General features: G+C 45.8%; 1 long non-coding RNA gene across 1 annotated transcript; it reads right to left on the reverse strand.

Moving 5' to 3' along the window:
* Positions 1-66,222: 66,222 nt before the first annotated feature.
* LOC138481627 (uncharacterized) lies at positions 66,223-241,154 on the reverse strand. The gene is made up of 3 exons (XR_011274293.1): positions 240,973-241,154; positions 182,802-183,001; positions 66,223-66,867 (listed from the first exon to the last, which is right to left on the reverse strand). It is a non-coding gene; the product is annotated as an uncharacterized lncRNA (long non-coding RNA).
* Between the last annotated feature and the right edge of the window lie 47,204 nt (positions 241,155-288,358).

The raw sequence follows: 288,358 nt of genomic DNA on the forward strand, positions 1-288,358 counted from the left end.
CTGTGTTAAAACTACGCCGAAGACACTCAACTAATTCTAAAACTAATGAACTCAAATCCCAACTCCCGACCTGACCTGGCCTCCTGCCTCCTCGACATAGAACTCTGGATGACCCAAAGCCACATCTTGTTAAACCCCTCCAAAATGGAAATCATCGTATGTGGCAACTCCGAGCTTCGTCTGCAACCACTACCCTGGCCATCCGCCATGGGTAGCTCACTGAACCCCTGCAACTCAGTGAAAAATCTTGGATGCATCCTTGACTCTGACCTAACACTATCGTGCCAAGTCAACAGCATCTCAGAATCTTGCCACTACCACCTTAAAACCCTTAGGCGCATCTTTCCATATCTCTCCTTTCCTAACAGACTCTCTGCGGTCCAATCAATCGTTATGTCGAGACTGGACTATGCAAACCCCCTATACCTCGGAATCCACGCGTACCAACTGAATAAACTCCAAAGGGCACAAAACGCGGCAGCCAAATTGCTACTTGCGCTCGGCCCAAAAGACCACATCTCCCCAGCCCTTAAGACGCTGCACTGCTTCCAGTAGCCCGAAGGGTGACTTTCAAAACCTTATGAATCTCCCATCGAGCACTGCATCAAACCGGACCTCCATATCTTCAAGACAAACTAAAACCCTATCACCCACCTCTCACCCTAAGAACAAGCTCAGCCGGCCTCCTAGTCATTCGTAAAACAAACTCAGTCAGATTAGGCGGATCAGCATTCTCAGCCTTGGCCCCCACCCTGTGGAACTCACTCCCACCCCACATCCGCCAAACTGAGGATTTAACATCTTTCCGCAAACTGCTGAAAACCTGGCTCTTCCCCTAAAACCAACGGGTAACCAAACTAACCCAAACAGACAATCAGCATCTCAACGACACCAACCCAACAAACTAACTGAGGCGAGAAATTGACAGCTAAAGACCCCGAATATAAACTAGAAAGACAATCAGAATTAAACGAGTAAAGTAGATCAAAATAGTTAAGCGGATAATAAGAATAAATCATAGGGAAACTGTAATGAGATGTAAACTGCTGAAACGCACATAATACATGAGGAGGGAATGAAATGAATGGTGTTGATGAAATAGTTAAAATAGATGAAGCGTGTTGAACAGATGAATGCACTGAGTGAAAGAATGCATGAGTGGAAGAACTAATGACTATATAGACTGAATAAGTGTGTAAATTGAATGAGTATGACATCTGATAAGTGTATAGAATGGATGAACTTGTTAAGCTTTTGAGTGTGTAGAGTGGTTAAGTCTAAACAGTTGAACACACTGAGTGGAAGAATGCATGAGTGGAAGGACAGATGAGTACATAGTTCAAATGAGTGTGTAAATTGAATGAGTATTTAGATCGGATGAAGGTATAGAATGGATGAAAATATTACGTGGATGAGTGTCTGGGGTGGTTGGGTGTGTAGAGCGGACGAGCGTGTATGGCAGATGAGTGCATAAATACAGAGAAGCGAATGTAGAACTGATGAATGTACAAAACGTATGAGCGTGTAGAGCATGTAGAGTGAGAGAGCGTGTAGAGTGGGTGAGCGTGTAGAGTGGGGGAGCGTGTAAAGTGGGGGAGCGTGTAGAGCGGGGGAGCGTGTAGAGCGGGAGAGTATGTAGAGCGGAAGAGCTTGTAGAGCGGAAGAGCATGTAGAGGGGAAGAACATGTAGAGCGGAAGAGCATGTAGAGCCGAAGAGCATGTAGAGCGGAAGAGTACGTAGAGAGGAAGAGTGTGTAGAGCGGAAGAGTATGTAGAGCGGAAGAGTATGTAGAGCGTGTGGAGCGGATGAGTGTATAGAACAGATGAGTGTATAGAACGGATGAATGTATAGAGCGGATGATGAGTGTATAAAGCCGATGAGTACATAGAACGGATGGGAGTATAGAACGGATGTGGGTAGAGAACGGATGAGGGTATAGAATGGATGAAGCTACAGAGCGGACGAGGATACAGAGCGGACGAGATTACAGAGCAGACGAGGTTACAGAACGGACGAGGTTACAGAGCTGAAGAGTATGCAGAGCGGAAGAGTATGTAGAGCGTGTAGAGCAGATGAGTGTATAGAGTGGCTGAGTGTATAGAACGGATGAGTGTATAGAGCAGATGACGATTTTATAAAGCCGATGAGTACATAGAACGGATGGGGGTATAGAACGGATGGGGGTATAGAACGGATGGGGGTATGGAACGGATGAAGCTACAGAGCGGACGAGGCTACAGAGCGGACGAGGTTACAGAGCAGACGAGGTTACAGAGCGGACAAGGTTACAGAGCGGATGAGGTTACAGAGCGGATGAGGTTACAGAGTGGACGAGGTTACAGAGCGGATGAGTGTAGAGAGCAAATTAATTTATAGACCAGGATTACTGCGTATTACCGAATGACTCTAAGGGGCTGATGAGTGCATATTAATGTTGAACGCGGGGAAAGCACAAATGCATTGAGCAGATGAGTACGGGGAGTGGATGAGTACGGGGGGTGGATGAGTACGGAGAGTGGATGAGTACGGAGAGTGGATGAGTACGGGAACAGATGAGTATGGGGAGCGGATGAGTACCGGGAGCGGATGAATATGGGGAACTGATGAGCGCCGGGAGTGGATGAATGAAATGAGCAAATGAGTGCGGGAGCGGATGAGTTGAATGCGTGGAAAGCATGAGTGCATTGAGCAGGTGAGTACATAGAGCGGATGAGTGCATAGAGCGGAGAAGTGAGGAGAGCTGATGAGTGAGGGAACAGATGAGTGCAGGGCAGCGGATGGGTGCGGGGAGCTGGTGAGTGCGTGGAGCTGATGAGTGCATGGAGCTGGTGAGTACAGGGAACGGATGAGTGCAGGGAGTGGATGAGTGCGGGGAGCGGATGTGTGCCAGGAACGCGTGAGTGCGTGAGCGGGTGAATGCGGGGAGTGGGCGACTGCATAGGGTGGGTGAATACGAAATACAGGGGCAGACAGGACTGTATGCGTGAGGCAGACAGGAGTGCATGCATGGGGCAGACTGGAGCACGCAGGGCAGACTTGAGCACGCGGGGCAGACTGGAATGCATGAGTGCATTGAGCAGACTGGAGTGTGTAGCACAGTCAGAGACGCATGGAATGAATAAAAGTACATAGAACAGACTGGAGCACATATAACTGTGTGACGTACATAGTATGGTCTGGAATGCAGGGAACGTTTGAAAGAGCATGTAACCCATCATATCACACCCCACGCTTACTCTCTTCTTTACATCACCACTCAGCTAGAACACAGAGATACTATGACACCATTCAGTATAACTGTTCTCATACTAACATCTCCCGCTCACTCCCCATCATTCTAAGTAAACACTGCTGGTTACACACCCCCCAGCCAGGCGTTCTCCTCAGGCCTAACGCAGCCACAGTCGGTCTGGATAAATCCTGCCAGAACGACACATACCCCTGATCTCTACCACCACACCTACCGATAAGAAGCAGCTATTTCACGAATACCGCACCAGCTGCACACATACCCGGTGCGCACATGCGCCGTTGACTCTCGCTACTCTCTCTACTGACCTGAACTTCGGCTCACAAGGGCGTTCAACCTACCAGCGCCTTCAGACCATACCAATGGTATACACAGCGCTATATAAATGCAAAATAACATAACATAACATAACATTATATAAAACACTCTCTAAACATTTCACATTAGCTAAAGGCAATGATGTCATTTCTCCACTAACATAAATAGCCCACCATTCATTAGGAGTTAGGGTGCTAAACCTATCTAAATAAAATGTAAAATATCTTGTTCTTATGTCAGCTAAACTTGCGCAGAACAACAGAATATGATGTAAAGTTTCCGACACCGCCCTCTTTACTACAAAATCTACATTTCACGGCTCTGGGCCTGATCTTTAACCTAGTAAATAATACCTCTTTAGTAGGTATAATTTCAGCCGCAGTCTCATGAATTGATTTCTATAATGCCGATTCAGAAACATATTCAAATATTTGGAAGTGTGCGGCCTCATGGTTCACATGGAGGAAGAGTCTGAACTTGTTTGCTTCTTCCAATGTATTGATCCGGTCTTATTTCTAGATCTTCAATTTAACCATGTTCTGGATTCCCCTTAGTTCATCTTCTGAAACACACATCACAGTCAACAGTTCTCTACAAGCAATTTACAAAGCCTTCAGAATTGGATATCTGGCTTTATCCATTTCTGTTTTCAGAATCTGGAATAATGATGGTGGATTCTCTACTGCACATTTCCTAAACAATGCCAGCTTTTTCTATTGGACTATTGCTTTCAAGGTAAGCAGGCCAAGTTTGCATCGTACAATCTGAATTGGTGTCGATCTAGGCAAGCCCAAAATTCTTTTCCAAAATATACCTTCTAACTAAGGCTTGTCAGGTTGGAACAACAGGGATTCTGAAGCATATGTTACTGCTGCTGAAACCTTTAATTTAAAACTGAAACAAGGGCAGTATAGAAATCTGCAGAATTATCTGGACAATATTTCTGCCTGACTTGCTAGCATCTTTGCTTTTTTCCTCAACATGTTTTCACTATGTTATTATCTTTATTGTTTAGGTTTTTATAAACCTTTACAAAATTATTCATGAAATTCTTTTTACAAAACATTTTTAAAGTACACAAATTACACCAATACAAACAAACTAATCATACTCATTACAATCCTATAAAAACTAAAGTATATACCTTAAGATAATAATTCACTTTGTTAAAACAATCAACCTCTCTTAAAATTACCAAACATTAAAAGACCATATTACATCACATTAAAACACGTAAAACTTCATCATTGTAACAGTACTTATAAAAGGTAATTCATAACATATCTCATATAATCCTTCAGTTAATTTCACGTATTTCAGTAATTCATGTTACATCACATATTATCCTCAAGAATTCATTAACTCATATTTTCATTATCGTTGATTTACCAGGAAGCATCTCGTACCAAATATTTTCTCTATTTACATTTGTAAATTGTATCATTAACAAACTTTGAGAAATATTCAATCCTTTGCTTCATCAGTCTTGGACAAATCAATAACAGATGTAATAGTGATTCCTTTGTATCCGGTATGTTGCAATGTCTGCAAGTTTTATAAACCATCTCATTTTTAGCACAAATGCTTTGTATCTCATAGGCATTCAAAACATTAAACCGGAATCTCATTGTTGAGTTACGAAAGGATCTCGATGGATATTCCACTAAGTATTTCTCTGGTACTCCATGCCATTTCCAAAAGGAGATTAACTGTGTATGTAAAGACGAATTTAGAACCACCACATTGTTCTCGAGCCATATGCTTTTATCAATTTGTTTACTTTCCGTGGGTTTTCTATTAAGGTCTCATTTGTAAGTCCGAGATCCAATAATTTCTTATTGCATAACTTTTTTAGATCTTTCATAAAAACTCCATCTAGATCCTTTCGCATAGTTTGATACAATGAATTTGTTTCTCCAAGAAGACACTTACGCAGTAAACTTAGTTTTTTGCGATATAATATACTTTGTAAAGATGTCAATCCTAGTTCATAGCGTATAATTTCTATAGCAATACATTTCGGTAAGTGTCTCAATACCTTACGCCATATACATGCTTCAATGTTTTTTAGATATGGTAACAAATCATTTCAACTGAATTCAAGACCATAAGCCAATTTTGGGATGGCTTTTGTGCGGTAGAATAGAATACAAGCGCTTAAAGTAAGTTTTCCATATCTCCTTTCTATTATTAACATCTGATTCGCAATGCATAATGCTTTCATTTTGAGTTCCTTCTTCATGTAACTAAGTGTATGTATACTGGAGAATGTATAACCCAAATATTTCAATATCAGTTGATTTTTTATTTTTATACCACCACAAAACAGTACCAGAGATTCTTGTTTCAGTGGTTTGGTCCCTGTTTGATAAATCACTGTTTTGTTTGGGATTATTAGCAGTTTTCTTTCATTTATAAATTCTTCAAAAGAAGTCATCATTCTCTGCAAACCAATTTTTGTTCCATCGAACAGGAGAAAGTCATCAGCGTATGCAGCCTACTTTATGGTTGTATTACCAATCTTTGGGGAGACTAAACCGCTTGTATCCAGAATTGTACCTACCTGGGATACATATAGATTAAATAACGTAGCAGCAAGTCTACAACCCTGACGCAGTCCATTGTTCGCAATAATTTGTTCTGATAAGTCACCTTTATTACTTAGGCGTACTTTCAGTACGTTATCTGTATATAGCATTATTATGAGTTCTAACAGACCTTTATCCATTCCTAGATCATCAAGAGTCCTCCAGAGTATATGTCTATCAACCTTATCAAAGGCCATGGAGAGGTCCATTGATGCAATATACAGGGCATGATTACCTTTCGTCTTAGCCTTCTTCTGCAGACTTGTTACTATCAAACCTCCCATATCCGTTCCCATTGATTGTCTAAAACCTATTTGTCTTATATCCAAGATATTATTGAGGTTAATTAATTTATTTATTTCTTCCAGGACTATTGCAGTAAATATTTTTGATTCAACATCTGATAGCATAATTGGTCGGTAGTTTAGAGGGCTAAGTCGGTTACCTTTTTTGAATGTTAGGATTGCATACAACAACTTCCAAGATATTGGAATAGTTTTATTCCTTATGATCTGGTTAAATAAGCAATTTAATAGGTAACAGTTACATACATTCTCAAAGTATTTCACCCATACGTCTCCCGCTATCGGATTCATTGAGAGCTGCAACTGCGTAATTTCAGTGCCATTTATGAGTGACCAGATTTTACGAGTACTATTACCTTCCATAGCTGATATCATTGCTTCACCATCTCTTTGAGCCATATATGCTCGATGGGGTATGATCCAATTTTTATATACTTGTCTACAGTGCTTGATTTTTTTAAACAGTGCTTTATTTTTTTATAATTTCATCTGAGGTATACTTTGATTTTTTTTATACTACGCACCTCTTTATGCAGTTGTGACTTTATTTCCTTTATTTCTTTATCAAACACATGTATACTCTTACGTACTATTTTTTGATCATATGTTTTCCTTACATTTGTTCTGTCTATCGTTTGTTGTATATAATCTTTGAAAGTTCCACCGGAATAGGTTACCAATTTCCACTCAAGCGGATAAGTCTGATAGTCATGTAATAGTAAATAATTAACCTTTTCTAGGTTTTGGCTGGTCCATTTAACCCTATTTCCTGCTACATTAATTTCCAAGGGTACATCACATACATCTGTCATCAGCTTTTGTTTATACCAGGGAAAACATGTTGATATCATTGCATGATCACTTTCCTTAATATCATGAACTTTCAGATTGCATCTAACTTCAATAAAATGATTGCTTACTATTATATAGTCTAGAATTGAATTCAAACCTCTAGATTGCCAAGTAGGAGTGGTGTTATACATTGGTTGCATTCCCCAATTTGAGGCAAATTCCAGCCATAGGCAACCTCTATAAATTTTGTTTGTTGCTGAGGTAGAATTAGCTATTAATGATGCTAACACCCAAGTAGCGTCAGGAATCTCTAGATTGCAGTCAGCGTTCAGATCACCGGCTAATAAAAGTGCCCCCATTGGATATACTTCAAGCCTGTCCGCTATCCTGCAATTTAGGTAATCCAACAGACCGATAAGCTGTTTGTTCGTGTGTGACACTGCATTCCAATAAATATTAATTATCATAATATCTATATCTGTTGGAGTTGTTTTTAATTTAAAGGTTCCAATTATCACGCAATCCATTATCAGCTGATTGGACATCATGGTGATATTTACAACCGATCTGTACGCCATTAAGAGACCTCCACTGGGGCGACCAGATGATCCTTGGTTCACTTTTAGATTTATGGTACCATAGCCATCCCAGAACAAATTTCCAGTTGTCCATGTCTCTTGTAATAATACAAAGTCATACTCCTCTAGTGTACTCACAAGTTCCTTATTTGTAACCATTTGTGAGTAACCCCTTGTATTCCAAGAGACAATGGTAAAGTTCTCATATTGGCTAAAGTGGTTTCTTTGCTGATTTTGAGTTCTCTAACGATTCTCTAAGTGACATTGCTAGAGACCTCCATTCCTGCATATCGATCAAGTGAGACCTTGCTTCCTCTAGTGCTGTTCTATCGTATTCTTTATCTACCGGTATCTGGGCTCCACTTCTATCATTAACCGAGACCACTGGTACATGTGTATTAAACACAACATCCTGAAATTGCAGTACATCAAAGCCTCTCTTTTGTAAGGCTCCCGCCTCCTTTAATATTAATGTCCTTACCAGTGGTGAATTTATAAACAATCTAACATAATCATATCTCTCATTATGAATGAAATCCACAAGTTGGATATCAGCAGATGATATTGATCTTAATTCAGGTATTTCGCTAAATAAAGATAAGAGGTTAAATGTCTGTTAAGTGAACTCTGTCCTCCTTCATCAAACACATAGTATATTACAAGGCTTGGTACATTTGGTAAGGCAAGACATGTTAGATTTTGTATTACAGGTCTCTTAGCATCTGTGTTCCAATAATTGAAATCATACTCTGATGCAGATGTATATCCACCATTTTGAATGGAGTTGATTACAGGCTCCTTATATAACAAATGATTATGATACATCAGCAGAATGATTTACATTAGTCACCATGCGTTTTGCTTCACTGAGTTTCTGATTCAAAATATCTTCTATCATATCATAATCATACTCTTATCTAAATGCTGTGACATAGCTAGCAGAGAGTTCTCAACTGAATGAAATATTTGTGGAGTATCTGCATACTTATGAGTCACACTCTCATTTTTTTCCAGAGTTGCTAGACAAACCTGCTAGTTGAATCATCCCATTCACAACTCCATCCTCAGCAAACAGTGATTGTGAGCTTTCGCTCAATTGAACATTATCACTATCATCAGAGATTTCAGCTCCTAATCTCTCTTCTAGTGAGCATTGTTGAGCACAATCAAGAAGTTCCTCCGTTAAGAAGGGTGAATCAGATTGCGAGGCTGCAACAGCACACGCAACACTCATGCGAGTAGCCATCTGATTGATAGGCAAAGCTGGAGCCAACTGTTTGCTGATTACTGATTTCTTAACACTCATGATTTGGACAGTATAGCTCTATACCTCACTTAATTGTAGGTGTAATATTCAAGTCAAAACAGTGTAAGCAATTAGTATATATACTTCTTACCAGCCCCACCAGCACCACAGCCAAACAGGCCACTTGAGAGGCCACTTGCTGAGGCGCGCGCGCTGATGGTGCGCGGCCTCATATTTTTATGGGGTCCTCCCCTTCAGTGGGCGTGGCCTATGGTAACAGAATAGAATCTGTATTATTATTGTGAACAAATTATGCGATATATATAGAAGTCCTTAATATATATATTATGTATTCACCAAGTCTTTGTCACGTGTTCACTGGAAAATTGGTTCCTTTCTTCCTGTATAAAAATAGATGAAACAGAAGGCTGGGAGTCACGGAAGAGTCTCCAGGCGAAACAGGCCACTTGAGAGGCCACTTGCTGAGGCGCGTGCGCTGATGGTGTGTGGCCTCATATTTTTATGGGTTCCTCCCCTTCAGTGGGCGTGGCCAAGTCTTTGTCACCTGTTCACTCGAAAATTGCGTTCCTTTCTTCCTGCATAAAAATAGATGAAACAGAAGGCTGGGAGTCACGGCAGAGTCTCCAGGCGAAATAGGCCACTTGAGAGGCCACTTACTGAGGCGCGCGTGCTGATGGCGCGCGGCCTCGTATTTTTATAGGGTCCTCCCCTTCAGTGGGCGTGGCCAAGTCTTTGTCACGTGTTCACTCGAAAATTGCGTTCCTTTCTTCCTGAACACCAATATTCCTTGAACAGCACTGTGGGGACTTGTTCTCGCGAGTGGTCAGGCGACGGCACTCTCGCGAGATCAATGCGAACATGTGCGGCTCCCTGAACCGTGGTATTCTGAGCGTGGGCTGGGCCAGGAGCACAGCCCTCCACGGCGCTTCTGATGATAAGGGCTGCGTGAGAACCTATGAGAGAAGCCTCTGCCGGGCTAATATTAACGCAGATCACCAAATATTTAAATGTCTCTCCCTGCTCTATCCGAGCCATCCTGAAGCACCACACAAAGGGCGATCTTGACCTCCTATGGCCTGGTTGTAGGATTAGAATATGTTTTTGTGTATATTTATCGGAAGATTGTTTTCCACAATGTACTCGTCAAATTTTGCTAGTTGTCGCTGCAATCCAATTGTGATTTGGTCCATCAGGATGAAGTCATGTGCATACAGCAGCCAGCCAATTGTTTTCCCCTATAAGCTTGGAAGAAAACGTTTTGCCTGATTTCATGTAGTTCCCAAGTCTGATATGAAAAGATTGAAAAGCAAGGGTGCTAGGGGCAGCCCTATTTAAACCCCCTAAATGTACATATCTCTTCAAACACCAGTCCCATTGAGTAAAATCTGATCCTCAGACTTATTGCAGTATGTGGAGCCCTCGCGGGCTCAATTAAATCTTCAGGACAGTATTTTTTGTATTTGTATTTGTTTTATTTCTAACACGCACCTTCAAGCCCTTAGGCATCAGGGCACAACTTTAGACAGGTTGCATATGCATACATATATACACATTTTAAGACAGTGCAGAGTATTCAGAGCATACAGTAATATAAATATTTACAAAGAAGAGGTTGGGGTAAATGTATTCATGGGACAGCATAAGAGGTCCGGGGTTCAAGGTTGGTTGAAGTGCCAAGATTTCATTTTGGTTTTAAAAGCACTGAAACATTCTTCAGATCTGATGGAGAGGGGGGGGCATTCGAGAGCTTGGAGGCTAATAAGGGGAAGTTAGATCCACCTGCTTTTTGTAGTTTGAACCTAGGGATGGTTACACAGTGGGTCTGGGCGGTTCTTTGAGGGCGGGTAGGCGCGTGGCGGGATAGCCGGCTGCAGAGGTACGGGGGCTTGGTTAGCTAGGCATTTGTGGGTAAGACCTAAGGCTTTCAATGCAATTCTCTGTTTGACCGATAGCCAATGTAGGTTGGATCTAGATTCGGAGATATGGTGGTTTCGCGGGATGTTTAAGGCCGCTCTGACGGCGTTATTCTGGGCGATTTGCAGTTTGTTCAGATTCTCTTGGCTAGTACCTAGGTAGAGGGCGCTGCCATAGTCGATTTTGGCCATGATGAGAGTTCTGGCCAATGTGACCATATTAGGGGTTGTCAGAAATGGCCAGCAAGCTGCAATGAGTTTGCAGGTGTATGCTGAGGTGGATCTGACTGCATTGGTTTGTCGGGATAGGGATAGAGTGGACTAAGTAGACGCCTAAAGTTTTTGTGTCTTTCGAAACTTGGATGGTGTTACCATCAATGATAAATGATTGGTAGGACGACTCAAGTTTACTAAGACGTTGCGTAGTGCCCAAGATGAGGAGCTCGGTCTTGTCATCATTGAGGCATAGCTGGTGTTGTGCCATCCAAGCGTGGATGACCAGGTAGACATCGTCCAGGGCCTTAGTGTCAGCCAGGTAGTCTCCAGTGATGGGGATGAGTATATGGGTATCGTCAGCGTAATTCGTATAGGAGACACCCAGATAGTCAAGTACATCAAAGAGCGGTTTTGTAAAAACATTATAGAGTGTTGGCGACACACAAGAGCCCTGGGAGACACCGCAGAGAATGGGGGAGGGATCTGCAGCTACAGATTGAGAAAAGACCCGCATAGATCTATTACTCAAGAATGATTTGATCCAGGCCGTAGCAGATGGCGAGAAATGGGCGGCGGAGTGGAGATGCTTGCATAAGATTTGATGATTGACCAAATTGAAGGCCGCAGAGAGGTCGAACAAGAGTAACCCGGCCAGTTTGCCGTGGTCCTTTAGAACTTCAATTTCAGTTTTTAAGTCAAGTAAAGCTGTCTCAGTTCCGTGTCTGGGGCGGAAACCGGATTGTCTAAGACCTAAAAGATTATTGGCTTCCAGGTACTCTTGGATTTACAGCTATGCTGTACGGTCTATAAGGGGGTAATTCATAGAATTCAGTGAACAAGTGGCGCACGCGGCTGGCGCACAGTGTGCGCGTGCGAATCCCTGCGCCAGCCGCGTGCGCCAAAATCCATTTCCGCGCACAGCGTATTCATGGATTCCAGCCACCAAAACCAGCCGTGGCGCACAGTGGCGCAGCGACCCTGCAGCAGTGCCAGTTACGCCCCCAAGAACGCCTCTCGCGCAGGGAAAGGCCATCAACATACCCAATCCAGCGCAAAGGGCTGCGCTAACCCTGCACCAGCACAGCAAGCGGGCTACGTGTATCACTGGGGTGCGTGGGAAGTACCTCACGTGATTGGCCCCGTGCGAGCAGGCTACGCGTATTTCAGGGGTGCGCGGGAAGTTCCACATGCGATTCCATCAGGGTACGTGTATTTCAGGGGTGCACGGGAATTTCCACACGCGATTGGGCCCGTGCGAGCAGGGTACGCGTATCTCAGGGGTGCGCGGGAAGTTCCACACGCGATTCCATCAGGGTATGTGTATTTCGGGGTGCGCGTGAAGTTCCACACGCGATATCAGCAGGGTACGTGTATCTCATGGTGCAGGGGAAGTTACACACGCGATTTCCGCAGGGTACGTGTATTTCAGGGGTGCACGTGAAGTTCCACACGCGATATCAGCAGGGTACGTGTATTTCAGGGTGCAGGGGAAGTTACACACGCGATTCCAGCAGGGTACGTGTATTTCAGGGGTGCGCGGGAATTTCCACACGCGATTGGGCCCGTGCGAGCAGGCTACGCGTATCTCAGGGGTGCGCGGGAAGTTCCACACGCGATTCCATCAGGGTACGTGTATTTCGGGGTGCATGTGAAGTTCCACATGCGATATCAGCAGGGTACGTGTATTTCAGGGTGCAGGGGAAGTTACACACGCGATTTCAGCAGGGTACGTGTGTATTTCAGGGGTGCACGTGAAGTTCCACACGCGATATCAGCAGGGTACGTGTATTTCAGGGTGCAGGGGAAGTTACACATGCGATTCCAGCAGGGTACGTGTATTTCAGGGGTGCGCGGGGAGCACCACACGTGAATTGCACGTGTGGGCCCTCCCAGGTGTTCCCTCTACACCCTCCACGGCCCCTGCAGGTCGCTCACACCACAAGGGCCTACCCTGCACATGTCCTGCAGGCACCCCATCCACCATGGCCATGCCCCCCAGCCAACCCACATGTCAACTTGCACTACTGCCCACCAACCCATGTCCTCCTGCACCCCCAGCCACCAGGGGCACACTCCACAGGCCCCCAATCATGTCTCCCTGCACCCCCACCCCAAGCCACCAGGGGCAGCCTCCATCAGGTCCCCACTCATGTCTCCCCTCACCCCCACCCCCCAGCAGTGCAGGGGCAGCCTCCACCACCCCCACACCCCAGCCACCAGGGGCAGCCTACACCAGGCCCCCACTCATGTCCAACTCATGTCTCCCATCACCCCCATCCCCAGCAGTGCAGGGGCAGCCTCCACCAGGTCCCCACCCATGTCTACCACCACCCCCACCCCCCAGCAGTGCAGGGGCAGCCTCCACCAGGCCCCCACTCATGTCTCCCACCACCCCCACCTCCAGCCACCAGGGGCAGCCTCCACCAGGCCCCCACTCATGTCTCCCTGCACCCAAACCCCCATCCACCAGGGGCAGCCTCCACCAAGCCCCCACTCATTTCTCCCTGCACCCCCACCCCCCTGCCACCAGGGGCAGCCTCCACCAGGCTCCCACTCATGTCCAACTCATGTCTCCCATCACCCCTACCCCCAGCAGTGCAGGGGCAGCCTCCACCAGGTCCCCACCCATGTCTACCACCACCCCCACACCCCAGCAGTGCAGGGTCAGCCTCCACCAGGTCCCCACCCATGTCTCCCACCATCCCCACCACCCAGCAGTGCAGGGGCAGCCTCCACCAGGCCCCCACTCATGTCTCCCTGCACCCCACCCCCCAGCCACCAGGGGCAGCCTCCACCAGGCCCCCACTCATGTCTCCCATCACCCCCACCCCCCAGCCACCAGGGGCAGCCTCTACCAGGCCCCCACTCATGTCTCCCTGCACCCCCACCCCCCAGCCACCAGGGGCAGCCTCCACCAGGCCCCCACTCATGTCTCCCTGCACCCCCACCCCTCAGCCACCAGGGCAGCCTCCACCAGGCCCCCACTCATGTCTCCCTGCACCCCCACCCCCAGCAGTGCAGGGGCAGCCTCCACCAGGCCCCCACCCATGTCTACCACCACCCCCACACCCCAGCAGTGCAGGGGCAGCCTCCACCAGGCCCCCACCCATGTCTCCCACCACGCCCACCCCCCAGCCACCAGGGGCAGCCTCCACAAGGCCCCCACTCATGTCTCCCGGCACCCCCACCCCCCCCCAGCCACCAGGGGCAGCCTCCACCAGGCCCCCACTCATGTCTCCCTGCACCCCCACCCCCCAGCCACCAGGGGCAGCCTCCACCAGGCCACCACTCATGTCCAACTCATGTCTCCCATCACTCCCACCCCAGCAGTGCAGGGGCGGCCTCCACCAGGTCCCAACCCATGTCTACCACCACCCCCACCCCCCAGCAGTGCAGGGGCAGCCTCCACCTGGCCCCCACCCATGTCTCCCACCACCCCCACCCCCAGCCACCAGGCCCCCACTCATGTCTCCCTGCACCCCCACCCCCCAGCCACCAGGGGCAGCCTCCACCAGGCCCCCACTCATGTCTCCCTCCACCCCCACCCCCCAGCCACCAGGGGCAGCCTCCACCAGGCCCCCACTCATGTCCAACTCATGTCTCCCATCACTCCCACTCCCAGCAGTGCAGGGGCAGCCTCCACCAGGTCCCCACCCATGTCTACCACCACCCCCACCCCCCAGCAGTGCAGGGGCAGCCTCCACCAGGCCCCCACCCATGTCTCCCACCACCCCCACCCCCAGCCACCAGGGGCAGCCTCCACCAGGCCCCCACTCATGTCTCCCTGCACCCCCACCCCCCAGCCACCAAGGGCAGCCTCCACCAGGCCCCCACTCATGTCTCCCTGCACCCCCACCCCCCAGCCACCAGGGGCAGCCTCCATCAGGCCCCCACTCATGTCCAACTCATGTCTCCCATCACCCCCACCCCCAGCAGTGCAGGGGCAGCCTCCACCAGGTCCCCACTCATGTCTCCCTGCACCCCCACCCCCCAGCCACCAGGGGCAGCCTCCACCAGGCCCCCACTCATGTCTCCCTGCACCCCCACCCCCCAGCCACCAGGGGCAGCCTCCACCAGGCCCCCACTCATGTCTCCCTGCACCCCCACCTCCCAGCCACCAGGGGCAGCCTCCACCAGGCCCCCACTCATGTCCAACTCATGTCTACCACCACCCCCACACCCCAGCAGTGCAGGGGCAGCCTCCACCAGGCCCCCACCCATGTCTCCCACCACCCCCACCCCCCAGCCACCAGGGGCAGCCTCCACCAGGCCCCCAATCATGTCTCCCGGCACCCCCACCCCCCAGCCACCAGGGGCAGCCTCCACCAGGCCCCCACTCATGTCTCCCTGCACCCCCACCCCCCAGCCACCAGGGGCAGCCTCCACCAGGCCACCACTCATGTCCAACTCATGTCTCCCATCACTCCTACCCCCAGCAGTGCAGGGGCAGCCTCCACCAGGTCCCAACCCAAGTCTACCACCACCCCCCAGCAGTGCAGGGGCAGCCTCCACTAGGCCCCCACCCATGTCTCCCACCACCCCCACAACCAACAAACACCAGGGGCAGCCTCCACCAGGCCCCCACTCATGTCTCCCTGCACCCCCACCCCCCAGCCACCAGGGGCAGCCTCCACCAGGCCCCCACTCATGTCTCCCTGCACCCCCACCCCCCAGCCACCAGGGGCAGCCTCCACCAGGCCCCCACTCATGTCCAACTCATGTCTCCCATCACTCCCACCCCCAGCAGTGCAGGGGCAGCCTCCACCAGGTCCCCACCCATGTCTCCCTGCACCCCCACCCCCAGCAGTGCAGGGGCAGCCTCCACCAGGCCCCCACCCATGTCTCCCACCACCCCCACCCCCAGCCACCAGGGGCAGCCTCCACCAGGCCCCCACTCATGTCTCCCTGCACCCCCACCCCCCAGCCACCAGGGGCAGCCTCCACCAGGCCCCCACTCATGTCTCCCTGCACCCCCACCCCCCAGCCACCAGGGGCAGCCTCCACCAGGCCCCCACTCATGTCTCCCTGCACCCCCACCCCCCAGCCACCAGGGGCAGCCTCCACCAGGCCCCCACTCATGTCCAACTCATGTCTCCCATCACCCCCACCCCCAGCAGTGCAGGGGCAGCCTCCACCAGGTCCCCACCCATGTCTACCACCACCCCCACCCCCCAGCAGTGCAGGGGCAGCCTCAATCAGGCCCCCACCCATGTCTCCCACCACCCCCACCCCCCAGCCACCAGGGGCAGTCTCCACCAGGCCCCCACTCATGTCTCCCTGCACCCCACCCCCCAGCCACCAGGGGCAGCCTCCACCAGGCCCCCACTCATGTCTCCCTGCACCCCCACCCCCCAGCCACCAGGGGCAGCCTCCACCAGGCCCCCACTCATGTCCAAGTCATGTCTCCCATCACCCCCACCCCCAGCAGTGCAGGGGCAGCCTCCACCAGGTCCCCACCCATGTCTACCACCATCCCCACCCCCCAGCAGTGCAGGAGCAGCCTCCACCAGGCCCCCACCCATGTCTCCCGGTACCCCCGCCACCCAGCCACCAGGGGCAGCCTCCACCAGGCCCCCACTCATGTCTCCCTGCACCCCCACCCCCCAGCCACCAGGGGCAGCCTCCACCAGGCCCCCACTCATGTCTCCCTGCACCCCCACCCCCAGCAGTGCAGGGGCAGCCTCCACCAGGCCCCCACCCATGTGCAACTCATGTTCCCCAGCCAACATGTCATCACAGTCTAGATCCCTGGTCCCTATGGTCAGCCTCCAAATGCAAAACACCCACCCGAGTATTGCATCCACCCACTCATAATTTGCAATTACATCACAGAGCACCAATCGCAAGTTCCGAAACAAACACATTTCCCTCACATACACCCAATGGGTGTCAGTGAATCTCAAAACACATATCATGAAATGCATGAAACCAATGAGATACCACACATTGAAGTTCACCAAAAATAATATGTATTAAAGGAAACATCAATAGAATAAAAAATGAAGAAACAGAAACGTGAATGTACAAAAATTAAAAGAAGCATGTCCGTCAAAAAAAGCAAAACCAAAAATAAAAATCCAAAGTAATGTCCAAAGTCAATGTCCACAAAACAAAATCCAATGTGAAATAAAAAAGAAAGCCATTGCTCCATGGTCAAAAATAGAAAAATAAATACAATCCAACTGTCAACTATGTACATGGGAACAATACAGGGTCCATTATCCCAACAAAATAAAGGAAACCTATCTAACTACACTAACTAATAAAATAAACTATATACAAAAATGTGGCCAATGTCCGAAAGGTCCAAATAAAATAAAAACAAAAATGAAACCTAACACTACCTAGAAACTATGTACAAGGGCAGCGGGCTAGTTTCACGGATCACTTGTGGATGTTCCGGGCCAGGGCATCATCGAACTCCTCCTCAATGTCCCGGAGGCGGTCCTCCGCAATGGCCCGAGGGTCCGCAGGGCCGCCGACGTCTCCACCTCCAAACCCCTGCGGATTGCCTCGAGGCACTCGGCCCGCCTCAGGGCCCGCCGCATGGAGTTCTCCGCCCTGACCATTGTGAGCCGTGCCTCTTCCGCCCGCTGCCGCTCCGCATCTATGGCGTGGCCCAACCGCTGCCACACGGAAGACACTCTCTGTCCTGGGTCCTCCTGCCCTCCGGCCGATGCCTGCCCCTCCGATGTCGAAGGCCCCGAGCCTTCATGGCTCCTACCACGTTGCTGCTGCTGCTGTTCCTCTGCCCGTGCACTGCCTCCTGCTGCCTGCACATCCTCCGCCGGCTGGGGTGCAGTTGTTGATGTGGCCACCCCTGCTGGACGTCCGACTCCCGACTGTGGCAGGGATGCCTCCTCCACCAGCCTGGCCGCACCGTCAGAGGCAGCTCCACAGGGCACCCAGGTGACTGATGGGTGGGAAGATGGCACAGAGGACGGCTGGCGCGTAGGGGGTCCAGTTGAGGAGGGGGTCGGAGCAAGCCCCATCAGACGGAGGAATCCGGCCTGGGTGACCTGTCCCAGCAGGCTGACGTGGTCAACGAGCCATTCGAGATGACTTGCAGTCTCTTCATGAAAAAACTGCAGGTCACCTCGCATGGCCCGTTGACGCAACGCCACACCAGCCAGGACAGGCTCAACCCGGACCTGGATAGCCACGTCTGCAGGCAGAGGAAGGCCAGTTGACGTGAGCTCATCCCCTGCCTGAAAACGGGTCTGGACGTAGGCATCCCTGCTGGTTCAAGACAGGATCGGGGACAGGATTGCACACAGGCAACTCCGCGGCGGCCTGTGCTGCCTCCTGTCCCTGTTCCTGCACTGCACCACTAGCACCAGTGGGATCCCCACCTCCAGACCCCGTCTCTGGTGCTTGCACGGCCTCCTCCTCCACCAAACACCCCACCAACCTGGATGACTCTGTGCCATCTTCCCCTGTTGGGCCCTGTGGGGTCCCAGCTGCCCCTTCTGCTGCCGAGGAGTCCAACTCCAACCACCACCTCTTGGACTTCCCGCCGGGAGCTGCGGCCTGGGACGCAGCACCGGACTCCTCACTCCCCGACGAGATGACAACACGGGAGGGGAGCCGGGCCTTGCGTCTCCGGCTGGCGGTGGGATCCCCGCAGCTGTGCTCCACAGCACCTTCTCCGCCCTCTTCATCAGTTGACGCTGCAGACAGGGAGAAACAAAACACAGGCATCAGGGCACTGTACAATGGACACATACACACATGACAGTTGCACATGAGTGGCATTGGCAAACCTCAGACATGTTATCACAATCCCCAACACACATGTCATTACAACTCGCACACATGAGCCATACCACAGCCATATCGCAACTGCCACCACCATCCATACACACACAACAGCATGAGCAGCCAAAGGTGAGCCAGACATCACATGCAACACAGGAATTGCACCACACATGTACACACACCACCACACTTGCATGCATGTGTACACCTCTGCCAAGTGTCGCACTGTTCAGACGGGCATCCATGTCACATCTGCCAATCAGGCTTCCACATACCGCTGTCACATGCATCCATGTTGCATCACTGTTGCACCCTTGTCAAATACACACACATGCACATGTACACAGTGCTCATACATGCAGCCGAAAACAACATACATGCGTGACATCACGGACATGTCTACTTACATACACATTCATCCAAACATGTGTGCCCACACAACTGCATTTGGCATGCAAGCCTACACACACAAGCACCATCCATGTCTCACACATTACAGCCCTCGCATGTGTCAGCCCCACGGCCCTGTACACCCCCACCCATACTCGACCCCATACAAACAGATGTGCAACCTGCACACTACTGAATAATCACCACACGCACTGCTCACAATCAGGATGCATGTACACTCACCGCTCGACTCCAGACGGGTCTGCTTCTCAAGGACCTGGACGTGGAGCGCTGGGGATATGCGTTCCAGGACCCTCATCTGTTCTTCCGACAAGTGGCCCCGGCGCCCCTTGGCATCCGCTGCCTTCAAGAGGTGCCGGGCCTTGTTCAGGGTCTTGGACCTGAAGTCCTCCCAGCGCTTCTTGGCATGTTGTAAGTCGCGGACTGCCACCCCCTCCGCGTTGATGGCAGTCACAATGTCAGTCCAGATCCGAGTCCGTCCTTCCTTGTCGGCGCGGGAACTTCCGAAGAGGGCATCATACTGGGACTTGCTCCACCAGGACACCAACTTCGGTGGCACTGAAGCTGGTGCCCCTCTGCCTCTCTGGCCGGGGGTTGTCAGTGGTCACAGATGGTGTTTGCCCCGATATGACAACCCCAGAGGCAGGAGTGGGTGGGCAACTGGGTCCTGGGGCTGGGCTGTGGAGCGATGGAATCCCAGTCGGGAGTCTTCGGTTCCAGCAGGGGTGGTCACAGCAACAGCACCCCTGGCTGATGTGCAGGCAGCAAATGGCAGGGCACGTGGGCAGCAGGCAGTCAGGCAGCAGCAGATGGCAGGTGGGAGCGTGCTCGGGGCTCTGGGGGGCAGTAGTTCGGCCTTCTGGGCAGGAGCGTGGTCTTCCGTGTGCTTATGCGTGGCCAGCTTGATACGGAGTAATTTGGCACGTGAAAAATCTGCACATCAGCGTGTAATTCGAGGTAAGGCCCGTAGCGCGTAAGCTCGTCTGCACGCATACGCATTTTCATTGGACAGAAGGCCCCACAAGCGCAAGCGCCCCTGTGACGTGACGCGTACAGACGTGCATGCGCATTTCAGCGTGCGTGAAAAACTGCACGTCCACGTGTAATACGAGGAAAGGGCCCAGGCGCGTAAGTGCGCGTGGAAACTGCACGTCCGCGTGTAATACGAGGAAAGGGCCATGCGCGTAAGCGCGCGTGGAAACTGCACGTCCGCGTGTAATATGAGGAAAGGGCCCATGTGCGTAAGTGACGTGACGCGCGCATGCGTTTCCCTTAGCACGGGTTAAAGGTGAGCGGGCCCAGCAGTTCACTGTACGTGCCTTTCGTGGAGACCGACGTGTGTTGCTGCTTCCTGTTGTTTCGCGCGCCATCACAACTTCACAGCTATCAAGGACATATCTCTTCTTTTGGCGGGGGTATTGGCTATGCGTGTTTTTCTGCATCACGCTAGTCAGACGGTGAGTCGCACACGCTCTTTTTCCCACTGCGGGTGCCCCTGTGTATCGCACCCATTTTCAATGTCATAGTAGCCTGCGTGTCCCACGCGTACGCGTTATTCGTGTTACTGGGTGCCACCGCGTACTGCGGGAGGTTGAATCCACGCACGTAGGCTGCAGGGTTGCGTGCACGGTTTTACTGCAGTTTTGGGGTGCCTGAGCGTTGCGTGACCCATCACCACATCACCGGGGTCACATACAGCCTTGCAGGTGCAGGGGGGCTGTTAACATCTTGCTTCCCACCCCCTTCACCCCAATTGCCCAGGTCAATTGTGGTGTACACCTCGCATTGGCACCACTCCATCTGTGCCAGCACTACTACATCTGTGCCATGGTTGGGAGGCCACCAAAGGTGAGGGGCGCCTCAGCTGGGCGTACTCCTCGTGGCGGGCGTGGTCGGGGACATGGCCGTGGTGACCAGGGAGTAGGGGGACTCCAGGGTGTCCAGGCCAGCCACAGAGGGGGAAGAGGCAGGGGTGCGCCACTTGAGCACTATGTTGTGCCATGTGTCGGTGCAGCCATGCCACCGCCCCCTGTGGTTCCGGGGGATGCAGCAGTTTTGCGGAGTACTCTTAACTGTGGAGTAAACCAGTAAACCAAGAGTTCAGGTGTGCCCGTGGTTGGCCTTCCTCAGTTTGATGGGGGCCATAGAGTATATGGCTGTAAGCATGCTGCAGTTGTAGATGTCAGCTAAGGTGGTAGGGTCAATACAGGAGTCAGTGGCCACTTTAAGTGTAGGGAGAAGCAGAGGGAGAAGTTTCTCCTTGGTTATGTCCTTTTTGTTTCTGGTCGGGAGAGCAGGCGCTATCAAGGTCGGGATGCGGGGATAAGTTTCAATATTGAAGGTGATAATGTGGTGGTCTGACCAAAGGCAAGGGGTAGTGGCCAGGACATTAATATTGCAGTTAGTGCTGGCTAGCCAGTCGAGGGTCCTGCCTTTAGAATGCGCAGGCTCTTGGATGTGCAAGGTGAAGCTAGAGTTAGTGAGGGCGTTTTCCAGATCTAGTGCCATGAGATCTTTGGGGTCGCCAAGACCCAGGTTAAGGTCGCCAAGGATAATAATTTGTGAGTTTGTTTTTGTATTGTCAAGGAGGAGGGTGGATATTTCACCAACAAAGGAGGGTGCGGGGCCAGGAGGCCTCTAGATTAGGTGGAGGGTGACTGTTTGGTTGGGTGTTAGTGCGAGTTTGACTGATAGTTCAGCAGACTCAAGTTTAGTGTTGGTGAATTCTCTTAAATCCAGAGTGATTTTGTGGATGATGGCTAGGCCACCAACTCTCGAGTGGGCGGCCGAGGTGCGGTCACATCTCATTATGCTGAAGCCGGGTGGAAGGGCAAGGGACAATGAAGGGCCAGATGCGGCATGTAGCCAGGTTTCAGCTATGGCGATGAAGTCAAGATCAGACGATGTTATAAGATCTGCTATATCTAGAGCATGCACTGGGAGGGATCTGGCGTTGATAAGGGCGCCCTTCATAACTGGCAATTTCACCTCAGTAGAAGGGGGTTTGCTCTTGGTAGGTGCATTAGGTGAGCATGGAGGTGTATGTCGTAATTGCTTGGGGAGGTTGCTGCAAGTAGGGCGTATGCGGAATCTGGTGCCTAATCTTTTGTTTCTAAAAGATAAAGAACACGGTTGGTTCGGGGTAGGTTTGTTAGCGAAATGTTCCAGCCAGAGGGCTGGGTCATTGAGGTAAGGGTTGATGTCAATGTTGAAGTGAGAGAGGCCTATGGTGGGTGTCATAGGGTCCATTGTAGAGGTTGCCAGGTGCAGGGTCAAGGAGACACGGCTCAGGGGAGACAAGGTGTCTGAAGGCTGAGGGAGTGTCAGCCGTAGCTGGGTGATAATTGTTGCTTCAACGGGCAAGATGTGGTACAGTATAAGGAGGAGCGTCCTAAGGAGCATGGTGGATGGGCATCTAGGGGGAGACTTCGCAGCAGTGGGCAGATTTGATTTAGCTAGGGCAATGCAAAATCAATGGTAGGCAGATTCGATTTAACTAGGGCAATGCAAAATCAATGGTAGGCAGATTCGATTTAGCTAGGGCAATGCAAAATCAATGGTAGGCAGATTCGATTTAGCTAGGGCAATACAAAATCAATGGTAGGCAGATTCGATTTAGCTAGGGCAATGCAAAATCAATGGTAGGCAGATTCGATTTAGCTAGGGCAATACAAATTTGGTGGTAGGCATATTCGATTTAGCTAGGGCAATACAAAATCAATGGTAGGCAGATTCGGATTAGCTAGGGCAATGCAAAATCAATATCAATGGTAGGCAGATTCAACTTAGCTAGGGCAATGCAATATCAATGGTAGGCAGATTCAATTTAGCTAGGGCAATACAAAATCAATGGTCGGTATCGGTAGGGAGATACAGTGACCCGGTGAAGGGTGGCAGGAGGTTTTTTAAATGTTACCTCATGCGGATCGGCTATCCTAGGAGGAAGGTATAGTAGAATGATATAGTGCAATCAGTGAGGATGCGCCTGGGGGCATTTTGGTCCAAATGGGTCCTGGTGGTCAGGTGTGAGTATTCGCACCTTGTAACTCCTTGTTTACGGGTCTAGATGGCCGAGTGATCGTAGATTCACTTGTAGTGACTTTCAAGCGAGAAGGGCGACAGGATAGCATCTTGTGCCGTAGTTAAGCGGGTCTGCAGTATGTGCGGGATGTTCATTAGTGGGAGTAATCCAAGGCCGGGTGCAGGCAGAGGTCAGTTGATGGCCCATAAGTATAACGGGCGGGTGGTATAACCGGCCGACGGCCGCACGGCAGACAGGCACAGACTGGTGGTGCCCTTGTTGTCGGCCCTTAGTGGGCAGGCCGGCTCTCGCCTTCCGGTAACCCCGTGTCACGGAAGAGCTGGAGGGCGGCCAATGGGCATCAAGCTACATTGCTAGGCAACACTCAAAACAATGTTGCGTCCGCCATTTTGCGGAACTCCTCGTACACCGAGGCCGCGAATTGTGCTAAGAATGCACAATGAAGATTAAGAAGCAGGGGCAATATATGCAGCAGATTCAGTCAGGGGTGCATCCAGCATCAATGCACATGCTTACTCTCCGATTCAGAAATGGGAAGCGAATGATCGGCAAAGGCAGCACACGGGCTCCTGCATCCTGCCAAGTGATGCAAAAGGCTCCTGCCTCATGGGCTCACTGGTGAGTGTGGGCGAGTGGTGCCCTCTGTAGGTACCCTTGTTGGGCAGGCCGGCTCTCGCCTTCCGGTGACGCGTCACGGAAGAGCAGGAGGGCGGCCAATGAGCATCAAGCTACGTTGCTAGGCAACGCTCAAAACAATGTTGCGGCTGCCATTTTGCGGAACTCCTCGTACGCAGCACACGGGCTCCTGCATCCTGCCAGGTGATGCAAAAGGCTCCTGCCTCGTGGGCTCGCTGGTGAGTGTATAGCACTTGGCTAATTCTCCCCCACAGTCTGGTCCTAGCGACACTGTCGAACTCATGCTTTTCAGCACACTACTGTTGAGGTGACTAAAGAGTGGGTGTGGCACTCAGACATGGTAACACTAGCAGCGGTCCACAGAGCTGTGAGGAAACATGCTCCCTACAAGAGCCATATGGGTGATAGGACACTGAATGATTTGTTTCTCACATTGGAGGACCTTTGCCTGCCCATTCTAAATCTTGTTTTGAACTGTGTTATTGAGTCTAGTGTAATACAGAATAGTTTGAAGAAGAATCTAATTGTCCCTAGCTGTAAGAAATGTTTGATAACCTTATTAGAATTCACATTGAAACGTTTCCTAGGGGTCATTTTACGTAGGCTAATGGACTCGACTAAGATGCATTGTAATGTAAGTGGTATTGTATAGCACCCTTCTGCCACTATTGACATCCTTGCTGTGCTTGGTTCTGTAAAATAGTGTTGAGGTGCATTAGTGGGACAGTTGGCAAGACAGATGCGAAATCTGTGCTGTTGAAGGTGCTGGATGGAAGTTCCTGAGTGTCAATATGTTTTCTATGTGTTTGGCATAGAAACCTGGGAATATGTTATCCATAAGGAAGAGCCCATGATCTGATAGACTACAGCGCTTTGGTCTGATTAGACTCTGATATGGGAGAGTGCAATAGGGCTTAAGAGGAGCACGTAGTTGTGGCTTGTTTAGTGTTGATGTGCTAACAAGCCCTGTAGTGGCAATCTGTTGGGGGCTTGTGGGTGCACTGTAAGGTGGTAGGAGATTTTAGAGGGGAGTTGGTTAGTCAGGGGAGGGTGGGAGTTGGTCTTACATGGCGCAACACCTCCCACCCCTCACCCATACCCCAGGCCTTTTGCAGACAGTCCCCATGTTTCTACCTCCCAAAGCCACCCCTCTTTCTCTCTCTCTTTCTCTCCTTTCCTCCTTCTGTACTTGTCTCTCTAGCTCTCTCTATCTGTATCACCGATAGTTACATTGTACTCCTTTTCCCCATGAGGAGGAAATCTAGTATCTTCAATTTTACAGATGAGGAAATGGGACAGTGGGTAAATTCAGACATTACCATAACTGTCTAATGGTCATGGCAGGGAAGAACCTAAGGTTCTGTGGAAGGGCAGCTTAAAACAGGCGGACCATAGTCACCCATTTCATCTTCCAGAGTGCATTAGGTAGCAGACTGAAAGATCCATCAATCCTCACTCTAGCATGCTCAGATCATATGCTTAGTTTCATGCTTTTTCACAATGAGGGCAGGTCCAGACTTGGTGGTCGTCTGGTATTGGCCAGGGTAGGGGTTTGCAGATGAGGGAATAGGACAGTTTTGGCCTGTGCGGTAATAAAGTGGCGGTATTAACATATACCAACACATTACCATATCGGCCAACTAAGAGTTTGCCGGTACAGTGGCGGATTGACCTCCAGGCCCCTCTAGTACCAGCAAAATCCCCGATGGAATCCAATGGTACTCCGTGAAATGGGGATTTTCACTCTCTACCACCACTCGTAATCCATCAGAACTACCACTGGACCGAGTGAAGTATAAGTAAGTCTGTTTGCCGGTATTCCTGCAGATTTACTGCCAGAATACCGACAAACTCTAACTGACCCCAGTGTGGAATCCCAAACCTTACTATAACAATTATCACTCGTATAACCAGAGGTTTATAGCTGGTTTAACAAGTGGTATACATCAGCTTGTCCCCTGTTATCTTTTTTCGTTCTGTTCTCATGAGGATGAAGTGTATTGGGTCCTATTTTTTGTTTAATACTTGTTGTCTGATCTGCGCCTTTATGCCTGAGGGTCAATAGCACGCACTATAAATGTAATGTAATGTAATATCATGTAAGGGTCATTGTAGGGAAGAAGTTAAGGTTCAGTGAAAGAGCATCCTGAAATTTGAGGACCAGAGTCACCCATTTTACCTTCCTTAGTGGGTTGGTTAGCATGCTGGGAAATGCTGCAGTTACATACTTGGGTGCATAGAAAATGTATCGCTGATGTGCCTCAAGTGGGCCCTAGTAGAGTTCCAGTGCAGTTGCTTGCAGAAAATGCTATACTTTTAGCGATAACACAAAAAGCTAGATGGATAAACGTTCATGCTTAACAGCGCAGACTCAGGTACCTCTCGAAATGTAAAAAGGAATTGAGGGGACTTTCCAATGATAACCAGCATCTGTCTTATTGTCCTTTGATCATTTAGGAATCAAATTGTACAAGAAACTGGGCTTGTTGGACGATGTCCTTAATCACAACAACACGTCTTGCTGAAGCTCTTACCCGAATGTGGCATCCTTAATCTACTCAGCAGGAGGAATCAGTGGACTGGGGCAATATTTGGGCTTGCAAGGAACATTAAGTGTCAGTCTGTTAAACATATGCAGTCGAGATATTCAATTAAAGTGGTACCAAAGGGGGGATTTGGGAGCAGAAATTGGACTTTCAATGATCTCACTAAATTGCAAAAGTTTGAAAATGATTGGCTATGTAGCTACTGGGGTTCCCCGAACAAGCTCGACCTGCACGGCTCACACAGAACCTGGTTTATTAATTATCCCTTGGTACGCCCCTAGGTAAAGGCTGTTACAGTAGTTGAGCTTAGAGTGTATGAGCGCCCTCGCCAATGTGAGGCAGCTGTTCGTAGATAGAAAAGGTTCCCCGTGTAGGCGGTAGTAGAGGCAGTCATGTTGACTTGTTTTGAGGGGTTAGTATTGGCATCAAGATAGAAGCCTAGGTTTTCACAAATTTAGCGACGGGGATAGTGTTACCATCAATGATGATGTTGGTGTAGTCAGGACTGAGTTTCTGTAAGTTATTAGGGGAGCTGACCAGGAGGAGTTCCGTCTTCTCATCATTCAGGCAGAGGCCATGTGTAGCCAACCATGCCTGAATGATGGAGAAGATTTTGTTAATCCTGGTGACGTCAGCCTGGTAGTTGCCAGAGATGGTAAGGAGTATCTGGGTGTCGTCTGCATAGTTTATTTAGGTGACACCCAGATGGTCCAACTTGTCAAAAGAGAGGTTTTGTAAATATATTGTAGAGGGGGGGGAATGCAAGATCCTTGCGGGACACACCAAGTGATGGGGATGGGGTCTGCGGCAGCTGTAGGTGAGTAAACTCTCATGGTTCTATTGGCTAAGAAGGATTGTATCCACATGACAGCTGAGGGTGAGAAGTGGGCAGCCGATGAGAGGTGGTTGCAGAGTATTTTATGGTCGACCAGGTCGAAGGCTTCTGAGAGGTCTAGGAGGAGCAGGATGGCCACTTTTCCTTTGTCTTTGATGTCATCAATCTGGCTTTTGAGGTCAACAAGGGCAGTTTCTGTTCTGTGTTGAGGTTCAAAGCCAGATTGACGTAGCCCTAGTAGTTGGTTGGATTCTAAGTAGTCCTGAATTTGCAAGTAGGCAACTCTATCAAGGATTTTTAGCAGGGAGGGGCCATAGTGATTGGCCTGTAATTAGTGGGATTGGCTGGGTCTAAAGTTTGTTTTTTTTAGGAGGGGGAGAACCCATGACTGTTTCAAGTTGTTGGGTATAGAGTTAGTGGTGAAGGATAGATTTATGAGTTTGGAGATGAAGGGGGAGAGGTCTCTTGCAGCATCTTTGATAACCTGGGCTGGGCAGGTATCCCCTTTGCAATTAGATGGTTTGAGGGATGCTATAATTTTTTGTACTTCTGGAATTTTAACCTTTTTGAATGTGAAGCCAGCTGAGGTATTGGTGGGGGTGGATATACTGGGGGTGGCGGAGATACTGTTGGATAATTCTAGTCGTTTAGCCTCAATTTTGGTTTGGAGGTCACCGATTTTGTTGATAAGGCATGTTGGATGCTGGTGCACCAAGGTTTGTCTTTCACACAGGTGTCTGTGGGTGGGTTAGGGTTTTCTAGTTCCTTCAAAATAGTGAAGAGTTTTCATAACATTCCTCTCCGCCTATTCTCTTATCCTCGATACTGGCCTCTCAAAACCACATTATTTAAGTGACTTTAATCATATACTCTGAACCTTTCTTGCAACTTCCAACCCTGCCTTCACTGTTCCGCTCTGTCTCACCTCCTACCTATGCAATAGCACCTTGATGCCTACGGGTTTTGCACACTCTACAAATGTGAAAATAAATAAATAAATGAACAACCACTCACCCATACAGACACTCAGCCATCCAATTATCAAGCTGGTCACTTATCTGCACACAACCGTCCAACCACTCAGCCACCCACACAATCAGGCATTTATACATACATCCATCCAATTATCTATTCATCCACCCTTCTGTCTATTATTTTCTCTACCACCATCCATTCCCCAACTTACTCTTCTATCAATGCTTCCATTCATCCACACATTCACTCAGACATCAATCCAGTCACCACTTGATCACCCATCCAGTCATCCATCTGTCTGTTAATGTATGCACTCATTCATACACCCTCTCACTCACTCATCCGTTCACATATTTATTCAATCATATCACCACTGACACACTAATAATATGAGTAATTATCCACCCAACCATGTACCCACCCAACTATCCTCGTCTACACCATTAATTTCATCCATCCATCCATTCAGTCAACTATTCAATGACTAAAGCTACCACTCTCACATCAACCACCCATTCATATGCTATACCATCCATTCATCTACCCATAGGTGGAGTATGGGCAAACAACGGGCATGAGGGTGAAACCATCCATTATGAGTTTGGGGTAAACATGCCAGAGTCATGATAGGGCCAGCACTTAAATGCAGTGGAAATCCGTTACTGCCACATTTAAGGTCTACTGCCCAACTCGTGATGAGACCCTTTGACTATTGGTCAATATTTATGAATGTAAAGATTTTGCTGGGCATTGTCCAGTTTGAATGGTGCAAAGAACACATTCCCATGAACTGGACTAATCTCTGGCACCAGCCACAAATAACGCTGTTGATGTATCTTGTTTACAGACTCGACACAAGCACATCAGCAGGTTTGCTTTATCCAATTGCAGCGACATAAGTAGCATCCGGACACCGAGAGACATGAAGCCGAGCTGTACTGCGCGCTGTCACGCGCCAACTGCCTGCCACTGCCTGCCACAGGGAAGCACCGTGTATACCACATATTGATTTCACACAGAGCGTGGCATATAATTGCTTGCCTTGCAGGTGGTGTGTATTTATGATACAGCAGGAGAGAGCGCGCGGATCTCAACCACAGACAGGAAGGCACTCTGCCCTGGATGCTCGCTGCGTCTTGTAGTGTTTGTGTATAATATTATAACGCATTAGAAGGGTCGATATTAAAGGGGCTTAGAGAGTTCGTGGCAGCACCGCTAACATCCGAGTTTCATCTCCTCCTAGAATCGAGGATGGAAACAGAGGATGGGTGAGTGCCAATTGTAGTTCCTCTCCGCTTCAGCAGTGGGGGCATGAGTAGGGTGACAGCTTCTTGCCAGTCAGTACTGGGTACAGTTGCCTTTCATTTCATAAGGGAATTTGCCTAATTGGAATCACACATAGAGAAATGCTCGAATTTCACATTTAACATAAGTGTTGTCATGGATGGATGGGTTCATTACAGGGGGAAATAAGTGCCTGGGTTAATTCATTAACAATGGATGCAGGGGTTGACACAGGGAAAATGGATGCAGGGGTTGACACAGGGAGAATAGATGCAGGTGTTGACACAGGGAGAATACATGCAGGGGTTGACATAGGGAGAATAGATGCAGTGGTTGACATAGAGCGAATGGATACATGCGTTGACATAGGGAAAATGGATGTCAGAGTTGACATAGGGAAAATGATTGCCGGGCTTGACACAGGGAGAATGGATGCAGGGGTTGACATAGGGGGAAAGGATGCATGGGGTGACATAGGGGACACAGGGAGAATGGATGCCGGGGTTGACACATAGAGAATGGATGCATGGCTCGACGTATGGAGAATGGATGCATGGGTTGACATAGGGGACATAGGGTAAATGTATGCATGGGTTGACACAGGGAGAATAGATGCAGGGGTTGACATAGGGAGAATGGATGCATGGGTTGATGCAGGGAGAATGGATGCATGGGTCGACACGGGGAGAATGGATGCATGGATTGATGCAGGGAGAATGGATGCATGGGTTGATGCAAGGAGAATGGATGCACGGGTTTACATAGGGAGAATGGATGCATGGGTTGACACAGGGAGAATAGATGCAGGGGTTGACATAGGGAGAATGGATTCAGGGGTTGACACAGGGAGAATGGATGCATGGATTGACACAGATGGAGAATAGATGCAGGGGTTGACATAGGGAGAATGGATGCATGGGTTCACACAGGGAGAAAGATGCAGGTGTTGACATAGGGAGAATGGATGCATGGGTTGATGCAGGGAAAATGGATGCATGGGTCGACGCAGGGAGAATGGATGCATGGGTTGATGCAGGGAGAATGGATGCATGGGTCGACGCGGGGAGAATGGATGCATGGGTTTGACATAAGGAGAATGGATGCATGTGTTAACATAGGGGACATATGGGGAAATGTATGCATGGGTTGACACAGGGAGAATAGATGCAGGGGTTGACATAGGGAGAATGAATGCATGGGTTGACGCAAGGAGAAAGGATGCATGGGTTGACATAACAGAATGGATGCATGGGTTAACATAGGGGACATAGGGAGCATGGATGCATGGGTTGACACATGGAGTATAGATGCAGGGGTTGACACATAGAGAATAGGTGCAGGGGTTGACACATGGAGAATAGGTGCAGGGGTTGACATAGGGAGAATGGATGCATGGGTTGACACATGGAGTATAGATGCAGGGGTTGACACAGGGAGAATAGATGCAGGGGTTGACACATGGAGAATAGGTGCAGGGGTTGACATAGGGGGAATGGATGCATGGGTTGACACATGGAGAATAGATGCAGGGGTTGACATAGGGAGAATAGGTGCAGGGGTTGACACATGGAGAATAGGTGCAGGGGTTGACACATGGAGAATAGATGCAGGGGTTGACACAGGGAGAATAGATGCAGGGGTTGACATAGGGAGAATAGATGCAGGCGTTGACACAGGGAGAATAGATGCAGGGGTTGACACAGGGAGAATGGATGCATGGGTTGACACCGGGAGTATAGATGCAGGGGTTGACACAGAGAATAGGTGCAGGGGTTGACATAGGGAGAATGGATGCATGGGTTGACACATGGAGTATAGATGCAGGTGTTGACACAGGGAGAATAGATGCAGGGGTTGACACAGGGAGAATAGGTGCAGGGGTTGACATAGGGAGAATGGATGCATGGGTTGACACATGGAGTATAGATGCAGGTGTTGACACAGGGAGAATAGATGCAGGGGTTGACACAGGGAGAATGGATGCAGGGGTTGACATAGGGGGAAAGGATGCATGGGGTGACATAGGGGACACAGGGAGAATGGATGCAGGGGTTGACACAGGGAGAATAGATGTAGGGGTTGACATGGGGAGATTAGATGCAGGGGTTGACACGGGGAGATTAGATGCAGGGGTTGACATGGGGAGTATGGATGCATGGGTTGACATAGGGAGAATGGATGCATGGGTTAACATAGGGGACATATGGAAAATGTTTGCCTGGGTGGACACAGGGAGAATATATGTAGTGGTTGACAAAGGGAGAATAGATGTAGGGGTTGGCATAGGGAGCATGGATGCCGGGGTGGACACATAGAGAATGGATGCATGGCTCGACGTATGGAGAATGGATGCATGGGTTGACATAGGGGACATAGGGTAAATGTATGCATGGGTTGACACAGGGAGAATAGATGCAGGGGTTGACATAGGGAGAATGGATGCATGGGTTGATGCAGGGAGAATGGATGCATGGGTCGACACGAGGAGAATGGATGCATGGATTGATGCAGGGAGAATAGATGCAGGGGTTGACATAGGGAGAATGAATGCATGGGTTGACGCAAGGAGAAAGGATGCATGGGTTGACATAATGGATGCATGGGTTAACATAGGGGACATAGGGAGTATAGATGCAGGGGTTGACACAAAGAGAATAGGTGCAGGGGTTGACACACGGAGAATAGGTGCAGGGGTTGACATAGGGAGAATGGATGCATGGGTTGACACATGGAGTATAGATGCAGGGGTTGACACAGGGAGAATAGATGCAGGGGTTGACACAGGGAGAATAGATGCAGGGGTTGACATAGGGAGAATGGATGCATGGGTTGACATTGGGAGAATGGATGTATGGGTTGACACAGGGAGAATAGATGCAGGGGTTGACACATGGAGAATAGGTGCAGGGGTTGACATAGGGAGAATGGATGCATGGGTTGACACATGGAGAATAGATGCAGGGGTTGACACCGGGAGTATAGATGCAGGGGTTGACACAGGGAGAATAGATGCAGGGGTTGACACAGGGAGAATAGATGCAGGGGTTGACATAGGGAGAATGGATGCATGGGTTGACATTGGGAGAATGGATGTATGGGTTGACACAGGGAGAATAGATGCAGGGGTTGACACATGGATAATAGGTGCAGGGGTTGACATAGGGAGAATGGATGCATGGGTTGACACATGGAGAATAGATGCAGGGGTTGACACATGGAGAATAGGTGCAGGGGTTGACACATGGAGAATAGATGCAGGGGTTGACACATGGAGAATGGATGCATGGGTTGACACAGGGAGAATAGGTGCAGGGGTTGACACAGGGAGAATAGATGCAGGGGTTGACACATGGAGAATAGATGCAGGGGTTGACACAGGGAGAATAGATGCAGGGGCTGACACAGGGAGAATAGATGCAGGGGTTGACACAGGGAGAATAGATGCAGGGTTTGACACATGGAGAATAGGTGCAGGGGTTGACACATGGAGAATAGGTGCAGGGGTTGACACAGGGAGTATGGATGCAGGGGTTGACACAGGGAGAATAGGTGCAGGGGTTGACACAGGGAGAATGGATGCAGGGGTTGACACATGGAGAATAGGTGCAGGGGTTGACACAGGGAGTATGGATGCAGGGGTTGACACAGGGAGAATAGATGCAGGGGTTGACATAGGGAGAATAGATGCATGGGTTGACACAGGGAGAATAGATGCAGGGGTTGACACAGGGAGAATGGATGCATGGGTTGACACAGGGAGAATAGGTGCAGGGGTTGACACAGGGAGAATAGATGCAGGGGTTGACACATGGAGAATAGATGCAGGGGTTGACACATGGAGAATAGATGCAGGGGTTGATACAGGGAGAATAGGTGCAGGGGTTGACACAGGGAGAATGGATGCTGGGGTTGACACATGGAGAATAGGTGCAGGGGTTGACACAGGGAGAATAGATGTAGGGGTTTACATAGAATGAATGGACGCATGGGTGGGCAGAGGGATAATGGGCGCCTGGGTTGACACAGGGAGAATAGATGTGGGGCTGATCATGGGAGAATAGATGAATAGACCTGGGTAGAACAAATGTCTAGATGAAGGAGAAGAGTTGGCTAGACATTGGAACAATGGATGGCTGGATGTGAAGGGAGACTGGATGGATGAATGCATGCAAGGGTGGATGAACGCGATCAGAGGCAAGAAGTATGGGCGAGAAGAGAGAGCGGGTGTCTGCTTTGACATGGAGATTGGAAGGATGGATAAATGGATGGGAATGGATGGACAGTCACATGAGGAGATAGGACGAATGGAGTGAAGGAAGTGAAAAGATATATGGATATATAGTAGAAAGAGTGAGTGGCGCGTCCTTATCTGACTCTGTGGTGCCACTTATTCACTGATCCTCCTCCAGGGACTGTGAGATAAACTGATTGGCGAATTGTGGAGGCGCACTTGGAAACCTTTGTCTAGGGCATAGAATACTTGAGTGCCTGTACTGCTGGGCAGGATATTAGAGTCTATTATTAAACAGGGAACCCGTGATCCGAAGTCATAGCAAGGCTATTTCTCATAGCATTTTGCTTTTAATTCCAGGATTGATACTGTAGACAGCCGAGGCTCAGCACTAGACGGATAACCACATGAGACGGGGGATGCAGTGAAATGAAAGAGAGGGCAGGAGCTGTGAGGATGGGATGGACCCAGCAACAGTGAAGCCATTGGGAAGTCGTGTATGACTCGCTGCACGCACTCTGGTCTATGAAAGCGAAATGCAGATCCCTCCCCGTGTAGTCAACGACATTCGGTCATGTCTGTGTGATTGAAATCGCGGTGATTTATTTTTCAGCTCCACTAGACTTCGAGTCTTATGGCCAGATTGTCACAAACGTGATGGGATGTGAAAGAGGGTGCTGCTCACGTGCGCCAAGAAACTTTGTGATGAAGGGGAAAGAACAATGCAAGACAAGGTATTTTCTTGATAGAAATGCTATAGTTATTAGTTACTATTATGATGCCTGCTAATACGTTATTTTGCATGTACAGGGCTCACTTGATGCCTAAAAAGCACATTTATGTGAAAGAGTGATGCGCGTCCTTCTACGGATGATTGGCTGCATAGTTTGACGCTTCTCTCCAGTAGAGAGAGTATTTCCAATTGGAATTGCAGATATAATATGATATGACATGGCATTTGTAATGCGCCTATACACACATTGTTTCAAGGCGTGACGAGGCAAGGGAGGGAGGACAGAGGGAAGACAGAGACAACGATCTTAATATGCCAAGTGACATTGACATCGTGCAAGTGCAGAGGAGGGAGCAGGCGAAAAGTGCCAGGGGACAGGGGAGGGGGGCTGTGCTGTACATGGGATCAAAACAATACCAAGAAGTGTGGACAGCAGGTGGCAGGTGCAAGGGTAAGTGCAGACAGCAGATGTCCAAAAATGCAGGTAGGTGGACTGTAGGGTTACAGATACAGACCAAAGTGCAAGGGTTGCCGGGAAGCAGTGTTGGTGTGCAACTGGGTGGGCAGGGACTGGGGCCAGAATAAGAGGGTAGCCTGGTGACCAGTGCAGTATCAGACAGGAAATCAGCAGGGGAGAGGAATAGAGAAGGCATAAGCAAAGAGGAGTTTCAAGAAGAGCTTCCAGAACCAGAGATGGTTCTCCTCGACTTTCAGAGGGAGGCCCCAGGTGAAGAAAGAGATCTATCACCAACTCATTGCTTGGAGAAGTGACTGACTTCGAGGGAGTTGGAGGTGGAGGAGCCAAGAGTTCCAGTAGGAAAGTATTTACGAAGAGAGAGTTGGAGGTATTGAGGACCAAGGCCCCCATATGGCCTTGTGGACAATGCAGAGGGTCTTAAACATATTCCTTCCAGCCACTGGGAGCCAATGCAGAGATTGCTGGGGAGATACAATCCCTGGGCTTGAGGCCAAGGACACATCTCGCAGACCTGTTCTGGATGATTTTAGAGGGAAATGAGTAGAAGCAGGCAGAATTAGAAAGAGGCTGTTGCAGTAGTCCAGCCTAAACCAGAGAAGCAGAGCTGTAGAGACAGTGAGCTCCCGGGGGAAGGAGAGGAAAGAAAGAATACTTCTGAGGAGGTGCAGTTGGTAGTTTGACATCTTAGAGACATCAGAGATGTGAGGAGAAAAGGAGAGTGTGGAGTCAAAGATGACCCTGAGGTTCTTAGCTTCACAGGTGAGAGCAGGAAGAGGGCCAAGGTAGGCCGGCCAGAGAGTGACAGGAAAGAAGGGTGCAGGTGTGCCGATGACTAGAATCTCCATTTTACTGGCATTAACGCAGAGATCGTTGGTGGCACCCATTCCTGGATAGCAGACCGACAGTCAGAGAGTAGATACAATGATATTTGAAGCAGTTTTAATGATTTGCCCGTGTTATGTGTTATTTCCCCTGCCCCTTTTTTTCTTTCTTTTCCCTTGTCTTCCCCTCTTTCTCTTTCGCTTCTTGAGGTGATATTGCTTTGCTGTTACTTCATGCGGTTTATGTTCTTGTTTAATCATTTTGTATTGTAAAAATGTACTTCCTTTGATTAAAAATTATTAAATATATTTTTTTTAAAAAAGAAATGCTATAGTTGATATTTAGAATTTGACAATGATGGACCATTTACTGTGAAATGTGTTCCCAGCAACCAGATAAGTCACAGAGCCTGTAATAAATGTGGGGTCCGACACTGAATTATGGAACAGGGTTGCCCAGGACATCATTTGTACTGCAGCTCAGCCCCTTTCAAACACATAGGCCCTCATTACGACCCAGTCGGTAAGTGAAAAACAATGCCGGTAAATGATTACCGGCATCGTTTTCCGCTAGGTACGATCATGACCCGTGACCGTTAACTACGATGCCATTAGCGGCATCGTAGTTAACGCTGCCGCTAACTGCACCAAGGACGCGCGCACGCGACCTGCCACACCGTAAATACCGGCATGGCGCAAAGCTACGTGAATGACGACCCAAGCGGACATGCACCTAACGCCATCACCCAGCCCGTTAAGTACCTTACCGCCATGGTGCTAATTACGCCATCGCGAACCAACCGTAAAGGGCCTTGTCCAGTGAATCCAGCTGCCACAGGTCACAGAATCAGCACAGGTGGAGGCAATACAGACTCAGGAAGTACAAAAAGAGCACACCCAACCCCTTCCCACACCCAGTCACACTCCACAATGATTCCAATAGGACTAGCAATGTTGGGGCTGGAGGACCTGATAGCAATGCAAGTGCTACAAATTCAACTACAACAACAACAACAACAACAACAACAACAGGCTGCACAGAGGAGATGCAGGAGGAGAAGGAGGGCAAGGCAGGGCCAGCAAGCCCCACCAGCACAGCCAGTGGCACCATGCAAGCAGCCCACAATCCCACGCATCAGAGCCAGTCCATTCAACCTCACCGCTGAGCAGATCCACACCCTGTACCGTTTGGACCGGGACACCATCACCGCCATCGTAGACATGATACACAACGACATCGTCAGCATAATAGAAACACCAACCGCCATCCCACCCCTACTGAAGGTAGTGTCTGTACTCCACTTCCTGGCCACAGGCACCTACCAGCAGACAGTGGACACTTGCATGGCATTTCACAACCATTATTCTCACGTACACTGATCCAAGTGCTTGATGCCCTCCTCAAGCACACAGACGACTACATCTCATTACCACGGTCTGCCCAAGAGATAGCAAACACCAAGGTGGGTTTCCATGCACTAGCCGGCATACCTGGTTGCATTGGTTTCATTGACTGCACCCATGTGGAATTGGTGGTGCCACATGCCATGGAGGTACCGTACCGCAACCGTAAACTATTTTGCTCAATCAAAGTGCAAATGGTCTGTGACTCCAACAGGATCATCACACATTGCTGTGCCCGATTCCCCGGAGCAACCCATCATTCAATGGTCCTTTGGAACTCCACAATACCACGCTACATGGAGCGACATGCAGGGCCAAGATCCTGGCTACTCGGTGAGTCACATGTCATGACCATGGAAATGTGAAGTGGGTAGGTGAACGACGTACCAATGCATACTCCACCTGGCTGAAAGGGGGGGAATGATGCATACTCCACCTGGCTGAAAGGGGGAGGGAATGATGCATACTCCACCTAGCTGAAAGGGGGGGGAATGATACATACTCCACCTGGTTGAAAGGGGGTGGGGGGATGATGCATACTCCACCTGGCTGTGAGTAGCAGAGACAACGGAGCCAGACCATACCCTAAAGCAGCACAAAATTCAGCTGACACCACTAAACCTAATGCCCGATGTATGCAGCCCCACCACGTGAATGAAGGTGTGCCCCAACCATGACACAACCATCTGCAAGTGCATTGTACCAATTCACACCACATTGACTTCAACGAAATGCACCTACATGCACGTCACCAGACACCATCAACTGAAAGGCCTGTCCCCCATAACTGCACACGAAGGAGGCACATGACAGACAGAAACATCAACACACCATTACACAGACAGCAAGGCCCAAAAAATTTCCCTATCAACATCAGTAGTGCTCACTGGGGTCATGATGAGGCTGACAGCAATGTTGCAATGATGTGAGTGTTGACATCACAGGACACGTGCCAGGCCACCAAAACAAACGGCATGAACGAACACAGTGGATGGGCACTCACAAGGCACTTGATCCCCCTGCATACATTGGTTGATGGCATGCACAACAGTCCATAAGAGCCATGAGCATATACTGGTCGCATAGTGTGAATCAATTAGTGCATTCAAAAGAGGTCCGAAGTAACATTTGGATGCAAGCCATGGTGGCACGTCATGTTTTGAAATAGACGTCATGTCTGACACATACATTCTCGCTCAGATACAGGTGATGCAGGCTATCCCCTGAAGAGGTGGCTCCTTACACCAGTCCGGAACCCACAGAACCAGCACGAGGAGGACTTCAACCGTGCACATATACATACTCGTGTGGTGATTGAACAGGCATTTGGCCTATTGAAGGCATGGTTTCGCTGCCTCAGCAGGTCTGGTGGGGCACTCCTGTACCGCCATGAGAAGGTGGCAAGGATCGTCATGGCATGTGTGATGCTACACAATATGTGCGTCAGACACAATGTGCCCCTGCCCCCTGATGCAGAACTGCAATCACCTGACGATGAGGATGATGAGGGTGGGGATGGGGCAGCACCTCATGGAGGCGGCGATGCACAGGAGGGGCGTGAAATGCGTAGTACTCTGATCAACCAATTATTCTAGCACACGTGGATGGGGGGTGTCACCTGGAGATGACGATTGTGGCACTGTGTGCGTCTGTTATATGGAAACTGGAGACTGTTTACCAATAAATCACACATACACAATGAGCAATGTCCACACATGTGATTTGTGCAAATAGGAAAAGTGTATTGTAAAAGTGATTTTGTTGAACACACACACTCCCCCCCTGAACTCCCCAACACACCCACTCCCCCCTGAACTCCCCAACACACCCACTCCCCCCTTCCCCCTCTCCCCTGAACTCCCCAACACACCCACTCCCCCCTCCCCCTCCCTCCTGAACTCCCCAACACACCCAATCCACCTCCCCCCTCCCCCCTGAACTCCCCAACACACCCAATCCCCCCTCTTGAGCTTGGGCTTCCGACATCAATCTCCTCAATAATCCCTGCTTCGCTATCGGAGGAGGCTGCAATGGCAGCAGTTTCCCCAATAGTGCTGCTTGCAGCAGAGCCTGTCCCTTCTGTGGGCACGATTTGGGTAATGTCCGCTGCTGCTGCTGCTTCTGTGCTGCCTGGTGGGGTGGCTGTCAGTGCCCTGTCCTGTTTTCTTGGCACGGATTTTGGCTGCTGTGGGGTTTTCCTCGGTACGGCAGAGGTGGAGGGTTGTGGTGTTGGCACAGTTGTCCTGGCCCTCTTGGTAGGTGTGGAGGCAGTGGTGTCCTCATCCTCAAGGTCGGAATTAGAGCCTGTGGTGGAGTAAAGGAGGTAAAGTGTTATTGATGGGTCTGCAGACATTGGGCGGGCATTGTGACGTCTGTTACGCTCACCTGGTTCCCACGGGGGCGTTGACCGGAACTGGGCCGCTGTTGTTTCCACCAGCGTGACGTGTAGCGCCGAGATGACTGACTGGACTGGCCCGCTCAGCCTAGTTTGTCTGGCTCGCAGGAATATTCTTCTGCAAAGGAGAAGAGGAATTAACCACCCGTGGAATTGAGTGTCAACCCACCTTCCCCACTCCCGTTGTCTTCCCACAGATCACTCTTGATGTCCCCTCCTTAGTCTCACCTGATGGTTTGGAAGGATGAGCTCTCCATCCTGCGTCGACCGCAGGGGCGTGTTGATGACCAGTTAATTCACTGGCTTATAGGAATTGGTGAGTTCCAGTATTGACTCTAAAGTCCAATTGTTCATAAGAGTTCAAATGTCTGAATGTTCAAATGTCTGACCTGCAATCTGTCCGATTCCTTGCAGGTTGCCGATTAATCCACTCGAAGATTTCCAAATGGCAATTGGTTTTCCCCTTAGGGGCCGGGGTACGGCGATGAAGCAGAGTTGACTGCGCCGACCCGAGATGAGGTGAGTACCCCCTGTGGTAAATCAGGTAAGTCCTTGGGGGTAGCTTCTATAGCCTTAGAGAGTCCCCTTGCTCACCTTGCTGTCTTTGTCTCCTTAGGTGTCGGAGGGCGGCCGTGAGATGGAGAGAGTGTGATGGAATGCTGAAGTACCGCCAAGCAGGTGAGTTCAGCGTGGCGCCGTAGGAATGCGAAGCGATGCTTCAAAGACTTCTGTCTTTCAGCTCCGTGGCGAAATGGATCAGGATTCAGGTAAGGATTAAAGTTAAAACTCCTGTTCTAACCTTTATCCTTCTTTTCTTCTTGTTTCAGGAGTCGCAGGACTGAAGCGGGCGTGGCTGAAGACTGGAGCTGCTGAAAACACGGTGAGCGTTACGTTGCAGCAAGCAGAATAACGCGAAGCACGTGTGGCTGCCCGAGCGTGGTTTAAATAGCCTTGGAAGAAGATCCAGGTAAGTATTCTTCCACAGCCCCTCCAAATAACAAAATAGTCCCTTCAGTAAAATAGTCCCTCCTAAGCCTCATTTGGCTTGAGTCTTCATGCAGCATGGTCTGCCTCAGGTGAGTATGCAGCATGGTCTGCTTCAGGTAAGTTATCAATAATGAGCCTGGCGCCCATGGCGCCAGGACTGACTTTATCTTTATGAGCCTGGCGCCATAGGCGCCAGGACTGCACCCAAACAGCCCCTAACTGGGGCTTTTGGGCATGCTCCAAGTGGCATGATGCCTGCTTCCGGGGCTGCTGGGCCTGGTCTGGTCTTCCGGGGGCAGGCATCATGACAGGCGGGCATTGTGATGACTGACATCTTATCAGTTAGTACATGCGGCACATTTGAGGCAGGGGCATACAGGTTGTCTCCCTTTTGTGTGGAAGTAGCATGGAGGTATGTGGGTGCCTGCAGTTAGGGTGTGCATACTGCATGTGTACAGGGTGGAGATCGGATGTGTCTGTGGGCAGTCTCCTGTTGATGTGTTGCATTTACACTATGGGGCAACATTGTACTTCACATGAATGGACTTTGGTGAATTTTGCATCGCTTGATTTGAGCCATCTACCGGCATCGCCTGATGTCGGGGCTCCTCTCTCCATTCCTCCTACTCCTTCTATGCTCTCCATTCCGATTGTGGAGGCACAGACTTCCTCCCATGGCTGCAATTTAATAGGGGACTCCAATCCTCCCCCTGGTTGCCGTGCCCAGGTTCCTCTTTGCCGATAGGATGCTCCTGACTCTGAGCTGGAGATCATCCCACCGCTTGCGGCACTGTCTCACATTGCGGGGTACTGTTCCCACGGCACTAACCCGCTGAGCTACCAGTGCCCATATGGCCTTCTTCTTGGCTATGGCCGGTCTGGTCATTTGGTTTGAGAATACCACTGCGGTGTTCTCCTGGAGGGTCTCCGCAAGCATGGTAAGCTCCTCTCTGGTGAAGCGGTCTTGCCGCTGGCGGTCACAGGCTTTTTTGACAACTTTCGGCATTTTCTTGCAGGAAGAAAGTTGCTGATGGTATTTGCCGGGTCTCAGGCTCGGATGTCCAGTGGTTGCGGAGGATGCCAATAGATTCTGTTTTTAAAGATGGCCGCCGTGCTCTTTCCCGTTCCGCCGCGATGACGCTACTTCTGGTTCCGCTTATTTACGGTCACCGCTAATTGCAGTGATCGCTAATTGCAGTGACTGCTAACTACGGTCACCGCTATGAACGGTGGTTGGGGTGACGGTAGTGCACCTTGCACGGCATACGATGCCGGTAGGTGCCGTTTTGGGGGCATTAACGCCATGGCACAGTTTACATTACCGGCATGGCGTAATGCTCGTGCACGATGGGTCGTAATGTCCCGCTTTTCACGGCTTTGACCCAGCACGTAAACTTTAGGTACGCCATGCCGGTAATGTCGTATACTTACCGCCTGGGTCGTAATGAGGACCATAGTATTGCTGAGCCAAGTGCACATTGGAATATGAGGGACAAAATGACATGAACAAATTCAGCAAAAAGAAAAAATGTTGGGAGGCAGATGAATATGTCATCTATAGCTTCTCCCCACCCCAAATCCAATACCACACAGGCGAGAAACATTAATGTTGTGATATAAACCATAGACAATCAGGAAGGTTGATATCATATGTGTTTATGTTGAACTGGAACAGACCCCCAGTACAGCGTCTCCCTTGACCACTCTCCACCAACTGCTGTGCTTGGATTCCAAAACATAAAATGCATTCTATATGATACATTCTATATGGAGTGTTGCCAACAACACACTCCTTACATAGAAGAATACATCATAACAGTTACTCAGGCAGATGCAGACAATCTTAGCTGAAAAATGCAAAAGCAGTCAAGCTAATGTTGCAACATTAATAGGTGCATTCACTAGACACAAAGTAGATATGCACTCCACATTAAGAACAATAGGTCAAATATGCATTTGTACATGAAAGATATTAACATAACAACCACTAGATATGAAGAACATTAACGTAACCAATGTATATGCTGAATGCAACACAAATGACACGCAAGTCTAGCTCACTAACATAGACACCAAAGCGTAATAGGGCAGACATCTTCCTTAAAATGGACACCAAAGCATGCTTTTAAATAAGACAAAGGCTTCACGAGTTTCAGAGGAATCAAAAGGCTGAATCTGCAGAAATACAAAGCTGTGCAGAGCTCACACAGCAGTTGGCAGATAATGCAAAGGTCAGAAGGAGATAAGTTGGATTTGAACAGCAGATCAAAAGGCGTGAGAAAGTGATTCGCAGGATACATGCAGGATACTCCCCAAGTAGCTAAGACTTACAAGAGTGCAGCCAGGGTTTGTTAGCCAAATGCAATGGTACAGCGATCCAATAAGACTCCATGGTGAACAACCAACAAGGGTCCCCAGAGGCAACAGAAAAAACAGCACACACGTTAATATTAGCTAAAATCTCAGTTCATAGCATCTCATTCCACTTCATGCACAGTCCTCTAACACATAACTAATAATTGGAAAACACTGGCTATTCATTAGGTGGCAGAAGCAGAGATGACACCTGTGGTATTCCCTAAAAAGCACACACAGAACCAAGGTCAAGGACATAGAGATTGCCTGAACTCATGGTCTACCGAATGAGAGATGATAACTTATTTAATGAACAGAAGTCAGTCCATAGGCATCTCTTCCCCTACAACTCATCTGGGGCATATATTTATGACCTGTTAAAATGTCCAAGGTTGGTTAGCAAGTAGCCAACCAATTGATTTCCTTAGAGTCATGCCGCACACCATTTAGTATGCCAGAATAATAGGTTTTATTGGAAATGATGTATTTCTTCTTTTATCAATATTGGCGTGGTCTCAGGAGCAGCCATCAGATATAGTTAACCGAATCACATGTGTCACCCATTCATGATCTATGTGTAGTCAATCCCAGTAACCTATCTCCACTCCGCTTAGCTTTCTGTTATTATGATTATGTCATGATTTCACGCATTATGCGTTTCAAATATTTAATCCATTGTTCTGTATCTAGAGAGCTTTGGAAACAAGATGTCAATTGTATGCTGTCCCTGCTTCATTTGGATGTTAATAAAGCTGAACTTTGTCTTGCCCTTAGTCTTATTCATCACTGAGTTTGGTTAGGAGTTATTCCAGTAACTCTGGCATACTCAGTACTTTTGGGCCCACTTAACATATGGTAGCAGAGGTTGGTTGGCTCAGTGTTGGAGTGTCAGGAAGGTCCTGCCATGCCCTTCCGAGGACTTCCTCCGAGGATTGCCGAGGAGACCTCTGGAGAACCAGAACACGTGCAACAGAGAATGGTCAACAGAAGCCTCCTTGACGGAAATTCAGTCTGGTTCCCGCAGGGCGCCCCATAGGGGGTGGGGAGTTACGGGCTGAAAGGGGTGATTCGCCACCGAAGACCTTCAGGAGATCTGTGTAGGTAAGTTTAACATTAGCACAGAAAAAAAAATGGAGAGGGAATCTTAGTGTATTTTGGGATTGTGATGCACTATAGAGACTAACAAGAGATACACAAGGGCCAGGAAAGACTATATAGAAAACATTGTTAAAGGGTAGAAATGAGAAGTGAAATGAAATGAGATGGATAAACTTAACAGGAGTTGAGAAGACAGCTGTATTGGTTTTATGATGCAGTGATTGCTGGCAGCAGCTGCATGTTGTAAGATAGCTAAGGCCTTGAACAAGTGAATATTTGTGCATTTGTGGAGAACGTAAAGTGCCGGTGTGGCCAGAAGGTTCTGGTTCAGTGTGGGAGCAATAGATGGGACTGCTTGTGGCATCAGTGGTGTTTATGATTATGTTATAAAGCCACATTGAAGGCTTGAAGGTCAGCGAGGTGGGGCTGCTTGAGGGTAGAGTGGCATTTTTTGGTGCCACTTGAAGGATTGGGTGACACAGGAGGCTCGGTCCCAGAGAGAGATGCAGAACGTATTACATTGATGGAAAGGTATTGTGGCAAGGGGGTTTGAAAAGGAAAAAAGGCGAATGAGAACTAAAGTAAGGTTCAGTTGTCATTGATTAGTTGTGTGTGTAAAAGCATTAAAATGGGGGATACCCCAATAATCCATCTAAGTAAGGCATTACCCTGGTATAAGGACAAAAGTACCACAAAGAGTGGGTTAACGATAAACCCAGAACATGTTTCATGCCCTGGCAGCAAGAAGGCACTGATTTGAAGACAGTACTACAGCACATGTGTACCTATTTACACGCAGCAAATAAGGGAAAAAAGTTACAGAACAGGTTAGATATACTGGATTTATGGAAAGAGTATTCAGAAGATGTAGTAGAACCGAATACAAAGGAATGGTTTAATAAGTATGATGAAGGGTGTCCAACACCCACGGCTCCTCATCCTCAGCAGCAGAGCAAAGAACAGTCTTCGACCACACAGGGAATAAACCCTTTGCATGCATTAAAAACAGTGCAGGATATACTAACCCTGCATATGCACATCCCACCTATAGCAGTGAAGACATTGTAAGTGGAGAGAAAATCAATAAACAATGGCCAGTGTCCACACATGCAGCGTATGATGATCGACAGACATTACAAGCCAGGCTGACAGAAGCAGAGGAAGAGGTTCAGAAAGAGAAGAGAGAGGGAGGCATAAATAATGCTCAAGCTAGATGGAAGGGGCCCTGATGATTCTAAAGAGAAGGCGAAGGAAGTTAGAGAAATACAGGAGAAAGAAGAAGTGAAATGAGTGGATGAGGTGAGAGAAACATAGTGAAGAAAAGATCAGAGGGAGAGAGAAAGAATGAACGAAGAAGAAAGGGAGAAAGAAAATAAACAAGAAGTAGAAAGAGACAGAGAAAAGATAAGTGTAGTAGGAAGAGAGAGGTCAAGGAGACCAGGGGAAGCGAGGAAAAGAGAAAGAAGAAGGGAGGAAGAGAGAGCAGGAGAGACAGTGACACACAGAAAGAAGTAGGGAATGGCACCAAAAGGAAGTGGATGATATTGTTAAGAACATACACAGAGAAGAGGAAGGAACTATTTGAAGGAGGATTGGTTACCTGTATAGGAGGAATGCTAATACAAGGGAAGGCCGGTGAACGTCCCAGCATATGAAGAAAGGAACATATTGGCAGAGGTAATGAGTGGTACATATGAGAGACAGCCCCTGGCATGACTAGATTTGTAAGATAGGGAAAATGAAGAAAGTGATAACAATGCTTTTATGCGAACACAGCGAGGAAGTCGAGGGAAGCGAAGGGGAAGCAGAGGAAGCACCATTCATGTGTAAGAAGTGGATACTGGAAAGAATGACAGCTAAAATGAAGTTAGCAGTGGGTGACATAAACAGTTTGTTGGCCGCCATATTGGAGGAACAGTCAGAATACATTTGGAAGCGAGACAGATATCTCGAAGCGACATCCCAAAATACAAAACATGATGGGGCTGTTTATAATAATTGTAGGGTAGATGTTTGGCAGGCACTAAGAATACAATATCCAGGCACGTCAGACCTGGGGGCAATTATGACATGGAAATAGGGGCAGAGGAAGACCGAGTGGCATCCATTCAGGACATTCAAGAGAAGTGGAGATTAGGGACAAAGTAACCATGGGAGAAAAATTTATATTACTATTTTCATTCACATTTTGTGTCTGGAACTTCCCAAAGAGGTACAGAGACAATTAAAGAACATTGTGGGCATCAAGCCAAAACCATCACCAGAGATGCAGTTAAATATTGTTCATCACTGCAGTTTAAAAGAAGAGAAAGATAGAAAGAGAGTTGAGGAAATAAAGATAAAGGAAGCAAAAATGGTACAAAAGGAATGATCAAAAGTGACAATGGACAGGGCCATGTTAACAAACGTGGGAGAAAACAATGCCATGCAGGAGGCAGAGCAAATGCAGCCAGGGCCTAATGGGAATTTTGCAGGAATATATTAATATATAACTACTACCTCTGGGGACAAGTGTTTGCACCTAGAGATAGAGGATTTGGATTGCAAGACCAGCAACGAGGATGGTTTAATTCACGGTCACTCTCTCACATGCAATATCATGCACAAGTGCCACAAACACAATCAATACAGCAAGGATTTCTGACCCAAAAACTGGAAGCACCAATGCATACACAGGAGGCAATGATGCCAATGTGGCAAGCAGAGCTGCAGACACAGGCACCTACACAGCAAAACACCTTGACATCATTGACCGCACACTTATGGCAACAGGTACCTACACCTAGAATAGGTGGCGCGAAAGTAGTGGGAGGGAATCCTTTTTCAGGCACCGGGCTGAATATGTACTCAAAATATGACGGCCAGCAGTCAGCCTTTATGTGTACTATCTGTTACACCAAATCCAGTAGAGGAACCGCAGGTCAGTGTGACAATAGGTGACAAAAAATGTTCCTTCTTAGCAGACAGGGAGCTACACAGTCTTGTGCCAGAGAGGGAAAGTCCACAATGTCAAGTACATCCATGAATGCCCAAGGATTTCCTGGGGTGACAACAATGGTTGCTTTCACAGAACACAACATGGATATGCCATTGACATAGACTTGATGAGAAAATAAAACATGACCATTTCATTTACTGATGAAGGGAAAACATGTTCCTCTCCCGGAATTCATTATGTATATGTGCAAGTGTTTCTAACAGCATTTTATGATCAGAAAGCACAGTGATGGTTGCCACTCAATCGGTGTACACACACTGTTAGCATGGCTGCCGAGAATCCAGGACACAATATTGAGGTTACCAGCTGAGTTCATATTTCGCCCAGAATACCCACGGCGTGGATGAAGGGCAAATAATTGTGCTTGAGCTAGATGCAGCCATAGTAAGGGAAGACACAGTAATCTTACATGGGATAGACGATGAAAGAGTACATTGGCGCAAAGTGATAGGACTTGACTAGGCGCACAGGATGACTGACGTGACACATGACAAGTTGTTTACAGATGACGACTCGGATCACAAAGTAATGTTTAATATTTGCCTCACATATCAGCTACAAATTAAGAACAGGTAGATTTCCCAGAGAATGACATTAGTAAACAACGTCCTGTCCTTTCTACAGGAATATTTGGCATATGTACCAAGCTCACTATGGACTAGCAGTCGATATGATGTTGGGCTGTTAAAAGGAGTAGGGGCAGTACAAATTAAACTAAGGAAAGGGGCTATTTTACCACGAGTAAGACAGTATTCCATGCCAAAGTAAGCTGGCAAGGGAAACTATGAAACTATTGCTGTCTTAGTGTGACAGGGAATATTATTGCCTTCAGAATCAACATTCGACACTGCTGTGTATCCTGTGAAAAATGCAGGAGGGTCTTAGCGATTTATACAGGATCTCTGCCCCCTGAATAATATTGTTGAGGCAGCGGTCCTGTTAATGCCAAACCCAGCTATGATATTATGTAGCATCCTATTGGAAACTAAATATTTTACAGTGATACATTTAAAAGCTGCTTTCTTTTCAATTCCCCTGCATTAGAATTCTCAATATTTGACATTGTTGACTTACTGCAGAGTTACATTGCAACATACCCATTTACCACAGGAGTATTGTGAATGACCCTTGGTCTTCAACCCAGTGTTACAGGTGGACTTAGGACATGCACAACTTGAAAGTACATTTATCCAGTATGTGGATGACATTGGTGTGTACCACCACAGAAGAAGAGTGCAGAAAAGAGCCAGTAAAATGAATGACCGTATTGGCAGATAAAGGGTACAACATGGAAAAGGAGAACATGTAATACTGTTAGGAAGAGGTCCTATATATAGGCCAATTAAGCTCAAAAGAAGGAAGGAAGGTAACACTTGAGAGAGCAGAAGGAAAAATGAAAACACTTAGGCCAGAGGCAGTGAAAGAATTGCAGCACTTATGAGCATTTGCAATTATTGTAAAGCTTGGGACTACAGTACATATGCCAGTCCACTCTCAAAGGGACCGAAAGAAGCACAGAAAGGAGAAATTGATATAACATGGACAGGTGAAATGATATACGCCTTTGATGAGTTAAATCTAGCAATCAGCACAGACCTAATATTAGGGATACCCAACTATAATGAAAACTTTAATTTATTTTCCCATTCAAATTGGTTAGTTATGACAGCTGTCCTCACACAGAAAACTACCATGAGACACAAAGCATTGGCATTTTAAATTGGGGTTGTAGACCCTTTAATGAGAGGTCACTATCCATATGAGCAAGCATTAGCAGCAGATGTTTTACAATTGAGAAGTCTGCCAGCATAAACATGGGCTGTGCAGTGTCATTATATGTTGAGTACTTTAACCACACACAGAACATCTGGTTATGAGGAGATCCCATCATATCCCTCAATTAAAATTGGCAGGTGTCATGTGGTAAAACCAGCCAGATTTATTGCAGAGCCAGTGATGGAGCGACACTATGTGCATGATTAGATGGCCGGGTCATGCACCTTAAGGTGAGGTACTGTGTGTTATTGAGTACAGTTGGATGTTCACTCACAGGCTTGCTGTCTGTTTTGTAGGTGCCACTCTCCTTCCACAGCTACACACATGTGCTTTGTCTTTAAAACATTGCCAACGTACACTTCTTTCATGTGTTTGCTTTTTACAACAGATGCCAGTGCCAGCGAGTGTCGTCAGACCCACGGCACATTCTCTTTGTGTGCCCAAAGAAACATACAAAAGAAAAACAAATCTTCTATGGGGCTGCTTCGATTGCAGGACAATGCAGGAGCTGGTTTTCAAAAACATTGAAATGTGAAATGTTAACTGTTGACATTTATGTGCCAGCTGAGTGATATATGCACCTCTAACCGTTATTAATTTTAATACAATGAAGGCACATAAACTGTTAAGTGTTTGAAAGGTCATTGTAAAGAAAATTCAGCCAATCTTTTAGCACACGATTGAACATACAGTGTGCTGTTTCAGTGGAGGAGTTGCGTTCATTTTCACTGTTGTGCTCCATATATAGGTTTGAATTCCCTGGAGAACCATGTGACCAAAACAAACAACCATCATAGTACTCATTAAGGCTGAATGCTGCAGAGATGGCACTGTAATGCAGCATGCAACACTATTCTTACAAAACCCAGTACATTGTATTTGTATTTGTTTATTTATAACGCGCGTACCATCAGGCCCGGAGGCATCAGGGCGCAATTGGTACAAAGTTACAATAATGCATATATACAGACATAAAAATTACAATAACAGAATACTAGCAATGTTTCTATATATATAAATTACAGTGCTGCTGAGGCTTAACAGTGGATATACCCATAGGGTGTACAGAAAATAGTAAGGAGGTCAGCGGGCCAGAGTGTGTAAGACAGGAACGCAGAACATGTCTTAGTGCTGGTCGAAGAGCCAATATTTGGTTTTGGACTTGATTGTGTTTAATGAGTCTTCAGATCTGATTGTAGTGGGGAGGGAATTCCATGGCTTAGAAGCTAGGACAGGGAAGCTAGCGCCCCCCACTTTTTGAAGTTTGAACCCAGGAATTGATAGAAACGGAAAAAATGTACTGGATGGTACATTAATACTTATGCTCACAGAACTGTATCCTACTAAATTTTACTCCCTATGTACATGGTATGTACTGTTGTACTGACATAATTTCTGCAAATTCCATGGTTATAGTATGTCTCCAGGAAATCGCTCTGTATGACATACTGGACTCTTGCAGACTACCTTTACAGAAAATGTGTGCTGTGACGACACTAAGTTATCTTTCATTTTCTTTTTACATTTTATAGAACGTCTGCACTTGGAGAAATTCCTGCATACCGCTCTAGCCTACTTTACAATGAGAATTTCTCCTGTTGATAGATAGGTATGGTAGGTTTTGATTTCCAGCCACTATCCGGCTCCAAAAACAAAATGATGTGGAAAGGTGTTACAATCTCATTGTGCATCTCTGAGTACTGTAGTTACGTACCTTATACATTGAGCAATGAATGTACAGCTGACACAATAGATAAATGTACATTTATGGCACCTATCTACCATTATATCTGCAGTGTCTTACGAATCAATGGTGTATGTGGGCAGACTGTGTGTGCAATGGCTGCGCATACGTGGGTGGCAGGGCCATTTTACGCACTTTAGTTTCTTTGGGCAAGGAGATTTTTAGGCCTCTCATTCATGAAACATAACAAATTCCTAAACCGCTTCTTCAAAGATTGTAAGTGCTTTCTAATATATGCAGTATAGTGACCTGAACTGGTTGTGTCGCCTGTGTGGTAGATTATGGCTATTGTTGTGAAGGTTTTGTTGCCAAGCGATACCTGTCCATGTGTGAAGGTAATAAGCGTGCAGGTATTTTTGTTTCCCTCTGAATTGTATGGTGAAAGCATTCATATTACATATTGCCTATGTGATTGTATATGTAAGGTGGAACAATTATCGGAATTGCAAGCCCTACACAATATGATATGGCTTGCATTTTGTACCACTTGCTGAAATGGAATGAAATCACAGTTAGGTATCGATAAATAGAGAAAGCGTTCATTAGGGACTTCTTCTTGAATGACACGATTGCAGAGAGTGCATGTATGTTTCCACATGTAGGAAATGTGAACGATTTCATTTATGGATATGTTTTTGCTTTCCAGTACTTGTAGTTAATACAATACAACTTCCTGTGGATCTCCTTGTCTGTTAAACATGCATTTACCATTCTAGCGCAGTAGTCCAATTTCTGCCTTATTCCTGAGGCACTGTAACTGTTTTCAGGATTGTTTGCTGCATTTCTGTGCAAAACTGTCATTTGTAAACACAACTTGTCAGAGCCGATTAAATAAATGGTTTCAACAATTGTTGGCATTTGCAATACACCAATGATTGATTACATTTGCAAAATAATTTACACCACTTGTATTGCAAAATTTGAATGGACCAGGCAGTTTTGTGTCTGAGTACTTTTTGCATACTACAGTTTGTAAACAAGATTTCTTACACTACAATGGTGTGTTGCTAACATGTTGATATGGTGGAAGGTGCTTTTGCAAGCAGGTTCAGAAATGCAGGCTAAGGAATGTCCTTGTTGTCCTGTTTATTTGTGCACTGGACAGGAGTTCATAATCTGTACAATTTAACTTTTTTCCTTTGTTGTTGCCTTTCACATGTGATTGTGGAACTGTTGCAGAGACTTGATAGAGTTGTGGTGACTGTTACACATTGATGTGCAAGGCCATTTGTAGATGGGGCATATTGGTTCAGTATCATGGAGAGTGACATCTAAGTTTGATGGGGACATTTGTTAAAGCACTGTGTCTTCTTCCATTATGGTATTGTCTACCTTTTCATACCCTCATCCAGTGCTATGTATGGCTATTTGGTTTGTTTGCTCTTCTTTGTATGAGTCTTCATTGTAGTATGGCTCTCTGCTGGTAGTGTGACTCCACTCACTTGTACAGATGTTGCCAAAGGTCTGTATGCTGAAATTGCATTTGTTTCCAAGTAGTGGTTGTAGTTTACAAATTAATTTTGTTAGTGGTTTCATTCTGTTTTAATAAAATAGAAATAATGTTAATTTCAGGAGTATTGCACTGTCTAGAGCTTCCAAGATTACTTTTCTGTGGTACGTTTTAAGGGTTGAGTGTGATGTCTCCCTCTATTTTTAAGGTTCTGAAGGACACTGTGGTGGAACATTGTTTTGCAGTAGTGATAGTTACACTGTTTTCACTCCCTTTCTTTTCATTTCTACATTTTGACAGACGCATTACATTGTCCTTACTGGTAGGTACGTTCGATTTCGTTAATGATTGTATTATCTGTTCTCTTTCAAGTTTCTGTACAAAATCTGCTGGGGGTGGATGACTACTTTCCATGCGTTTAGCTTGAGCTGATCTATTTCTGCTTTGTTTTCTACACAGTTCATTTTCTGTAGTAGCTGTTGGAGAAAAAAGGAAAGTGTGGGTGTGCACATTTGGTGATTTATTAGTGTGCAGCTATGCATAAATGGATGAATATGAGGGTAGAAATATAGTTAGAGGTGTGTGATTGTGTAATGGTATGTTAGAGTAGGATGTGAATGCTATATCGCTATTTGGGAGTTATTATAATGGGGGCGACATGATAACACAAAGTGAGCAACTGTTGAGGTGCAATGAATAAGAATGAAGCAAATACCAGTTGGTTGATGCAATTGTGTACCTTAAAATGCAAGAAAACTGCACCGCCTCAGTAAGAGGTGAAACTCCATGATAGCATTGCACTTACTTTGTAGGCTGTCGAGAGTAGCCTTATTCTAGGTTGCATTTTCAAGTTGATACACCACTGGCTTTCATGACAGAGGTGGTTACTGCAACTGTCAAAGAAGATAGTAAGCAAATATATTTGTTAATGGCATACTAATTGCATTTGGAGAATACATTACTTAAAAGGGAAGGGGGATGTGTTGGCAGGAAGATTTAGTGCGTGTGTGTGTGTGTGTGTGTAATTGGATGGCTTTGTATATGAATGGGGATTTGGGAGAATCATCATTGTTGGTAAGAGGGTAAGTGGTTTACTTCTAAGTGTACCATATGACATGTACTTTACCAATTATGTGTATTGGTGTTGGATTATTTCGTCTGTACATGGTTTGTCCTAGTTGTAGAAGGGTGAGAAAAAGGTTGGGAAAGGTGTACAGCTTGGAATGGAAAATATTTTCATGTGTGAAATTCCGTTAACTTTTCTGCACATATATGTTTCCTACATGAGTAGAGCAATCATTTCAGTTGTTGGATGTATTTTATCCACATTTACGATTAGTACTGTTGTCAATGCACACATACATTTGTTTGCCTTTCTAAGTAATGTTGCATTTTGTGAAGGGTGCAAGGTAAGTGGCAGGCACCCTGTTGTCATGCATGCAATTTATGTACTTGGTTCAGGTTGGTAGGATACATTCTGTGATATTTTTCTATGACAATTTTACCCATTTTATAGGAGATGCATTAGTGCAGAAACATATTGTACAATTGACTGAAGGAAAGAAGAGAGTAACTGTTTGGATATTATAATGGCTGATATGGGTAAATGAAAACTTTCAAAGCACATACCATTGCAAGTGGCATTTGATGGTAGGCGATGGGAGAAATTACAGTATGCTTTGTGAGTACTTTATGGACGTTCAGTGGCAGATACCCTGCTCAGAGCCACTTATAACAGATTTTCAAAAGTACTGTTTAAAAAATATTGATACCTGTACTTCGTGGTGATGGGTGCTGAAATGGATTTATCTGGATGCAGCAAATCTTGTATAGTTTTACAGAACTTTCTAGTGGTGGCGTTTTTGAATCACACAAGGCTTGTACTCTGAGTGTTTAACAGTTCATATGGGGTGTTGCACAGAAATGATAGTGTTAGATGCAGAGGTTTTGGATGTGATTGGTTGGATGTGTGTGTGAGTGTTTAACAGTACCCAATGAGGGAGTGCTGGAAAAGAAGTAGTGGAAAGGGAAGAAGGACTGCCCCTGCTTTACTGGAGCGCCACGCTCGGAGTAGTTCGGGAAGCACACGTGCCACATCCTGCCCTTCTCAGCATACTTGGCATGGAAATGGGACTGTGGGGATTATCCAATTAGGTGGTGATGGTGTGCTTCACAGGTAGGGAGGGTAATACTTTTTTTCATTGCTCTGAGTAGTGAAGCTGTCAGAGATGGAGAGACTCAAGGTGTTGTTCGTGGGTGATGCCTTTGTGCATGATCTACACAGGTATGCCCAGGAAAGAGGCATTGCTGGTAATTTTAATTTGGAAGGAGTGGAGGCTTTGTGGCACAGCATGCTTGTGTGCAGTTTCAAGCCTGTGGTTGCACTTTACAGAGATGTGGCTACTGTCACTACTGTTCATGTTGTAGTGGTGCATTATGGAGCCCTGCATGTGGGTTACATCACTTGTGCATGTTAGCTCTGTTGACTGAAGAACTTGTTGAAAGAAGTGATGCAGATTTTTTCCACTGCCAAGATGGTTTTCTCATGCATTCAACCTAGAAGAGTATGGGACAATCCCGATGTACTTTGTCTCCAGCCAGAGATCAGTAGGTGTCTTATAAACAGAGACATGTCTGAATTTGTGTGCACTGCTTGAATATTCTCCTGTGACAATGAGATCCTTAATACTCAGCATGTGTACTTTTTCAGTGCAAATGGCATTTCTTTGTCTGCCATTGGAAATGTTGTTTTATTTTACAATCTACAGGATGCTTTGAAGATGTTCCTGTAAGAATGTAAGGAGGAGAGGAAAACAAACCACCCCCCAAAAAAAACAAGCACCAAAAGAAGAAACAAAAAAAGGCTCTTTTCAGAGGCACCACTACAGAGAAAATCCCCTAGCCTGGTTGAAATGTGTTCCCCACTCCTGTACACAGCACAATATGTCCGTGGACAAAGCGGTAGTTGCAGGATCGCGCATGCCACATCCTGGGCTTTTGAGGATGACAGGCATGGAAATGGGTCTATGGAGGCTAAGGCACAATGTTTGTTATTTCTGGAAAATATACTGTTCTTTTTGCTTCTAAATCAGCAGCCTCATTGCCTCAAGAAATCAGATCCACACCTCTGGAGTGTGCTGCGCCGCTCTTCACCACAGCGATAGCCGATAGAAATTCAAGTGTGCCTATGAGCCCGTGTAATAATGGCACATGCTGTACTGGTACTGTCTGCATGCAGGAAGCCCTTGATTGTACAACATGACAGTCCTGCGTGTACTGTTGACGTCACATAGACAGAGTCGGAAGATAACATTATCACCTCAACTGCATGCGCTCCAAGCGCTAATATTAAAGCTACCAATTGTGCTGCTCCCACTGAGAAATGTGCTGGCAATCTCAGGCTTGTCATGGTCTCAAGGCAGTCATTCTTCCCTGCTTTCACCACTTCTGTTCCTCTGTGCCTTTGACCCGTGCTTTGGTCAATTGACAATGACCTGTCAATTAAGAGAATTATCCCTCATCCTAGTGCATTATCTTTAACATGGGGTACTTCATCATTATATGCAGTGTAGTTTGTGCAATCATGCACATAGTGTCGCTCCATCACTGGCTCTGCAATAAATCTGGCTGGTTTTACCACATGACACCTGCCAATTTTAATTGAGGGATATGATGGGATCTCCTCATAACCAGATGTTCTGTGTGTGGTTAAAGTGCTCAACATATAATGACACTGCACAGCCCATGTTTATGCTGGCAGACTTCTCAATTGTAAAACATCTGCTGCCAATGCTTGCTCACATGGATAGTGACCTCTCAATACAGGGTCTAAAACCCCAATTTAAAATGCCAATGCTTTGTGTCTCATGGTAGTTTTCTGTGTGAGGACAGCTCTCATAACTAACCAATTTGAATGGGAAAATAAATTAAAGTTTTCATTATAGTTGGTTATCCCTAATATTAGGTCTGTGCTGATTGCTAGATTTAACTCATCAAAGGCGTATATCATTTCACCTGTCCATGTTAAATCAATTTCTCCTTTCTGTGCTTCTTTCGGTCACTTTGAGAGTGGACTGGCATATGTACTGTAGTCCCAAGCTTTACAATAATTGCAAATGCTCATAAGTGCTGCAATTCTTTCACTGCCTCTGGCCTAAGTGTTTTCATTTTTCCTTCTGCTCTCTCAAGTGTTACCTTCCTTCCTTCATTTGAGCTTAATTGGCCTATATATAGGACCTCTTCCTAACAGTATTACATGTACCCTTTATCTGCCAATACGGTCATTCATTTTACTGGCTCTTTTCTGCACTCTTCTTCTGTGGTGGTACACACCAATGTCATCCACATACTGGATAAATGTACTTTCAAGTTGTGCATGTCCTAGGTCCACCTGTAACACTGGGTTGAAGACCAAGGGTCATTCACAATACTCCTGTGGTAAACGGGTATGTTGCAATGTAACTCTGCAGTAAGTCAACAATGTCAAATATTGAGAATTCTAATGCAGGGGAATTGAAAAGAAAGCAGCTTTTAAATGTATCACTGTAAAATATTTAGTTTCCAATAGGATGCTATATAATATCATAGCTGGGTTTGGCATTAACAGGACCGCTGCCTCAACAATATTATTCAGGGGGCAGAGATCCTGTATAAATCGCTAAGACCCTCCTGCATTTTTCACAGGATACACAGCAGTGTCGAATGTTGATTCTGAAGGCAATAATATTCCCTGTCACACTAAGACAGCAATAGTTTCATAGTTTCCCTTGCCAGCTTACTTTGGCATGAAATACTGTCTTACTCGTGGTAAAATAGCCCCTTTCCTTAGTTTAATTTGTACTGCCCCTACTCATTTTAACAGCCCAACATCATATCGACTGCTAGTCCATAGTGAGCTTGGTACATATGCCAAATCTTCCTGTAGAAAGGACAGGACGTTGTTTACTAATGTCATTCTCTTGGAAATCTACCTGTTCTCAATTTGTAGCTGATATGTGAGGCAAATATTAAACATTACTTTGTGATCAGAGTCGTCATCTGTAAACAACTTGTCATGTGTCACGTCAGTCAACTTGTGTGCCTCGTCAAGTCCTATCACTTTGCGTCAATGTACTCTTTCATCGTCTATCCCATGTAAGATTACTGTGTCTTCCCTTACTATGGCTGCATCTAGCTCAAGCACAAATATTTGCCCTTCATCCACGCCGTGGGTATTCTGGGCGAAATATGAACTCAGCTGGTAACCTCAATATTGTGTCCTGGATTCTCGGCAGCCATGCTAACAGTGTGTGTACACCGATTGAGTGGCAACCATCACTGTGCTTTCTGATCATAAAATGCTGTTAGAAACACTTGCACATATACATAATGAATTCCGGGAGAGGAACATGTTTTCCCTTCATCGGTAAATGAAATGGTCATGTTTTATTTTCTCATCAAGTCTATGTCAATGGCATATCCATGTTGTGTTCTGTGAAAGCAACCATTGTTGTCACCCCAGGAAATCCTTGGGCATTCATGGATGTACTTGACATTGTGGACTTTCCCTCTCTGGCACAAGACTGTGTAGCTCCCTGTCTGCTAAGAAGGAACATTTTTTGTCACCTATTGTCACACTGACCTGCGGTTCCTCTACTGGATTTGGTGTAACAGATAGTACACATAAAGGCTGACTGCTGGCCGTCATATTTTGAGTACATATTCAGCCCTGTGCCTGAAAAAGGATTCCCTCCCACTACTTTCGCGCCACCTATTCTAGGTGTAGGTACCTGTGGCCATAAGTGTGCGGTCAATGATGTCCAGGTGTTTTGCTGTGTAGGTGCCTGTGTCTGCAGCTCTGCTTGCCACATTGGCATCATTGCCTCCTGTGTATGCATTGGTGCTTGCAGTTTTTGGGTCAGAAATCCTTGCTGTATTTATTGTGTTTGTGGCACTTGTGCATGATATTGCATGTGAGAGAGTGACCGTGAATTAAACCATCCTCATTGCTGGTCTTGCAATCCAAATCCTCTATCTCTAGGTGCATGATGTAATGATAATACATCACAAAGGCAACAACTGTCACCTTTCCTAACTTAAAAAGAAAGTGTGCTCTCCCACACGAACCACCAAGGACCATAAATGAATCCGTTTGCTGCTTTCCCAGACAACAAAAGAAGTACACAAAAGCACACAAAGCATTCTACAGTGGAAGTTACTCGCAAAAAGAAAAAAAAACATGTGTTTCAGACAGCTTACACTTTCTTGTGAATATTGTATTAAAAATAAAACCACTGGTGACAGTACACAGTGTAGTTCATTTAGAAGACAAGAACTGTATGCTCTGTGTGTGCATGTCTGTTTTACCTTGTGTTTATTTTCCTGTTGTCCAGACATGGGTGCTCACATGGCACGTTGGGCTATGCTGGGCTCGAACGTTATGAAAATAGCAGTAGTACACAGTTTGAGCTACTGCTGTCTGCAAGTAATGTCACCTATGCGGGTGAGAGTTGAGATGTAGTGGTGCGTCCTCACTTAATGTAGTGCAAGTGATGCACACATAACAGTAGCACAAAATGGCAACGTCGAGCGTGTTCTTTGCACATCTGAAAACGTACAAAAAACAAAGGTAATAGTAAAATGGCCAACTATCCAGTATTTTGCGAGAGTTAACTGCATTGATATTTTTGGCCGGTGATTTGCTGGCACTCTGTGATGACCTGTAAACATGCCGAATTTGCCTACACCCCCTGCCGGATTAAAGCCTTTTGTGCCCTGAGCACACATTTCTGTGTAATGAAGGAATGCCAGGGTAGAAAGGTTGTAGGGGAGCTCTGCCTAAATATGCAGCATGCAGCTCGTCCATGACATGTGGTATTTGAACATGTTGTTCAGTATAAACAGAGCAAGGCAATGGCGGCAGATAAACATCAATATGGTCCAGGGGGGTATATTGGCAAGCACTATTGTCCTTTAAGAAATGTGAACTCAGAGGGATTACAAGTGGCAGTGCAGCATGTTGTCTTTCAAGTAAGACTGTAATTGTCCGAGTGAAGTGTAAATGTCTTTCTTGCACAGTAGTTTGTCCAGTACTAATATACCTTCCATGCTGGATGGGGAGAAAAGAATAACAGCATACACATGTATCTGAAGATATTTGTATAACCAATTATGTAGTGCAAAGGTAGGTCATTGTGAAATGCTTCTTTTGTTGTAATCATTTTTGTTTTCTTCCAAAGCATTTCTATAAAGAAAATGTTTCATAAATATGTATGTGAAGTACCCGTTCCATTGTATGTGGGTGACTGCATACATTGTCCATATTTAAAATGTGTGATGCTAAGGAAATCCTTTCATGTTGCAACATCATACTGCACTCCCTAAGCAAAGGGTCTTGTTGTCTGCACTCCTAACACTCACACTTGCCACCTGTTGGGATGCACTACTTGTTGTGTTCTGATTCCTTGTCCTGCACTTCTCCCCTCCCGGCTCCCCTGCACTTGCGTAATCTCAATGTCACCAGGCCTAGTAAGATCATTGTTCTGGTCCTCCCTCTGTTTCCCCATCTTTGTCGCGCCTTGAAACACTTGTGGATAGGCGCATTATAAATGCCATATCATATCATATCAGGCTTGTTTTGACCCACAGATAAGAAGCTCTGTTTTGTTGGCTTTTGGCACAGAGCCAGTTTGACTACATCCAGTATTTGGTTTGTTTGTAAATGTTTAATAGTGCTATAGAGTCTGTGACGTGATTGCCAGTGGGTTCTATGACTAACTGGGTGTCGTCTGCATAGTTTTTTAAAAAATACACCCAGGTCATCTAGAAGTGAACATAGAGGTTTTATGTACAGATTGAACAGAATCGGCAACAGATCTGCCCCCTGAGGGACTCCACACCAGATTGGGGCTGTTGGTGAGCAATCCGGGCCCCACTGGATCCTAGATTTGCCGCCTGATATGAAAGAGTGAAACCAGTTGATTGGTCCATTCGAACAGTGACCCAGATGGCATAGGGCATGGAGGAGAAGGTCATGATCCAACAAATCAAAGGCAGCTGACAGATCCAAACGTACGAAAAGCCCCACTTTCCCTTCTACTATGATTTTTAACATATGTGATCGTAAGTCCACTAATGCAGTCTCTGTCCTGTAGCAGGGGTGGAAGCCTGACTGTCTGCAATACTGTGCTGTTGGCCGCGTGGACTTGAGTATTTTTTCCATTTCTGCTATAGATCTTACAGAAAAAGAGAAAAGAGGTTGATCTTGAAGCTTGAGATCTGTGTGTTGATCATTGTGGGGTGTGGTTGTCGTAAAAAGCACTTTCATCTTGATTTTTTCTCTTGCTTTGGTAGTTTTTCTTTCAAATGTAATCGGGACTGCTATGGAGTCTTGATTTCTGGGCAGGAAGGGAGTTTGAGATGCTTTGGGCTTTTCAAGAAGTTTAGAGTCTCAAAAAGCTTTCTTGAGCTGTTAGCTTCTTGCTTTATTTCAAGGCTGTAATAGTTCTTTTTTGTTTCTACAATTATGGAATTAGATTGTGTTGTTTAGAAATTAGACTGTCATACTAGATATATTTAGATATATACTAATCTGATGGTACAACTTCATGTGTGTACTATACCTTAGTGAGTCATGCACAGGCAGGCCAATTCTTATTTCTCTAAACCGGCATGCACACACCACACTCCATAACTCACACACACAAACATTCACACACCACACTCCATAACTCACACACACAAACATGCACACATCACATTCCATTGTCACTCAGACTCATCTAGAGAAAGATACAGAAGTTCATTTTTGAAGTCACCTGTTATTGAACGTAGTGATCATACCTATGTGCACTTCTTTGCATGCAGTCCGTCCTTGCATACACAAAAAGATTGTTTGCATTATGAAGTGCAAACAGTCCATGGACAAATGGGCCGAAGCATGTTTTCATTGATTGTTTGCACTTCCTAGCAGGAACCGTGGTATCAGGTCTTATTACCCCCACACAAATGGTCACAGTAGATATTGTCAACAGGTAAAGGGTGTGGCACATTATGCATGGTGAGCATCTGTGAGGGGAGAGGGGCTGTCCCCCGCTCGCCTTGGGAAAAAAAGAATTGTACAGATTAAAAACAGGGGTTTCAGGGATTTCCCCCGCAGGTTGACAGTGGCAATGTAACCGCAAACACAGCCTTTTTTGCTGGGACATTATCACATGTAACTGGAACCATTGTAAATGTACATGCATGGCGGGAGAGGTATACATGGACTCCACTAGCTTTGAAAAGATGCAACAACCGGGCAGATTCCATAGGAATCCACCAGAATATCTCCACCAACAGTTGAAAAGTGGCAGCATTGTACATTGTAATCAGTGCATCATCACCTCCAATAACATATTGAAAAATCACCTTAAAGAAGGTATTATATCATATGCAGACATTTTGCACAGGATTTTAACATGTACTTTATCACTCCTATAAGACATAGAAGGAGGCCCAAATTGCATTCACAAAAGACATGGACAGGAACACTTTATCACACTTACCTCTTCCTCCCATAATCTCGGGAGGATAGCTCAGTGGCAACGTGCTCGCCTTGGAAGCAAGACGACATGGACCAACACAGGTTCGATACCGGGTCCGTGCTTAGAAACCTCTGGGTATTAAGCGCATTATAAGTAACCTTTCATATCATACTGGGCTCCAGCATCAGCTTTGAGTCACTGTGTTTGCTTCTGCGACATTGCATACATGTTATGCTTTTGGTTCCTGCACTCAGGAACCTTTCCAACTTTCCATGACATGATATGATATGATATGATATGATGGGTTATTTATAACGCGCTTAATACCCAGAGGTTCCTAAACAGGGACCGGGGATCGAACTTGTGTTGCTCCGTGTCGTCTTGCTTCCAAGGCGAGCATGTTGCCGCTGAGCTATCCTCCCGAGATCACCCATCCCACGCCACATTCAACATAACATAAAGCTCACTTGATGGGAAAAATGCATTGCTTTGGCCATTATGGAACTGAAGGACTAACTTGTGGAGGCAGCACACCTACTGTGTTGACATAAAGAACGTTTAGCCGAGTTGTTCCCCTTTACCCGCACTGAGTCCGGGTGGTGAGGGTCCATGAGGGCAGAAACCTCACTAGACATCGTGGACTCTTACAGTTACTAAACGGTATTGGGAGAGTAATTGCCATTGGGAACTGGATCCAACCAGATCTCTTCTATCACAAATACCGCCCGGTGGCAGAGCTGGCGGAGAGGGGACAAAAAGGGGTGAGTGCACATCGTGGAGTTCTCCTCTTTCCCAGGGCATTGCTGGCATCCGTTGGGCAAGCACTCCTGCTGCAGGTTACTCGTCAATTGACACTAATAAACTGCACATGTGACTAGTTGTGTCCTCACTGCAGCCCTCATTTGCATTGCTAGTCTATCAAAATGTTCACTGCCTGTCTTGCATGGCAGGTCTAATGCTGGTTCTGCTTCCTCATTGTGACTTCTTTTAGCGTGATGGTGAGGCCTGTTGCTTTTCAGTCCTGCAGAATCAGGGGTGACGTGATGCCTTAAGCAGAAGATTACAGTGTGAAAGTATGTTTTAAAGTCTTTGTGTGCGTGTTCCGATTGTTATACATTGTGTTTTGTGTGTTTGAATGAGTGTGTGCATGTCAGTCAGTCTGTGAGCCTTCATGTATAGATGGCCCTATTAAAGTGTGTGTGTGTGTGTGTGTGTGTGTGTGTGTGAGCGAGAGAGCGATAGATAGAGATACTGGGTGACTGTGCTAGTCTGTTGGCATATGAGTTTTGATTGGCAGGGGGAGAAGAAGGCAGTGACAGAAAATATTGTCGGCCCGTCATCATATACATGTAAACTTCTCTCGTGTACTAGATTTGTTCATGAGTTATCTGAGAGAACCGATTGTAAATATAATGTATTTTTCACCCCATTTTTCTCACATGTTGTGCTGTGAAATTCACTATTTTAACTCATCATATCAAATATGTTCTTGCAGACCCCACACAATTTCATATAATTTTGTGGGTCCTTTTTTGGTTGCTTTTGGCCCTCGACTGAAAGTATTCATCAGGCGCATCTACCATAAGCCATTCAGAAAGTTAAGGCCCCCTTAGAAGTTTCCCAACTCAAGGCACCAAACATTTGGTTATATTAAATATGTAGGTATGTAGGTATGTAAGTATGTAGGTATGTAGGTATGTAGGTATGTAGGTATGTAGGTATGTAGGTACGTAAGTATGTAGGTATGTGGGTATGTAGGATGTTTTAATTGTGCAACAAGAAGTTTGGGGGAGTTTTCCACCCACCTGAAGTCTGCCCGCAGAACTTTTGCTTTTAGAATAAAATTCTTTTTATGAACCTGGAACCCCAATTGAATAATATTGATGTTCTACAGTCTCCTCCCCCACCCCTTTCAGGACCATAAACACACATGACTGTCCACACGGTCCTATGTACCAATGCAATATAAATAATGACCTCAATTTAAATATCAACAAATTATGGGGCTGATTCATGGAATTTGTGCGCCGAAAAACAGGGATTTGTGTGCCATTCTGCCCGCAAATCCCTGCTTAACAAATGGGGATTTGTGGGCAGAATGGCGCACAAATCCCAGTTTTGCGGCGCACAAATTCCATGAATCAGTCCCCTATATGTCTATGAACTTCTAATGTCAACTTGTGACTACAATGAAGAATGATCAATACACTGGGCACCATACCTTTCTAGGCTACCTTCACATGAATGTGTACTTTTGTAAACACACACATCGCCATCCACCATACATTGAAAGCATATGGTCATCCGCATAAAGCTGTCATTTCATAGTTAACCAAATTCGATCAGAACAACCCTTCCTATCTAAGTCTCTATGCTTCTTCTTCAGTGAAAATGAACATCTTTTACTCACTGAATGGACATGTCAGTATTTGAAACACTGTTAAGATTTCTCAATTGAAATACAAGATACTTAACAGACATACATGTAAAAAAACTTGCAAATTGAACCTGCATGTTTGCTAGATTCAGTTGAGTGGAGTTTCAATATTATTACTGTGTAAAAGTGTACATTTTAAATTTTCAATGGGCAACATAAAGTCTGGAAAATGGTTAGCGTTTAATGGCCTTTATAACTTTGTTTTGAAAAGTTCAGCACCAGTAACATAACTCTGCTTGGTGATTGAACCAGTAAATGTGTTCAATAACCTTATTTTTCTAGGTCTGAAAAAAGTGATGCATCATTTTGACTCCCAGAATGTGTTTTCTGTACATCATTATTTAACAGAGAAGAAGGCAGGGGATCTTCCAGAATACACACCATAGGAACTATTCTATTAAATCTATAATTCTTTAAGCAGATACACACACTGGTAAAATATCTATTAATTTGTCAGGGTATATAGAAAGTGCCTATCCCCTGCCCTCTCATTTCTTTCACTAATAAAAAGGGCTGGAATTTAATCTATTCCCATTTCAGAGTATTGCTCCTGCTCAGAGCTATTTGACTGCAGGTAGGCCTCTCTAGCAGTGTACTGCTATAATCTAAAATGGGGCCAAGGGAAAGCAATCAACTTAATTCTCCTTTCAGTTGTTGTCAATTCTCCTTTCCCACGTTCTTTCCAACAGTCAGCCAGTCAGTCCGTGAGTCGGCCCAAAATATATGTGTTTGAACTTGTATAGGTCTGAAACCACTCACTTTAGAGGTGTGTGTCATTTCTCTAATCTAAATGGTCAGTTTGTATTGTATTGTATTTTGTTATTTATGTAGTGCTCTTTCCCCACTTGTAGGGCCTCAATGCGCTTTTCCCTTGGTTGAACGCCCTTGGTGAGCATAATCAATGTGGTTAGAGATTCTAGAGGATTAGCTTAGATGCGTGTGTGCATGTTTGCCATTCTAAGACTTGGGTGGCTGGCAAGGCTCGACTAAGCAGCCCAGTAGCGGTCAGACACGTGGGTGGGTGCTCTGAGGTTAGAGATAGAAAGCTGTTGTTGGGAGAGTCTATTTGAGGCCAGCTATACTGGGTGGTGGTTGCTGTATGCTAGTGGCAGAGATGTTGTTGTACGTCAGGTGTTTCAGTCTGGACGGCTATGTGTGAACTATGTGCTAGTTGTAGATGTGTTCTATCGTGCAAGAATGTTTGGCCGTGCCTGCGTCCTGTGTCCACGATAGTGGTGTGAACAATACATGCCTTAGGCTGCAAGAATTACTTGTTTGTCCAGGTCTGGAATTGAGAGTCCATCGGCCAGACTAAGTGCAGTGACCTGACAATGCAAGTTGTGTATGGGACTAAACACAGCTGGATTTGAGAATCCTGTATAGTGGGAGAGAGGCCTACACCTAACAATGCAATTTGTGTGCAAGACTAAACACAGCGACCTAACATTACAAGTTGTGTACTGCACTAAACCCAGCTAAATTTGAGAATCCTGTATAGTGGGAGAGAGGCCAACACCTAACAGAACAGTTGAGAACAGTGATAAGCATGGCTAGATTTGAGGGTCAATTGAATAGTTGAGTACAGTGCTATGCACAGTTAGATTTGAGTGTGGGAGGGAGGCAGTGGAAATAATCAGTGTTTTAGATAAGTTCGCTTAAGCGACTAGAATTCCAGGGTAGAGTAATTGCTCTACTCTCAAACCAGGCCACACCTACCGTACTTGTGCTGGTAGATGCTGGTTGATGGCTGGCTTCTGACGTCCCCTGCGGACACCTGCAGACGCACCTTGGAGCTGCCAATGTAGGAGCCGGCCTTTGCCTTGGGCCCTTAGCCGAAAGGGCTGCCGGGCAACGCGCTGCCCTGGGGAGGCGGCTTAAGAGTGCAGAATGAGCCAATCGCTGGATGGGCGGTCAGGGAGGAGGGAGGAAAGGGGAACCAGAGGTGCGGGACAATTGGGAGCAATGACAGGGGGTCATACCACAAAATGGAGGCATGGGGCGAGGGTCCCATGAGGAGTACCACACTCTCCTGCAACGCCAAAGGTGGAATGTATGTAATTGAACAGTGCTTCAAATGTGAAAAGATGCAGAAAAATCCCCTCCATACTCATTTCGCGTTTTAATGAAGTGGGCAGCCCAATGGGAGTGACTTACAAACCCAATTTCTCTCCTACTTGGTGTGATGTCCTCATAGAGATTTTGTCATTAAACAACTCTAACTTTCGAAAACATCATATACCTCACATGTGATTATGTTACTAATCGGTTCATCAGATTGCTCTCACTTAGACAAATCAAATGATGTAATGTCTATCTCAGCACAACATGGGATGAGTGTTCTCCAGATTTTTGTCTTTTTCCCTCTGATACTTTTACACAAAAATGATAGCCTCAGCTCAGAATAACCGACTCATCGCCATGAACGCTAGGATATAAGAATCACTGACACAATCTATTTTGGTGTGACATTATCCACATGTGCCTAATTTGCATAATGAACATACTATCAAAATATACTGTTTTAATTTCAGCAAATATAGCTCATCACCCTGAGCATTTAAACACATCTATATTTTTCTATGACATTTTGTGTAGAAGCCTGGTTGTCATGGTCCAAGTTCTTTGAAGTTATAGTTGCTGGCAGGGTCATTTGTGACTCAGCTCTGGCCCCTTCAGTGATTCCATCATCTGCATGTCCCTTATGTCAGACATCAAGTCTCCAAAAGTGCCACTTTCCATCTCCTGAGTGATAAAAAGATCAGGTTATTTTAGAGGACACTGGACATAAATCATCTTGGCATGTATGATCATTTTCTGATATATATATTTTCAGCCTCATGCTCACAGGCCGTCTCTCCAGCAGGTCTCCCAGTCATCTCAATTCTTTCTCTCATGGATATTCCATGTCCTGTCAGCAGGGGCATTCCACTGTAAACATTCTATCATCAGTAAGCAACCGGACTTTGCACGAAGCAAATAATAATAACTATGCATGCACAGAAGTTAACATCCAGCACTTTAAGACATAACACTCCTCCTTTTCTTCCACCTTGTGCACATTAACAATTGTTTGCATTGCCTTTGACAAGATGTCTGGCCCATCAATGTAATTCTTTTTTGAGATACCCTGTGATTGTTCCACACACCACCTCTTTGTAGTCTAACTGTGCTCCCATAGTCTGAGAGCATGCTACCCCCCATCATAGGGCCTTCCTTTTTCACCCGTGGGTGACTACTAAGATCTACGGGGAAATCTCCATCAAAGATTGAACAACGTTCCAGGGCCACCAATCACTTAAAATAAGGATGGTTTGATTTGGCTCCATAATAGTTATCGTGGGTGTATCTTGTCATAAGGTACACCCACGTTCAGTACCTGTCTTTAGCCAGCAATGCTGTGCGTGATGGCATGTGGATGAAGAGCTGACCTTAGGGCGGGGCAAGCCGGGCGACTGCCCGGGGCGCCATGCCCCACCAGGGCGCCATTAGCCACCCCCTGCCACGCCAGGTCGTGGGAGTCTTTTAAGGGCTCCCTCGAGCTGGCATAATGAGAAAAGGTGCAGCAGATGGGATTTTGTTATTAAATGCACCCGCAGTGGTTGGGCGCCTTTAATATCCGTAGCATGATGATGCAGAGCATCAGCACACTATTCACATGATGATTACCTCCCTGCTCTGACGCGGGAGCCGGGAGGTTTTCATTGCAATAGGACGCTCATGCATTTGCATGCATGAGCGCTCTATTACAGTGATTAACCCCCTGCGAGGTGCCGGAGCAGGGAGGTAGTCATTATGTGAAAAGGGAGCTGATGCTCTGCATCAGCACCCTACTGTTTAATGTGCCCCACCGCTGCGTGTGCATTTAATAACAAAACAAAACAAATGTGACGCTCCTGCCCCCTTCCCCCACCCTGCTGCTCTCCCTGACGACCAGGGTCACGCAGAGGTGGGGAGAGGCACACATTCGCCCAGGGCGCTGCTGCCTCTAAGGCCGGCCCTGTGTGGATGCGCATACTTATAAAGGGAAAGGCAAAACTACAAACCACTGAACAACACGTCCTAAGGGCTCCTCTTCAAAGTCTCAATTTGATATGTGCATGCCTTTGAACCCCATCATTTAGTTGTGTGTCTGGTTCGTAGGGCTGTAAAAATAAGCACAAATAAAGGTGTGGGTTAAAAAGCGAGAACGGACTGCAGGTGATCACTATTTTATTTCTTTAAGCGCTATGCTCAAAGGAGCTTTAAGAAAGGAAAGTCGCTGCTTTGGTCGGTACAGAAGGCCATGGTCAACCAGCGGCGGGCGCCATTCCAAAGCTGGCAGCGTTTCTCTCGACGCTGCCCATTGCCATTTGTTAACCAGACGCCTGCCTAAAAACAACACACTCAGCAAGGAAAGAAATACCTCGCACTTTCAGGGACCTAATTATTAATCAATCTCAACAGGTCCCGCATGCGAGAGATGAAAGCGAGGCTTGGCCCAGAAACAAAGGGCTTCTTTCTATGATTGTTTTGCCTTTCATTAAGTACAGTGCTGAACAGAGATTAGCCGGCGCATTAACCTGCTCCCCTCCGCCAGAGGGCTTACTTCCCTTGGCATGTAAATAGGCGCACTTAATGCAAGGACGGATTACTGCTGGGAAGTGCGCGGGGAAGGCAGGCCACACAGTTCTTGGGCTGTGTCTGCAGGTGGCAATGTAATTAGGTACCGATGTGAGCAGTCAGATCAGTTTAGAATTAGAGTGAAATTTGGGAGGCAGTCAGGCTTCCTCTGCAAGCAAGTACAGTAACCACTTAATTTAACTCGTCTAGTGACATTGCTAACAAACGATGCATGGATGTATAAAAAAAAAATGTTTGAGCTACACGCAATAACATATGCTGATATGGCCTATGCTGATCTAATCCTGTTTTTAATTGCATTCTGGGACTTATAGTACAATTTTTCTCAAGTATAAATCTGGAAAAACTATTCCTAGAATTAGCGGAGTAACCAAGGAACTTCACGGGCACCTCAGATGGGTTCACTAAATTGGACGCATCACGCACCACTAACCGACTAGAACTATCATTGTAAACTTCTATGCTCAGACACACTATGGGCCTGATTTATGCAATTTGTGCGCGGTGCACAGTGACTTTGCACCGCTAACAAACACTCTGATTTACAGAACAATGCAAAGTGTATTTTCGATTTACAGAACAGTGCACTGGAAACATACACTTTGCGCTGTTCTGTAAATCACTTTGCACTGTAAAAGTACTCTTTGCACCCTGATTTGGACCCATTTAGCGCATTGCACAGAGTTATTCTTCAGTGTAACGTGATTCCTCACAGGAAGAAAAATACTGTGTCTCACCCAACGGAGTCCTCCTGTTCCCTTGGGGACCTTCTCATCCCAGGTGATCCTCCCAGCTAATACCATCAAAAGGATTACCATCCACTAGGTTAATCACAGCTGTTGTAATTTGTAGAAACAACTGCATCTCTCTGAGATATGGTCTTAGATAGGTATCCAAGAACTGAGGAAGTGGCTCGAGTACAGAGTCCACTCCTGACACGATCAGCCTGCCAGGGGGCTGGAGTAGAGTTTAATGCACTTTTGGCAGAACACACAATTTGGGGATACTCGCATTATGGAAGAAGAGGACATGTTGTGAGTGATTTTTTATCTCTATGGTGCAAAGGGATGGCCTTGTTTGCTTACAGGGAACAGACTGAGAGATTCCTGAAACCGATAAGCGACAGTCCCCAAAGTATACAAGACTACATAGGAGTCGTAAGTGCAGATTGATTGAGAAGCGACTATTGTAACTTCTAGTTAGATTATCAATAACAAACATTTATGGTACTGGTATATTAGAATAATTGTAGAATAGTATGTACCCTACTGCGTAAGAAATAAACATACACCCCCTGAAGAAGTTCCTGTGATTTTTCACCCAGTCGATAAGGAACGAAACATGTTGAGCAGTCAAGTATTGGAATTGTAAATTATGTGTTTACTTTCATCATTTTGGATACAGTGTTAAGACCCACCTTGGTAAGAATAGACAAAATGTTGTGACACCAAGGCGATTTTATTTTGACTACGATAGCATATGACATCTTAACAATGTATGTAAGATTGCACATAGCACTTTATAAATGAATGAATGAGCATGAGTGTAGGGTGGCGGTGAGTTGTGATTTTGCAATTTTTTATCTTTTTCACAATTGTTGTTCATATTGTTTTTCTGAAACACAGTCAGGGTCCATATACTAGAAAATAATCTTATATGATGAATTCATGTTTTGATATTCCTTTGTACTTTATACACGGCCATTATTAAATGAATGCATTACTGACTTTGCAGTATTACTAGAACGCACACACAGGTTATTGCATCGTTGATGATATTAGCACCAGGGGTACCTGTGTGTATTTTCCCTGGGGTCTGTTCTTAGTGTATTTGTGATTCTGTTTGTAACTGTATAGACCTCCTCAAGCCCAACCAGGGATTTGAACTGTAGTGCCACTCCATGATCCAGAGTCGGCAGAGTAACTATCCAAATATTCCTGCACCTTCATCGCTGGCACATCCTCTTCCCTCTTATAAAGACCCTCCCTCTTATAAAGAACCTCAAAGAAATTTGCAAATCTGCTTGCTATCTCCCCTGGGGAAATACATCCCCGTCAGAGTCTTTTCTTTTAATCACCCATCGCTATGCCCCCTGTGCCCTAGGCCTGGCCGCCAGCATCGAGTCTCCCTTATCACCTGTTTTATGAATGTATTTTTTAAGAACTACATTTTTTGTACGTGTTTCTCTATCCATATCAATTTCACTTCCTGTCTCTTCTGCCTACGTTCAGTAAGAAGTTCCCTCGTTCCCTCCATCATTCCTTGAATCCTTCTTTCCAATTCCTGATTTCCCTGCACAGAGTGTCACCCATCAGAGTCCTTTCCCCCTTCTTGCTTGTCTTCTCCATATCGACTTTGCTGCCCCCCATATTCGGCAGACATCCAATTCACCTGTATCATTCGACTCATCTCCCTGTACAATTCTTCTGCAAAGACCCAATCCCTCCAGACTGAGTCATGGGATCTCCTCACAGAATTCTGCTTAGCCAGTCCAGTCCAGTCATTACGATATACAAAATGATGAAGTTATGATCCGTACAACCATCCGGGACTATTTCACAAGACTCCACTCTTCCTACCAAACCCATTGGAAGGAGCAGTTAATCTCCCCTAGTGTATGTATTATGCGTGGGAGAGAAAAAGATGAAACCTTTAACCTTAGAGTTTTTGAAACTCCCTATATCCGCCAATCCTTGTGTGTCCAAGATTCCCTGAGGCCCTCACGACTGTGGGGAGCCACCTTTTGACTTTCCTCCCACAGGGACCTTCTATCCCACTCAAAATACACCCACATGTTAAATGTGCCCCCTAATTTTATTGGGGCCTGCAACTCATTCATAATGGCACCTCGGCGCAAGCTTGCCTGCCCATGATTGGGGCAGTAGACTGCAGCCTCAGCTAGTTTAATATCCCCCACAATGCCCGGAGCCACGATGACTTAATCATCCACATCCCTATTAATTTGGGGCCCCTTGGTCTTCAGCCTCTTATGGAAAATAATTTCCCTTTCACCCCACTTTGACTCAACAGATGCCCAGAAAATCTTCCAAACCAATACACTTGGAAAATACCCGCACTTGCGAAATCTGAATGACACATGGCCTAGTGAGATAGTTGTTTTGTCCTCCCTTGGATTCCCCCTCCTTGTCTTGTCACACCTAGAAAAACGTGTGTACAGACGCGTTAAAAATGCCATATCAAATCCTATAATATGCATTTACTCCCCTGTTTTGAACCTTGTTTCTTTAGCAGTAAAATGTCCAAACACATTCTTCAAAATTCCCTGGCAGCAAGGGCTCTTTTAATGGGGGAGTTCAAGCCCTTTGCACTCAACGTCCCCCCATTCAATTGACCAACCACACTTCACCTCATTACCTCGAAACTAGGATCCTAAATCAATCCCTTCTCACCGTATTGCCTCAGTAAAGTTGTGAGTGACCTCCCACATATTGGCAATGGTAAGCGTCCCCCCCCACCCCATCCACACACATCCCATTGCCCAACCCCACCATTCCTATTGTATTGTATTGTATTTTATTTATGTAGCATGCCAAGCCCTAGGGCATCTGGGCACATTTCTTCAAGGTTGCATGAATATATAAAGGCATAGTAGTTAAGGTTACATGAGTGAGATGTCATTGCATAGACATTATTTACAAATATGAGATGGAGCAGTTACATCGACATAGACATTATTTACAAATATGAGATGGAGCAGTTACATCGACATAGACATTATTTACAAATATGAAGAAGCTAAATACAGCAGGAAATATTATACTGACATATACATAAGTAGTAGCAGGCAAATATATATACATGGATCACTCATTACAAATATAGTAGTGAGTGGTTTATAGCTCCCCAACAACATAAAAAACAAAACCCCCAACAGGAGACACCCATTCTAAGATGGGCCACAAGGCATAGTTTGCTGCTACCTGCCAGTATCCCTACTGAGCCCTTCGCCCCTTTCAGTATTCTTCTTGAATGGTAAGCAACCCCGCCCTTCCTCCTAACCTTCAAATCCTAAAACCTTAATTTGAACCCTAAGATTTGTCCTCTTATTACTTCATTGGGGAGGTCAGCCCACTCCTGGAGTCCTGGCTTCCTTCATCTGCAACCTCTGCTGAGAGGTGTTGTAGGGCGTGTGCTGCCTTCTGATCGAGATAGAATCCAGAAGTCCTCACCCCGGTACTAAAAAATCAGGGTAAAGATCTAGGCCCACTGGTACCAAATCCCCCCCTTGATCAGCCAGAGCGTAAGCTGATGTCAGACTCTGCTTCAAGAGAGCATGAAATGAGAGAAGTCCTGGCATATTTGTATTTTATTACCCTCGTACAGGACTTCTTTAATTTGTTTTGCCCTGGGAAGTTCTCCAGCATTCTCTTTTTATTGGTAGAACCACATTGCCACTGGCTTGGGACCTCTGTGGTCATGTCTACTCCCCTATGTGCAGTTTCTAACTTAAGTTCCTTACCGCCTTCATCCATAAATAGTGAGTTCATTATATCTTTCAACTTTTGCTCAACATCACTTTGCGTTTCCCCCTTCTGTTCCTTCAGGATAAGGACCCTTACATTATTGCTCTATCCCTGTCTACCAGGTCAGTAGGGCTTCCTCTGTCAACAGGTACATACTTCATTTCCAGTTTATCTGCATTAATTTGATGGCTCTCCAAACTTTCCATTTTGCTCTCCAAAGAGCCCAGTCGTCCACGTAAGTCCATTATGGAGAACTGGATATCTCCATGAAGCACCTTGATCTACTTGCTAAAAATGTCTTCCTTCCTAGCTGGGTGGGCCTCACACTGCCCTCGGGCTCCTTTGATGGTTCTCGCTTTCTTCACTCTCTATTACGGTCTCTCTCAGAAACATTTAAAGTAAACATATTCTGTGTTGGGTCCGCACTACTGCGGGTGTCCCCACACCTGACTGACTGAACACCTGCAGACTTTTAATCCTGAGCAAGTGTCAAGGAGGTGCATATCAGGCTGTCTCACCCACCGCAGCCTTGCCACCTGCTCCTTTGCTCTAGCCTGTAGTCTGTCTTTGCCTCCATCAGTCCAGCTTGCTTCTCAGTGGGTCTTTATTGCCACAGGCTGTGGCTCAGGGACACCTCATTGGATGGATCACAGTTAAACTACACCACATGCAGATGGATCTCTGCAATTCTGCAGCTCGTCATCAGCAATGACTAACCACCTCCACTCAGGTGTGCCCACTGCTCGTCTCTGGGCCTGTCCGGGACACAGGCCTGCTACTGCACCCAGGGCCACGACAAGCATATCCTGAATTCATTAATGGGGGCCCAGCTCTGAACCGATCGGGTGACCCTTGCTCTCCCGCTGATTCCCTGAGTCATCTCTCACGTCTTCGAAGGGATTGCAGGTTCCTTCTGCAGCATTAGGGCACTCTGCACTGCAGCTCCTTTCGGTTTGCTGACGACCCCAGGCTGTCAGCCAGAGATGGTGTACCAAGCCAGACCGGCTCCTCCTCCCGCCTGGGGTCCGATCCCCGGTGGCTGCCGCACAAGAGAACTTGAGTGACCCTCTTCTCATCTCAAATCTTCCAGGGGTACTCACAACTCGACCACTTTATTCCTTCGGGCCAGTGCCCCGGCCCCAAGTCTACCAGCGACGTATGCAAAATGTGTGCACCCCAACCTCCCACCCCAGCGGCCACAAATGCAGAACAGCATGGGGCTCAGTTCCGTTGTTCAGCCGAACAACAGAACTGACCCCCTAATGTTCTTGTCAAGTGTGTTTAAGGGCACATTGCTGTAATGTCACCTTTAAGACACTGCCGAAGCAGTCATCTGTGACGCCAATAAAGGCAGGTCCCAGTGGCGCATACACCGGTGAGCCTCAGACTAATTTCCATGTCTCTTTGGCAGCTCCGTGGGCCTGACCTGGACCAGGCCCCCCCTACATAACATTGGCGACGAGGGGGAAACCTCCCCACCATCCACAGCACACATCAGCTGTTCCTGCCCATGGCAGGATTTGTTTACGTTCAGTAAACCTGGCGAAGTTTTCATCTTCCCCCATGGGCCCCTTGTGTCTTCCTCAAGGACGTAGCATGCGACGTACAGACCCGTGCATGGGGAGGAGGTGTGGCCTGCCCCCCAAAAAAGAAAATCATGTTTTTTTTTCCTTTCTCTCTACCTTACTGAAAATATCCTCACATCAGTTCCTGGAAGGAACCCTTTCCTCACCACTGGACACTGCACTCTGCAGTATCAGTGACTGGGCAAGCCAGGCCACCATAATTTTCAGAGCCACACGCTGCCACCAGTATGGCGCCATGCAATGACAACAACTTTGTGGGTTGCGGCTCCTCAGTAGAGTGCATGTGCGCCCAGCCGCCACCCAAGCAGCCAATGGTTGGTTAGGGTTGCAGCTCAGGAAGTGAGTGCTTGTGCGTCCTGACCCCACAGATACCATCGCCAGTTGTGCCTATTCTCTACGTACAATCAACACAGCTCATGGACATGGCAGGCGAAGGAGAAGCGCTGCACGCTGCCAGGCTGCCATGCGCGTTGGCGCAACTCGCCCCATTCCAAGAGATTGACATCTCGGATGCCACGACTTTGTTGGGTCCACGATGGATTGCATGGGTGAAGAGGTTGGATATCTTCTTCAAGGCCACCGGAGAGGATGACAACGAGACCATGACATCCATCATGCTGTACTCTGCTGGTCCAGCGTTACACAGTGTTTTTGAGACCCTGCAACTGGTGGATGACTCGTTTGCAGCGGCCAAAGCAGCCCTGCTGGAGTACTTTGCACCCATGGCAAATGTGGACTACGAGAGGACCCTATGAGGACTGCTGTGCAGAAAGAAGGTGAATCTCTCAACGTTTTTCACACCAGGCCACATCGCATGTCAGTGGAATGTGCCTGGCCGGACGTGGAACACGAGATATGACAACAAGCCGTACAGGGTTGTCTTGAGATCAACTGCGACACCAGATACTGCGTGAGCTTGGCATTAGCCTTGCGTGCATCCTGGAGCTTGGACATTCACATGAGCTTGCAGATGTCTGCGCCAACAAGGTGTGCTCAGCGATGAAGGCTATCAAGCTAGATGGCGCGTGCGCGGTGGGATGGAGGCAGTTACAAAAGAGCGACAGGGGCCAGCAGTGCAGCAGGAAAGAAGAAAAAGGGGGGACAGTCCCCAATGCCTGAACTACGGGAATGACCTGCCCCACCCCAAAAAATGTCCGGCAAAAGGACATGTGTGCAGTCGCTGTGGCATAGCGTACCATTTCGCTCTTATCTGCAGAGCACCGGCACCTTCATCGCATTTGAGAGGCCCAGTATCCTCGAGACCAACGCCGCAGAGGGCACAGCGCAAGGTTGCCCAGTTCGAACAGCCCACGGCAGAGGAGGACGAACCTGACGAGCTGGAAGATGACGAAGAGGATGTTTTCTGCATGTCGGTCCTACAAAGGTCCAAAGGACAACAGCCAAGGTGTGTCATTCGCATCTGTGACTCCCCGATACCCGTGATGATAGACACGGGTGCTTCGGTGAGCGTCATGGTGGATGACCACTACCCGCAAATGGAGAGTGCACCACCCCTAATTAAGACAAATGTCTGCATCTTTACCTTTGGTGGGAAGCAACCGCTACCTCTGGATGGCGCGTTTGTAGCCCGGGTCACTCATGAGGACACATCAATCAAGGCCTGCTTCTTTGTAACCAAAGTCAGCAAGGTGACTCTACTAGGCTGTGCCGCCGCCGAGGCATTGCACATTGTGAACTTCGTGTTTGGTGTCCACCTGGAGGACGTTCAGATGCTGTTCACCAGATATGCAAAGGTGTTCTCTGGAATTGGAAAGCTCGTAGGAGATCCGGTGCAACTGCACATTGACAACAGGGTATACCGGTCATGTTGAAGCATCGCAGGGTGCCATTTCACCTGAGAGAATGCGTGGAACAAGAGCTTGACAACCTGATCCGACTCAACATCATAGAAAAAGTAGAAGGTCCTACTCCGTGGGTCTCTCCTATAGTAATTGCAATAAAACCAAAGCAGCCAGACGCCATACGCATCTGTGTAGATATGTGCCTCCCGAACAGAGCAATTTGGCAGAAGCGACACATTACACCCACCCTGGATGACATCCTGGTGGATCTACAGAGTGCACAGTACTTTTCCAAATTGGACCTCAGTTCTGGATACCACCAGCTTGAACTGGATCCAGAGTCACGTTATATTACGACCTTCAGCACACACAAAGGTATATACAGGTACAAAGGCCTGAGCAACTGGACTCCTTGGCCGGAGAGGTTTTCCAAAATTCCATCAGAGTGGTGCTGGCGGCACTACAAGGAGCAATTAATATCAGCGAGGATATCATGGTATACGCGAGGTCTGAGCAGGAGCATCTGGAGAGACTAGAAGGCGTTCTCTATCTTGGATTCATACTTCACTGAGACAAGTGCGCTCTGATGCAGAAAAAAATCGAGTTCTTTGGATTTGTGTTCCAAGAGGGTGGCATATCCCCTGACCTGGAAAAAGTGAGAGGCATCAAGGAAGCCAGCGCCCCGATAAATGTGTCGGAGATGCGCAGCTTTCTGGGCATGGCAACGTATTGTGGCCGGTTTATATGAAACCTGGCAACTCTTGCCGAACCGCTACGAAGCCTAATGAAAAAGGAGTGCGCATGGAGATGGACAGCGCTTAAACAGAGCGCATTTGATGAGATCAAATGAGCCCTGACAGCAGAAGACACAATGGCATTCTTCAAACCGGAAAAGAATTCAGAGATAATAGTCGACGCCACCCTGTTCGGTTTGGGGGCCGTCCTTATGCAGCCCAGTGAAAACGGTGTGGACCATCCAGTGCCGTTTGCCAGCCAAGCACCACTCTTGGCGACTGAGCAGAGATATTCCCAGATTGAACGGGATGCCTTGGCGGTACTCTGTTAGAGCAGACATTACCATCTTTACCTCTATGGCAAACCGGTGAAAGTCATCACGGACCACAAACCCCTGATCCCGATCATGACCGTATCCTCCGCCAAGCCGCCAGCGAGAATCCAGAAGTGGCTTCTTGCCCTCCAGGAATACGATGTGGAACTTGCGTTCTGCCCCGGAGCCACCAATGCAGCAGACTATCTGTCACGCCACCCCAGCCCAAAGACAGAGAGCATGGAAGACGTGAAGAAGGTGGAATACATAAACAACATTGCTGAGGCGATGGCCCCAATCCTCATGTCACTCGACGACATTCATAAGGCATCAGCCGATGAGGAGTGTTTCAGAATTCTCCAGACGGCTGGAATGAGAGAGGAATAGCGAAGAGTCCTTGAGAAGTTTGAGGCACGGACCGCAGAGGCGAGAATAGCGCTCGAGCGATTGTGGAGAGAGAGGGGAACTCACACTCATGGACAATGGTTTGGTACTAAGAGGCACGAAACTGGTTGTCCCCTCCAGCCTGGTGGACAAGGCGTTAGAGCTAGCACACAGAGATCACCAGGGTGTTGCCAAGACCAACGCCCGGCTCTGCATGAAAGTGTGGTCCCCGGAATCACGGGTGGAGGAGTTTGTCTGAAACTGTGTGTGGTGTCAGGCTTCGCTGCCACACAGACGAGAACCCCGGATTGAGTGCATGGACAGGAGCTGTGTACCATGGGGCACGATACACATAGACTTCAGGTCGACCTGTCGAGACAGCCATTTTGTGGTTCTTGTCGATCAGTGGTCAAGGTACCCGGAGGTCGAGTTTGTGGACTCCACAGCTCTATAAGACGTAATCCCAGTGCTGGAGAGGATCTTTGCCACACATGGACTCCCAGTGGAAATATACTCTGACAAAGGACCTTCCTTTCAGTGGAGAGTGTCTGCAGAATACTTGCACGACCACGGGATTGCTCACCGCTAAATCACGCCTCTGTGGCCGAGAGAAAATGGTGACGTTGAGTCATGAGGACATTGAACAAAGCGTTCCAGATAGCCTTTGGGCAGGGGGGAGTGTGAGAAGCGTGCCCTATATAAGTTTCTGGTGGAATATCGTAGAGATCCTCATTGTCTATGGGGGTGGCCCCCACTGATGCATTATTTCAATGGGTCCCCTATGATTTTCTCCCAGCCCACCTACCACGCTCACCAGGGGTCATTGATGATGACGCTGTAGCGGAAGAAAGGAGAAGGGCAAATGAAAGGGTGAACGACCGCAGGAATCTGCGAAGCAACAGTTTTTGAGTTAGGCGATTGGGTGCTGGTGAAAACAAGAAATGCGCGGGGGAAACTGTCCCTGCCTCACAAGCCCACTCCGCTCAAGGTGGTGGACACTAACGGATCATTGCTAACCGCGTCGGACGGAAATACGACAGTAACTAGGAACTCGTGTTTCTTCCAGGAGCTGGGGCATTCGAACCATGAGCTAGGACGAGGGACCGTCTCCATGCAGGGGTGGCGAAGTATGGATTGTGCAAGAGAAGAGTTGAGCCAGGAGGGCCAGAAGTCTAGCGACGGGAGAGACAACCCTACTGACCAAGGAGGAAGTCTGTCCTCGGTGGATGATGACCCACGGGGTGAAAGGAGGTATCCTGCAAGAGAACGTTGCCGACAGCCTACCAACCTTCAGGACTTTGAAGAGGACTGTCCCTGTGGACGGAGGACACCCGTTGGTGCAAGGCTTCAAGTGGTATCTTTGAACTGTGATGTTTACATTTTAAAGTTGATATGTTCAATCTGATAAAGTAAAAGTGTTTATGTTCTGGGACATGTGACTATATTCTGTTTATGATTTGTTTGAAAAAAAACATATGAAAAGGGAGGAGTATATGTTCCCTTTAAGAGACTGTGGAAGCAGTCATCTGTGATGCCAATACAGGTGAGCATCAGAATGGTGTCCGTGTCTCTTTGGCAGCTCCGTGGGCCTGACCTGGACCAGGGCGCCCCCCTACATAACAATTGCAACAAGGTCCGTGTCATGTAAACAGCTGTTATTAATCGCGTAATTTTTTAATAGGCGCTGTTTACATGACACTGATCTGGAGGGAAGGCGCCCTTGATTTGCTCCTCTGTGTTGTCACCCTTGTGCGGCCACGCTCTCTGAGCGCACCTTGAGCCGGCGCTGATTCGGGTATTCGTTCTGTTTCGGAAGAACGTTTAGGCAAGGAGCTTAGGGGCTGGAATTCATACGGTGATCTTGGTCCGTGTCAAATAGCGGTCTCCCCCCCAAAGTGCCTACTTTTAAGATGAATTAAATTCAAGGAACATATGAAAGGAGAAGCATATTGCTTATTAGTACCCGGCGAGAGCCAAGCAGAATGTAACACGCTTTCTGATTGGCTCTCGCCGGGTCGTTACCCGGCAGGGAATCCCTCAGCCTGGATTCCACGGCCATTGTTCCTGGCGGGGGCGTGGCCGCCCCTCGGCCAATGAGGAGGCTCGAAGCGGGGCCAGCCCCGCTCCGAGCCTCCCCGCGGCTGAGTGGCTCCCTTCGCCCCTCGCCGGGGACTCGGGTAAGTCTTTTTTTTTTTATTCCCTCCCCTCCCACCGCCCCTTCCCCAACTTACCTTCTAGTTCCTGCATCCCCGGCGAGGGAGGAGGGAAACCTCCAGCCGTGTGGAAACTCGGAGCGGGGCCACCATCGCTCCACATCTCCACACGGCTGGAGGCTTCCCTCGTCCCTCGCCGGGGACGCAGGTACGTTTTATTATTATTTTTTTTCTTTTTCTCCCCCCCATCCCACTCCCGCCCTCCCAACCTCACTTACATTCCCTTTCCATGGCGGCAGCCATTTTCTTTTTCTTTTTTTTTTTTTTAAACCCTGCAGCATTTCGGGACAAAAAAAAATCTTTTAGTGCTCCGGTCACGCCATTTTTGCGGGTCGGGGTACTAATAGCAATATAACCCTCTCGTTGGAGTCATTACCGACTCAGGTAATGCCCCGGGGCCATCGGTAAGGCCCTCGCTTCGCTCGGGGCCTTACCTATAGACCCCGGGGCATTACTTGAGTCGGTAATGCCCCCGACGCTCGGGTTATATTGCTTAAATGACAAATGGGTGAAGGCACACTTGGTTTAGATATTTTTATTATACTTGACTCTGATTCACAACTGCACTTCTCCAATTGTATTCAAGAACTGTGGTACAGATAACAACTGTGACACAGCAACGCCCATAATCTAATAGTACTGCAAGATACAGATAAAGAGATCCCAGGAGAGTGTGTTTTGGGAAGGGAGGGGCTGTTATTGAGTGGTATTTATCATAGAGATTAGCATGGCTGTGGATGGTCAGTCGGGAGTAGACACAGGACAATGACAAGATGTGTGTCCTGTGTGTTCGTCCTCACATCCGCTCTCGCTCAGATCTGCAAACCTAGGTCAATGGTTATGGATTTGTAGAGGAGGTCCCAAATATGACCTGCACCCCTGTGGGATGTTTTTACCCATGCATCCGAGCACTACCAAAAAACAAACTGTGCATTACTGGCATTGAAAACATCATGATGGCCAGAGCTTCCCAGAAAATGCACAATGAAATGCATGAAGAATAGGCTGCCACACATTTTTGCCGATGTTATGGGCACAGAAGGGCACTGCCTAAAACCACCCACACAGTAGCCTGAAACCATTGGGAATGGCAATGCTGATTGCCAAAAGCAACCTAGAACTGTGGGGAATTAATTTTCTTAAATCCCAAAAATGGTTGCATTACCAGTACTCACCACTATCAGAAAGCCGGCGTTTTAAAACCACCAGACTTTTGTGTAAAACGGAATAAATGAAACAAAACCAGACCAAGGAAAGACTTCCTAAGAGGTGGATACAATGTAAAACTATACTCTGAAATGACTTGAAGGAAGTAAGTATTTAATGTGTATGTAAAAATCGTAATAGACTTAAACTGGGGGACAAAAAGTGACATTTAGCTGAAACCTGGCTTAATGAAACTGAATTCTGCCTGACATCTACCCCCACAGGAGTTAAAACCTGCTCAGCCACTCTTCCCCTTGCCAAAAGGAGTTGTCACCTCTCTGATTAGATTAGGGATGGAGCAGCTACAGGGAGTTGAACAAAGGCCTGTCTTGGGCCCAGGCAGATGGTTTATTAGGGTGGTCGTAAATGGCTTCCTTTTGAACAAAGCCCTTCCTTGACTCAGGCAGATGGTTTATAGGGGAGGTCGTAAAGTGGCTTCCTCTTGGCAGAAACGGGGAGGGGCAGCCCCTCTGACGACAGGCTGAGCTTAAAGAAAGTGGATAGACTGGTTTCTCCACCATATGACCTGGGAAGACACACCCCTGTTGGCCAGAATATGATTTTAAGAAAGATGTATAACTTATGGTGCAGACTTGTCAAAATTATCTAAATGATACCATAATTCTTGTGATTTTTCTGCCCACATTTTAAGAGGTTTTAGGACCTGGTGGTATGATCTGGGGGGATGCTAGCGGAAAATAGGGTTTCACTCCAAATGTCTGCATGTTAAAAATCTGACACTTCATCAATTAATGTCCACACTCCTTGTGCACATGTGTGTAAATTTGGGTAAAAATCTGATGCTGCAAAACCCACTAAAAAGCACAAAATGATGCCATTTCTGAATGCAAGCCCCCAGGAACAGCAGAGTTTGAACAGAGTATACCTCATGTGATATGTGATGGGTGCATGTAATTGTAAACAAATGTGTACCTGTGCAAATATGTATTTGGGTCAAATATAGATTTGTGTGTAATTTGACAGGGGAGTGTCCTTTCTGCAGGCCATTAAATGACATCACCATGACACACATTTCCTTCCCCCAATCAAAGCAGTGCGGAAAGCTTGACCAATGGGCAGTTGAGAGAGGGGCTGGCTAGTGATGCTGCACACACTTTCAAAAGACATAAAAAGAGCCACTGGAAGCTAGAGAGGGGATTCAAATCCAGTTGCTGCGACGCGCTCTGCCGGACCACACAACATCCAGAAGATACCAGATCCAACACTTAGACTTTAAAACTCCAAAGAACTTGATTCAGAACTCAAAGCAAGGGCCTAAACCCACAAACTGAGAACTCTTCTCAGCAGGCCTCAGCATCCAGCAAACCTAACAGCGTTAGCAGCATCCAGGAGCCGTGCAGATCAGCGCTGTGTCCAGAGAAAGCTGTGCAGAAAGATCCAGGAGCTGTGCACAGACGCTGTACCCAGAGATCCAGGAGCCAGGCCAGGAGCAGTGTCAGACCAGACCAGCAGAGCAGAGACCAGACGCTGTGCGCAGAGACCGTCCGGGGCGAAACCAGAACCAAAGCCATCTTGACCCGATCCGTGAGACCTAGACCTTCCAAATACATTGTGAGTACAGCTAGGACGGTGTGAAACCAAATCTCTTAGTTTCCAGTGATATAATTCAATCTATTTAATCTAAGTAGAACTGCCTCCTAACTGTCACTTGTCAATTCTGCAGCCGCATAGCTGTCACCTGTCATTTTTAAAAGCTGTCAACTATCAATTTGAGTTACTTTAAATCCGAAAAACTACCTTTATTTAATCGTCCGTATCTCTGGAACCGTTTGGGCTGGGAACTTGGTTTAACTTTCCTCTGAAAGCTTAGAATCTTAGCTTTTCAACACGCCTAGTACCTAGCTACTCCTTATACTTGTGCCGTAATCGTGATTCACGCATTTGCGAATTTTGCCGCGATTCGCGATTTGGTTAAAAATCCAGCCACGTGTGAAAACAGCAGCTTCCTTGCTTTCCTTTGCCAAAAATTTGTTCAACCTGTTAGTTACTCCTAGAGCATTGTTAAAGCGAGCCTGAGCTCATCCCAAGTATCTTTCACTCACCCTGAACCTCCTAAAGGGAATTAAAACCATTTTCAGCATATTTCTCACTGCATTGTCACCATATTCAAAGCATTTTGCCTGTGTTTCAAAACTCCATCTGTTGTATAAGCTGCTGGGAGGGAATTGAACTGAATTCTATTTGATTGCATTCCTAAGAACTGTGTGCTCTCCTCTTCATCTCCTTACATTGCATAAAGGGGGGTGAAGTTATTTTCTGTACTGCATTTTCATTCCACATTGCATCTGTTTGAAACCATAAAAGTATAGTTGCTATCTTATCCATCCTATACCCACTCATTGATTATAAAGAAGTGTGCTAGTGCCAGACTATCCATTATTGATTACTGCTCAGATTAAGTGTGATATTCAATTATTAATTTATTATAAAGTGTGATATATATATATTGTTTACATTCTCAAATAAACCTTTTAAACTTGCAAAACAGAACTACTTCTTGGCTCAGTGGGGTCAGGGGGATTCTAAGAGAGGGGTGTTATATAGGGGTAGTCATCCAGAACTCATGAACTGGACATAAAGATATATCAATAAGGGTTTCCATTCAGTATACCAGACTAGGCATTGACTTAGCTGTAGTGTTGAATTGAATCCTCTTACAAATTGGGGGCTCGTCCGGGATGAGATAATGGGTTAGATCTATCACTTGTGCAGCTTAATACAGTGTGCTAACTGACGGGATACATATATCCGGTCAGATCACCACGCTGTGTTACGCTGTAAAGCACTCCTCAAAGAAACGCTCTAAGGAAACGGTCTGTTTTGCAAAAATAAAATACTAATTTCTGTAAGTCAGGACAGAGATCAATCTCTAGAATGACGACCTTGGTAGACATGAAAATAGCGAGGGAGCACCTGTTACATATGCTATTTGTGAGAGGTGAGTGGACTCACCAGGACCAAACGGTCTGGTTGCAGGCCATCGCGCAACAGGTCACTGAAACAGGGTCAGGCACATGGAGAGATCAGGGTCCATTACATGTGGCCCTGAGTGAACTATATATGGCTCCTAAAGCCAAAGATGAACACAATAAGATTGCCAGGATAGCGGCATACCTGTACCTATATATGGGAGACATGCAGAATAAATGTACTGAAAGCCAAGATCTGGCGAATAAGTGACAGATGGCGTTAGAGAAGGTCCAATCTGACCTGGTCTCTTCTGAGCAGAGGCTGCAGGGGAGCCAGGAGTCAGAAAATGATAGTAGGCAGTATATCATTAAAATAAAAGAGGACATGTATAGACTGCAACAGGAGAAGGCTGATCAGGATACCAGATTTCTGGCCTTGCAGAAGGAGTACCAAGAAGGGTTGGACTCCCTTCTGCAGAGCCAGAAAAAGCTGGAGCAACAACTGGACTTCAACAGGGCATGCACAGAGCAGGTAGCCACCCTGCAAATTCGATTAGACAGAGAGAAAGAGTAAAGCAATAAATTGATTCTGAAAGACCTGGATACCCAGGCAGAGTTTGATCAGGAGCACCAGAAAGCTGGTGCCTTCCAAAGGGACGACTTGGCGGCACAGATGCAGGCTCTTAGTCAGGAAAGGGACACCTTAGGGCAGGAAGTCTGCCACTTAAAAAGGAAAATGGAAGAAAATCACCTGGCCCTCCAGGGACTAGGTGACCACCAAAAAGAACACCAGAACTTGTTAGAGCACACCAGGAGGGTGGAGGATGCTCTGGCAAGAAAGGAGCAGGCCAATAGGGACACAGCTCAGGGGGTAACCCTCCTGCAGCAGAGACTGGCCCAGTACTCCAGGACCAATCAGGAGGCACAGAGAGAAAATGAGGCTCTCTGTCAAAACAATGTTAGGCTCCAGCAACAGGTAACGATGCAGGAGAGACTGATAGAGTCGAGTAAGGCCTTAACTGAGGAACTGAAAGCGCAGGCTCTTGCATTGCAACAGGGAGCAGGGGCGGATAGAGACCAGGTTCGCTGGGAGAGGGAGACTCCTGAGCACAACCTCAGGAGCCCTAGTACCAGAGGCCTTCATATCTCACAGTCCCTGGACTCTGCCACCCCCATGTCCCTTCGCGCACATGAGCCCAGGGCCACGGGGTTGGCAGATTACTATCCAACCAGAAGTATGGGGCTCATAGGCCAGTACCTCCCAGGAATGGATGGGCGGGCATCTGGGTATGGGCACCCAAGCATGGTGCAATTTAGTGGGGAACCGCAGGAGAGTAGGCCCATTAAGGGCATCCTGAAAACTTCTGCCCAGTTAGGTCAGTGGGGGGGTACCCATCAAATCCTGGCAGCAAGGTGGAATCTGAAGACTCCTCTGAATGGCGCAGGACACAGGAGACCAGGTCCCCACATTCTGCCAGCCATTCCCAGGCTCGCAGAATCCGGGAAAACCTGGAAAAGCAGACAGGAACCTCTGGGAGCAGTGCCTCTGAGTCAGAGGATGAATGGACCAGGGTTACCCGAACCAAAAAGGCCAATAAAGCAAAAAAGGGCCTTGCTTAAAGACCCAATGAAACAAATAAAGGCAATATGGATTGTTATCACGCTTTATCATAAGAACGCCGAGTATTCCGTATGGGAACACTTGGAGCTCTATGAGCAAATGATGGAGACTTTCCATTTGAAGGACAGCAGTAGCTGCATCCAGTACGTCAAATGGACATTCTCCCCAGAATACTCCAGTTTCTTTGCGGGGCTGGAGGACCAAAATCATTTAAGATGGTCCACCTATAAGGCGGCCATCTTGAAACATTTTTCTGTTCACAGAAATCCTCAAGAGGCTCGCAAGGCAGCCTACAATTTGCAATGTGGGGAGGATCAGGCCCCACAAGAGTTTGTGCAAGAATTACAAAGGTGCTTTTGTGTAGACCACCAGAAGGGTGCGCAGATAGCAGAGAATTTATCAATACGTTTTTCCATGCCTTACTCAAATACATAATGACCCAGCTCGTGGGAGATTTTCATGAGAAAAGATCTTTAGACTGGGTCATTGAACAGGCTACCCGGATCTATGAGGTGCAGAAGCCTATCGAAAATAAAAATAACGCGCCGAAAAATCCCAAAACCAACAGCACTCCTGCTGCTGCCAAGGTGGCAGAGGTAAAGGTTGCCCCCGTTTTAGATTTGGAGATGGGGGGGCCTCAAAACCTACCTGCACCAAATAATTCACAGCCCAGCAGGTCCTCGGGCCAGTCACAGACAGGGAGTCGAGGAGGTAGTCCCACAAATGGGGTCCCCAGCTCTCCTGACTATATAGGTCCCCGCTATAAGGGAAACCGACCAATCCTGGGTTATGTGTGGACTCCTCCAGCCCAAGGGGGGGGATCCAGCCAAGCACCTAACCCAGGGAACTTCCCTCCCAATTCCCCACAGGAGGGCAGACATTCTCCAAATCCTGGGCAGAACTTTTTTCCCATGTATCCACCCAATTTCCTGCCCCAAAATCATCCATCCTTCTTTCCCCAATTCCCTGAGCCCAGACAACCTAATCCGGGAGAGGGGAGGCCAAGGGTGGAGGGGTACCAAAATCTTCCCAACCAGGGGTACTACCAGAGAAGGGATAGCTACCCTTCCTGGGATCAGCCCAGGGGAGAAAATAGAGCCTCGAATCAGCCTGAGCTGGTTCCCCAGTTAGAGCGCCAGGTCCAAAATATGGCACGGGATCTGGGTCACATACTGAGGGCTCAACAGAACCCTCAGATGAGCATGCCACCGCAGAATGCCCCAAACTCTGGACCTGGTGCTCCAGAACAATGACGGGGACAGCACCCCGATAACCCACCGGTTCCCAGGGAGGAGGCACAAGGGAAGGGGGGTGTAAAACCTTGGAGGAAGCTTCCTTCCCAACTTGTAAACAGCCCCTGGAAACCCAGGAACCGGAAACAAAATCTCCTACCCCTGAAAGTCTGCCACCCAAGGAGCAGAGAGGAGGTAGGAGAAACAAAGGATCCAAACAGACCCACTTTGTGGAGGAGGTACATGTCTTCCAATTTGAGCGAGAGGGATCCTCAGAAGATCCTGGGAAAAGGATCTTCTCCTTCAGAGATGGGGGAACTCCTCCCAAAGAAAAATGGGTCCCAAGGGATTCCAATCCAGACTGGGGAGATATGGAGACTGAGCTACCGCCGCCCATCATCTCATCCCAGAACCCACAATACCAAAATCCCCTGGTTCAAACCCATCCTGGTGACTGCCTCCAAAAAGGAGGGGGCAGCCCAGAACCGGAACCAGGGGAACCCACAATGGCTCTGATCTCCAGTTGCCAACTTTTTCTTTCAGATTCCCAAGACTCTCCACAGAATTCTGCCCAAATCTCTTCTCTAGCAATGTCCAAAACCAGATAGTTAGCCCACCAGTTGTCCAAAAATGTGCATTATCTGCGCCCCCTTGAGGAGAAGGAGGGAAGATACTATGCCCCGGTACAAGTACAGGGGCAGGGTACAATTTTGGCACTGGTGGACACTGGATCCCAAGCTACCCTTCTGTCCAAAAGGGCCTTTGAGGAACTAAATGCAGGAAGGGGGAAGAATTACCAAATTCCTCTCACCTCTCTTCCTGGATAACTGCAGAACTTTGACGTGAAGGAAATTGCCGTTGAGGGGACTGCAGACTTGGACATTAAAATTGGGCGACACAAGGTGAAACACCCGGTCATAGTAGTGACTCCAGAGGGCACCCCTTGTTTACTAGGGAATGACCTCCTGAGAAGGTTCTCACCCCTAATAGATTGTGCAAACAAGGTCCTCTGGACCCAGACTAGCCGACCAATAAAATTAAAACAGAGTGTCAACCATGTTAGTTTAAACGGCACCTGCCACATGGTTGAACAAAAATCTGACCAAGTAGAATTTCACTTCCAGAACAACCAAACTCCAGATGTGACAGTAATAGCAGTAGGACAACAGACTGGTGATGGGGGGTCCTCTCTATTTCTGAAAATCAACCTTCCTTCCAGTTTAAGGTGGTATTCCACACTGGAAGGAAACACTCTGAAATTCTTCACCAGTCCACAATCAGAAACTCCCACTCGTATAGTCCAGAAAGATGTGAAATCAGCTCAGAGCCTGGCTGATATTCAGCAAATTGGAGAGCAGTTGTTCATCCCTGTTCAGTTAAATGATGGGAATGACTCTGTTCTCGCTCGAGTGTGTTTGAACAACGGTAAGAGCTTCATCAGCGAAGCGATGTCCGCCAACTCCCAAAAGATCCAGCCATTCCCACATTCAAACTGATAGACAAATGGGAAATGGACCTGGAAGCACCTAATTCCAAACATCTCCTGCCAAGCAGGTGTATGCTCAAAATCTCCATTGGCAACAAGAGCATAGTCCATAATTGTTGGGTCGTGCGAGACGTCACTGCCGCCTTTTACTTAGGCAGTGACATTCTCAATCGCTTTGCCATTAGTTTGGACCTAATAAACTTCAAAGCTTGGTCCGGATTAGCGGATAATCCCATGGGCTTTGATGATCCAGAAAAAGCATTTAGGTCAGCTCAATTGCTACCTTATGCAGTTGAAATTCAGATTAAAGAGGAAGTCACCATCCCAGAAAGGACCCGACAATTCTCCCTGGAAGTGAAAGTTAAAAGAGGACAACATTTGCAAAACCCTGATGCTTATATACATCTAAATGCTTCTCTCCAACAGCCAGGGTTGGGGGTAAACCCAACTCCATTAGTCAACATAGAACATGACACCATTCCAATACAGGTGGATAACAGCGACTTAAAGAGTATTACTCTAGCCGCAGGCACCATTTTTGGAATGGTGGTTGATGACTGACATTTTTACATTGATTTAGGAAATAAACTGTTAGGACCAATCCCCAAGGACTGTTTTGACAGTGACAGTGATGACAATACAACACCAGGCAGGATTTTTACTTGGCATGGGGGGAACTTCCTGGTGTACACTTCCTGCCCCTATGGTAAGGAAGATGTGACTTGTGACTTCAGGAGGGATGAGGTGATTTCCAGGTCCATGAGGGTTGCCTTTCCCACCTGAGGCCTCCAGTCCAAATCAGCACTCTGACCAGGGACTTCTCCACCCAGCTGGAGGAGGCCGCTGAGATAGCCAAACCAGAAGTCTTTCCAGGCTTCAGGCAGATGGTGGAAGAGAGAGTCAACCTAGCTGATGCCTGTGTGACTCTGGAACAGAAGCAAAAGTTGAAACAAGTTTTCTTGGATTTCCAAGATCTCTTTGCGGTAGACTCATATGACTGTGGTCCCACCGACATCCACACCAGAACAATTCCCACGGACCCTGGAATGACTCAGTGTTTGTGAAGCAATATCGATTGCCTCTCGCATCCATGGAGTCCCTTACTGAAATAATTAAGAACCTAGAGTCCCGGGGAATAATTAGTCCAATACACAGCACCTTCAATAACACGGTGCTGGGAATATTGAAGCCAAATGGCCAGTGGAGGCTCTGCGCCGACCTCAGGGAGTTCAACAAATGGGTCCATACTTCCCGATGGCCTCTGCCCTACATTGACCAAGGGCTGGCCCAGATTCAGGGGTCACAGGTATTCACAGCAATAGACCTGACCAATGGATACTGGACAGTGCCTGTCAGTAGGGAGGACCAATACAAACTGGCTTTTACCTTTGGGGGCCAGCAGTACACATGGACCCGGACTCCCTTCGGATACCTCCACTCCGGCAATGAATTCAACATTTTCCTACATAAGGCCATGCCCGACCTGGGTGCGAGGGGTAACCTGGCTTATGTAGATGATGTCCTCATCAAAAGTTCATCTGTGGAGGAACACATAGTGGAGATCCGTTATGTTCTGACACAGTTGAGGGCCGCCGGAGCAAAACTTTCCTTTTAGAAGCACAGTGGTGTAGAACCCGTGGTAATTTCTTGGGGCATGAGATTACTCCTCAGGGTCTCTGTTCCCAGGAACAGAAAGTGGAAGCACTTCAGAAATTGAAGACCCCACAACTCTGCGGGAAATAAGGAGCCTCCTTGGACTGACTTATTACAGCAGAGAGATCACCAGACCCCTGATTCGTCTCCTGAAGGGGGGTTCAAGTGGGAATGGGGACCAGAACAAGCCGAGGCGGTAAGACAACTCAAAAGAAGCCTCTCAAAAGCGCCTTGCCTAGCTTACCCTGTCAGAAACAAGTAGTTCTTCCTAGAGACGGGGTTCTCTAATACGTGCTTGACGGCAGTATTATACCAATAGCATGACAAGGTCAATAAAGTAATCTCCTATGCGAGCAAAACTTTATCCTCTGTGGAGGAAAAATTCAAGGATTGTGAGAAGGCACTCCTGGCAACGGTGTGGGCATTGAAGAATTACCACCCGTTTATCCATGGGGAACACATCATAGTGGAGACTCCACACCAGCCTCTGCAATATCTCCAAAGTGACAGAATCCGGGCCGGAAATGTGAGTAATTCCCGAATTACTTCCTGGATTCTGTCAATGCAAGGCTTTCCTGTGGAGGTCAGATATGGCCAAAACAAGAAGAGTCCCCTCGCGCAAGGTCTGGCTGACTTGCATGATTGTGCCAGAGAAAACTGTCTCGAGGACGAAAGTCTAAAAATCAAGGACAACACGGAGGCATACCTTAATTCCCCACACAAAGTCTTTGAAGAGGACAAGTGTGAGGGAATGCCCACTGTCTATGTGGATGGATGCTCTTACCATGTTGACAATGACGGGGAGAAAGAACTGGTGGCTGGCGTAGGGACTGCATGGGTGAAGGAGTTTCCAGAACCCTCCGCTGGATACAAAATTGGTCCCCGAAGTAGTCAGGTGGCAGAATTGATGGCTTTGCATCAGGCCATCCTCACTGCTGTCCAGCATCAACTCCACGAACTGGTCATAATCACAGATTCGGATTATGTACGGAACGGGTTCGTGGAGCACCTGGTTATTTGGAAAACCAGAGGCATGTTATGTGCTAATAAAAAACCCTTGAAACATGGGAAGTTAATCCAAAACATTGATGATCTGGTCACATGGAATGGGATGTCCATTTACTGGAAAAAGATCAAGGGTCATTCCAAAGTAGAGGGACCAGACAAAACTGGAAATGACTTAGCTGATCAGCTGACCAAAACCGGGGCCATCCAAGGGGATCTAGTTGAGATTGAGTCCCTGTTGGGGGAAATCCAGGTCACTTCTATCACTAGGTCCCAGACGAATGCTCACAATGATCTTTCAATTGCACAATGGAGTAAGGAGACCCCTGATGCTGATTTGATTACCGCTCAGAAGGGGAATCCAATAATTGGTAAATTTTACCAACACATCGAGGACCATGAGAACTTTCCCCTGACGGATACCGATTACATAGGGAAAGACGTCCTCAGGGTGTTGATGAAATGTCCAAAACTTTTCCCAATCCAAGACGGTCTGTTGGTAAGGAAATACCTAGCTGGCCATGATCAGTGGATGGTCCCTACCTCTTCCGAAGCCTGATGATAAGTCACGCCCATGATGCGGCTACCGCCGGTCATAGGGGGTTTCATACAACACTTGAGATCTTAAGAGAGGTTGCCTACTGGCCACACATGGGGCAGGACCTCGACCAATACTTGAAGGGGTGTCTTGTGTCTGCACAATTTCAGCCAACATCCCTCACACACCGGGCGCCTCTCCAAAAGAGGGGAATGACACTTCCATGGTCAGATTTACAAATCGACTTTGTAGCCCCGTGATTCGCTCCGCTAGGGGGAATAAGTACATGTTGACTGTGACATGCTTGTTTACCAAGTGGGTGGAATGTCTCCCAGCCCCAAACTGCAATGCAGAAACGGCAGCTGCCTTGATGATTAACCACATCTTTTCCCATTTTGGTCTACCTCAAAGGATTGAGTCAGACAGAGGTAGCCACTTCACCAGTGAAGTGATGACAAAGATGTGGGAGATACTGGGGGTCAAGAGAAAGCTACACATTGCTTACAGGCCAGCTTCTTCTGGTGCAGTAGAGAGATATAACTGAACCATTGTGAGCATATTAAAGAATTTTTGTGTCAGATTCTGGGCCAAGTTGGGATATCCGATTACCTCTTGTCCTAATGGCCATCAGATCTACCCCTTCATCTGCAACCAAAATGTCACCATTTGAGTTGATGACTGGATGCAAGATGGTGCTTCCCCAGCATTTGCTCTACAGAACCCAAGAGCAAACGTTGATAAATGCCTCCACAACTCATGAGTATGTGGAGAATTTAAGGAAACACCTTCAACATGCTTTTGCCTATGCTCAGCGGAATCTAGAAAGATCAGCTGAGAGTATGAAGACCCACTATGACCTGAAAACTTCCAGGAAGGAATATCAGGTGGGGGATCGGGTCTATTTATACAACTTCCAAAGAAACCAGGCAAAACAGCGAAAATTCTTGCCTACATGGAAGGGACCCTTTGAGATTATAGACAAGATCTCACCTGTGGCCTACAAGATCCGCATCCCCAAAGGCGGTTTGGCAGAGGGGGAAGACAAGTGGGTCCACATCAACCAGTTTAAGTGTTGCCATCCCAGGCACACTTTCCAGCAACTGGAGGAGTCCTCTGCAATCCCAGAGGGTACCGCTACAGAGTAATTCAATTCCAACCCTAAAATATCCTACATATAGCCTATCAAATTCTGTGTTTCTCAAGTTTATGTGTTCCTGTCTCTTAATTTAAAAAAATGTGCATGTTCATATCTGTTGAGTTCTAAAATATATATGCCACCCCACTATATCAATGGTGGGGGAGAAATGTCCATGAATAGGTATTGCCGCTCTTCCTTTGTCGTCCTAGGAGAAAGAAAACCTGGAGACTGGCCAAGGAGGACGATCCGGAGACCGGGAGCAGAGACCCGAGGGGCCCGGGGTACCGCTCAATCTTCCCATCAGGACCGGCGAGGAGAACAGATCGATACGACCAGATGGAGAAAAAGATGCTGAACTGTGCCATCTATTGGAAGAAGATGAGGAGAACATCCCAGATCTTGCGAGTTTGATCAGTGAAACAGAATGGCCATCGCAAGAGGGGTGCTTGTGGGATGTTTTTACCCATGCATCCGAGCCCTACCAAAAAAAAACTGTGCATTACTGGCATTGAAAACATCATGATGGCCAGAGCTTCCCAGAAAATGCACAGGGAAATGCATGAAGAATAGGCTGCCACCCATTTTTGCCGATGTTATGGGCACAGAAGGGCACTGCCTAAAACCACCATTGGGCTACCCACACAGTAGCCTGAAACCATTGGGAATGGCAATGCTGATTGCCAAAAGCAACCTAGAACTGTGGGGAATTCATTTTCTTAAATCCCAAAAATGGTTGCATTACCAGTACTCACCACTATCAGAAAGCCGGCGTTTTAAAACCACCAGACTTTTGTGTAAAACTGAATAAATGAAACAAAACCAGACCAAGGAAAGACTTGCTAACAGGTGGATACAATGTAAAACTATACTCTGAAATGACTTGAAGGAAGTAATTATTTAATGTGTATGCAAAAATCATAATAGACTTAAACTGGGGGACAAAAAGTGACATTTAGCTGAAACCTGGCTTAATGAAACTGAATTCTGCCTGACATCTACCCCCATAGGAGTTAAAACCTGCTCATCCACTCTTCCCCTTGCCAAAAGGAGTTGTCACCTCTCTGATTAGATTAGGGGTGGAGCAGCTACAGGGAGTTGAACAAAGGCCTCTCCTGGACCCAGGCAGATGGTTTATTAGGGTGGTCGTAAATGGCTTCCTTTTGATCAAAACCCTTCCTTGACTCAGGCAGATGGTTTATAGCGGAGGTCGTAAAGTGGCTTCCTCTTGGCAGAAACGGGGAGGGGCAGCCCCACTGAGGACAGGCTGAGCTTAAAGAAAGTGGATAGACTGGTTTCTCCACCATGTGACCTGGGAAGCACACCCCTGTTGGCCAGAATATGATTTTAAGAAAGATGTATAACTCATGGTGCCGACTTGTCAAAATTATCTATATGATACCATAATTCTTGTGATTTTTCTGCCCACATTTTAAGAGGTTTTAGGACCTTGGTGGTATGATCTGGGGGGTTGCTAGCGGAAAATAGGGTTTCACTCCAAATGTCTGCATGTTAAAAATCTGACACTTCATCAATTAATGTCCACACTCCTTGCGCACATGTGTGTAAATTTGGGTAAAAATCCGATGTTGCAAAACCCACTAAAAAGCACAAAATGTTGCCATTTCTGAATGCAAGCCCCCAGGAACAGCAGAGTTTGAACAGAGTATACCTCATGTGATATGTGATGGGTGCATGTAATTTTAAACAAATGTGTACCTGTGCAAATATGTATTTGGGTCAAATATAGATTTGTGTGTAATTTGACAGGGGAGTGTCCTTTCTGCAGGCCATTAAATGACATCACCATGACACACATTTCCTTCCCCCAATCAAAGCAGTGCGGAAAGCTTGACCAATGGGCAGTTGAGAGAGGGGCTGGCTAGTGATGCTGCACACACACCCACTTTCAAAAGACATAAAAAGAGCCACTGGAAGCTAGAGAGGGGATTCAAATCCAGTTGCTGCAACGTGCTCTGCCGGACCACACAACATCCAGAAGATACCAGATCCAACACTTAGACTTTAAAACTCCAAAGAACTTGATTCAGAACTCAAAGCAAGGGCCTAAACCCACAAACTGAGAACTCTTCTCAGCAGGCCTCAGCATCCAGCAACCCTAACAGCGGTAGCAGCATCCAGGAGCCGTGCAGATCAGCGCTGTGTCCAGAGAAAGCTGTGCAGAAAGATCCAGGAGCTGTGCACAGACGCTGTACCCAGAGATCCAGGAGCCGGGCCAGGAGCAGTGTCAGACCAGACCAGCAGAGCAGAGACCAGACGCTGTGCGCAGAGACCGTCCAGGGCGAAACCAGAACCAAAGCCATCTTGACCCGATCCGTGAGACCTAGACCTTCCAAATGCATTGTGAGTACAGCTAGGACGGTGTGAAACCAAATCTCTTAGTTTCCAGTGATATAATTCAATCTATTTAATCTAAGTAGAACTGCCTCCTAACTGTCACTTGTCAATTCTGCAGCCGCATAGCTGTCACCTGTCATTTTGAAAAGCTGTCACCTGTCAATTTGAGTTACTTTAAATCCGAAAAACTACCTTTATTTAATCGTCCGTATCTCTGGAACCGTTTGGGCTGGGAACTTGGTTTAACTTTCCTCTGAAAGCTTAGAATCTTAGCTCTTAAACAGGCCTAGAACCGACTTGCTACTCACGATTACTCGCCGTAATCGTGATTCACACATTCGCGAATTTTGCCGCGATTCGCGATTTGGTTAAAAATCCAGCCACGTATGAAAACAGCAGCTTCCTTGCTTTCCTTTGCCAAAAATTCGTTTAACCTGCTAGTTACTCCTAGAGCATTGTTAAAGGGAGCCTGAGCTCATCCCAAGTATCTTTCACTCACCCTGAACCTCCTAAAGGGAATTAAAACCATTTTCAGCATATTTCTCACTACATTGTCACCATATTCAAAGCATTTTGTCTGTGTTTCAAAACTCCTATCTGTTGTATAAGCTGCTGGGGGAGAATTGAACTGAATTCTATTTGATTGCATTCCTAAGAACTATGTGCTCTCCTCTTCATGTCCTTACATTGCATAAAGGGGGGGGGGGGTGAATTGTCCAAGAAAGTGATTACATTGTCTTTCTGTACTGCATTTTCATTCCACATTGCATCTGTTTGAAACCATAAAAGTATTGTTGCTATCTTATCCATCCTATACCCACTCATCATTGATTATAAAGAAGTGTGCTAGTGCCAGACTATCCATTATTGATTACTGCTCAGATTAAGTGTGATATTCAATTATTAATTTATTGTAAAGTGTGATATATATATATTGTTTACATTCTCAAATAAACCTTTTAAACTTGCAAAACAGAACTACTTCTTGGCTCAGTGGGGTCAGGGGGATTCTAAGAGAGGGGTGTTATATAGGGGTAGTCATCCAGAACTCATGAACTGGACATAAAGATATATCAATAAGGGTTTCCATTCAGTGTCCCAGACTAGGCATTGACTTAGCTGTAGTGGTGAATTGAATCCTCTTACACCCCGGCCCCCCATTGCGAGTTGCCAGTAAGGTACTTGCCATGGTACGTGATGTATGAGGAGCAAATGAACCAACAGAGGGCCGCACTGGGACTCTGCCCCTTGTATGTAAGGAGATCAATACCGGTTGAAGCAGCCATAAAGCGACATCCCTGGGCATCATGATACCCTATCAGACAGCCATACCAGCCACTGATACGAAATGAGGAATACCTGCACACGGTCCACGAGGAGACCCCTAAAGCCTTAATGGAAGGCCAATGAAAATAAACCAAGCGCCCGAGCAGCCCAGAGAACAAACAGACTTGGCTACTGAAAGCACAAATGCCAGTCCTAGTAACTGCAAGGATAATGATAATGGATGCAGGGGCGAGACAAGGTTAAAACGTAAGAGAATGGTGCCATAAGACAAGATGGAAGCAACCGCCCTGCTGAATCTGTGTAAATACGCTTGAACTGCAAGTGGCTAAGAAATCGATACTGCTTGCGATGCCTAGTAGAAGAGTAGAGCTGCAAGCTCCAACCATATATCTACCTCAATACTGCACAATGTACACGTGCAACTCCATTTTGTGAAAGCAGAAATGTACCAAGGCGGCCAAAGGCCTGACAGGCCCAGTTTAGAAACCCAGCAAAGAACAGAGAAGGAGCGGAATCGAAACTCAACAAAGAGAGGCTTATGCCAGGGAGATCGAGGTCAACCAGAGAAGGGGAGGTGAGCATGAACTCACGAGACTCCAACTACAGAGAATACGAGGCCGCCCGTGAAGGTCAAGATAAGTGAGGGCCATGCAGGTGGCCAAGCGCACACCGAATTAAATGCACAAAAGGTTGGAAACTGAAGCAGATTCACGGTGAACCAACACGTGACCAGACAGGCGCGAAGATGTACCTCCTCCTGATGTCATCCAGAACCAGGGGGTGCCAGAACTTTTCCTGATAAGAGACTACAGATCCGAGGCCATACCCAGCCAACTAATTGACAATCAGCCCTAAAACACTGATAGATGGAAGGGAGGAAGGGTGAATCTTGGGACACTAGGCACCGGGGTGTCTACTCTAAAGCTGCTAATTAAAATGGAGATTTATGTTTAGGAGTGTAACTTGCCCAATCACAAGGGACCATGTAATCTAGGGTCCTATAGACACTGTAACCAATGAGACGTCGTACTTGTAGTGACGTCAATCATGTGTGGTGTAGAGGGAAGGACGTAGACGCCCACCCGATAAGAGTTATCCAATCCACTTGTATTATTTCCATATACAGATATAGCACGTACACTTAAGTTACCTTTCCCAACCAATTGTATTGCATGATGATTTTTTGTAGAATTAGACGTCAATGATGACGGATTTTGCCCATAAAAGAGGCTGTTTGACTAATGTTCGGGGAAGTCGGGGTGAGGCAGTTGTTTGTGATGCTGCTGATTTCCATAAGATGATGTATGTATCATTAAACAGACTTCCCTTTGCCAATTTATAGAGTCCTGATTATTGAACCTGGCTGGAGTATTTGAATCCTGCTCTCTGTCCTCGCATGGTGCAGCTATCTTGTATTACTAGTTTTCGAGGGTGAGTACTGACCAATGGGCCCATCAGTAATTTACTCTCCTCGTCAACAGATTTATAAGTTGCTCTGAAGTTCTACCGAAGCCAAAACTAAAAAAATGTCCACAGAATTGTACATTTTACTCTTTGCTTCTCTCGGCACTCATTTGTTGACATTGGTGGCACTGCGTCATTATTCCCATCAGCCAGGGCGCTGAGTTGAGACGCACCTCTCAGGGGACACTGCAGCACTGGATGCCCGTCTGCTGAGCTGAGCTCCAGAACAATATTTGTTGCTGGTGGTGACAGAAATAAAGATCTCGCCTATGTGATTTACCGATTTAATGGCGTGCGCTTTCAGCATTCCGCGTATGGATGGGTACATTAGGACACATTTATATAAGTGCTTTGCCACATATTTTAATGCTTCGGCTTTAAACTGTGTTTGGCAATAGAATTAGAGGCCATAAACTTGAAAGATTAGCATTTTTACAAGCGCTAACTGATAATTGTGCAGTCTTCTGTGAGCGGATATGGTTATCCATTTCATTTCATCGCTGTCTAACCTGCAAAGGCGGCAGGGTTGTCGACAGCGCGGACTTGACTTTCTGCATTTGTCATGGCACCATCTGCTCATGGTTCTCTTCTAACATGCATTATAGTGGCAGTGATGTTCTTTCTCTCTGGCTATGTTCCTTCTATCTTTCTTTCACTCTTAGTGTGCCATGTTCTTAAATATTTTCGCTCGCTAATGTGTCTCTTTCTTTCTTTCTTTCTTTCTTTCTTTCTTTCTTTCTTTCTTTCTTTCTTTCTTTCTTTCTTTCTTTCTTTTTCCCAATTGCTCCAGTTATTTCACTTGCACAGCAATATCTCTTTTGAGAAAATGATAGAGATTTTCCATTTGAAAGACAGCAGTAGCTGCATTCAGTATGTCAAATGGACATTCTCCCCAGAATACTCCAGTTTCTTTGCGGGGCTGGAAGACCAAAATCATTCAAGAATCAAGAATTTGTGCAGGAGTTGAAGCGTGCCTTTGCGCAGACTACCAAAAGGGTGTGCACGGACAGTAAAGAGTCCGTAAATGGGTTTTTCCATGCCTTACCTAAATACATCATGACCCAGCTAGTGAGAGATTTTCATGAGAAAAGGTCACTATACTGGGTCATTGAACAGGCCACCCGAATCTATGAGGTGCTGAAGCCCATGGAAAATAAAAATAATGCTCAGAAAAACCCCAAAGCGACCAGCACCCCTGCTGCTGCCAAGGTGGCAGAGTAAAAGTTGCCCCCATTTTGGATTTGGAGATGGGGGGGCCTAAAAACTTGCCTGCACAGAATACTTCCAAGCCCAGAAGGCCCTCGGGACAGTCACAGACAGGAAGTCAAGGAGGTAGTCCCACAAATGGGGTCCCTCACTCCCCTGACTATGTAAGTCCCCGCTACAAGGGAAAGCTACCCATCCTGGGTTATGTGTGGACTCCTCCAGCCCAAGGGGGGAGGGTCCAACCAAGCACCTAACCCAGGGAACTTCCCTCCTAACTTCTCCCTGGAGGGCAGAAATTCACCAAATCCTGGGCAGAACTTTTTCCCCAGGTATCCACCCAACTTTCAACCCCAAAATCAACCATCCTTCTTTCCCCACTTTCCTGAGCCCAGACAACCAAATCCGGGAAAGGGGAGGCCAAGGGTGGATGGGTACCCAAATCTTCCCAACCCAGGGTACTACCAGTGAAGTAATAGATACCCTTCCCGGGATCAGCCCAGGGGAGAAAACAGAACGCCGTATCAGCCTGAGCAGGTTTCACAGCTCGAGCGCCAGGTCCAAAACATGGCACAGGATCTGGGAAGCATGCTGAGGGCTCAGCAGAATCCTCCGATGGGCATGCCGGCACAGAATGACCCAAACTCTGGACCTGGTGCCCAAGAACAATGACGGGGGTAGCACCCCGATAACCCACCGGTTCCCAGGGAGGAAGCAGAAGGGGAAGCGGGGTGTAAAGCCTTGGAGGAAGCTTCCTTCCCCACTTGTAAACAGCCCCTGGAAACCCAGGAACCGGAAACAAAATCTCCTACCCCTGAAAGTCTGCCACCCAAGGAGCAGAGTGGGGGTAGGAGAAACAAAGGACCCAAACAGACCCACTTTGTGGAGGAGATACAGATCTTCCAATTTGAGAGAGAGGGATCCTCAGAGGATCCTGAGAAAAGGATCTTCTCCTTCAGAGATGGGTGAACTCCTCCCAAAGAAAAATGGGTCCCAATGGATTCACATCCAGACTTGGTAGATGTGGGGACTGAGCTGGCACCACCCATCATCCCATCCCAGAACCAACAACAAGAAAATCCTCTGGTTCAAACCCATCCTGGTGACTGCCTCCAAAAAGGGGGGGTGGCCCAGAACCGGAACCAGGGGAACCCAAAACTTCACCTATTTCTAGTTGCCAAATTTTTCTTTCAGATTCCCAAGAATCTCCACCAAACTTTGCCCAAATCTCTTCTCTCTCCATGTCCAAAACCAGAAAATTAGCCCACCAGTTGTCTGAAAATATGCATTATCTGTGCCCCCTTGTGGAGAAGGAGGGAAGATACTATGCCCCAGTACAAGTACAGGGGCAGGGGACAATTTTGGCACTGGTGGCCACTGGATCCCAAGCTACCCTTCTGTCCAGAAAGGCCTTTGATGAACTAAATTCAGGAAGGGGGGAGAAATACCAAATTCCTCTCACCTCTCTTCCTGGACAACTTCAGAACTTTGACGGGAAGGAGATTACCTCTAAGGGGACTGCAGATTTGGACATTAAAATTGAGCGACATAAGGTGAAACACCCGGTCATAGTAGTGACTCCAGAGGGCACCCCTTGTTTACTAGGGAATGACCTCCTGAGAAGGTTGTCACCCCTAATAGATTGTGTAGACAAGGTCCTCTGGACCCAGACTAGCCGACCTATAAAATTGAAACAGAGTGTCAAATCTTGTTAGTCTAAACAGCACATGCCACATGGTTGAACAAAAATCTGACCAAGATGAATTTCACTTCCAGAACAACCAAATTCGAGACGTGCCAGTAATAGCAGTAGGACAACAGACTGGTGATGGGGGGTCCTCTCTGTTTCTGGAAATCAACCTTCCTTCCAGTTTAAGGTGGTATTCCACACTGGAAGGAAACACTCTGAAATTCTTAACCAATCCACAATCAGACATTCCCACTCCGATAGTCCAGAGATGTGAAATCAGCTCAGATCCTCGCTAATATTCAGCAAATTGGACAGCAGCTGTTCATCCCTGTTCAGTTAAATGAAGGGAAGGACTCCGTTCTCACCCGAGTGTGTGTGAACAACGGTAAGAGCTTCATCAGCAAAGCCATGTTCCGTCAACTCCCAAATGATCCAGCCATTCCCACATTCAAACTGATAGACAAATGGGAAATGGATCTGGAAGCACCCAATTCCAAACATCTCCTGCCAAGCAGGTGTATGCTCGAAATCTCCATTGGCAACAAGAGCATAGTCCATAATTGTTGGGTCGTGCGAGACGTCACTGCCGCCTTTTACTTAGGCAGTGCCATTCTCAATCGCTTTGCCATTAGTTTAAACTTCAAGGCTTGGTCCCAATTAGCGGATAATCCCATGGGCTTTGATGATCCAGAAAAAAGCATTTTGGTCAGCTCAATCGCTACCTTAGGCAGTTGAAATTCAGATTGGAGAGGAAGTCACCATCCCAGAAAGGACCCGACAATTCTCCCTGGGAGTGAAAGTTAAAAGAGGACAGAAATTGAAAAACCCTGATGCTTATATTCATCTAAATCCTCCTCTCCAACAGCCAGGGTTTGGGGTAAACCCAACACCATTAGTCAATATAGAACATGACAACATTGCAATAGAGGTGGATAACAGTGACTTAAAGAGTATCACTCTAGCCGCAGGCACCCTTATTGGAATGGCGGTTGATGACCGACATTTTTCCATTGATCTAGGTAATGAACTGTTAGGACCGATCCCCAAGGATTGTTTTGACAGTGACAGTGATGACAACACAACACCAGACAGGATCTTTACCCGGCATGGCGGGAACTTCCTGGTGTACACTTCCTGCCCTTATGGCAAAGAAGATGTGACTTGTGACTTCAGAAGGGATGAGGTGATTTTCCAGGTCCATGAGGGCCCCCTTTCCTACCTGAAGCCACCAGTCCAAATCAGCACTCTGACCAGGGACTTCTCCACCCAGCTGGAGGAGGCCGCTGAGATAGCAAAACCAGAAGACTTTCTAGTCTTCAGGCAGATGGTTGAAGAGACAGTCAACCTAGCTGATGCCTGTGTGACTCTGGAGCACAAGCAAAAGTTGAAACAAGTCTTCTTGGATTTTCAAGATCTCTTTGCGGTGGAGTCATATGACTGTGGTCGCACTGTCAACCACACAACAACAATTCCCACGTACCCTGGTATGACTCCAGTGTTTGTTAGGCAATATCGCTTGCCTCTCGCATCAATGGAGTCCCTTACTGAAATCATTAAGAACCTTGAGACCCGCGGGATCATCCGTCCAATCCACAGCACCTTCAATAATTCAGTGCTGGGGATATTGAAGCCAAATGGCCAGTGGAGACTCTGTGCCGACCTTAGGGAGCCCAACAAACGGGTCCATACTTCCCAATGGCCTCTTCCCTACATTGACCAAGGGCTGGCCCAGATCCAGGGGTTACAGGTATTCACTGCAATAGACCTGACCAATGGATATTAGACTGTACCTGTCAGTAGGGAGGACCAATACAATCTGCTTTTACCTTTGGGGGCCAGCAGTACACATGGACCCGGACTCCCTTCGGATATCTCAACTCCGGCAATGAGTTCAACATTTTCCTACATAAGGCCATGCCCGACCTGGGGGAAAGGGGTAACCGGGCCTATGTAGATGATGTCCTCATCAAAAGCTCAACTGTGGAGGAACATATAGCAGAGATCCATTATGTTCTGAACCAGTTGAGGGCCGCTGGAGCAAAACTTTCCTTTCAGAAAGCACAGTGGTGTAGAACCTGTGTTAATTTTTTGGGGCATGAGGTTACTCCTCAGGGTCTCTGTCCCCAGGAAAAGAAAGTGAAAGCATTTCAGAAACTGAAAGACCCCACAACTCTGCGGGAACTAAGGAGCCTCCTTGAGGGCTACGCAGAGATCACCAGACCCCTGATTCATCTTTTGAAGGGGGGGTCAAGTGGGAATGGGGTCCAGAACAATCCGAGGCAGTAAGACAGCTCAAAAGAAGCATCTCACAAGCGCCTTGCCTAGCTTACCCTGTCAGAAACAATGAGTTCTTCCTGGAGACAGGGTTCTCTAATACATGCTTGACTGCAGTATTATACCAAAAGCATGACAAGGTCAATAAAGTAACGTCCTATGTGAGTAAAACTTTATCGTCTGTGGAGGAAAAATTCAACGAGTGTGAGAAGGCACTCCTGGCAACGGTGTGGGCATTGAAGAATTACCGCCCGTTTATCCAGGGGGAACACATCATAGTGGAGACTCCACACCAGCCTCTGCAATATCTCCAAAGTGACAGAATCCGGCCCGGAAATGTGAGTAATTCCCGAATTACTTCCTGTATTCTGTCAATGCAAGGCTTTCCTGTGGAGGTCAGATATGGCCAAAATAAGAAGCGTCCCCCCGCGCAAGGTCTAGCTGACTTGCATGATTGTGCCAGAGAAAACTGTCTCGAGGACGAAAGTCTAAAAATCAAGGACAACATGGAGGCATACCTCAATTCCCCACAAAAAGTCTTTGAAGAAGACAAGTGTGAGGGAATGCCCACTGTCTATGTGGATGGATGCTCTTACCATGTTCACAACAACGGGGAAAAAGAACTTGTGGCCGGCGTAGGGAATGCATGGGTGAATGAGTCCCCAGAACCCTACACTGGGTACAGGATTGGTCCCCGAAGTAGTCAAGTGGCAGAGTTGATGGCTGTGCATCAAGCCATCCTCACTGCTGTCCAACATCAACTCCACGAACTGGTCATAATCAGAGATTCGGATTATGTACGGAACAGGTTTGTGGAGCACCTGGTTAATTGGAAAACCAGAGGAATGCTATGTGCTAATAACAAGCCCTTGAAACAAATGGAAGTTAATCCAAAATATTGATGATCTGGTCACCTTGAATGGATTGACCATCTACTGGAAAAAGATCAAGGGTCATTCAAAGTAGAGGGACCAGACAAAACTGGAAATGACTTAGCTGATCAGCTGGCCAAAACCGGGGCCATCCAAGGTGATCTAATTGAGATCGAGTCCCTGTTGGGGGAAATCCATGTCACTGCTATCACTAGGTACCAGACAAATGCTCACTATGATCTTTCAACTGCACAATGGACTAAGGAGACCCCAGATGCTGATTTGATTACGGCTCAGAAAGGGGATCCAATAATTGGTAAGTTTTACCAACACATTGAGGACCCTGAGAACTTTCCCCTGACGGATACCGAAAACATAGGGAAAGACGTCCTCAGGGTGTTGATGAAATGTCCAAAACTTTTCCCAATCCAAGACGGTTTGTTGGTAAGGAAATACCTAGCTGGCCATGATCAGTGGGTGGTCCCTACCTCATTCCGAAGCCTGATGTTAAGTCACGGCCATGATGCGGCCACAGCCGGTCATAGGGGGTTTCATACAACACTTGAAATCTTAAGAGAGGGTGCATACTGGCCACACATGGGGCAGGACCTCAACCAGTACTTGAAGGGGTGCCTTGTGTGTGCACAATTTCAGCCAACATCCCTCACAAACCGTGCGCCTCTCCAAAAGAGGGGGATGACACTGCCATGGTCCGATTTGCAAGTCGACTTTATAGAGCCTGTGATTCCCTCCTCCAGGGGGAATAAGTACATGTTGACAGTGACATGCTTGTTTACTAAATGGGTGGAATGTCTCCCGGCCCCAAACTGCAAGGCAGAAACAGCAGCTGCCCTGATGATCAACCACATCTTTTCGCGTTTTGGACTACCCCAAAGGATTGAGTCACACAGAGGTAGCCATTTCACCAGCGAAGTAATGACAAAGATGTGGGAGATACTGGGGTTAAAAGGAAGCTACATATTGCTTACCAGCTAGCCTCTAGTGGTGCAGTAGAACGCTTCAACAAAACCATTGTGAGCATCTTAAAAAAGTTTGAGGCATATTCTGGGCCAAGTTGGGATATCCGATTACCTCTTGTCATAATGGCCATCAGATCTACCCTTTCATCTGCAACTAAAATGTCACCGTTTGAGTTGATGACTGGACGGAGGATGGTGCTTCCCCAGCATCTGCTTTACAGGACCAAATAGCAGACATTGATCAATGCCTCCACAACTCATGAGTATGTTGAAAATTTAAGAAAACAACTTCAACATGCTTTTGCCTATGCTCAACGAAATCTAGAAAGATCAGCCAATAGCATGAAGACCCACTATGACTTGAAGACTACTAGGAAAGAATACAATGTAGGAGACCGGATGTATCTATACAATTTCCAAAGGAACCAGGCCAAACAGCAGAAATGTCTGCCTACCTGGAAGGGACCTTTTAAAATTGTAGACAAGATCTCACCAGTCGCCTACAAGATCCGCATCCCAAAAGGCAGTTTGGTGGAGGGGGAAGATAAGTGGGTCCATATTTATCAGCTAAAGTGTTGCCACCCCAGGCACACTCTGCAGCAACTGGAGGAGTCCTCGGGAACCTTAGAGGGGGCCACTCCAGATCAATAAAATTCCAACCCTAAAATATTCCACACATAGTCTATAAAATACACTAATACAAATGCAAATATCTCGTGATTTATAAAATGTACATGTGCACCCCACTACAATAATAGTGGTGGTGAAATATTTACAAATATGTTTCTGCCTTTTGCTTTGTCATCCTAGGTGAGAAGGAGAGAGAGAGAAACCATGGAGACTGACCAAGGAGGACGACCCAGGGACCGGGAGCAAAGATCCGAGGGCCCCGGGGTATCGCTCAATACTTCCATCAGGACTGGCGAGGAGAACCGATCGATCGACCCCTGATGGAGGAAAAGATGCTGAACTGTGCCATTTGTGGAATCCGGAGAGATGATGCAGACATCCCAGTCTTGCGAAGTACCAGAGATGAATGATCGACGGCCATCGCAAGAGGGGTGCTTGTGGGATGTATTAACCCACTCATCCGAGCCCTGCAACAGTACTGTGCATTGCTGGCAGCAGAAACATCAGAATGGCCACTGGAAAGCATGCTGTTCGCTCAAAACCATCCAAAAGTGTGCAGTAAAAATCTGAAAAATAGACTGCCATCCACTTTTGCCTATCTTAGTGAGCACAGGAGATCACTGCCAAAAACCACCATCGGGCTACCCACACAGTAGCCTGAAGCCACTTGTAAATAGCAATACTGATTGCCAAAAGAAATACAGAGCTGGTTGGGAATCCGTTTTCTTGATTGTCAAAAATTGCTAAAATCATGGCTCACAAATCACCAAAAAGATCCAACCTTCTTGTTGGGTGTTCCACATTATTCTACTGCAAGAATCCACATCAACACAATGTCAGCAAGAATCATATGCTATCAAGTAAAATCTCCTTTTGAAAGATATTGATGTAAAGACAGCTGTCAAAAATGGGTGTAGTACCGTTGCCCACCTCTACCAGAAAGCCGGCGTTTTAACACAATTCTTTGTAAAAATGAACAATTGAACCCAAATTATGCCAAAGAAATACTGGCTATCAGAAGCCTAAGGGGTAGAGACAATTTAAAACTATATTCTGAAATGACTTGAAGGAAGCAATTGTTTAATGTATGTATTAAAAATGTGGGTTATATTGTAAGAAAAGACAAATTGTAGACATCGGTTGCAGAGTTAAGAAGGTTCCCACACTGGGAACCCTTCACACCTTATCCCTTGACAAAGGAGACATCCCCCGCCCCAAGTCAAGAGATTGACACGTTGGTGTGAAAAGGAACTTGGGAGTGGCACCCTGACTGATGCTCTGCTGCCTGGAAACAAGACAATGGATACTTTCAGCTGAATAGAATATGCTGATTTGGGAGTGCCTGGTCAACAGCTGCTCTAGCAGGAAGGCAGGCCATGTGACCATCTGACTCACCCAGCTCTGGGGGGGGCGGACCAGACTGGGAGGTGGATTTAACATTGCACCAAATATATGTTTAAGGAAAATGGTTCTAAAATATTGTACGAAGCTGACCAAAATGTCAAACTTTGAGACGGTTAATATGAAAAATTCACTCACAATTCAAGACTAAGCTGGACGCCGGTGATGTTCTGAGACCAAACCCCGGGATTTATTAATATTGTAGATACAGTGTTTATGCTAGAAACATAAAAACTTACAGTAATATGCTCGGAGAGGGTGTGTATGTCTGTGTAAAATTTGGTGCAGAACCAATATTGGGAAATTCACCAAAAACGAAAATAAGTCATCATTTCTGAACCCAAGCTCGTAGGAACATGGGGCTTGAACAGAGACCTGCCTTAATTCATCTGTGAGGTGTACATGTATTCTCAACAACTTGTGTATCTGGGAAATACGTTTTTTATGAACAAATGATATTCTAAGTAAAAGCAAAGGGGAGTTTCTTCACTAGATTGTAAAACACAGCATCACTCTGACTCATTCTGACACGCTAATCCTTTCTCCAGTCAGGTCACAGGGAATCCTCTAACCTATCAAATCCTTAGGGGGTTGTGCATGTAGAATCAGCCTTGCCACCCACTTTGAAAACACATAAAAAGAGACTGCTTAGGACAGGCAAGGACACACTCTTTCCACTCTTCAACTGATTCCTTGTGAAGCACTCTGCCAGAAGACTCCAGACTCCAGATAGATCCAGAGACCAGAACTCTAGAACCAAACTCCAGAATCCAGAACTTTGAAGCAAAGGCTTAATTCACAAGCTGAATCCTTCTCAGAAGGCCTTAGAACTTTAGCAACCTGATTCTCACATTCAACAGCTGGGCTGAGCCGTTCTATTCTAGCCAAGAACCCTGTGCTAGGACCGAGGTCCAGACCCAGAAAGCAGCACTGTATCCAGAACCCATCAGGCCCCGACCAGAGGCCGTGCTGTGAGCAGAATCAGTGCCTGAGACCGTCCGGTGGCAAGTGAAGTCTAAACCTGACCAGATCGGTGACAAGGCCCATTTCCATTCCATTCCAAAACTAGGAGTGAGTATCTAGTCTAGAACTGTACAGAACCAATCTCTTAGTTTAAAGTAATCCTATTCCATTCATTTCAACCTGTCCAGAATTGCATTATAGAATCTTGTGTCCATCCTGTTGATTCCAAATCTGTAACGCGCAATCTGTCATTCTGAAATCTTTACTTTATTTCTGTAAATCTACCTTCACAAAAACGTCTGTATCTTTTGAACCGCACGTCCTAGAAGCGAAATTTAACAGTCATTGTAAAGCTAAGATCCTCACATACCAATTCATTATAGTTTTTCCGTAATCGCGGTTTAGGCACATGGAAAAAAAAGTGCAGCGAATTGCAATTTAGCTCAATTTCACCACATGTTAAGATAGCTGCTTCTTGCTTTCAACTGCTTAGATTCGTTTTCAACCTGGTAATCACTCATGAATCATTGCTAGTGTTGACCTGAACTAATCCGAAGTAACTCTCACTTATCCTGAATATCCCTTACTGAATTAAAAGCATTTTAGTATATTTTCCCATCCTTTGCAATTACATTCAAAAGAATTTTGACCTGTGTTTTAAAATCATCTGTGTTTTATCTAAGCTTGCTGGGGGGAACTGGAATTGAACTACATTATTGATTGTATTCTTGAAACCTTTGTACCCTCCTTCCCATCTCTTCATACTGCATAGTAGGGGGAGGGAGTAGTCACAGGGGAAAAAGTGACCATATTATCTTTTGATTAAAATCATATCAAGTTTATTTCTGTGTTGCATTCTTTCCCATTATTGCATTTCCTTGACTCACATAAGTATTCTATGCTACAGTATCTTCCATATTCATACTCCTAAGTGATTAAAGAGAGTGTCAATTTTGTAATATAGTTGTACCTGCCTTCTATCCCATTCTTTTGAATGGATGAGACCACCTCTTGCATATCCTGTGCAATCCCCTGCATTGTCATGCCTCACTGACTAGGCAGATTCTCCAGCACACGCTGCCTTGACTCCATCTTGACACCTGCATCCAGCACAGAGGCTTGTATTGACAGTTTGATATGGATGGTGTGCCTGCCAGGGAGACCGTGGAAACACCTCAAGATTGACTACCCCTAGCTGAATCCCTGAATGTTCAACAGGGCAGTAATACGTATCGCTGCTTACTTGTTTCAGCAGCTAGACAAAATCTTCAGGAACGTTAACTACAAAAAATATTTTCACTTTTATTGACACATCTTACAAAATCTAAAACTGGTTATCAATCACATAATACATACGTTTACCTATAAGTACAGAAAGGCATACTCGATACCAACGAAATGTTTGATACCAGAAAGATATTCTGAAAAAATAAACAGATTCACTACATTCAAAGCAAATGATATCGTAAATCCCACAAATTCTGAAAAATACATAAGAATTACACAAGGAATCATACAAATGCTGGGTAAACTCGTGACATAGGGTTGTCTCCTGATTACTTGCTAAATATTGATGAGCTACAATTAGAGAATTCATTTTAAACTCTCCTAATGTTGATAAACTGTTCTTAGTCGAGTCAATGTCACGTACGAGTGATTTGGAAACTTAGGTATTCCAACACGGATAGAGGAAGCTGAATAGCACTGCTTCCTACAAAGTCATCCTGGAAAGTGAATGCTGCCATTTTCTCAACTACCGGGCCCATATTTCCAAAATGTACACATGTGCAGCGCAATGTTTGTGGCACTGCATACAATGCACAGAAACAATACACATTTATCTGACAAACAAGTTGCCCTAGGCTGCTGTAAAATGTTAATACTAAGGGCTCTTGGGTGTCATCAGTATCTCCCCAGATCGCATTGCCATCTTTCTGTTGTGAGGCGCAGTGCGGGCTGGAGAGGGGCCGCAGGAGCAAAAAGGTGCCTCGTTTCTACCATACAATGCACGTGCCGATGAGGGCAGATCGAGTGGAAGCAATGGAGGTGGTGGTTGCTGTAGCAGCATTGTTGGTAGTGTCAGTGTAGGCGGCGGCGTGTGGCAGGCGCATGTACGGTGGAGACAGTTAAGATTCTGAGAGTAGAAGTGTTGGGAGTAGAGGTGGTAACTACAGCCTGTTAGCAACAGTCCTTTCATCAGATGGTGGAACACCTGTTGGCGTGGTAGCTAAGTGGATATGCAGTCAGCAGCTGTACTTTGATGGTGTAAACCTTGCAATAGGACACAGTACATGTTAATATTAGGACATCTACAGGGGAAATAAGAGCGTGTGGGTGTGTGTGTGTGCGCACGCGCATGTGTGTGTGGGGGAAAGGAATCCATGATATTTTCGAGAGAAAAAAACGAATTAGAAATTACCTAACTTTCTTTCACCAAAAAACGAAAATTAATTTTTGCTTGTTCTACTTTTTTTTTATAATGTGTGGGGAGACCCCCCACACCTCCTCTCACCCCCCTACCCTAACGTATACCCTTACCCCACCCCACACCTATTATTTACCATACATATTCCAAAATACATCCTATTTTCGGTCAAATAAATTAGGTAATTCTCTTTCGTTTTTTGGTATTTTTACGGATTCGTGTGTGTGTGTGCGTACGTACGCGCACACGCAATCGTGGTGAGGGTGAAGAACACTGGTTCGGGAGGGAGATGTGGTCAGTGAAATATGGCTGAGCTGTCAGTGAGATGCTCCTTCAAGCAGGAGAACTCCAGTCCCCTTTGGCATTGCAGCACTGGTGATGTTGGCCTGCTGACTGGTAGAATTAGTTTCCTGATCTTTGTTAGAAAATGTTTGTTTTCTGGTGTCCTCTTTTTTGAGGATGTGGACAGGGAGTAACTGTAGGCCCGAGGAAGTGCCTGCACACCTTATTTTAGGCTGTTTGTGTCACTTGGCCCAGAAGGTATGTAGTCCTGCTTATACAGGCACGGTTGGACTGGGCAAAAGAGACCCTGGAAATCATTTTCAAAGTGGCCCCATATTACACATTTTCAGCAAACCCAACCGTTTTCCTCTGGGACATTTTGTAAATACCAGACAAAAAAGGCCAGGGTGCAGAGGCCTACCGGGAAATCTCCCTCCCTATAGGCCAGTCCACCCCTCTATACGGGCCAGTGACTATGGATCAGGTGACAAATGAATGGAAGCGGCTGGGACTCGTCCTTTGCTATTACATGGAGGGGCTATGACATGGCAGTGTTGCATTGTTCAGACTCCCAGCTCCCCCACACCCACCACCGCCTTCACGATTTTCAAATCCCTCCTGAAGCCTATAGTTATGCTTGGGCATGGTGTGAACTATATTTTTTTGTGCACCACTAAAACGCACACACTGACCGTCAATTAGGTTCATTGGGACCGATTCCCTAACCGTTCAGTGGTGCAAGTGAGGAGATGTGCGCATGCTCCATCCACAAAAGTCACCGGAATGTGCTTATCATAGCTGCACAGGTTGGTACTCCCTGTTAAACCCCTTCACACATTTTCACAAATAAAGGGGATTTTTCTGAACATTTTTAAATCACATCCCAAAATCTCAGAGCGGGTTCACGTGCACTTTAAAATACAGAGAAAACCAAAACACATTTCCATGCACCTGTTTGCAACATGGGCAGAGGGATGTGCAATGCATGGCAGTGTACATTCCGCCCCTGGCATGCAATTTTATAGTTTTGATCTCAGGTGGCACTGAACTTATTGTATTCGAGTACGGCCAGGGATAAATGGTATATGGCGAGGGACACACAGTGTGTAGGTGTTTGGTTATTTACCCACCCATTGACTCTCCATGGCCTTGCCTATTTCTATGAAGATTCCAATCCACTTACTCTGCCCAAAACACACCCACCTGAGATCTCATAGGGCTAGCTTTTTCAAGCACTACCATCAAACTGTGTGCATGTGAGTGTTTTCTAAAAGAAGTATTCTGTGAGTTAATGACTTAATTGAACCGGTAAAAACGTTACTGGTATAATAAAACATATCGTCACAAGGTCTCCTTCAACCACTTGATTTATGAGTGTTGTGTGCGGCCGTCCTGTTAAAAACAAGCATTGGCAAAGGCAACAGTGCTGCCATGTGTGTAAGTATTAGGCATTTGCCAGACACTGCTAGTATGTGCCCATGTACTATCACCGTTTTGCTGCTCCTACCATCAGTGGGCGCTAAATAGCGATACGACAGTGCATGGCAAATGCCTACCCCGTACACCGCAAAGCACAAACTGTTGGCATTGCCAATGATAGTTTTAAGTGTGACAAAAGCGAAATGAACCGCTGTTCTAACACTTACCTGTCCGTTTGTGTTCCTTTTTGAGGGTTTGGCTGAGTTGTGAAATGTGGGTTCCAATGCTGAGGCGAGAGGGGGATCTTTTTGTTGCAATAAAGCAACAGGGACATTAGAGAACGCATGCAACATATCAATACGGCGCAAAACTCATTGGAAAAAAGAAACGGCTCGTTCCTGCAACTTTCAACAAGAGCCAGCTAAATGCGGTTCTTATCTCACACAACAGAAGCGCACCAAAGAAATTGGCCCCTTAGAAATCCGGGTGCCTAAGTCAGACAAACGTGTCTCGAGGGATGGAGGAGCAAGTTTTAATAGCGTCATCATCGTGCCTTAATTGAATGCACGCGGGAGGTGCGCGCGGGTGCGTGCTGAAGGTGAAGTCAGGAGAAAGGGATTCATTAGCAGGGAGGGCTGTGTCTGAGGCCTCGCTTATCAGTTCCGCTTGTTGAGCGCGCTCTAGGGATGCGAGGCGCCACACGACAGCATGGGAAATTCATTTCCATGGCTGCTAATGCCGTCCCCCAAGGCCTCATTAATCTCGGTCTATGAATACTGGCAGTGGGTCCCGTGCCTTCTGGGGACATAACACATATAGCCAGGGCTTTAAGTGGGGTAAGAAATCGAGGGGGGGCCCTCATTTGGGGGCGTGACTTGTGGGAGGGGCGTGGCCTGAAAACTAGGCAAACCGTAGGGTATGCACACAAATATATATAAAAGTTATATATCTGTGTGCGTACCTTTCTATGGTGTGTGTACTGTGCAAGCCATCTTTTCTAAACATAAAAGATGGCTTGCATAGTACACACACCATAGTAAGGTACGCACACAGATATATAACATGTATATATATCTGTGTGCATACCTTACTATGGTGTGTGTACTGTGCAAGCCATCTTTTCTAAACATAAAAGATGGCTTGCATAGTACACACACCATAGTAAGGTACGCACACAGATATATAACATGTAATATATATGTGTGTGTGCATACCCTACGGTTTGCCTAGTTTTCAGGCCATCTTTTTTAAACATTTCGGGTTTATAAAAGATGGCTTTGAAAGTACACAATTAAAGCCATCTTTTATAAAGCTTTGACTACGGACAAAATTGTCCGTCAGCAAAGCTTTATAAAAGATGGCTTGAAATGTGTACTTTCAAAGCCATCTTTTATAAACATCGAAATATGTCGAGGAATCCCCAGGTTCGCCGAGGGTTAAAGACGCCTCGGCGACCTGGGGAAACAAAGGGACAGTAACTGCCTCTGGTGACCTCTCGCGCGAGGGGTCACTAGATGCAGTTACTATGACTGACGGAAGTGGCAGCCAGGCACAGCGTTGCTGTGGTTGGCTGCCACTTCTGTCAGATCGCCTGACTTCATGGCAGGCGCCTCTCCCGTCGCGGCTGCGGCCGCGACGGGATAATGCATCCTGCCATTGTTGCGGGCGGTCGGACGGGGCCCCGACAGGGCCCCGGCTCACCCCCATTTGGAGAGTGCCGGGGCCCAGCCCCGGCAGGCCCCGGCCCACAGTAAGCACTGCATACAGCTCCTCCTGTGCGCTTTTCAGTTCGCAGGGCGCTGTCTGATGACAGAGACAGCAGCACCCAGAAGTAGTTCATTCAGGATGCAGTGCACACTGCCCTCCCATTTGGCTCAGTTCGTTGTTTAACATGTAGCGACTGGTACACAGACTGTCTCAGTCATTACTGTTAAATGTTATATAGACATATCCTATATATAAGGCCAGATCTATGTTTGTCCAATGCAGTAATGCACAGTAGAGATTACCCGCTTTGCCTGTTGTCATCTCTAGAAGGAGCTGTTGCCTTAGGAATATATAGTTGTCCTACAGTGTGAATGAAAACCTACTGTATCTTCTGACTAGGATATATAGTGGGCCTACTGTGCTGATGAAAACCTAAAATGCATTTTTTTCTTCTGTGAACATGAATGTAAAGTCAATTACAATTAACCACGCAATGCATTGACACTCTTAAAATGTCTTTCCTCACGCATTTTGGCCTGTGTACGCAGGCTTTCACGCTAGTTCAAATATAAATGAATACATTATGTGCCGAACCTTTATCATTTCCTTTTTATTTTTGAAGTCAAATACATTTTCCGACAATAAAGTTGTCATACAACATGATAAAAAACATATTAGAGTTTCATACTTGGAAGAAAAACACAGTGCATTATTCTGTAATGCGGCAGATGTACACGTCATCTATAGAGCCCGCCCCTTCAATTTCGTCATAATGGAAGAACAGTAAGAGAACACTGTGCATGACACCTGGTATCATCCCAATACCACATTGAAGGTATGAGAGACGTTATGCACTCAGACAGCCATACCAAATGTATCCCCAAACTGATGGGGTATGAATGAGCCTGCAGACACTACTGGACATAGGAGAATTATAAGTAAAGTCTGACAGGTGTGACATGACGTAATGAAGAAGAGAAGACAGATGGGTGCACTAAACTGATGAATGGATATCTAGAGAATGAAGATGTGATTAAAGTGATGAAGTAAACATATATGTGAATATAAAGAAAACCATATACACTTAAATGATAAGAAAAAAATAGATGCAGTCGATGTACATACAGAGACACGCAAGGTAGATAAGACAATGTAGAAGCTTGCTAAAGTAGGTAATACAACGTGAGTAAAGCAGCCATGTCGAGAAAATGGAGGTCTTCATCATATAATAGTATGCAAGAAGCCTCGAGACTAGGAACAAAGGCTGTAGAGTTGACAGGCGCTGCAATACAGATTTGTGTAAGAACAAAGGATATTTGTTGGGCTCAGAATCAAGGATAACGCAGCAAGAAGCAACTGCAAGGCATGAAGAGGATAAACTACATATGCAGGAAATATTTCTCTTAGATTAAGTAAAGGACTTTATAATTGTGAGTGCCAAGTATTGAACAATCAAAGATAAAAAAAGCTCATGCAAGATGGAGCAACCAAGTCTCCAGGGGCTGAGGAGAGTAATAGTACCTAATATAATTGAATCAAATAGCACTAAATAGAAGGACAGCATGGACACAATCATGGTCTCTTCACAAGTGGTACAAAGGGAAGGACACACCTGCAAACTATTCTTCCTCATACTGAGAGAAGGCCAGGCTTGCAGAGTGGATCCCCAAGGTCTTACCCTTACACTTGGTGTCCCCCTTCCTCGGGTCACTAGCTCCACAAGTGTAACAAGTCCCACTGGATCCTGACACATAGGGAGGCTTAGAGAAAACACTCTCATGCTTGGGAGGATTAGTCCCACTACCCTGACCTGACTCTTGTCACTTCCCCTTATTAAATGTTTTGCGGGCCTTCTTAGACACAGTTTTATCAGTACGCCCACCCTCTATCTCCTTCTGCTTCTTTCCCTCCTCCTGCTTACCTGAAGCAGGCTTATCCTTATGAGGCACTCTATGTGAGACCCATGGGTCAGTAGCAATGGCTAGTCTCTTTGGATTTAACTCCTTTGAGTCAGCCAAATGCTGAGTAAGCTCTGGGGAACAAGAGGCACACATATGCTCAAGCATGACCAAATGAATCATGCCCTCAAAGGTGCTTACCTAATAACCTTCTACCCAGCTACACACGTTTTTCAAAGAATCATCAGCAAAAGTCACATAGGTCATACATTCTTTCCTTGTGTACTCTCTAAATCTCCTCAAGTATCGGGTATGAGTCTTCCCAAACTTTAAGATGAGAGTTTGCTTAAGCTTTGCAAAAGCTTGCCTGTCATCTTTAGACATTTCCATAATGGCACTGCAGCCAGAATGGGGCAGACTGCTGAGAAACCATGCAATCCTATCAGCATCACCCACTCCTTAACCTTCACATGCATACTAAAAAGGAACAAGCCAATCAATGATATCATTCTTATCTTCAAATATACTTAGAAGATCTTTTGGGAATCTAGGATGTGAGGAGGACCGAGAACCATCAGCAGATCATCTGGAAGAACCTTGTGAAGCCTGAATCCTGGCAAGCTGCATCTGGTGACCTCGGTCCTTCTGCATGTCAGATCTCTCAAACTCTAAGATGGTCATATTGAATCCAATCTCTATTTCCTTGAGCCTGAGCTTCTCCTTTTTCAGGTCAAATAATGCCATAACATCTGAAGTAGTCACTGACAAACGTCCAGAAGCATCCCTCTCCTCCTCATCTTCCACGCCATTAGTAACTGCAGTGGCAGCAACTCCATTTATGATGCTGGGCTTTTCTCAAAATCAAGAATCTTCACAATGAATTCTGCTTCAGTGCCAGAGACTGTTAGGCCCCTGTCACTAAACAACCTTTTCAGGTGATCCACCTTAGAAGAACGTAAGGTAGCCCAAGGAACTGTCTGCATGTTATCTATATCAGTAGATGGCTGTTACCTACCAGGCAATCAAAAATCACAGTGTACTGGGTAAGTATTATACAGACACATCACCAGTGCACTACACTGAGGTACCCAATACTGAGCCGTTTCACAAAATACCCAGATGTTAAGTGGAGAGGGTCATCCCAGCACTGTACACTTATTTGTTAAGACTGATTGTCGATACTCTGGCCTGTTGGACAGATCTATAAAAGGCCAACCTATGTTGTGACAGGGAAAACACTGAGGTGCTGTAGCCAAACCAGTTCAAGGTAGTAGTGATGAGAGGTGTAGTCTAAGGGCCTCATTACACGGTAGGCGGTAAGGGTTTACCGGTACCGGTATTTTACTGGTACCGGTAAACCCTTACTACGAGGTCCCTTTGCGGGTTGGAGAATTTAACGCCTGCTTTTTGCAGGCGTTAAAAACCAACCCGCAAAGGGACCAGGGAGCTAATTATAGTACCGCAATTTGCGGTGCCGTTATTAGCACCTTCCCCATTCCCATTATGCCCTATGGGGCAAAAATGGGAATGGGGAAGGGCAATGGGGGAAGGGGGAATTACCGCCCCACCAACCTTGGAATAGGGCGGTAATTCCCCTTTCCACCAAGGCGGTGCCGGTATTTTACCGGCATGGACCAAGGTGCTAATAGCACCTTGGTCCACTGCCATCCGTGTAATGAGGCCCTAAGTCTCAATAGTTGGTGAGCTTGTAAAGGGTCCATAGTGAGTACACAAAATGGGAATCACAAATGACACTTAGACAGTATGTATACACATACATTTATTTATGTATGGTCAAATATCACTATGAACAATGACTACTAACCGGCAAAAGTATCACACAACCCTAATAATAGATTATATATATACAGCCACTAGTGTAGGGTGTAACACAAATAGATCTCCTGTAAAAGAAATTGCAGATTACTACAGGTCCACAGATAATAGGGCCTAACTTCAAAGGTCCTTCCCTAAATTGTCTCTGGCCTTATGCCCAAAAGTTCAGGAAAGTTCTGACAAAGTTTATGAAGCTGGAAACAATGATCGTAGGGTTTCTGGGATCCAGTGGACAGTTACATGGGTTAGAGGACAATGCATTATAACTAATATAAGTGTCCCCAACTTTCAGAATGCTTGCACCAGCAAGCTGTGGTAAAACCAATGCACAGTAAATGCTTTATAAAAGTTAGTAACATTTTAAAGAGAGTTTAGGGGCAGGTAAGAACCACTGCATCCCCATACACCTATTCTTCCCAGGACTTGGCAGGTCAATTGAAGAATGTCTGAGGTTGCTTCTCCCGCCATCAGTCTCAGTCCTTGATTTGCCGGGGTTGCAGGTTCGCGCTGATCTCTGGTCTTTGTCTTTCGTGGTGCAAGGACTCTCGGATGAAGAATGCAGAAAATCACGATGCAGAATCCCTCTCAGGACTGGACTAGACACAGGTAAGCTGTTTGGATGGTGGTCACCACAGCACGGCGACACAAAGGGCCTCACTTTTTTGCAGTCAGACTGACCCCTTGATGTTAGGACTCCAAAATCTCACTGAGATAAATGCTGTAGGACAATCTGAGGATCCCCTAAGTTCCAGGCCTCAAATCAGAACGGCGACATTGGCCACACGGTAGCCCAAACATAGAGCTGGTAAGCCACTTGATGGTCCTGTGACACTTCCAATGGCTCTTCTTTGGTGGGTACAGAGCAGACGTCAGGAATGGATGTTCCCTCCACTCCAAGGGTCGCAGCTCCCTCTCAGGACTGCTGAAGATCAAGAGCAAGACAGGGATCCACCAGAACAGCAGCAGAAGTTGGTCGCTAGACCTCCTTCAGTCTGGTCTCCGGTCTCTTCACGGGTCTCACAGCTGGCCAGGAGTCTTGGCTCCTTTAGGTTACTCCAAGAACTCGGAAGATTGGGTGCAGGGGTTCTCTTCTTATCCTAAAAGCCAGCTAAGAGCCAAAACTCCAACTAGCCAATCGCAGGAATAGCCACACACACACACCTCAGCAGTGGTGATATCAGAACCACTGACGGGAACACTCAGACACACTGAAACTAGTTTGTGGATGAAAGTCCCTGCCCACATCCTTCCAGGAAACACAGATAGACCTCCAGTAACCCGCTGAAAGCTTTTGCTTCCTGGGCCCTGGAAGTCCATATACGAATTGCCCTGACCTCACAGACCAGGAAGAAGGCTAAAGAAAAAGAGGACAAGCAAAGGACAAGTGAAAAACTATGTGGCACAGCCATGTTTGGACACTATCCACAGTTAGTTGTGTAATGTGGTAAACACGGTAAGGGTTAAACAAGAAGCACCAGAACATGGTAAAAAGTCACTGCTGCTATCAGCTTGTACATTTAGCACACCTAGAGTAACCAAAAATCCTTTGAGTGTTAGTCTAGGACAAAACAAAAAGTGTACTCCATTGTAGTGCATTGTAAGATGCCTTGTACAATGATAAAAGTTACCACAAGTGATAGCAAGTTACTAAAAGTAATAACAAAGTCACAAGACTAAGGCAACCAATGTTCCCAGTAATGACAGCCTGAGGGACATGTCAGTTTCCCCATAACAGATGAACATTAGACAGGGTACTGACGCTTAAGACTTCACTGCACTGTAAAAAGTACAGGTCAGGATTAAACATAAAAGCAACAAGTTTTGGGGTCCATAGAAATGGAAGGAAAGGTGCAGTAAAGATACATATTTCCTAACATGACCCAAGGGTGCAGTTTCGAGAGATGAAGGAAAAGCACAAAGGGAGTCTAACGAGTTGACCATGTGCAAGGACATATTTTCCAAAGATTAGGAGGAACAAGAACATTTACTGATGCCTAATCTTGGACAATTAAAAAACAGGCATAATGTCAATTAGGGATAGAGGAAACAAGTCTCTAAAGGCTAAAAGGAGAACTGCACCCAGCATAATTGGATCACATGTTGTTAAATGCACTGTCAAAAAGGACAGATTCATGGTCTTGCACCATGTTATGAGGTGCCCGCCAACAAGGGCTATTCATTAGGCTTGGAGCTAAGATCATGGTGTACCTACACTCCATCGAATGTCCGGAGACAGCGGAGACTGGCAAGGTCAGTCTTCAAACCGAAGATACTGGCATGAGGCCTACCGATGAGAGAGGTGGCCTAATTGGCAAACAAGGGGAGAGGTGACACATCTCCAACCACCTGTGTTTCCTTTCTGTATATGTGCTGTTAGAAAGCTGAATGTCTAAGTTTGGATTTGGTTTGCCAACCACTTTGAAAAGCCTGCCATGTACTTTTAGATAATATGTTGCAAAGTATTATTCCGCTGCAACATTTTCTGCTATGAAGAGTGCCCTAGACCATGTGTCTAGAAGTAGCTCAAGGTGTGTCTCAGAGACAAGAAACCACCAATGAGGGACTAACACGCACATTTTATATAGGTAGGCGTGATCCCCTAATCCATCCCACCCCTCGACAGGTTTTACAGTTTGCCATGTAGGATGAGGTTAAAGATGATTCATCTGGCATTATATAAGCTAAATACAACTGAAAAGACATTGGGCCTCATTCTGAGGTGGGCGGTAAGGTGTTAACGGCGCTGGTAAGGAGGCCGGTGCCGTTAACCCCTTACCGCCGCATTACGAGGTCCTTTAGTGGGTCCCGCTTAGGGCGGCTCGTTTTACCAGGCACCCTTAGTGGGAGCCGCTAAAGGACCAGCATGCTAACAACGGGCCCGTTCTTAATGGGCACGTTGTTAGCATGGTCCCCATTCCCATTGAGCCGGGGGCTCGAATGGGAATGGGGATGGGTTCCCTGAATTGGGAAATACAGGTCCTCCAAGGTTGGAATGGCCCGGTAATTCCCCATTCTGTGAACCCGGACCCGGTATGCAGTTAGGTGGTAGCCATGGTGCTAGTAGCACCATGGCTACCTCCAACCTCCAACCTCGGAATAAGGCCCATTGTTATCTTGCATGAGTCGACTTGATGAGTGTTTATTCGCCCTGCTTTGAGATTAACGCAGTATTTTACCATTGCCTTTGAATCTGTCCGGGAATCTGGTCTGAAATATTTTACTGGTGATTCCATTTAGCACAACAGATGCTTCAAAGTGTTAGAGAACATTCTTCTTTCAACACTTTGATCACACGCACATTCAATTCCTTCTAAGCAAACTTCTCACATTCATTTTTTGTTGTTGCAGAAGAATCTATAAACTTTACATAATATTATGTCATGACCTGAAATGAGTATAAGTCAACTTTTTTATTCTGCTGACACTAGGGCTTTAAACATCCACTCCACTAACCCCTCCTCGGTGTGATGTCACACTTCTGAATAATGGGCCCCAAGCAGGTCAAAATCGTCAGTCTGATTTGGCCCTTAGACCATTTTATGATTAGCCCTGTGGCTTTGAAGATGTCTAAAGAAAAGACACACATGCTTATCAATCCTAAAACCTGTCAGCCCCTTCACAAATATGTCATCCTGAAAGTCGACCCCGGGCATACCTCCAAATATGTTCTGCATGAGGTGGTGACATAGAGAAGATGACGCTTACAACACATGTCATGCTGCAAAACAGATATGCTGCACAATGAGTCACAAATGAGATCGGAGGGCATGATTTCTGATCTAGGTTTATTTAGTGGTATGCAAGTGGTGAATCACTTGATCAGCCCCAGCATGGTCAACAAGTTTGGCAAATGGTGCTGATCCACTTATATTCTCCCAAACAGTTCTCCAAGCTCCACTCACATCTGTAAAACATGTTCCTGTTTAATGTTTATCACTGTTTATCACTGTGTGAGAAGCCTTTTGATATGACTTATTCTGCTTTTTTATTATGTTATGTTAACGTTTTTCACACCCAAGGGTGCAGCGCAACCGACACTAAAGGCAACAGGGTGCTAAGAACTGAAAAACCAATGATCATAACAGCGGAAAGAAGGGAGAGCTAAGAAAGTAAGGTTTTCAAAGCCTTTCTGAATTTTAAATGGGCAGAGACCATACGCAAGGATGAGGACAGCAGCAGTGACAGAGAAGGATCGTCCGCCAGTTCTAGCTCGGTTAATCCTGGGAATAGCCAGAAGCAAGCGACCCCTAGAATGCAGTGTGTGAGTAGGGACATAAGGCTTGAATTTTTGCCTCAGATATTTAGGACCAGCACCATAAAAAAAAAAACCCTCATACAGCAATGTGTCTATTTCCTTCCTCCAAGATTCCATAGCCAACACTGGCCCACTGCACTCATTCTGTACACCACATAGGGCACTCCTTCTGCAGTAGAAACCCTAAAACATTAATGCTTTACTAGGCGAGCAACTATGTGTCGATGGCTGCCAATCTTTCCCCAGTTGCAATTATACCCACAATTAAAATAGGCAATTTCTGTCCTGCAACTTTTTGAGAGCTATGCCACCTTATTTGTTTATTATTTCTCTTTAGGATCACTGCCTCCTCTTTCACCCCATATTCCCTTTAAACTATTCTCATTGCAGGTCAAAGTGGTCTGCCTCTTTCTTATAATAATAATGTTTCATTTATATAGCGCTACGAACCCTCAGGTATCTGAGCGCTGCTTATTATTACCCACGGTTTGTGGTGCTCATTTACCGACCTGTGAAGGATTTTTTTTGGGGGGGGGGTCCCCCAACAAGCCCCCCACCCACACTTATATTTTACTATTGCCCCGCCCCAAACCCTTATTTGCCCTTTCGGATCCCCGCACCCCTAAAAAATGTGATGAGCACATACAATGAAATGTGCACGTTTAAAAGCCTGGCGATATAACAGCAGGCGATGAAACAACGTCGTACCGGCTGGCTCACCCACACTTGAACCAAGAGGCACGTCCTTTTTTGTGGGGTTTCCACCCGTAGGTCGTTATGGCTCTTTTCAGAGATGGTCCCACTTGGTGGATTTACTGCCCTTTTCCAGCAGTATTCTGTAATTCATTTGTAAACCTCACGCTTCCTTGCATCTTGGAAAGTTTGCTCGCCTTCACCCGGCAACAGGTCCTCCTTGTTGATGGCTATTTAGACACACTTGATTGACAACTGAATAGGGCAAAATAATTATTTAGCAATGCGCAAAATAGAGTTTTTTGTAATACACACATCTTCCCGAATTGCACTGTTGGTAGCTTCAACTTCAATTTGACATGAATAAATATGTCTATGGCCATTGTCAACTCACATGTGGCTACAAAAACACGCAGAGGATCATTGGACTTTTCACAGCATCCGGCACTCGGTTGTGGTCAAGATTATAAGCTGTAACATTCCAGCCCAATGTTTGCCCTCCTGTCAAACGTTCACTTTTGTGACTACATTGTGGCTTTCCCCTTCTCATATATCACTGTTGTTCTCATCTTCTGGCAAAGTTTCTTTAATGGATTGTCAGAAGATTCATAGAGAACCTGCACTCAAATGGAAAAGTTAAACTGTCTATCTCTAAAATGCAGCTGCTACAGAACAAAGCAATAAGATCAACACTAGGCATAAGCAAAAGAGATGACATTTCACACCACAGGAGAGCTGCACATTGGCTACCCATCCAAGCCAGGATACTCAACAAAACACTCACAGTCACTCACAAATGTGTCTCCGGCAAGGCCCCAACCTACCTCAACAACTGTCTCAACCGCAAAGCTACAGACAGATGCCTTAGATCTAACGCAAACTTACAGCTACACATCCCACGCTTCAACAACGTAAGAACAGGCAGATCCAGCTTCACTGTAGCAGCCCCTAGAATCTGGAACTCTCTCCCTGATAACATCAGTAACGAGCCCTCACTGAATAAATTCAAGTAACACCTCACAACGTGGCTCTTTAATAAATACTGAGCACTGTGATCTTTTCTGTAACGCCACACTGCATGACTTATGTAAATTTTGTATATTAAACGTAAACTCTGTATATAACTCATGTAACCACTGTATATGTAACAACCAAGATTAAGTATTCCTAGCTTTTAACATGTAACCTTTAAGTCAAGCTTTCTCTGTAACTACACCGTGATACCCTTGGGTTTGGGCGTACAACAAATGCAATAAATAAATAAAAATAAATGAATCTGCAGTCATCAGTAAACCATTGACTCCGTGCAGCTCATAAGAACCCTTTAAAAATATGAATCCATTGTTTCCAGACTCAGAACAAAATGGCTTTCACCCCCGCTGTGGAGGGCGGACATGGCTTCTAATGGCCTGCTAATTGGAGCCCAGGTCTGTGAGGGCTGTGGGACATTAAAGAACATGTCCACCCCCCACAGTAGGAGTCTAAGACATTCTCACAGGAGGGTTTATCCTGGGTGAAAATTGCTTTGTTTCCCCCCTCAGGTGATTGGTTTTGCTTGCGCAGCCAATCCCCAGAGGATAAGAAAAAATAAAAAAATATGGGCAGCGCCAAGGGTTCCTTTTCTATGTCTATGCCATGTCCGGGTGGTGGGAAGAATGCTGGGACTATAGTACAAAGCAGTGGTCCAGCAGTTAAATGGGGAGAGAGGGACGAGCTAAGCATTGTTTTGAAGGGAGGGTAGTCGGGGAGGCCACAGGGAGAAGCTCACTGATGCATCCCCCATTAAAAAAGAAATGGTGCCTCCCAGGAAATGACCTCAAATCGCTGGGAGCAGCAGGTGGAGAATATGTCTTCTCGCCCGCTGTTCCAGCCACCTGATTCGCTAAGCACTCTTCCGTGGGTGCAAATGCAGTTTAAAGCCTGCACACTCTAAAGATTCAGAGGAACATATCTGTGCACCTCACTTCTGTGACTCTGCTTATTTGTGTGCCTATAATGCCCATTATATTTCTGCCCTCAAATACAGAGAGATTGGCCTTCTAGTCACATTCACTTGTGCCCTCAATATGGACTGAATCAGATATGCCTGGCTCTCTACACTGGGTAGGGTGTAGCACAAGTTGCTATACAATAAAGACTGGTACAATCTTGTCTGCTGGACTGCATGAAGAGCACTACAGGACTGAGTGATGCAAATCTCTCCAATTCCCCAATTGGACTACTGCAAGCCACTGTTTATAAGCACCATACTAGGAAACAGATCCTGGGAAAATCATGATACCAGTAGCTAGAATCCTACTGTGGCCACTGACTCAGCGGGCGGCAACGCATGTGCCACCATTCTGATTTCCAGTGCCATCATTAGCACTAAGCTGATGGTAGAAGGCCAAAAATATCCTAACCTCGAAACAGTGCACCCCCTACCTACTGCTATGTAGGCATCAAACGGCTAACACCTACCACCATGTAGCAAAATGTCTAGTTGGGCAAAATCCTGCTTACATCTTTCCCTCTTCAATCATTGTAGCAAATTCTGCCACTGCCATACGAGTCCTTGAGGCACTTCCAGCCACAGGGTGCTCTTTAATCCTATCACTAGTCACATTTCCTCCAGTGAGGCCATTAATCAAAAAGGAACCACAAAGTTAGCAAGAGGTCTATTAAGAGAAGTCCAGAGCTTGACACTAAAATAATTCCAACAACCCAGCGTTCTACCCTGGTAACCCAATGACATCACAGTGGAGCAGGTGAGGACTGTGGATAACACACACATCACAATGGCAATCCAGAACATGTATACAGACATGCATGTACCTTACAAACAACTAATACAAGACATTGATTAGATGAATGTTTGTTTTTTCTCTAAGCTTACCTTGTAAGTTAAGTTCAGTGCACGATATATTATGACTGAGACAGTAAAGATATCTCTTATGATGTAATGCATGGACCACTTATTATTCCTTGGCTTGTCATTTAATTCAGTCTGAAATGGCTGTATATTTAAGAGCATGCATTGCAATTTCTTGCCACACACCTCTTTAGTAGTGATACGAAGTTAATAATGTGTGAAAGACTCAGGCAACAAAAGACTTGGAGCTCCTAAAATCCCAAGTGAAAACAGAGGACAGGCGATTTAGGTTTGCTACTACCTACTCACTTCAATCAGACCAAATTAGAATAGACCCACCACATAAACATTGGCATTTTTCAATCTGTACTAGGTATCAAGCCACAGATTAGCTATTGACGGGAACAACATGAGTCGATCTTGGAAGAAGAAACCCTCACATAGAACCAATTGCTTGGACTTGGCTCGTGTCCCTGCAAATCTTGTTCCATCTGTAGTAAAAACATCAAAACGAAAAATGCAATAATGTGAAGTGGCAACACTATATGGGACCCAAAATAGAATGCAATTCAGCGTGTATTGGCTATTGCCAAATATGGCCCTGTTATAAACTGTAATTAGGAAGTACCATCACAAAGGCGAAAACTCGCTTTCTTGAACACATTAGAGCAATAAAGAACATAGATAATACGTATACCATTGTTTTGCGCACAAGAAACACACACCTGTGATAGTGAATTGCTTAAATCGGTAGGCCTGAGTAAGGTTACATCACATCCAAGAGGTGGCAATAGAAATTCCACACTCAGAAAATCTGAAACAAGTCTAATTATTACATTGTGTACAAAAAACCCTATTGGGTTAAATATTTCTGAAGGATATCACGCATTCCTATACATATTTGTTTCCCATGAGCTAACCCAGACCTTTGTTTAATGAGTTTTACAATGTCATAATACTGCTAATTATTGAGAGTGACATCAGAAAAAAAGTATAACGATGAATGTAAAAGTATAAATATATTAATACAATATATTTGGTATGTATTGTCATGATATGACACTTTTATCCGATATGTTCTATATCAATTGAAAGGGGCTTGAAAATGCATATTGCTTTTAGACAACCCAGTTATGCCTGGCTGCAATTTATATGCCAACTAGAACATTGATTTGTGAGAATTATACAAAAATTCGTATTTGGGCCGCTATTTAATTCGTTTTATATTAGAGTGATTGCAAATAATGTTTCATGGACGATGCATACTTTCTAACAGAATGTGTATTTAAAATGTATAAAGGCACAGAGGCGCTTTATACAACATGTTATGTGCTGTACTGTTTAATATTAACCCATAGTCCTCTTTCTATGTCTATCATTTGTAACACATAGATATATAAAAGTGTATCCCTTTTCATGTTTAATTTTTTGTACAAAGTGAAATCATGACTAAGCCGCTGAGGCAGCGAAACGTTAATCTGATTTTTTATTATATGGAAAAAAATATATTTTAGCAAACTTGTTAGGATGTTGCTTTTATGATAACGAACGACTGACAGCCGAGTCATGACAGCCCGGTTCCGTATTGAAGTGCCCGCCCTTACTTAAGCAATAAACCCCAAGACGCGGGGGCATCTTACTGAGTCAGGTAAAACCGAGGGGCACATATAAAAGTAAACAAAGAAAATGGCTGCCATGGAAAGGAGAGAAGGTATTACACGTAGTACCTTCTTACTTTCCATCACGGCCTGTGCGGATCGGGAGTGGTCGCGCTGGAGACAGAAGTATTCCCAGCACGTTCGCTCCCAAAAAAGGACCAAAAAAGAAGATAAGTGGGGTGGGAGGGCACAGAGGTGATTGTTTGGGTGTGGGGGAGGTAGAAAACACTACCTGAATCCCCGGCAGGGGAGGATGGCAGCCTCCAGCCACGTGGTGACTCACAGTGGGGATTATCGTGTTCCAAGCCTCCTCATTGGCTGAGGTGCTGTCACCCCCTCTCTCCCTGCCCAGTATATAAAGGAACTTGAAGATTCAAGGGATTCTGCATTGGGTAAAGCCCCGGCGAGGGCCAATCAGATTGCGTGTAACAATCAGATTGTCTCTCGCTGGGTACTAATTGGCCTTGTACCATATACCAACACTGCTCTTTAGTTATATACATTCCAACTAGAAAAAGAATGAAGCAGTCAATATACAGTCGGCAAATATATATTTATGCAATGCCATTGAAAGGATGCCAAGTGCAATATGCCATTATCAAAACTACCAGAAGAAATGACACCAGTTTGAAATATCACGTTAGAAGTTTATCATTTAGTACACATGATTGGTATGAGATACAATTAGAACGTGTTTTATGAGAACAATCACAATTAGTAAGTATGCCAGCCAGTTGGTGAACGTCCATCTGTGAAATGCATTCACTTTCTAGCACCTGAAGAAGGGAGTCGGGAGGGAGAAAAGGTTCTGTTTCTCAAAGTCTTTCAAGCAGGCGGAGGGTAATTGGAAAAACGCCCAAAGGGAGCAAGGGACATGTGCTAAGCAAGTGCAAGCCAACACAGTGTAATGAGAAGCAGGTAGAGCAGCATGCTCAGCTATTGGCAGAAAGGGTATGCAGCTGGTGTGTGAAGGGCAATACACTAGACTCAGATCAAGCAATGGGTCAACCTATACTGTGAGCTTTAGTGGGAAGTGCAGCGAGGCCAGAAAATCAGGTCCAGACGAGTTGTTGGCAGTAGTTGGTAAACATATGTCCTCAGTATTACCATAGCAAGTTAGCAAGTAAACCCCATGATCATGTGTTTTACTGGGGCAAAACAATTTCTCAGTGATAATGTAGACGCAAGTTCTTTACCCGAGAACATAGTCATTCCAGTCTCGATAACGAAAATATGGTTTTACCTCAATTAACGTTGCCTTTAAACATCATTGCGGTCACATCTACATTGCCCCCAGGACCTCCCCATGTCACAGGGCACCACCGTTGTATCTATTGTTGTCACTAAGATTAGCCCTTGAGCTTCCCATCCCGTTGCCCACTGCCTCTAATGTGCCCTCTCTTACACACACACACACACACTTTCAACTCACTTGAAGTAACTTCTTGTTCTTCCTGTCGGGACTCCATTTGTTGTATTTATCTAGCCTTGCCCTAGTCCCTTTCAGAGTAGGGGCAGACATTCCTGTGTTGCACAAGGGTCCTATGTGCCAGGGCGTGTTCTTTCAAGGACTGTGGCGTTGCATGCTCCCGTGTATGGCTGTTGGAGACATGTGCCCCGCCGCACATTGCAATCTACTGACATTCTCTGCTGTGTCTGCACAAACACCATGGGCTAATGAGCTTCGAGGCTAGCCCCGGAAAGTGATCTTATTTTCCCTCTCTGCCCAGTAGCACAGGCGGAGGGTCACCACCCATTCAGGATGCACGTCATTGTGTTTTATCACATATATAGATTAAAACAAAAACACAAAAAAAGAAAATTGATGGTCCCTGCAGACGAGTCTCCACATTCTCCACTGCCACACACTCCCTATTCCCAGAAGGACCATGGCAATCTAGTCACAGATGATTCCGCCGTGGATGGGATGGAGAACCAGGCATTTGGGTGAAAGTGTAATTTAAATTACACCACATAGTAAAAAGAAAAAAAAATCTGAGAAAAACGAGTTTATGCTTTTTATTTCTTTATTTAATTATTTTTAAGTTTTTGTTTCTCAAAGGAACATGGAGATGCTCCTCAAAGAAATCCATCCTATTTAAGAGATGCCTTTATGTCAAGAGACAAGATCTCTGAGGGGCGACAATCGTGCTGCATATTCACAATGTCCATTCTCACTGTATTGTTCATTGATAAACTAGCATGCAGGCATTGGTGGTTGTTGCTATTATATGAGGGGGCACCTTGTTATCATGCAATGATCTAGAGGGAATTGCCACATTTGGCGTCCCCTGGTCTGAAAGTTTGTATCTACCATATTGCTCCAACAGTAGGAAAAATTCCCACTGATTCTGGCCATCATACACCATCTCCCTCAAAGAAATGGCTGAAAATCCAACTCGCAACCATCCTTCATCTAACTTCAAACTTCTCACCAGCTTCAAGATCTCCTTCCTGTAATACTGCCTCACTATCCTCACCAAGCTCTTCCTGGCTTCCGACCATCTCCTGCCAGTTGGCGACTTCATCCCCTGTCTGGAGGACGTCACCACTCCAGCTGCCACAGAGTTACTTAACACCTGCAAGAGCACCATTGTTGAGATCCTCTACAGGGAAGCTACACCCCAGCATGCGAGTTTCCCAACCCACTGCTGTAGCCACCTCAGGTGTAAGCATGGTAGCTGACATCTGCTTTCACCATCACCGTACACATCTATCAATCGCTGACACTGTAACACTATGCAATAACCACAACAAGGCCCACATGTGCATGGTCCAAGTACTGAAAATGTATGCTGTCTCCCAAACTGTGAAATCAACAGGCTGTTTGGGAAGTCTTCTAAATTTAGGTCCCTAGTGCCCGGGAAGGGTCAATTAAATATCAGGTGGTACAAGGTGACATATTCCGACCCATATATGCCTCTTAGAAGAATTTGCTTGTTGGGAAATCACTCCATTTCAGAATAGGCCTGTCTGCCCCAAAGGGAAAGGGATGAAAGCTGAGAGCACTATTTGTTAGAGAGAGATGGAATGCTCCCATTTGCTGGTGTTGTGAATTCTTGAAGAGTGAAAAGCATAAGTAAAGTCATAAGGCCTGTGTCCCCTAGTGTGGAAGGAAGGAGAACAGGTAAACTGGTTGTGGACTGACATATGGTATAATTTAGGTTCTCCCTTATATGACAGTGCTTTCTTTAAGGTCATTGGCATAGGGCAGGTCCAGTCACATGTCAGCCTTTGCAAGGTGTGTTGACCCAACCCTAATGATGTCTAAGAGGAAACATCCGGCTCAGAAGTATCTCTCTCACTGCCGGGCCATGTGCCCTCGGGTCAACACATCTCTATCAGTGATTACACAGATCCCAACATCTGTTAGGCGGTGAGGCTCAGCCTAACGAAGAGCGCCACATGAATATTGATGAGGTCAATTTTACAGGTCTATCTAATTTCTCACAACAGTTAACATACGTTCGAGACCTGCAATGGGAAGAGTACTTTGGGGTGCATGCAGCAGGTTTGATGATATCTCCGCCTGCACACATGATGCCAGATGCTGCACTGTGCACGGTAGGAGCAGCCCTGCGTGCGCTGCTTCCTCTTTGTGGTTGGTTACCTCCTGCCCTGGACAAACGGATACTTTGCAAAGCTTTGAGACGGCATCATTGACCAGGACCCATTGATACAATCCCTTGTCAGTTGCAAGGAATAAGGGAACTTGCATCCACTTCCCAATTTGCAAGAGGTGGCCATGTACGCAACACTCAGGGCCTGATTCATGGATTTCGGCACTGTGCAAAAATTCCATGAATCAGGCCCTCAATATCTATTGCAGTTCAAAATCTCCATTTTAGCCAATGATCATGTTGTGCGTTCCGTTGATTCAACAAAATACATTGGGCCTCATTACAAAACTGGCAGTAGGGGGTTAACAGTGCCTGTAGCGCTACCGTCGCCGTTAACCCCCTACCGCCTCATTAGGAGGTCGGCTCGCGGGTACCGCTAAGGGAGCCGTAGCGGGTCCCGCGAGCAGATCTGGATGCTAACAAAGGGCCCGTCATTAACGGGCCCGTTGTTAGCATCTTCCCCATTACCATTGAGCCCTATGGGGACTCAAATGGGAATGGGGCTGTATCAGGTCCGGGTTCCTTGAATGGGGAAATACCGGGCCCTCCAAGGTCGCAATGGCCCAGTATTTCCCCATTTGTGAACCCGGACCCGAGTTTGGGTGCAGCCATGGCCTTATTAAGGGCATGGCTACCTCCAAACTCGTAATGAGGCCCATTGCCTCCAGGGCGCTAATAGCAATAATAACTGGATCCAGGGTGTGCATGAAGTGCTTTACACATGATTTTCACATTTCGAATCAAACAATTATTTATTTATTTGTGTATGTTGCAATTTGTATAGCACTCTGAACCCACAGCCATCTAGGGGCTGTTCTTACAGAACTAGGCATACATTACGATTTTAGATACATAGTTATGCATAGTTTATTTATTTGGCTTCATATTTGTCTTGGGTCTAATGATTGATGAAATATTACCTATGCTATGTGGTGCTCCACTGCATAGAGAAGGCAAAGGAATTGAGCAATGCTTTCTGTAGCATCCTGTGAAGAACAGCATCACCAAAGCTAACTTCTATTCCAGGCGTGACTGTGGACGCCATAGAGAGCTGGCAGATGTGCCTATCTTTGATCCTGCATTTAATGTGTTTCTTTGACATATTAATTATGCGGACGTGCTGCTGGTCCTTTTTTTCCTCCAGTTGCACGATTAGTATGATGCCTGAACGCGAAGGCTATTCAGACGCCCGGCGTTCACGCAGCGCCGAACCGGCATTGGACTGTTTTCTGAACAGACTGATGGCCTCTCCTCCGGATTCCTGCAATTAGCTGAAACGCGAGCGCATTATTCTTCACTAAGCGAGTGCCTTCGATTTACAGGCTGCCATTACGAGCAAACACGGTACACAAGGAGGCTTTCTCGTCCACAAATGGCTCTCGATCTCTGTCTCTTCATTTGTTCCTCAATGGGTTCTAAACGCTGCAGTTACAAGCCGGCGGGTGGGCTTGGAACCATTGCAGACTTCAAGGACTGAGCAGCAGGGACCCCGAGAAGCATTCCAGAATCAACCACTTCCATCGCATCCAAACTTACCGAATCTCATTGCCCTGCATTGTTTTCTGTCCCCCTCAAAACCCCCCATCAAAAAAAAATATGTAGATGGTGGGTTGGTGTGAGGCTTATGGAAAGGGGGGGAGGGGCAGTGAGGGTCTCCACATTGCATTTTGCTACAAAAAAGTTGGTTAAAGTTGTTTAAAAAATAGATAGACCCAGGATTTCTAAGATTTGTAGCATTTATTTAAAATTCATTTATTGCATTTATTTCAAAAATAGGGATGTCAATTTCGATCAGAAATGATTTACAATGACACATTTACAGATGTTGGAGGCTTACCCCAGAAGGGTGCCTGTACATGTTATGTTATGTTACTGTCATTTATTAAGCGCACAATCACCAAAGGTATCTCACCACTGGAGAGACGGGCATACATCCACAGCAGAGCTACTAACAGAGTAGACACAACATTGCTAAAAAAGAAGTGTCTTGATTGCTTTCATAAAAGCCAGAATACTCAAAGTTTCTTTATTGAGGGAGGTAGTTTGTTCCACAGTTTAACTCCAGCAATAGAGAAAGCCCTGTCTCCGATAATTATACAATGGTAATGGGGTACGGTAAGCAGGTTAGCAGAGGCTGAACGCAGCTGACAAGGAGGCAAGTAGCATGAGAATTTAATTTGCAGGAACTCAGCACCCTGATCATGTATAGTGCGATGGACTATGCATAGTGCCTTGAAACTAATGCGCTTGTTAACAGGGAGCTAGTGCAGTGAACGTAGCACCGGGCAAATGTATGCTCCGTAAGGGGTGCCGGTCACCACCTGGGCTGCCATATTCTGGGGACGTTGTAGTTGCTGAAGGAGACCCTTTGGCTGGACCAGATACAGTGAGTTGCAGTAGTCCAGCCGTGATAATATCAGGGCTGCTACCACTGGTGGGGGAAGAGGAGCAGGAATCAAAGGGAGAACGCTCTTTAAAACTTTCAGCTGAAAGTGTCCCACTTGGCAGATGGAAGCAACTTGGTTGTCCATAGACAAGGAAGCCGAGAGAATAACACCCAGATTTTTCACCTTCCCCGCAGGGGAGGGAAGGACAGCAAGGGAGGTAGGCCAGAAAGAGGACACCCAGAGTGAGGGATCAGGGAGACACCCCAACACCAACACCTCTGTCTTGTCTCTGTTCAATTTGAGCCAATTGAGGTTCATCCATGTTGCCACGGCAGTCAGGTATGCCCGTAGGCGTGACGACATCTCAACCTGATCAAAATTGACCGGATCAAGATCTGAGTGTCATCAGCGTAGGAGTAACATCTGACGCCGTAGGAGCGGATGCAACACACAAGTTCCCAAATATAGCTGTTAAATAGAATCGGAGACAGAGATGACCCCTGCGGGACACCACAGCTGCAAAGATAAGAATGAGGGGTGAGCTAGTATATGGGAGTGTGAAAATAGTGTGACATAGATAAGGGACAACACAAAATAATTACAAATATAAGAAACAGCTGACCTAAATAGGTAACATTAACATAGAAGAGCAAGTGTTGGGAAATATAGAGGAGTACTGTAACAATATATACAATTACATAATTTTAGATAGAGAGGATGGGGAAAGGGCAAGGGTGAGCTCCCTCTTTAGCAAGTACCTTTAGTTTATGCTGAACTTTGAAGAGATACACAGCCTGTGTGGATTTGAACTTGCTTTGATTGTGATGGGCAGCAGGTTCCAGTGTGCAAGTAGGGTACAATGGAAGTGAGAGAAGGCACGAGGGGTATGGGCTGTGAGGTTGACTGCAGGGAAAGAGCCAAAGGAACACAAGGGTGAATGGACAGAGATACAGTTAGACATGTAAACATATATAACAATATCACACTTGTATCAGAGGACTCTGGACCTTTAACAACTTTACAACTTCAGAATGCAGGTAGATAGATTTAAACTGGGCTGGTTTCTATATGGAAAGGATTTGCCAACTGGCTTGGGTAATGCTTGTTCTTCTTGTCAGTTCAGCAAATTCTATAGTTACAAAATTCTTGTTCTGAATGTTATAAGGTTTAATTTTCAAAAGAAAACTAGATGTAGGCCCTTGCCTCCACGCTTTAAGAAAGATATTTCACTTTAAAGATCAGCAAGGAATTGTACTTCCTTTTTTTTTAACACAGAGTTATTCTCTGACTCTGGTCGGGAACCACAGTTGTTCATACACAACCTCTCTTTGGTGTAATATGCCTTGTAACAGTTTGTAAACATCCACTTTCATTTTCTGATTGGTTCGACAAGCGTCCCCCTACCTAAATGTAGACACACAACCACTACTGTAACTTTAAACTATTCAACAATGGAAAATGAAAGATTTTTCTTTACATGTTAGCACTCCGGCTTGTATTAAAAGTGTGCATGATACGTTTATATTGTCAGCAGGACTCGCCTTAATGATGAACAAGTTCTACTTGTTCCCACTCCTCTGTGTGTTAATATAGAGCTGACAACAGTTATCAGCAAGGTTTTTAAAGTGTACCTGTACACAGAGCTTCACTCATCGGTTCCAGGAACAAAGAGATTGCGGACTGTTTCCGCTTCCCGACTTCTTCTCCTTCTGCTTCTACTTTGGGCACTCTTGGGACCCACACCCCTCTGCATCATGGGCATCTGTGGTCCAGCCTCAACCACAGGAAGTCACCTTCATTCCTCTGTCCCTCGACTTGCATCGTTACACTGGCCTCGGGCTGCAGCAAGATCATGGCTCTGCAATTACATCCACTAGGCACACCTGAGAAGACTTTCAGTCCAGGCATGTCTCTCTCAGTGCAGGCCCAACAAGTCAGGGTTTGTGAACACAGTACTTTCTCAGAACATGCAGGTGAAACATGTTTTCCTCTTGTCCCGGTGTCCCTTAAATTATCACACTTCCTCACAAACTACCAGACTTGTGCTCTACTCCTTCTGCTACTACTGCCAGCCTTCCAGCTCCTGCTCCAGCTCCAACTATCTTCCTCCTCCTATTGCAGCCTCTTATGCCTCTTAGGTGGGGGAATTGATTTCTGGTGCAGGTCCTTGTGGTTAATTGCCTGACCTTGACATAGGCTGTAGGATTAATTGCCTGACTACAACATCTACATGCCTCTTCAGCCCTCGTCTTCATTTTAGTCCCTATGGGACTCTGGGACATGTATTTCACTTTAGTAAAGTTAGTTTTCTCATCTTCCCGAGTATCTATACGAGTAGATTTAATTCCCTTAGTATGTTTAAAAGATGGATTGTGTGTTTCAAACTTTTTAGAGGAAGAAGGGGTAGAGCAGGTAACATTTCAGCTATTCCTTGCCATTTAACTTTGGAATTGAGGAGGAGGTTTATTTTTAGGGATACAAAAGATTTGTGTTTTGGTGTAATATACTATGGGGTTACAACCAAAGAATTGACCATCTCAGTTTTACTAGTAGGTTGAGAGACGTTAAAATGACAATAAGCCATAACCTGTTTTGACATGGTGGTAAGCGTATCCCTTTCAGAGGGAAAATACTTCGTCTCACCCCGCCGAATATCCTTACTATTCTTGGCCCTGTCTCTACCTAGGTGATATTCCCACAGTACAACACCTGATGATTGGGACCATGAAATGTCTGCCTTCCCCAGGCCACATAGGAGGAGACTGTCCATAGGGATTTAGTGAGGAATCCATAGGATTATTCACAATATTGTGGGATGTTTTTACCCATGCATCCAAGCCCTACAATAAAACTGTGCAGTACTGGCATGGAAAACATCATGATGACCAGAACTCCCCAGAGAGTGCACAGGGAAAACATGAAGAATAGGCTGCCACCCATTTTTGCCTATGTTGTGAGAACAGGAGGGCACGGCCTAAAACCACCATTGGGCTACACACACAGTAGCCTGAAACCATTGGGAATGGCAGTGCTGATTGCCAAAAGCAACCCAGAACTGTGTGGAATTCATTTTCTTAATCCCAAAAATGTTTGCATTACCAGTACTCACCACTATCAGAAAGCCGGCGTTTTAAAACTACCAGGCTTTTGGGTAAAACTGAACAAATGAAACAAAACCAGATCAAGGAAAGACTTGCTAAGAGGTGGATACAATGTAAAACTATATTCTGAAATGACTTGAAGGAAGTAATTATTTAATGTACAGGTAAAAATTGTCAGTTTGATTTGAATGTAGAAAACTGGGAACAAAAAGTGACATTTAGCTGAAACCTGGCTTAGTGAAACTGGATTCTGCCTGACAACTACCCCCGACAGGAGAAACCTGTTCAGCCACTCTTCCCAGGCCTAGCTGCATCCTGCTGCCCCTTGCCAAAAGGAGTTGTCACTTCTCTGATTAGATTAGGGGTGGAGCACCTGGGAACTGGAAGGAACAGAACAATGCAACTCCCTTGACTCAGGCAAATGTTATATTGGGGGCGTCGTAAAGTGGCTTCCTCTTAGGGGAAACTGGGAGGGGCAGTGCCTCTGCTAGCAGCTGAGCTTGGGGGAAGTGGATAAACCAGTTTTTCCACCCTGTGATGTGGGAAGCCACACCCCTTTTTCACCAGGGCATAATTTCAAAAAGATAGATAACTCATAGTGCGGACTTGTCAGAATTATATAAGTAATATCATTATTTTTGTGATTTTTCTGTGAACATTTTGAGAGGCGTTAGGACCCTGTGGTGTATTCTGGGGGGTTGCTAACAGAAAATAGGGTCTCACTCCAAATGTCTGCATGTTAAAAATCTGACACTTCATCAATTAATGTCCATACACCTTGAGCACATGTGTGTAATTTTGGGTAAATATCCGATATTGCAAAACCAGTTAAAAAGCACAAAATGTTGTCATTTTTGAATGCAAGCCCCCAGGAAGATCAGAGGCGGACAAGCATGGACCATAAGGAATATATAATGTGCACATGTAATTTCAACAAATTGTATATCTGGGAAAGATGTATTTGAATCAAATATAGATTTGTGGGCAAACTGACCAGGGGAGGATCCTCTGACCCATGAACAGACCTCATCATGATGACAATCCATTTCCTTCCCCCAATCATTGGAGAGGGGAGAATTGGGCCAATGACAAGTAGAGAGGGGCAGGCTTAGCTAGGCCCAGGCACACACCCATTTCCAAAACACATAAAAAGAGACTGCTTGGACAGCTAGAGACATTCAATTCCATTTGCTGCGGAGCATGCTGACCGACGACTTCACATCCAGAGATCCAACACTTAGACTTCCAAGCTAAACAGAGACTACAGAACCTTGAACCAAGAAGGCCCACTGCAAGCAAAAGTATTTGTCAGCAGGCCTCAAAATCATTTGCAAACTATTCCACAGCCGGGCGAGCTGTCTGAATTCTTTTGCCCAGAACTCTTGCCAGTACCCAGAAAGCAGTGTTACATCCAGAATCCACTTGATCCGGACCAGAAAGGAGAGCAGTATCCAGAACCAGAGGCCGCTGAATCCAGAGAGGCTAGACCAGCAGAGCAGAGCTGACCCTGTGAGCAGAACCGGTGCCTGATTGACCCACCGAGCAGACAGAACCGCAGCCGGATGTGTTGACCAGATCCGTGACCAGGCCTAGTTCAAATTTATATTGTGAGTACTTAGCAGAACTGTGCAGAACCAATCTCTTAGTTAAAATAATCTAATCCAAACTATTTTAACCTAAATAGAACAGCCTCCTAGAAATTGTGTCATCTGTCATTTGTAAAGCTGCACAACTGTCACCTGTCAATTCTGCAGCTGCAAGCTGTCACCTGTCATTTTGAGTTTACTTTAAATCCGAAAAACTACCTTTATTTAATTGTCCGTATCTCTGGAACCGTTTGGGCTAGGAACGAGATTTAACTTTCCTCTGAAAGCTTAGAATCTTAGCTTTCCAACAAGCCTAGAACTTGCTACTCCTTATACTTTTTCTCAACTTGTCAAAATAGCAGCACCATTCTTTCCTTTGTTAAAATCAGTTTGCAACTTGGTAATAACTCATAGAGCATTGCTGAAGTGAGCCCGAACTAATACCAACATGCATCTCCCACTCACCCTGAATCTCTAGAGGGAATTAAAATCATTGGCACATTTTCCCATCCATTGCCATCACATTTAAAAAGCATTTTGGGCCTGTGTTTCAAACTCCTACCTGTTTCCTCTAAGCTTGCTGGGGGGAACTGATTGTATTTGATTGCATTCCTGAGAACTGTGTGCTCCTCTTTCCATCTCCTTCCATTTCTTACATTGCATAGGGGAAGGCGGTGAATTGCCAGAAAAAAAGTGATTATCTTATCTTTTGCTAAAATCATATCAAGTATTTCTGTACTGCATTTTATTCCTCATTGCTTTTCCCTTGAAATCATGAAAGTATTTTTGCTACTTTATCCATCCTATACTAACTCCTCATTGATTGTAAAGAAGTGTGCTAGTGCCAGATTACCCATTGTTGATCAACATCATATGTCTAAGTGTACTATCAGATCTTAAGTTATAGAAGTGTGATATATATATGGTTTAAAATTTCAAATAAACCTTTTAATTTGCAAAACAAACCTACTTCTTGGCTCAGTGGGGTCAGGGGGATTCTAAGAGGGGGGTGTTACACAAGGGTGGTCATCCAGAGTACTGAACTGAATATAAAAATACATCAATAAGGGTTTTCCTCAGCATCCCAGACTAGGCATTGACTTAGCTGTAGTGTTGATTGAATATCGCTTACAGAATTGGGGGCTCGGAGCCGGGATATTCTGGGTTAGATTTACCATTTGTGCAGAGTAATACAGTGTGCCAACTGACCAGATACACATATCCGGTTAGATCACCACGCTGTTTTACACTGTGAAAGCACCCCTCAAAGGAACGCTCTAAGGAAACGGTCTGTTTTGCAAAATAAATTACAAACTTCGTTAAGTCAAGAAGGAACTCAAATTCTAGAATGACGACCTTGTTAGATATGAAAATAGCCAGAGAGCACTTCTTACATAAGCTATTTGTGAGAGGTGAGTGGACTCATCAGGACCAAACGGTCTGGCTGCAGGCAATCGTGCAACAGGTCACTGAAACAGGGTCAGATAAATGGAGAGATCAGGGTCCATTACATGTGGCCCTGAGTGAATTATACATGGCTCCTGAAGTTAAAGATGAACACGACAAGATGGTTAGGATAGCAGCATATTTGTATCTATATATGGGAGCCATGCAGGACAAATGTGCTGAAGGCCAAGATCTGGCAAGTAGGCAACAGCTGGCGTTAGAAAAGGCCCAATCTGACCTGGTCTCTTCTGAGCAGAGGCTGCAGAGGAGCCAGGAGTCAGAAAATGATAGTAGGCAGTATATCATTAAAATAAAAGAGGACTTGGATAGACTGCAACAGGAGAAGGCTGACCAGGATACCAGATTTCTGGCCTTGCAGAAGGAGTACCAAGAAGTTTTGGACTCCCTTCTGCAGAGCCAGAAAAAGCTGGAGCAACAACTGGACTTCAACAGGGCATGCACAGAGCAGGTAGCCACCCGGCAAATTCGATTAGACAGAGAGAAAGAGGAAAGCAATATATTGATTCTGAAATATATTGGATACCCAGGCAGAGTTTGATCAGGAGCGCCAGAAGGCTGGTGCCTTCCAAAGGCAAAGGGACGACCTGGCGGCACAGATGCAGGCTCTTAGTCAGGAAAGGGATACCTTAGGCCAGGAAGTCTGCCACTTAAAAAGGAAAATGGAAGAAAATCACCTGCCCCTCCAGGGACTGGGTGACCTCCAAAAAGAACACCAGAACTTGTTAGAGCACACCAGGAAGGTGGAGGATGCTCTGGCAAGAAAGGAGCAGGCCAATAGGGACACAGCTCAGGAGGTAACCCTCCTGCAGCAGAGACTGGCCCAGTACTCCAGGACCAATCAGGAGGCACAGAGAGAAAATGAGGCTCTCTGTCAGCACAATGATAGGCTCCAGCAACAGGTAGCGATGCAGGGGAGACTGATAGAGTCTAGTAAGGCCTTAACTGAGGAACTGAAAGCGCAGGCTCTTGCATTGCAACAGGGAGCAGGGGTGATAGAGACCAGGTTGCTGGGAAAGAGAAACTCCTGAGCATAACCTCAGGAGTCCTAGTACCAGAGGCCTTCATCTCTCCCAGTCCCTGGACTCTGCCACCCCCATGTCCCCTCGCGCACATGAGCCCAGGGCCACGGGGATAGCAGATTACTATCCAGCTAGAAATATGGGGCTCATAGGCCAGTACCTCCCAGGAATGGATGGGCGGGTATCCGGTTATGGGCACCCAAGCACAGTGCAATTTAGTGGGGAACCCCAGGAGAGTAGGCCCATTAAGGGCATCCTGAAAACCTCTGCCCAGTTAGGTCAGTGGGGGGGATACCCAGCAAATCCTGGTAGCAAGGAGGGATCTAAAGACTCCTCTGAGTGTCACAGGACACAGGAGACCAGGTCCCCACATTCTGACAGCCATTCCCAGGCCCGCGGAATCCGGGAAAACCTGGAAGATCAGACGGGCACCTCTGGGAGCAGCGCTTCTGAGTCGGAGGATGAATGGACCAGGGTTACCCGAACCAAAAAGGCCAATAAGGCAAAAAGGGCCTTGCTTAAGGACCCATTGAAACAAATAAAGGCAATAAGGAGTGTCATCACGCCTTATCATAAGAACGCCAAGTATTCTGTTTGGGAACACTTGGAGCTCTATGAGCAAATGATGAGACTTTCCATTTGAAGGACAGCCAAAGCTGTATTCAATATGTAAAGTGGACCTTCTCACCAGAATACTTCAGTTTCTTTGCGGGGCTGGAGGATGAAAACCATTCAAGGTGGTCCACATACAGGGCGGCCATCTTGAAACATTTTTCTGTGCACAGAAATCCTCAAGAGGCTCGCAAGGCAGCCTACAATTTGCAATGTGGGGAGGATCAGGCCCCACAAGAGTTTGTGCAAGAATTAAAGCGTGCTTTTGCGCAGAGCACCAGAAGGGTGCGCACGGAGAGCAGAGAATTTATCAATACATTTTTCCATGCCTTACCCAAATACATAATGACCCAGTTTATGAGAGATTTTAATGAGAAAAGATCTTTAGACTGGGTCATTGAACAGGCTACCCGGATCTATGAGGTGCAGAAGCCCATCGAAAATAAAAATAATGCGCCGAAAAACCCCAAAACCAACAGCACCCCTGCTGCTGCCAAGGTGGCAGAGGTAAAGGTTGCCCCCGTGTTAGATTTGGAGATAGGGGGGCCTAAAAACCAGCCTGCACCAAATAATTCACAGCCCAGAAGGCCCTCGGGCCAGTCATAGACAGTGAGTCGAGGAGGTAGTCCCACAAATGGGGTCCCCCGCTCCCCTGACTATGTAAGTCCCCGCTACAAGGGAAACGGACCAATCCTGGGTTATGTGTGGACTCCTCCAGCCCAAGGGGTGGGATCCAGCCAAGCACCTGGCCCAGGGAACTTCCCTCCTAACTTCCCCCAGGAGGGCAGAAATTCTCCAAATCCTGGGCAGAACTTTTTCCCCAGGTATCTGCCGAATTTCCAGCCCCAAAATCATCCATCCTTCTTTCCCCAATTCCCTGAGCCCAGACAACCTAATCCGGGAGAGGGGAGGCCAAGGGTGGAGGGGTACCAAAATCTTCCCAACCAGGGGTACTACCAGAGAAGGGATAGCTACCCTTCACGGGATCAGCCCAGGGGAGAAAATAGAGCCCTGTATCAGCCTGTGCGGGTTTCACAACTTGAGCGCCAGGTCCAAAATATGGCACGGGATCTGGATCACATACTGAGGGCTCAACAGAACCCTCAGATGAGCATGCCACCGCAGAATGCCCCAAACTCTGGACCTGGTGCTCCAGAACAATGACGGGGGCAGCACCCCGATAACCCACCGGTTCCCAGGGAGGAGGCACAAGGGGAAGAGGGATGTAAAGCCTTGGAGGAAGCTTCCTTCCCAACTTGTAAACAGCCCCCGGAAAACCAGGAACCGGAAACAAAATCTCCTGGCCCTGAAAGCCTGCCTCCCAAGGAGCAGAGGGGGGGTAGGAGAAACAAAGGACCCAAACAGACCCACTTTGTGGAGGAGGTACAGGTCTTCCAATTTGAGGGAGAGGGATCCTCAGAAGATCCTGGGAAAAGGATTTTGTCCTTCAGAGAGGGGGGAACTCCTCCCAAGGAAAAATGGGTCCCAAGGGATTCCCATCCAGACTGGGGAGATGTGGAGACTGAGCTACCGCCGCCAATGTCCAAAACCAGAAAGTTAGCCCACCAGTTGTCCAAATATGTGCATTATCTGTGCCCCCTTGAGGAGAAGGAGGGAAGATACTATGCCCCGGTACAAGTACAGGGGCAGGGTACAATTTTGGCACTGGTGGACACTGGATTCCAAGCTACCCTTCTGTCCAAAAGGGCCTTTGAGGAACTAAATGCTGGACGGGGGGAGAATTACCAAATTCCTCTCACCTCTCTTCCTGGACAACTGCAGAACTTTGACGGGAAGGAAATTCCCGTTGAGGGGACTGCAGACTTGGACATTAAAATTGGGCGACACAAGGTGAAACACCCGGTCATAGTAGTGACTCCAGAGGACACCCCTTGTTTACTAGGGAATGACCTCCTGAGAAGGTTGTCACCCCTAATAGATTGTGTAAACAAGGTCCTCTGTTCCCAGACTAGCCGACCCATAAAATTAAAACAGAGTGTCAACCATGTTAGTTTAAACGGAACCTGCCACATGGTTGAACAAAAATCTGACCACGTAGAATTTCACTTCCAGAACAACCAAACTCCAGACGTGACAGTAATAGCAGTAGGACAACAGACTGGTGATGGGGGGTCCTCTCTATTTCTGAAAATCAACCTTCCTTCCAGTTTAAGGTGGTATTCCACACTGGAAGGAAACACCCTGAAATTCTTTACTAATCCACAATCAGAAACTCCCACTCCTATAGTCCAGAAAGATGTGAAATCAGCTCAGAGCCTGGCTGATAATCAGCAAATTGGAGAGCAGTTGTTAATCCCTGTTAAATTAAATGATGGGAAGGACTCTGTTCTCGCTCGAGTGTGTGTGAACAACGGTAAGAGCTTCATCAGCGAAGCCATGTTCCGCCAACTCCCAAAAGATCCAGCCATTCCCACATTCAAACTGATAGACAAATGGGAAATGGAACTGGACACACCAAATTCCAAACATCTCCTGCCAAGCAGGTGTATGCTCAAAATCTCCGTTGGCAACAAGAGCATAGTCCATAATTGTTGGGTCGTGCGAGACGTCACTTCCGCCTTTTACTTAGGCAGTGACATTCTCAATCCCTTTGCCATTAGTTTGGACCTAATAAACTTCAAAGCTTGGTCCCGATTAGCAGATAATCCCATGGGCTTTGATGATCCAGAAAAAGCATTTAGGTCAGCTCAATTGGTACCTTATGCAGTTGAAATTCAGATCAAAGAGGAAGTCACCATCCCAGAAAGGACCCGACAATTCTCCCTGGGAGTGAAAGCTAAAAGAGGACAAAAATTGAAAAACCCTGATGCTTATATTCATCTAAATGCTTCTCTCCAACAGCAAGGGTTAGGGGTAAACCCAACACCATTAGTCAACATAGAACATGACACCATTCCAATAGAGGTGGATAACAGCGACTTAAAGAGTATTACTCTAGCCGCAGGCACCATTATTGGAATGGCGATTGATGACCGACATTTCTCCATTGATTTAGGAAATGAACTGTTAGGACCAATCCCCAAGGACTGTTGACAGTGACAGTGAGGACAATACAACACCAGACAGGATTTTCACCCGGCATGGGGGGAACTTCCTGGTGTACACTTCTTGCCCTTATGGTAAGGAAGATGTGACTTGTGACTTCAGGAGGGATGAGGTGATTTTCCAGGTCCATGTGGGCTGCCTTTCCTACCTGAAGCCTCCAGTCCATTGCAGCACTCTGACCAGGGACTTCTCCACCCAGCTGGAGGAGGCCGCTGAGATAGCCAAACCAGATGTCTTTCCAGGCTTCAGGCAGATGGTGGAAGAGAGAGTCAACCTAGCTGATGCCTGTGTGACTCTGGAACAGAAGCAAAAGTTGAAACAAGTTTTCTTGGATTTTCAAGATCTCTTTGCGGTAGACTCATATGACTGTGGTCGCACGGACATCCACACCAGAACAATTCCCACGGACCCTGGAATGATTCCAGTGTTTGTGAAGCAATATCATTTGCCTCTCGCATCCATGGAGTCCCTTACTGAAATAATTAAGAACCTTGAGTCCCGGGGAATAATCCGTCCAGTACACAGCACCTTCAATAATCCGGGGCTGGGAATATTGAAGCCAAATGGCCAGTGGAGACTCTGCGCCGAACTTAGGGAGCTCAACAAACGGGTCCATACTTCCCGATGGCCTCTGCCCTACATTGACCAAGGGCTGGCCCAGATTCAGGGGTCACAGGTATTCACAGCAATAGACCTGACCAATGTGTCAGTAGGGAGGACCAATACAAACTGGCTTTTACCTTTGGGGGCCAGCAGTACACTTGGACCCGGACTCCCTTCAGATACCTCAACTCCGGCAATGAATTCAACATTTTCCTACATAAGGCCATGCCCGACCTGGGTGCGAGGGGTAACCTGGCGTATGTAGATGATGTCCTCATCAAAAGTTCATCTGGGGAGGAACACATAGCGGAGATCTGTTATGTTCTGACACAGTTGAGGGCCGCCGGAGCAAAACTTTCCTTTCAGAAAGCACAGTGGTGTAGAACCCGTGTTAATATCTTGGGGCAAGAGATTACTCCTCAGGGTCTCTGTCCCAAGAAAAGAAAGTGGAAGCACTCCAGAAACTGAAAGACCCCACAACTCTGCGGGAACTAAGGAGCCTCCATGGACTGACTAATTACAGCAGAAAGTTCATTGAAGGCTACGCAGAGATCACTAGACCCCTGATTCATCTCTTGAAGGGGGGGTCAAGTGGGAATGGGGTCCAGAACAATCCGAGGCGGTAAGACAACTCAAAAGAAGCCTCTCACAAGTGCCTTGCCTAGCTTACCCTGTCAGAAACAAGGAGTTCTTCCTGGAGACGGGGTTCTCTAATACGTGCTTGACGGCAGTATTACACCAAAAGCATGACAAGGTCAATAAAGTAATCTCCTATGCAAGTAAAACTTTATCCTCTGTGGAGGAAAAATTCAACTATTGTGAGAAGGCACTCCTGGCAACGGTGTGGGCATTGAAGAATTACCGCCCGTTTATCCAGGGGGAACACATCATAGTGGAGACTCCACACCAGCCTCTGCAATATCTCCAAAGTGACAGAATCTGGGCCAGAAATGTGAGTAATTCCCGAATTACTTCCTGGATTCTGTCAATGCAAGGCTTTCCTGTAGAGGTCAGATACGGCCAAAACAAGAAGAGTCCCCTCGCGCAAGGTCTGGCTGACTGCCATGATTGTGCCAGAGAAAACTGTCTCGAGGACGAAAGTCTAAAAATCAGGGACAACATGGAGGTATACCTTAATTCCCCACACAAAGTCTTTGAAGAGGACAAGTGTGAGGGAATGCCCACTGTCTATGTGGATGGATGCTCTTACCATGTTGACAACGACGGGGAGAAAGAACTGGTGGCTGGCGTAGGGAATGCATCGGTGAAGGAGTTCCCAGAACCCTCCGCTGGATACAAAATTGGTCCCCGAAGTAGTCAGGTGGCAGAATTGATAGCTGTGCATCAGGCCATCCTCACTTATATCCAGCATCAACTGCACAAACTGGTCATAATCACAGATTCGTATTATGTACGGAACGGGTTCGTGGAGCACCTGGTCAACTGGAAAACCAGAGACATGTTATGCGCTAATAACAAACCCCTGAAACATGGGAAGTTAATTCAAAACATTGATGATCTGGTCACCTCGAATGGGATGACCATCTATTGGAAAAAGATCAAGGGTCATTCCAAAGTAGAGGGACCAGACAAAACTGGAAATGACTTAGCTGATCAGCTGGTCAAAACCGGGGCCATCCAAGGGGATCTAATAGAAATAGAGTCCCTATTGGGGGAAATCCAGGTCACTGCTGTCACTAGGTCCCAGACAAATGCTCACAATGTTCTTTCAACTGCACAATGGAGTAAGGAGACCCCTGATGCTGATTTAATTACAGTTCAGAAGGGGGATCCAATTATTGGTAAGTTTTACCAACACCTTCAGGACCATGAGAACTTTCCCCTGACGGATACCGATTACATTGGGAAAGAGGACCTAAGAGTGTTGATGAAATGTCCAAAAATGTTCCGAATCCAAGACGGTTTGTTGGTAAGGAAATCCAAAGCTGGCCACGATCAGTGGGTGGTTCCTACCTCATTCTGAAGCCTGATGTTAAGTCACGCCCATGATGCGGCCACCGCCGGTCATAGGGGGTTTCACACAACACTGGAAATCTTAAGAGAGGTTGCATACTGGCCATACATGGGGCAGGGCCTCGACCAATACTTGAAGGGTGTCTTGAGTGTGCACAATTTCAGCCATCATCCCTCACACACCCTGTGCCTCTCCAAAAGAGGGGGATGACACTGCCATTGTCAGATTTGCAAATCGACTTTGTAGGCCCTGTAATCCGCTCGTCTAGAGGAAACAAGTACATGATATGATAGTTTATTTATATAGCGCCTATACACAATGTGTTTCAAAGCGCTTCAAGGAGGGAGGGGACATAGGAAAAATACAGTTACATTCAGCAAAAGTCCTTGAAACAATACAGAATGTAAAAATAACTATCATAATAGGCCTGTCGACATTTCTGATAGTGCAAGTGCATAGAACAAGTAAGGCAAGAGGTGATGGAAAGGAAGGAAAACAGAGCAAGCAGTAACATTACTAAGTCTGACGACAATTTACGCAGTGCAGGTGGTAACAAGAGGCGGGGTGGGAGGGGTGGGCAAGTGGACGGAGGCGGGAAGGAGAACAAGACACGCTACTGAGCAAAAAGTCAGTGACAAATTGAAAAGTAGGGGGAGGGGGGAGGGGGAGAACAAAAGGAGGGGAGACAGACAAGCTGCTATCAAGAGTCACGGAACAGATGATAGGAGTAAGTGCTAGGAGGGGGAAATCTAGGAGGGGGGAGAAAAAGGAGGGGGGGAGTGTTGACCGTCACATGCTTGTTTACCAAGTGGGTGGAATGTCTCCCGGCACCAAACTGCAAGGCAGAAACAGCAGCTGCCCTGATGATTAACTACATCTTTTCCCGTTTTGGTCTACCTCAAAGGATTGAGTCAGACAGAGGTAGCCACTTTACCAGTGAAGTAATGACAAAGATGTGGGAGATACTGGGGGTCAAAAGAAAGCTACATATTGCTTACCGGCCAGCTTCTTCTGGGGCAGTAGAGAGATACAACCGAACCATTGTGAGCATCTTAAAAAAGTTTGTGGCAGATTCTGGGCCAAGTTGGGATATCCGACTACCTCTGGTCCTAATAGCCATCAGATCCACCCCTTCATCTACAACTAAAATGTCACCATTTGAGTTGATGACGGGATGCAAGATGGTGCTTCCCCAGCATTTGCTCTACAGGACCCAAGAGCAGACACTGATAAATGCCTCCACAACTCATGAGTATGTGGAGAATTTAAGGAAACACCTTCAACATTATTTTGCCTATGCTCAGCGGAATCTAGAAAGATCAGCCGAGAGCATGAAGACCCACTCTGATTTAAAAACTACCCGAAAGGAAAATAAGGTGGGTGATCGGGTCTATCTATACAATTTCCAAAGGAACCAGGCCAAACAGGCGAAAATTCTTGCCTACATGGAAGGGACCGTTTGAAATTATAGACAATATCTCCCCTATGGCCTACAAGATCCGCATCCCCAAAGGCAGTTTGGTGGAAGGGGAAGACAAGTGGGTACATATAAATCAGCTAAAGTGTTGCCATCCCAGGCACACTCTGCAACAACTGGAGGAATCCACTGGAATCCCAGAGGGGGCCGCTCCAGAGTAATTCAGTTCCAACCCTAAAATATTCCACATATCAAAAATATAGTAACATAATGCAAATGTGCCCTGTTATATATTGTTTTTAAAATCAGACTGCAAAATGCATTTGGATGTATAAAATGTACATGTTTGCCACACCATTAATAGTGGTGGAAAAATGTCTAGGAATGTGTATTGCCGCTTTGCTTTATTATCCTAGGAGAGATGAAACCATGGAGACTGACCAAGGAGGACGACCGGGGACCGGGAGTAGAGACCCGAGGGGCCCAGGGTACCGCCCAATCCTCCCATCAGGGCCAGCAAGGAGAAATGATTGATCGACTGTAGGGAGGAAAAGATGCTAAACTGTGCCATCCATGGAATTGGACGAAGATGAGGAGAACTTCCCAGATCTTGCGAGTTCCATCTCAGAAAGGACAGAATGGCCATCGCAAGAGGGGGGGCTTGTGGGATGTTTTTACCCATGCATCCAAGCCCTACAATAAAACTGTGCAGTACTGGCTTGGAAAACATCATGATGGCAAGAACTCCCCAGAGAGTGCACAGGGAAAACATGAAGAATAGGCTGCCATCCATTTTTGCCTATGTTGTGAGCACAGGAGGGCACGGCCTAAAACCACCATTGGGCTACACACACAGTAGCCTGAAACCATTGGGAATGGCAATGCTGATTGCCAAAGCAACCCAGAACTGTGGGGAACTAATTTTCTAATCCCAAAAATGGTTGCATTTCCAGTACTCACCACTATCAGAAAGCCGGCGTTTTAAAACCACCAGGCTTTTGGGTAAAACTGAACAAATGAAACAAAACCAGACCAAGGAAAGACTTGAAAGAGGTGGATACAATGTAAAACTATATTCTGAAATGACTTGAAGGAAGTCATTATTTAATGTCTAGGTAAAAATTGTCAGTTTGATTTGAATGTAGAAAACTGGGTACAAAAAGTGACATTTAGCTGAAACCTGGCTTAGTGAAACTGGATTCTGCCTGACAACTACCCCCGAAAGGAGAAACCTGTTCAGCCACTCTTCCCAGGCCTAGCTGCATCCTGCTGCCCCTTGCCAAAAGGAGTTGTCACCTCTCTGATTAGATTAGGGGTGGAGCACCTGGGAACTGGAAGGAACAGGACAATGCAACTCCCTTGACTCAGGCAAATGTTATATTGGGGGCGTCGTAAAGTGGCTTCCTCTTAGGGGAAACTGGGAGGGGCAGTGCCTCTGCTAGCAGCTGAGCTTGGGGGAAGTAGATAAACCAGTTATTCCACCCTGTGATGTGGGAAGCCACACCCCTTTTTGACCAGGGCATAATTTTAAAAAGATAGATAACTCATAGTGCGGACTTGTCAGAATTATATAAGTAATATCATTATTTTTTTGATTTTTCTGTGAACATTTTGAGAGGTGTTAGGACCCTGTGGTGTATTCTGGGGGGTTGCTAGCGGAAAATAGGGTCTCACTCCAAATGTCTGCATGTTAAAAATCTGACACTTCATCAATTAATGTCCATACTCCTTGCGCACATGTGTGTAATTTTGGGTAAATGTCCGATATTGCAAAACCAGTTAAAAAGCACAAAATGTTGTCATTTTTGAATGCAAGCCCCCAGGAAGATCAGAGGCGGACAAGCATGGACCATAATGAATATATAATGTGCACATGCAATTTCAACAAATTGTATATCTGGGAAAGATGTATTTGAATCAAATCCTCTGACCCATGAACAGACCTCATCATGATGACAATCCATTTCCTTCCCCCAATCATGGGAGAGTGGAGAATTTGGCCAATGACAAGTAGAGAGGGGCAGGCTTAGCTAGGCCCAGGCACACCCCCATTTCCAAAACATATAAAAAGAGACTGCTTGGACAGGTAGAGACATTCAATTCCATTTGCTGCGGAGCATGCTGACCAACGACTTCACATCCAGAGATCCAACACTTAGACTTCCAAACTAAAAAGAGACTAGAGAACTTTGAACAAAGAAGGCCCACTGCAAGCAAAAGTATTTGTCAGCAGGCCTCAAAATCATTTGCAAACTATTCCACAGCCGTCGAGCTGTCTGAATTCTTTTGCCAAGAACTCTTGACAGTACCCAGAAAGCAGTGTTACATCCAGAATCCACTTGATCCGGACCAGAAAGCAGAGCAGTATCCAGAACCAGAGGCCGCTGAATCCAGAGAGGCTAGACCAGCAGAGCAGAGCTGACCCAGATCGCTGTGAGCAGAACCGGTGCCTGATTGACCCGCCGAGCAGACAGAACCGCAGCCGGACGTGTTGACCAGATCCGTGACGAGGCCTAGTTCAAATTTATATTGTGAGTACCTAGCAGAACTGTGCAGAACCAATCTCTTAGTTAAAATAATCTAATCCAAACTATTTTAACCTAAGTAGAACAGCCTCCTAGAAATCGTGTCATCTGTCATTTGTCAAGCTGCACAACTGTCACCTGTCGATTCTGCAGCTGCAAGCTGTCACCTGTCATTTTGAGTTTACTTTAAATCCGAAAAACTACCGTTATTTAATCGTCCTTATCTCTGGAACCGTTTGGGCTAGGAACGAGATTTAACTTTCCTCTGAAAGCTTAGAATCTTAGCTTTCCAACAAGACTAGAACTTGGTACTCCTTATACTTTTGCCGGAATCATGATTCAGGCACTCGCGAATTTACTGCGATTTGCGATTTTGGCTAAATTTCTCCACTTGTCAAAATAGCAGCTCCATTCTTTCCTTTGTTAAAATCTGTTTGCAACTTGGTAATAACTCATAGAGCATTGCTGAAGTGAGCCTGAACTAATACCAACACGCATCTCCCACTCACCCTGAATCTCTAGAGGGAATCATTGACACATTTTCCCATCCATTGCCATCACATTTAAAAAGCATTTTGGGCCTGTGTTTCAAACTCCTACCTGTTTCCTCTAGGCTTGCTGGGGGGGGAACTGAATTCCGTATTGTATTTGATTTCATTCCTGAGAACTGTGTGCTCCTCTTTCCATCTCCTTCCATTTCTTACATTGCATAGGGGAGGGGGGTGAATTGCCAGAAAAAAACTGATTATCTTATCTTTTGCTAAAATCATATCAAGTATTTCTGTACTGCATTTTATTCCTCATTGCTTTTCATAAATGTATTTTTGCTACTTTATCCATCCTATACTAACTCCTCATTGATTGTAAAGAAGTGTGCTAGTGCCAGATTACCCATTGTTGATCAACATCATATGTCTAAGTGTACTATCAGATCTTAAGTTATAGAAGTGTGATATATATATATATATGGTTTAAAATTTCAAATAAACCTTTTATTTTGCAAAACAAACCTACTTCTTGGCTCAGTGGGGTCAGGGGGATTCTAAGAGGGGGGTGTTATACAAGGGTGGTCATCCAGGGTACTGAACTGAATATAAAAATACACCAATAAGGGTTTTCCTCAGCATCCCAGACTAGGCATTGACTTAGCTGTAGTGTTGATTGAATATCGCTTACAATATGCACAGGTTGAACGCAAGTCTTTGCAGATTTTCATGTTTCTCAATATTTTCAGAAAAGAGCCTTTTTTAAAGAGCCCTAATTATATGTACTTCACTTTTTATGAATTTATTTATTTTATTGGTTATTTATAATGTCCTATTCTGAAAATGTCGTTTCAAGGCGCAACAAGACAAATCTGGATGGGAGCTGGGGGTGGGGGTGAAGATGTGCAGGGAAGTGAGGAGCTGCGGGTAAGTGCCGGTCAGAGTGGAATGCGCTAATGCTAAGGAGGGAAAGTAAGTGCAGGTAGGAGTGGGGAGCACGCAAGTGCTGGGGGAGCATATGGGGAGAAGAAGATCAGACCCCTGGGCTACGAGAGTGCTAAAGGGGGTCCAGAGGGACAAGTTTCAAGGGAATGCAGAGCATACAGGGAAAGAGAGCCCAGCTATTAAGTTCAAAGATGGGTTGGAATGGCTCAATAGGGGTGCAGGCCCAACCAGGCTTGTACAGGGGGAGGGAGCCTGATAGGGCAAGTGCAGGTTTGGGGGAGGGGCCAGGGTAGACTGAGGTGCTGGGGTAGACTGGGCGAGGAGGGCCTGTGCCCTGTATGAATCAGAAGGAACCAGGCAGCCAGTCAAACCACTGCAGATAGAGATATAAGCAGGGTAGAAGGCCAGAGAATGAAGAAGAGAAAAGGAGGGTTTTGAGAAGTTTACAAAACTTAAGGAGATCCAGCTCCAGCCTGAGAGGTGTAGGGAGGCCATTAAAGAGGAAGGCTCTGGCAGAAGAGAGATATCTACCCCCCACATTATGCTTGCTGTCTGATCTGCAGAGAGTTGGAGCTTGAAGACTGAATGGTTCTAGCAGGGAGGTATTTAAGGAGAGAGTTTTGGTTGTAGGGGTGTCCCAGGTCCCAGAAAACTTGTGGATGATGCAGAGGGCCTTGTACTTATCCTTGCAGGAACTGGGAGCCAGTGGAGAGATTTTAGAGCAGGAGAGATGCAGTCCCTGGAATTGAGGCCAAGGATAACTCTGGCAGTCCTATTCTGGATTAGTTGAAGGGGGCAAAGGGAGAAATGGGGAAGATTGAGATAGAGGCTTTTCTAGTAGTCCAGCCTAGAGAGGACCAGAGCTCTGGAGACATTGAGTTTCTGAGGAAGGTGAGGAAAGTGAGCATGCCTCTAAGGAGGTGAAGCTTAATGTTTGCCATCTTGGGAAGGTGCGCAATGTGAGGAAAGAAGGAGAGAGATGAGTCAAGGAAGAGACCATGGTTTCTTGCCTCACAAGAGGGGAGGAACCCCATGGAGGGCAGCCAATGAGTAGGAGGGAAGGAGGGAGCTGCAGTCCCAATAAGAAGGAATGAGAGAGGAAGAAGGAGGCAGTGGATGTACGCTTGAAAGAGAGCTGGATGTCATCCGTATAACACTGAAAGAGAGGAGAGAAGGAGGAGATCAAATGGACATGATCAGCAAAGAAGATGTTGAAGAGCCACAGAGAGATGATGGAACCTTGGGGGATGCACACATACATTCGAAGTTACAAAAATGTGTCCAACATGTGCTCCAGTCTGGTAGTGGTGTACAGAGAACATAAAAGAAGGACTAATAGTCAATCAATCAGCTTTATTTTGGTAATACATAACATAAACCTACACACAATCAATATACATATTAAAATCAAACTTAAGATCTTGAATACATTTACCATACATCACAAAACCTATCCATGCAAATCAATACAAACCATGTTCAGAAAAGAGCTTTGTGCTTGTGGTGCAAGGATTATAAGGACACATCTCATATAATACAATATCAGGGAATTACATAAGGGCGCAAACATTTAGTGTACACAATAAAAGAAAACTCAGAGTCTTGGATACCTCACATGTATAGACTAAAACTACTGTGATGATCCGGTGGAGTCATCTCTGATCTCCCGGCGGTAACCTGCTCCCATGTGGCCAGGGGATGGCAGCCACTACCTGATCCTACCCTGGGGATGGCTATATGAGGGAGGAACACATGGGAGGAGACAGCCTCCAGGGAGGTGTCATGACTCCATCAGGTAAAACATGGTATCCTCCATTTTCCCTTTAAAATAACCTCCCCATGTCTGAAACCCTAAGGCCTACTGTCATGCATCTACTCTTTTTCCTATGAAGAACAGGGAAACCCCTTTCACCAATTTTATGATCCAAATTTACAATTTTGGTCGACCTTGATGAAATCACTTTTTTCAATTCCACTTGTGAATCAATCAGAACCGACTTGCCATCAAATTCTTTCAAAAATGTTTATTCAAATTCCATAAGTCATTTGTCAACAATGAACTTCGGTTCTCCGAATCGTCAAAAAGCTGGGACAAAGAAGAGAGATCGAGTAATGTGGAGCAAGAGACTAATTTCTCAGACATGCCTGTGCCTGGGAAATATAAGCAGCCCAAACCATGAATCAATGGCAGCTGCTGTGGCGACTTGCGAGAGAGAGCTGTACCTCTCAATGAGGAATGAAGAACCAAAGAGCTGGAAACTGTGTGGTGGTGCCAGGCAGTTCACCAACGGAGAACAAAGAAGCTGCTGAGCCAAGAGACACTACAGGAACCTCAGGTGCTGGTGAGCAACTCGTGGGCATTTGCAGATGAAGAAAAGCAGAATTTCGCTTTCAAGAGCCAAGAGGAAAGCAGGCATGTTATGTGGAAGCCACAGAGGACTGGTGAATGAAAGAAAAACGGCTGCGAGAAGGTGGCAGATGGGAATACATCATCTGCAGACCCCAGGAGAATTCACCAATGCCAAGAAAAACCAATGAGTCCACCAGTAGCAACACTGGATGTATCGGCGAGCGAAAACATTTGGGAACTACTTAACTGAGAAAGTGATAATGAAAGGAAATATTGAAAAAGTGGTGCTTAATTCACAAACAAACCCTCCTCTAATGTGTGAATGTGGACAGTGCAAACACTGAAGAAGCAGAGAGAGGATAACTTATTAGAAGGATACATTACCCAACATTATGTTTAAGCAGCTTTGGCAGCGGGCAAAGGGCCTCATCACGTGTTGGGCGGTATCCTGGTGGTAGTACCGCTGGGATACCGCACGCGCTAATAGAGTTACTGCCACCCATTCTAGTGCTATTAGAGCCGGATCAAGGGTTGGGCAGTAACGGGTATTCCCCATCCCCCATTTGGTCCTTTGGACCCAATGGGGCATTTTCAGCGCGAGTAGTGCACGCTTATAGTGCAACACTAATTGGGCCCAAAAATGGGTGTTAAGTTGGCGTCTTTACCCCCAGCTTAGAGCTGGAGGTAAATGCTGCCAGACTCGTTATTAGGCGGACCCTTAATTGCAGCAGTAATAGCATTACCACCGGATTTAAGGGATATCGCCCAACTCATGATGACCTTAGTTTCCAAATGAATAGCAGTCCTGGCAGGAGAGTATGTCAGGCTGTCACAGGTGTGTGAAACAGAAGTCCTTGCCGGAGAGTATACCAGGTGATTGAACAAAATTGTGTTAAAAAAGAAAGACAAAATCACACCACCGGACAGAGCGAAATCCCAGGTATCCTGAAAATTGTAAAGCCAGACAGTTTTTGTGTGCAAGTGTGGAAGTTGGCCAAGAGAGGCCCAAATAATTGTTGTGTATAAAAACCTCAAGGAGTAAAGAAGAATCCAGGGTACGGGAACTACCCTCTGGAGCCAAGTCTTTCTTTCTTGAAGAGCTTTTTTTGTTAACCATTTATTCTTACTTAATGAACTTAGAAGTGCAGGTAACTCAATAAGTGCTGATGGAAAGTGGTTCCTAAGTGCAGAGAGAAGGGACAGTAGAGTTTTAGATACTGACACTCAAGTGCTGGCGGAGCCCGGAGGCAGTGCAAGGGCAACTGGACATGCAGGAGCCTGGGCTCCAGATAAGTTTCATAACAAGTGGTTGCCTTATGGGCCCAGTAGTCCCTGAGTCTAGTATGCTTCACTTTGCCCAGAGTGTCCAGTTCAGCTTTTACCCTTAATGTGCCTTTAAGTAATGCCCTAGATGAAGGAGGAATCATACCCTGTTTGGACCGGAAGTCATTAAGTCTCAAGGCAGCACGTTCCCTCCTCATATGCTGGAACCAGGGGAGTGAAGTCCCTCCTGGTTGACTTAAGAGATCAATCACTGCCTCCCTATATTTGAGCTGTCGCTCTGTTGACCAAATTCTTACTCAATGTTACACGGGTTTGGATTTGCATAACAATTCCAGCCTCTGGAGATCAAGCTCCATATAGACTTATACATTTGGGCCAATTTTCAGCAAACCTAACACTTGTTTAATGAAATTATTTTTAATCAATGAAAGCAGTCCACAGTTTACATGCCTCCATTTATGTGCCACATACAGGGCGTCCTGCCTGGCCTGCTGCTTGTAGGCCTCAATCGACACCTTGACTGGCCCACTCCCACCTCCTCAAGGACAGACTCGATCCATATATCTCGACTGCCCATCAACAATTATATCAACCCCAAGTATTCATACGTATCCACTTGCTTGATGAATTCCCCATTCAACTCTAATTGCACCCTTGCCTTATGCTTTGCCTGATTACCTCTAAACACCAAGGCCATTGTCTTGCTCACATTAATGGACATCCCATTGGCAGTGCAAAGACCCAACAATTCAGCCATTTGCAACTTAGGTCCGCCTTGTGTGAGAGACATGAGCACATCATCGTCAGCAAACTAGAGAATCAGAATCCTATTGCTGCTAATGCTGGGGCATCGCTGGGGGAATCCAATAGCCTCTTGCAGATCCCATTGATGAATAGATAAAACAACTTAGAGGCGAGAACCCAACCATGCCAAACACCCTTTTCAATACACCTAACCACTGCCTTGTTGTTTTGATATACAACCTGGATGGCCTTGAGGAGGGAGGGCGTGGGGGGTATTCATACACTTCAGTGCTTCCCATAGTCTAGCCCTGGAGAATTTGTCGAACGCCATCTTTTAATCGATAAAAAACTGTGTACGGGAGCATTTTGCGCATTATCACATATTTACTGCACACTAGCTGTGGCCTTAAGCTTTGATTGAGTGTACTGATAGTACACTGCACACCAGCTTGCAAATGGTGCATAGCATGGTGTTTATCAATCCAGGACCCCAGATACACTTATACAGCCTGGTCAAAAAGCTTCCCAATCACATCCAGTAGAGATATCGGTCTGTAATGACTGGGCTGTTCCCTGCTCCCCTTCTTGAATATAGGGACAATCTATGCCCTAGTCCATGCTGTTGGTGCAATAATGGATTCTTGGATCACATTAAACAATCTTGTCAAATACGGTACCCAAATCATGGGTTCTGCCAAATAAAAATCAACCTGAATTGTGTCTGGGCTGTGAATTTTATCAGATTGTTGCACCATTAGTGCTGATCAATCTTCCTTCTCACTAAGGATAACTGCTGGTGCCTTGAATTCTGCTAGACCCACTTTATTAGCAGCAACCACATGGACAATGCCCTGCATGTTTCAATCCTTGTGGTACACATTTGGAAAGTGCTTGTCCCATGCTTGCTCTAAGAACACAGGGTGTGTTGGTTAGAACTACCTGCCCTCACTCATTTCCAGAACCTCTGGTGGTCCTTTTTATTTATAACTGACAAAAGGTGATTCCACAACTCATCATATGTCTCCTTTTTGCTCTTCGTTAAGTTTGTATCATATTTCTTTGCCTATTGAGTTGGGTTTTCCCTAGTAAAGCAACCTCTTTTGGTCTACGGACTACCGTACCCTTTGCCTCCCTAAATGAATTCTCATACCAAGGACTGGGCTTTAGGCAAGCCTACTCCACCAGCTCAGCGCTAGTGCTAAATAATGTCCCTAGATAGGCCGGTGTTTCTACATGTGCCTCCATTAAAATGTCCGTGCGACAAGACACCTCCGGTAGTAGGATTTCTAGCATCAGAAGAATGTCGATATATATGCTTCTGGGAGAACCTTGCTACATCCAGCTTGTTACATTTCACTGAGTTTCTAGCATGTCCTTCGATTGAGATATCTATTCCCGGATAGAGTTCATTCGCATTACCAAGCCAAACAGGGCACTGCAGGCAGATAATACCATTGTGGTCACTGTCTGCTTCAGGTAAAACTTCAAACTTTTCAGGAGTGACCAAAAGTCAATGTTGACTAATATATAATCGGTTAAGCTGCTGCCCACTCCACTATCAAAGGTGATAGCAGCGGGGTTGTCCCCTGGAAATCTGTCATTGAATGCCTTCATACAGCAGCACCTCAGTAGACTGGCTGCCTCTGTTGCCCTGCAATATTTTCAGTTTGTGAGGGTGCAACAAGCGGTCCTACCCCCATACCAGACCCTCATCGGTACAAATATCCCCCATAATTTCCCTTTCACTGAGATTCTCAAATTGTACAGTCTCCTTGCTCTCCACAAATCCAATCGGCCTTTTAAATTGTGGGGGGTCCTCAAATCATCCACCTTACTTTGTCAATTATGACGATCAACTGCTTGAAGGTGAACTCCCCACTTCAGATTAACTTGCAGCACCATCAAACCTCCACTTCCATTATCAACACACCTGACTGATGAGTATAATGAGGCTTTCACACAGGTAAAAATACCCCCACTTGGACTTCCACCTTTGCTTTGTTTAGCTAGATTCACAAAGGTAGTATATCCCTGAATATGCGGTCCATCGGGTTTCTAATGCCTATGTTTCTTGTAAACAGATAAGATTGTGCAAGCCACAGAACCTAGCCATTCCCAATCATTGACCTGCTTTCACAACCCTGCAATGTTTCACTAAGTAGTGTGCACCTCAGGCCTCAGCTGAGTCCCAGAAGATAAACTCTCAGTATCCTACGCAGTCCTCCTTTTCTGGTCCAAAGTCGCGTCGAGTGCACCATGATTCCATATTTATTCATGTTTGCCCACACTCTATCTTACGTGTGTCCTATTTGTTTAAATATCTTCTCCATCTACGACACATTCCACACAAGCCACAAGCTCCCGCTACCTTTTCTTTGTGCCCTTGGTTTTAGAATGTCAGTCATGTTTTAATTTGTGTAGATCTGCAAAGGCGATGGCAAAGTACGTTGCAGCTCGATTTAACGTATTACTTCTCAATTCGTTTTTTCGTGGATTAGAATATGAACATAGGTTGCAGCATTATTTTTGTATCTTTAGGGAACAACATTTTTTAAGAGAAATTGTAAATGCAAAACAAGAACACAACCATCTCTAAATACATTAACAACCACAATGATAGAGGTAGTTGTCTTAAGTGGGTTCAAACATATATTGAAAGCAATTAGGCCCCAATTTACGAGGGTGCTAAGATGTTATGTTACGTTATGGTATGTTATGTTATTTTGCATTTATATAGCGCCTTATGTACCATTGGTATGGTCTGAAGGCGCTGGTACGTTGAACACCCTTGGGAACCGGAGTTCAAGTCAGTAGAGAGAGTAGAGAGAGCCAAAGATGCGTGTGAGCACCAGATATGTGTGCAGCTGGTGTGGCATTTGTGTAATAGCAGCTTCTTAGCGGTAGGTGTGGTGGTTGAGAGATCAGGAGTATGTGTTCGTTCTGGCAGGATTTATCCAGACCGGATGTGGTTGCCTTAGGCCTGAGGAGAAACGCCTGGCTGGGGGGTGTGTAACCAGCCGTGTTTACTTAGAGTGATGTGGAGTATGCGGCAGATGTTGGTATGAGAACAGTTATACCGAATGGTGTCATAGTAACCCTGTATTCTAGTTGAGTAGTGGTGTAAAGAAGAGAGTACGCGTGGAGATGTGATATGTTGAGATACATGCTATTTCAAACGTTCCATGTACTCCAAACCATTCTATGTAGGTGACGCCGTTCTACACACTCCAGTCCGCTCCACGCACTCCAGTCTGCTCCACGCACTACAGTATGCTCTACGCACTTCAGTCCGCTCCACGCACTCCAGTCCGCCCCACACACTCACGCACTCCAGTCCACTCCACACACTCCAGTCCTCCCCACGCACTCCAGTCCGCCCCACGCATTCCAGTCTGTTCCACACACTCCAATCCGTTCCATGCATTTGAACCTGTTCTATTTACTCCGATCCGTTCCGTGTATTCTAAGTTGTTTATGCACTTCAGCCACATATTTCACCTGAACCATCTACATACTGCATCTGTTCCATCCACATATTTCACACGTTCCATCCACATACATCACCCATTTCATCCACGTACGTCGCCCATTCCATCCACAGACGTCACCCGTTCCAACCACATACGTCGCCTGTTCTATCCTCAGACGTCACCCATTTCATCTAGAGACGTCACCCGTTCCATCTCATACGTCACCCGCTCCATCCACAGACATCACTCGTTTCATCCACATAAGTCACCAGTTCCATACGTCATCCGTTCTAATCACATACATCATTCATTATATCCATATACGTCACCCATTCCATCCACATACTTCACCCATTCCGTCTGCTCTACGCATTCAGCAGCTCTACGTACTCATCTGCACTACGCAATCATCTGCTCTATGCACTCTTTCGCTCTAGGCACTCATCCGCTCTATGCAACTCATCCGTTTTCACAACTCAACCACTCTACGCAACTCATCCGCTCTATGCAACTCATCTGCTCTAGGCTGTCATCTGCTCTACGCACTCGTCCGCTTTATGACCTCGTCCGCTATACGCATTCACCTACTCTACGCACTCACCCGCTCGGCGCACTCACCCGCTCTATGCACTTATCTGCTCTGCGCACACACCTGCTCTAGGCACTCACCCGCTCCATGAACTCACCCGCTCTACTCACTCACCCGCTCTATGCACTCACTCGCTCATGCGCACCCCTCCTCTCTTACGCACTCATTCGCTCCTACGCATTCATTCGCTCATACGCACCCCTTCTCTCTTACGCACTCATTCGGTCATACGCACTCATTCGCTCATATGCACTCATTCGCTCATACGCACTCATTCGCTCATATGCACTTGTCTGCTCGATACACTTGTCGGGTCTACCTACTTGTCTGTTCTACGCATTCTTCCGCTCTGCGCACTCTTCCGCTCTGCGCACTATTCCGCTCTGCTCACCCATCACGCTTTGCTTACCCATCACGCTCTGCTCACTCATCCACTCCACACACTCATCCGCTCCACGCACTCATCCACTCCACGCACTCATCTGCTCCACGCACTCATCCGCTCTATGCACTCGTTCATTCCACGCATTTGTCTGCTATATGCTTTCATCAGCTCTATAAAGTCTTTCGCTCATACGCAGTCATCCGCTCTTATACACTCATCCGCTCTGTACACTCATCCAGTCTGCACATTCATCTGCTCAAGCATTCTACACACTCTTCCGCACTCATCCGCACTACACCCTTGTCCGCTCTACACACTCATCTGCTCTACAATCATCTGTTCTGCACATTCATCCGTTCCACACGCTTCATCCATTCTAACGATTTCATGCACTCCATTCACTTTGTTCATTCATCATGCATTATATCCATTTCATTCATTTAAATCTCGTTACTGTTTTCGTACGATTTATTCTTTATTATACACTTCACTGCTTTGATCTACTTTACTCGTTCTATTCAGTTTGTCACTTTTAGTTTATATTGTCAGTTATTAGATGTCGATTTATCACATCTAGCAGTTTGTTGGATTGGTGTCATTGAGATGCTGTTATTCTGTTTGGGTTAGTTTGCGTATGGGCTGGTTTTAGGGGAAGAGCCAGGTTTTCAGTAGTTTGCGGAAAGTGGGGTGGGAGTGCGTTCCACAGCGTGGGGGCCAAGGCTGAGAATGATGATCTGCCTAACCTGACTGAGTTTGTCATAGGTATGACTAGGAGGCCGACTGAGCTTGATCTTAGAGTACGTGGAGGGTGATAGGCTTTTAGCTTGTCTTGAAAATATTGAGGTCTGGTTTTATGCAGTGCTCGATGTGAGATGCATAAGGTTTTAAAAGTCACCTTTCGGGCCACTGGTAGCCAGTGCAGAGTCTTGAGGGCTGGGGAGATAGGGTCTCTTGGGCCGAGCGCAAGTAGCAGTTTGGCTGCAGCGTTTTGTGCCCTTTGAAGTTTATTCAGTTGGTCAGCGTGGATTCCGAGGAAGAGGTGGTTTGCGGCTGTTGGGAAAGGAGAGATATGGAAAGATGCGCCTAAGGGTTTTAAGGTGGTAGTGGCAGGACTTTGAGACGTTGTTGACTTGGTGCGAGAGTGTTAGGTCAGAGTCAAGGGTGCATCCAAGGTTTATCACTGAGCTAGAGGGGGTCGGTGTGTTGCCCATGGTTGATGGCCAGGGTAGTGGGTGTGGAAGAAGTTTGGAGTTGCCACATACCATGATTTCAGTTTTGGAGGGGTTTAACAAGAGTGGCTTTGGGTTATCCAGAGCTCTATGTCGCGGAGGCAGGAGGCGAGGTCAGGGCGGCAGTTGGGTTTTGAGTTCAGGAGTTTTAGAATTAGTTGAGTGTCATCAGCGTAGTTGTAACACAGGATGTTGTGTTAACAAATTATTGGTGGGAGGGTGATCAAGTAGAGATTGAACAGGAGGGCAGATAGGCATGCTCGTTGTGGGACTCCCTATCAATTGGTTGGGCTTGGGAGGAATAGGTGGAGAGTATCTTTATTTGGTACCTATCTTTGAGGAATGAAGCTATCCATTTAAGAGCGGTTCCACAAATTCCTAGGGAGTGGAGGCGGTCAAGGAGGATTGAGTGATTGATTGTGTCGAAGGCAGCGGATAGGTCAAGAAGTATTAATGCGGCGCATCCCGCGGAGACCGCCGTAATTTTAAGGTCATCCCAGATTGAGGTTAGGGTGGTTTCAGTTCCATGACGGGCTCTGAAACCTGATTGTGCGGGGTCTAGGAGATTGTTGGCTTTGACAAAGGCATTTAGTTGGGAGTAGGCGGTTCGGTCAATGAGTTTGGCAAGGAATCTGGTGTTTGAGATGGGTTGGTAGTTTTTGGGCTCGAGAGGGTCGAGGGAAGGTTTTTTTTATTAGAGGTTTGACATGAACCGCTTTGAATGCGTCGGGAAAGATACCCGAGTAAAGGGAGTCATTTATGATGGATCTTGCGTGTTCTCCTGCGCAGGTGGAAGCAAACATTTCTTTGAGGGTTGTGGCCGGGCAAGGGTCTAGTGGAGAACCGGATGGTTTGCGGGCAGATAGAAGTTTGAGAAATTGGTCTGGTGGTATTGGACTAAAGGAATCAAATGTTGGTTTGCGTAGTGGTCACAGGCAGTGGGTTGGCCGTTATGGGGGGGGGGTTGCCTGGTGGATGTAAGAGAGCCAGTTTGGAGGTTAGCGCATTTGTTCTATCGAGAGCTGTGGCGTAAAAGTGGAGAGAGAGTGAGTCGCACAGTGATTGTGAGGGGGTCAGGACGGTGGTAGTGCATGCCAGTTTGGTGAATTTGTTGATGATTTTGTGAAGTTGTTTGCCTGGGTTTTTGCAGTTTAGGATTCAGGAGTTGTAGTGGGCTTTTTTTGCGTTCTGGATTTCAGCCTTGTACTGATGAAGGTGTCGGGCCAAGGTGGCTCTGCTCTCTTGGGTTTTGTCTTTCTGCCATTTGCGTTCTAGGTATTTATATAGTTGTTTAGTGGTCTTCAAACCAGGTGTGAACCATCTAGGGAACGGGCCATGGCGGGCTGATGGTTTGCAAGAGGGTGTGAGCGGCATTAGTGAGGTGTTGAGACATGAGTCGAAGGCGTCGGGGGTTAGTTGTTTATTGAGTTGACAAGTAGGTGGAGGAGACTGGAGGAGTGCGTCGGCTAGGTCAGGAACATTATTAGTTTTTTCCAGCATTTGCATAGATTCGGAGGTTCGGGTTTGAGGACGGGAAGCAGGGCAGGTGAGCAAATGGCGAAAGAAACAATGAAGTGATCGGACCAGATGATAGGGGTAGGGGGTTTAGATGTATCTGGTTGTGGGAGCTAATGATGGCATCAAGGGTGTGTTCTTTATAGTGAGTTTATGTGAGGTTGGAGGTTAATCGCATCTAGACCGTCAACCAGAGAGTGTGTCATAGGGTTGGTGGGGATGTCGAGCCATATGTTGAAATCTCCAAGAAGGGTGAGGTTGGGATGGTTTAGTTGGAGGGAAGCAATAGAGTCGCAGAGGTTGTTTGAGAATTGTCTATCGTAGCCAGGGGGTCTGTAGATTATTAGGAAACTGTGTGAGAAAGACGGGGAGAGGGATAGTTTAATGAGGAGTGATTCGCAGCAAGGAATGGAAGGTTGATTGTCGATGATTGAGGCGTGGAAGTGAGACTTGAAGACAAATGCTATTGCCCATCCTCTAGAGGGTCGGTTCAGTGGGATGAAGGAGTAGTCAGGGGGGAAGGCTTCATTGGCGATTGGGATGAAGTCGTCAGAGCACCAAGCACCTTAAAACTCTACACTGGCTTCTAGTGGCCCGAAGGGTGACTTTCAAAACCGTATGCATTTCTCATTGAGCATTGCATAAAACCAGACCTCAATATCTTCAAGACAAGCTAAATCCCTATCACCCTCCTCGTACTCTAAGATCAACGCACACCCACCCCACATCTGCCTAACTAACTGAAGATCTAATGTCTTTCCGAAAACTACTGAAAACTTGGCTCTTCCCCTAAAACCAACCCGTACGCAAACTAACCCAAACTGAATAACAGCATCTCAATGACACCAACCCAACAAACTACTAGATCCTGAATAACAACAAGACAAATAACAATACAACATCATGATCCATGCGAGAAAAAGACAACTAATAACTGCTAATGTAAAATAAAAGGACAAACAGAATAGAACAAGTAAATTAGAGCAAAGCAGTGAAGTGGATAAAAAGAATAAATCGTACAAAAACAGTAATGAGGTTTAAATGAATTAAATTAGTGTAATGAGTGCAATGGGCATAATGAACAAAATGGGCGAAATGAATAAAGAGAAGAGGATGGAAAGATGAATACAAGAGACTAATGAGTACACAGACAGATGACAGACTGTATGAGTGCATGGCATAAATGGAAAATATAGAATTGATGATTCAAGTACATGAAACGAGTGTAGTGCATGAAACAGATAGAGAGCACAGAACGGATCCAGTGCGTATGACAAGTGACATGACCTGAAATCGATAATGCATGATGAATTAACAATCGAGAGAGTGGATGAAGTGCGTGGAACGCATCAGTGCGCTGAGCGGATGAATGTGTTGAGGAGATGAGTTGTAGATCGGATGAGTGTATAGAACACATGAGTATGTTGTGCGGATGAGTGTGTAGTGCAGATAGGGTGTAGAGCAGATGAGTGTGTAGAGCGGACGAGTGTGTAAGTGCGGAGGAGTGTGTAGAACGCAGGAGTGCATAGAGAAGATGAATGTGCAGAGGAGATGAGTGTAGAGCGGATGAGTGTGTAAGTGCAGAGGGGTGTGTGGAATGCAAGAGTGCATAGAACAGATGAATGTGCAGAGCGGAGGAGTGTATAGAGCGGAGGAGTGTATAGAGCAGATGGGTGTATAAAGCGGAGGAGTGTATAGAGCGGATTAGTGTATAGAGCGGATGTGTGTTTAGAGCGGAGGAGTGTATAGAGCCGATGACTGCGTATGAGCGAACAACCTTGTAGAGCAGATGAGTGCATATAGCAGATGAGTGCTCGTAAAGAACGAGTGCATAGAGCAGATGAGTACCAGGATCGGATGGGTGCGCATAACGGATGAGTCCACAGAGCATGAAAGGTGCGCAGAGCATGATAGGAGCGCAGAGTGGAAGAGTGTGCAGAGCTGAAGAGTGTGCAGAGTGGAAGAGTATGTAGAACGGAGGAGTGTGTAAGAACGGAGGAGTGTTTAGAGTGGATGAATGCATAGAACAGACTAATGGGTAGAGCGGACGAGTGTATGGAGCAGACGAGTGTGTAAGAGCGAATTAGTGCATAAGAGCGGAGTGGTGCGTGAGAGCGGAGGGGTACGTGAGAGTGGGTGAGTGCATAGAGCGGGTGAGTGCGTAGAGCGGGTGAGTGCGTAGAGTAGGTGAGTGCATAGAGCTTGAGAGGGCATAAAGCGGACGAGTGCCTTGAGCAGACAAACGCATAGACCAGATGAGTGCGCTGGGTGGATGACTGCGTAGGGCGGATGAATGCATAGAGCGGATGAGTGCATAGAGCGGATGAGTGCATAGAGCAGATGAATGCGTAGAGCAGATGAGTACGTAGAGCATGTGGAGTGGATGAGTGCCTAGAGCAGATAAGTGCATAGAGAAGGATGAGTGCATAGAACGGATGAGTGCGAAGAGTGGATGAGTGCATAGAATGGATGAGTACATAGAACGGACAGAACGGGTGAAGTATGTGGATGGAATGAGTGACATATGTGGATAGAACGACTGATATATGAGGATGGAACGGGTGACGTATGTGGATGGAATGGGTGACGTATGTGGATGGAACAGGTGACGTATGTGGATGGAACGGGTCACGTATGTGAATGGAATGAGTGAAATATGTGGTTGGACGGATGAAGTATGTGGAAGGTACTGGTGTAATATGTGAAAGATATGGGGAAGTATGTAGATGGGACAGGTGAAATATGTGGATCGACTGCATAAAACAACTTGTAAATACACGTTACGGATCAGAGTACATGGAACAGATTCAAATGCATGGAACAGATTGCAGTGCGTGGAGCGGACTGGAGTGCGTGGAGCAGACTGGAGTGCGTGGAGCAGACTGGAGTGCATGGAGCGGACTGGAGTGCGTTGAGCGGACTGGAGCACATGGAGCCGACTGGAGTGGACTAGAGTGCATGGAGCGAACTGGAGTGCATGGAGAGGACTGGAGTGCATTGAGAGAACTGGAGTGCATGGAGCGGACTGGAGTGCATGGAAAGGACTGGAGAGCATACAATTGCACGACTTACATGGAAAGGCTTAGAATGCATAGAACGTTTGAAAGAGCATGTAACCCACCATATCACATCACCACGCTTGCTCTCTTCTGTACACCACCATTCAACTAGAACACAGAGATACTATGACACCATTCGGTATAGCTGTTCTCATACCAACATCTGCCTCATACTCCCCATCACTCTAACTAAACACTTGTGGATACACCCACCCCAGCCGGCGTTCTCCTCAGGCCTAACGTAGCCACAATCGGTCTGGATAAATCCAGCCAGAACGACCACATACTCTTAATCTCTCAACCACCACACCTACCGCTAAGAAGCAGCTATTACACAAATGCCACACCAGTGTCATGATGCCTACCCCCGGGCATCCAGATCGTGTCCATCAGCCCCAGGAGCAGGCATCCAGATACTCATTAAAAAACTCAACAGCCCCGGCTGGGGGCTGTTTGAATTCGTCCTGGCGCCTTAGGCGCCAGGCTCATCATAGAAAACAGTCCTGGCGCCATAGGCGCCAGGCTCATAAACTTTACTTACGTTATGCAGACCATGCTGCAAATGAGTCTAAGCCAACGTGAGGCCTGGATGGGACTATTTTGTAACAGGGACTATTTTTCACTTGGGTCTGGTTCTGGGGAACTTCTTACTTGGGACTACTTTGCAGGCTATTTAAACCACGCCCAAACAGCAGCCCATGCTTCGCATTATTCTGCATCCAGCAGCGTGACACTCACTGTGTCTGCAAGTCAGCATCCAGTCTTCTGCCACTCCTGCCTCTAATCCGGAGCTCCTAGACAAAAGCAAAAGAAAGGAGAAGAGGTTAGATCACGGACATTATTTGATTCCTTACCTGATTCCGGACCCAGCACATCTACGAGCCTGGAAAGGACATTGTTTCAGCACGCATCGCTTTGCCAGCAGCAGTGCCGCGTTATACTCACCAGTCCACCGCATCTTTCGACTCGGCGCTGCCTCCATCATTTTCTTCGTCAAAATCCAGCACCTGGGGGGAAAACAAAAGGAATAACAAGGTGAGCCGAGAAAACCGACAAAGACAATCTCTTTGCCACCATAGGCTTACTTGCTTTACCACCGGAGGTATTATTCTTTAATTCGCCGCATCTTCCTATGCCGCACCTAAATAGGGAGAGAAAACCGCAAGTTAAACTCACGCAACTTTTACTGGACAGTGTTTGGTAATACAGAATCTTACCTGAACGTCATCAGCTGCCTCAAGGCAATATTCTTTTGGACCCCGCTGCAACCTAACAAGGGAATGGAACAAGAGTGAACATCGGACATATTGAACTCTTTGAACTTTATAGACACTGGAGTTAATATTCCCCCGGAACTCCTCTAGTACCTTCAACCCAGTGAAGTAACTGGTATCTACGTGCCCCTGCATGCCAGGATGGAGAGCTCATCATTTAAAAACATATGGTGACATTACCAAAAGGGGATATCGGTGGTGATTAGTGGGGAGAACGAGAACTGTTGGGGGGGCCATCACTAAAGTCCATGGGTGGCTAAATCCCTTTCTCCACTTGCATGAGAATACTTCTACGAGTCCAGCAGACAAGATTAGGCGGGCCAGTCCAGACTATCATCTCTTCATTACGCATCACGTTGGTGGAGACCGCAGCTGTCCGGGTCCGATCTATGCCCCTGTGGGAACCAGGTGAGCGTAACAACCAGCTGCACACATATCCGGTGCTGACACGCACCTTTGACTCTCTCTACTCTCTCTACTGACATGAACTTCGGTTCCCAGGGGCGTTCAACCTACCAGCGCCTTCAGACCATACCAATGCTACATAAGGAGCTATATAAATGCAAAGTAACATAACATAACATAACATAACTGGAACCAGAGCATAGAGGTACAATATTCAATGCAATACAATGTTGTGAATGATATGTTCTGAATTGTTACCTTCTAGACATTGGAAAGTAATCAGCACAAGTGTTGATAGACTAGTTTGTGGTAGTTACTACAGTTTAGCCCTGTATTCAAGGGTAAAAAAGTGTATCCTATAGACCGGTGTTGCAACTGAGGTAGAAATGGAAGCAGCTATGAATATATCATTTATGATCAGTCTTGTGATCTTGAGAAAAGAGTACATGATTCAGAGCTCTTAGGATCCATTATAAAATCAGAAGACTCCTCTGAGCGCCCCAGGACACAGGAGACTAGGTCCCCACATTCTGCCAGCCATTCCCAGGCACGCAGAATCTGGGAGAACCTAGACGACCAGACGGGCACCTCTGGGAGCAGTGCCTCTGAGTCAGAGGAGGATTGGACCAGGGTTACCCGAACCAAGAAGGCCAATAAGGCAAAAAGAGCCTTGCTTAAGGACCCCTTAAAACAAATCAAGGCAATAAGGAGTGTCATCACGCCTTATCATAAGAACGCTAAGTATTCTGTTTGGGAGCACTTAGAGCTATTTGAGCAGATGATGGAAACTTTCCATTTGAAGGACAGCAGTAGCTGCATTAAGTATGTGAAATGGACATTCTCACCAGAATACTCCAGTTTCTTTGCGGGGCTGGAGGACCAAAATCATTCTAGATGGTCCACCTATACGGCGCCATCTTGAAGCATTTTTCTGTACAAAGAAATCCCCAGTAGGCTCGCAAGGCAGCCTACAACTTGCAATGTGGGGATGATCAAGCCCCACAAGAATTTGTGCAGGAACTAAAGTGTGCTAATGCGTAGACTACCAGAATGATGCGCACGGACAGCAAAGAATGTGTTAATACTTTTTTCCACGCTCTACCAAAGTACATCATGACCCATCTAGTGAGAGATTTTCATGAGAAAAGATCACTAGACTGGGTCATTGAACAGGCTACTGGGATCTATTAGGCACAAAAGCCCATAGAAAACAAAAATACTCAAAAAAGCCCCAAACCAACCAACACACCTGCTGCTAAGTTGGCAGAGGTAAAGGTTGCCCCCATCTTGGACTTGGAGATGGGGGGCCTAAAAACCCATTGGCATAGCAGAATAATCCCAAGCCCAGAAGGCCCTCGGGCCAGTCACAGACAGGGAGCCAAGGAGGTAGTCCCACACATGGGATCCCTCACTCCCCTGACTATATTAGTCCCCGCTACAAGGGGAACTGACCCATCCTTGGTTATGTGTGGACTCCTCCAGCCCAAGGGGAGGATCCAACCAAGCACCTAACCCAGGGAACTTCCCTCCTCACTTCCCCCAGGAGGGTAGAAATTCCCCAAATCCTGAGCAGAACGTTTTCCCCAGGTACCCACAAAACTTCCAACCCCAAAATCATCCATCCTTCTTTCCCCAATTTCCTGAGCCCAGACAACCTAATCCGGGAGAGGGAAGGCCAAGGGTGGAGGGGTACCCAAGTCTTCCCAACCCAGGGTATTACCAGAGTAGGGATAGCTACCCTTCCCGGGATCAGCCCAGGGGAGAAATGGGAACCCCGTATCAGCCTGAGCGGGTTTCACAGCTAGAGCACCAGGTCCAAAACATGGCACAGGATCTGGGTCGCATGGTGAGGGCTCAACAGAACCCTCAGATGGGCATGCCGGCACAGAATGCCTCCAACTCTGGACTTGGTGCTCCAGAACAATGATGGGGGCAGCACCCCAACAACCCACCGGTTCCCAGGGAGGAGGCACAAGGGGAAGTGGGGTGTAAAGCCTTGGAGGAAGCTTCCATCCCCACTTGTAAAAAGCCCATGGAAACCCAGGAACCGGAAACAAAATCTTCTGCCCCTGAAAGTCTGCCACCCAAGGAGCAGAGGGGGGTAGGAGAAACAAAGAACCAAAACAGACCCATATTGAGGAGGAGGTACGAGTCTTCCAATTTGAAGGAGAAGGATCCTCAGAGGATCCTGGGAAAAGGATCTTCTCCTTCAGAGATGGGGGAACTCCTTCCAAGGCAAAATGGGTCCCAAAGGATTCAAATCCAGACTGGGTAGATGTGGGGACTGAGCTAGCGCCGCCCATCATCCAACCCCAGTACCAACCACACAAAAATCCCCTCGTTTAAACCCATCCTGGTGACTGCCTCCAAAAAGGGGGGGGCGGCCCAGAACCGGAACCAGGGGAACTCAAAACTTTTCACATCTCTAGTCGCCACCTTTTCTTTGCAGATTCCTTGGACTCCCCACAGAATTCTGCCCAAATCTCTTCTCTCTGAATGTCCAAAACTAAAAAACTAACCCACCAGTTGTCCAAAAATGTTCATTATCTGTGCCCCCTTGCAGAGAAGGAGGGAAGATACTATGCCCCGGTTCAAGTACAGGGGCAAGGCACAATTTTGGCGCTGGTGGACACTGGATCCCAAGCTACTCTTCTGTCCAAAAAGGCCTTTAATAAACTGTATTCAGCAAGGGGGGAGAATTACCAAATTCCTCTCACCTCTCTTCCTGGACAACTTCAGAGCTTTGACAGGAAGGAAATTCCCATTCAAGGGACTGCGGATTTGGATATTAAAATTGGGCGACACAAGGTGAAACACACAGTCATAGTTGTGACTCCAAAGGGCACCCCTAGTTTACTAGGGAATGACCTCCTGAGAAGGTTGTCACCCCTAATAGACTGTGTAAACAAGGTCCTCTGGACCCAGACAAGCTGACCAATAAAATTAAAACAGAGTGTCAACCATGTTAGTTTAAACGGCACCGGCCACATGGTTGAACAAAAATCTGACCAAATAGAATTTCACTTCCAGATGTGACAGTAATAGCAGTAGGACAACAAACTGGTGATGGTGGGTCCTCTCTATTTCTGAAAATCAACCTTCCTTCCAGTTTAATGTGGCACTCCACACTGGAAGGAAACATTCTGAAATTCTTTACCAATCCACAATCAGACATTCCCAGTCCTATAGTCCAGAAAAATGTCAAATCAGCTCAGAATCTGGCTGATATTCAGCAAATTGCAGAGCAGTTGTTCATCCCAATTCAGTTAAATGAAGGAAAGGACTCTGTTCTCCCCCGAGTGTGTGTGAATAACGGTAAGAGCTTCATCAGCGAAGCCATGTTCCGCCAACTCCCAAAAGATCCAGCCATTCCCACATTCAAACTGATAGACAAATGGGAAATGGATCTGGAAACACCAAATTCCAAACATCTCCTACCAAGCAGGTGTATGCTCAAAATCTCCATAGGCAACAAGAGCATAGTCTATAGTTGTTGGGTCGTGAGAGACGTCACTGGCCCCTTTTACTTAGGCAGTGATATTCTCAATCGCTGTGAGCATATTCAAAATGTTTGTGGCCGATTCTGGGCCAAGTTGGGATATTCGATTACCTCTTGTCCTGATGGCCATCAGATCTATCCCTTCATCTGCAACTTAAATGTCACTGTTTGAGATGATGACTGGACGCAGGATGGTACTTCCCCAGCATCTGCTCTACAGAACCCAAGAGCAGACATTGATAAATGCCTCCACAACTCATGAGTATGTAGAAAATCTAAGAAAACACCTTCAACATGCTTGTGCCTACGCTCAGCGAAATCTAGAGAGATTAGCCGACAGCATGAAGACCCACTATGACTTAAAGACTAATAGAAAGGAATACAATGTAGGAGACCGGGTCTACTTATAAAATTTCCAAAGGAACCAGGCCAAACAGCGTACATTTTTGCCTACCTGGAGGGGTCATTTTGAAATTGTAGACAAAATCTCACCAGTCGCCTCCAAAATCTGCATCCCCAAAGGCAGTTTGGCAGAGGGGGAAGATAAGTGGGTTCACATTAACCAACTAAAGTGCTGCCATCCTAGGCACACTCTGCAGCAACTGGAGGAGTCTTCTGGAACCCCAGAGGGGGCCACTCCAGCTCCATAAAATTCCAACTCTAAAATACTCCATATATAGTCCATGATTACCATATAAAAATGTGTCCAGATTTATCAAAATGTATGTGTCCGCCCCACTATATTAATAATGGTGGGGAAATGTCTACAAACATGTTTTTGTTTTGTCACCCATAGTAGATTGGAATCCATGGAGACTGACCAAGAAGTACTACCCGGGGACCGGGAGGAAAGATCCGAGGGGCCCTGAGTATCGCTCAATACTCACATCAGGACTGGTGAGCAGAACCGATCGTTCTACCCCTGATGGAGGAAAAGATGATGAACTTTGCCATTTGTGGATTCAGAAGAGATGAAGCAGACATCCCAGTCTTGCGAATTCCCATTGATGGACGCGCAATGCCAAATCGCAAAAGGGGGGCTTGTGGGATGTTTTAAACCCACTACTCCAGACCCTGCAACATTCCTGTGCGCTGCTTGCATTAGGAACATCAGAATGGCCACTGGAAAGCATTATGCATGCTAAAATCACCCAGAAGTGCGCAGAAAAAATCTGAAAAATAGGCCGCCATCCACTTTTGCCTATGTCAGTGGCAGCACAGGAGACCACTGCCAGAACTCACCATTGGGCTATCCACAGAGCAAAATGATTGCAAAAGAAACACAGAGCTATGTGGAAATACATTTTTCTTGGTTGTCAAATTTGCAAAAATCATGGTTCACAAACCACAAAAAAGATCCAACCTCCTTGTTGGGTGTTAAACATCATTCTACTTCAAGAATCCACATAAATATAATGTCAGCAGAAGTATATTTTATCAGAACAAAATCCACCTTTAAAGATGCTTGCTGGAAAGAAATATCTCAAAAATGGGTGCAATACCATTACTCGCCTCTGTCAGACGCTGGCGATCTCTAAATTTGTCAGGTGAAACTTGTGTCTCAAAAGCTAAATATGCCAAAGAAGGGACTTCCATCAAATGCAATATGGGATGCCACACATTGATTTTCATGTTGAAAAAGACTGGAATTGGAGATATGTTTGCTTAGTTAAATTTGTAACTGTAATTTTTCACAAGGAACAATGTCACAATTGACTATAAGGTAACCTGATTCAGTTAAAACTTCAAAGAGGTTTTCCCCCCACTGAGAATACACCACCCTGTGCATTCCCACCAAAAGGAGAGGATATCTCATGGGGTTGCTAATGAGAAGGGGAGGAGACTTCCTCTGCTGCTCTGGGAAAGAGACAATGGGTTCCTTGAACTGAAAGAAAATGCTAATTCGGGTGTGACTGACACCAACTGCCCAGGAAGACAAGCCCATGTGACTCTCTAGCCCAGCCACGACCTTGGAGGTGGAGACAAACCATTGTGTGTATTCAGCGAGCACAGAAATATTGTTTTGGGAAACGACTTATAAAATAATGTACAGAACTGACAAAAATGTGGAATTTAGAGATTATTAATATGAAAAGATTGCTCACAAGTAGAAACTATTCTTGAAATTTTGCGACATTCAGAGACTGAACCACGAAAAAGTTCATATTCTAGCAATTGTGATTATTTTAGGAACATGAACATTGCCCAGATGATATGTGTATGCATGTGTAAAAATTAGTACAGAAGTGACACTGAGTAAGCGCCCAAAAGCACGAAAAACTGTCATTTGTGAACCAACACTAGTAGGAAGATGAGGCTTGGACAGAAACATACCTTAGTCAATCTGCCATGTAAATATGTATTATTAACAAGTTGTGCATATTGGAAATATGTTTTTGGGAAAAATAGATTTTCTGGGTAAAAGCAAAGGGGAGGGATTTTCTCTGGACCCTAAACACCGTGTCACTCTGACACATGATGACACATCATGGCACACTGTTCCCTTAACAAGTCAGGAGAGGGAGAATTCTTTGACCTATCAGATCCTTAGAGGGTTGGGCATAGTATAATCAGCCTCCCCACCCCCTTGGAAGATGGATAGATAGGGACTGTTGAGGACCCAGATAGGATCCAGAGAGACAGACATATTCACTCATCACTGATCTACCGGCAAAGCGCTCTGAAGGAAGATCCAGAACCAGACTCCAGAACCCTGAAACAGAGGCCTAACCCAAAAAGCTTAACCCTTCTCAGAGGGCCTTTAAAATCTTGAAACCTGATTTTAACCCCTAAATTTCCACAGGGCCTAACCAATTCAACAGCCTGGCTGTGCTGTGTCGGCTGCCTCTGGCCAAGAACCATTGCTAGAACCCAAGATCCAGATCAGTCCAGCAGAGCTGTAACCCAGAACCCATCAGATCCAGTCCAAGGGGCCGTGCAGACCAGAGTGCCTTGCTGAGAGCAAAACTCAGCACCTGAGACCTGTGCAGTGGCGAGCAAATTCCAGCCAAACCTTTGACCAGATCTTTGACTGGCCCTTTCCATTCCAAAGCCATAGTAGTGAGTATTTAGCATAGAAATGTCAATAGTCATCTCTTAGTTTTCAGTAACCCAATCCAACCCATTCCAACATATCCGGACTGTATCCTTGAATCTCTTTTGTCTATCCTGACTCCTTTTCTGATCCACATAATCCTGTGATAATTGTAGTGATAATCATCTTGGAGCTAATATATATTTTCTGCAGAAAGGCAATTGTCTCAAGCAGATAGAAACCATCCGAAGGCGCCTCTGGATCGGTGGCTGTGCTGTCGTGTAATTTGCGGCTCCATAGACTCCCTAGTGTTAAAAAATCGTTGTTCCAAATCTTCAACAGTGCATCTTTCATTTTGAAATCTTGACTTTTTGGAGAAAAATCGACCTTCACTAAAACCTCTGTAACTTCTGAACCATACATGCTAGGAACGAAATTTGAATATCATCTTGAAGCTAACATACTCAGCTGTCAGACAAATCAGGAACCACATTCCAACACCTGATAGTTTTGCTGTTTTGTGCGCAGCAAGGTTTGCCGCGATTTTGCATTTGGCTCAATTTCACCACATGTAAAACCAGCTATTTCTTGCATCCAACCTCTGAATTTCGTTTTCAATCTGGTAATCATTCAACAATCATTGCTATTGTTTTCCTGAACCAATCCAAAGCAACTCTCACTAGTTCTGAATCCTATTTGCGAATTATAATAATTTCTAGCGTTTTTCCCATTCATCTATGGTCAATCCTTCATTCAAAGCATTTACCATAGATGGCAATCTCATCTCAGTCTCTAACAACACAAACTCTTGGTATTTACATCGATGCTACCTTATCCCTCTCTAAACAAACTAACGCAGTAGCGTCATCAGCTGCCTACACCTGCAAGCTTATCACTGCATGCAGACCATTCATCTCCACACCCAACTGTATCACTCTAGCGAGAGCTCTAGTCCTTTCCAAGATAGACTACTGCAACGCCCTTTACTTGGGCACCAGCCATAAAAATATGAATAAAAGTAGTCCAAAACAATGCAATCAGAGCTGCCCTGAACATCCCCAAAAAAGCACACATATCTGAGACCAGACGTAACCTACGCTGGCTCCCTGTCAAGCACAGAATATCACTGAAAACGCTTGCCCTCACACACAAAGTCAGGGCTAACCTTGCTCCAGCATACCTCACTAACCACTTCACACCACACTCCGCCTTGAGACCTCTTAGAGCAGCCCAAACTAACACCTTGACATACCAAGATTTAAACTCCTCAACTCAGGTGGAGCTAGCTTCCCAGTACAAGCATCCAAACTATGGAACACCATCCCCCCACATCTACGCGCAGAACCTTCATTCAACCGGTTCAAACATAGCACGAAGTGTTGGCTCCTTAACACGGACTCCTGACAGCTTAACTTCTGCGCATGCACTTGCTTATTATGCCAGTTCCTACCTGTAACCATTTTGGAACCTGGCCGACCGTATTGTTTTGATTGCACGCTTATCTAACTGTAACCTTCTGTAACTGCACACTTATGTAACTGTAACCTTCCTTTAACTGTAACGTAACTCTGTTTAACTGCTCCCCTGTAACCAGCTCTACCTTACGCGCCCATATGCCCCAGGGCCTGGCTGCGCTTTATAAATAAACTAAATACAAATACAAATTTCAAACCCCATTTAAAAGCAATTGTCCTGTTTTCAAATAATTACTGTTCTCTCTAAGCTTGCTGGGGGAATCGGGATTGAAACTGCAATTGTTGATTATTATTCCTGAAGCCTGTGTGCCCACATTCCATGTCTTCATATTGCATATTGGGGGGAGTGAGTAGTAACAGGGGGAAAGAGTGATCACATTGTCTTTGATTGAATTCATATCAAGTTTTATTTCTGTGTTGCATTCTTTCCTATCATTGCATTTCCTTGTACCATACAAAGATATTCTCTGCTACATTATTCTTCCTATTCCTACTCCTAATTGATTAAAGAGATTGTTGATATTGTAATATTACCCATTGCTGATCATTGCATAAATATTCATAAGTGTGATATTCAGATATTGTTCATATTCATACAAGTTTGATATATATATATATTGTTCAATTCCTCAAATAAATCGTTTAACCTTGCAAAAAACCCTATTTTTTGGTTCAGTGAGACCGTGGGGGATTCAAAGAGAGGGGCGTTATATAAGGGTACATCATCCAGAAATAAAAGAACTTTTGACATAAAAATATATAAATAAGGGTTTCCATTGGGCATCCCATACTAGGCATTGGGCCTCACTATAAGGTTGGCGGAACGGGTTTACCGGCACCGGTAAAGGTGCCGGTGCCGGTAAACCCGTTGCGCCCTATTACGAGGTCTCCTCGCGGGACCCGCAATGGGAGCCTGCAAAAACCAGGCGTCCTTACCGGGTCCCGCAAGGGGACCTGGGAGCTAACAACGGGCCCGTCATTAACGGGCCCATTGTTAGCTCCATCCCCATTCCCATTGAGCCCTATGGGGGCTCGAATGGGAATGGGGATGGACCGGGTCCGGGTTCCTCGGACGGGGAATTACCGGGTCATTCGAGGAACCCGGGCCCGGATTGTGGTATGGAGGCAGCCATGGCGCTAATAGCACCATGGCTACCTCCATACTCGTAATGAGGCCCATTGACTTAGTTGGAGTGTTGGGTTGAAACCACTTACAATTCAAACTCAACAAGAAAGACAAGACCTGAAAACATATGGGTAACCATTTTTGGAAGGCAGAACATTAAACACTCTACCAAATTATTTGGAATTTTTTCCAAATTGGTTAAATAGGGACCAATACATGAGATTTAGGTTGAACCTATTCCCAACAGGAGAAATAGTCAACACAAAGTCCAACCAAAAGCACAAAGTCCACTGCAGACTATGCAGCCCTATGGGGGCTCAAATGGGAATAGGGATGGGTTCCTGCATGGAGGATTTACCGGGTCTTCCTATCTCGGAGTAACCCGGTAAGTCCCCATTGCAGGAACCCGGTAATGGAGCCCAGAACGGAGGCAGCCATGGAGCTCATAGATGCATGGCTACCTCAATTCTCGTAATGAGGCCCTTAGTGTTGTTTTGTCCAAAAATGGATGACAAAATAACACAATTAATGAGAGAGATCACAAAGAGCTATGTGGGAAGAACAATGGAACAATGGTGGCTAGAACTGTTGAGGGGACAACAATCCCGACTCACAATAGCTCTGGTGAAACCTTTGCAAGAAATGTTTAATGCAATTAACAATTTAAAAGAAAAACTGCATAAAAACAATATCGAAGAGACTGTAATCGACGAAGATGATATATTGTTCTTTTGCTATTTAGATTTTACACACTGTTAACACATTTATATAAATAACCAAGGCAAATGGTTTTCAAATGTCACAATCAAAGAACATCTAATAAATAAAAATAACTTTAAAAAATACTCTTGTTCATGGACAACACACTCCTCATATCTTGGCATTATTTAGTGGCCTAAGTGCTGATCCAAATCGGATGTAGAAGTGGGTCCACACGAACATAAGTTTTCAAATACCCTGTGGGCTGTGGCCAAGGCAGCCTCTATTTTAGTAAAGGTCCACACTACACGGGTCAGAGTGCTGTTAATCGAAACTGACCCCGTGATCTGGTCTTCAAAATTATGCTTCTCTATGTCAAGGTTCAGGACAATTATCAAGTGGTCACTCTTACGTCGTTGAATTATAGCCAAATTGATAATCAAAGAGTGGTCTTTGCCACAAAAACATAGTTAATGATGCTGGAGCTGACAGCGGTAGACCTTGTGAACTGCAGTGGACAATCTGAGGAGCAGGCTCCATTCAACATATCAAACCCGCTACATTAGAGCAGGTTCAGCCAATCAGTGCCACATGGACAGGAGTGATGAAGCCTGCATTCGACAGCCAGACCTGAGTGATATGGTTTGTTTACCTCAGCCAGCTGGTTGAATCTACTGGGGATGCAAGAATTGAAATCTCCAGTCAATATAATAGCAGAGGCAGAGGTCACAGAGTCAAACCATCCCTCGAAACCATTGAAGACTGCTGCATGGGGTAGGGCGTATGGGGGATCATAGATGATATGACATGGCTTTTATAATGTGCCTGTACATGAGTGTTTCTAGGCAAGAGTTGCAATGGCCCTCAGTGAGTAAAAGTGGCTTCTTTATACGCAGGAGTAACCACCCTTCGGTCTGTCCAGTTTCCCTTTAGCAGCATACTTTTGGATAATGGCCCACCCATCCAAAAAAAAGGGATCCAGAAGTCAAGTCTCTTGTAGTGCAATTGAGCCAAAACAATCTATGTGATCTAGAAAACCGTCTTGTTGATAAAGATGAAGGTGACCCCCGGTATTTTAACTAAGAGCTAGAAAAGTGCTGTCAGGCGCCGCTGTTGTACCAACCCAACCAACCATTCCCAATAATCATTGTTATTGGGATGGTGGGACACCCCACCCCATTTCTGGCCCATTAGGGACTAAACAGGAGCCCCCAGAGTAGGAGTTTGAGATGGAAGTGTTTGAGATGGGACAGAGGGTGGATAGTCATGGATATGGGCATCATTAACAAACAGGTGACATCCATCTTGGTTAGCCACATTAGGAACTATGTGACAGTGCGAGGTAAAGCATGTGTATCCAGCTTGAAAAAAGAACTGGGAGTATTCAGCGACATAGTCAGCCAACCCATCGGGAAAGAAATACACCAAGGAGGTGACACATTGAGTTTCTTCACATCAGTGCACAATTTTAATGTCATTAGCCCGGATTGTACGCATCTCGAAAACCTGTGTCCGATTTACATAATCGAAGCAGTTTCACAGGAAGAGACTTCTGATGTGCAGGGCCTTCTCCGTATTAACAGAGGATTGGCCAGAGTTGAGCAGCAAGAATCCCTAAACTGTAGAGCAAACAGTGGATCGGATCTCGGTGCTAATGGCAGTGATTTCCTGGGATCCAGAGACTGTGGAGCAGACATTGGATCGGATCTTGGTGGCAATGGCAGTAATTTCCTGGGATCCAGAGACTGTAGAGCAAGCATTGGATCGGATGTCGGTGGTAATGGCAGTGATTTCCTGGGATCCAGAGAATGTGGAGGAGATATTGGATCTGGCCTCGGTGGTAATGGCAGTGATTTCCTGGGATCAAGAGACTGTGGAGCAGACATTGGATCGGATTTCGGTAGCAATGGCAGTGATTTCCTGGGATCCAGAGACTGTAGAGCAAGCATTGGATCGGATCTCGGTGGTAATGGCAGTGATTTCCTGGGATCCAGAGATTGTGGAGCAGACATTCGATTGGATCTCGGTGGTAATGGCAGTGATTTCCTGGGATCCAGAGACTGTAGAGCAGGCATTGGATCGGATCTCGGTGGTAATGGCAGTGATTTCCTGGGATCCAGAGACTGTGGAGCAGACATTGGATCGGATCTCGGTGGCAATGGCAGTGATTTCCTGGGATCCAGAGACTGTAGAGCAAGCATTGGATCGGATGTCAGTGGTAATGGCAGTGATTTCATGGGATCCAGAGACTGTGGAGCAGACATTGGATCGGATCTCGGTGGCAATGGCAGTGATTTCCTGGGACCCAGAGACTGTAGAGCAAGCATTGGGTCGGATGTCGGTGGTAATGGCAGTGATTTCCTGGGATCCAGAGAATGTGGAGGAGATATTGGATCTGGCCTCGGTGGCAATGGCAGTGATGTCCTTGGATCCAGAGACTGTAGAGCAAGCATTGGATCGGATCTCGGTGGTAATAGCAGTGATTTCCTGGGATCCAGAGACTGTGGAGCAGACATTTGATCAGATCTCGGTAGCAATGGCAGTGATTTCCTGGGATCCAGAGACTGTAGAGCAAGCATTGGATCGGATCTCGGTGGTAATGGCAGTGATTTCCTGGGATCCAGAGACTGTGGAGCAGACATTGGATCGGGCCTCAGTGGCAATGGCAGTGATGTCCTTGGGCCCAGTAATAATAGGCACTCTGAGGGTAGCACTGGTCATGAGTTCAGGGATGTATAAAGAGGTGTTTTATGTTATAAACAGAAGCAAGATCACATTGACCTTTACTGCTGGCTGACCCAGCCTTTTCCTTATTTTGACGTGTCATCTTTCTCTTTTTACCCATGACTAGCAGAGCTGAACGGGGCAAAGTCAGGTCAAATAAAGGCATGTTTGAAACTGATGCATTTGCATGCATGACCACTTTGACTGTGGCCAGAGGGCGGATACTAGTGTTCATGATGGTGAAGGATGTTTGCACAGCTCAATTGGACTTGTGTAAGCCCTTATAGGAGCCCTTTTTAACTCTCACAAGGTCCGAAATTGCATCCTTACATGGTGCCGAAAATAGTCTAGGTATGGCCTCATCGGCACAGGTCTCTTGTGGCTGTTTTTTACAGGAGGATCTTACCCTCACAGGGAAAGAACCACTGTTTGGGTCTAATGTTGTGAAAGCAGTGGATTTTTATGTGGCCGAAATTTCGCTCTCCATACCTATTTGCCTCACTGATGACCATTCTTTTTTTCCGTGAATGACGGACGACTAGATCACGGGCTACCAGGAGCTCCTAACTATGCAACACTACTTCTGCAGAGATATCAGGGGATACTGATAATCGTATGTTGGAATTGCTGGGGTGATATGTCATGCATACTGTTCAAACAGGACAGTACTTCCTATTGTTCTGAGGACTACGATTGTCACCTTTTTGCAGGACAGGTGTGACTGGGAAAATAGCCTGGTTTGTATGAATAACACAACCAAATTCACATGGATGCAAAGGTGTAAGCAATGCCGCACCATAAACACTGCCTCTTCCCACCCGCCAGTCTGCCCTTAGTCTCCCCAGACCAGTGGCAGCCGCCAAACCTCCTAATGTACACCACCCACTGTACGCAACTCAACACCAATGGAAGATGTCAAATTTCCCCCAGTATTTACTCCACTTCTCCACTTGGCCCTGAACCCTATTGGCAGTCATCAACCTTCCCATAGAACATTACCTTACACTCCTAATCGTGGCCCTCAACACTTGCTATAGCTTTGAACCCTCTTGCCATGCATGCTGTTATTTTTCTGAACAATATACCGCACTGTGCAACACTATTGTTTTTACTCATGCGATAATGTTTTGACAACAGATCTAATGTGTATATAATTATTGTGCGATATTTATTATGTAGAGTAAGCCTGTGGGGCAAACAATGTGACAAACATGTTAACCTATAGAAAGATTATTAGCAGCCAACATGACCACAGACCCACTCCCCCATCCCAATAATTCTGCCTCATCTTTCCTTCATAAGCACATGAGGCAAGGCCATCACAATTGGCAGACAGGCACTACACACAACCATGTCCTTACATTAATGTATGTATAATACATAGGCTAAGAAATGACAATATAAATCCTGGTTTAGATGGGAAACATATCAATTGCTCTACGCCTCCATTTTATTTTTCCACCCTAAGCTAACCAAAGCTTTGACATCAATAAAGATACGATGTTGTGTCCATGTTTGTATTTTGTTTTTTCGGGGAGCATTTAACTCAGAAATGTGGCACATAGTTTAACGAATAACGGGTGTTTATTATTCAGATTGTGACTTGATAAATAACAAAATGGGATGGCGGGGAAAAAAGAGGTAAGCGAGACAATGCGAAACCTCAGTTGCCAACTTGATCCATTCCAATCTGCAGGTGCTTAACGAGTCCTGTTGATTTTCTTTGAAATTTGGGAATTATAGTTTGGGGTTTCTCATTAAGAACCTCAGACTACAAGTACTATATCAATACCTCATAGAGGGATACTCATTGATAATTTTTGGGACTGGGAGTGACTCACTGGTGTCTACTAGCATTAAGACATGATAACTGCAAGTTGTAGTAAACACATGCATCAGAGATTAGTCTTCAACCTACCTGTAATGTCTAGTCGTCCCCTTTTATCATATGGAAATTGACGTATCTGCTGTGCCTGATAACTTTTGCTAGATAAGTCTGTCCTCTGTTTCTCCATGATAGACCTTAAACATAATGTTGAAGAATAAGCTTCCATGCACATGGCATATTTGTACATCCCTGAAGACATCCACAATGCTAGAGGCCAACGCATTGCCAAACTGGAATATAAGAGATACCATTAGGAAAGAGTCAAACAATAAGTCTTCTCCTGCTACACATACAGACTTAGCCAATGGATATCAGAATGAGCCCATCCCTCTTGCACTTCAGGAAGAAAGTGAAGACCCTGATGACCCTCCATTCAGACTTATCGACCCATAGGCACTTATACTTCTTCCTCCCGCCATTCCCCCGGTCATCCATGTCTTTCTCTATACGTATTATGTTTGTTTGTATGTACAACACTCCAAGCTTTCTCTCTAGTTTTTCAATTCGTAAATCTGATGCATATTCTTTTGTACAGGACCTTCTTTGCAATGAAACTGTCCTAAAGAATATCACCAGTCACCCTGATGCAACCTCTAAATCATGTTTAACTGCTTGTGCATAGAAGTATTGCTCACACAATAGCTGTCTAAAATCACCACTGCAGTGCCAGCTCAGACCACATACCTTCCAGCTCCCGCTATATTTGCTCTCACTTTGACATGCAAAAACAGGACATGGATTGTTTATTAGCACATGGAAATCGTTATTGACCTCCTCTCACTCAATCTGAATGTTTAGAATGCAGTCAATAACTATTGATATTGACTGGACTGGAACATTCTGCTTTCAGAAGCATATAGGGAAACATCATTGACATTTCCAGGCAAGATTCTGTTTCAACAAGACACTTCCTTTCTGGGAGGACCTTGTTTTGCTGCAACATGCCAATTAACACACACATGAGATAGAGAGAAACACAGAGAATGCTTTCACATTCTTATAGAGAACCCAATTACTTTTTTATGTGACACCTCAGGCATTCTCAGGTGAATCTGATCCAGTTTCACCCAGCTGCAATTAAAATGCTTAACTTGAAGACAATCGAGTTATGTAAAAAAAAAAAAAAAAACACATCATTTAATTTACTTGCTCACTTTGTATATTCACGTTACTTACTGTTACAGGACCACGAAAACGCCAAGGCATGTATTGATGCTACGAATATGTGCATATAGCCTGATGGACCTCGGGTAGTGACCCTTGCCCAATTAATGTCATGGCGGGTCTTTATCCCGCAATAAGAAGCCCTCCCTCAGTCTACAAAGCTATAATGTGGTTAGAAGAAATACGAGCAACTGAAATGAACACTTGTCGAAATGTTATTAGCTGTGTTTTTTGCACTGCCCTAGCAGAAATACAGTGCTTTGGTGTCTGTTCAGAGCCTGCTGACACAGGTTCGAATCCCGACAGGGCCAAACTCAGCTTTCATGCTTCTGAGGTGGATAAATGAGCACCACACACAGTGGGTAATAATAAGCAGCGCTCAAATGCATTAGGGTTCGTAGCACTATATCAATGTGAATTATTATAAACTGAAATTCAACCTGCTCTTACTAGTAAAGCGAAGACCAAACTGAAGCAAGAACATACAGTTGTATTCTATGGGTTACAATGAGCAGAAGCCAACAAGCCATGAGAAATCATTGGCTTGTAGATCAAAATGCAGGCTGTTTTTTTTGGAATTATAGCTTTATATGCACATAATCCCCATTCAAGGGCATTATATGCAAACGACTTATGCATTTTCATCGAAGTTATCCTAAAAGGCTGGATGGGTTTTACTCTTAGATGGGTGGACGAGCCTAGCCATTATGCAAAGACCATGGAACACACTCCGTAGGAACTTTAGCTACAGGGGGTACTTAAAGACATTGACAAATAAGAGTGATTTCCTGCAGAGCAGAAACACTCCCTCTGGCATTTTTTTGTCCCAATGGGTGTTCTGTGTATACAGCGCTGGACCCACCCATTACCGCTTCTTACGTGCATGACACGGACATTATGCAAATGAAATGCAAACAGTGATTGGATCAAGACAAGGAAAGCCTGGCAATCTGACAGGGAAGTAAACAGGCTGTCGTGCCACGATAATAGGCATCGCATTATTGTCACCCTGGCATTCTGGGGCAGGCCAAGGCGACTGATGGATATCAATCAGTAAGACAAATTGTGTTCTAGCCGTTGATGCAATCTCAGCCGACGCTTGATTGGTTCACCACTCCGGGAAGTAAAGCTCATTTTTTTTTTTAGGGTCTCGAATTCAGAATGTAAATATTTCCCATCAGTCAAGATAACGCAACAGCTGACTGCAAAGATAATAATGGCCTTTTTTCTGTTCTGACATATGTGCTCATTTCCCTGTACAGATGATTGCTAGGGAAGTGCTCAAAAGACATAGGGCATTGTGAAGGTTGCATGTAGGAGTGTCTTCGGTTCCATGTCATAATGTCGCCGCAAAAAAGTCGTCAGGCTTTGGCGACTTTTGTCCTCGCTACCAAAATTCTTTACCCAAAAATTCTAGGAGGGGTATAATTAGTTATTATTACCTCCAATCCAAGACTATTTTGGGAAAGTGTTTGATAGCCTGGAGCGTGCATCATTAATACATGTAAAAACAGATGGCCACATTATTATCTGATACCCTTTCTTCACCGTTTGCATTGAAACAAGAATTGCTACGTTCATTAGGTCTGGCATTGTAAACATAAAGGATGAAGCCGTGTCTGCAGGTGTCAGCAGGGGAAACAGGCACCCACTAACAAAACAACCCAGCCAAAACTGCCACCTTCCCCCTCAACCTGTTGTGCCCCACTCCCTAGTTTCTTCTCAATGATAAGCCTAAGGAACAGGACCACCAGTGCTCCCACCTAGTTCCCAGGCACATTGGCGAACTCTGCCTATTTCCCCAGCAACAGCCAACCTGTTCCTTGGTGGCACCCTACTCATCTAGGGGTTTGCCAAGGCATATTTCCACCCGCAACCAGCAGTAGCAGCTTGCGACAGTATCCAGACATGCAAAACAAGGAACCGACTGCCGTCAACCATCGCCAACGGACAAGGTAGGCACAATCACTGGTACTAATAACCAAATTAACATTCACCCCACCCTACACCTCCACCACTTGCTGCAATCATTACACAAACCAGGCACATCTGTCACACTCTGTAGGAAATCTGCTGCGAACACACATTGTTTAAAAGACTATTGTATTGTGAAACCTAGGCCTCTCTCCCACTATGCAGGATTCTGAAATCTAGGCGCTTTCTCCCCTGTCTCCTATTGTATCTTGAAACCTAGGCTTTTCTATCACTATACAGGAATCTCAAATCTAGGCATGTTCTCCCATATCTGCCTATTGTACTGTATTACGTAACCCAGGCATTTCTCCCACTACACAGGAATCAGGAATCTGCCTATTATAGTGTGAAATTTAGGCCTTTCTCCCCCTATACAGGAATCTGAAATCTAGGCGCGTTTCCCATATCTGCTTATTGTATTGTATTGTGAAACCTAGTCCTTCCCCCACCATACAGGAATCTCAAATCTAGACCCATACTTCCATATATGCCTATTGTATTGTATTGTGAAACCTAGGCCTTTCTCCCACTACACAGGAATATGTAATCTAGGTGTGTTCTTCAAAATCTGCCTATTGTATTGTATTGTGAAACCTAGGCCTTTCTCCCACTATACTGTAATCTGTAATCTAGGTGTCTCCCCCCTTGTGTGCATTCTGCCAAAACCCCAGGACTCCCCCACTAGTCAGGAACAACCAGTGAGCCACTGAAAGCAATTGCGTAGAGCTAGTTGTTGCACTCAATTTGAGGTGTCTTTCCTCAATGCCGAGGTATCACAAAAACAGGTGCTGTTGCACTTGCTGTTGTGCCACCACTCTAGGTATTTTCCCCACAGCCCAGGTATCGCAAAACAGGTGTTGTTGCATTTACTGCTGAGCCTCATTTTAGGTGGTTTTTTTTCCTACTGTCCGGGTGTCATAAACTAGATATTGTTGCATTTCCTACTGTGGCACCTTTTTAGGTATTTTTCCTATTGGTCCAGGTATTGCAAATCTAGGTGTTGTTGCTATTACTACTCTGCCCCATCTTAGGTGTTTTCCCACCCTCCAGGTGACACAACCCTTGGGGCTCATTGAGTTTGCTGTTGTACCCCAATTTTAGGCATCACAAATCTAGGTACTTGTCCATTAACTACTGTCCCCTATTTTAAGTATCTCAAGTCTAGGCGTTGTTGCAGTCTCTACTGCACCGTCACCCTCGCTCCACCAAAATACCCCTGATCACACTGCTATCTTCCTCCAACAACCCACCAAGACCCCATCCTCAATGCTCCCCATCACAAACACGACCAATAATTACAATCTGATAAAAACAGCTCCACTGGCAGAAAACATCTGTCAACCAAACCCCACCACTCACCGTGCTACTGCAAACTCCCAAGCCAGAGGTGCCCTCTGGCACTCCAACCACAACCCCCAAACTGCCATGCCAACACCTGCACCTCTTCCCATAAACCACATGCCCAACACCTCAGACCTCGCAGATCCGCTGCCCACATTGACAAGAACCCCACTCCCCTCTACTTCCAACTTCCAAGCCAGAGGAGCATGCTGGCGCTTCTTTCACAACCCACTTGCCACTTCTGTTTCATCAGCTCCTCTGCCCAGAATCCCACCCTGTAGGTCACCACCGACTCCCACACCCCACCACAACTCAGCCAGAACCCAGCAGACCCCCCCTCCACCCAAATGACACCAATCACTCTTACAGCGAGAGGTCCATGTCCCCACACTAACCTCACCATCCCGCCAACACAGGCAGCCTCTGACTCCAACCTGCCTTACCTCACCATTTCCAAACCTCCCACCACTAGACGGCATGCCCTCAGCATGCCCTGCCCACTCACACCGCCCAACCCTTCAATCTCCCCTCAGCCAAACCATCTTTGCTCTCCACAGGTTTCTAAAATACTCCAGCCAGCACCAGGGAAGCTAAACCATCTTCGCTCTGCACCGACTGTGAACACCCCCGCACAAACAAACACCCCCAGCATCAACTTGCCTATCATTGCAAGACATTCCCCCTCAACCCCTTTCCCTTCTCTCAACATAGCATGGCTTGCTCTCTCCAGAACTATTGTCTCCTCCCATTTCCCATTCCATCCCCAACACTCTCTCACACACCCCTAGCACCAAAATGCTCTAAATATATCACAAATTACTGGCACCCACCCGCGACTCTATTTGGTTATCCCCGCCCACATCAGTCCTTCCTCCCAACCACCCATAGCCCGGCTACCAGGAGCTCCCCACCAGCAACTTCCTGATTTTCCCTATTCGCACTTGACCTCTCTCCTACAACCTCTACACCTACACTTACCTCCAGTTCTGCAGCCCATCCACCAGCCTTCTGGCACCCACACACCACAGCAACACCACCCACTGTTCACCACCCCTACATCCTTCCACCTACCTCCATCGCAGGAAAACCTGCCACTGCATGCTCTCTCTTCTCACTCCAACCAAACCTCACTGCCCCTCCCCACTACCAAACATAGTCCGTGCCTATTCAGATTATTCCACTCTCTTGTACCACCCAGCTTGGAACTGCTCCCAAACCCTCCCCAACAGCCACCCAGTCCCATCAGGCCTGTCCGCCCACCACATGGAACCTCCGCTACTGACCAAGTCAGCTGCCTCTTCTTCAATGCTCGCTCAGTGACCAGAAACTGACAAAGCATCTTTGACCTACTATCCTCTAATAACCCCAATGTCATCTTCAATAGTGAAACATGGTTTAAGGATGCCTTTAAACTAGTTGCACACAAAGCCTTCCCTCCCGACTCCACCCTCATCACCCACAAGAGAGCCACCAGAGGTGGCAGAATAGCCATCCTCCACAAGTCCTATAAATCCATCTCCTTCACAGAATCAAGCCATGCACAGCTAACTGCAAATCCCTACTGGTCAGACTCTTTGTTACCCACTATTTTTCACACTTTCCTTCTCATCTACAGACCACCAGGAAATGACAAACGTTTTCCAACAATCTCTGCGACTCACTAGCTAGAATTCTGATCAACCATCCTTATCTCACCCTAATGGGGGACTTATATATCTGGTTCGATATTCCCAACAACCCCATGACCCAACCTATTGTTCACAGCCTAGATTCATTCAACCTCTACAGTCATACCACAGCCCCACCCACACTGGAGGACACACCCTTGACGCAATCTTCAGCTCCTCTGACCTTGTCTCAGTGCCCAGACCTAAACCACTCATCTGGACAGATCACTCAGCCCTACCGTTTTATATCCGCACTCCTACTCCACCGCCCACAGTACCCCCAGTCTCCCCTCACAAACTAAAATGCTTCAACAGGGTCAAAGTACTACCTGGATTAGCTAAAGCTTTGCAATGCTCACTCCCAATCTTGGATAGACCTCTACCTATCGAATCCTATGACTCCTCGTTTAACAACCATTCCTCCCCCTCACACCCTCACGCCCTGCTTGCGCCCGCAAAGGACCAATTCCCAAATGGTTCAGCCACACCTGAAGACCGTGAAAACCATAACCACTCCCTCGAGCGCATATGGCAAACATAAAAAAAAAACACCTTAGCAAATTCCTGCTCGCCCACCATGACTGTAATTACAAATGTGAGATCCGAAAAGCCCAAAAAAACGACTGTTATATAAGAACACTTGACTGCTGTAACAGCAGGAAAGAGCTCCACAGGATCATCTCAGAATGTGTGAACCCCAGTTGCACCACTGGCCCCACCACCACACAAGCACTGTGCAACTCTCTCTCCCATCACTTCTACAGAAAAGTACCAGACAGAATGGCCACCTTTAATTCCAAACTCTCCATCCTCACCCCCACCCTACCGCCAGAGCTCAAGACCACAACTCCACCCTCACAACACCGACATTTAACTACTTCAAACCGACCTTGAACATGGATTTCCATAAACTACTGTCCAGCAGCAGACTCTCGCGGCCCCCCCTTGACCCTTGCCCAGCCTCCATCCTCAAAGAAATATTCTCCTCCACCTGTGCAAGAGAACAGGTCAGATCCATACTCAAACACTCCTTGACCTCTGGCTCCTTCCCAGACCCGTTCAAAATAGCGCACCTCAAACCCCTTCTGAAAAAGCCTGGTCTCAACACTTTCCAACCACCCAATCACAGGCCCATCTCCAACACCAGATTCCTGGCAAAACTCATCGACCACTCTGCCTACCCTCAACTCAACCTCTTTGCTAAATCTAACAGCTTACTAGACCCTGCACAGTCTGGCTTCCAGCCTCGACATAGAACTGAATCCAAACCAATCTCGATCTGGGATGACCTCAAGGTCACGGCAGACTCTGAAGGATGCACAGCTCTGGTTCTCCTTGATCTCTCAGCTGCCTTTGACACCATCGACCACTCGAGCCTCCTCGACCGGCTCCACTCACTTGGAATCTGAGACTTGGTAGTCAACTGGATTGCCTCATTTCTTAATAACAGGAAACAAATCTCTATCCTCCCCCCTTTTACCTCATCAGCTCGACCAGTGAACACCAAAGTACCCCAAGGCCTCTCATCGCTCCTTTTCAACCTCTGAATGAGCGCGCTACCAGCTACCATCCACTCACACAACCTCACCAGTTACAATTATGCTGACGACACCCAAATCATCCTGAGAATCCACATGACAAACCCTGAACACCCTCCTGACCTAGCAGCTTCCCTCAATGATATATACCTAGGGATGTCTACAAACCACCTCCCCCACAACCCAGTGAAAACAGAGATTATGGTATGTGGCAACACAGCTCTACTCCTGAAACAACTCCCATGGCCTCCCTCTCTCATCACCCACCGCCCCTGCTACCTCCAACACAGTCAAAAAACCTGGCTGTATATTGGACTCAGACCTAAACCTGTCCCACCAGACCAACAATGTATCCAAATCCTGTCACTACCCCAGACACATCTACCCTTATCTCTCCTTCCCCAACAGATTGACTTCTATTGTGTCAATCGTCATGGCCAGACTGGACTATGCAAACTCCATGTACCTGGGTGCTCCGGCATACCAAAATAACAGTCTGCAAAGAGTCCAAAATGCAGCATCGAGCCTCCTCCTTGACTGGGACGACGTGACCACATCTCGCCTGCTGTCCGCAACCTCCACTGGCTACCTATTGGACAAAGGACCACCTTCGAAATCATGTGCATCACCCACTGAGCAGTGCACAAGGGTGGCCCATCAAACCTCCAATATAAGAATATGCGCTACTTCCCAACACGCACCCAAAGGGCAACAACTGCCCTCCTACTTATGATCCCAGCTTCCATCTCTGTCAAACTTGGACGGTCAGCCTACTCTACTCTTGCACCAACTCTATGAAATTCACTACCCCTCATATTCAGCACAACCAGGAATACATGGCCTTCCGTAAAGCGGTAAAAAGTTGGCTTTTCCCAAATCCATTAAAAGGTCTGCCCATGGGACATATACCCATCCCCTTATGGCCATTCTCCTGTGAGAACAGAACATCACAGCAGAATATCCCAATACGAGGACCCTGAAAATGGGCCCTCCAAGTACAAACACAGATCGTCCCAAAAAGGATGCGCATGGCCATATACCCATCCCCTTATGATCATTGTCCGATAAAAATCAACACTAACCTGAAACAAAACATTATCGCAGAATATCGCCAGAAGCATCCAACAACCCGATGTAAAATCCCACAGGGGACCTGAAAATTGACCCTACAAATCCAACCACTGAGAGTTCCGAAATGGACAACCTCTCCAAAATGAATCAGCATACCCTCACCAGCAATGGAGCTACCCGCCGTTAACCACAGACACTCTTTCATACCACTATTCTCACTCTCCTCTTTTCTTCAACAAACATTAGAATGCTACACCCCTCAATCAAGCACACATACCTATATTGTGCCTAAACCATGTCAACAGCCTGGTAGGATGCAGCTATACCCCATACAAAAAATCAGCCTAGCAGCACACATAATCTCCGACACATGCCTCACTGCAGCGAGAATACAGAATCGGAGACCACTCTACTTGCTGAACACATTACACTGATGTCTCACTTTCACTGCACCACAAGTAGTGTTAGAATGCAGCCAACTCGCGAAAAGCACTCTGGCAGCTAACATTCCAAGTGAACCAAGGCACTATATGCCACACTACTCTTTCAACTATTACGAACTACAGTCCCCGAGGGCCTTAAACCCACATCACTTTGAGATCATACCAAAGGTACATAATGCACTATAACATAAAATGAGGTTTGTTTTTCAGACTCCCGTAGCACATAGTGACTTGTACTGTGCATTTGCAAAGCCAGGCCTTTTGGCTTTGAAAATGCTTTTTTTGTTGCATATTGGGTTTTAAAGAACATTCTTAATGCCTTGACTTCATTTCTGCCAGACCCTAAAAAACGCCTGCTCCATCCTGATTGTCTGCATCTGACCTTGTACCACCAAAATGTTTACCATTGTATCAACACGCTGTATGCCGTAACAATGTTTCTGCATTTGTATCAATGCCCTCGACAGCCCAATTGCCCCCATTTGACTCTGTTTTACCAAAATGCTCGCCTCACGCGGTAAGTTGCAAAAACGATCACTCTGATGCAGCTATGCCATTTTCTTCTTTACGTTAGCCCATGCTCTACCGAACTGTGCTCCCACAATGCTAGTAAATCACTGTAACAGATATTCCTGCCAATCTAAAGCCCACCACATTCCATTTGCTCACAGCAGCTACTGCAGCGCCAATTGGTCGACATGTTTCTAGAGTCACATCTGGATATCACAGGGTCCAAGCCTCCTCCTTATTCGCTGACACCCAGACACATTGCCTGTCCTAATTAAGAACTACAATAAATATTCTAAAGCCATCAGCTCCGACCATTCCAGTGACTCCACCCCTTCCATATTACTGCCCTCACTCTACTGGATCAGCGCTCCATGCCATCAAAGAACTTCCACAGAACAGACTAGCGGTCGCCTCCTAACTCAAACTGCACTCTGTATGGCAACCCTCAACCCCCTCACCAATAGACCCAAACCTCCTGCTCCATCCTTCCTCCATGACTCTGCACACGCTTGCCCAGCCCACTTGGCTCTCTCCATCTATCAGCTTCCTCTAGGGCCCTGGGCTCGAGCCACTCAGTAACATACCTAGGTAATCGTCGCCAACATAGACTTCGGTCCAGATTCAGGTGCCACAAATCAATCCACCCCCATCGCACAAATAGACCCAATGACCTCTACACCCACAAGAATACTCTCCCCCAAGACCCAGCTAGTGCCACCCAACCCTCCCAGTAGCCCCACCATCCTGCTACCTTCTATCAAACTCAACTGTGCTCTGATCAAGACCAGGTTCCTAGGCGCACTTGCAGTGGAAATCCATGATCTTATCCTAGAGCAACAGTTAGACTTCCTAGCCATCACAGAGTCCTGGCTCCATGAGGCCTCCAGTCCTCTCCTGTCCCTGGCCATCCCTCCAGATTACACCCCTCTTCAAGCCTATCAAAAGTGGGCCTTGAACTCCCTGCCCCTTCATGGCCCGCAACATTCGAAAGTTAAAACATAAGGAACTCAAACCTGCACTCCTTACACCTCTTAGCACCTATGTACCCGGTGCCAACCACTTACACCACAATATAGCAACCCTATATCAAACCTGTTTACTCCAGGCTCTCGACACTCATGCCCCACTCAAATCCAAGATCCCCAAACTTCACAAAGCTTACAAATCCTGGTTTCTGAGCATCTGGTGGAATTACTGCAAATCCAACAGCTATAATGACAGAATCGCCAAAGCCAGATCTAATAGCAAAGAACTCTTTGCTATACTCAGAGAACTGGAAATTCCTGTCCTCCCCACAGGAACTTTACAAGCCAATAGAGTGGTGTAACTATTCAAAATTCCCTCTCCCAGAAAATAGACTCATTGCTATCCAAAATCAATGCCAAAAAGTCATGCTTGCAGGTAAATACCAAGGGACAGGTCTGAACACCCGGCCTCTGAAAGACCACATCCCGAGCATACCCCTGTTCTCATTTAGCCAAGTCTCTCCGGAGCAAGTTGTTGCTAACTTCTGCACCCTTAATCCATTCGACTCCTGCACTGCACACACTGTGAAACTCTGTGCTCCCATCCTCTCACCCATTATCACTGATTTTGCTAATGCATCCTTCGCTAGTGGCATAGTGCCCTGCTTGTATCATCTCAGCATGGTCGAACCCCCCTCCTAAAAAAAAACTCCCTAGACCCTGCCATACCCACTAACTACCGGCCCATCACCACTGTCCATTTCCTCCTTTAAATTCTGGATTATCTAGCTTACCTGCAAACCCAACAATTCCTTGAAAGTACCCACCTCCTCAGCAAAAGACAATCAGACTTCCGCCCATGACAAAGCACAGAAACCGCACTCCTTCACCTCAAAACACAAATGGACTCTTGCTGAGACTCATGAAACCTAACAATCCGATCTCTCCAAAGCCTTTGACTTTATCGACCATATCATCCTCTGCCAACATATCCAACAACCTTTCCACTTCTCGATGGAAGCGATTGCTTGGATCACATCCTTCCTTAGCGATTTAACTACTCGAGTGTTCATAGGAGACTCAGCGGCCAATGCCATCCCAGCTCCACTGGGTGTACCTGAAGGCTCCCGCCAGTAGCCAACCCTCTGCAGCACCTATAGAAAGACCTCTTTGATCACCTGGACAACAATGGCATCATGTATCCTAATTTTGTGAAAGCCTTCAGATCCTCACCCCATTCTCGGGTTACCGTTATAGTGACTTTGTCAAAATTAGTGATGTTTACAGCACCATACAAAACTGAATGGTCACTCACAACCTATGTCTGAACAAAGAGAAAACAGAGTGCCTCATCATCGGCTCTCCCCACAGGCTCAGACACCTATACCCTGCCCTCTCATCCTTCCGCATGATGGCACACCCATCCTAAACTCTAAGCAGATAAAAACCCTACGGTCTACCTTGAGGCCTACCTTAGCATGCACAAACAGGTCAATGCCATCAACTCTTCCACTGCCAACACAGCTAGACTTATATAATTGTGCAGACAGTACTCTCACCTAGCAACTGCATCACCCTAGCGTGAGCATTAATCCTCTCCAAATTCGATTATTGTATATGTCTTGCTCATGAACACTTCCAAAACTAACTTGCTAAAAGTACAACTTCTCCAGAACAAAACCCTGACTGCTGCCATTGGCCTCAAACGATCTGACCGTATCGCCACAGCTAGACGTGAAGTCCATTGGTTGGCCATCAAAGCCTGGGTAGAATTCAAAACACTCTCCATCACACATCACTGTGTTCACATAGATGCTCCCCAGTATCTAACCAACTGCATCACTGTAAAGCCGCCCATGCACTCCCTTAGATCTAACTCTTGTATCTCATTGGTTACCCCGTGGTCTAAGTAAAAGAGAGCTAGAGGTGTCAGCCTCAGTGTTTCCAATCCCTCCCTATGGAACACACTCCCTGCCCATATCCGGGGTGAGCAATATTTCACTACCTTCAAAAAACTAAACAAAACATGGCTGTTTGACAAGCATGAAAAGAACTACCTCGGCACCCAATTCTCATTGTACCTGCCTTCACACTTTTATGCTGCACTAATGCTATGATACTCCTGGGTTTGGGCAAAATAAAAATAAAAATACTGTGAAACTCTCTGGCAGCTTTATTTGTGTTTTCATTTCTATGACCTGAAACGTATGTGCCTGCTCCAGTAATCAGCCAGGTCTCTTTTACCTCCTTATAAAGCTGTTGTTTAGATTAAGCACTGCTATTTTTCCCCTTTAATTCATTCTACATTTACAAACGTAACAGACTCAGAATGGCTGAGGGGAGACAGTTCAGTGGATGGACAGAGGTAAGAGATTACATTTGACTGCCCTAACTTTTCTAGGCCTATTGCTGAACACAGATGTGTCCTACTTTTGGAAAAGCTTGTTCAGTACAACCCATTGACAAGTAATATCACAAGGGTGCGTTAACTAAACAATGCCCAACACAGCAGCCTTTGCAAACTGAACGGAAACATCACCATCCTGCAAAAACTCTAATCTGTAAGCGAGATTCTTCTTGTATAGCGTGATGCTTACTCATTCAATTGAATGCCTCATTATATTACAGGAAAAATACATTGGGTACTCCCTAATTTTGGTTGACGGGGGTCAAATCTGTTTTAAGGGAGAGTATTGAATGTACTTAGAGCAAGTGACAGATTGACTACCCCTCTCTAGAGTTCCATTCAGCAGATCAAGTTGTCACACAAGCAAAACACTCACAGCAAAACTGTACCTTTTATATAATTGGCTCATTTATTCACAATATTATGCTGTAATGTGCTGCAGCACAACGATGTCGTAGGAAAATGCACACTGATGAATGCAATTGTTCAGGTAGCTGACCCAGACAATTAAATGAGAACACTGGTAGGGGGACAAAGATTTCCATAATGGTGTCCCAGAGAACATTGCTGTAGCTAAGATGAAATGGCCCTATGAAATGCACATAGAAGCTGATTGCTAAGCAATTGGAGCTGTGGTATTGTATTATTTACCCACACTCTAATTCATCCAAGAAGTGGTAAAAACACCAATGCACAAAGTAGCACGGAAACCTGTCCAACAAAACTGCACTAGCTTTTACAAATTGATCACTCAATAACAGAGCTCTCACTGCGATGCACTCTCTCTGCATCACAGAGGCTGGCACCAGGGCCCATCCACTATAACACTCTCTAGCCAGGCATACACATGTAAGTCAATAATTATCAGTTGTCTTAATGGGTGTTAAGTGGGAGAATGGAACAATAGGCTCCCACCAATCCCCTCTCGCGCCTGGCCTAGAGGATCACGGCCTAGGCACCTGCCACGAGATGAGTTTGCCCATCTACCAGACGACCAAATACCTTGGTACAGGAACTTACGGATGTGCCCACCTACCTGCCCTACATGCCCAGCAGCTCGCCCTACCCAGGCCGACACCTGCAACATGGATCAACTCGACTAAACCAACACATCGTTAGAGATGCCATGACGACTTAGCCAACGATCACACCTGTACGACCATGCACACTGGACACTCCTACACCAATCTACACGAAGAATATACTCAAAACTATGACGTAGGTGACGAACACATCCACGGACGTGCATCTTTATTATTTTTCACATAGGCTTTTAAGATGCAGAAACGCAAGACGCACGATGAACTTATCTAAATGGCTTGCTCACGCTTCACATAAACCCTATAACCTAAAGCACCTGTGCACTCAACGGCTCCATTTATGCACCTGATTCAAGTAGGCCGCAAGCAAGAGCTTCCATGAACATTAAAATGAACAAGAGTCTGGTTGCTGATCCTGCAGAATGAGCTTGGCGAAAGGCAGACAGCCAAGCCACAATGTTGCAATCTCGCACGCCGCACACCAAGGTCAAGGTCACACCTGCAAATTAAACAAGGCACACAGTGGAAAAAACAATATTAATTGTGCAGATTTCGGCCTCAAACACGGTCCCGCCTCACGTGACCAAGCCAAACCTGAAAGGATGCCAAGGCTAAGAGAACGTGGGCGCCTGGATCCCTCGTTACAAGACACAGGCAGATACAAATAAAAGACTCAATGGACATCTGCGACAGTGGGAGTAGTCGGCCTTCCAGCCTATGAATAAGTCCTCGCATTGTCTGCACGTACCCATAGTGAAACATTGTTGCAAATGACAGGTACACTGCGAGCTGGGAACGGCGATGGTCCCAGGCTGGGAGGCTCGCGAGCGCACCAATCAGAACACGGGGCTCTTATCACTGACGCCATTAACATTGACCAATCCTCAGGGGTCTTCATGTAACAATTCTCATGTATCTAATTGCAGGGACAACCCAGGTATACCACCTGACTGACCCTCAGCCACTAATACCCTTCTCTATATGTATGCTATACTAACCGTACCACTCAAGTAACCAATCCAGAGTGGAGATAGGTTTTTGCTAACTTTTCGAGGTGACGCAAGTAGCGCGTCATACCAAGGTAAAAAGGGCCTGCGAGCCCCACGATTGTGTGTGTGTCAGGACGGACGCGTACGATCCTCGACCCATCCCTGCCATTTGTATAATAAACAGCAGAACCACCTTGCTTCTTGCGTGCGCCTCATACTCATTTTTGTGATACGCGGGAGGAGTTGGGGCCTCCCTGCCAGGAGGTCCGCGGACGGCCCAGCCGACCCCGACAGAATTTCCCCCCGACAAGTTGGAGGCACTGCTGAGATCTGTTTAAGGTCTGCTTTTATTTTATTTTTTCCGAGTGCTCCCGCTGCGAGGAGGCCCGGCGACACGGCCCCCTCTGCCGCTGCCCCCTTCTGAGGACTACAGGACCATCGCGGAACTGCGAGAAGACCGGACAGCGCAATCCGGATATTGGCCTTCGAGAGCCGGTTGAGAAGTATCCCGCCCGCGGTTGGCGAGTGTCCAGACGTGGTCCAGACGAGGGGAGGTGGCGAGCCGCTTGGAGGGGTGCACGCAGTCGAGCGGCCCCACATCAAGAGAACTTGGTGAGTATGCCACACCAAACAAGCAATGTGGAATTGTGAGGGAGGGGGGAGGAATTAAAAAAGGGAGGAGGGAGGTGTTGCACAGGTGCGCGGCGAAGGTTTGACAATTTAGTGTTGGCTATGAAATGAATGGTAGCCGAACGAGCGCGAGAGCAGTCGGCTACGCTACGCGAAAGAGGGGGGCGGAGCACGAAAACATCACGTGCGGCCGCTCGTAGACACTGATTGGCCTAGGTCGCGACTACGTGTACGGGTGTGGGTATGTGCGGTTTCCTACGATTTGGTGATTATTGATCAATGAGTAGATGAGGATCCCTATTGATCGAGCAAGAAACTCGATAGGTAGATGACGTTTCCCTATAGGCGGTAGCTAGTTGGTTGCCCAATACGGAAGATAATTGGCTGGTTAAGCCCTCCTGTCGAGGGGCGTATCACACGCGAGGCGACGCAGCGTGCGCAGTCCGATTATATATTGTTGATTACCTTGTTCCAGGCGTGACAGGAAGACAGCTGTGGGGTTAACGGGGGTAGAGTGTAAGTGTATTAAGAACTGACTAATAGTTTGAAGAGATCGGTGACGTCACCAGTAGGGCTTTCATAGGATATCCCGAGCACAAGGCATCTCTCTTTCGGAGGGTGGTGGGAAGAGAGTTGTGGTAAGGGAGTGGAAATGGAGATAAACGGTAACAAGTAGATCGGGGAAAAGGCGAAAAAGGGGGGGGCGTGGCTGCGCACAGAGAACGCCGGCCACGGCAAGTATAGAAGAGGGATGAGGAGCAAATGAAAATAGGACGACTGTATAAGAACGTCACAAGGGGTACGCAGCCGTAGGGGGCTACGTGCGCCTCGGCCGCAGGGGGCCGTAAGGGTGTTCTGTAAGGGAAGACAAGAAAGAAAAGAATATGCAAATGTAAATACTATATTTTAATAATTTTCCTTAGCGGACTATCGCAAGTCCCCAAACTCACGGGGCCAGGTAAAGGTAAAAGGTTGTGTATTGTAGGTGTTAGTAAAATAACAGCTACCAAACCGGGGAAGGATAGCAAGTGGAGCGCTGCTATGTCACACGGAGCAGGATCGGGAGGGTGGGGGAACACCCTCACTACCCCACTACAGCACATATGCAAAACACTGTCACCCCATCGGGAGAAATTGATCAAGTATAGCATTGAATGGACACAGGGGACGGACAACAAAATGACAACACCATGGCCGCCTAATGGTAGCTTCTATCCATATACCCAACACTCACTATTAAACCATCTGCATAATACATACAAGGGGAAGAAATTGACAAACCATGTGGAGATGTTTAACTTATGGCGGATGTTCCAGGGGTCCCAACCAGGACCAAATGGAATGTTCACTGTGGGGGAAACACCAGAAGAAAAAGAGATTAAGGAGGAAGGAGAGAATGGGTAGAAGGAGAGTGAAGGCCCAAAGAACACGGGGAACGGACAAGAGGGAGGAGAAAAGAATAACAACCCAAAAGAAAACGAACTAAAAAAGGAACAGAGCGACGATATAACCCTAGCAAAGGTAGTGAAAACAGAGGGAGGGGGGTTGTACCCTTTAAGAGAACTAGGTGAAATAGGAAGAGAACAATTAAGGGCGGCTGAGGGGTACTCAAACCCGACATACAGCCCGCCACCATATGCAGTGACAGGTGTCCACAAGGGAGGGGAGCGGACTAGTACGACGGGATCAGCCTATAGGAAGATGCCAGAGGGGGAGGGGAGGACTGGAGAAGAGCAAACTGAGGAAATAGGACATGACGAGTGGGTAGCTGCACAGATACTATTAAAATTACGAGGTACACTAACAGGAGAAGAGAGGGAGGTAGTGAGGAAGATGGATGAGGATAATACCAGGGAGAGTGAAATAAGGGGAGAATAGCTGATAAGACGAAAGGAAGAGATTTTGGAGGAACGGCTAGCAGAGCTAAGGGACAAGCAGAATGAACTAATAAAACAGCTCGAGAGAGAGGAAAGAGAGAGAGCGAGGGAAAGGAAAGAAGGTAAGAACGAGTTGGAAAGAATAAGGGAACGAAATGAGGAGCAAAGGAGAGAAGCCGAAAGGGTAAAAGCAGCAGCAGAAAGGGTATCAAGAGCAGTGCTACAAGAGAGGATAAAGGAAGAAGAAGAGAAAGAAAAAGAAATGGCAATGTGGAAGAAGAGATTACTATCAGAAACGACCAGGAAATACGAAGAAGGGAGGGTGATAGAGAGTATATTAGAAAGAGAGAGGGTGAGAAGGGAAAGGAAGGAAGAGGATGAAAGGATATGGGGAAAGATGAGTAGTGAAGTAATGGAGGAATTAAAAAGGAAAAGGGAGGAAACTGGTAGAGAGATGGAGGAGAGAAATGAAGGGGAAAGAGAAGATAGGAGAGGAGAGATTGAAGAAAAGAGGTATGTATATAGAGATACAGAAGTAGCAACAACATCAGCACAAAGGGGAGAGGGTGATAAAGGAGAAAGAGGAGACACAGACCTAATAGACCTAAAAACAGTAACGATCAAGGGGAGAAAGACAGAGTGGGGGCAGCCACATACAGATGACTTTTGTAGTGAGGAAGAAGAAGGAATGGAGAAGGAAGGAAGAAACAGTGACAGGGAAAGCCTAGATAAACGATACACCACTCGGACCAATACAGACTCACCATGGATATGTATGAGAAAGGATGAACTGGAGAAAAGTGACGAGGAAGAGCGAGGAATAGCGAAAAGACAGATACATGAAGCCACACCCTCACCATCCTACCCTCAGTCAACCACCTCACGCTCACTACGTACAACTAAACTCGGGCCTTTCACAAACGAAATGACACCTTATGTAGGTAGGCTTAGAGACCTCCCTAGACGTAGGCAGGAAGGACGAATACACACGCCCACATTAAATACAGGAGATGATGAAAAAAGGGGAAAAGATGGAGAAGAAAGAGTTACGAGCAGGGGAACTACGGACGGAATCGACGATATAAGAGAGAGGGAGGAAGAGGAGGGGTGTGGGGACTCAATTCTATGGAACCCAAGGGAGATAACGAGACACAACTTAATGCCACTTCTGGAGCGGGGAGGGGTGAGACCACAATACGTCCCTTGGAAGCATGTAGACAAAGAAAATATAAAGTGCAGGCTCCCATCATTAAGTGGAGGTGCAGGTAAATGGATATATGAAATGGAAAAACACACCGCAGGACAGAAACTGGCAGTGGGGGATGTAAAGGGCCTTCTAATATCCATATTAGGGGATGCAGCGGATGACATTTGGAAAAGAGCGGGATTCACTGGGGTAACAATAACCAACACATCACACGATGGGGAACCATTCGCAAACTGCAGACATGCATTATGGCAGGCACTAAGGGTACAGTACCCAGACACATCAGACATAGGAGCAATTACCTCACGCAAGATGCGTGAGAACGAACATCCTGTTGATTACATCCAGGAAATTCAAGAGAAGTGGCGCATGGAAACTAGAGAACAATGGGACAAAACACCAGCAATATTCTATCATATACTGGTACAAGGGCTCCCAGAAGGAGTTCAGAAACAACTGAAGAAAGTGGTGGGAATGGAAGCAAAAGCATGGCCAGAAATACAACTGACAATAGTACATCATTGTAGGACATGGCAAGGTAAAATGAAACAAAAGGAAGAGGACAGGAAAGCGGAAGAGGCTAAACTTGTACAGAAAAAACATACTAAATACACAATGGAAGGGGCACTAATAACTACACCTGCAACAATGACCCAGAGCCCCACACAAGTAGTGGCTGCACAAGACCCCTCCCAAATACAACCCTCCCAGACTATAACACAACAGATGACACCACTCCAACCATACACGACCAACTTGGGAGGAGGATACTCAATGTCAGGAGCTGGGTATTATAATTACAATAGGGGAAGAGGAGGAATAATGAGAGGGAGAGGATACGGATACAACACACAACAACAGGTGGGAGGACTTAGAAATTACTACTCCACCGGTCAACCAGTATACCAGGACAACACAGGAAGCTTTCCATGGCAGAGTAGGGAACCACCAGTGTGTTGGATTTGTGGATTGGTAGGACACATGTCACGCACTTGTAGAGTAAGACCAGGAACATCATCATGGAGCGAGCAGGGACAACTAAGGCCCACACAGGAACAGCAGGGGATACAACAACAGCAGACGTTGCAACAGGGAAATGACCAGCAACAACTAGTAACACAACAACAGCCACAGGCATTCTCACTGCCACAACAACAGGTAACGACAATACAACAACCCCAAGCACAACAGACACAACTGGGTAGGGTGACAGTACTAGGACACAACCCTTACACAGCAAACGGTCAATCGTTGTACCCTCAATAGGACAGCCCACAGACGGCCTTGGTGTTTCCCATCCTGTCAGTAACGCCTAATAGTGCGGAGGAACCACGCATAGAGGTAACGATAGGTGACAAAAAGTTATCATTCCTTGTTGATACCGGGGCGACCCGGTCTTGCATAAGGGAAGGTAAGTTTAAGATGTCAGGCGAAGCCATGAACACCCAAGGATTCTCTGGGGCCAGGGGGTTGGTTCCCTTTACTGATAACGTTCCCTTATCAATAGGGGATTATGACATGTCAGTGCCACTTTTATATTCTAGGGCCTCACCAGTAAATATATTGGGGAGAGACATCATGAACAGGTTGAATATGACGATTTCCTTTACGGAAAATGGCATAATTTGCTCTACTCCAGGGATTAACATGCTCACAGCACGACAAATCATGCAAGCATACTGCAGACAGACAGCGATTAGGGCTGAGCCAATTGATGGTGAACTATTTCAGTACGGGACAGACATGGCATTTGCCTGGATGCCAGGGATAGAAGGAAAGATCTGGAGGAGGCCAGCAGCCTATTCGTTCAGACCAGAAACACCAGCCAATGAACCAGAAGGAAAGGTGATTTAAGTGGACATAGAGAGCATTATAGCAACAGCTGATTACATTGCAGTGCATGCCCAAGACAGCGAAGGAAGAGCATGGAGAGCAGTAATAGCACTAGCAGAGGGATGTAGGCTCACCCAGGTGTCAGACGAGGAGCTCTTTTCAGAAGAAAAGGAGGAAGGTGAAATGGTGTTTATGATGAGTGTGGAGATATGGCTAAGAGTGGCGTATAAACAAGTGGCACAAAAAATTGCAATGGCACTTGAGGCACCCGCATCTACCCCAGTTCCCTTCTTTGAGGAGGATATGGCAAGGGTACCCACGTCACTATGGACTACTAGCCCCTATGACGTGGGTTGTATAAAAAGTATAGGAGGTGTAAGGATAAAATTGAAAAAAGGTGCAATACTCCCCAGGGTAAAACAGTACCCACTATCAAAAGAGGCAGATGAGGGCATATATGAAACCATAACGGCCCTCATAAATAATGGCATACTGGTACCATCAGAATCACCATGTAACACAGCTGTATACCCAGTGCGCAAGGCTAAAGGGGGGTCTTGGCGCTTCATACAGGACCTCAGGCCCTTGAACAACATAGTGGAAGCAGAGTACCCCATAGCAGCAAACCCGGCCACAATATTGTGTGGCATTCCAGCAGAAGCATCACGATTTACAGTGATCGACCTTAAAAATGCTTTTTTCTCAATACCATTGCACCCAGACTCACAAGATTTGACAAGCTTCACGTACAGAAACACAAAGTGGAAACACACTAGATTGCCACAAGGATACTGCGAGTCACCCTCAATATTCAACAGAGTAATACAGATGGATTTGGGTAACATTGAAGTAGAAAGCACAGTGTTGCAGTATGTAGACGACATAATAATTTGCAGCACAAACGAAAAAAGATGCAGAGAGGACTCATTAAAGATGCTGACAATATTGGCTGAAAAAGGTTACAAGGTAGACATGGAAAAATTACAGTACTGTCAGGAACAGGTACTTTACATTGGTCAGCTCATATCCCAACATGGAAGAAAGATTGCACCACAAAGAGCACAGGCCATTTCAAAAACGCCATTGCCACAAACAGTGAGGGAACTGCAGCAGTTCCTAGGTCTGTGCAACTACTGTAGAGCATGGGTATTTGATTACAGCTCATACATAGGACCCCTGCTTGAGGGGTTAAAAGAAGCTAACAAAGGGGAGAAACAGTTGGGGTGGACAATGGAAATGAAAAAGGCTTTTGATGAACTGAAAGATGCGATATCAACTGCTCCAGTACTGGCCACCCCAGATTATGAGCGACAATTTTTCATATTTTCACATTGCGACTCAGCAGTAATGAAAGCAGTGCTGGCTCAAAAAACCAGCATGGGCTACAGACCAGTAGCGTTTTACAGCGGCCACTTAGATCCTGTAATGTTGGGCCATTTCCCTTGTGAACAAGGTCTCGCCACAGCTGCTTTTGCGGTAGAAAAAGCGTCAGCAATCACCATGGGGTGCCCAACCACACTATTTGTGGAACATGCACTATTTGCAATATTGAATAAACCCAAGTCCACCCTAACCACGCAGAGGGCATCAGGTTATGAGAACATCTTATCTAGAGCTGAACTATCAATTGTTAGATGTAGCACGGTCAACCCTGCAAGGTTTTTAGCAGAAATAATTGAGGAAGGAGATTATACACACGATTGTACGCAAACCACTGAAATGTACTCATGTGCTAGAAAAGTTGAAGAAAACGCACTAGAGGGAGGTGAGCTCCTGTTCATTGATGGGTCATCAACAATTGACCAAAAAGATGGGATAAGGAGGACTGGGGCAGCAGTGGTGAAAATGATGGAGGTACCGGTGTGTGTGGTAATAAAATGTGTGCAATTACCACAGCATTACTCTGCTCAAGCGGCAGAGCTAATTGCTCTGATCTTGGCGTTGAAGGAAAGCTTTAATAAACGAGTGACTATTTATTCTGACAGCGCATATGTCACGTCCTCTGTCCACTCAGGGCTGTCAAAATGGAGAAGAAGAGTGTTTAGAAGAGCTGACGGCACTCCAGTGCAACATGCTCTTTTATTGACAGAACTAATTGAAGTAATAAACAACCCCCAGGAATTAGCCTTGGTCAAGTGTACCGCACACACCAATGGAGAAGATCATGTCTCAAGAGGGAATGCAGCGGCAGACGCACATGCGAAGTATGCTGCATACTTTGGTGAGATATGGAACCCCCCAGAGTCAGACAGAGGGAGAGGGAGGGGAATGGCTAAGGAGATGTTGATAAGGGAAGGGTACACCCATCTCCCAGCCACACAGATAATGGAGCTACAAGCAGCTGCACCAATGGCAGAAAAAGAACTATGGGTAAAAAGAGGATGCACAATGTCACCAACTGACGCACTATGGCGCCAGGGTAACACTGGAAAAATTGTAATACCACTGGCACTATTGAATACCGCCCTGAGCCAACTACACCACCCAGCCCATACAGGCAAGGAAATAATTGCAGCACGAATTAGGGAAGATTGGTTTTGCCCCGAATTAAACTCTCATGTGTCAAATTTTATAAGTAACTGTCTCACATGTCAACAGTTTACGGCCGGTCACACTCTGAAGGTGATAAAAGGTACTATACCCCGGCCAGAGGGACCCTTCCGACATCTCCATATTGACTATGTTGATATGATCAACGTATGTCAAGGAAACAGGTATATGATTGTAGTAGTATGCCCATTTTCGAGGTGGATTGAAGCAGGGCCATGTTCACACCCAGATGCATTCAGAGCAGCTAAATTCCTAGTGAGGGAGGTCTTCCCCAGGTGGGGGTTGTGCGAGGTACTGCGGTCAGATAATGGCCCACATTTCGCAAACGAAATGTTCCAGCACATCACGTCCTTATTGAGCATCAAGCATAAATTTGCATGTGCATACCACCCACAGGCCAACGGTGTATGCGAACGCCTGAACGGCCTACTAAAAGAGGCAATTGCAAAAATACAGCAAACAACAAAAAAGAGTTGGTTGTATTGCCTTCCGATAGCCCTATTTGAGCTAAGGAATAGACCAGGTTCCGACCACCACCTCACCCCTCACGAGGTGGTTACCGGACGCCAAATGCGCCTTCCTCTGACACCAACATCAAGAGCATTCACCGATCACGATAGTACTGCCACTGTTTTTGGTGATGAAATGTACCAATATGTGTCTTCTTTGATTACTAGTGTAGTGTTTGTGTCTCAACAGCTCGAGCGCACACGGGGCGGGTCTAACAGTGATCAACAAGAAGAGGCGGATAAAGAATTGGAAAAGGAAAGACTGTGTAAAATTGCTAAAGGTGACCACGTGCTACTCCGCAATTTCAACAGGAAGTGGAACAGCCCACGTTTCACTGGCCCCCATCTGGTAGAGGAGATATCAACGAGAGCAGTAAAGCTACAGGACAAACGTGCCTGGAATCACCTACATGACGTAAAGATCTACAAACTCCAGACCCGCCCCAGCGCCACCGACAGGGCCATCGGAAGAACAACAACAGCGTCACCAACGGAGGAAGAGACTTCTGCCATTACTGACGGCTTAAGTGTCCCCATACCCTGTCAACCCCCACCCCCAGATCCCCCAGAGACAACTAATGGACCCACCCACCCCATGGTCACACGATCAAAGAGTAAAGAGACTTCCGCCAGCTAAGCCCCAAACCCTCTGCCCAGTGGCCCCCTACCCACTACAGTAACGACTGAACTGAAGGACATTGTTTTGCACATATACACATGTAAACACTTGAATGTTCTCTTTTTCCTTTCTCTCGCACATGCAGGTACTGCGTATTATTGTACTGTTAAGAAAGTAAGCTAACTAACAAATTCACTGCCCAGGAGTAGATGGTACCCTCAGATGATAACTACCCAGAAGAATTGTCACACCAATTTGTATATGAAGTAAGAAGGCCAACGTACCTGAACAAAAGAAGGGTACGTGTCTACTACACAGCATTCCTCTTGGCCATAGAATATTCAATGCCCCACCTCCACCCATACTTGCCTGCCCTAAGAGATAGATCACTTAGAGTGGCGTGGGAACAGCTCTTCGCCTGGGCACTGAATGACTATCTGATAGGGAGGGCTTAAATAACAACCACTAACCGTAATAACAAGCATATTAAGAATTTTCAGGCGGGCAACTTTAACGTTGCAAGAATAAGCTGCCGGACTGCAGCAAGGTAAGAGCAAAATGCCGGTGAAATTAGCCTTTGTAATAAAATTGATAGGGATTTTGATGATCACCGGGTTCTTGGCTGCCTCTGTATGGCAGTACAGCTATGCTATGAATATTGTTGCTGTACCCAAACCTAATATACCCCCATCCCCAGCTGCAACAGGTGTTACGTCAGGTGGTATTAGTATAATCCCACACAAAGATAATAGAGTTAAACGCAGCACATACTCAGATAATAAAGGTATTGACAACTACATACAAGATTCAGCGCACATCTCAAACAACATGTGGTATCAACACATGACCCACATAGGTAAGCAGACAACAGAAGACAGCTGCTACGTTTGCTCATTAATTCCATATGCCATGAGCGCTTCTCGAACATTTGTTGCCAAAGAAATAGATGACAAAACAGCACGATGCATAATATACCTGGAACTGTTCCAAACGAAAGGAAGATTTCAAGGGACAGTGGTGCAATTGGTGTGGAAAACACGAGACACATATCCATATGAAAACAACTTCCTCAAGACTTATTTAAGTTACCATAAGAAACGTTTACATACTGAAGCCTTTAGATACATGACAAGTGGTCCTGAAAAAGGAGAAACAAAGAAGGTAACACTACAGTACCTACCATGTGATTGGTATGCCACCGAAGTTCCTGGTAAAACAGGATGCTGGGAGAGGCCACTGGTGACGATAACAGGGAAGGTGTACTTGGACAACAAATAGGAGATAGGAGTGGTTGGCAGCAACATGATAACAAAAGAAACTATTTCAACTATCGATGGACACAACCACAGATGTTGGGCGACTTGGATCAAGTACGTACCCATGCTCACGTGGATAGAGAAGGATGAAGACCCAATAATAATACTGCTGCTAACTGCGCCTAAGGTATGCTACCAACATAAAGGAGAGGTGGACGTAGGATATAACACCAATTGTGCAAGCGTGATGGAGCTACCTGAGGGGGGAGCAGGAACAGCAGTGATAATGGACCATTACTGGGCCTGCGGAGAAAAGGCATACCACACGCTGCCCCCCCTGTGGAATGGTATATGCACAATAGTGCACGTTAATGTACCATCACTAGTGGTACCCCAGAAACACGTGAATATGGCCAACTTCCCCAAAATGGATGAAGGGAACGAGAGGAAGAAGAGATCTGTACAACCTCAGAAGGGGCCAGAGAACAAAGCCAACAGCAATAATACTGTCCTGAATAGAAAGAAAAGACAAGGAGAACCTCTGACAGGAAATTACCTATGGGGTAGATCAGAAACAGCACTCACCTCAATTCCGCCAGAACACAGACTATTTAGCAGAGCAGCAATGTTCTTCTCCTCAATAATACATCCGGGATTACAGGCTTCCGCAAATGCAAAATGGCTCCAGATAACTAGATGGGAACTAATGATGACCATCAATTCTACAGTGAATGGATTCAACGCAATAAAAGAGGAACTGCGCGCAGTGAGGATGGTGGCACTTCAGAACAGATATGTACTGGACCTCCTCACAGCAATGGAAGGAGGAGTTTGCGCAAAGATAGGACAATCATGCTGTACATTCATCCCTGCCAATGATGCTGACAAAGGTACGCTGACAGAGGCAGTTTCACAATTGGCCCAGATGCATTCCAAAATGATGGATGAAAGTAAAAGTGTAAAAAAGGATGAGAGCTGGTTTTCAATATTATGGTCATGGATGCCATCTTGGCTGTCAGATGGACTGAAAATTATAGTTGGATGTACCATTTTGGCTGGAGCTACACTGATCATAATAAGATTTTGGAAAGCCCGGAAGGCACGCACCACAGACGAACTGATTGAAATGGCCGGTATGCACCCCTTGATGCCAGCAGATGACGGCCAACACACAGGCATGATAATACAAGAGAGAGAGAAGTTGCGCAATCAGATCACCACCAACCACCTGGACCCACCATCTGTGAAGCTCGAAAACCCAAGAAACCCAAGGAGCTACATAGGGAAATGGGTATACTGCACTCCTGGAGGAACCTGTGAATACATGTATTGGTCATTTGAGGACCATGTTAACCACTATGGACATTTGGGAGGAATAACTAAAATATGGAGAGTGAGAGGCGATAAAGAAAAGGATATGTTTGTGGTCGACAAGTCGACTAGAGGGGGGACTGAAGTGGGAGAATGGAACAATAGGCTCCCACCAATCCCCTCTCGCGCCTGGTCTAGAGGATCACTGCCTAGGCACCCGCCACGAGATGAGGTTGCCCATCTACCAGACGACCAAATACCTTGGTACAGGAACTTACGGATGTGCCCACCTACCTGCCCTACCTGCCCAGCAGCTCGCCCTACCCAGGGCGACACCTGCAACATGGATCAACTCGACTAAACCAACACATTGTTAGAGATGCCATGACGACCTAGCCAACGATCACACCTGTACGACCATGCACACTGGACACTCCTACACCAATCTACACGAAGAATATACTCAAAACTATGACGTAGGTGACGAACACATTCACGGACGTGCATCTTTATTATTTTTCACATAGGCTTTTAAGATGCAGAAACGCAAGACGCACGATGAACTTATCTAAATGGCTTGCTCACGCTTCACATAAACCCTATAACCTAAAGCACCTGTGCACTCAACGGCTCCATTTATGCACCTGATTCAAGTAGGCCGCAAGCAAGAGCTTCCATGAACATTAAAATGAACAAGAGTCTGGTTGCTGATCCTGCAGAATGAGCTCGGCGAAAGGCAGACAGCCAAGCCACAATGTTGCAATCTCGCACGCCGCACACCAACGTCAAGGTCGCACCTGCAAATTAAACAAGGCACACAGTGGAAAAAAATATTAATTGTGCAGATTTCGGCCTCAAACACGGTCCCGCCTCACGTGACCAAGCCAAACCTGAAAGGATGCCAAGGCTAAGAGAACGGGGGCACCTGGATCCCTCGTTACAAGACACAGGCAGATACAAATAAAAGACTCAATGGACATCTGCGACAGTGGGAGTAGTCGGCCTTCCAGCCTATGAATAAGTCCTCGCATTGTCAGCACGTACCCATAGTGAAACATTGTTGCAAATGACAGGTACACCGCGAGCTGGGAACGGCGATGGTCCCAGGCTGGGAGGCTCGCGAGCGCACCAATCAGAACACGGGGCTCTTATCACTGACGCCATTAACATTGACCAATCCTCAGGGGTCTTCATGTAACAATTCTCATGTATCTAATTGCAGGGACAACCCAGGTATACCCCCTGACTGACCCTCAGCCACTAATACCCTTCTCTATATGTATGCTATACTAACCCTACCACTCAAGTAACCAATCCAGAGTGGAGATAGGTTTTTGCTAACTTTTCGAGGTGACGCAAGTAGCGCGTCATACCAAGGTAAAAAGGGCCTGCGAGCCCCACGATTGTGTGTGTGTCAGGATGGACGCGTACGATCCTCGACCCATCCCTGCCGTTTGTATAATAAACAGCAGAACCACCTTGCTTCTTGCGTGCGCCTCATACTCATTTTTGTGATACGCGGGAGGAGTTGGGGCCTCCCTGCCAGGAGGTCCGCGGACGGCCCAGCCGACCCCGGCAGAATTTCCCCCCGACAAGTTGGAGGCACTGCTGAGATCTGTTTAAGGTCTGCTTTTATTTTATTTTTTCCAAGTGCTCCCACTGCGAGGAGGCCCGGCGGCGCGGCCCCCTCTGCCGCTGCCCCCTTCTGAGGACTACAGGACCATCGCGGAACTGCGAGAAGACCGGACAGCGCAATCCGGATATTGGCCTTCGGGAGCCGGTTGAAAAGTATCCCGCCCGCGGTTGGCGAGTGTCCAGAGGTGGTCCAGACGAGGGGAGGTGGCGAGCCGCTTGGAGGGGTGCACGCAGTCGAGCGGCCCCACATCAAGAGAACTTGGTGAGTATGCCACACCCAACAATCAATGTGGAATTGTGAGGGAGGGGGGAGGAATTAAATAAGGGAGGAGGGAGGTGTTGCACAGGTGCGCGGCGAAGGTTTGACAATTTAGTGTTGGCTATGAAATGAATGGTAGCCGAACGAGCGCGAGAGCAGTCGGCTACGCTACGCGAAAGAGGGGGGCGGAGTACGAAAACATCACGTGCGGCCGCTCGTAGACACTGATTGGCCTAGGTCGCGACTACGTGTAGGGGTGTGGGTGTGTGCGGTTTCCTACGATTTGGTGATTATTGATCAATGAGTAGATGAGGATCCCTATTGATCGAGCAAGAAACTCGATAGGTAGATGACGTTTCCCTGTAGGCGGTAGCTAGTTGGTTGCCCAATACGGAAGATAATTGGCTGGTTAAGCCCTCCTGTCGAGGGGCGTATCACACGCGAGGCGACGCAGCGTGCGCAGTCCGATTATATATTGTTGATTACCTTGTTCCAGGCGTGACAGGAAGACAGCTGTGGGGTTAACGGGGGTAGAGTGTAAGTATATTAAGAACTGACTAATAGTTTGAAGAGATCGGTGACGTCACCAGTAGGGCTTTCATAGGATATCCCGAGCACAAGGCATCTCTCTTTCGGAGGGTGGTGGGAAGAGAGTTGTGGTAAGGGAGTGGAAATGGAGATAAACGGTAACGAGTAGATCGGGGAAAAGGCGAAAAAGGGGGGGGCGTGGCTGCGCACAGAGAACGCCGGCCACGGCAAGTATAGAAGAGCGATGAGGAGCAAATGAAAATAGGACGACTGTATAAGAACGTCACAAGGGGTACGCAGCCGTAGGGGACTACGTGCGCCTCGGCCGCAGGGGGCCGTAAGGGTGTTCTGTAAGGGAAGACAAGAAAGAAAAGAATATGCAAATGTAAATACTATATTTTAATAATTTTCCTTAGCGGACTATCGCAAGTCCCCAAACTCACGGGGCCAGGTAAAGGTAAAAGGTTGTGTATTGTAGGTGTTAGTAAAATAACAGCTACCAAACCGGGGAAGATAGCAAGTGGAGCGCTGCTATGTCACACGGAGCAGGATCGGGAGGGTGGGGGAACACCCTCACTACCCCACTACAGCACATATGCAAAACACTGTCACCCCATCGGGAGAAATTGATCAAGTATAGCATTGAATGGACACAGGGGACGGACAACAAAATGACAACACCATGGCCGCCTAATGGTAGCTTCGATCCATATACCCAACACTCACTATTAAACCATCTGCATAATACATAGAAGGGGAAGAAATTGACAAACCATGTGGAGATGTTTAACTTATGGCGGATGTTCCAGGGGTCCCGACCAGGACCAAATGGAATGTTCACTGTGGGGGAAACACCAGAAGAAAAAGAGATTAAGGAGGAAGGAGAGAATGGGTAGAAGGAGAGTGAAGGCCCAAAGAACACAGGGAACGGACAAGAGGGAGGAGAAAAGAATAACAACCCAAAAGAAAATGAACTAAAAAAGGAACAGAGCGACGATATAACCCTAGCAAAGGTAGTGAAAACAGAGGGAGGGGGGTTGTACCCTTTAAGAGAACTAGGTGAAATAGGAAGAGAACAATTAAGGGCGGTTGAGGGGTACTCGAACCCGACATACAGCCCGCCACCATATGCAGTGACAGGTGTCCACAAGGGAGGGGAGCGGACTAGTACGACGGGATCAGCCTATAGGAAGATGCCAGAGGGGGAGGGGAGGACTGGAGAAGAGCAAACTGAGGAAATAGGACATGACGAGTGGGTAGCTGCACAGATACTATTAAAATTATGAGGTACACTAACAGGAGAAGAGAGGGAGGTAGTGAGGAAGATGGATGAGGATAATACCAGGGAGAGTGAAATAAGGGGAGAAGAGCTGATAAGACGAAAGGAAGAGATTTTGGAGGAAGGGCTAGCAGAGCTAAGGGACAAGCAGAATGAACTAATAAAACAGCTAGAGAGAGAGGAAAGAGAGAGAGCGAGGGAAAGGAAAGAAGGTAAGAACGAGTTGGAAAGAATAAGGGAACGAAATGAGGAGCAAAGGAGAGAAGCCGAAAGGGTAAAAGCAGCAGCAGAAAGGGTATCAAGAGCAGTGCTACGAGAGAGGAAAAAGGAAGAAGAAGAGAAAGAAAAAGAAATGGCAATGTGGAAGAAGAGATTACTATCAGAAACGACCAGGAAATACGAAGAAGGGAGGGTGATAGAGAGTATATTAGAAAGAGAGAGGGTGAGAAGGGAAAGGAAGGAAGAGGATGAAAGGATATTGGGAAAGATGAGTAGTGAGGTAATGGAGGAATTAAAAAGGAAAAGGGAGGAAACTGGTAGAGAGATGGAGGAGAGAAATGAAGGGGAAAGAGAAGATAGGAGAGGAGAGATTGAAGAAAAGAGGTATGTATATAGAGATACAGAAGTAGCAACAACATCAGCACAAAGGGGAGAGGGTGATAAAGGAGAAAGAGGAGACACAGACCTAATAGACCTAAAAACAGTAACGATCAAGGGGAGAAAGACAGAGTGGGGGCAGCCACATACAGATGACTTTTGTAGTGAGGAAGAAGAAGGAATGGAGAAGGAAGGAAGAAACAGTGACAGGGAAAGCCTAGATAAACGATACACCACTCGGACCAATACAGACTCACCATGGATATGTATGAGAAAGGATGAACTGGAGAAAAGTGACGAGGAAGAGCGAGGAATAGCGAAAAGACAGATACATGAAGCCACACCCTCACCATCCTACCCTCAGTCAACCACCTCACGCTCACTACGTACAACTAAACTCGGGCCTTTCACAAACGAAATGACACCTTATGTAGGTAGGCTTAGAGACCTCCCTAGACGTAGGCAGGAAGGACGAATACACACGCCCACATTAAATACAGGAGATGATGAAAAAAGGGGAAAAGATGGAGAAGAAAGAGTTACGAGCAGGGGAACTACGGACGGAATCGACGATATAAGAGAGAGGGAGGAAGAGGAGGGGTGTGGGGACTCAATTTTATGGAACCCAAGGGAGATAACGAGACACAACTTAATGCCACTTCTGGAGCGGGGAGGGGTGAGACCACAATACGTCCCTTGGAAGCATGTAGACAAAGAAAATATAAAGTGCAGGCTCCCATCATTAAGTGGAGGTGCAGGTAAATGGATATATGAAATGGAAAAACACACCGCAGGACAGAAACTGGCAGTGGGGGATGTAAAGGGCCTTCTAATATCCATATTAGGGGATGCAGTGGATGACATTTGGAAAAGAGCGGGATTCGCTGGGGTAACAATAACCAACACATCACACGATGGGGAACCATTCGCAAACTGCAGACATGCATTATGGCAGGCACTAAGGGTACAGTACCCAGACACATCAGACATAGGAGCAATTACCTCACGCAAGATGCGTGAGAACGAACATCCTGTTGATTATATCCAGGAAATTTAAGAGAAGTGGCGCATGGAAACTAGAGAACAATGGGACAAAACACCAGCAATATTCTATCATATACTGGTACAAGGGCTCCCAGAAGGAGTTCAGAAACAACTGAAGAAAGTGGTGGGAATGGAAGCAAAAGCATGGCCAGAAATACAACTGACAATAGTACATCATTGTAGGACATGGCAAGGTAAAATGAAACAAAAGGAAGAGGACAGGAAAGCGGAAGAGGCTAAACTTGTACAGAAAAAACGTACTAAATACACAATGGAAGGGGCACTAATAACTACACCTGCAACAATGACCCAGAGCCCCACACAAGTAGTGGCTGCACAAGACCCCTCCCAAATACAACCCTCCCAGACTATAACACAACAGATGACACCACTCCAACCATACACGACCAACTTGGAAGGAGGATACTCAATGGCAGGAGCTGGGTATTATAATTACAATAGGGGAAGAGGAGGAATAATGAGAGGGAGAGGATACGGATACAACACACAACAACAGGTGGGATGACTTAGAAATTACTATTCCACCGGTCAACCAGTATACCAGGACAACACAGAAAGCTTTCCATGGCAGAGTAGGGAACCACCAGTGTGTTGGATTTGTGGATTGGTAGGACACATGTCACGCACTTGTAGAGTAAGACCAGGAACATCATCATGGAGCAAGCAGGGACAACTAAGGCCCACACAGGAACAGCAGGGGATACAACAACAGCAGACGTTGCAACAGGGAAATGACCAGCAACAACTAGTAACACAACAACAGCCACAGGCATTCTCACTGCCACAACAACAGGTAACGACAATACAACAACCCCAAGCACAACAGACACAACTGGGTAGGGTGACAGTACTAGGACACAACCCTTACACAGGAAACGGTCAATCGTTGTACCCTCAATAGGACAGCCCACAGACGGCCTTGGTGTGTCCCATCCTGTCAGTAACGCCTAATAGTGCGGAGGAACCACGCATAGAGGTAACGATAGGTGACAAAAAGTTATCATTCCTTGTTGATACCGGGGCGACCCGGTCTTGCATAAGGGAAGGTAAGTTTAAGATGTCAGGCAAAGCCATGAACACCCAAGGATTCTCTGGTGCCAGGGGGTTGGTTCCCTTTACTGATAACGTTGCCTTATCAATAGGGGATTATGACATGTCAGTGCCACTTTTATATTCTAGGGCCTCACCAGTAAATATACTGGGGAGAGACATCATGAACAGGTTGAATATGATGATTTCCTTTACGGAAAACGGCATAATTTGCTCTACTCCAGGGATTAACATGCTCACAGCACGACAAATCATGCAAGCATACTGCGGACAGACAGCGATTAGGGCTGAGCCAATTGATGGTGAACTATTCCAGTACGGGACAGACATGGCATTTGCCTGGATGCCAGGGATAGAAGGAAAGATCTGGAGGATGCCAGCAGCCTATTTGTTCAGACCAGAAACACCAGCCAATGAACCAGAAGGAAAGGTGATTTAAGTGGACATAGAGAGCATTATAGCAACAGCTGATTACATTGCAGTGCATGCCCAAGACAGCGAAGGAAGAGCATGGAGAGCAGTAATAGCACTAGCAGAGGGATGTAGGCTCACCCAGGTGTCAGACGAGGAGCTCTTTTCAGAAGAAAAGGAGGAAGGTGAAATGGTGTTTATGATGAGTGTGGAGATATGGCTAAGAGTGGCGTATAAACAAGTGGCACAAAAAATTGCAATGGCACTTGAGGCACCCGCATCTACCCCAGTTCCCTTCTTTGAGGAGGATATGGCAAGGGTACCCACGTCACTATGGACTACTAGCCCCTATGACGTGGGTTGTATAAAAAGTATAGGAGGTGTAAGGATAAAATTGAAAAAAGGTGCAATACTCCCCAGGGTAAAACAGTACCCACTATCAAAAGAGGCAGATGAGGGCATATATGAAACCATAACGGCCCTCATAAATAATGGCATACTGGTACCATCAGAATCACCATGTAACACAGCTGTATACCCAGTGCGCAAGGCTAAAGGGGGGTCTTGGCGCTTAATACAGGACCTCAGGCCCTTGAACAACATAGTGGAAGCAGAGTACCCCATAGCAGCAAACCCGGCCACAATATTGTGTGGCATTCCAGCAGAAGCATCACGATTTACAGTGATCGACCATAAAAATGCTTTTTTCTCAATACCATTGCACCCAGACTCACAAGATTTGACAAGCTTCACGTACAGAAACACAAAGTGGAAACACACTAGATTGCCACAAGGATACTGCGAGTCACCCTCAATATTCAACAGAGTAATACAGATGGATTTGGGTAACATTGAAGTAGAAAGCACAGTGTTGCAGTATGTAGATGACATAATAATTTGCAGCACAAACGAAAAAAGATGCAGAGAGGACTCATTAAAGATGCTGACAATATTGGCTGAAAAAGGTTACAAGGTAGACATGGAAAAATTACAGTACTGTCAGGAACAGGTACTTTACATTGGTCAGCTCATATCCCAACATGGAAGAAAGATTGCACCACAAAGAGCACAGGCCATTTCAAAAACGCCATTGCCACAAACAGTGAGGGAACTGCAGCAGTTCCTAGGTCTGTACAACTACTGTAGAGCATGGGTATTTGATTACAGCTCATACATAGGACCCCTGCTTGAGGGGTTAAAAGAAGCTAACAAAAGGGGAGAAACAGTTGGGGTGGACAATGGAAATGAAAGAGGCTTTTGATGAACTGAAAGATGCGATATCAACTGCTCCAGTACTGGCCACCCCAGATTATGAGCGACAATTTTTCATATTTTCACATTGCGACTCAGCAGTAATGAAAGCAGTGCTGGCTCAAAAAACCAGCATGGGCTACAGACCAGTAGCGTTTTACAGCGGCCACTTAGATCCTGTAATGTTGGGCCATTTCCCTTGTGAACAAGGTCTCGCCACAGCTGCTTTTGCGGTAGAAAAAGCGTCAGCAATCACCATGGGGTGCCCAACCACACTATTTGTGGAACATGCACTATTTGCAATATTGAATAAACCCAAGTCCACCCTAACCACGCAGAGGGCATCAGGTTATGAGAACATCTTATCTAGAGCTGAACTATCAATTGTTAGATGTAGCACGGTCAACCCTGCAAGGTTTTTAGCAGAAATAATTGAGGAAGGAGATTATGCACACGATTGTACGCAAACCACTGAAATGTACTCATGTGCTAGAAAAGTTGAAGAAAACGCACTGGAGGGAGGTGAGCTCCTGTTCATTGATGGGTCATCAAAAATTGACCAAAAAGATGGGATAAGGAGGACTGGGGCAGCAGTGGTGAAAATGATGGAGGTACCGGTGTGTGTGGCAATGAAATGTGTGCAATTACCACAGCATTACTCTGCTCAAGCGGCAGAGCTAATTGCTCTGATCTTGGCGTTGAAGGAAAGCTTTAATAAACGAGTGAGTATATATTCTGACAGCGCATATGTCACGTCCACTGTCCACTCAGGGCTGTCAAAATGGAGAAGAAGAGGGTTTAGAAGAGCTGACGGCACTCCAGTGCAACATGCTCTTTTATTGACAGAACTAATTGAAGTAATAAACAACCCCCAGGAATTAGCCTTGGTCAAGTGTACCGCACACACCAATGGAGAAGATCATGTCTCAAGAGGGAATGCAGCGGCAGACGCACATGCGAAGTATGCTGCATACTTTGGTGAGATATGGAACCCCCCAGAGTCAGACAGAGGGAGAGGGAGGGGAATGGCTAAGGAGATGTTGATAAGGGAAGGGTACACCCATCTCCCAGCCACACAGATAATGGAGCTACAAGCAGCTGCACCAATGGCAGAAAAAGAACTATGGGTAAAAAGAGGATGCACAATGTCACCAACTGACGCACTATGGCGCCAGGGTAACACTGGAAAAATTGTAATACCACTGGCACTATTGAATACCGCCCTGAGCCAACTACACCACCCAGCCCATACAGGCAAGGAAATAATTGCAGCACGAATTAGGGAAGACTGGTTTTGCCCCGAATTAAACTCTCATGTGTCAAATTTTATAAGTAACTGTCTCACATGTCAACAGTTTACGGCCGGTCACACTCTGAAGGTGATAAAAGGTACTATACCCCGGCCAGAGGGACCCTTCCGACATCTCCATATTGACTATGTTGATATGATCAACGTATGTCAAGGAAACAGGTATATGATTGTAGTAGTATGCCCATTTTCGAGGTGGATTGAAGCAGGGCCATGTTCACACCCAGATGCATTCAGAGCAGCTAAATTCCTAGTGAGGGAGGTCTTCCCCAGGTGGGGGGTGTGCGAGGTACTGCGGTCAGATAATGGCCCACATTTCGCAAACGAAATGTTCCAGCACATCACGTCCTTATTGAGCATCAAGCATAAATTTGCATGTGCATACCACCCACAGGCCAATGGTGTATGCGAACGCCTGAACGGCCTACTAAAAGAGGCAATTGCAAAAATACAGCAAACAACAAAAAAGAGTTGGTTGTATTGCCTTCCGATAGCCCTATTTGAGCTAAGGAATAGACCAGGTTCCGACCACCACCTCACCCCTCACGAGGTGGTTACCGGACGCCAAATGCGCCTTCCTCTGACACCAACATCAAGAGCATTCACCGATCACGATAGTACTGCCACTGTTTTTGGTGATGAAATGTACCAATATGTGTCTTCTTTGATTACTAGTGTAGTGTTTGTGTCTCAACAGCTCGAGCGCACACGGGGCGGGTCTAACAGTGATCAACAAGAAGAGGCGGATAAAGAATTGGAAAAGGAAAGACTGTGTAAAATTGCTAAAGGTGACCACGTGCTACTCCGCAATTTCAACAGGAAGTGGAACAGCCCACGTTTCACTGGCCCCCATCTGGTAGAGGAGATATCAACGAGAGCAGTAAAGCTACAGGACAAACGTGCCTGGAATCACCTACATGACGTAAAGATCTACAAACTCCAGACCCGCCCCAGCGCCACCGACAGGGCCATCGGAAGAACAACAACAGCGTCACCAATGGAGGAAGAGACTTCTGCCATTACTGACGGCTTAAGTGTCCTCATACCCTGTCAACCCCCACCCCCAGATCCCCCAGAGACAACTAATGGACCCACCCACCCCATGGTCACACGATCAAAGAGTAAAGAGACTTCCGCCAGCTAAGCCCCAAACCCTCTGCCCAGTGGCCCCCTACCCACTACAGTAACGACTGAACTGAAGGACATTGTTTTGCACATATACACATGTAAACACTTGAATGTTCTCTTTTTCCTTTCTCTCGCACATGCAGGTACTGCGTATTATTGTACTGTTAAGAAAGTAAGCTAACTAACAAATTCACTGCCCAGGAGTAGATGGTACCCTCAGACGATAACTACCCAGAAGAATTGTCACACCAATTTGTATATGAAGTAAGAAGGCCAACGTACCTGAACAAAAGAAGGGTACATGTCTACTACACAGCATTCCTCTTGGCCATAGAATATTCAATGCCCCACCTCCACCCATACTTGCCTGCCCTAAGAGATAGATCACTTAGAGTGGCGTGGGAACAGCTCTTCGCCTGGGCACAGAATGACTATCTGATAGGGAGGGCTTAAATAACAACCACTAACCGTAATAACAAGCATATTAAGAATTTTCAGGCGGGCAAGAATAAGCTGCCGGACTGCAGCAAGGTAAGAGCAAAATGCCGGTGAAATTAGCCTTTGTAATAAAATTGATAGGGATTTTGATGATCACCGGGTTCTTGGCTGCCTCTGTATGGCAGTACAGCTATGCTATGAATATTGTTGCTGTACCCAAACCTAATATACCCCCATCCCCAGCTGCAACAGGTGTTACGTCAGGTGGTATTAGTATAATCCCACACAAAGATAATAGAGTTAAACGCAGCACATACTCAGATAATAAAGGTATTGACAACTACATACAAGATTCAGCGCACATCTCAAACAACATGTGGTATCAACACATGACCCACATAGGTAAGCAGACAACAGAAGACAGCTGCTACGTTTGCTCATTAATTCCATATGCCATGAGCGCTTCTCGAACATTTGTTGCCAAAGAAATAGATGACAAAACAGCACGATGCATAATATACCTGGAACTGTTCCAAACGAAAGGAAGATTTCAAGGGACAGTGGTGCAATTGGTGTGGAAAACACGAGACACATATCCATATGAAAACAACTTCCTCAAGACTTATTTAAGTTACCACAAGAAACGTTTACATACTGAAGCCTTTAGATACATGACAAGTGGTCCTGAAAAAGGAGAAACAAAGAAGGTAACACTACAGTACCTACCATGTGATTGGTATGCCACCGAAGTTCCTGGTAAAACAGGATGCTGGGAGAGGCCACTGGTGACGATAACAGGGAAGGTGTACTTGGACAACAAATAGGAGATAGGAGTGGTTGGCAGCAACATGATAACAAAAGAAACTATTTCAACCATCAATGGACACAACCACAGATGTTGGGCGACTTGGATCAAGTACGTACCCATGCTCACGTGGATAGAGAAGGATCTTCTCCTCAATAATACATCCGGGATTACAGGCTTCCGCAAATGCAAAATGGCTCCAGATAACTAGATGGGAACTAATGATGACCATCAATTCTACAGTGAATGGATTCAACGCAATAAAAGAGGAAACTGCGCGCAGTGAGGATGGTGGCACTTCAGAACATATATGTACTGGACCTCCTCACAGCAATGGAAGGAGGAGTTTGCGCAAAGATAGGACAATCATGCTGTACATTCATCCCTGCCAATGATGCTGACAACGGTACGCTGACAGAGGCAGTTTCACAATTGGCCCAGATGCATTCCAAAATGATGGATGAAAGTAAAGGTGTAAAAAAGGATGAGAGCTGGTTTTCAATATTATGGTCATGGATGCCATCTTGGCTGTCAGATGGACTGAAAATTATAGTTGGATGTACCATTTTGGCTAGAGCTACACTGATCATAATAAGATTTTGGAAAGCCCGGAAGGCACGCACCACAGACGAACTGATTGAAATGGCCGGTATGCACCCCTTGATGCCAGCAGATGACGGCCAACACACAGGCATGATAATACAAGAGAGAGAGAAGTTGCGCAATCAGATCTCCACCAACCACCTGGACCCACCATCTGTGAAGCTCGAAAACCCAAGAAACCCAAGGAGCTACATAGGGAAATGGGTATACTGCACTCCTGGAGGAACCTGTGAATACATGTATTGGTCATTTGAGGACCATGTTAACCACTATGGACATTTGGGAGGAATAACTAAAATACGGAGAGTGAGAGGCGATAAAGAAAAGGATATGTTTGTGGTCGACAAGTCGACCAGAGGGGGGACTGAAGTGGGAGAATGGAACAATAGGCTCCCACCAATCCCCTCTCGCGCCTGGTCTAGAGGATCACTGCCTAGGCACCCGCCACGAGATGAGTTTGCCCATCTACCAGACGACCAAATACCTTGGTACAGGAACTTACGGATGTGCCCACCTACCTGCCCTACCTGCCCAGCAGCTCGCCCTACCCAGGGCGACACCTGCAACATGGATCAACTCGACTAAACCAACACATCGTTAGAGATGCCATGACGACCTAGCCAACGATCACACCTGTACGACCATGCACACTGGACACTCCTACACCAATCTACACGAAGAATATACTCAAAACTATGACGTAGGTGACGAACACATCCACGGACGTGCATCTTTATTATTTTTCACATAGGCTTTTAAGATGCAGAAACGCAAGACGCACGATGAACTTATCTAAATGGCTTGCTCACGCTTCACATAAACCCTATAACCTAAAGCACCTGTGCACTCAACAGCTCCATTTATGCACCCGATTCAAGTAGGCCGCAAGCAAGAGCTTCCATGAACATTAAAATGAACAAGAGTCCGGTTGCTGATCCTGCAGAATGAGCTCGGCGAAAGGCAGACAGCCAAGCCACAATGTTGCAATCTCGCACGCCGCACACCAACGTCAAGGTCGCACCTGCAAATTAAACAAGGCACACAGTGGAAAAAAAATATTAATTGTGCAGATTTCGGCCTCAAACACGGTCCCGCCTCACGTGACCAAGCCAAACCTGAAAGGATGCCAAGGCTAAGAGAACGGGGGCGCCTGGATCCCTCGTTACAAGACACAGGCAGATACAAATAAAAGACTCAATGGACATCTGCGACAGTGGGAGTAGTCGGCCTTCCAGCCTATGAATAAGTCCTCGCATTGTCTGCACGTACCCATAGTGAAACATTGTTGCAAATGACAGGTACACCGTGAGCTGGGAACGGCGATGGTCCCAGGCTGGGAGGCTCACGAGCGCACCAATCAGAACATGGGGCTCTTATCACTGACGCCATTAATATTGACCAATCCTCAGGGGTCTTCATGTAACAATTCTCATGTATCTAATTGCAGGGACAACCCAGGTATACCACCTGACTGACCCTCAGCCACTAATACCCTTCTCTATATGTATGCTATACTAACCCTACCACTCAAGTAACCAATCCAGGGTGGAGATAGGTTTTTGCTAACTTTTCGAGGTGACGCAAGTAGCGCGTCATACCAAGGTAAAAAGGGCCTGCGAGCCCCACGATTGTGTGTGTGTCAGGACGGACGCGTACGATCCTCGACCCATCCCTGCCATTTGTATAATAAACAGCAGAACGACCTTGCTTCTTGCGTGCGCCTCATACTCATTTTTGTGATACGCGGGAGGAGTTGGGGCCTCCCTGCCAGGAGGTCCGCGGACGGCCCAGCCGACCCCGGCAGAATTTCCCCCCGACAGGTGAAAAGGTTTTATCCTCACATACTTTCATTTGTGAACTATTTGAATAAGTCACACAAGAAATCTGCATTCAGATTGGTTGGCTTGATGCACATTACTGCCTGGGTAAGATAAAACACCCACACCGCACATAACACACATCCAAGGTGTAAACAAAAACAAAAAAAAAAAAACACTCAGTATTGATTAGATAGCATCCAAAGACGGAGTATTATCTACATGGCTTCCGGCCCAATTTTGATTTTTCTTGCTTGTTTGAACTCCCCCTAAGAGAGTGGGCTGCTTCTGTCTGCACATGAATAGATGATGACTATGTCGCAGGTTTGACTTCATATTTTATTAAAATTAATGTAAGGTGATTATTATAAAACAAAAACAAAAGGAAATACCCAGTGTGTTGAATATGGAGGCATGTTGCCTCGGGTACTTATGTTACGAGAGATGAGGAGAAATGGATCCTGTTTTCTGTTTTGTAACCATGATTTTCAATTCAATAAAGTTGAAGAAAAAGTTTTCATTCACTTTCTTGAAACTGATCACATTCTTTGATGTCGATCCCCAGAGGGAAACTTGCCATTTTTAGCTAGGGTGGTTAGTAGCTGGCCTGTGTTTGAGCCGCTATGGCAGGAAGATGTCTAGCACCATTGGAGACTATGAAGGTACAGGAGAGTCATTACAGATGGGATTGCCTTCCTCTCTCCCCTGCTCTCTCACTCTCTGCACATTGGGCTCTGCTTTAAACCCATGCCCTCACCCTCAGTAGATCTTGGCTGTAGGTGATAGGTCTTACTAGAATCCTCCAGATTGCTCGCTACTATCAAGGAATTACAGGCCACATAAAGGAGCAGTTGTAGACTTGACGAAATTGAACCTTATTTTTGCAGTAAAGGAACACATTAGAAATATGGCCCAATTTCAGAACTGAAGAAGTCAGCTTACAAATAAGCATGCAATATGCATCATTCCTGCTAATATCAGACATGTTTAAGGTTCATACTTTGCTAATTCATCCCTGGGCAAATTCGATTTACCAGAAAGTAACACAAACCTCTGACCAAACACATCCACAGAAAAGTGAAAATGAAATCAAGGTTTATAGAATGAGCATTCTGAGGAATGAGGAGGAGACCGAGAGCAGAATGCAATGATGTCAATACAAAGTGGTCAAGTGTCCCCTGCCCATGGGGTAAATACTGAAGGGGCACGAGAAGAAGAAATGTTGCAGCAGAAGGCGAGCACGTGTGCTGACCTTGGCGTGGTGAGAAAGAATAAGGAACTACAGAGGGCACTAGTAGTACTGTCCAAAGACTGCTGTAAGGTCCACTGCCTTTGCTGGTACAGGTCCCAGGTGGAGAAATGCACAAGTCAACCCATATTGTTAGAGTGGTACTGAGACTTCAGGTCATGCTGTGAAATTGACAAGGATCATGGGACAGATTGTCTCCTGGGGTCCAAGGGATGTTGGAGAGAATCAGGGAAGTTCTGTGAGAGGCGGAGAGACATAGAGAAGGTAAGCGAGTGGAGTGGGGTACTGCAAGAGAAACAGGGACTTTGCATTGAGGGCACACAGGAGGATCCGGGATGGAACCAGAAGAGGCATGAGGAGCAGGTAAAGGGGAAGAATCCCTCTGGAGGTATGAGTGTATTAGTGGGGCCTGACACTTCCTTCCAGCAAATGTAGTAAAATTACCAGACCACCCGAAGGACATTGTGACAACAAAAGAACCCATGTGGGTCAATTTTGGGAAGTGATGTATACGTTTTAAAAACAGTGTGCAATAGAGATCAATCTAAGGCTGCATTCTGGTAAATTCAGTAAAAGGGTATCCCGTGGATTCGACGCCAATTTACTTCCAAGTGAATACTTCGAAATGACTTCAATAAATGTTGTTAATTGTGAGTTAAGTGGTAAAAATGGGGTTGGGAGGCCTTTGGTATAGGGGTAGTAGTGAAGGGCAAGGTGAGGGCAAAAGTGAAACCCCGCCCCCTAAAAAATAATTATCAAAGCGAAATTTCGAATGAACCTCTTCGAAGTAAATTACTGCGAAGTAATTACTTTTGGTGAAATGAAATGCAATCCAGTGAAAATACCAACGTGTCCAGTTGAAATGTTAAGAGGACGAAAACCCTGAAGATGAATTCTACGAAATGTAGTCAAAAGGACATAAAAAAAATATTGGCATAAATGTCACAAATGAACACTCAGGATGTATCTAAGAAAGAAAGAAGAATGTTGGGAGCCATAATAACGTCGACCAAAATGCTGACGTTGCATCCTGGCATTGAAAGTACAAAGACATGCAGGGGACAGATGACAGAAACTTTGCACAGGTGCAAGTGCAACATTGCATGGTATTGGCACTAGGGCAAAATGTGCCTTATTTCTAAAGAACAATGGGACATATTAGCAAAACATTGCAACACGACAAGTGCACTTTGGCATGCTATATGCACCAGGGCAAACATGTCACAAAGAAGCATGTTCACTGCATTTTTGCACTAGGGCAAAGTTTGCCCTATTGCTAATATGAAATGGTATTAACCTAGAATATTTCCTCCTAGAATTAAATGCTATAGAAACACTGGCTACGGTGTTTAAACTCTTTTTGGGGGAATAATCTATGTAGAATGTTTACATTGCAACATTTAATTCTTGGTGAGGGGATACTTTGCTTTAACTTTGTTTCCTTTGTGATAGAATCCATGGTCAGAAAGCTGTGATCTTGCAAGCTTGTATCTGCATGGCTCCCTGTGTGTCACACATACTAGAGTCCACAGTCAGGGAGCAAGAATGCATCTATTGAACTCCCAGGTCCTTATTGTGTTCCTTTGATGTTTATAACATGACTTCCCTGATGTTGCGGCCTCCCTTTTAAAAATACGTAAAGCCCAGCTACTAATGCTGGGTGAATTAAATTGACTCCCATTGAAGGGGCAGGTTGTTTTTTTTTCAATTTCACATTTTGAGTCGCCTTAGAGAGACATTCAGGTTCTTTTGTGTTGGAGAAGATCACACCTTTCAGGACTGGTCTGCCTATTTGGCTTCTAAAATGGAGAGACTTCAAGCATGCAAGAATTGCTTGTAGTGAAGCACAGTGATTGTCACCTACCCGTTGATGGGAGCTGTGATGAATCTGTGAATGTCATTCCTTCTCCTCTCTTGGGAGACCTTTACCATGAGGCCAGGGTGGTGGGTCGATAGTATAAATGTCCCCCTGGGGGTGGTGAACAGGGGGAGGAGTATATGGGAAAGGAAGCTCCTTATGGGATAAGTGATGACTATCTCATGAGAATGCAGTATACAACTGCATTGTTACACCCTCCCTCTTTGCCATAGCCAAATCCTCCTTCTCTCATTCCAGTCAGTGCCAGTACCTGTTATTGTAAAGTCAGCCAACCTAATACAATGAACACAACAAATGCACAAGATGATCAAACTTGCCTTCCATACATTGTTAAGGCAAGCACTGGAAAGAAGAAGATGGCAAGGAGTGTGGAGATTACTTCAGGGAAATGTTGTGAGTGGTCTAGTTTTCCACTGTATCCGATTAGATTGAAGCAATACAAAATAGAGGAGGAAAACCAGGTGAAGGAGATCTCCTCTCCACAGAGGAACTGCCGCCTACGCCAAAGCGACTTCTGCAGAACGGGAGAGAAGAATGTTGTACATGGAGGCGGGAGAAGGACCGCACGTAGTCCAGGATATGAGGACTATGAGGCTCACTGACTGAACACCCCTCTGGGCATCCCAGGATCATGGGAGCTGCTGTATGGAGAAGAGGCATCCCAAGAGAGACGCAGTCGCAGCAAAGCCGCAACCAATTAGTCGAGGACCCTGAATGCTACTGGAGCCTGCACTGATGTCGTGATCCAAGCACCCTTAAGGAATCTAAAGGGGCGTCACACTACAGACCAGGACCCTTGATACTGGCCAAGGATGCAGCACACAATTAAAACACTTTTACTTTATTTATTACGAATCCAGTTGAGAAGGCACCCAACCCGTCTCACACCCTCTTTGCAAATACCCCTGGTCACAATGGACCATGAATCAGGTTGGTGTGTAATAATACAATATTTATTTATATTTAAATTCCAATGAAAATCAGACAAATTTAATATAGGGCAGCAATCACCAGTGTGGTGATCATTACACGGTAAAATGATAGAACACACTTAGTTTGACATTGTTACATAAGATATATAATGCACAATTGGATAGAAACAAAATTACTTTTCGGGGATTATTTGCACATAGCACCACAGTTAATGTTTCCCCCTGCAACACTCCCTCAAGCCCCTGTCAACCGAATTTTGTGTGGGTAGAAAGGAGCAGCAAGGAGTCAGGTATACTAGGCAACAAACAGAATTGGATGCAAAATCGAATAGAAAACCTTTGAAAATTGAGCAAAATAGCACTCAGAATGACTAAATACTTGTTTTACATGTGTACTGAATGAATGAGTGGACATGAGGATAGCAGTATCAGAGATGTAAGAACATTAGCAAACTAGAAGGCAATGTACGAACAATGGACATACAGTTCAGAAAATCGACTTGGGAAGGAAAACGCAGTGCAGCAAAATCACACGTGGAGAAATTGCATTTGCTTTTTTTCACGGGTTTAAAATGACAAAAACAGCTTGAAAAACAGACAAATCGGAATGTGATTGTAATGCTAAAGGAACAAAGGCACATCACAGGTATAATATAGAAATGAAAGTGTAACTCTGGAGGGATAACAGTAGGAAATTCTTAACAGGGAAATAAAATCGGACTTTAGGATACTAGCAGTATACAGGGAAAATCGCAAAAAGGAAAATGACACGTGCTACAACAACTATAATTTAGTGGATAGAATATCAAGAAGAGAAACGCTTCCCGTGAAAAGGGTTCAGCTGCAGTCCTAACACCACCACACCCTGTGTGTCTCTTTATGTGGGAATTTATTTGCTTATTTCAAATATGACTAAGGACTTATGCAATGGACTAAAAGGATAGGAAAGAAAGGCGCTAACACATGGATATAAAAAACAGGATGCACAGAGGATTCTGACCATATTTAAGGATTTTGCTAAGGCAGTTATATGATTTCTATGGGTTTGGACATAATCCAATGGACCAAAGCAAGGGATACAATTTTTGGGTTACTGGAGAGGGGAAATACTTACAACAAATTCTTGAGTGGGGTAGCTTGGACAGCTAACCGGGTCACTGCACAGTGGTTAGGCTCTCTTCTAGGGACTCAGTGAGGCAACCGGGGTCTGGTCTCAGTAGATAGTGAGGTGTATCAGCTGAGATAAGCAGGTCTGGTCACAGGATGATCCAAAAAAGGGTACCACAGCCTTTCTCCCTTTTTGTCACTGAATTATTTGAATCTTTGTGGGGTTTAATTCTGGATGATGGCACTGCCTGGATAACTCAGCTATCACTGGCCTGGCTTCTGGAATCTGGAATTTGCAGGGTAAATATGGAATTTCTGGATCTCTGGATGCGCTGGAGCTGGAACGTCAGATAAGTCCAGAGCTCCCTCTGCCTCCCTTTTATATAAAGCACATGACAACAGAGTATTTTACTATGTGGGCTTAACCAAGGTAGGCTTTCCTCTAAATCGGATAGTTCAAACTATACTGTTGCCTCCTCCCTGGAAGCATATTGGACTGAAGGAGGTGGCTTTATGGTGTGTGTTTTTATGATGTACAGGGCCGTCCCACAGTTACTTTTGCCAAAATCTGTTATGACACAAAATGCAAATTTGTACAGTTGTTGCACTTTTGAAAATCACATAGCCATATTCCATATTTTACAAAAATCCTGTCATTCCAACTCCCAAGTTAGTACAATGTTGTTTAGTCCTTCTAATAATCTTTTACAATTTCTAATGGGAACCGTCTAACCTAAAAATGTACAAATGGCTACACTGAAGCCTATCAATGTGGGACGTATTTGCAACTAACTTGCATAACTGTGTCATGCACAATTTTCTTATTAATGCAATTGTTCAGGCATTTGAATCCCCCCCATGCTAGAGAGGACCACATTGTCTTGTTTTAAAGGTGCAAAAATTACATTCAAATTGTTAAAATTTCCTATTACTGCATTTTCAGGTTGCAGTAATAAATGTTTTAAGAAGAAAAGTCTTTGACGCAAGTGGGCCGGCGTTGTCCCCAAAGAGGGGCAGTCTTTCCACCCCCAAGCCAAATGTCTCTGTCTGGTTCCACTGGCCCAGAGGTTGTCATGATGACTTCTTTGATCCTGGCAGTTGCACCTGAGGAGAGGTGTCACCAGGAATTCACACCTATGTCTCCTGGCAGTCCGTTGGGCCTCATTGTGACCCGGTATTTGTCCATTCCTCGGTGTCAGAAAAAAAAATAATAATCTTCCTCATTCCCATTTGAGCAATGAGAATGGGGAAGCAGGAGAGTGCTACACGCTGGTATAACAAATCACTGCAAGTCTGTAACCCCCCCACCCATATGAGAGTCTAAACATTTTTTTAACCTCATTCAAGAAAGCATAAGGTCTTGGACCCAAGGAGATAAAAGGAAGAGATTTGCAGAGGCTATCAGGGATAATTTCCTTTGGTATGTAGGAATACGTAGTGTGAATTTCAATCATGCAAGAATTGCAGCGTGACCTCAGACTCCTATAGAAAGAGTACGCCAGTATACAAATGATGATGGTTTTGCAGCCGGTGTGTGTGGCTTTCTCAGATGAGAATAATACAAACCAAAGAAAGGAGTGAGCAGAGCATAGTGTACCATAGCATATCATGTAGCACAGTATATTTTAGGAACTAACAATGAACCTTACTAAGTACTAATCCATTAGCCATTGATCTTAACCAAACAAATCTAATTAGTGATTAGATTGGGGTTAGTGTAAGCTATAGCACACAGTGCAAAATGTGGGTGTAAACTGTAAGTGCAGACTGTGGATGGTTGCTTTGAAAATAAAATCCACAAATTGCAAACCCATCCACAGTGCCTGGAGGTAAGGCTCAGAGAACGGTGAAACTGCAGAATTAATTTTGCAAAGACAACCTGGTTGAGCAGAAAGCACATGAAGTTAGAAGGAAAGTGTTACACAGGTTATCCGGGTTGGAGAAACAACATTTTTCAACTCTGTACAAAGATGGCTATGACCAAGCAGAAAGGAGTCTGGAATATTACTAGGATGTGGGCTAAAGATGGGTGGCACTATTTAGAAACATTATCTATGACATCACAGCAGGAGGTACAATAATGGGTGATAAAATCATATACTTTCTTTATGAAGATATTTGCAAAGGGAAGGGAAGGGGCTATAAGACACAGAAGGAAGAGAGGAAAGGGGGGCAGAGTTAAATTGGATAGAAGCAGAAGGAAGAGGTGAAGAAAGGAAGAATTAACACATGCAATGTGCTGGCTATCTGTGTGCTGAGATGAGACTGAGCTGGGCTGCCAAGAGGCAGTGAGCAGTAGGAGGGTGTCGGGTGGCTTTTGCTGAACTCCAGTAGCTGTGTGGCTAGATGTGTGGCACAGAAAGAGCACATGTGCTTTGTGGAAGGGGTCTCACTGTCAGACAGGACACCCTGAAGCTTTTGGTAAGCATAAGTGACAAAATTAGAAAATATTTTAAAAAAGCACATCATGCTCTTTCCATGCATTAGAATCTAAATGTTTGTTTTATGTGCGTGGTTAGTCACTGGCAGTCTTGCAAAATTGTCCTTTACTTTCCAAAGTTGCAAGGATAACTCTGCATCACCGGCCAAGATCTCTCATGGGAGGTTTCGTGTTGAAAAAAGGGTGTTTTGGAGTGTCTTTGCATTTACTGAGCTGTATAAGAATGTATAAAATGTGAAGTGCTGCATGTTCTCCTCAGTTATCCACGTTTGCATTTTACTAATGGTTATTTTTCTTGTATGTGAGTGTTTCATGATGTACTCAACATTTCCAACTGCATTTTGATAAGCCATATTTGGACTCTGTCCTATTTTGACAAATTCAGATAACAGCTAAAGAGTGCTATTGTAACAAAACAAAACAAACAAAAAAACTTTTGTTTCCTGTCATTGTGTGCTCTGTTTATTTTTGTGATGAATAGAGTGTAAAGCCTGGTGTGTCTGATACCGTCAGTGACAACATATGCGTGTCCGGCACGGCATTAAAGTCTGGGATAATAGCCAATAGGACCCAAATAAAAAGGACATAAAAGCAAGCTAATTCCCCATGTTTTAGCAAACAAAGAATAGGCACATTGTTGCATGCTCTTGCTGGTGGCGCTACTAACCTATAGGTATAACAACCCTTACAGTTATGTTTCGCAGGGAGAGTGAAACAGACAAAGCCATTCCATGAACAAAGAAGACATAACCCCTTAGGGAACTTTTCTTATTATTGGGAACATTTGGAAAGTCAAGGGAAATACTGACAAGTCCAAAGCCTGAGTGAACATTGGGGGTCATTATGACCCTGGCGTTAAGGGTTTAACAGCGCCGCAAAAGGTGTCCGCGCCGTTAAACCCTTAACGCCTGATTACGAGGTCCTTTTGCGGGACCCGACCTTAACGGCTGGTTTTACCAGCCGTTAAAGTAGGGTGCCGCAAAGGGACCTCGGTGCTAATTACGGTACCGCAATTTGCTGTACCGTACTTAGCGCCTTCCCCAGTCCCATTGAGCCCTATGGGGTGAAAATGGGAATGGGGAAGGGCCATGGTGAAATGGGGAAATACCGCCCCGCCAACCTTGGAATGGAGCGGTATTTCCCAATTCCACCATGGCGGACTCGTTACAACACCGGCACCAACCATGGTGCTAATAGCGCCATGGTTTAGCGCCGGGGTTGTAATGAGGGCCATTGTGTTGTAACCTGTGAAGGCCTAGAAGTAGTCAGGGTCTGAGAAATACTTCCATTAGCCCAAAGACATTTTCTGTTATATTAATTTGCAAAGTCAAGGAAACCACCAAATGAAGAGATGAGCTACTAACTTGTGAAGTAGAGCAAGAAGTAATCCAGGGAAAAGAAGCACATTTCTGGTCATTGGAACATCGCATTGTGGAAAAGGAACCTGTGTTTTGTTTATTGACAACCTGATACATTGGGATCTTTCTGGTGACAAAGAATCTTCATCCTCAGTTTAGTTGAACATACATCATCCTTGCACATTAAACTTAAGTTAATAGTGTTAGGGTCAGAATTAGAGTTTTTGGACACTGCAGTGACTAAATATTTATTTAACATCCTTATGTTTTCCCTAGATTTCTTTGAGGCAGAGAAACCCCTCTTACCTTTAGAGACCGAAAGGTTGTTTTTTCCAACCCTTTATGTTTACTGGTTAATAAAAGTGTTTTAGCAAAACACTGTCACATTTGTGTCCAAGCCTTAATTCTGCACCCTTGCAGAACGAAGGGAACCTGACAAGAGGATCCTCAGCATACAACAACTGTGCTCAACCTCCACTGGCTCGGAGTGGTGGCCAGCCCTTAGTGGCACCCTTGCTAGTCTCCAGGACCAGGTAGAGGAGTTCATCACAATGTATAGCCGTTATTGTCACACCCTTAATCTTCAGTGCCCGACCAGAGACTTCTGAATGTAAACATTAACTGTACAGACTATATCAGAGGTTTATTTTGTCCAAATCATAACATTCCAAGTAGTTTTTGGCAAGGAGTCAGAAGGACAATCGCATCCTTCATAACCCATTGGCTAGAGGTGACATCCTATAAACAAATACACTAAGGAAGATTGGAAGAAGGAGTTTGAGAGTCAAAATTAGGAGAAAGATCAAATTCTCTCCTGAAGAACCATGGGCAAACACGTGCTGAGAGAAAAAAGAAATGAGAAACAACCAAGGGAACTTGACAAGAGGATCCTCAGCATACAACAACTGGGCTCAACATCCACTGGCTCGGAGTGGTGGCCAGCCCTTAGTTACACCCTTGCTCGTCTCCAGGACCAGGTAGAGGACTTCATCACAATGTATAGCCGTTATTGTCAAGGAGTCAGAAGGACAATCACATCCTTCATGACCCATTGGATAGAGGGGACATCCTATAAACAAATACACTAAGGAACACTGGAACAAGCAGTTTGAGATGCAAAATTAGGAGAAAGATAAAATTCTCTCCTGAAGAACCATGGGGAAATACCATGGGGAAACACGTGCTGAGAGAAAAAAAAGAAATAAGAGAAAATAGAAATGTGAGAGAAAACAGAGAAAGTACATTCTGAAAGTGAACATTATGAAAAAGAATCTATTGAAAAATCAGAAACTACTTGGCATTGTATGATTTGGTGAAAAAAAAGGAGAAACAAATATACCTCAAAGGTGGAATATCAAAAATGTAACAGTTAGCACACAGCACCAGGACCCCATAGAGCAAAATAAGGTTATTGTGGATTGTATCGGTCACAATCAAGGGGTCCTGGCGTGCAGATAACTGGAAATCGCATAACCATCACAATGGCTCGCCCAGGGCAATAATCCTAGAATTTGCAGGAAATATACAATACATCATATATCAGAGGTTTGACAGCTTGTTATGTTATGTTATGTTATGTTTTATGTTATGTTATGTTATGTTATGTTATGTTATGTTATGTTATGTTATGTTATGTTATGTTATGTTATATGGCATTTGTAAAGTGCTGAATGCAATGGTGTGGCCTCAATGCACTGTGGAGTGATCACCCTAAGAGGATTGGAGTCTTAGGAATGAGAATTGAAAGGAGGATTTTAAGAATGTGTGTTTGCATTTTAGCCAGCACAAAGGTAGGGCGGGGTGGCTAAGTCCTTGCTAGCAACCCATAGAGATCTGGCTAGTTGATGGGTGCTATGATAGACTTTCAGGGGAGGAAGCGAGTCAAGGAGACTGGTCATGTGCCCAGCTGGACCGGATTGTGTGTCATGAGACTCAGCTGCATTCTAACGGCAGAGATGAAGTGATCAGGAAGTCGTACGCAAGTGAGAGGCCATGTTCCATTGAGATGACTAGAGAGTGCTTTTGGGCTTTTAAATGCAGGCCTACATCACTATCCCTTAGAATGATGTTGTCGTTGAATTTATACAACAGCAAGCGTACAGCTTTTATCATTGCAACACTAAACTTAACACCATGTACACATTGTTTTTCTAGTTTAAATAAACTCGGTCCTAGGCTGCCTGTGGGTCCCAACTAGTCAGCCAAAGTGCCCCTTTAGCCTCAGCACACTGGCTCTAAGTCAGTGACCGCAGCTGGTAGGGTTGGAAATCAGACATAACACAAGAAATTCATTGTATAATGTGACCCACCTGTATATTGCTTTACCATTTGAATGACCACCAAAGGAGAAATATATATATATATTGTAACTGTTGTATTTTGTTGGAAATTCTCAATTGAATGTTCTAAGTACTAGACTGCCCCATTTATCATACTGCCCCACGCCTACGAGAGTCAGGGCAATCATTAAATCCACAGGTGCTTTGTTCTGGGTAGATATTTCTCACACTGTATCCAGAGTGCTGAGGAAAACCCACAAAACGTTTTGGAAGAGGTATTAGTTCACACAGCAGTGAAGCGTTTTCAAAAATAACTAAAATGAATAGAGCCTGTGCTGAGAGGAATTGTGAAAGCTCTGCAAAGCAAGAAGGCTCAACACAGGAGGAATTACTGGCACCAAATAAGACATATCAAGATCGGGATACCACTGAGGGTTTTATGTGTTTTTGTCGAAGATAATTAATCGATTTTCTTTTTTTTTTAGTGATCGATTTTGCCTCAATTATATGTGGAAGAGATCTCCACAGCACCCCCGCCCCCATTTACCCATACATTATTTATTTTCCGAAACCCACCCCCACATATATTTGGGGCAACATTCGATCAATAAAGTTCGATGAATTCTCCTTCGATGAATTCTACTGCAGCAAATACTCCTGTCCCTCGAACGAGCAAGACACGGAAGGAGAGGAAGTACCAGAGGATGCTTCTACTGTTGCATCCTCCCTGCTCTGTCCACCCCAGCAGCCAGCCTAGCATAGAAAGAAGCCATGTGACTCCAGGATGCCAAGCATGATATCCAGAGTGCTTGGCTAGCCTGAGAGTTGGAGTAAGAATATCTGACTAAAACTTAATAAGCTAAAAGGGAGAATCTGAGCTCACAGAAAACGGGAAGGGGAGAGACCACCAGAAGGAGTTGGAGGAATTCGAATTGGAAGCTGGGAAAACCTAAGTTATTTTGAATAATTATAGATGTGTTTTCTGTGTTTGCGTGTATGCACTCTCCATTCTTTTCATATTGGCATGCACTTTTCTTTCACCTCTTTGCCAAGTGACTTTCAGCCAACAGCTACACTCTTCTGAACACCACTGGTGTTGTTTTCGCAAAAATCTATATTTCATTAGTTCTGCTGCTCTCTCCAAGCCCTGATGCTGCTACGGTCTCCGGAGGCTTATCGATAAGTAGTTGTACCTTACAGGCAACTGTACAGTGCAGAATGCTGGCAGTGTCTTGGATGGTGTACTCTAACTCTCCTATTCTCATCCAACAGATCACACAAGTTGCTGGTCCACGGGTTATAGGTCAGACGGTAAAAAAGATCATGCATATTAATCCACTTGGGGTCAATGCCAGCACATGTTGGGCCCCTGCCAGTGTCTGGGCCATGCCCTGACTGGAAGCATTGGAAGATCTGTCATGCCCACGTACTGAAATTTGATTTGCTGCAGCATTACTGCGTATGTGTTGCTTGCTTCAATCTGTCATTTATCTGTCACTGCTCTCTGATTGTCTGGGGAGAACACTGAGTGACTGTTAGCACCCACACAGGCATAGGCATAGGTAGGGGTGGGTATACACAGACATTATTGACTAGCAATAACGTTAGTGTGTGACCAGACCTTGTGTATGCTGCACTTCGTTTTTCAATAGTAAATCTGCATGGCCTGCCTGGTGCTGTGTCACTCATATGGAACTTCGCAGGGTGAATGGGCAATGATGGACATGGACAGGTCAGAAGTCAAATTTACATATTGTATTCAATTAATACAAATAACACAGTAAAATCATTTTATTTCATCCACACTATAACATTTTCTAAAATTCATACAAATACATAATATATATCAAAAATATGCTAGAAAAATAATGTATCTATCTAAAAGACTATCTAAAGTGCTAAGTGCTTTTTTTGACAAGGCACTTAGCACTTTTTCTGATAACCTTGTTGCACTGACTTTTGTGGTCTAACTGTTGTAGATACACAGTGGCTATATACATTATAATTAGCAGTGCCTGATTAGATAGTCTTTTAGATGGATACATTACTTTTTCTAGCATATTTTTGATATATATTATGTATTTGTATGCATTTAAGAAAATGTTATAGTGTGGATGAAATAAAATGATTTTTACTGTGTTATTTGTATTAATTGAATACAATATGTAAATTTGACTTCTGACCTGTCCATGTCCCTCATTGCCCATTCACCCTACTGAGTCTTTGAGCCTCATTCCGAGTATGTCGGTAAGGGATAGCGGCCACCGGTAACGAGACCGGTGGCGGTATTCCCTTACCGCCATACTCCGAGTTCCCTCTGTTCCCTCGCCTTTAACGCCTGCTTTGAGCAGGTGTTAAAGTCGAGGGCGCAAAGGGGCCTCCAAGCCAATAACGGTGACCGTAATGAACGGTCACCGTTATTTGCATCTTCCCCATTCCCATTGAGCCCTATGGGGGCTCATTTGGGAATGGGGAAGAGCCTTGGTGAATGGGGAATTACCGCCCCGCCAACCTTGGAATGGGGCGGTGATTCCGCCATCCACCAAGGCGCTGCAGGTCCGGGTACGGCGTCAACCAAGGCGTTAATAGCGCCATTGGTTAGCGCCGTACTCGGAATGAGGCCCTTTGAATGTTTTGAATTTTTGTATTTATCCGTGTGACCCCATTTCTCTTATTTGCTATGTACATAGTTCCCCAGGTCCACGGTTTAGGGGATACCCATCTCAATTGCTCTATCCATATGGAACATGGCAGCATCAGGGAGGACATGTTTTGTGGAGGCTGTGTCGAAAGTGAAAATAATGAGTCACTGTAGGCAGTGGGGACGCTAACAATCTGGCAGCACCCTGGCCTATGTCCTGTTTAAAATGTCATTCGATGCACTGAATGTTCAGGTGAAAAGGACGCACGTTCCTCTGGTAGAAGGTATGGGCAGTCCTCCCTCCCCACCCGGTTCTTAAAATGTACCCTTGCGCATGAAGCACCCTGCTACAGAAAATGAAAATCCAATTTAAGGTGGTAGTGAGATGATGCCCACCACTGCTGAAGAGTGCATGGATCCAAGAAATCTGAGTTTGCACTCTACCTTCAAACATTCATCACATGTTTACTGAAGGGTAAGTATGGAGTTTGAAAGGTAACCGTGGGGCAATTGACATTGTATAACAGTGCTTATATTACAAATATTCCAGGCTAGGAGACTTGTATTTGTGAATGAATGACAACCACTGCTCCCCTTCTCAAGTCTTACTCTGTGCTTGCACAATAGTTGACATGATAAACTCAGGCTCGTTCCGTGGTCTTGCCACTCAATGATCATATGCCTCGCATTGCAAATCTGTGCTATATTGCATTTGCAAAGGTCTGGTCTCTAGAGAATGCAGCTGTCAGGAAATATGGACATAATGTGACCCCGGTATGCAGTATTGTTTGCTGCTGTGTGCGTTATTACATAGAGAGTGGTCAAGCAGTGGGCGATGCAGTTATACAGCTATTTATATAGCAACTGCAAGAATAGGAAACACTGATCAAAACATAGAACAAGTGGCACTCATTCTCAGAAGAAGTCTACATAATTTAAAAGGTGCAGTGAGAGAGACAATAGTTCAATAGAGGGACACGCAGTGACAGTACATTAGATAAATATATAGAATAGCTAGAATTGCACATCCATGGAATGATGAAAACACAGTCATACCACCTGTTTCCTTCCCATATATAAGAAGAAGCACATTCCCCTGGGCCATTTTATGACCTGATTTATTATATGGGCCAACACATTTAAATCCTGGCTGATAGTTGGCCCTAAATAGATAAAGTAGCCAACCTATTAGAGTTTAACACGTGGTATCGTTGCAGCATTTAGTAAACCCTTATACGTTATCTGTGATTCTGCTACATTTAATTTAAGATCTCTCCCATTCATGTATTCCTCAAAATCCTCCACCAGGGTTTGCAGGGCCTTGTGTGTCATCCACGGATGCAAGTGTGCAAATAATGTGGCTCCACGTTCTTGGTTAATCCATTTTGAATCCCCTTAAACTCTCAAATAACGACTTGACATATAGATTGAAAAGTAAGAGGGGAGGCAAAACACTTCAAATCCAGAAGGCAGGATCGGTTGCCACCAAATCAGCTCTCTATTTGGAGGGCCCTTGTGCTGCAGATTCGTTTCCCAATGGACAGCCCAGGGTCACAGGGCTGAATAGGTGGTGAGTTGCCCAATACAACCTCCCGAGGACTGTTGCCATCGTACCAATGCCCATTGGCTGCCGGGAGCATGAAGTGGACTGGACCACTACGTTCACGCCATGATTTCCAGGAGGCACTTGTGTTACAGAGCAAGGTATATAGATCCTGTCGTCACCCCCGAGGCAATAAGTGAGCCCCTTTATCCTGCGTGTGAGGCATTGGACCCATGGCCTTGGGCCCCGTCTTCTTGCTGGTGGCGTTTTGAACACTTCTAATTGGAGTGGTTAGTTGCGGCAGAGAGGATGCAACAATGCTTGCAGGCTCAAGTGGGCCAATATGTACTCGCTCTATCTCTTCGTCAATTAGCTCCCGGTTAGTGATCGTGACCAGGCTATGGATGATAGTGGTGCTGGATGCAAAAAGTAGAAATAAAGCGGTAGTTGAAACAGGGGACTCCACATTTTGGGTGGAGAGATTATTGCACGGAAGTGCCTTCCTCATTCTTTTCTTTTTAGAGGCTAGCAGTTCATACATCAATGCCTGGCCCTGCCTTTTCAGACGTCTTCTCCCAATGGCAAAATGACGTTCCCCGATAGCTGTGGGTGGAGGTTGCAAAGTGGCAACCTTCAGGGTGATAGGTGGCAAATTGGCAATTGACCCCGGTTGTGTATATATATATGTTTTATTTTTGCCTGTCTCTTGTATCGGTATATATATTTTATTTTTGCCTGTATCTTGTATGTTGTATGTAACCTAAGCCTTGCACCTGCTTCAACTGCAGCGCCCTGATACCCTTGGGTCTGGTGCGCATTAGAAATAAATAAATAAACAAACAAACAAACATACCACTATTACTTCTGGATGCTCAACCAGCTCAAAACTATGCGTCAGGGCCTTCACTACTGTAGCTGTAGTTCTAGAGCCGAGACAGGAGAGTGAAAATATAGATTCCGCAGTCAACTTCTTATTGAGGCTTTTCAGAGCGTCCATATAGTGGACTTTGTCTGAGTATATGATCATAACCTTTGGGTCATTAGCCGGAGAGAAGAAGACAGTCCATGGTTTTCGAATTTATCACCCCACTCTTGTCCACTCCCTCCGATATTTGGAGAAGTTATTCCCCAGTTTGACTGTGTGCTGAGGGCAAGCGCAAGCTGCCCGCCTGGTATTGGTGGCAGGATAGTTCGTAGGGGATAACAGAACTTCATTCGTAGTGTAGGATCCTGTCTCCCCACAAACGTTGGGCGTAATGCACCCGTTGGGGCTGAGAGACAAGTGGTCCCGGAGGGGCAGTGCGGAGGGGCGTAGCTGGTGAGAACTGATGTAGCTGTTATGCATGATGTGAATGGGGTATCTGCAGTGGGCGAGTTTGCCATGTTGCCAGAGTCAGCCATCACATTGTGCACGTGCTTTGAAGCGCTATGGGGCTCCTTGCGCAACGTTTCCTTTTATGTAGCAGCAGCGTGGTTACACGGTAATGGAGGCAAGGAGCAGACGAGTAAACGGGCAAAGGAGCAGTAGCAGCCAACTCAAAAGGGATTAGATTAGGGGAAGTAAAATGCACAGTAGCGAAGAACTCTCAGGTCAAGGTACAAGGCACAAAGCAACAGTCACGAAAAGGACGATGTTTGTAGTCCAATTAGCAGAGGAAAACAACAAAAAAAGAAAAAGAAAGCAAGTAATGACTTACTGCTTGCTGGTCAAGCTGGGCAACCTGAAGGCAGTCTATGAGGAAAAATCCAAGCACTAAAGTGTGCCACCGAAAAGCAGTGGAAGCCGTGGAACTGTGGACCTGCACACAGCCGCACGCTGTGCGCATACCACACCCTGTGCAGGCTTTATGGTGAACACGCCTACAACCAAGGGCATGTACCGCGCTGGGTGCAGGATTTATGGTGAACACACCTCCGATCAAGGAAACAGCAAACAGACTGCAGGCAGGACTCCAGGCACCTCCAGGCTCCTTTAAGGTCTGTGTGACTGCACACAGCCGCACACGGTGCATGTACTGCGCAGGTGCAGACTTTGTGTTGAACACACCTCCAATCAAGGAAACAGCAAACAGACTCCGGGCAGAACTCCAGGCACCTCCAGGCTCCTTCAGGCTCTGTGTAACTGCACACAGCCGTACAGATGATTTCTGATTTCCCAATTGATTTTAGGCATCTTAAATTTGACATTAATCTGTTGGTTGTACCATTGTGCAAAACCAAAATAAGATTTTAAAGGGAAGGTGCGGTAGCGGTATGATTGGCTACTGCACACAATACATTTCCAACCTTAAAAAAAGTGTGGAAACTGGTTCAATACATAAAATAAGTATTAATAAGATTAATATTCAGTGGTAGATACATTTGTCTTTCTTTTGACTTTTTTTAACTGCATAATGGGTCTTGATCGAGACTATTTTACTGTAAGAACAAGTTTCAATTAATTATAGTTATATATTGATGAGAACTTTTATTGATATAATGTTGATGTGTATGCCATATGTTAAACTGGCGTGAAAAGTATTTTACAATAACATGCGCCAATAAAACATAAAAATAAATAAATAAATAAATCATGTGTGAAGATTTTCAGAACTGCCCCAGTCATCTTAAAATCGGCCTCTGTTATTTGAAACCCAGTCGAATTCTTAACCTTTGGTGGATTGCAAGTAGCGCTGCATGCAAAATATCTTGGCAGCAATCTGGCACATTCCTTATGATGGTCATATAGGCATTTTCTCAAGAATACCAGGACCTTTGTTTGTATTCTGGCTAAATGGCATTAACACCATAATCAGTTCAAGGAGCAGGCACGGCTCATTCCGCACTTTGCCCACTTCAGAAGGTGTGAACATTCACATGGCAGAACATGACATGACGGAACCTGGCTACGATTGTATCACCACATATTTTAACGGTTGCCGTCATGGGTCTTCTCTCCTCACAGAGGAGGACAAGCCATCTAGGGCATCGATCCCTACCGGGTTCACTCAAAGGAAATAGGGTGAGGAGGAAAACCATTCTTCACACATGGTGGCTGTAGATATTAGGATTTCAGGTGAAGACAGTTTTGAGACTGGAGGGGCGAGAGAGCTAGTGGTGGACAGTCTTATCATAATATACGGTGTACCTCAGATATAGGAATGAACTCGACTGGCTATATTGCAACGCTAGAAATCACAGACATCACATATTCCCATTTCCATATAAATTCCACCATTGCCCTCCAAACATTGTGCCACCACCACCAGGATCTACTGTGTCCCTTACTGCATAACATTGCCTTTGACCTCACTTCCAGGAATAGTACAGTGTCCCCCCACCCTTGCAGACTGAAGACTGTCTTAATGAAGTGAGTCAAGTACAAGGAAATCACGAGTCACAGGTCAAGTATCGATGTCCATACAGTTATCCTTCGTCGAGTTCCTTTACAAAGTGGAAATAGAAAGTCGTTCATTCATCACCAGGGATCATTCTGCAGAATTCGTTTTTCCATCGATTTTTTGCCAAAAAAACGAATTGAAATATATGTGGGGTGGGTAAAGAGATATGAAGGGTTAAGGGGTGTGGGGAATAGGTAGTGAAGAACTGGGAAGGAGGTTGTGTGGGGAACACCCCCAAAATTAATAGGTGGGGAACCCCCAAATTAATTTAAAAAAACAATGAATGTTTTCAGCCAGAAATCAGCGATGGAATAACATAGAAACTTGGCAACAACCTATGCAGTCGTGCAGTTCTAGCCAAATTGGACTGCTGATGCTCTTCAGTTGAGGTTTCCCAGAAACCTCTCAGAGTTGTCCAGTTCAGAGTTTCTAAGTTGGTCATTTGAACTAAAAAGATATACCGCTTCTCAAAGATCCGATAACATTCCTTTGGCTCCTAACAGACGCCAGATTGAAGTTCAAGTTGCTCTGCACCATCAGCTGTGCCATCTGGAGCAAAGCTCCACAATACCTGCACTCAGTAATCCACTGGTATTTTCCATCAGGAAACCTCAGGTTAGTTGTCACTGAGCACATTAAAGTGGCATTAGCCAGCAGAACACACTCCTGAGGAAAAGGACCGCAAACACCAGCTGCAAACTAAGAGTTGATCTCTCAGAATATCTACATCTCTTAGAAATCCACATTTCAGGAAGGACCTCCCCTTCACATTGTACTTCCCAAACAGTATTGTGTCTCCAACTGTAGCGATCCTGGTCCCACGTCCGGAAATACTCAGGTGCCTTACATGATAATGGCCTTTGTCCAGAACATGGTTACTCAGAGCCAGATTGTAAAGATGACATAATCGCATGCATCTGACCAAATTCAGCAGGGGACCCTCAGGATTGAAGCTGCTGGACTCAAGTGAATCCTATGTTTTCTCCTTGTAGCCATCTCCGGTCTGTCTTCCAGCTGTCTTGTCTTGCCACAGAACTCTGAAGCAATCCCTTGCTGCACATGGGGCTCTAAAAAAACACTGCGAATGAATAAATAAGTTTAGTGCTCACTGATATAATATGGTCATTCTTTCTGGAACGTCAAGTGTTCTCCGTAAAGGCAAGGTGAGCAGGGAGAACCTTAACCTTGGAGAATCAATGCCTATGGCACTGTGGACATTGGTACCAAAGAGTTGTTTTAGTGTGGCCAAAGTGGTGATAATCCTTGTTTTTGTTTTGTTTGGGGCTGGTCAGAGGATGGAAGTCCCTCAAGTAACACAGAAGATTAGGAGGGGCACACACCAACTCCCCTCAAATGTGACTCCACCGTGCACCCCTATAATCCTGATCACAAACGTCTGAAGAACATCAGTGCTTCCACAAACAGCTTTGTGTGAAATCATAAGTTCTTTGGAGAAGAGACAATAGATCTTCAGACCCTGTTTGACAGCCTAGCACCAAATCATTGCATTCATGATCCTGCTCAAGAAAGGCTGTTGTGATACATTGGTAGTTCACAAACAGTGGTGTTGATCAACTTTCTTTTTCACAGTTGACAGTCATGCCTCCTGCTTCATCGTCCTAGGTCACTCTTCAATGCGTACAACGTCCTTTCATTGACACCCGTTTTTAGAACAGGTGTTTTTACTAAGAGTTTTTGCCAAAAAATCTCTTTGAAATGTTTTTGGCGGGGAAGGGAAAAGGCATATAAAGGGTTGGGGGGTCGGGAATAACAAAACATGGGTTGAGGATGGGAGCTAAACATAATTGTAAACACATTTTGATGAGTTTTTTTGGCAAAAGCTCTTTGTAAAAACACCCGTCGTAAAAGCTGGTGTCGATGAAATGACATAGAACCCTTCACTGGAGACCCGGCCCTTTCTTGTTTCAAAACCAGGATCCCCGAAGGAGTCTCTCTAGAATATGCGTTATTTGTCTCCATCAGCCCGTGGTTACCTGATTGCGGCAGATGTGCCCTGCATGAAAGGTACAATGAAAATGCCTTGCTACTAACCACCTCCAGTGTGCCATGTGGCTCTGCAGTAGTCCTACTCCTTTTGCAACCATATCCATGAAGTCCCCTGTCCCTTTAATTAGCGCACAATGCATTGACAAGCATTGGAGACACACGTTTAATCAATGTATCCCTATATTTTTATTCAATTAAATGTGGGGTTGGTTTGAATACACGTCTAATTATTTTATAATGTTTCCTACCTCAAACTTTTTAAAGCTCTAACTATAAATAAATGAGTTCTTATAGTAGCTGCCACAGTGTTAAGACTTTTAGCTCAGCCTGAACTATCTGGAGGAGAGCCAAAGTTTAGCTCAATGGGTGTTTGAAGAAGCTTAACTAAAATACTTTACATTTGAAGCCACTCTCCTTCGGCACTTCAAGACTGTTTTCTTACATATAAGATGTTGGAAGATTACTTTTATCACACCGTGGTATGCTTATTTTACTCAATAATTAGAGGTTATCAGTACAATTGTCATCTTCTGGACACAATGTATGGATTATAAAACAAGCCAGCTTCATGTTTGAATTTCTGCTGTCTGAGCCTAAGAAACACGCCGGAGGACTGTTGCATGCAAAAGGTGATTATTGTGCAAGCTGATGGTGTTGTTTGCTTTAATATTGGGTGAAGATACCTTGTGTAAATTGATACATTTTAACATATTAGCATACTGATAATAATACACATCTTATCACTCCAGCTATTCTCCCTTGACATAATAGAAGCAGCAGACCTCTCAAAGCATACATTATATTTAAAGCTAAAGGCGTGGGCCTTCCTCCATTAGCCTCGTTCCCTGGTCTTGTTGCTTATGATCTTTGCAGTGTAAATGTGTGCTTCATTGCATTTGCAAAGGTCTGGTCTCCCGAGAACACACCTGCCATGGAAATATGGACATAAGATGACCCCAGCATGCCGTCCGGTGTGCTGCTGCATGTGTAATTATGCAATCATTTGCGAAATAAAGGGCGAGAGCGGGAAATACAGAATCACAAACAGGGCAAGAGGCAAGCATTCTCAGAAGAAGCACAATTAATTGACACGAAGTTTAAGAGAGAAGAGAGGTCGGCAAGCAGACTGACAAGTAAACAGCCAGATCGATAGACGAGCCAGATCGAAATCTAGAGGAGTAACCAGGCAAACACCCCGTAAAGAGACGGATAGAAAAGAAGCAATCGATGGATAGCCAGGTGAAGACATATTTGTTCAGACAAACCAATGAACAGATCTAAACAGGGGTGATGGCATGATGCCAAAAGGCTACATGAACACTATTGTGGTGCCGGCTGTGGTCACGCGACCGGCCACACATGTGCTTGGGGGCCCAGTACTATGTTGCTTTTGTCGGGGTCACCCAGATTTACTTGGTTAGCAGGGCAGGACCCGGTGAGGCCATGTGGGCACGGCCTGGGTGCCAGCAGCATACTGGATTGTGGGTGCCTGGGCTGGACCGAGGGCACCTGGCTTGTCTGGGGGGCCTGCACCAGCAGAGTCCTGCAGGACGGTGATCACCCAGTGTTGGCCTGGAGGCCCAAAGTGAGAGACGGAGACAACAGGGCTACCATTGCTGGAGTATGGAGCCGTTCCGTCTCACGTGCCTGCAGTTGCTCCTTTTATTTGCTCGGGCCATGACACATTCATGGCTCATCATAAAAGGGCAACACACGTGGGAAGGACACATCTCTTAAAATGGCCAACACAGGAGTAGAAGTGTAACGAAAAAAGTAGTGGAACTGTGGTCTCAGCAGCGGAGAGAATAAGGAGAAGCATAGTGCATCATGTGACAAGGTGTTGAGGGCGGGGCATTGCACTAGTCTAAGTGAGTAGTAACTAAGGCTCCTATTAGAACTTTACACATGCACAGGGATATGAATGGACAAATCCTATACAAAGAATGGTGAAAATGGTTGTAAAAAGTAGAGGAATGGTAAACAGAAAAAAATAAAAGTAGTGGAACACCAATCCCGACTGTTTCCGGTCACTTCGATCACTGAGCCAACACATGGGAGCTTCACAAATAACGAACACCTGTGCATCCTCTCACTGTCGATCTGAAACTGTGTATGTTTTAGTCACATCATGTAAAATTCCAGGAAGGCAAATTCGTTTTTTCTAAGACCTGTGTACCTTACTCTCCTTTTTTAGACTCCCCAACCTGGCTCCATGTTATTCCCTGGAACCACTAAGGAGCTCATTTTCTTCAAATGAACAATTTGGCAGCAGAGAGCCCTTACATGTTCACATACACATAGTCGGCTCCCCTCTGGCAAATTTCAGTCATTTGCATGGCGGAGTGCGAAAGGGCACATGTGTATGGCGACGTTTGCCCTGCACTTTTTTACTCTGCCGTGGAAAGTGAGTTAAAGATGATTGGCATACTAGCATGCCAGGTAGCATTTACTTTGAATTGTGAGCGCTGCTTACCAGGCTTGTATGTCAGGCATGATGTCATTGTAATTGTAAACTCTGCCTGCTATGCTAGCATGGTAGGCATGATTTACAAAAGAACCTTAGAGGGTCTGCCAGCTTCATGCTGGTGCATAAAGCTGGCAGACCCTATAGGATTAGCCAGCATTTGCACATGCAAATCCATGCAGTTACAAATGCTGGTATGTCAGAGAGGAAGAAAGGAGGTGGAAACATTAGTTGTTCCCTCCTCTCTGCCATACAAATGATTGAAAATGTGGTATGGTGAATGAAAGGCATAAAAGCCTTACTCAAGGCGTTTATGCCTTTCATTCACAATAAACCACAAATGAGCATTAACTCCTAAGTGAGTGAATTAAAATAAATACATTAAACATATCAACAAATCTATGTATACATATGTAGCTGAAATAAATCAATGGATAGACAGTTTGTGGCATAGATAGATGGATGGATAGATAGAAAGAAAATTAAACTGTTTTTGAATATTGAGCTTCCTATCAGACTCCAGCCTCTAGCCTCCAAGCACAGTACCTGTACCAATACCTGCACCAAACATGTGCTTGGTGTAGTCTCGTTTACAAGACCAGAGTCCTATCCCTGAGCTATACTTCACAGTCAGCGATACCCGTCTTGGTTGGTAGGTTGATAAATAGATAGTCATATAGATAGATAGATAGATAGATAGATAGATAGATAGATAGATAGATAGATAGATAGATAGATAGATAGATAGATAGATAGATCTAAGACGGATGATGAATGACTGAGTAGGAAAAACAAAATGTACCTTGAAAATGAGTGGAAAGACAAAGGGACCTAGAGAATGGAGAATGGAAACTAAATGCTAGGGTTTCACATGATGTATACCAGTTTATGATAAAGTAGAAGTACTGACCAAACAGCTCAATGCAATTATTTAGGAATAGATTTCAGTGTTCAAGAAACTTTTTCTGTGACGTAATGAATTCTGTCCTATTGGAGTACAACGATCAGTAGGTGCAAAAGTAGTACATACTTCTCAAGCTTCTAAAGAGCCAACACAATAGCAGTGGGTAATAAGCCACAGTTAAGAGGTACGCCCCCTTCTCCTTTTGTGGTAACATGGCCCAAGGGAAGGTTATGCTCTTAAGTGGGTTGAGAACGTGATCCAGTAGTGACCCAAACAACACAGTAACACAATCCAAAATAAAGGGAATGTCCAAACAAGGTTCATAATATATATATATATATATATATATATATATATATATATATATATATATATATATATATATATACTTTAATCAAACACACCCTCTGTGAGAATACTACATAGGCAGCACTGTATAAAACCCACCCCGTGGAAACAACAGAGAAGATGCAACAGGTTAAAAAAATCTAGCAATCTGAGCATGAATGCAGGGCAGAGAGGCAAATTATAGACCACAAAAAGGAGTTGTTTTTGGATATGTATTTGGCTGACGAGGACGAAAACAGACCAGAAGGGCAATTATTGATTGTTAGTTACCTTGATGTGGGTCTTTGGTAGGTTGAAAGTGTTTTAACTGGCTTCCAGCAGTGATGTGAGTGGATTGAGTTTAGTTTGGGTATGTTGGATTGTGTGGGCTCAAGCAGGCATTGTGCAGGTTAGGATGTGGTAAATCTGTACTGTTCAAAGGCATCTTTCAGCAAAGCAAGTTGGCGCCCTCACCAAGAGCTGTTAGAGGTGGAATTGGGTCAAGTCTGGTAGTAAGAGTCGATGAGTGATGCTGCAGTGTTTTGAGTAAGCAGGCAGTAACGTTTCAAGACAGCGGTCTCAGTGCCAGGTGAGCGATTCAGCACAGCAGCAGTTTGAGGATGAGTCGGCCAGAGTCATGACTTAACGCCTGGTTTGAGACAGCATGTAGCTCTCCAGTGCGTCAAGTGTTTGCTCCAAGCCTCGCACTGTAGATCAATGTTTTGGAGGAGTGCCGGGAAGTAATACAGGCAGTATTTCTCTGCGTCAATGGTGTTGATCCTGGAATCTATGCCAGATCAACGGGCTTTCATGCAGCAGAACAGGGAACCTTAGCTGATTTGTTGTCCCGATACTGTGAGACCCAATTCAGTGACTCGAGGACAGGATAGGTTTGTTCAGGGTCTGGTCTCCCAGCATAAGGAGGTTCTGGTGCAGAGTGGAAATCCTGATCCACATATGTCAATATCGATAGGTAATTCCCATGTCTTTGTTCTCGGGGGACCTAATTCAATTGGAAAGCAATACAAAGCAGAGGAATTATTAGGAAGCTGATTACCCCTCTCTTATCACTTAACGCAAAAATGCGTGCGCACTAATACCTATTTTGAAGCTTACTGGAACTGTGTGCTTCAAGCAAACGAGTGCTGATTATATGAACCAACTTCATTTATTACTTTTTTCACATTTTTTTAAAAAAAACATTCATCATTTAATCCTTTTCAAAAAGACATACATTCCTCAATATGTGACAGGGGGTTAGTACTCGGTGACTAGTTGTTACTCATCATAGCACATGATCTACAATATTGCCAGACTTAATCTGGCCTAGATTTTTCTTACAAATTGTAGCCACTGATACGGATCAAATAATTTATTTTTTATTCAATTGCTATTGATTTTGAGTGGGATAAACAAAATCTTTACAAAACAGGTCTTGTTCTTGGTCGACATGCGTTTCGGCCCTTTCCTTGTGATGCCTCGTCTCCCACGTGCTTGCGTTATTCATTTATCGGGCCATCGTCAGGACACAAAAATGATTCAATAAAAAATAGAATATCTGGAAACCCCTATGGACCAGATTATCTAGACTCTTGATACAGGATATGCTGGGATACAAATAATCCTGATGAGAAACGTGTTCAGGTAGTTGTTCAGGAGGTTAACATCACTTCCCCATGTGGTGACATCTGGTGGCATCTACCAGCAGGTGCTGGATATCCTTTCCTGCAGTTGAACCTTGTGGCATCTACCAGCAGGTGCTGGATATCCTTTTCTGCAGTTGCACCTTGTGGCATCTACCAGCATGTGCTGGATATCCTTTCCTGCAGTTGCACCTTGTGGCATCTACCAGCAGGTGCTGGATATCCTTTCCTCCAGTTGCACATTGTGGCATCTACCAGCATGTGCTGGATATCCTTTCCTGCAGTTGCACCTTGTGGCATCTACCAGCAGGTGCTGGATATCCTTTCCTGCAGTTGCACCTTGTGGCATCTACCAGCAGGTGCTGGATATCCTTTTCTGCAGTTGCACCTTGTGGCATCTACCAGCATGTGCTGGATATCCTTTCCTGCAGTTGCACCTTGTGGCATCTACCAGCAGGTGCTGGATATCCTTTCCTCCAGTTGCACATTGTGGCATCTACCAGCATGTGCTGGATATCCTTTCCTGCAGTTGCACCTTGTGGCATCTACCAGCAGGTGCTGGATATCCTTTCCTGCAGTTGCACCTTGTGGCATCTACCAGCAGGTGCTGGATAGCCTTTCCTGCAGTTGCACCTTGTGGCATCTACCAGCATGTGCTGGATATCCTTTCCTGCAGTTGCACCTTGTGACATCTACCAGCAGGTGCTGGATATCCTTTCCTGCAGTTGCACCTTCTGACATCTGCCATCATGTGCTGGATATCCTTTCCTGCAGTTGCACCTTGTGGCATCTGCCAGCAAGTGCTGGATATCCTTTCCTGCAGTTGCACCTTGTGGCATCTGCCAGCAGGTGCTGGATAGCCTTTCCTGCAGTTGCACCTTGTGGCATCTGCCAGCAGGTGCTGGATATCCTTTCCTGCAGTTGCACCTTGTGGCATCTGCCAGCAGGTGCTGGATATCCTTTCCTGCAGTTGCACCTTGTGGCATCTGCCAGCAGGTGCTGGATATCCTTTCCTGCAGTTGCACCTTGTGGCATCTACCAGCAGGTGCTGGATATCCTTTACTGCAGTTGCACCTTGTGGCATCTACCAGCAGGTGCTGGATATCCTTTACTGCAGTTGCACTTTGTGGCATCTACCAGCAGGTGCTGGATATAATTTCCTGCAGTTGCACCTTGTGGCATTGTGGCATCTACCAGCAGGTGCTGGATATCCTTTCCTGCAGTTGCACCTTGTGGCATCTACCAGCAGGTGCTGGATATCCTTTCCTGCATTTGCACCTTGTGGCATTGTGGCATCTACCAGCAGGTGCTGGATATCCTTTCCTGCAGTTGCACCTTGTGACATCTACCAGCAGGTGCTGGATATCCTTTCCTGCAGTTGCACCTTGTGGAATCTACCAGCAGGTGTTGGATATCCTCTCCTGCAGTTGCACCTTGTGGCATCTACCAGCAGGTGCTGGATATCCTTTACTGCAGTTGCACCTTGTGGCATTGTGGCATCTACCAGCAGGTGCTGGATATCCTTTCCTGCAGTTGCACCTTGTGGCATTGTGGCATCTACCAGCAGGTGCTGGATATCCTTTCCTGCAGTTGCACCTTGTGGCATCTACCAGCAGGTGCTGGATTTCCTTTCCTGCAGTTGCACCTTGTGGCATCTACCAGCAGGTGCTGGATATCCTTTTCTGCAGTTGCACCTTGTGGCATCTACCAGCATGTGCTGGATATCCTTTCCTGCAGTTGCACCTTGTGGCATCTACCAGCAGGTGCTGGATATCCTTTCCTGCAATTGCACCTTGTGGCATCTACCAGCAGGTGCTGGATAGCCTTTCCTGCAGTTGCACCTTGTGGCATCTACCAGCATGTGCTGGATATCCTTTCCTGCAGTTGCACCTTGTGGCATCTACCAGCAGGTGCTGGATATCCTTTCCTGCATTTGCACCTTCTGGCATCTACCATCATGTGCTGGATATCCTTTCCTGCAGTTGCACCTTGTGGCATCTACCAGCAGGTGCTGGATAGCCTTTTCTGCAGTTGCACCTTGTGGCATCTACCAGCAGGTGCTGGATAGCCTTTCCTGCAGTTGCACCTTGTGGCATCTGCCAGCAGGTTCTGGATATCCTTTCCTGCAGTTGCACCTTGTGGCATCTGCAAGCAGGTGCTGGATATCCTTTCCTGCAGTTGCACCTTGTGGCATCTGCCAGCAGGTGCTGGATATCCTTTCCTGCAGTTGCACCTTGTGGCATCTACCAGCAGGTGCTGGATATCCTTTACTGCAGTTGCACTTTGTGGCATCTACCAGCAGGTGCTGGATATAATTTCCTGCAGTTGCACCTTGTGGCATTGTGGCATCTACCAGCAGGTGCTGGATATCCTTTCCTGCAGTTGCACCTTGTGGCATCTACCAGCAGGTGCTGGATATCCTTTCCTGCAGTTGCACCTTGTGGCATTGTGGCATCTACCAGCAGGTGCTGGATATCCTTTCCTGCAGTTGCACCTTGTGACATCTACCAGCAGGTGCTGGATATCCTTTCCTGCAGTTGCACCTTGTGGAATCTACCAGCAGGTGTTGGATATCCTCTCCTGCAGTTGCACCTTGTGGCATCTACCAGCAGGTGCTGGATATCCTTTACTGCAGTTGCACCTTGTGGCATTGTGGCATCTACCAGCAGGTGCTGGATATCCTTTCCTGCAGTTGCACCTTGTGGCATTGTGGCATCTACCAGCAGGTGCTGGATATCCTTTCCTGCAGTTGCACCTTGTGGCATCTACCAGCAGGTGCTGGATATCCTTTCCTGCAGTTGCACCTTGTGGCATCTACCAGCAGGTGCTGGATATCCTTTCCTGCAGGTGCACCTTGTGGCATCTACCAGCAGGTGCTGGATATCCTTTCCTGCAGTTGTACCTTGTGGCATTGTGGCATCTACCAGCAGGTGCTGGATATCCTTTCCTGCAGTTGCACCTTGTGGCATTGTGGCATCTACCAGCAGGTGCTGGACATCCTTTCCTGCAGTTGCACCTTGTGGCATCTACCAGCAGGTGCTGGATATCCTTTCCTGAAGTTGCATCTTGTGGCATCTACCAGCAGGTGCTGGATATCCTTTCCTGGATACCCTTTCCTGCAGTTGCACCTGGTGGCATCTACTCGCAGGTTCGAGAAGTCATTGGATGTACTGCAGATACATGTGTCTTTTTTTGTGATCTTCATTTACGGTATCGATTCCTACCGCTTTCAACATCGCAACACGGAAACACTAGCTCGAATGTGCATGATTCAGAGTTGTAATTACCCACATCCTTTTATTAGTTAATACAAATAAAAAGAGTTAGGGCTTCTACGCCCAAACAACCAGATGGCAATTTTTCACATTAAACATTTTGTGACATGCATTTGTAATATCATTGCAGACGCTCTTTGCAATAAAATATAGATGGCAGTGCATGGCACTCCTCCCACCCCCTCTGCATGATGTTACCATTACTTCTCTAAGGCAGTACATGCAGTGGCCCCAAACATTCTTTGCAAGAAATATTGGTTCAAAAGATCTGCTGTCTTATAATAGGACTGGACCCATTAATCCATCAAAGACAACAAATCTGATAGGTTTCCAGGATATCAACAAAATTTATGGATTTGAATAACTCTACTATCATAAACGGCAGTGGGGGATGCTTGCATACCCATTCGTCGCTGTAAAAAAAGCAAATTGAATTTTATTACATGGTAGGTTGAAAAAAAACATCCATAGTGTCTAAAATAGCCAATGGCAAAGCCAATTGGTCTTGCTTAGTAAGCATACACTGCTTTCTTTGTCCTCTGCTGAAGGGCAGGCTTTTTCGACTACAAAAGAAAACAGTAACAATCTAATAATGCAGCACAAAAGGGACATTCTCACCAATGTATAAAGCAACAGGGAAACAACGACTCTATTTTTATTAAATAAATGTCTCCCTACTGTAGACGGCTACCCCCACTACTACAAGTGGCCGCCAATATAAGAGCTCGTTCTCCAGAATGCACCCATGCTGCATCACAAAATAGCTGTCACCAGAGTGCCAGTCTAATGTATGTCTTCATGTGCTCCGTCAGAGAGCTAAAGCTTACTATCCGGACCTAAAAATACAGTGACCTTCAAAACATGATTCGAAGATCAAGGGAGACAGCCATTATTGTTTGACATTGAAAAATAAACCGCAAAGCTGAAGGCACATTTCAGTAAAAGTTCAGGATTTCTGTTGCAAGAACTGCACAATCAATGACAATGGACCGGAAGTCCCATGATAGCTGAGATTCTCCTCATTGCTATGATTCAGAAACAGACCTCGTGAGTCTGCTGCTCTTCAGAGACACAAAGTATGCATTCAAATGGAATCCCAAGATAAAGGAATGACTACAATACCCACAAACATGGTTAAGGGATTAACTGTTCGCTGTCTGGCCCATCTCTCCAATCACCAGCAAACCACCCCATGAATGCATACATCCACAACACAAAAACCAAAACACAAAATGTTAAAAGAAAAACACACCTTCCACCTAGGTGCAAATAGTCAAAACCAATGAGGCAAGCCTTCACCAGCAACAACAGACACAACGACAACGAGGGGCTCTTACTACTAAATGCAAGCAGAATTCGCACAGAACATAGCAATCACAGATATAAGCAAGGGCAGACTAATAAACTACACAATACTTTATTGGAAAACCAACTGCAAAATGCTTCAAACTGGACTTTTGGCGAAGCCGAAGACCATAAAGCAGCACTAACCTGGTATGAAGAATGGGGGTACCAAGGCACCCCACATTCCATTGACAACATTCCACATAGATTACATACAACTCATTCTTAAATAAAAAGGAATATGTACACATCTGTAGGGAAGAAGTGGCTATGAATCAGCAATGGCAGTGTGTGCAAGTAACACTTCTCAAACCTTGACAAAGGCAGTTGAGATGTGCTACTCACAGGGGGCCACGCCCAGATAATCAAAGACAACAGAAACTACAAAGCTCAGTAGGAGACTATTTAAAAGCAAATATAGTCACCTCTGGGACTACAATAGAGCTGCTGTGATGACTAATGATCAAGGAATCAGACCACGAAACTGAACAAGACACACACAATAATTGCGTTACTAAACAAGCATTGGCAATGGCAACAATTTGGACTTTTGTGTAGCCATGGGAAAAGAGGTTGGCATCAGGTACAAAATGGTGCAAGTACCTGGGCATCTAATTACTGTGCCTAGCAAATGCCTAATACCTATACACAAGCCATACTTGTTGGCTTAGACAATGCTTGTTTTTAACAGGATTTCAGTGTAGGACATGCATAGTGCTAATTAAGTGGCTGAAGGCAGGCCAGGTTTAAGCATTTGTATTACACTAGTTGCTGTTTATATCTCCAATTGGGTAATTAACTCTCAGAAGACTGCTTTGAAAAAACACTGGCAGGCATTTCAAGTGCATAGTTTGATGCTAAGGCTTGCATAAAGCCAGCTGAAAGAGTTCCCATGAGGAGCTGTTTTTGGCAGGGAGGTCTAGGGACTGGGTTTGAATGGTCATAGGAATAAGCTCGGCCATGGGCAGTCATTGAATGGGAATAAACTAAACCCATAGACTCTGTGTCCCTCCTCATATGCCATTTCTCCCTATCCGCACTTGAATGCAATAGTTTTGGCTTATAGGTGGCTCAACTCTTAATAGCCCAAACTAAAAAGAAAGTTCTTAAAGCACTGCTTGGAAATGTTGAAGGTGCAAACTGAGCGCAGGAAGTTCCCTAAACTAGGGGTAATAGGATAGTCTGGGGGTTCCTCACCCAACCTTTTAGACTCCACCTGGATGTCTAACAGGAATGGTGGGAAAGTCCTATCTGGCCCAGGGATCTATTACCTCTGTTCTCAACCATGTGCAAACTACATAGTAACAACATTCCAACCCCTCGATAAAATCACCTGACCAGAGATGGTGGGCACAGAGATTAGTGGTCAATGTAACAAAACAAAGAAAGACTTGTTAAGACAATTCAAAGCTACTCCCTTCAACAATCCCAACATATAAGCAATCGGTAGCAACTCCTGAGAAATACCGACACAATAAAGAAGAGATTCACACACATATTTGGGAATAATAATCAAAACCTATGAAAACGTTAACCATTCCATGAAAGCCTAAGCATTAAGGCATTGAAGTCTGTGGACCCACTTACCATAAAAACTGACGTGTTCCCCTTGAAATAATTACTGATGATCCTAACGGTGCATGCCAATGAGAACTAGGACCACTACCTTGCACCACAGAATAAAATTTTTAAAAAAATCCAGAAACGATACTCATGAGTCACTTGGAAAACACGTTCTCCCAACTGAGCATACCACAAACTCAAGAAGAGATAACATATCCCACAGAAAGTGAAGAAGATATGACCATAGCGGAGATGACATCTCAAATTTCTTTGGGAAACAAGAACAATCCAGAGACACATCATGTGAAACTGCTATCAATAGAAACTGAACAGAGATACGATAGCATCTGATTATGATCGCCAGATACAACTCTAACACGATGTGACAGCAGCGCGTACACACTATGAGACGATCTACTCAGAGTAAAGAACCTCACGCACAGACTAAAGAAAGAATGAAAGAAAGAATGAAAGAAAGAAAGATGTGGGATGTTTTTAGCCATGCATCCGAGCCCTACCTCAAAACTGTGCATTACTGGCATTGAAAACATCATAATGGCCAGAGCTCCACAGAAAATGCACAGGAAAATCCCATTTCGCCTATGTTGTGAGCTCAGAGAGGCAATGCTGGTTGCCAAAAGCAAACCCATAACTGTTGGGAATTCATTTTTTCTTGAATGTCAAATATGGCAAAATCATGGGCACAGAATTACTTTACTTCAGAAACACACCAATGCCATGTCCTGAACATGGACAATATACTCCATGCAATATCACTTGCTGAAATGAATCAATCTAAAAAAAAATCCCAAGGATGGATGCAGTAACCACAAAATCCTGATGGTGGTGCTAGCGGTCTAAACTCTGACAGGAGAGCTGTCTTGCAAAACTGTCTAAGTGCAAAGAAAGGGGTCCCATGTCATTAAAAGTTCAAAGGGGTTGCCTGTCCTGAGAACTCTTGACACTTCAGAACTCAACACAAGAAGCCAGGAAATCACAGGGTTCTGTTAATTAAATGCAAAGTGGCTCCCTGGCCTCCTGATGTCAGCTTGCCAGACACCACACAAAGGACCCTTTCCTCTGAAAGGAATATGTTGATTTTTACTGTTTTACTGTCAACAAAGGCCTGCCTGCCAGAGGATGCATGTGACTGACCCACCCAAGTCTTGGAGGCGGACTCCAACACTCTGAGAACTGAACTGAAAGTAAAATATATATTTTACAAAAACACTGATAACTCTTTGTAATCAAATGACAGAAATGTATCACTTTGAGAGACTTAATTAAAAAAATGTACCTTTAATTCAAGCCCAAACTCCAAATTGTGGGATATTCTGGGACAAAACCCTGCTGTTTATTACTATTACAGACTCCCTGTTTCAGCTAGACAAACGAAAATGCATTGGTATGTGGGTAGATATGTGAGGAACAGTTGTATAAAATTTAATGAAGATCCAATGTTGTTTAGCACATTAAAAAGTGCTAAAAGTTGCCATTTTTTAATGCAAGCTCTTAGAAACAGCAGATTTGGGACAGAGTATACCTCATGTGATATGTGACATGGGTATGTAATTTCAAACAACTGTGTAACTGTGAAATATGTATTTTGATCAGATATAGATTTGGGTGCACAGATGACAGGGGAGTTTTTTCAAGAGATCATAAATGGCTGACATCACTCTGACACAACTTAGCTCCCCCAATCAGGGGAGAAATGAAAGCTGGACCAATGACAAGTGAGAGGGGCAAGTTTAGTTATGACCAACACACACACCCACTTGCAGAACATATAAATGGACCACTGAAACTTAGGTGGAGAGCTTCATTTCCATCTGCAGCTGGAAGCTCTGCCGGAAAAATCCATACTTACCTCCATCAACCTTCAAAGAGCCAACACTTGGACTCCAAGATAAACAGAGACTTCAAATCCCTCAATCTCCAGAATCCAGAAGCAGTGCTGTACCCAGAGAGAGAGAGTGCTGACCCCGATGCTGTGAGCAGTTCCAGAGGCCAGGCGCTGTGAGCGGAACTCGGGAAGACCTGACCAGACTGAAGTCCGTGACCAAGTCGCTTTCCGGTTCAAAATCTCTTGTGAGTACTCGGCAAAACTCAGAACACATCTCTTAGTTAAAATCATATAGTTCAATCCATTTTTAATCTAAGTAGAACTGCAGCTTAGAAATTGTGTTATTCTGCCATCATTTTTAAAGCTGAAAAAGTGTTGCGTTTAAAATTTGCAAAACTAAAAACGACCTCTACTAAATCGGTCATAACTCTGTAACCGTTTGGGCTAGAGACTTGCAGTAACTTTCATCTGAAAGCTTAGAATCTTAGCTTTTAATCGCACCAAGAACCACATTCTTACCCCTTATAGTTTTACCGCAATCGCGGAACACGCATTCGCGAATTTTGCCGCGATTTGCAAATTTCTCCACGTGTAAAAATCTGATGCTGCTTGCCTTCCATTTGCCAGAAATTCGTTTAACCTGCTAATCATCCCTGAATCATTGCTAGTGTGAGCCTGGACTAATATTAACTAGATACCACTCACCCTGAACCTCTACAGGGAATTAAAAGCATTTTAGCATATTTTTCACTCCATTGCCAGCACATATAGAAGCATTTTGGGTTGTGTTTTAAACTTCTGTTGTCTAAGCTTGCTGGGTGAACTGAATTACATTTGAATTGCATTTCTGAGAATTGTGTGCCATCCTTCCATTTCCTTGCATTGCATAAAGAGGGGGGGAGTGAATAGCCAGAGAAAAGTGATTACATTGTTTGGTTGAAATCATATTGAGTATTTTCTGTACTGCATTCATTGAATATTGCATCCACCTGAGCTTACATAAAGCATTCTGTACCACCTTCTTCTTTTGTTCCTATTCACCTGTGTGCTACCTTATCCATTTCATGTCAACTCCTTATTGATTATAGAGAAGCGTGTTGGTGCCAGATTCTCCGTTGTTAATCTTTATCATATCAGATTAAGTGTGCTATTCAATTATTAATTTATTATAAAGTGTGATATATATATCTATTGTTTAAATTATCAAATAAACCTTTTAACTTGCAAAACAGAACTACTTCTTGGCTCAGTGGGGTCAGGAGGATTCCAAGAGAGGGGTGTTATATAGGGGTAGTCATCCAGAACGCATGAACTGGACATAAAGGTATATCAATAAGGGTTTTCATTCAGTATTCTAGACTAGGCGTTGACTTAGCTGTAGTGTTGAATTGAATCCTCTTACAAATTGGGGGCTCGGGCCGGACGTTTGGGTTAGAATACCACTTGTGCAGCTTAATACAGCGTGCCAGCTGACCAGATACACATATCCAGTCGGATCACCACGCTGCATTACGCTGTGAAGCATTCCTCAAAAGGGACACTCCAAGAAAAGTTCTGTTCTGCAAAAATAAAATACAAACTTCTGTAAGTCAGGACAGAGACCAATCTCTAGAATGACGACCTTGGTAGATATGAAAATAGCCAGAGAGCACTTCTTACATAAACTATTTGTGAGAGGTGAATGGGCTGAGCAGGGCCAGGATGCCTGGTTGCAGGCCATCACGCTACTTGTCACTGAAACAGGGTCAGACTTATGGAGAGATCAGGGTCCATTACATGTGGCCCTGAGTGAACTATATATGGCTCCTAAGGCCAAAGATGAACACGACAAGATTGTTAGGATAGCAGCATATTTATATTTATATATGGGAGCCATACAGAATAAATGTGCTGAAGGCCATGATCTGGCAAAAAGACAACAGATGGCGTTAGAGAAGGCCCAATCTGATCTGGACTCTGAGCAAAGGCTGCACAGGAGCCAGGAGTCAGAAAATGAGACCAGGCAGTACATCACTAAAATAAAGGAGGATATGGATGTGCTGCAAAAGGAAAAGTCAGAACAGGATACCAGATGTCTGGCCTTGCAGAAGGAACACCAAGAAGGTTTGGACTCCCTACTGCAAAGCCAGAAAAAGCTGGAGCAACAACTGGACTTCAACAGGGTATGTGCTGAGCAGGTAGTCACCCTGCAAGGCCACCTATATAGAGTGAAGGCAGAGAGCAACAAACTAATTCTGAAAGACCTGGATACCTAGGCAGAGTTTGATCAGGAGCGCCAGAAAGCTGGTGCCTTCCAAAGGCAAAGGGACGACCTGGCAGCACAGATGCAGGCTCTCAGTCAGGAAAGAGACACTTTAGGCCAGAAAGTCTGCCACTTAAAAAAGGAAATTGAAGAAAATCACCTGGCCCTCCAGGGGCTGGGTGACCTCCAAAAAGAAAACCAGAACTTGGTAGAGCACACCAGAAGGGTGGAAGATGCTCTGGCAAGAAAGGAGCAGGCCGGTAGGGATGGGACTCAGGAGGTAAACCTCCTGCAGCAAAGACTGGCCCAGTTCTCCAGGACAAACCAGGAAGCTCAGAGGGAAAATGAGGCCCTCTGTCAACACAATGATAGGCTCCAACAACAGGTAGCGATGCAGGAGAGACTGATAGAGTCTAGTAAGGCCTTGACTGAGGAACTGAAAGCACAAATGCAGGCTCTTGCATTGCAACAGGGAGCAGGGGCGGATAGAGATGAGGTCCGCTAGGAAAGAGAGACTCCTGACCATAACCTCAGGAGCCCTAACACCAGGGGCCTTCATCTCTCCCAGTCCCTGGACTCTACCACCCCCATGTCCCCTGGCGCACATGAGCACAGGGCCACAGGGATGGCAGATTACTATCCAGCTAAAAGTATGGGGCTCATAGGCCAGTACCACTCAGGAATGGAGGGGTGGGCATCCGGGTATGGGCACCCAAGTACAGTACAGTTCAATGGGGAACCCCAGGAGAGTAGGCCATTAAGGGCATCCTGAAAACCTCTGCCCAGTTAGGTCAGTGGAGGGGGTACCCATCAAATCCTGGCAGCAAGGAGGAATCTGAAGACTCCTCTGAACTGCGCAGGACACAGGAGACCAGGTCCCCACATTCTGCCAGCCATTCCCAGGCTCGCAGAATCCGGGAAAACCTGGAAGAACAGACGGGAACCTCTGGGAGCAGTGCCTCTGAGTCCGAGGACGAATGGACAAGGGTCACCCGAACCAAAAAGGCCAATAAGGCAAAAAGAGCCTTGCTTAAGGACCCCTTAAAGCAGATTAAGGCGATCAGGAGCGTCATCACGCCTTACCATAAGAATGCTAAGTATTCTGTTTGGGAGCACTTAGAGTTGTTTGAACAAATGATGGAGACTTTCCATTTGAAGGACAGCCAAAGCTGTATTCAATATGTAAAGTGGACCTTCTCCCCGGAATACTCCAGTTTCTTTGCGGGGCTGGAGGACCAAAATCATTTAAGATGGTCCACCTATAAGGCGGCCATCTTGAAACATTTTTCTGTTCACAGAAATCCTCAAGAGGCTCGCAAGGCAGCCTACAATTTGCAATGTGAGGAGGATCAGGCCCCACAAGAATTTGTGCAAGAACTGAAACGTGCTTTTGCGCAGACCACCAGAAGGGTGCGCACAGACAGTAGAGAATTCATAAATACATTTTTTCATGCCTTGCCCAAATACATAATGACCCAGCTCGTGAGGGATTTTCACGAGAAAAGATCTTTAGACTGGGTCCTTGAACAGGCTACCCGGATCTATGAGGTGCAGAAACCGGTAGATAGCAAAAATAATGCTCAGAAAAACCCCAAAGCCAACAGCACCCCTGCTGCTGCCAAGGTGGCAGAGGTAAAGGTCACCCCCGTTTTAGAGTTGGAGATGGGGGGGCCTAAAAACCTACCTGCACCTAATAATGCTAGGCCCAGAAGGTCCTCGGGCCAGTCACAGACAGGGAGCCAGGGAGGCAGCCCCACAAATGGGGTCCCTCGCTCTCCTGATTATGTAAGTCCCCGTTACAAGGGAAATCGACCCATCCTGGGTTATGTGTGGACTCCTCCAGCCCAAGGGGGGGATCCAGCCAAGCACCTAACCCAGGGAACTTCCCTCCCGACTTCCCACATGAGGGCAGAAATTCTCCAAATCCTGGGCAGAACTTTTTCCCCAGGTATCCACCCAATTTCCAACCCCAAAATCATCCATCCTTCTTTCCCCAATTCCCTGAGCCCAGACAACCTAATCCGGGAGAGGGGAGGCCAAGGGTGGAGGGGTACCCAAATCTTCCCAACCAGGAGTTTTACCAGAGGAGGGACAGCTACCCTTCCCGGGATCAGCCCAGGGGAGAAAACAGGGCCCCGTATCAGCCTGAGCGGGTTTCCCAGTTAGAGCGCCAGGTTCAAAACATGGCGCGGGATCTAGGTCACATACTGAGGGCTCAGCAGAACCCTCAGATGGGCGTGCCGGCGCAGAACGCACCCAACTCTGGACCTGGTGCTCCAGAACAATGACGGGGGCAGCACCCCGATAACTCACCGGTTCCCAGGGAGGAGGCACAAAGGGAAGGGGGGTGTCAAGCCTTGGAGGAAGCTTCCTTCCTCACTTGTAAACTGCCCCTGGAAACCCAGGAACCGGAAACAAAATCTCTTGCCCCTGAAAGTCTGCCTCCTAAGGAGCAGAGGGGGGGTAGGAGAAACAAAAGACCCAAACAGACTCAGTTTGAGGAGGAGGTACAGATCTTCCAATTTGAGGGAGAGGGATCCTCAGAGGATCCTGGGAAAAGGGTCTTCTCCTTCAGAGAGGGGGGAACCCCTCCCAAAGAAAAATGGGTCCCTAGGGATGCAAATCCAGACTGGGGAGATGTGGAGACTGAGCTACTGCCGCCCACCATCTCATCCCAGAACCAACAGCAAGAAAATCCCCTGGTTCAAACCCATCCTGGTGACTGCCTCCAAAAAGGGGGGGGCGGCCCAGAACCAGAGCCAGGGGAACCCACAATGGCTCTGATCTCCAGTTGCCAAATTTTTCTTTCAGATTCCCAAGGCTCTCCACAGAATTCTGCCCAAATCTCTTCGCTAGCGATGTCCAAAACCAGAAAATTAGCCCACCAGTTGTCCAAAAATGTACATTATCTGTGCCCCCTTGAGGAGAAGGAGGGAAGATATTATGCCCCGGTACAAGTACAGGGACAGGGTACAATTTTGGCACTGGTGGACACTGGATCTCAAGCTACCCTTCTGTCCAGAAGGGCCTTTGATGAATTGAATGCAGGAAGGGGAGAGAATTACCAAATTCCTCTCACCACTCTTCCTGGACAACTGCAGAACTTTGACGGGAAGGAAATTCCCGTCGAGGGGACGGCAGATTTGGACATTAAAATTGGGCGACATAAGTTGAAACACCCGGTCATAGTTGTGACCCCAGAGGGCACCCCTTGTTTACTAGGGAATGACCTCCTGAGAAGGTTGTCACCCCTAATAGATTGCGTAAACAAGGTCCTCTGGACCCAGACTAGCCGACCAATAAAATTAAAAAAAAGTGTCAACCATGTTAGTTTAAACGGCACCTGCCACATGGTTGAACAAAAATCTGACCAAGTAGAATTTCACTTCCAGAACAACCAAATTCCAGACGTGACAGTAATAGCAGTAGGACAACAGACTGGTGATGGGGGGTCCTCTCTATTTCTGAAAATCAACCTTCCTCCCAGTTTAAGGTGGTATTCCACGCTGGAAGGAAACACTCTGAAATTCTATACTAATCCACAATCAGAAACTCCCACTCCTATAGTCCAGAAAGATGTGAAATCAGCTCAAAGCCTGGCTGATATTCAGCAAATTGGGGAGCAGTTGTTCATCCCTGTTCAGTTAAATGATGGGAAGGACTCTGTTCTCGCTCGAGTGTGTGTGAACAACGGTAAGAGCTTCATCAGCGAAGCCATGTTTCGCCAACTCCCAAAGGATCCAGCCATTCCCACCTTCAAACTGATAGACAAATGGGAAATGGACCTGGAAGCACCTAATTCCAAACATCTCCTGCCAAGCAGGTGTATGCTCAAAATCTCCATTGGCAACAAGAGCATAGTCCACAATTGTTGGGTCGTGCGAGACGTCCCTGCCGCCTTTTACTTAGGCAGTGACATTCTCAATCGCTTTGCCATTAGTTTGGACCTAATAAACTTCAAAGCTTGGTCCCGATTAGCGGATAATCCCATGGGCTTTGATGATCCAGAAAAAGCATTTAGGTCAGCTCAATTGCTACCTTATGCAGTTGAAATTCAGATCAAAGAGGAAGTCACCATCCCAGAAAGGACCCGACAATTCTCCCTGGAAGTGAAATTTAAAAGAGGACAATATTTGCAAAACCCTGATGCTTACATACATCTAAATGCTTCTCTCCAACAGCAAGGGTTAGGGGTAAACCCAACTCCATTAGTCAACATAGAACATGACACCATTCCAATAGTGGTGGATAACAGCGACTTAAAGAGTATTACTGTAGCCGCAGGCACCATTATTGGAATGGCGGTTGATGACCGACATTTCTCCTTTGATCTTGGAAATGAACTGTTAGGGCCAATCCCCAAGGACTGCGTTGACAGTGACAGTGAGGACAATACAACACCAGACAGGATTTTTACCCGGCATGGGGGGAACTTCCTGCCCTTATGGTAAGGAAGATGTGACGTGTGACTTCAGGAGGGATGAGGTGATTTTCCAGGTCCATGAGGGCTGCCTTTCCCACCTGAAGCCTCCGGTCCAAATCAGCACTCTGACCAGGGACTTCTCCACCCAGCTGGAGGAGGCCGCGGAGATAGCCAAACCAGAAGTCTTTCCAGGCTTCAGGCAGATGGTGGAAGAGAGAGTCAACCTAGCTGATGCCTGTGTGACTCTGGAACAAAAGCAAAAGTTGAAACAAGTTTTCTTGGATTTCCAAGATCTCTTTGCGGTAGACTCATATGACTGTGGTCGCACCGACATCCACACAACAACAATCCCCACGGACCCTGGCATGACTCCTGTGTTTGTGAAGCAATATCGCTTGCCTCTCGCATCAATGGAGTCCCTTACTGAAATAATCAAGAACCTTGAGTCCCGGGGAATAATCAGTCCACAGCACCTTCAATAATCCAGTGCTGGGAATATTGAAGCCAAACGGCCAGTGGAGACTCTGCGCTGACCTTAGGGAGCTCAACAAATGGGTCCATACTTCCCGATGGCCTCTGCCCTACATTGACCAAGGGCTGGCCCAGATTCAGGGGTCACAGGTATTCACTGCAATAGACCTGACCAATGGATACTGGACCGTGCCTGTCAGCAGGGAGGACCAATACAAACTGGCTTTTACCTTTGGGGGCCAGCAGTACACATGGACCCGGACTCCCTTCGGATACCTCAACTCCGGCAATGAATTCAACATTTTCCTACATAAGGCCATGCCCGACCTGGGTGCGAGGGGTAACCTGGCTTATGTAGATGATGTCCTCATCAAAAGTTCATCTGTGGAGGAACACATAGCGGAGATCCGTTATGTTCTGACACAGTTGAGGGCCGCCGGAGCAAAACTTTCCTTTCAGAAAGCACAATGGTGTAGAACCCGTGTAAATTTCTTGGGGCATGAGATTACTCCTCAGGGTCTCTGTCCCCAGGAAAAGAAAGTGGAAGCACTTCAGAAACTGAAAGACCCCACAACTCTGCGGGAACTAAGGAGCCTCCTTGGACTGACTAATTACAGCAGAAAGTTCATTGAGGGCTACGCAGAGATCACCAGACCCCTGATTCATCTCCTGAAGGGGGGGGTCAAGTGGGAATGGGGTCCAGAACAAGCCGAGGCAGTAAAACAACTCAAAAGAAGCCTCTCACAAGCGCCTTGCCTAGCGTACCCTGTCAGAAACAAGGAGTTCTTCCTGGAGACGGGGTTCTCTAATACGTGCTTGACGGCGGTATTATACCAAAAGCATGACAAGGTCAATAAAGTAATCTCCTATGCGAGCAAAACTTTATCCTCTGTGGAGGAAAAATTCAACGATTGTGAGAAGGCACTCCTGGCAACGGTGTGGGCATTGAAGAATTACCGCCCGTTTATCCAGGGGGAACACATCATAGTGGAGACTCCACACCAGCCTCTGCAATATCTCCAAAGTGACAGAATCCGGGCCGGAAATGTGAGTAATTCCCGAATTACCTCCTGGATTCTGTCAATGCAAGGCTTTCCTGTGGAGGTCAGATATGGCCAAAACAAGAAGAGTCCCCTCGCGCAAGGTCTGGCTGACTTGCATGATTGTGCCAGAGAAAACTGTCTCGAGGACGAAAGTCTAAAAATAAAGGACAACATGGAGGCATACCTTAATTCCCCCCACAAAGTCTTTGAAGAAGACAAGTGTGAGGGAATGCCCACTGTGTATGTGGATGGATGCTCTTACCATGTTGACACCAACGGGGAGAAAGAACTGGTGGCCGGCGTAGGGAATGCATGGGTGAATGAGTCCCCAGAACCCTCCGCTGGATACAAAATTGGTCCCCGAAGTAGTCAGGTGGCAGAATTGATGGCTGTGCATCAGGCCATCCTCACTGCTGTCCAGCATCAACTCCACGAACTGGTCATAATCACAGATTCGGATTATGTACGGAACGGGTTCGTGGAGCACCTGGTTAATTGGAAAACCAGAGGCATGTTATGTGCTAACAACAAACCCTTGAAACATGGGAAGTTGATCCAAAACATTGATGATCTGGTCACCTCGAATGGGATGACCATCTATTGGAAAAAGATTAAGGGTCATTCCAAAGTAGAGGGACCAGACAAAACTGGAAATGACTTAGCTGATCAGCTGGCCAAAACCGGGGCCATCCAAGGGGATCTAATTGAGATTGAGTCCCTGTTGGGGGAAATCCAGGTCACTGCTATCACTAGGTCCCAGACAAATGCTCACAACGACCTTTCAATTGCACAATGGAGTAAGGAGACCCCTGATGCTGATTTGATTACCGCTCAGAAGGGGGATCCAATTATTGGTAAATTTTACCAGCACCTTGAGGACCCTGAGAACTTTCCCCTGACGGATACCGATTACATTGGGAAAGAGGACCTAAGAGTGTTGATGAAATGTCCAAAAATGTTCCGGATCCAAGACTGTTTGTTGGTAAGGAAATCCAAAGCTGGCCACGATCAGTGGGTGGTTCCTACCTCATTCCGAAGCCTGATGTTAAGTCACGCCCATGATGCGGCCACTGCCGGTCATAGGGGGTTTCACACAACATTGGAAATCTTAAGAGAGGTTGCATACTGGCCACACATGGGGCAGGACCTCGACCAATACTTGAAGGGGTGTCTTGTGTGTGCACAATTTCAGCCATCATCCCTCACGCACCGCGCGCCTCTCCAAAAGAGGGGGATGACACTGCCATGGTCAGATTTACAAATCGACTTTGTAGGCCCTGTGATTCGCTCGGCTAGGGGGAATAAGTACATGTTGACTGTGACATGCTTGTTTACCAAGTGGGTGGAATGTCTCCCAGCCCCAAATTGCAAGGCAGAAACTGCAGCTGCCTTGATGATTAACCACATCTTTTCCCGTTTTGGTCTACCTCAAAGGATTGAGTCAGACAGAGGTAGCCACTTCACCAGTGAAGTAATGACAAAGATGTGGGAGATATTGGGGGTCAAGAGAAAGCTCCATATTGCTTATAGACCAGCTTCTTCTGGGGCAGTAGAGAGATATAACCGGACAATTGTGAGCATATTAAAGAAGTTTGTGGCAGATTCTGGGCCAAGTTGGGATATCCGATTACCTCTGGTCCTAATGGCCATCAGATCTACCCCTTCATCTGCAACCAAAATGTCACCATTTGAGTTGATGACTGGGCGCAAGATGGTGCTTCCTCAGCATTTGCTCTACAGGACCCAAGAGCAGACACTGATAAATGCCTCCACAACTCATGAGTATGTGGAGAATTTAAGGAAACACCTCCAACATGCTTTTGCTTATGCTCAGCGGAATCTAGAAAGATCAGCTGATAGCATGAAGACCCATTATGACCTGAAAACTTCCAGGAAGGAATATCAGGTGGGAGACCGGGTCTATCTATACAACTTCCAAAGAAACCAGGCCAAGCAGCGCAAATTTTTGCCTACATGGAAGGGACCCTTTGAGATCATCGACAAGATCTCCCCTGTGGCCTACAAAATCCACATCCCCAAAGGTCCTTTGGCAGCGGGGGAAGACAAGTGGGTCCACATGAACCAGTTGAAGTGTTGCCATCCCAGGCACGCCCTGCAACAACTGGAGGAATCCTCTGGAATCCTAGCGGGTACTGTCTCAGACTAATTCAGTTCCAATCATAAAACATACCACATCTAGTCTCTAAAATATTGTGATTTGCATGAAACTGTCTTTTAGTTATACTGTTTTTTTTTTCAAAATAAGAATGTAATGTTTCGTGATGATGAAATGCATATGCTGCCCCACTATCTCAACAGTGGTGGAAAAACGTCTATGAGTAGGTATTGCCGCTCTTCCTTTGTCGTCCTAGGAGAAAGAAGACCTTGAGACTGGCCAAGGAGGATGACCCAGGGACCGGGAACGAAGATCCAATGGGCCCGGGGTACCGCCCAATATTCCCATCAGGACCGACGAGGCAAACCCATCGATCAGTACCGGATGGAGGAAAAGATGCTGAACTGTGCCATCTACCGGAAGAAGATGAGAACTACATCCCAGATCTTGCGGGTCCCACCAGTGAAGGATCAGATGGCCACCGCAAGAAGGGGGGCTTGTGGGATGTTTTTAGCCATGCATCCGAGCCCTACCTCAAAACTGTGCATTACTGGCATTGAAAACATCATAATGGCCAGAGCTCCACAGAAAATGCACAGGAAAATCCCATTTCGCCTATGTTGTGAGCTCAGAGAGGCAATGCTGGTTGCCAAAAGCAAACCCATAACTGTTGGGAATTCATTTTTTCTTGAATGTCAAATATGGCAAAATCATGGGCACACAATTACTTTACTTCAGAAACACACCAATGCCTTGTCCTGAACATGGACAATATACTCCATGTAATATCACTTGCTGAAATGAATCAATCTAAAAAAAAATCCCAAGGATGGATGCAGTAACCACAAAATCCTGATGGTGGTGCTAGCGGTCTAAACTCTAACAGGAGAGCTGTCTTGCAAAACTGTCTAAGTGCAAAGAAAGGGGTCCCATGTCATTAAAAGTTCAAAGGGGTTGCCTGTCCTGAGAACTCTTGACACTTCAGAACTCAACACAAGAAGCCAGGAAATCACAGGGTTCTGTTAATTAAATGCAAAGTGGCTCCCTGGCCTCCTGATGTCAGCTTGCCAGACACCACACAAAGGACCCTTTCCTCTGAAAGGAATATGTTGATTTTTACTGTTTTACTGTCAACAAAGGCCTGCCTGCCAGAGGATGCATGTGACTGACCCACCCAAGTCTTGGAGGCGGACTCCAACACTCTGAGGACTGAATTGAAAGTAAAATATATATTTTACAAAAACACTGATAACTCTTTGTAATCAAATGACAGAAATGTATAACTTTGAGAGACTTAATTAAAAAAATTTAGCTTTAATTCAAGCCCAAACTCCAAATTGTGGGATATTCTGGGACAAAACCCTGCTGTTTATTACTATTACAGACTCCCTGTTTCAGCTAGACAAACGAAAATGCATTGGTATGTGGGTAGATATGTGAGGAACAGTTGTATACAATTTAATGAAGATCCAATGTTGTTTAGCACATTAAAAAGTGCTAAAAGTTGCCATTTTTTAATGCAAGCTCTTAGAAACAGCAGATTTGGGACAGAGTATACCTCATGTGATATGTGACATGGGTATGTAATTTCAAACAACTGTGTAACTGTGAAATATGTATTTTGATCAGATATAGATTTGGGTGCACAGATGACAGGGGAGTTTTTTCAAGAGATCATAAATGGCTGACATCACTCTGACACAACTTAGCTCCCCCAATCAGGGGAGAAATGAAAGCTGGACCAATGACAAGTGAGAGGGGCAAGTTTAGTTATGACCAACACACACACCCACTTGCAGAACATATAAATGGACCACTGAAACTTAGGTGGAGAGCTTCATTTCCATCTGCAGCTGGAAGCTCTGCCGGAAAAATCCATACTTACCTCCATCAACCTTCAAAGAGCCAACACTTGGACTCCAAGATAAACAGAGACTTCAAATCCCTCAATCTCCAGAATCCAGAAGCAGTGATGTACCCAGAGAGAGAGAGTGCTGACCCCGATGCTGTGAGCAGTTCCAGAGGCCAGGCGCTGTGAGCGGAACTCGGGAAGACCTGACCAGACTGAAGTCCGTGACCAAGTCGCTTTCCGGTTCAAAATCTCTTGTGAGTACTCGGCAAAACTCAGAACACATCTCTTAGTTAAAATCATATAATTCAATCCATTTTTAATCTAAGTAGAACTGCAGCTTAGAAATTGTGTTATTCTGCCATCATTTTTAAAGCTGAAAAAGTGTTGCGTTTAAAATTTGCAAAACTAAAAACGACCTCTACTAAATCGGTCATAACTCTGTAACCGTTTGGGCTAGAGACTTGCAGTAACTTTCATCTGAAAGCTTAGAATCTTAGCTTTTAATCGCACCAAGAACATTCCTACCCCTTATAGTTTTACCGCAATCGCGGAACACGCATTCGCAAATTTTGCCGCGATTTGCAAATTTCTCCACGTGTAAAAAAATCTGCTGCTGCTTGCCTTCCATTTGCCAGAAATTCGTTTAACCTGCTAATCATTCCTGAATCATTGCAAGAGTGAGCCTGGACTAATATTAACTAGATACCACTCACCCTGAACCTCTGAAAGGGAATTAAAAGCATTTCCAGCATATTTCTCATCCATTGCTAGCACATATAAAAGCATTTGGGCCTGTGTTTTCAAAACTCCTATCTGTTTTCTTTAAGCGTGCTTGGGGGGATTGAACTGAATTACATTGATTGCATTTCTGAGAACTGTGTGCTTTCCTCCCATTTCCTTGCATTGCATAAAGAGGGGGGGAGTGAATAGCCAGAGAAAAGTGATTACATTGTTTGGTTGAAATCATATTGAGTATTTTCTGTACTGCATTCATTGAATATTGCATCCACCTGAGCTTACATAAAGCATTCTGTACCACCTTCTTCTTTTGTTCCTATTCACCTGTGTGCTACCTTATCCATTTCATGTCAACTCCTTATTGATTATAGAGAAGCGTGTTGGTGCCAGATTCTCCGTTGTTAATCTTTATCATATCAGATTAAGTGTGCTATTCAATTATTAATTTATTATAAAGTGTGATATATATATCTATTGTTTAAATTATCAAATAAACCTTTTAACTTGCAAAACAGAACTACTTCTTGGCTCAGTGGGGTCAGGAGGATTCCAAGAGAGGGGTGTTATATAGGGGTAGTCATCCAGAACGCATGAACTGGACATAAAGGTATATCAATAAGGGTTTTCATTCAGTATTCTAGACTAGGTGTTGACTTAGCTGTAGTGTTGAATTGAATCCTCTTACAAAGAAAGAAAGAAAGAAAGAAAGAAAATAATTGACATCATATAGCTGGTATAGAAGTGAGAATACAGAACAAAGAGAGTAAGTGAAGCAAGAGAGAATAGAAACGTGTCAATAAAATATTAAGAGGCTAAATTAGGTATCTGTGAAATAACAAGGACATATTAAACATCCATCCAAGTATTTCAAATGAGTGAAATACTAAAACTCTACAAAATGAAAGTGTAGGAAGAAGAAATATCAATGTTTCAGAAAGAGCCTGCTTGGAGAGGGTTGCGGGTTCATGTAACAGGCTGCAAGGGAAGCACCCCTCACTTCCGTGAGAATGAAACGCTGCCAGAGACAGGGATGTTTTAATAACGTCTCTTCCCAATTTCCTAATTCTTAAGGTGATGAGTCAGGAGGAATTGAATTCACATCAAGCATGCACAGTGGGTGTCGGACAAGGGCCTGCTGAGATTCACAGGCTCCAACCAGACTTTCACATCAGCCTGTGGATCCTCCCATGCCCAAGCGTGTTTTTCTGCACTAAATAGTTCAATGTGTAGTATACTTTATGCAACGAAGGGGATATGCGATCTAGTGACCCCATGAGTGACTTTAGAAAGTAGAAACCCAAGTTGGAATCCTAGATTGTGTGATGCTAGACATGTGACTTCCTCTCCCTTTATTTCATTTCCGTTACATGCGCCGCGCTCCTGTGTGATTGCCTCAAAGTTTGCCTAATGCTATTGTTGCCAATTTGGCATCTGTTGCGTTGCTGGGTGGTGGGGGGTGGGGGCTGAGGGGGCTATAGCCCAGTGTCTTTTGTTAGTAGTTCTGGACAGAAGCTCAGGGGTTATAATCAAAAAGGCTAGCTAGCCCCCAGTCCCCACAGTCCCAAAATTAGCATAGTCCCAGATCTTTTCCAGACCTAGGAACACCCCTGCGTGTGACACTCTGCATGTCCAGGAATCGATGAGTGCACAAGGATTCTCGGAGGAAGTGGTGGGCTACGGTGGGCGGAAAGTGGCGGAGAATTCAGGGGTGCCCGCAATGCCTTTCAGTCCTTAGGTTGCTTTCTTGCATTCAACGAAAGGGAGTTCAAAGGTATTTCACTTCGTTACAGTAACCGCGTTATCACAATATTCTTTACAAAACGTGTCATACAGGTATGCATTAACATGTTCGAAAATACATTTTTCCTGATATAAGATTTTATTATTTTCACATGTCAAACGCGTGTCACATGGAGCTAAACAAATGCTACATAGCTACTTTAAGATCTATACAGTCAGCATGGGTGAACACATGAACAGGAATAATTTACAAGCACAACAAGTATTCACGAAAGTAAAATAATGATAAAGGGGGTCATTACGAGTGTGGCGGTAAGGGGTTAACGGCGCCGGTAAGGATGCCGGTGCCGTTAACCCCTTACTGCCGCATTCTGAGGTCCCTTAGCGAGTCCCACTAAGGCCGGCTGGTAAAACCAGCCGTCCTTAGCGGGAGCCGCTAAGGGACCAGGGAGCTAATAACGGGTCCCATTATTAGCTCCCTCCCCATTCCCATTGAGCCCTATGAGGGCTCGAATGGGAATGGGGAAGGGTATTTTGAATGGGGACTTACCGGGTCCTCCAAGGTTGGAATGACCCGGGAAGTCCCCATTCAAAGAACCCACACCAGGACACGAGTTTGCAGGCAGCCATGGCGCTAATAGCACCATGGCTACCTCCACACTCGTAATGACCCCCAAAGAAAGGAAGAAAGAAAAAGAAAATCAAAAAATTCACAACATTGATTACATAATGAATTTTTTAAATGTAAATTGATCAGCCATCCATGCCTTATCTTAATTGTCTATTACTAAAAAAGTGATGGGTGGAAGGTTTTGAATGCATTTTAACCTCTAGCACTGCTCTGGGACACCTTCCACAACACTGTTTTTAACCCGTCTGCACCATTGCAAAGGGGGTCGAGCATATGCAAATCAGTCAGGTACTGCCACCAATGGGAGCAGCCGAGCCCGAACTGCTAGGCCAGGTCCCCTCTGCACAGAAACGCAGGCCACCAAGGACACGTGGCAGCATGAATACATTACCATTATTGGTACTCCATTCATAAATATATTTTCTTGTACAGTTGAAACCTAGTTCCACAGAGTCACTTCAAGGCATAAGCCCTTATTTCTATAACACTTTGTACACACTCTCATAGCGCTCATAAATTATGTCATCCACAGATAATGGTGCAATGAATGTCCATGCAATGTTCCTGTTCTAATCAATGAGTTGGACAATGGAACACAATGTTCAGTGAATTTCAAGGGTTTTGTTCTGCCATATTTGCCTTGTGCCCCCCACCCCTGCACTTTGGTGTGGTCACTGGCCATGTTACAACAGTGACTTAAAAAGAGGTAAGGCACCAATTTGTTAAGGATTTAAATCAGGCGACACGCACCTTGGTCTCGGCCTAGTATGCAGCGCACGACTGAAATTGTCATGTTTTTATATTTATATTGATTCAATATTGAGATCGTACACCACTCATATCACACCCCTTTTAAATACCCCGGGTCACAATGGACCATGTACCAGGCTGGTTGGTAAAATACTATATTTATTTATTTTAAAATTCAAAAGAAATCATACACTTTTTAATATGGGGCAGCAATCACCAATGGGATGATAATTACAAGGAGAATGTGAGCAATGCACTGGATTTAACCTGCTAGTGGAACATAGACACAGCACAGCGGAATAGGAGCACTTTTGGTTTAGGAAAGATAGCACCCAAGTTAGAATGTCCCCCTGCAATGTTCCCTCAACCCACAAATCATCAATTCTGAGTGGATTAACAGAAGCAGCCGGTAATCATGAATAAGAAACAGGAAACGGAATCCAAAACTGATCTTACCTCCCCAAACAAGAGAGAAAAGCCCTAGTCGCTCCGGTATTGACATCGAATTGGGGACCATTGCAGTGGTAGATTCCTATCCATACTTGGGGCTGGACTTTGAAGCTCTGGCTAATTATAAAGACATAATTAGGCATAAAAAATGACGAGCGGAGCTGCTTACATTACAGGCATGTAAATTTGGGAAGGGATCGGCTGGCTTTAGTATGGCAGGAATTTGAAAACTCTACCAACAGTGTTTTGTCCCTGCCATCCTCTATGGCTTGGAGGCAGTGGCCATGCAGGATCTGAAGTGGCTGAATATTTTGGAGGGTCACTACTGGTGAACTGTGCTGGGATTAGGTCCTTCCTGCTCGGTACAGTACTTACGTCTGCAGTTGGGCCTCATCTCTCTGAAAGGTATGGCTCAAAGCGCGAGAGGTGCTTTTAATCTTAAAGCTCGCGCAGATCCCATGTGCAAATTACTGAGGCTGGCGGGGGATAATTATGAGGTTGAGAAACACCCTCGGGCCCTCAACTTTAAAGAAGTAAATGAGTCCCTGTCCAAGGAGATTGAGTCGTGTTATGAGAACAGGGTGTGTCTGCCCTATATCCACCAGAAAAAATCATTTGAGGGAAAATTGAACAGATGGGATTGGAGTATGAATGCTATCCATCTGGCCAAGCTGATTGGATATGAGGCAGTATTCCATGTAACGTATAAATATCAAAAGCCCCAGCCTTACTTGCTTTTGTGCCCGTCACCAAAGGTGAGGCAGTTCCTATTAAGGCTTTGGACTAACCAGCTCCCAGTGTTAGCGATCATTGGGGCCCGCATGAAGGAACCAATTGAGGCTAGACATCGCCGAATATGCCAGGCCATAGGAGTACTGGAAACCACTAGACATGTCTTAACCCTTTGCCCAAAACTGGTCCAACATATATGTGTGCATTTGGGAAATGGGTTAATAATTATGAGGCCATAACAGAGGAAGCCTTTTGGGGTAGCTGTCTTAACCCCAATCCTTTGGGTCTCCAACTTGCTCTTTTTAGGGTGTGGTCTCATGTTAAAACCCTACTTCCAGACGCATCATGATCATGATACGGTGGTTTACTCTTTATGCATTTAGTATGCGCATACTGTATTTCATTTCATATACACATTCTATTTATTCTTTACTCCAATTTGTATACATTCATTTAACCTTGCTTCTGTCCCTGGTGTATTGCTTAATTAACTAATGGCATTGCATTGTACTATGATGTATTATTAGACTTTTGGAGATTTTTATTTTATGACTGCTATTCATGTTTTATGTTTTGTACGTTTAGTATTGGGCCTCATTACGAGGTGGGCGGTAAGGGATTACCGGCACCGGTGCCGGTAATCCCTTACCACCCTACTACGAGTTCGCTTTGCGGGTCCTCCCTTAATGCCTGGTTTTTCCAGGCGTTAAGGACGGGACCCGCAAAGGGACTCTGGAGCTAATAACGGTACCACAATTTGCGGTACCAATATTAGTGCCTTCCCCATTCCCATCGACCCCTATGGAGGCTCAAATGGGAATGGGGAATGGCCCTGGTGAATGGGGAATTACTGGTCCCACCAACCTTGGAATGGACCGGTAATTGCTCCATTCACCAGGGCGGAGTCGGAACGAGTATGAAGGCAGCCATGTCGCTAATAGCACCATGGCTACCTCCAACCTCGTAATGAGGCCCAATGTGTAAAATCCTAAATTTAGGATTAAATCACAATAAAGTATTATTATTATTATTATTATAAGAGAGAAAAAAATGGATTTTAAACCCCTTGCAATGTTATAAAGTGACACTCGGAAATGGACAAATAAATAATGAATGTGTGTTCAAAACCTTGAAGCAAATATAATTCCTCACTAAAGCAACAATGCAAAGATACTAACAATCACAAAGAATGGATTACCAAGAGCATACAGTTTGAAAATGTGTGGAAGATGTAAAACAGATTGCAGTAAAATGACATGTTGGAAACTTGCTTTTAATGAATGGTTCTTTGGTTGAGGGATAGCTATAGATCACAGGTACAATATGGAAGAGAAAGTAAGTCTCTAGCTGGTAAATTGGGTGAGTTATGCAAGATATAGAAAGGTGCTCTTTGAATAAAATGGAGCGGGAACAAGGAAAGGAAATCAGTTGTGACAAGAACAGTTTTACTTTCACTAGAGTATTCAGGCTAAGCCACCAAAGATGGACACATTAAGCTCAAGGGTTGATTCGCAAGTACACCCCTCTCACCTCAGCGCCCAACCTTGGCGGAAACCAGTCCAATTACTCGAAATAGGACTAATGGTTTAGGATTACATGAGACAAAAGTACTAAAGAGATGGCGCTAGCACTAGAAATCAAGGGCAGGGTTGCAAGAATGAGTCTAACAGTTTGAACAAGTTATCAGGATAAGGATAGAATGACTTAGAGAATGGGATAAGGACAAAGACAAGATAGGCTATGGGGGTCATTCCGAGGTTGGAGGTAAGGGATTACCGGCGCCTGTAAGGGCACCAATGGCGGTAATCCCTTACCTCCGTATTCCGAGTTCCCTTTGCGGGTCCCTCTTTACCTCCTGCTTTTAGCAGGAGTAAATTACGGGACCCGCAAAGTGACCTCTGAGTAAATTACGGCACCGTAATTTACGGTGCCGTAATTACCTCCTTCCCCATTCCCATTGAGCCCTATGGGGGCAGAAATGGGGATGGGGAAGGGCTATGGTGAATGGGGAATTACCGGTCCATCCAACCTTGGAATGGACCGGAAATTACTCCATTCACCATGCCGGTATTCCATGGAGTAAATAGCTCCATGGTTGCCACCCATGGAGCTATTTACTCCATGCCGTAGTCCTAACTCGGAATGAGGGCCTATGGGTTTTAGATGGGGTGGTGATTATACTCACAGTCCCCCTTTTAGTTTTGGGATTTTTGGACCGTCAAGGGTTCTGGTCACTACATGCCAGCACGCCTGGTAAACAGCTGGGCAGTTCTGGTCACCGGATGGCACTTTTGGACTGGAATGGCAATTCTGGTCACTGGATACTAAAGGTCAGCTGGATGGCAGGATGGCAGTATGCAAAAAGGACCACAGCTCTCCCCTTTTTCATGGGATATTAGTGGGTTTTCAGAATTGAGGCCTTGCTGGAGCAGGATCAGCAATGCTTGGGTTTTTGCAGTGGGCCCTGGACTAGGGTCAGCAAGGCTTTGACCTTGTCGTTGGGATTTAGAATCTGGATGGATGGAACAGGAGCGCAGGAGGGAACATCAAGAAGAGTGTCTAGAGTCTTGTCAGGGACTCTTATTTATAATGCATAGTTACATCGACAAAGTATATGGCTGGGGCAGGCTTAACTAAACACGCCTCTGACAACAGGATTGGACAAGGGTGATAGTCTGCCTCGCTCTCAGCTGGTTGGATTTCAGGAAAATGATGTCAGATTCATGAGGTGAGTTTTACAATGTCCAAAAACCTCCTACAGCTACTTTGATCTAAAATCCGATTCTGCCACAAACATGCATTTATACAATTGAAATCTCATAGCAAATTATATACACGTTACATATTTTGTGCGGCACGTAGCAGTCGAATCCTCCAGTCCGTGAGATCTTGTTTCGCACTTCTACCAGTTTTACCTGCTTTTCAATGGGATTTAAATTACTCAGAATTCTATAACTTTATACATAGGTGTGGATTATCATAAGGGATGTTTGTACAAAATTGTGCATTTGCAACATGGATGTTTTTCTTGTCATCCGCCAGACTTTGCCATTTCTGTTCCCAAGGTGTCAGTGCATTATACCAGGTGTTAAAAGAAAGCCCAAAAATGCACTTTTACACTGCAAAAACCTTACATTTTTACAAAGTCTTGCTGCAGAGATAAAGTCTTTAAAGTTTATTTATGAAATAGTCTTTGGAAACAAATGGTCCTTTGTCACTGGATCCTTTTTTTTTCTTCAACTGCTACCAACTGTCATTTCCTTCAAAGCAAGGTGGGGGTTTCTCAGCTTGATTGAAAGTTGATTGTCCCTTCACACTTCAAACGTCCTTGCCCTGGGAGTTCCATTGTCAGTTGGGTTAGCCTAGCATAGATTCTTTCCAACCTAGTAATTATCATTTAGGTTTTAGTATCTGCTGAGAGTTTATGGTGTGGCTTCCTTCCTTAGGGGGAAGCTTTTAGCTCTGCCATCTGGAAAAACTGTTTTTTGAGAGCTTGCAAATTCAGCCCATCTGTTTTAAAATCTTTATTTTATTATTTTAGGTCCTGAATTAAAACAAACCTGTGGAATAAAATAGCTCCTTTGTGTATTATCACCAACAACACAACCCCTTTACATTGCTAAATAAGGCAAGCTTACATTCAACACGGGCCATTTTCTTTTCTTTACATTGCAAAGGCCCATTTATACATGTGTGGTGAAGCTAGCATTTCTTTCTTTAAATTCGGTTTGGCAGCTCCATCAGATTCCCACACTGTCCTTGCAGCCATAGTACTTTTCTTGTAAGCAGGAGTTTTGTCTGAAGCACAGATATATTGAAACTGACCTGGCTCAGAGAGTTAAACTCTCTTTGAACTGCTGAGCTTTGGATACTTTTGGAAAGAAATGAACGTGTGTTCCTGTACAAGTTCCTTGTTGATTTCCCTCAGAGTTGGTTTGACAGGGCCTGTCATTCATGAATTGTGCCTGGTTTTACTGAGGCACAATGAAATATATTGGGCATGACAGGGCCTTATTGATCATAGTAGTTTCAGAAAGAACAGGTGGAATTAGCGTCAAAGCAGCATTTCTAAAGGGTGAAAAGGTTTCATTTTGAAGTGGAATTTTGGATGGCCTTCAGCCCGGTTGCACCAATGATTTTAATAGCGGGAAGTCCTTTGGACATGGCCTTTCATTTTTGTGATTCTGCCTCAGGTTAACGGTGTGCAAGATAGGGTCGATTAGGCTATAAGTGATAATCATCGGATCAGCTGATGGATAATGCTGTTTGTTTCGGGCCTCTTTGTCCTTTTCCTTCTCCTTGACAAATCGACATCCAATATATTCCAATGGACAATGGCACACTCATGGTGGTCATTTAAATATATTTACTTGCACTGTGTTTTCTACAGTCTTGCAAGAGCTGTTGTAAAGTGCAGCATTGCAGGTGGAGTGGAAGAAAAGGAGGACCAGGTATGCGGTTTGATTTGGGGGTAGACAGTGAATATGGGGTGTGGGGAGTGAGCAGAAAATGGGGAGGGGTAACAGGAACATAGTTACACTACATTTTGTTATAACATTCGACCACTGACGGAGACAACTACTGGAGGCCTGTGATGTAAAGGAATTGCCCGCCATTTAGCAGAGTCAACTCATCTAGCCTCAGCCTAAGACAAGACTGATGCCATATAACTGGGTGCATTCAACTTCTCCAGAATCAGCCTGGAACTGGTGCCACATTGTCAAGCTATCTAGACTCACCTTGATACTAATGATAATCCACTGGGTGTACTAATTCCAGTAGTATTGAAGGATGCCATATTATTCTGATGGGAAAAACAAAAACATTGCATTGGAGTCGGAACACACAGGTGATGATGGTAGCCCACCACATTACTGCATATTCGCTCCCAGAGCAGAATGCTGGGATCCAGAAGGCCAATCAGGAGCCAGAAAGTCAATGCAAAAATCAGGATGGCAGCTACCACTTCAGGTTCCTGCTGATCCCTATGGTCCCCCCCCCCATACATCACTGCATATCTGGTTACATTCCACTTCATCATCCGCCACCCTTTTCCTTGCCTAGGCTGCACTGCTGTGCAAGGGCCTGCTCTGCTGTGTGAACTCCAAATTGCCCCACTGATTATAGAGACTACTATCCCTTCAGCCCATAATTTCAGTCCAGTAACCCGAGTGTTACTCAGGACAATAACAATGAAGTCATTAACTTTGGTGCAGGCTGGTGGTTCGGTACACATCACACCACATATAGAGAGGCTGAGGAGGATTTATGTGCTTAAAGACATAACATAACTAGCTGTACACAGCAATTAACATGCTGATTTAGTAAACTCTCTATCGTTCTCTCTCTCTCCCTCTCTTTCTCTCTCTCCCTCTCTTTCTCTCTCTCTCTCTCTCTCTCTCTCTCTCTCCCTCCCTCTCTCCCACTCCTCCTCTCTCTGTATTTGTGTTTACATCTCACTCTAATTGGGTATGGATTTGGCACCTTTCCCTTTCTTTCACACTCCGTTTTCTTCTACCTCTTTCTTGTTTCACTTCCTCTGTGCACCCCCTCCTCTCTGTCTCACCCCTCCTCTCCCTGCATTTGTGTTTCCATCTCGCCCTATCTCGCCCCTTTCCCTTACAATCCGTTTCCTTGTACCACTTCTGCTTCCTCTCTTCTTTCACTTCCTCTGTGCGCCCTCTCCTCTCTCTCTCTCCCCTCCTCTGTGTTTGTGTTTCTATCTCGCCATATGTGGGAATGGATCTCTCCTGCTTCCTGTTTCTTTGTCACTCTCGTTCCCTCTACCGTTTCTGCTTTCTCTGTGTGCCTCTAAAATAAATGTTGCCTTGGAGCTCACAGTAGAAACAGATAATTTAAATAAGGAACTTCAGACAGTAAAGAGACTTTAGTTGCTGGGCGAGTCATTCTTCTGCCAGCCAAGGGCCACGGATGGGCACACAGGGCAGGAAGCTGCTGCAATGGCACTCGGACAGAGGAGGGCATCAGGGTCTCTAAACAGTGAACTGGACCATGCAAGAACCATTCCGGTTGGGAGATTATGGGCCTCATTACACGGTAAGCGGTAAACCATGGTGCTATTATCCCCATGGTTGCCGCCGGTACCATACTGGTACCACCATGGAGGAAAGGGGAATTACCACCCCATTCCAAGGTTGGCGGGGCGGTAATTCCCCCTTTCTCCATGGCCCATCCCCATTCCCATTTTTGCCCCATAGGGCATAATGGGAATGGGGAAGGAGCTAATTACGGTAGCGAAAATTGCGGTACCATAATTAGCACCAAGGTCCCTTTGTGGGTCCCAACTTTAATGGCTGGTCTACACCAGCCGTTAAGGTCGGGCCCCGCAGGGGACTTCGTAGTAAGGCGGTAAGGGTTAACGGTCACCGGTACCCTTACTGGTGACCGTTAACTCTTACCGCCTTCAGTGTAATGAGGCTCTATGTGTGGGAATTGACTATAGAGTCATCTGGAGCTCCACAGAGAATGTTATGGACCAGCCGGGTGTCATGGATAATTGGTAATTACAACAAGAGACAATTACTGCATGAAGTAATGCTTTGTGTGGTGGTATTTACTTCCACACAAAATCAGTTGTAAAAGATGTGTTTGAAACTCATACTGGGCCTCATTACAAGTATGGCGCTAAATGATAAAATTGGTGTTAAATCTGTTACTGACAACTTTACCACTGCTTCAAATTATGAGGTCAAGAAAAATCCTGGAGGTAAATTTTCTCACTCACCGCACACAAATTGGCAGAATCAGTGGAATTACTGCAGCACAAATACCGGCATGGTAATTTTGCCAAAAGAGCCCCATTGAGTCAAATGGACTAATACAAAAATGGGGATTTACACCACCACTCGTAATCCAGTGGTAATTCCGCCAGACCAAGTGACCATAGTTTGGTGCAGTTTCAAACATCTAGCATTTAAAAATACCAGATGTGTCACTACTACTACCAGACTTGGAAACAGAACCTAGGAATTTGGAATGGCGTATGCAAAAGTGCAGGGCAGACGTTCGCCATATACATGCGTACGCTGGCTTTGCCCCACAATTTTGCACTCTGCCGTGCAAAGTGAGCAAAGAGTGCCTGGCATGCTCGAATGTGAGCACGTTGGGCATGGTTTCATTGTAAATGTAAACGTTGCCTACCATGCAAACACTGCAGGCAGCATTTACAATGGATTGCGTAGGTATCTACAGCATTTGCACTTGGATGGAAATTCATGCTGGCGCAAATGCCAGATCATTTGTATGACGGAGAGGAAGGGAGGTGGTATAAATGCAAATTGTGTTCCACCCGACCTCTCTGCTATAGAAATTCATGAACGGTGTGGATTGATTGAAAGGAGTTAAATCTTTACTCAAGGCTTTCATGCCGTTCAATCATGTTTCACCCCCGATAAACATGAGTGCATGAATGTAAAACATAAGCCTCCATGCTGCCAAACACTATAATAACACCATGGTGCATCCACACCTTACCAGCCATAGAACAATAGCATGTTCTGATTGGCAGAGTCTGTACATAGCCATTCATGTATATTTAAAACATCTAACAGAAACATACACTTTCACTGGGGCATTAGTCAACAGGGAGGAATAGTCAAATGCGTGGCATCCTCTGTTGCCAATGACGATAAGCCTTCAGCAGCAATGCCTGAGGTGGATGTTTGTTTACACAAAAACGGTACCTAAGCAGAACAGGACATCTGACCCACCCACCTGCCAATCAGACTAGAACAACCCTACCCTAAATTCAAACATAAGATACTGAATTTGTTACACACCAATGACATCTAACTGACGACTTACACTTCCACCTCTCCTCACCTACATGACCCCCTCACATTGTACTTTGGTTAACCATGCACGCATGGTTGTCTGGTCTGTCATATTTGCATGTACCATGGATATACAATGACGCAGACATGTAAGGTTTATACACATATATGTATATGTATGTGTGCATAGACTGATGTCATAGACATGTTAATGCTTCCTTGACTTACCATGACCACTGTTGTGTATTTGATGTATCTTTGTATCTTGTATTTTGTTCCTACTACAATCACCTGCTCTATGTATTGCTACCTTTGCACTGTAAGTAAGTTTTAAGATTTCTTGTTTCTGTTGCGCCCGACTACTTAAGGGTTTGGCGCGCATTACCAAACAAATAAAAAAAAAAAAACAACAAACTGCTAATGTTTTCCCACTCCTTTTCTGTTTCCTTCCCCTTACTGTCCTGTTTAAAGCCCCTCCTTGCCGTTGGCACGTTTTGGTGTTGAACTGAAATCACCTGTGCAGAGAAAGGGTGTTGGAATCAAAATACCAGTTTAGCATGGCAACACGTGTAGCATGACGTTTCTGGCTCACTGCTTATTTCTTGTCTCGTTCTGCTATATCCACTGATCACAGCCACTTTAGATGGTATGATGTGCGAACATATGTATCTGGGCTTCCACATCCCAGGTGGCACAGTGATTTTTGTGTCCTTACCAAATCAATAGTCTGAGGCCTGAGGAAACTCAATGTGAGAGGGGAAGGCATACTTTTGGCAACACGAGTCTAAGCATACGAATTGTACAGCTGTTTGGGAAAAGCAGCGTTCCACAAAGAGGACAGGGCTTGGAAGCAATGTGCAGAGAGCCCAGTATGCACTACATGCTCAGAACTGTTTCATCCCTGAATCACTAGCACACACATATTTCAAATACACATTTCTGTGTTCATTCTTATGTTCCCAAAAATACTCTTTGATTTCATGCAAATCACCACTAAAAAACATTGGGCCTCTTTATTAGCTTGCCGGTCTGGTAACAATGGTACCGGTAAGCTTGCCGGTACTGTTGTTACCGGACCAGCAAACTATGAGGTCTGCACGTGGGTGTCCTTTCGCCCGCCAGGTCTGACCTGGCGGGCGGTCGCTAGCAGACCATGTCGGATGCACCGGCACCATTCACGTATGGTGCCGGGGGATCCGGCCTCCCTATTCCCATTGATCCCTATCGGGCTCAGATGGAATGGTGAGTAATTATTACCGGTACTTGGCAAAGGGACATTACCGGGTCCGCCGGGGCTGTAATGCCCCAGTAGGTTTCCATTGCGGGGTAACAGTAATTTTATGAATCCGGTGGCAGTCGTGCCGGTATTTACCGGCACGGCTACTGCCTCAGTCATAATGAGGCCCAGTGTGCTATTTGTCCACCTACCATTTCACATAGGTGAGTTATTTACAGAATGAGGATGATTAATTGACTTGACAATTTAATTTTTTCTAATGAGCAATATACCTGTCTCTTACATGGCTTTTTTTCTCACTCTTCTACTACAGAAACTGTGCATAGAGCCACTCCCTTTGCAGGTTACTGTATGTTTGCACTTTAATTACATAGAGAAACAAGTGAAACTAGGCAGCTATAAGGCTACTTTGTCAATGGCATTTCATGTTTCACAATTTGATCAGGTAAATGTATCTTCCCTGATGTGAGTAAATGTTATTTCTTATGAGGGCATCGCTAGGCCATCAGTAGAACTGCATACCTTCTGCCATTACAAGAGATTGGTAACATGGAAAAGAACATGTGCTTTGCAACTGACAACATAGAGATGTTCACACAAGAAATCGCGTGGCAATTAACACTACACTCCAATACAGAAAAGCGAAGACCAATTTGCTCAAATAGTTTAGCCTTCATGGGAATACTGACCTTGCCACCGTGCGAACAAAGCTCTTTCCTGGTTGGTTTGTCTCATTTAGCAACTCTATGTAGCCACACAGACCTGCATTGTATTCCCCTGAAAGGTTAGTGTTCTTTTTCTGAGCATTAAGTAAGTTGTAAAATATGAACAGGTGCATGTTTTTTTTTTTTATATATGTTGGCTACCTTTTGTTTGTGTGAGTTGATTTCTTACCAGTTTCTACAATTGTGTGGTTCATCTTTGTTTCTTTTTTTACATTGGTGTTGGGATAGTTTGGACTTCTTTCAAAGGTATGCTGGGTTTTTCACCACTTCATAACACCACCAGTCTGCACGATCAGACTAATACTACACACCACACCACTTCACACAACACAACATTATTCCTCACCATCACTTCGATCCGATCCCGAATCCACACCATTATACCATCACTCTACACCGGCACTCTAACATCCAACCACACTTCACCAGTTGACCCCCCAAAGCCACACTCCAGACTGCCACTCCACATCCCCACATCAGTTGACACTATCACACCACATCTTCATACCAACACTTCACCCCATTCCCCACCACACACCACATAACTCTATACCACTAAGTCAAGTCACAACACTAATGTTTTCACATGACTTATTTCGTACTCCACCCTATCCAACCCCCCACCCCTCCTCACATCCATACTTCTTTCCATGCCACAAACAATCACAACACTCCACACTGGCACACCACACTTCACATCACTGCAACCACACACTACCACTGCCCACTCCACACCAACAATCCACACTATCGCACACCCTACTCCACTCTACCACCTTACACCTGCAACACTCCAGCCTATCACTCTAGAACCTCACCACTGCACACCACACTCTCCACCACCACTGCAACCTACCTTCACATCACCTCACTTGACACCACCACTACATACCACCAACACGACACACAGACATGTCATTCCACACCAACACACCATCATTCCACACCATAACATCACACTTCCAAACAACCACTCTACCCCACCACGCCACATCATGCTACAACACACTTACACACCACTCCATACCACCACACCCACACTTTAAACCAACACGTTGTGCCACCACCCAATACACACAACAACACCCCTCCACACCACTACTCCACACTATCCCACCACATTTCCACATTAACATTTAACACCACTACTCCATTACACTCAGCACCATTCCAGACCACCACATCAAACATCCACACTGTGAATAAACACCTTAAACCACCACACCACGCACATATAAACCACCCCATTACAAAACCCCACATGGCCACACAACACAAACCCACTGCATCCCAAGACTCCGCACCACTGCACAGCCCCAGTCCACACAGCCACTCCAAACAACCACTGCAAACCACCACCACTTTACATCACCACTCTCCTCCATTGCCACAGCTCACCTGCACACCAGCTCACTCAATATCACCATGTCATAACAGTCCACTCCACACAACACACCAAGGCACATCAACACACTACTCCACAACACACCACCACACCACTTCACACATCAGACAACATCATTATACCACACCTGCATACCTCTAAACCACCACTCTACCACTCCAAACATCAACACCACCACTCTGCACTCCTACTCCACACCATACCTCCACTCCCCTACACAACTCAGCATGACTTCACACCTTTAAACCACCACAGCCCTACCCAACACCAACATTACACACCTGCACAGTATCCATTTAAATCGCGACTTTAATGTGTTCCACTTTAACAACATTCCCCCACTCTACCACTATACACTCTACTCTCTATCCCTGTCTGCCCCAGTTCCAACTCTACCTCTGCACCTGTTCACTCCTGACCTATTCTACCCTTCCCCATCCAGCTTACTCACCTCTCTCTAACCTTACTCCCACTTCCTCACCCCTCTCTACTTCGACCATACTACACTCCTCCCTACAACACCCTATTCTACTCCTTCACACTGCCCCTTCATCCCACTACACCATATCCAAACTCCACCTCACCCACTCGACCAATACGTTATTTTGCTGAACCCTTCCTACTCACCTGGACAGGCCCAAACTACCTGACATTTGCCAATGCAAAAGAACACACAAGTCCTAGCGCCCCTCTGCCTACCCTTACTGATCGCAGCTCATCTCCATAATACCTGACCCCTCTCTACTCTCACTATCCCTACACATCCCTATACACCCACACCTACTTATTTCCCCTACCCAGTTTATCTAGCTCACGTCTGCCTACACCCTCGAATCCTAGCTAATCCATGCCTACCATTGTCATACTAGTCTATTACATCACACTTTAGCTCACCCCTTTTCCACTAGCTCCACATATGCCTTCCGCCATAGCTCGCCATGCTAACCTTAAAATGTCCAAACATGGTGTTTACTGACATGTAAAAATCATAGCAGAAATAGTAAAAAGACTTATGTCCACTGCAGTGAAAACGAGTCTTACTACTATGTTAGTATTTATTTTTTGTTGGCAAAAGCACTCAATTATCGATATGTTTGGAATGACTGGGTACGTAGAGCCTGAGCATTTACGGTATCCTTACCTATACATGTAAAATGCAGTAAACTACTACAAATTATTTTGCAACTGTTAAGCTAGATAAGGTGGACAATTAGGTCATGAACCTTCTACCCCACCAATTTTATAGTTACTAATCGTGTTCTTTTAACTCACCTTCTCTTGTTCACTTCTTAAACTGCATTTCATTACTGTTCTTCTTTTGCAGTTGGTCCACTGTTGTAAATGGGTCAAGGTCACGTGACCAGTGATCACAACTTCTAACAACTGCTAATCATTTCCTCTCACTTCATTGATCTGCTTCACACTGTTTTCCCTTCCTAAGCTGCCTTATCCCCTTTTTTTGATTGTATACTCAGGGGGTAATTCATAGAATTCAGCGGAGAAGTAGCGCACGCGGGCAGCGCAGAGAGGATACGTGTGCCAGCGTGCGCCAGCTATGTGCGCTAAACAACATTCTGGCGCACCGCGTAGTCATGGATTTCCCAAGCCATTTGCAGCCGTGGCGCAGCGACCATCCCGCAGCTCCAGTTACGCCCCCAAGAATGCCCCTTGCGCAAGGAAAAGCCACAGAAATCCCCAATACGGCGCAAAGGGCCACGCTAACCCTGGACCAGTTTACAGGTCCCCTACACTGTAATTGCGTCAAAAACTACACGTACCCCGCTCGCAGCAAACAACACGCGTGAAAATGTACTCGCGCACCGCCTTCAATGCATGTGCCCCACTCACGGCAGCAAAAAGGTGTGAAAATCTCCCAGCACACCTCGTCAATACACATAGCCCGCTCGCAGCAGCCAAAACGCGTGAAAATAAACACCCGCACCCCCTTGAATACGCATACTCCTCCTGCGGCAGGCACATTG

The sequence above is a fragment of the Ambystoma mexicanum genome, chromosome 5p (assembly GCF_040938575.1).
Source record: "Ambystoma mexicanum isolate Mex_15411 chromosome 5p, UKY_AmexF1_1, whole genome shotgun sequence".
Lineage (NCBI taxonomy): Eukaryota > Metazoa > Chordata > Amphibia > Caudata > Ambystomatidae > Ambystoma > Ambystoma mexicanum.